This window comes from Dendrobates tinctorius, unplaced genomic scaffold, assembly GCF_039654945.1.
Source record: "Dendrobates tinctorius isolate UK_male_01 unplaced genomic scaffold, ASM3965494v1 ptg000011l, whole genome shotgun sequence".
NCBI classification, from domain to species: domain Eukaryota; kingdom Metazoa; phylum Chordata; class Amphibia; order Anura; family Dendrobatidae; genus Dendrobates; species Dendrobates tinctorius.
In genome coordinates this window covers 37,427,592-37,649,917 of record NW_027361679.1, presented here as the reverse complement: position 1 = coordinate 37,649,917, position 222,326 = coordinate 37,427,592, and the positions used below count along the sequence as shown (strand labels likewise).

The 222,326-nt window shown below is 44.1% G+C and overlaps 2 protein-coding genes across 7 annotated transcripts; both read right to left on the bottom strand.

Annotated features, from left to right (window-relative positions):
- Positions 1 to 27,863: 27,863 nt before the first annotated feature.
- Positions 27,864 to 81,265, bottom strand: LOC141046628 (N-acylethanolamine-hydrolyzing acid amidase-like). Of its 4 annotated transcripts, XR_012219627.1 has the most exons (13): positions 81,044 to 81,265; positions 77,083 to 77,250; positions 56,279 to 56,405; positions 56,009 to 56,099; positions 53,313 to 53,389; positions 43,813 to 43,985; positions 42,126 to 42,188; positions 40,745 to 40,811; positions 33,576 to 33,604; positions 32,856 to 32,931; positions 32,462 to 32,651; positions 29,772 to 29,879; positions 27,864 to 28,134 (listed from the first exon to the last, which is right to left on the bottom strand). XR_012219627.1 is itself a non-coding variant. In XM_073541160.1 (11 exons), the coding sequence occupies exons 1-10, from the start codon at positions 81,214 to 81,216 to the stop codon at positions 32,856 to 32,858; spliced, it is 1,044 nt and encodes a 347-aa protein (XP_073397261.1). In that variant the 5' UTR covers positions 81,217 to 81,265; the 3' UTR covers positions 28,219 to 29,879. The 4 variants fall into 4 exon arrangements, 2 of the variants coding, with proteins under 2 accessions (XP_073397261.1, XP_073397278.1); XR_012219625.1 differs by lacking the exon at positions 32,462 to 32,651; XM_073541160.1 differs by lacking the exons at positions 27,864 to 28,134; positions 32,462 to 32,651 and having other exon boundaries at positions 28,219 to 29,879.
- Positions 81,266 to 86,133: 4,868 nt separating this feature from the next.
- On the bottom strand, positions 86,134 to 208,618 carry LOC141046614 (N-acylethanolamine-hydrolyzing acid amidase-like). 3 transcript variants are annotated; one of them, XM_073541130.1, is made up of 11 exons: positions 208,321 to 208,618; positions 196,624 to 196,788; positions 186,538 to 186,664; positions 173,031 to 173,121; positions 156,474 to 156,550; positions 144,822 to 144,994; positions 136,703 to 136,765; positions 114,227 to 114,293; positions 112,305 to 112,333; positions 105,594 to 105,673; positions 86,134 to 86,560 (listed from the first exon to the last, which is right to left on the bottom strand). In XM_073541130.1, exons 1-10 carry the CDS (start codon positions 208,542 to 208,544, stop codon positions 105,604 to 105,606), a joined length of 1,086 nt encoding a protein of 361 aa, XP_073397231.1. In that variant the 5' UTR covers positions 208,545 to 208,618; the 3' UTR covers positions 86,134 to 86,560; positions 105,594 to 105,603. The 3 variants fall into 3 exon arrangements, with proteins under 3 accessions (XP_073397231.1, XP_073397239.1, XP_073397249.1); XM_073541138.1 differs by lacking the exon at positions 112,305 to 112,333; XM_073541148.1 differs by lacking the exons at positions 105,594 to 105,673; positions 112,305 to 112,333; positions 114,227 to 114,293.
- Between the last annotated feature and the right edge of the window lie 13,708 nt (positions 208,619 to 222,326).

Sequence of the window (222,326 nt, the reverse complement as noted above, 5' to 3'; positions counted from 1 at the left end):
CAAACTGCTCCAGGTCCCTGATATTAGAAGGGTGCCTTCTCCAAACTGCCATTTTTAGATCTCTCCACAGGTGTTCTATGGGATTCAGGTCTGGACTCACTGCTGGCCACCTTAGAAATCTCCAGTGCTTGCTCTCAAACCATTTTCTAGTGCTTTTTGAAGTGTGTTTTGGGTCATTGTCCTGCTGGAAGACCCATGACCTCTGAGGGAGACCCAGCTTTCTCACACTGGGCCCTACATTATGCTACAAAATTTGTTGGTAGTCTTCAGACTTCATAATGCCATGCACACGGTCAAGCAGTCCAGTGCCAGAGGCAGCAAAGCAACCCCAAAACATCAGGGAACCTCCGCCATGTTTGACTGTAGGTACCGTGGTTTTTTTTCTTTGAATGCCTCTTTTTTTCTCCTGTAAACTCTATGTTGATGCCTTTGCCCAAATTGCTCTACTTTTGTCTCATCTGACCAGAGAACATTCTTCCAAAACGTTTTAGGCTTTTTCAGGTAAGATTTGGCAAACTAGAGCCTGGCTTTTTTATGTCTCGGGGTAAAAAGTGGGGTCTTCCTGGGTCTCCTACCATACAGTCCCTTTTCATTCAGTCGCTGACGGATAGTACAGGTTGACACTGTTGTACCCTCGGACTGCAGGGCAGCTTGAACTTGTTTGGATGTTAGTCGAGGTTCTTTATCCAACATCCGCACAATCTTGCGTTGAAATCTCTTGTCAATTTTTCTTTTCCATCCACATCTAGGGAGGTTATCCACAGTGCCATGGGCTTTAAACTTCTTGTTGACACTGCGCACGGTAGACACAGGAACATTCTGGTCTTTGGAGATAGACTTGTAGCCTTGAGATTGCTCATGCTACCTCACAATTTGGTTTCTCAAGTCCTCAGACAGTTCTTTGGTCTTCTTTCTTTTCTCCATGCTCAATGTGGTACACACAAGGACACAGGACAGAGGTTGAGTCAACTTTAATCCATGTCAACTGACTGCAAGTGTGATTTACTTATTGCCAACACCTGTTAGGTGCCACAGGTAAGTTACAGGTGCTGTTAATTACACAAACTAGAGAAGCATCACATGATTTTTCAAACAGTGCCAATACTTTTATCCACCCTCTTTTTTATGTTTGGTGTGGAATTATATTGAATTTGGCTTTAGGACAATTCTTTTTGTGTTTTTCCATTTAAGACAAATTAAATGAAGATAATAACAAAGAATTTGTGTTTGCAATCATTTTCAGGAAGAAACTGAGTATTATCTGACAAAATTGCAGGGGTGTCAATACTTTTGGCCACAACTGTATGTATGGATATGTATGGAGGTGTATATTTAGAAAGGTGTATAAATGTGTATTCAATGACAAAGAAGATGAGATTACAGCAATTAATGTCACCTAGCATATTAACCTGTCTGGTGATTTGGTGCTAAAAAAAAAAAAAAAATAGGTCACAGTCTTAATATCTGTCTATCCGTGTGAAGTAAATCGTGTGATTAAGCAAGTAACAGTGCTTAAGATGCTATTAGTGCCGAAAGGTCAAGAAGAGTTTGAAATATTTACAGGTTAATAAACACAGAATAAAGGGTTGTTCTTTTCTTTTCCTTCAGAGAATTGATTTAATAAACCCTGATAATTTATCGTGTCACTTTCAATTCACCCCAACTTTTATAATTTTTTGAACAAATTTTATTTCACGCAGTGTTTTGCAACCTTTGGCTAAGGTCACACAGAGTTTTTTTGGAAGCAAAAAAGTCCAAAAAAATTTCACAAGGAATGCAGTTAAAGACACACTTTTTAGGGATTTTGTAAATATTTTCTAAGTGGATTTGCAATCTTTTGACTTGACAGTGTCAAGTTAGGAGAGAATTATATGAAGAATTTGTCTCGAACAAGTGACATGTCGTTTCATTTTTTTGCAGAGCATTTGTAAGGGTGGGAGAAGACATGCTATAATCCACAAGGAAAGTCTTACAATAGTTCCAGTCTATAGATGTCATCTTTTTTATGGATCTGAAAAGGCATGTCATCAATTTTTTTGAGCAATAAAACTCTATCACATACAAGATCCTCCTTACTTAGAAGATACCTTCTGACTTCGCTGAATTTCTTGATTTAATCTTAATTTCAAAAGAAAACAGCTACTAGTAGTTCATAACAATTCAAGAATTTCCATCTGGATCATTTGAAATCTAGGATCCAAGTTGGTTAAGTTTTACTACATGGATGAAACTGCACAAAATCTGCACATTTTTTTTTAAATGTAGTAGAGACTGGACTGAACTTTAAAGGCCTGAAGATATACACATTGACTTCTAAAACCGATGAAAGGGTGAAAAATAAATCTTGGCATGAAGAGAATCAATAAAAACTAGATTTGTAACCAGTAGCATAACTACCAGGAGGGGCAGAGGGTGTGGTCGCTCTGGGCCCCAGGCTCTGAAGGATGCAGCTCAGTGCGCTGATACAGTTAAACTCTGCAGCAAAGCAATGAGACACGATCTCCCTGGCAGCAGGCCACACAGCCGCTATGATGCAAAGAACATGAGAGTATTTTATTATTAGAGGTTCATCCACTGTATAGACAATATTGATGTTTCGGCCAGTTTCATGACCTTCATCAGAACAGGGGAAACTTCTTACAAAAGCCATATACGGCACTTGAGATATGTACAACTGTGCAGGAGATGTGGCGCTAATGCGGGGTCATTATACAGCTTGGGACTTACTGTGGGCCCTTTATCCAGTTTGGTGGCAAATACGAGGGACATTATACAGTGTAGGGTCTAATGCAGGCCCCATTATACAGTTTGGGGGCTAATGTGGGGGCCATCATACAACATGCCAACTAATGTGGGGGCCATTATACAGTTTGGGGGCTAATGCAGTGGCCATTATACAGTCTGGGGGCTAATACGGGAACAATTATACAAGTGCAAATGCAGTAATAGGGACTAGAGATGAGCGACTTTGCCTTTTTTCGGGTCGAGTCGGGTTTCATGAAACCCGACTTTCGCAAAAGTCGGGTGAAACGCAATCGGCCGATTATCATGAAAAGTCGAAGGCCGACTGAAACACGAAACCCAATGCAAGTCAATGGGGAAGAAAAGTCGGCAGTGAGTGGAGGACAGGAAACACACCTACAGTGCCCATTTTAATGCCAAAAACATCAATTCTTATTACTTAAGCTTGTCAACCTTAATTTACTTTATAATAATAGTTAGGCACTGAAAACTGGGGGTTATTTGGCTAAAGTTGTGGGGGGGGGTAGGGCTGGCTCCAGATTTTCGTGGGCCCAGGGCCAAAGAGTGTCACTGGGCTCCTTTAACACATGGCACAATTCATGATCCTCTGATACGGCAGAGAAATATCGGTATAGTACAATGAAAAATACTTCACTTTTTACATCTCATGACTGATATCCATTTTAAATTCTCCAATAGCTCCAAAAATGGACAGTATATTACTGCATACAGTATTATGGCCACCGCATAGTGCGCCATACAGAGTAATGAGGCCCATATATTTCTCCATACAGAATCATTGGTCCCATATAATGTTCGATACAGTATATGATGAGCTTCACATAATGCTACAGTATATGTTGGTCCCCATGGATGAAGCTCCACTGTCTTATGGGCCCAAATAATGCTCCATATATAATGGGCCCCATTTCTAATGCTCCAGTGTATAATGGGCCCTGCAAATGCTGCTCCAGTGTCTGATGTCCCCCATTTGGAAAGCTCCAGCATATGATGGGCCTCACGGATGATGCTGTAGTGTACGATTGGTCCAAATAATGCTCCATATATAATTATGCCCCATTTCCAATGCTCCAGTGTATAATGGGCCATGTAAATGCTGCTCCAGTGTCTGATGTCCACCTTTGGAATGCTTCAGTGTATGGTGGGCCCCATATATCATTCTTCAGAGTATAGTGCTCCCCAAAAATTGCTCCCAACCTTTAAAACAATTAAATAAGTCTCCTCGCTAGGGAATCCCTGGACTCCTCGTCGTCCCCATCTTCCATCTCTCTGCACTTGGACTGTTTAGGCAGAGGGCATACAGACGTGATGTCATCGCGCTCTCTGACCAGAAATTTTATATAGAGAAAAAACAACGACCAAAGAATCCCAATAAACATGTAGAAAGTACAAATGCAGTTTATTTAATAAATAACACCAAGGTAAATGGAAGCACAGTGAGGAAAAAGGATCCAAAGCTGATTGCACATGCAGAAAACAACAGGACAACCATGCAGGAGGGAGGAAATAAATGTAGATAATATTCAATTATTGGCTACAAATGTAAGCTCATAGTAAGATTGCACATCTCCCAATCCGCCTCTATAATGTCTCAAAACCAGGCATTGTATCACAGATAAACAGCAGACAATGCTGCCACAAAAGCGTTAAATATTTAACGCCCGGGCTGCCTCTCATTCTGATCAGGTAATGATTTAAATATTTGACGGCTGTCCAATCCGGTACAGGGGTGTCCTGAAGCTGTCAGTACTTTGATGGACAGTATGGCCATCCAATCTGGTACAGGGGGGTGCTGAGCTGTCAGTGTGTTGATTGACAGCTCAACTAGCCAATCTGTGACTGGAAGGCATTGGCAGTCTCAGGTGTTCACTATCCTGGGTAATTGCAATGCCTACTTAACTGAGCAGCTTCTTCCAGACCACTGCCAAACGTACATTCATTTTGTGAGGCTTGTGCTCTGTGCTCTCCTGTGCCTTGTGGTCTCTTTGCTTAATCTGTATCCTCCTCGCTTCTGACCTTGGACTCCTTGACCATTCCGACTCACGGCTTGGCTGTGAGAAGTGAATAGCATCACATTTAAGGGCACATAAGTTAAAAATTTCAAAATTGTTAAATTTTTGCCAAATATCCGTTTTTCATAAATAAACGCAAGTCATATAAAATAAATTTACCGTTAAGGCCGGGTTCACACTTGCGTGTGTGATGCAAGAAACTTGCTCTAGTCTCTCGCAGCTATACCCGGCACTGCCGCCGGCACTCGGGACTGGAGTGTGCGACTGCATAGAACTACATGCAGCCGCGCACTCCGGTCCCGAGTGCCAGGTAGTGATGCGAGAGACTCACGCAAGTTTCTCGCATCACACTCGCAAGTGTGACCCCGGCCTATCATCACAAAAAACAATCTCAAATCAGTGAGATACGTTGAAGCGTTCCAGAGCTATAACTTCATAAAGTGGCAGTGGTCAGAATTGTAAAAATTGGCTTGGTCATTAAGTACTGTAACGAATGGAAGCAGAGGTGATGAAGTTCACATTCGTTTTTCTGTGGAAGCTCGGGACCATGGTCTGGGGGGCTCCGAAGGGGGCGTGACTACATGAGCCCCAGACACCCGTAGTAAGTCCCCTCAAACAGGCTCAAAATGGAATGTCTGTGGAGCACGGGTGCTACCTCCAGTTAGACCCCGGACACGTGGCAGCTGTCCCAGAGGGACAGATGGATAAGCAGGGTTATCAGATGTCGTGGAGCTGACCGGAGGGTTCCGGGTGTACAGGTAGGAGCTAGCACAGGTGGTACTGGCGTTGTCCAGAGGTACGGATGGCTGAGTAGTGGGACGTGATGGAACTGGTGTAGACAGTACAGACGTCGTCCTGGATACCCGAGTAACTGTTAGCTGATAGTCAGTTGGGACAAACCGTGTAAGCGGAGCACTGGCAGAACACTGCAGAAGCACAGGCACAACATTAGCGGAAACCGGAAGCTAGCAACAGAGGATACTTGCTGCTCCGGTGCCCTCCCTATGGCGGAGGGGCTAGAAATAGTAATCACTAACACGCCATTGGTCAAAAGTATTTTTGAAAAATGCGTGCTGTCTCTTTAAGAGACCGGGAGCATGCGCGCGTGACCTAAGCACCCTACCCGCGGACCTGCTGGCCGCTAGCCGGGAAGCGAGAGGGAGTGAGGAAGCAGAAGATGCAGCAGGACAGCGTGGGGCCGATGCAGAGCGGGAGTCCCGATGGGGACCCCGTGGAGGTACGGAACCGTGTCTAACAAGTAGAAATTTGGCTGCCGGTGCAGAGCGGGAGTCCCGATGGGGACCCCGCGGAGGTACGGAACCGTGTCTAACAAGTAGAAATTTGGCTCTGTCACTAAGGGGTTAAACGACTGCTGATCAGCAAACTTGCTGCTGATAGAGGTACTTTAGTGCTGTTAGTCGGTTTGTGTAAACACAGAATAATTCACATGTTTCTAGGACTATAATAGCACAAAAGGATTTCAAACTAGATAAGACACACTTCCATTGTAACAACTGTTCTTAATTTCCATTATTCCATCTCTCACGGCATAATTGCTTTTGTTCTTGACAAAATACAAACACATATAAGAGGTAGTAATATTAGTAATAATTAGTAATATTATTGACCAATTAGCGCTCATAGTGTGAATCATCCTGGCTTTATCATCTTTAGTCAGTTACTCCAAGAGGAATCTGGAGCTTTTATTTACATGCTTCAATAGGTCTCAACACTTCAATTTATAGAAGCCAAGCCCTACCAAAATCAGGTTCTGGTGGAGCTTTTGAAAATCCATGTAGAGAAGGAATGATAAGAATGGCAAGTTTTAGTTGAAAAAAAAAACCTCTAGGCAAGTGATAGGCTACTCTATGATGTTTTTAATCTGGGAGGAGGCTAATAACATTGGTCTCTTCCAAGCTTATTAATTTTAGCCCGCAGCTGTCCGCCTATTCTTTGCAGGTTATTATTTATAGGGGGGCACCATGTCTTTTTTTATTTATTTCTGAATTAAATACATGTACAGTAAGCTACACATGCAAAGCAATGATTATACAGTGGGGGAAAAAAAAGTATTTAGTCAGCCACCAATTGTGCAAGTTCTCCCATTTAAAAACATGAGAGAAGCCTGTAATTGACACCACAGGTAGATCACAACTATGAGAGTCAAAATGAGAAAACAAATCCAGAAAATCCCCTTGTCTGATTTGGCAAGATTTATTTTGTAAATTATGGTGGAAAATAAGTATTTGGTCATTAACAAAAGTTCATCTCAATATCTTGCTTTATATCCTTTGTTGGCAATGACAGAGGTCAAACATTTTCTTTAAGTCTTCACAAGATTGGTACACACTGTTGGTGGTATGTTGGCCCATTCCTCCATGCAGATCTCCTCTAGAGCAGTGTGATGCTTTTGGCCTGTCGCCGGGAAACACAGATTTTCAAATCCCTCCAAAGATTTTTTATGGGGTTGAGATCTGGAGACTGGCTAGCCCACTCCAGGACCTTCATATGCTTCTTACAAAGCCACTCCTTCATTGCCTGGTGGTTTGCTTGGGATCATTATCATGCTGACAGACTCATCTAAGTTTCATCTTTAATGCCCTTGCTGATAGAAGGTTTGCACTCAAAATCTCATGCTACATGGCCCTATTCATTCTTTTATGTACACAGATCAGTTGTCCTGGTCGCATTGCAGAGATACAACCCCAAAGCATGATGCTGCCACCCCCATGCTTTACAGTAGGTATGGTATTCTTTGGATGCAACTAAGCATTCTTTGTCCTCCAAACACATCGAGTTTTGTTTCTACCAAACAGTTCTACTTTGATTTCATCAGACGATATGACATTCTTCCAATACTCTTCTGGATAATCCAAATGCTCTCTAGCAAGCTTCAGATGGGCCCGGACATGTACTGGCTTAAGCTGGGGGACATGTCTGGCACTTCAGGATCTTAATCCCTGGAGGCGTAGTGTGCTACTGATGGGTAGCCTTTGTTACGGTGGTCCCAGCTCTATTCAGGTCATTCACTAGGTCCCCCTGTGTGGTTCTGGGATTTTTGCCCACTGTTCTTGTGATCATTTTGACCCCACGAGGCGAGATCTTGCGTGGAGCCCCAGATCGAGGAAGATTATCAGTGGTCTTTTTTGTCTTCCATTTTCTTATTATTGATCCCACAGTTGATTTCATCACCACAAGCTGATAGCCTATTGCAGATTCAGTCTTCCCCGCCTGGTGCAGGGCCACAATTTTGTTTCTGGTGTCCTTCGGCAGCTCTTTGGTCTTTACCATAGTGGAGTTTGGAGTATGACTGTTTGAGGTTGTGCAAAACAGAAGCCGCGGAGACACCATCACATGTTTCTCAACGCAAGCAATGACCAGCCAGGTCTTTCCCCGGGAAGCAACAACCACGGGAAGGGCAGTCTCCAATGAAGGAAACCACCTATGCCAAAACATGGTATCCATCCACAGACAGCTGTTTCGGGGTATTGCCCCTCATCAGTGTGGAGTAGGAAACTGGCTGGTAGGAGCAATGCCTAGTAAAAGACTGTGAAAAATGAGGATGAATGAACTCATGGAGATCAACATCCAACACTGCGGAGACATAAGGGATGGGGGCAGTGCTCTAGAATCACTGCGTTGAGAATCACGTGATGGTGTCTCCACAGTGTTGGATGTTGATCTCCATGAGTTCATTCATCCTCACTTTTCACTGTTTGAGGTTGTGGACAGGTGTCTTTTATACTGATAACAAGTTCAAACAGGTGACATTACTACAAATAATGAGTGGAGGATAGAGGAGATGTTACAGGTCTGTGAGAGCCAGAAATCTTGCATGTCTTAAGGCGACCAAATACTTTGTTTCCTTCATAATTTGAAAAATAAATCTTGCCAAATCAGACAGACAATGTGATTTTCTGGATTTGTTTTCTCATTTTGACTCTCACAGTTGTGGTCTACCTATGATGTCAATTACAGGCCTCTCTCATCTTTTTAAGTGGGCGAACTTGCACAATTGGTAGCTGACTAAATACTTTTTTTCCCCACTGTATACATCACTCACATATTTCTACATAAGTATTGAAGAATATTTGGTTAGAAAACTCTCTTTAAATAATATAGAGAATTACTCTATTTAAAAGCTAATGTTAAAATTGCATTGCATACGCATGTTATACGGATGCCAAGTGAGAAAAAACGCATTGCATACCACTTGCATGACACATGTCCTACTTTTCAGGAACAACATTGGACCAATTTTTATTAACACTGATGGGTATGAGCCCTAAGACTGTAACCGTCTTTGTAGAACCTTCAGTACTATTTTGCTGGCATGAGCGCAATAGTCAGATAGGAAATGCTACCTGCTGTTAAAACTTTCTTCAGAATTGGAATAAATACTAGTCTTGTCCAGTCCTTGGGCCCTTTACCAGTTGTCCATATCACACAGGTATGGGATGATAACAACTACTGCTTCAGAAGACTTTATTAGCTCTATAGGAATAGTGTCACATACAGGTGCTTTGTTGTTAGACAGAATCATTATTGCAGCAATAACTTGGTCTTTCAGGATGTTCGGCTTGCTATCATTTCCAGTTTCTTCCCGCATTACTGTGATGATAGTGACAGAAATTGATGATGTCTATAAAACGCTGTGTAATATGATGGTGCTATATAGAAAAGCATAATAAACAATACAAAGTATAGAAGTCATGTCATTTATACATACGTAAAAATCACTGACCAAACACTGATGGGAACGGTACCATATTTCTGACGTTTGAATGAGTCTTTATAGTGGGAACGTTTTTCCCATCAGGACATTTATAAATTGTAGTAGTTCTTATTCTGTTTAGGTCATATCTTGTACTATGTGCAACTAACAATATATTGGATGCTTGACTTGCACATATATTTAGCATAGATGGGACACATGCAAACCTTTGCGTGCATCCAAACATTTCATGGAAGCACATCAATGTACAGTGCCATGTAAAAGTTTGGGCACCGCTGATCAAAATGACTGTTATTGTGAACAGTTAAGCAAGTTGAAGATGAAATGATCTCTAAAAGTCCTAAAGTTAAAGATAACATATTTCTTTTGTATTTTAGGCCAAAAAGTCATTTTTTACATTACTTTTTAAAAATTACAAAAAGGAAAATTGGCTGATGCAAAATTTGGGCACCCTGCATGGTTACAACCTAGTATCAACCAGATTTGAAAGTATCACAGCTTGCAACTCTCTTCTATGTTTGCATCAATAATTTATTGAAATTTTATTGAATTCATCTTTCCCTCCACCCGTGAAATGTTACCCATGCCATTGGCTGCAACATCGCCTCAAAGCATGATCGATCCAGCCCCATGTTTAGTGGTTGAAGAGATGTTCTTTTCCAGAAATTCTGTGCCCATTTTTCTCCACACATACGTTTGATCATTGTATCCAAAAAGTTCTATTTTAACCTCATCACTCCACAGGACTTGTTTCCAAAATGCATCAGGCTTGTTTAGATGTTTTTTTGCATACTTCTGATGCTGAATTTTATGGTGAGGACACAGGTGAGGTTTACTTTTAATGACTCTTCCATGAAGGCCATATTTTTGCTGGTATCTCTGAACAGTAGAACAATGTACCACAACTCAGAAGTCAGCTAAATCTTTCTGAAGGTCTTTTGCAGTTAAGTGGGGATTCTGATTTGCCTCTCTATCAATCCTACGAGCAGCTCTCACTGAAATTTCTCTTGGTCTTCCAGACCTTATCTTGACTTCCACTGTTTCTGTTAACTGCAGTTTCTTAATTACATTTCGAACTGAGGAAAGGGCAATTGAAAATGCTTTGCTAGCTTTTTATAGCCTTCTCCTGCTTTGTGGTCCTTCACTATTTTCAGAGTGCTAGGAAACTGCTTAGAAGAACTCATGGCTGTTGTTTTTTTGGCACAAGGTTAGTGGAGGCTAAGTTTTTAAAAAAGCTAGGAAATTTGCATCACCTGGCCTTTCCTAATGATGATAGTGAACAAGCATTAACCCTAATAGGCAAATTAATGACAAACTTTGGTCAAACATATCTCTGAGCAAACATCTCCAAGGGTGCCCAAACATTTGCATCGGCCCACTTACCTTTTTGTAATTTTTAAAATGTAAAAAATGATATATACACACACATACATATATACACTGCTCAAAAAATAAAGGGAACACTTAAACAACAGAATATAACTCCAAGTAAATCAATCTTCTGTGAAATCAAACTGTCCACTAAGGGCCAGCTCACACATAGTGACTTACCAGCGATCCCGACAACAATATCAAATTGTCAGGATCGCTGGTGTGTCGCTACATGATCGCTGGTGAGCTGTCAAACAGGCAACTTCACTAGCGATCAGCACCAGCGACGCCGAGCGCGCGGCGTCGCTGTGTACGTTAGCTACCAGCGCGCTGATGCAGGGAGCTTTTAACTAAGGTACACATCGTGTTTCTAAGCAGCGCGCGTCACTTAGAAACCCGATGCGTACCTTGGTTACCAGCTCCCTGCATCAGCGCGCTGGTAACTAAGGTACACATCGGGTTTCTAAGTGTTGCTCTCTGCTTAGAAACCCTGCGTTTACCCTAGTTACCAGCACGCTGATCGCTGGTCTCCTGCCTGTCACACGCAGAAATGTGTGCTGGCCAGCGGGAGACCAGCGATCAAAAAAAAATGTCCTGGCTATTCCAGGACGATCAGCGATAACCGGCAGGGGGGCCGGTCGCTGGTCAGTGTCACACACAGCGATCTTGCTGGTGAGATCGCTGTTGTGTCACAAAAATTGTGACTAAGCAATGATCTCGCTAGCGAGATCGCTACGTGTGACGGGGGCTTTAGGAAGCAAAACTGATTGACAATCAATTTCACATGCTGTTGTGCAAATGGAATAGACAACAGATGGAAATTATTGGCAATTATCAAGACACGCTCAATAAACGAGTGATTCTGCAGGTGGGGACTACAGACCACATCTCAGTACCAATACTTTCTTTCTGATGTTTTGGTCACTTTTGAATGTTGATTGTGCTTTCACACTCGTGGTAGCACGAGACGGACTCTACAACCCACACAAGTGGCTCAGGTAGTGCAGCTCATCCAGGACGGCACATCAATGCGAGCTGTGGCAAGAAGGTTTGCTGTGTTTGTCAGAGTAGTGTCCAGAGGCTGGAGGTGCTTCCAGGAGACAGACCAGTACACCAGGAGACGTGGAGGGGGCCGTAGGAGGGCAACAACCTAGCAGCAGGACCGCTACCTCCGCCTTTATGCAAGGAGGAACAGGAGGACCACTGCCAGAGCCATGAAAAGAAGGATTTTTGGTACTCAGCCTTCATTGGGGGACACAGGTTACCATGGGTGTATGCTGCTGCTACTAGGAGGCTGACACTATGCAAATTAAGAAACGTAGCTCCTCCCTCGGCAGTATACACCCACCGACAGGCACCAAGTACCTGTTGGTGAAAAAAGCAGGAGAAGTAACATGAACTCATAAAATATGTACCAACCCAACAAGAGACTCATAGGCCCAGCATGGTACAACTTAAACAGGGAGGGTGCTGTGTCCCCCAATGAAGGCTCCAAGAAAGAGATTTTACGGTGAGTACCAAAAAATCCTTCTTTTTTTATCGCTTCATTGGGGGGGACACAGGTTACCATGGGACGTCCCCAAGCAGTCCCAAGGGTGGGAAAATGAACTTAGGCAACGTGAAGAAAGGACTTAGGTCGGTCAGTGGATACCGACGCCTGCAGTACCTTTCTACTTAAACTTGCATCGGACGAGGCCTGGGTATGAACCCTGTAGAACCTCGCAAGGACAACCAGGTCGCGGCCCTGTAGATCTGTAAAGTCGAAGCTTGGTGACAGACAGCCCAAGAAGCACCTACAGCTCAGGTGGAGTGGGCTCTCACTCCTGAAGGGGGCCATTTGTCCTGAGCACGTTAAGCTTCCAGTATCGCAGAACGAATCCAACGAGCGATTGTGGAATTGGAAGCTGGGAGCTCCTTCCGGCGACCTTCATAGATGAGAAGCAGGAAGTCGAATTGCCGAAGAGAGACTTGTTCTAGAAAGCTAGACTCAAATGGCTCTGACCACATCCAGCTTGTGGAGAGACTTCCCCAATGGGTGAGCAGGATAAGGACAAAAAGGAGGAAAGGAAGATGTCCTTGTTGATGTGGAAAGAGACTACCTTAGGAAGGAAAGACAGAATAAGGTCGCAAGGTCAGAAACTCTCCTAATGGACATAATGGCCTAGGAGGGTCACTTTCCATGAAAGGAGGGAAAGTGGAAAGTTCTGAATGGGCTCAAAAGGCGGGTTTTGGGGAACGCTAAGGACGAAGTTAAGATGCCACGGATCTATAGGAGGGTAAGGAGGGGCCAAACGGACAACTCCCTGGAGAAAGGCTTCAACCTGTGGTATAGATGCCAGATCCCCCTGGGAAAGAATTGACAAAGGTGAGACCTGGCCCTGTAGGGTACTAAAGGGCCGGCCTGAGTGTAGACCAGATTGAAGAAAGCCAAGGATGGATGGAAGGGAGAGAGATATTGGGAAAACTTTGTTAACATCGCACCAATCAGAAAAATGCTTTCCAGTACCTATGGTTAATGCGGGAGGAGGCTGGTTTACTAGCTCTGATCATGGTCTAAATGACGTGGTGAGTAAAAAATGATTCCCTCAGAACCGCGGCCTCAACTGTCGTGCTGGGGGCCTTGCGAAAGGAGATCTGGACAGTCTGGGAGCCTCCAGGAGATGTCCGAGAGCATGCTTACCAGCTCCGCATACCAAGGTCTTCTTGGTCATTCTGGTGCTATCAGAATGACTTGAATGCCTTCTGATTTATTTATTTTATCACTCTGGAGATCCAGACAGATGAAAATAGATAAGGTAGTCAAATCTGGGACCACGGAATCACCAGTGCATCGCAATCGATGGCCAGAAGATCCTTGGACCTGGCTACAAATCGAGGAACCTTGTGGTTCATTCGAGACGCTGTGAGGACGACATCCGTAGTACTCCGACTAGGACAGATCGGGCTGAAGATCATGGGGTGGAAAGACCACTCACCTGATGCTAGGCTCTGGCAGCTTAGGAAGTTGGCCGCCCATTTTCCCACCCCCGGGATAGAAGGGTTGAGATGGCCAGGACATAACGTTCTGACGAACGTAGGATCCTTGCAAATTCTGTCATTACCCGTTTGCTGCGAGTTCCGCCTAGTGGTTTATGTACGCCACAGCTGTGGTGTTGCCTGAATGAATGTGGACTGGTTTGCCCGCAAGAAGGGCTTGCCCACGGAGGACGGCAAGAAAGATTGTGTGTTTCTGCCCGGTTTCGAACCAGGGAACTTTCTCGTGAGAGGGAAACGTGATAACCATTACAACACAGAAACTTCCATCTTCGATTGCCAGAAGAGCCTCTTGAGGGCTTCAGCGCCCTTGCGCTGTTTTTGCTGGAAAAACGCACCTCACCCGAAAAGACTGGCATCGGTGCTGATGACCTGCCACTGAAGAGGGAGAATCTCCCGTGCAGGATTGACGAAGGCAACGTCCCCCATGACCTCACCCTGAGAGGCTGGAGTATGATTTGGTCCAGAGGACTGAAGACTTGTCCCAGGCAGAGAGTAGGGACAGGAGAAAAGGACGGGTGTTGAACTGGGCAAAGGGGATGGCTACCATGGTGGCTATCATCTACCCGAGGATCCTCATGCAGGACTGAAAGGGAATGAGGATTGGGCGTTTCAGGGATTGGAAAACTTGTCCCTCATAAGGAACACCCGGGCAGATTCATGTGGAACTCCATGCCCAGGGAAAACTAGTCTCTGAGTAGGGTACAGAGTGGACATCTCCCTGATGATTATCCAGTCGAGGCGGGTCAGAGTGCCCAGAGTAATCTGCAGATTCTGAACGCATTCTCGGCGGGACGGCCTTTGATTAACAGATCGTCCAAGTAAGGAAATATTAGAATCCCCCTGGAGGAAAGGACAGCTATGATAGCTGCCATGACCACTGTGAGGACCCTGAGGCCGAAGGAAAAAGCCGTGAATTGGTAGTGATCCTCCTGGATTGCCAATCAAAGGAACCCTTGGTACTGTACACAATTAGAGATGTGGAGATACGCCTCCCGAATTGGGTAGGAGGGAAGAGACAGCATGGAGGAAAACTGGTGTCTGAGTTGGCTGTTTTGGTAGGCGAGACAGAAATGTCTCACTGGGAGTGAAGAAATTTTATCTTGTAACCGGAAGTGATTTCCCTTACCCAGGCGCCGTCGACAACGGACAGCCACTCATTCCTGAAGGAAAGAGGTCTGCCTCCCACCCTGGAAAGACCTCCAGGTGGGGGGATCTGACACTTGGAAGAGAATCTGCTGGAGCGGAAACCTGAAGGCTTGGGGGTCCTGATCTTTGGTCTCCAGTGGGGCGAGGGTTTGATTGATGGTCTCCTCCTCTCTCTGGAGGTAGAAGGATGGTCCTGCTGTGAGAAACTTTCCAAAGAATGGAAAGGTCGAGAGAACCTAAATGACCAGGGAGCCTTCCTGTTAGAAAAGAAACTTCTTAGAGATGGTGTCCGCATTCCATGTTTCCAACCAAAGGATGCGGCGTATGGCCATGATGTTAATGTTTGCTCTTGCGGAAGACCCGGCTGCATCACTGAGGCAGCTAGAAGGTATTTGGCTGCATGATCAATGTCGTCCACTAATTCAGCTAGCTCATCTTGAGGAGCTGACGCAAAGATACCCTTACAAAGTATCTTTGCTCAGGCTGAGATGGCTTTCGCCACCCAAGCTGAGGCGAAGTTGGGACAGAGAGAGGACGCGAGTGGCCTCAAAATTTGGACAGTGATTCGATCTGTCTGTCGAATCCTTCAGTGACACACCATCTGGTAGCAATAAAACTGTCTTGGAAGACAGGCGAGAAAACCGGTGGATCCACCTCAGGGGACTCAGCTCACTTTGTGAGGAGCACGTCTAGATGATTTTGTCCCTTCTCGATGTTCCCATTGTTTGCTCAATTTAGCCTCGAACTCTTAGTGATTTGGAAAGGTTCAGGAGGGAGGAAGGATCTCATCCTCCTTTAGCTTGAGTATTTGGATAATAGCCGATATAAGGCTATCTACCATGTACGTGAGGGCTGTATCTGATTTATACCCAGACCGTGAATCTATATCTGACCCAAGGTCCTACTCAGAGAGGGGATTTGGGACAAAGAGAGCAGCCTGGATGTTGCGGAGGTCTTGGTGAGCTGGAAGAAAAGCCAGACAGAGGCCTCTTCCTTCCACTCCTACCTGGTCTGTCCCTTTGGAGGATGCGGACAGGTGCTGGCGACTCGCCATGAGAGGCGGTCGGAGCACTGGTGGCTGTAGATAGCTGGAGAAGAGTCATACCTGGTCCGTGAATCTATATCTGACCCAAGATCCTCCTCCGAGGAAGGGAGCTAGGACGAAGAAGGGAGCCTGGATGTTGCGGAGGGTCCTGGTGAGCTGGAAGAAGAGCCAGACAGAGCCCGCTTCCTTGAACTCCGACCCAGGCTGTCCCTTTGGAGGTTGCGGTCAAGTGCTGGCGGCTCGCAGTGAGAGACGGCCGGAGCACTGGTGGCTGTAGACGGCTGTGGAAGTTGTTCTAAGACCTGGACCAGGGACTGGGATTCCACTTTAGTCAGGTCTGCGACTGACAGACATTGCAACGGCCCACTCCAGTGGAGGGGGAGTGCTCTCATCCCGGGAGTCAGTGTGCTCCTGTGGGGCAGGCATGGTGGAGGTACTGCAGGACGGGCAGAGAGGAGCCGACCGACCTGATGTCCACTTTTTTTTTTTCTACAGGGTGTACAGGCGTAATGAGATATGGTGGGCCTAGCAAGGGGAGCCCTTGCGGAATTGGACATATGTAGAGAGTTACATTCTCTAGTGAGGTAAAGATACTGCAGGGGAGCGAGTAACACTCTCTAGTGAGGTAAAAATACTGCAGGGGACTGCTAAAAAGTGGCCCAGGGAGGACAGAACCTACACGTTACCAGCGATCCGCAGCAAGCAGGAGCGCGACTGTGGCCCCCGAACAGTAAGCCCGTGGGCTGCCAGGGTAGTGCACGAAGTGCTGGGCAGCATTATGACGCTGGATCAGTGAAGGACCTTAGCAGTGGGCGTGGCTAGTGTCCGACTGGCGTGATAGGTCTGGGCTGAGTGAGGGGGGCGTGCATCATGCGGGCTTCAGGCCTGACTATGAGGAAAAATAAGCGCCAAAAAAGCGCGCGCTGAACAGGGAAAACCCCTGTGAAAATGAAAGTCAAGACGCCTATGCAGGCGCCTGACAGGAACAGCGCTATGTACTAGGGTGAAGCCGATATCCCGGGGAGAGGAGGGGGGTCGGTGATAGCGGTGGGGACACTGCAGGGCCCCGGCGCTGAGTGAACTATGGAGCTGCTATTAATAAAGTGCGCGGCCTTGAGGGGTTGTGGTACCGTAGACTTCTATGTGGAGCATCCATCTTCTTTTCCGGCTTGGTATATAATGAGGAGGCATACCGCAGGGGCTCCTGGATGGAAAGGGTCGCTGGGAGACAATATTCTCCTTCCTGCACTGTTGCTACAGTGCAGAAGATGGCATCAACCCCTTCAGCGAAGGGCGGAGGTCACCGCCGGTGACCACTGTCTTCCTCTCAGCCCTCTTCGGAGAGAGGGGTGAGGAGGGGTATCGGCCTGGACTAGCCGCCGGTTATCGCCCAGAAGCACCCATCAGGGTGGTAGGGGATAGAGTCCTGCCTGCAGCCTGAGGGATGCGATGTGGGCGACACCACATTGCTAGCTCAGCCGCACAATATGGGAAGGCAGGGTGAGTAATTACACCCTGTTTGCCCGAAGATGTATCTGAAAAAGAGATGGAGTTGCAGATCTGGGGAGATCCAGGTCCACCTCCTACAGACACTAAGCACAAACTGAGGTACTTGGTGCCTGTCGGTGGGTGTATACTGCCGAGGGAGGAGCTACGTTTCTTAATTTGCATAGTGTCAGCCTCCTAGCAGCAGCATACACCCATGGTAGCCTGTGTCCCCCAATGAAGCGATAAAGAAAATGACCTTCAGCAGGCCACAATTGTGCATGTGTCTGCACAAATGGTTAGAAACCGACTCCATGAGGATGGTCTGAGGGCCTGACGTCCACAGATGGGGGTTGTGCTCACAGCCCAACACTGTGCAGGACGCTTGGCATTTGCCACAGAACACCAGGATAGGCAAATTCACCACTGGCGCCCTGTGCTCTTCACAGATGAAAGCAGGTTCACACTGAGCACATGTGACAGACATGACAGAGTCTGGAGACGCCGTGGAGAGTGATCTGCTGCCTGCAACATCAGTCAGCATAACTGATTTGGCAGTGGGTCAGTAATGGTGTGGGGTGGCATTTCTTTGGAGGGCCGCACAGCCCTCCATGTGCTCGCCAGGGGTAGCCTGACTGCCGTTAGGTACCGAGATGAGATCCTCAGACCCCTTGAGACCATATGCTGGTGCGGTTGGCCCTGGGTTCATTCCTCCTAATGCAGGACAATGCCAAACCTCATGTGGCTGGAGTGTGTCAGCAGTTCCTGCAAGATGAAGGCATTGAAGCTATGGACTGGCCCCGCCCGTTCCCCAGACCTGAATCTGATTGAGCACATCTGGGACATCATGTCTCGCTCCATCCACCAACGTCACAATACAACACAGACTGTCCAGGAGTTGGCAGATGCTTTAGTCCAGGTCTGGGAGGAGACTCAGGAGACCATCCTCCACCTTGTGGTAGGGGGCCGGGCTAGGGGGGTGGACCACTGCTTACCAGACAAGGCAAAGACGAGACGGAGACAGCTTCCACTTGTAACAGTTCCGGATTTATTTGTCGTCCTCCTGACGACCACCAAACACGCACCGCAGCTTCTTTACACCACTGTATCGCCAGGCCCGGGATACCTATTCTTCAGCTCCAGTCGCAGTACCGCACCTCGCGGATCTTTCACTGGGGGCTGTCCTAGACCAATCTACCCCCAGCGCTTCACCTGCCCGAGGTCGTCTTCCAATCGGTACCCCCGGGGCCTCGTCTGTCCTGAGGTCCGTTGAGTCAGGGTCTTCCCCTGACTGTCTCTTCTCCTTGCCTGTCATGCGGTCTGTCGGATCAGGGCCACCCCCCTGACTGTCTCTCCTTTGTCTGTCCCCCTGGCAGAGCTCTTCTCCCTTTCCAATCTTCTTCTGAGCTCCTCCCGGGACTAATCTCTAATCTCTCCTGGAGCCCCGCCTTCTCCTATTTATTCCCTCTCTCACAGGGGAATTTCCCACACGGGCTACTATCTCCCCGCCACCCATGACTAAGCGGATTCCTAAGCCCTAGCTGATGTTAAGTCCTGTACTACTCCCCCCTGCCATCTTGTGGTCAATTCACAATACTGCACTCCCTTTTCTGTCTTTCCCTGCTGTTACCTTTCTAACCTGTCAATCTGTCCCTAGTGCACAAACCGTCCCCTCCTTCTACCAGTCACGTCTGTCTGTCAAGTCACCTTCCCCACAACCTCATCAGGAGCATGCCCAGGCGTTGTATAGTAGGGAGGTCATACAGGCACATGGAGGCGACACAAAATACTGAGCATCTTTTCCTTGTCATGAGGCATTTCCACTGAAGTTGGATCAGCCTGTAATTTGATTTTGAGTATCATTCCAAATCCAGACCTCCATGGGATATTCATTTTGATTTACATTGATTTTTATGTTTTATTGTTCTGAACACATTCCACTATGCAATGAATAAAAATTTGCAACTGGAATATTTCATTCAGAGATATCTAGGATGTGGTATTTTAGTGTTCCCTTTATTTTTTGGAGCAGTGTGTATGTATATATATATATATATATATATATATATATATATATATATATATATATTTTTTTTTTTTTTTTGCATAAAGTACAAATGAAATGCGCTATCTTTAACTTTAGCCCTTTTAGAGATAATTTCATTTTCAACTTGCTTAACTGTTCACAATAACAGTAATTTTGACCAGTGGTACCGAAAATTTTACATGTCACTGTAACACTAGGTACTTTTTTGATACAGCCATAGAAAAACTCCATATAGCTATTGAAGGTGGCGATAGGTGACACCTATTCAGGGCCGGACTGGCCATCTGACAATTCTGGCAAATGCCAGAAGGGCCTGTCTGGTTGTATGATGTCTTGTGTGATACGTAGTTGTTAAGAACACCGATTTTAAGACATCCATACTGTTAAGAGTTGTGACGGAGCACAAAGACGCTGACTCCATCACTTACCCCAGCAGGCCATGGGTAGCATTAGAAATATTGGTCTTGTAGTAAATCTTGCTTTCCTCTATCCAGAATAATATATCCTATCTGGTGCTTGGGGATGGGGATAGCATGGTCCTTTGTGATTTCAAATGCCAGGGCTGAATTTCAGCCTCAGTCCGTACCTGCACCTATTCCTAAATAGAGAAGATTTATGGATTGTTAAATTAGATACATTTAGGTCTAATGGTTTAAACCTACACATGGATATCATGTATATTTACTAAACAGTCAATTCTGATTTTGTACATATTAATCTAGTAATTATCTTGCCTTTATTTCATATTAATCATTGTTTACATATAAATTCATCTTACATACATAATACTTTCTTCATGTCATATTATATTTACAATTATATTCTTTTTTTCCCACAGTGTAATTTTCCCAAAATAAACAAGTATATCTATAGAGAGATAGATTCATGCCTTTAATCTGGGAATGTCCTGGAGTATGCAGATTGAAACTATTTGACATTGGTACCCTAAGTGTTAACTCACACACCTTTTTCATGTCAATTGCCTTTATAAAGGGGAACATTCTAACAGAGCAGGCATATACAATTAAGATCCAGGGAGTAACAGCGTGGAAATGGGCGATGTTCTTATATCCCTATTTTATAATGTCTCCTGATGTATATATTTTAACCCTTTTGATTAAACAAATTTAATATTATTGGACGGTATCAAAATGATGGAACCTTTACCCTTTTGGAATGCCCCTGGGACCAACTCTCCTGCATTGCTCCTGTGCACTTATTTCCTCTGTGACTGCTGACATCCTGTTATTCAGCCTTTGTACCTTAATAAACGGCTCACAACATGATGCCCCCAGTCCCCACACCTTCCCTCAAAGAGTATGATGTCCCCATAAACCCTCTCACACTGTATAACGTCACCTCACAAAGTATGATGTCCCCACACAGCCCCCTACACAGTAGGATGTCCTCACGCAGTAGGATGTCCCCACAAAGCCCACCTACACAGTATAATGTCCCCATAGAGCTTCCCACACAGTATATTCCCACAAAGCCCACTACACAGTATGATGTCCTCACACAGTATAATGTACCCATAGAGATTTTCAAAACTGCGTCCCCACCCTATGCATTATGATGTCCTCACACAATCCCCTTACATAGTATAATATCCCCCCCCAAGCAGAATGATGTCCCCACACGACACTTATAGCACAGTATGATGTCCCTACACATGACCATTAGGACACAGCATAATGTCCCTATGTTGCTAAACATACCCCATAGGGCATTGCAAGATGTCCCCACACATGCCCCTGAGGGCACAGCATGATCTCTCTATACATGCCCTGAGATGTAATGATGTTATCGCTCCTGCTATGCTTTCAGAAGTTGAGGCTCAGTGATGGAAGAGGAAACTCCTGGCTCCCTGTAACATCATTGTATTCACCAGTTTCTGCATCAAGGATGCAGAAAACAGTGAAAGTGACAAGTTGGGTGGAGGGCGGCCGCCCCAGTCCACACTTTTCCCAGGTCTGGAATAGTATATTATATATATATATATATTACACATACATACACACTAAGTGTGTATATATTGATGTGTGTATATAGCATATATATACTGGTGTGTGTAAATAGTACATAGCATATATACTTCATTTGTGGGCACAGACAGAAGAGGGTCCCTGTGCAAGAACAGAATATGGGCCCTCTACAGTCCAATAATTCATCAGAATGCAAACTTCCATCTTCTTTGGAGCTGGATGTGGGACCCCTTACCTCTTGGGTTCCTGTGCGGCCGCACAGGGTGTACTAATTATATGTCTGCCTCTGATATACTTGTGAGTATATAGAGTGCATGTAGTGTATATATGATATACAGTGTAAAATATAGTGTACCATATTGCTTACATAGTAGGTAATGTGTACAGTAAGTGACTATAAATTCATGGAAGCATTTTTGCATTACAGCAGCCGTCTTACTCATGCTATGTGTCCTCTGAACTCTAGGATGGGTTGTAATTGATGGTGCAGTAGGTAAGTTATATAGTCTTTCGTTATAAATAGTTATTTAGAAATATGTTTAATATTTAAATATGTATAATTTATTTTAGTACATTTCTTGGAGAATCCCTTTACTGTCTAAAATGGACCCACTGCGTAAATCAGAAACAGAAGCATAGGGGCCATATTGATTGCTATGGTGTGTTTCTGAGTTGTGGTTTTAGTCCATATTTAGAGCTTTTTTTTCCCATCCTAAAACTGACAGATAACAGACCCCAGAAGCTTCTATTTGTAGCAGTTATGCAACAGATCTATTTTAAAGTTTAATTCAGTTTGTCCATTTCTCAAAACAGAACAGACAAATGGAATTTCCAAATGAGTTATCTGTGGTGTTGCATAAGGATGGCAAGAAACGTCTACTACAGCAGAAGGAGGTGGCCTGGGCCAGGAATAGAGCTGGAGTGACAGAGGCTTCAGATCTACTGCCTCATTTGCATATCAATTCAAACACTGATTTTTCAGTAATGGAGGAACAGACTGGCCATGTTAAGGTATTGTTGGACTTATCTTTGAAACAGATACAAGAGCATTTCAATAAATTGGAGTGTTAAACCTTGTTGATGAGTTCCCTGTAATATTCAAATCAACTCCGGTCTGACGTATTTCATCTCCACAACTATTATAGATGAGTTTTTAGATAATTATATATAACGCATTACCAATTTAAGTAACTGAAGGGTCTGCTTTTTCTTCATAGCAATCCACACCCCTTGACAAGTGGCTGTGTCTTGTATTGAAGCTCAGTTCCATTCAAGTGACTATACTCTCCGGCATGACACATGGACAAATGTTACAGCATGAGGCAAAAAGGGCACCCTTGTGTTCTAATCTCCACAACATTTATCATTTTTGGATGATATTCACTGGTAAAATTTAATTTTACATTGTAGCCAAAGCAACGCAAACAACACTTTGTGAAAGGTATACAACTACCCCTATGGCATAAACCCTTACTACAATGTATAAATCATAAAAAGTGTCTATCTGCATTCCATGACATTTATTGAAAGTAGTAAAAACATGACAAGTAATAAATTACAGCCTTTTTTTTTTTTTTACACAAGTCAAATGTTTTAGTCACAGTGTTATCGTTTGCTTACCACCTTAAAGTAAAACGTGTCACTGCATAGTCTTAACTAAGATTTTAGGCCACAACATCCTTAGGAAAGACCCTTTAGTGGTAGAAGACAAGTTCATTTGAAGAATAAAGAAATATTAGTGATCTACATATACTGTCTCTAATGGCTCTTTAAGGCTAAGTTCACACTTGAATATGGCTGGTCTGCGTATGGCTGCGTACGTCCTCCCCCTTAGGCTGTGTGCCCACGTTGCGTTTTTTAAGCGTTTCCACCGCGTCTTTGCCGCTGCAGAAACGCTTAAAAAACGCTAACAAAACGCAATCCCATGAGATTCTGCAGCTGCTGTGCCTATGCTGTGGATTTTTCCGCTGTGGAATCGCATAGCGGAAAAATCCGCAGCATGTCCACTAATTTTGCGGAATCGCGGCGATTCTGCCACCTTAGAATTGCATTGAAACGCTCACTTTACGCATGTGGCTATGCACACCATGCGTAAAGTGAGCGCTTCATGTGCGGATGGTAACCAGGGTCTGGAGGAGAGGAGACTCTCTTCCATGCCCTGGGTACCATATTCCTGTAAAAAAATAGAATTAAAATAAAAAATAGGGATATATTTACCCTTTGTCGGCCCCCGGAGTCCTCAGCAGTACTTCAAAGGCGTGCTTTGCAGCAAAATGAACTTTGATGACGTAGCAGGTCGCAAAGCACGCCTGGGAACGGAACTTGCTGGCAGCGCCATTGAGGACCGGGATCACCGCTGAGATCGGAGGCCGCCAGGAGGTATATCCATATTTTTTTTTATTATTATTTTTAACATTCTATCTTTTACTATTGATGCTTCATAGGCAGCATCAATAGTAAAAAGTTGGTCACACTTGTCAAGCACTATGCTTGACAAGTGTGACCAACCTGTCAATCACTTTTCCAAGCGATGCTTCAAAATCGCTTGGAAAAGCGCTAGCATTCTGCAAGCTAAAAACGCTTGCAAAACGCTTGTGTTTTGCGGGAAAATGCATGCGAATTCTGCATGCGTTTTACCGGCAGCGGGAGGTTGCGGAAATGCTGCGGACAATTTTGCAGCATATCTGCAACGTGGGCACATAGCCTTAAGCTCCGCATTTTTCCACATGCATCCTACGTTGTCCTGTGTACCTATCTTTAACACTGGGTACGCAGGGACATGCGTTGTATGCGGATGAGTCCGCATGCGGCGTTTTGACATGCACGCCGACTGCACAGAAATGCAACATGTTGCGCTCCCATGTGGACGGTGAGCACATCAAAATGCCATATGCGGACACATACGCATACAACACATGTCCCTGCGTACCCAACGTTAAAGATGGGTACGCAGGACGCATGCAGAAGTAGGTGGAGTGTAGGAGGAGCTTAAGGGAGGAAGTACGCAGCCATACGCAGACCTGCCATACGTAAGTGTGAACTTAGCCTAACACGACTGATGAGTGCTTTCTAATAATAATACATTTTATTTCTATAGCGCCGACATATTCCACAGCACTTTACATTTCAGAGGGGATTTGTACAGACAATAGACATTACAGCATAACAATAATCACATAGATTATAACAAATACCAAGAGGAATGAGGGCCCTGCTCGCAAGCTTACAGTCTATGAGGAAAGAGGTAGACATGAAAGGTGGGTGGTAACAATTGCCCTGATTGTTTAGACCAGCCATAATGTTAAGTGTGTAACAGAACAGACACAGAGGTCTAATGGATGCATAAAGCATGTGGGAACATGATGCGGGGAACCTGGTTATGGTAAAACAAAATTGTGGGGATTGGGGACTAATCGTATTGACCTGGGAAGTGCATTCCAAAGAATTGGCACAGCACGTGTAAAGTCCTGGAGACGGGAGTGGGAGGTTCTGACTATTGAGGATGCTAACCTCAGGTCATCACTGCAGATCTCCGATTCTTTTCTCATGCTGAATCGGCAAGAGAAAACAATAGTAGGATGCTGAAAATGTATCCAATAATCGGATCATGCATGACCATACAAGTCTATAAGTGCATGTGAAACATAGGACTGTATTTGGATGTCATCCGAGTTCAGTCCGAAATCAGCAGAGACAATGGAAAAGATGGAGAAATTAAGTTCTCGTCTTCTCCGCACCCGTGATACGATTATCTCATGCAAGAGAGTCTGATCACACAAAAGTGACACTTGGCTCAAACTCTAACAGAGTTTAATCTGGATGACATTAGAATAATCAGCCCGATGCTCTCGCATATAAAAATCGCTGGCTGTGTGACCAAAACCATAATGTTACAAATCGGTGTTAAAATACATATTTTCAAAAACATATTTGAAAAATAAAATGTCATGTTACATTAAACTAAAAACTCACATATTATTCAGAACAAGCAGACAAAGACATAGCATTATTATTGATTTTTAAAGCACCATTAATTCCATGATCCTATTCATGTGAGAAGGGTTACATACATGAAATAAATTAAACACACTAAAGTCATGTTCGCACATTCAGTATTTGGTCAGTATTTTACAGCAATATTTATAAGCCAAAACTATGAGTGGAACATTCAGAGGAAAAAAATAACAAGTCACCACTTCTGTATTTATCACCCACTCCTGGTTTTCGCTTATAAATACTGATGTAAAAAAACTCACCAAATACTGAACATGTGAATGTGGCCTAAGGTCTCACTCACAAGAGGGTATTAGTATTGTGAAGAAAAGGAAGACACAAGTGCAAAATAGGGTCTTATCCCACATATACAATAAGCGGTTTAGCCAAAAAAACTGCTCACCAGGTATTAGGTGTTGAAAGCATGTATAGATAAGTGTTGCCGCAGATCCACAAGTCGGTCACCGACTATATAAGAGAGAACTTTGTAGAGGAATAAGTGTATTTTTGTCCGCGCTGCCCAAAAGATGAAGTTCCAGATGGTTATTAAAGTTGACAGTGGTTTATTCTACGCATTTCAAGGTTTTTTGCAACCCCTTCATCAGGAGACCACGAGACATACATAGGTGGTGCATTAAATACATACAGATTTAGAAAAAAAAAAAAAAAAAAAAGTCAGATGCCACACGTCAAAGTTCATAGTTAGATGCCACATTTCAAAGTTCATAGTTTGCCGGCAGATAGTATGTTGTCATTTGAATCATAATAATAATTAGAAACTATCTATAATGACGTGTCTCTTTGAATTCACAGGCTTGTTTGACCAAAAATATTAAATACTGAACCAAGAAAAAGAAGATCTCTGTCTCGAACTCCAAAAGACATGTTTCCTCAAGATCTATTGCCTGACAATTCAACCATTCAGCAATATTACGGTGGCTCAGTGGATAGCACTGCAGCCTTGCAGCGCTGGGTTCCTGGGTTCGAATCCCACCAAGGACAACATCTGCAAGGAGTTTATGTGTTCTCCCCGTGTTTGCGTGGGTTTCCTCCCACATTCCAAAGATAGGGAATTTAGATTGTGAGCCCCATCGAGGATAATGTGTGCAAAACTGTAAAGTGCTGCGGAATATGTTAGCTCTATATAAAAATAAAGATTATTATTATATTGGCAGGTTCCTTCCAGTGCATCCGATGTGGGTGGTTACATGTTGACATGGACCATTAATTGAAAAGAAACTATTAATTAAAATTTGCAGATTTTAAACTTTAATCAATTAAAAATAAGATTTTTATTAAGAAAATATTTTTTTGAAATATTTAGTCTAGCTTATTATTCCTATTTTTTAAAAAATTATATACAAAAGAAAAAGAAGAGAAGATTAATGAACTGCCATGTCTTAGATGGCAGGATGGGACGGGCAATGCGCTCAGCTGATGTAACATCGCATTACCATCGCATCACAGGAGGAGAACTTAGGAATCAAAAACGTTCCACATCTATAGGAATGAACTGTTGGTGCTGTGAGTAGAAAATGGAATGAGCAATCTGAACCTGGTGTTTGCCCCGTTAGGGGTTCTAAATTTCGCTTTACCCCCTTTTGTCCTGCAACGCAGGAAATCTCTCTTCCTCAGTATTGTTTTTTGATTTTACTTTGATGAAATTAATTTCTTTTCCTTTTTTTTTCCCCTCTCTAATTATTAACTCAAGGACGCCTTCACAAAAATATATATTTCAAGTCTGCTAATATTCCTTACAAATTATTTTATTTCTTTATCCCCTGACATGATGTTGTGTACTCCTCAGGCAGTGGAAGTGAATATCGCTGCAGAAGTTGTACTATAGTGAAATTATAAAATTAAGTTTATGGTCTGTGAATGGGTCCTTTATTAAGTATTCCTTTGTTGAATATTTCTTTGTCCTCCGAGTTGGTGTGTGCTTCTCGGGTGGTGGGAATTGGTGGTGCTGCAGAAGGAGTTGCGCTGTAGTGGTTTTGATTGAAGTTGGAGGGTGTCGTCTTTGGTATGGCTTGCACTGGCTGCTGGGCGGTTCGTCTTTATGCCGAAGCTGCTAGGAGCCTTGTGCTTCCTGGGATAGCGCTGTGTGCTTCTCCTGTGATGCGATGGTAATGCGATGTTACATCAGCTGAGTGCATTGCCCGTCCCATTCTGCCATCGAAGACATGGCAGTTCATTAATCTGCTCTTTTTTATATAATTTTTTAAAAAACAGGAATAAGCCGGACTAAAAATATTAAACATTTTTATTTTATTAATAAAAATCTTATTTTTAATTGATTAAAATTTAAAATCTACACATTTTAATTAATGGTTTATTTTCAATTAATGGTCCATTTCAACATGTAACCACCCACATCGGATGCACTGGAAGGAACCTGCTAATAAAGCTGAATGGTCTAATTGATCTTGAGGAAACTGAAGCATGTCTTTTGGAGTTCGAGACAGATCTTTTTCTTGGTTCAGTATTTAATATTTTTTTTTTTTTGTCAAACAAACCTGTAAATTCAAAGAGACATGTCATTATAAATAGTTTCTAATTATTATAAGGATTCAAATGATAACATACTATCTGTCGGCAAACTATGAACTTTGACATGTGTCATCGGACTTGTTTTTTTTCTTTCTAAATCTGTATGTATTTAATGCACCACCTATGTATGTCTCATGTAGTATTTCCTGATGAAGGGGTTGCAAAAAACCTAGAAACGCGTTTTGGGCAGCGTGGACAAAAATCCACTTATTCCTCTACAGAGTTCTGTCACAAGAGGGTATAACACAGCTGAGTGCAACCAAAGTTTTATCGGATAGCCCTAGGCCCAATGTTATACTAAGGGGCAGTGCAGATCTGTGATTTTTTTTCTCATGCTGATTCGGCATGATAAAATAATAGCAGCATGCTGCAAGTGCATCCGATAATCGGATCATGTGCACCCATACATCTGAGTGCCGTCCAATTACTGCAGACACAGAAAAAGGAGAAGGTGGAAAAATTAAGTGCTAATGCAACAGAATCGGATCACAATAAGGTGACAATCAAATTAAACTTAAGAGTATGATCCGGATGACATTAGAATAATCGGCCCAATTCTCTTGCATGAGAGAATCAACAGCCGTGTGACCCCAGCCTTAATAATGCTGCTCTCTTAATAAGTAGTATTTTTTTGTCACCAAATTAAAAATCATAAGATTTAAAAGAAAACAAATACAGTACAAACAGGGTAAATTAACAGATGCCAGCAATTACAATGGACTGTCCGACTGCAGCATTTACATTCTCTATGCTTTGGTTAGGCCTCTTTCACACTTCAGTTTTTTGCATCAGTTATAATCCGCCAAAAAGGCGGACAAGTGGATCCGTTCTAAACTGATGTGAACGGATGTCACAGGATTCGTTTTCAGACGGATCCTGAAAATGAAGAAATCGCGCGAGAGAGAGAGAGAGAGAGAGAGAGAGAGAGAGAGAGAGAGAGAGAGAGAGAGAGAGAGAGAGAGAGAGAGAGAGAGAGAGAGAGAGAGAGAGAGAGAGAGAGAGATTTTTTTTGTCCGGCACCCAGAAAGAAATTCGGGTTAAATCAGTGTTTGCAGGATCCACCAGAGAAAAAAACGTTACAAGCTCCGTTTTGAAATTTTTGAGGATGGTGACGGACAGCAACTTTTGGCGGATCCTCACAAAAAACGGATGCAACGGACAGCAATCCGTCACAATCCGCCATTAATGCAAGTCAATGAGAAAAAAACGGATCCTCAAAAAAAAAATTGAGGATCCGTTTTTTTTCAAAACCTGGCGGATTGTGACTGATTGTAAAAAACGGAAGTGTGAAAGAGGCCTTACCTGTAAGTAAAGGAAGCACAACAAGTGGTAAAATCTGTCTATGCAGCAAGGCTACTACACACTAGAAAAATTACTTGAGAGGCTTCTAGCCATTTTAGTCAACATGCAAGGCCCTTGTGTTCTAAATGAAAAAAAAGACAACTTCTTTTGAAACAGCCTATGAACCCCCAAAGCATGGATTATCTGCACCAAACTGGAAAATCAGTAGGAGTTATTTCTGTCTATGTCACATATTTGCTTTTTCAAACAAAAAACCTTCATTCAACAGGAAGCCCAACATAGTATACAAAGCATATATTACTTGGAAAATACGCAAATTAATTCATGTAGCGCTGGCAATCATGTTCAAACTTTCGGAAATGTGAAAGAGTCAATTGGCAAACTTGTTCAGAAATACTAATTTGAAGCTCTGCGGAAAGATAAAAGATATAGTAGACAACATATTAGGAATAATATATAATGAAATACTTCTGTATGCTCGATAATTCAAGTACATGCTCAAATAAGTGACTACATCAAATTACAGAAAAAGCTTGGTTCCTTCCCCAAGTGAAAAGCATTCCCAAAATTACATCTTCTTATCAGATGTGTCAACATACAACATAAGACCTACGTGAAGTGAGATTCTAAAATGTAAAATTGTTATTGCCAATACACCCTCTAGAGCAGTGGTCCCAAACCTTTCTGACCTTGAAAGCCACATACAGCTTAGAGAGAGGGTCGCGAGCCACATTCAGCACTGAGAGAGGGTTGCGAGCCACATCAAGCTCCCACCCCACTCAGAGTAGTGTCAACCAAAGCCCCCATTACAGGTATAATGATAACCAAAGCTTTGCCACAGAAATCATTCCAAAGAAGTACACCGAGTTCCAGGGGTTCCCACAATACCCCCATTCTCCCAACACACTGTCGCATCCAGCTTCAAGAACCTCCTCTAACAGGTAGTATCATCCTCCAGCGTACCATACCTAAAACATCTCTAAACCCCAAGACAGTACATGTGCATCCAGATCTGCACTTCTGTGCAGGGCTACTTACAAAATTCACCATTTTGAGATGTTCTCTTCATACCTGTTTGCTAGACCTGGAGCTAATTCACCAAGCTGACAGACAGCCACGAGCCACAATTCATGGGACCGCGAGCCACATGTGGCTCTCAGCTACAGGTTGAGGACCCCTGCTCTAGAAAAATGCTTTTCTATTCATGGTCAGGTTGCTGGGAATATCAATTTCCCTGTTAACTTGACAGCTTGTGGCCTGTCCGGTATCTGGAGTACAAGCTTCAATCAAAAGTCCATGTCTAACAATACCCAAACCTAGTCTTTAACCTCTTCATAACCAGATTTTTCCATATTTGTTTTTTGCTCCCCTTCTTTCCAGAGCCATAACTTTTTTATTCTTTGGTCAATATGGTCATGTGAGGGCTTGTTTTTTGTGGGACAAGTTGTACAACAAGTTGTACACCATCATCTTTCCCCCATCTCACTCTTCCACTCCACCAGACCTATCCATCAATGTCAACGGCTGCTCTCTTTCCCCAGTCCCGTACGCTCTGTGCCTTGGGGTGATCCTCGACTCTGCGCTCTCTTTCAAACCACATATCCAAGCCCTTGCCTCCTCCTGCCGCCTCAAACTCAAAAATATTTCCCGGATCCGCTCATTCCTAAACCATGAAACCACAAAAACACTAGTGCATGCTCTTATCTCCCGCCTCGACTACTGCAACCTCCTACTCTCTGGCCTCCCCTCTAGCACTCTGGCTCCGCTCCAGTCCATCCTACACGCTGCTGCCCGACTAATCCACCTGTCTCCCCACTATTCCCCAGCCTCCCCCCTATGCCAGGCCCTTCACTGGCTTCCTATCGCCCAGAGGCTCCAATTCAAAACCCTAACCATTACATACAAAGCCATCCACAACCTGTCTCCTCCATACATCTGTGACATGGTCTCTAGGTACCTACCCGCACGCAACCTTCGATCATCTCAAGATCTCCTTCTCTACTCCCCCCTTATCTCTTCTTCCCACAACCGCATACAAGACTTCTCCCGTGCTTCCCCCATACTCTGGAACTCCCTGCCGCAACACATCAGACTCTCACCATCAACGGAAACCTTCAAGAAGAACCTGAAGACCCACCTGTTCCGACAAGCCTACAGCCTGCAATGATCCTCGGTCTACTAAACCACAACATGACCTGCTCTACCCTCTCCTACTGTATCCTCACCCATCCCTGTAGACTGTGAGCCCTCGCGGGCAGGGTCCCCTCTCCTTATGTACTTGTGTGTCCCTTGTCTTACACATGTTTATTATACTTGTCTATATTTCCCCTTTTCACATGTAAAGCGCCATGGAATAAATGGCGCTATATAAATGCATAATAATAATAATAATAATAATAATAATAATAATAATACTTTTGAATGGCCCCATTGGTTTAACATATCGTGTAATGAAAACAGGAAAGAAATTCCAAGTATGGTGAAACTGCAAAAAAGTGCAATCCCACACTTATTTTTTGTTTGGCTTTTCTGCTAGGTTCACCAAATCCTAAAACTGACTTGTCATTCAGATTCTCCAGGTCATTACGAGTTCATAGACACCAAACATGTCTAGGGTCTTTTTAATTTAAAGTGGTATAAAAAAGATCCAAAGTTTGGTTAAAAAAAAAAAAAAGCGCTATTTTCCGAGACCTATAGCGTCTCCATTTTTCGTGATTTGGGGTTGGGTGAGGGCTTATTTTTTGCGCGTCGAGCTGACGTTTTCATTGATCCCATTTTGGTGTAAATATGATCTTTTGATCGCCTGTTATTGCAATGTAGCCTTACAAACACTGATGTAAAATACTGATGTAAAATACTGACCAAATACTGAACATGTGAACATGACCTTACACCATCTTTTGTCATAAGTGGCAAACAACACTTCCAGATCATGAGACAGGATGACATGTTATGGCATGCGCATACAGAGTCTTTTAGATGCTGGTGTACCTGCTGAGATTTTGAAGACGACGCTTCAGGAAAAGGTCAGCGGTGTTTTCCCTAAAGTATCTTCTTTGGTCGTTTTTGTGGCAATTTCGCCACGGACGTATTTGTTTTTAGAACTGTGTATACCAAATAATGAACTGTTTCCAAAAAACGGTCAGGTGTATTCTTTTAGCGGCTTCAAAACTTTTGAAGTCTAAAAGAAGAAGACAGAACCTTATAAAGACCGAACATAATGTTGTATTTACATTGCTAGGCATATGTTGATTCTTTTTGGCAATTTTTCCTTAGCATCTTTCAGGCCATAGATGTTCATGTGAAATCTGTGCTCCAGTTTATTAAGACATCTAAACCCAACATTCATTTAAGAGATCTTAATTGCTAAATGCCTAACACTTACTTAAACTTCATTTCGGATTCGAGTTGTGTATTTCTCTGGAGTTGCAGCACCCATTACTGTTGTATAGACTGTGTTTCTAAAAATCAACAAAAACACATGAAAAAAACTTGCCAAAATATAGTAATCTTCATTTAGAACAGGCAAATCTTTATAAAACGCTTAGATGTTCTACACACTTTATTGAGGTATTCCAGCCTGAACAAGTTATCTCTTATCCACTATCAAAAAGATGGGGGGGTCTCACAGATGGGATCCACCTTGATTACCAAAACAAGGTACTTGTTTCTCCACCTCCAGCTGCCAGGAGACATTTAATGGTGCAGCAAAGTGCATACGTGATATTTACAGTTCCTTATGTTTTCCCAATAGATTTCAATGGTCAAAGGAGAAGGGGGGAGAGAAAACATTGAATAAAACCTTATGTAACTAGAACTTTGTTCTTATCTTTCTTGTGTGACCAAAGCCTTAGACGTGCTCTCTCACAACAGCAACTCCTTTTTTATGTAATTGGGGACAGCCATTGGCTCCCAAGATATAACAGCTGATAGATGTGGGTAAGAAAAGTCACCCCCAACAAGCTGTTAAATGGGCTGGTTATCTTATTACCATGGAAAGTTATGGTGATATAGTAAACTATACAACCAATTATGGTGATACATATGATGGTAATAATTATTTAAAATAAAAAATACTGTAGTGTTTAAATATTGAAATACATACGAATTAATCACTGGCTTCACAGACAGGACCTGTGTTTGGAAATACAAAGAAATTATTAAAAATCACAGCTTTACTATCTAACGCTACATAAACACTATAAACATTTCAAATCAGGCTGAAGTTAACCCCAATATCCTGCCCCATTAAGGGCTCATTCCCAGTCGTCTATAAAATAGAATTAGACTTACCGGTAATTCCGTTTCTAGAAACCTTCCACGACAGCATAGGAGGTTGTCTCCACTCCCTAATGGGGGACAGGAAGCACGAGAGGTTAAAAGGTCCCTCCCACCTCCCTCTCACCAGTGACATAACTAATCACCATAGCACCGGTTACCTTAAAATTCTCAGAGGTTCGTCCAAGAATACAGGGAGGGAAATAGTGGTGTCGTGGAAGGTTTCTAGAAACTGAATTACCGGTAAGTCTAATTCTATTTTCTCTAGCAACCTTCCACGACAGCATAGGAGGCATAACAACCTATACTGCACTGGGGGGGGGGGGACAACGGCCTGAAGAACTTTTCAGCCAAAGACTAGATCCCTGTTGGACACAAGGTCCAACCTGTAGTGTTTAGTGAAAGTATGTAAGGAGGACCAGGTTGCGGCCTTACAAATCTGCTCTGAAGATGCGCCTGCCCTCTCAGCCCATGAAGTAGAGGTAGATCGTGTTGAGTGCGCTTTGATCCCCGTAGGGGGGAGTGATGTTCTGCGCCAGGTATGCTTCGGAGATTGCCCTCTTAATCCAATTGGCAATAGTGTTCTTTGCTACCTTTTTTCCCTTGTTTGGACCAGAGGTATGGATGAATAGGTTGTGGTCAATTCTATAGGGTTTGGTACACTCTAAGTAGTAGAGAATTATGTGCCTCACGTCCAGCGTATGAAACACCTCTTCCTTAGGGTTTGCTGGGTTTTGACAAAATGAGGGAAGAATTATTTCCTGTGATCTATGGAAGTCAGACACAACCTTTGGTAGGAACGATGGAATCGTCTCTAACTGTTAGGAAGGGTTCCCTGATTGAGGGAGCTTGGAGCTCTCCTATTCGCCTTGCCGAGGTTATTGCTATAAGGAAGGCCACTTTACAGGAGAGGAGCTGAGGAGTACAAGATGGCAGGGGCTCAAAGGGAGATTGAGTGAGTCCCGTAAGTACCACATTCAAGTCCCATGGTGGAATGGCAACTAGCCTTTTTGGATGTAGCCTAGTGGCTGATGTAATGAATCTTTTTATCCACCTGTGGTTGGCTAAGTTACAGTCAAACATGGAGCTTAATGCTGATACCTGGACTTTAAGTGTGCTGGGCTTTAGACCTAGCTCAAGCCCCCTCTGTAAGAAATCCAGAATACAGGAAATGTTAGGGTTTTCTGGGTCAGCCAAATCTGGCAGACACCATGAGGAAAACTTTTTCCATATTTTGTTATAAATAGCAATGGTGACCGGTTTCCGTGATTTCTGGAGGGTTTTTATTACTGCTTCTGATAGCCCCCTGGCCCTCAAGATCTAGGTTTCAGTAACCAGGCCGCTAACTTCATTCCCCGGATGTTTGGGTGATGTAGAGGGCCCTGCAAGAGAAGGTCGTTTTCCAGGGGTAGGTGGAATGGCCCGTCTACCTGTAGCTCTGTAATTAGAGAATACCAGCTCCTCTTTGGCCATAGTGGGGCTACTAGAATGGTTTGGGTCCGATCCTCCCGGATTTTCCTCAGGGTTGCGGCAAGGATTGGAACTGGCGGGAAGGCATACGCCAGACGAAACCTCCACTTGTGGGCGAAGGCATCTACCCTCAGGGATCTGTCCCTGGGGTTCAGGGAGAAGTAGTTTCTCACTCGGGCATTCTCTCTTGAGGCCAGTAGATCCACCTCCGGAAGACCCCACCTGTTGACCAGCCTCTGAAAGATTCTTTCGTTTAGGCTCCACTCGCCAGGCTGGATGCATTTTCTGCTCAAGAAATCTGCTTGAAGATTGGAGGTACCCTTTAGGTGAACTGCTGTTAGAGAACGGAGGTGTCTTTCGGCCCAGCAAAATATTCGGCCTGAAAGGCCCTCTAGGCTGCTGGATCTTGTGCCACCTTGGTGTCTGTAATGGGCCACTGTTGTTATGTTGTCCGAGTAGACTCTGATATGATGGCCCTGGACTAGGTGTCTTGCTGCCAGGAAAGCTTCCTCCACGGCCTTCAGCTCCCTGAAGTTTGAGGATTTTGCACTCACTTTCTGGCTCCACAACCCCTGGAATGGTTGTCGGGACACCACAGCTCCCCAGGCTTTTTTGCTGGTGTCTGACGTTACCGTGACCAGGGGGATCTGGGACCAGTTGATTCCTTTGCACAGATTCTTGTGGTCCATCCACCATACTAGTGAAGCTTTCACCCTTCATGGGGTCTGGACTCTTTTGTTCAGGCAGGTGTGATCTCCGTTCCAGTTTCCTAAGATGTGGGACTGGAGTATTCTGGAGTGGGCCTGCGCCCAAGGCACTGACTGGATGCAGGAGGTCATTGACCCTAGTATGGACATGACTGACCTGAGGGTTGGGGACCTCTGTTCCCTGAAACTCGAGATCCTTGATATTATGGACCTCTGATGTTCCTCTGGGAGGAAGGCAATTTGTTTTCTTGAATCTAGGAGGATTCCTAAGAATTTTATCTCCTGGGAGGGTTGGATCTGCAACTTTTTTGTATTTGGGATCCACTCCAGCGATTGAAGAATACCCAGGGTTTGAGTCACCTGGCTTTCCAGGATCTGGTAAGAGGCTCCTATTATCAGTAGGTCATCCAGGTAGGGTACAATGCATATGCCCTGGCTTCTGATGTGGGACACAGCTTCCGCCATAATCTTGGAAAATACTCGAGGGGCAGAGGATATCCCAAAGGGAAGCACGTTGTACTGATAGTCTCTGACTTCTGTACCCTGACGGATCGCAAACCTCAGATACTTCCTGTGTGAAGGATGTATGGGAATGTGAAAATAGGCATCCTTCAGGTCTATGGTTGCCATGAAGTAAGACGGCCCTATCAGAGGAATGGCGGTCTTTACCGACTCCATCTTGAATCTGCGATATGCGATGTGTCGGTTGAGGCCCTTCAGATTTATTATTATTCTTGCCTCTCCTGTGGGTTTTTTCACTAGGAAGAGTCTGGAATAATGCCCCTTCCCTGTTCCTCCACAGGGACCTGAGAGATGGCGTTTGATTGTAGAAGGAGCTTGATGCCGGATTTCAGTGCTGGAGTCTCCCGAGGTGGTAGGGAGGTAACTCTTAAACCCCGCGGGGGGGGGGAGGATTCGAGCTCTAGCAGGAGGCCCTCTTTGATCACGCTGAGGACCCAGGGGCTGTTGGATATCAACTGCCAAGTGTGAATGAATCTTGAAAGCCATCCCCACCACCGGGGTCGAGTCATTGTTTTTCTTGTGGCTGTTGCTGCTGCTGCTGCTGGGGGACCAGGATATTCCTGCCTCTCCCCTTAGCATAACTCCATCTTCCCGTCTTTCCCTTCCCTCTCGGCTGGGATGGCTGATTCTGGGGGGTTCGAAAAAGCCGCTCTTTTGTGGTACTCTGCTCAGGAAGTACCTTCTTATCTGTGGCCTTTTCAAGAATTTCATCTAAGGCCGGGCCAAAGACATGTTCATCCTTGAAGGGTAATGAGCAGAGTTTAAACTTGGAGGTCACGTCCCCGCTCCACGTTTTAAGCCAAAGTGCCCGCCTTGCAGAATTGGACCCTGGCAGAGGTGCAGATCATCTCCATTGATGCATCCGTCAAGAAGCCTGTAGCTCTCTGTAGTATAGGAAGGGAGTTAAGGAGGTCACCTCTTGAGGTTCCCCGAGAAATATGACTCTCTAGTTCCTCTATCCATTGGAAGAGAGACCTAGAGACACATGTGGACGCAATTCCTGACTTTAGGGAAAAGGCAGAGGTTTCCCAGGCTTTTCTTAGGAGGCTTTCTGCCTTATGGTCCACCGGGTCTCTAAGCTGGGACATATCATCAAATGGAAGCACCGTTTTCTTTACCACCCTTGTCACCTGGACATCAACCTTCGGGATGTCCCATTTAAACTCCTCTCCCTCCAGGGGGAACCTATGCCTGAGTTCCGAAAGGGCTGAGTAGCGCTTCTCTGGGTACTCCCATTCCTGACAGATCATATCCACTATGCTCCCATGTACTGGGAAACCTGTTCATCTGGGTCCCTCAAATCCCCTGAACATGCGGTCCTGTGCTGACTGAGTAACGGGTTCGTCCTCTAGGCCCATGGTGGCCTGTACTGCACTGACCAGCTCCTCCATATATTCCGCGGAAAGGAGGTATTTCCTAGTTTCGGCTGATTTAGAAGTTCCCAGTTGCTCCCAATTCTCGGAGCCCGAATTGTATGACCTTTCTGATTCGGATTCTGAGTCCTCTAATTGTATTTTCCGTTTCTTTGGGGATGGTGAGCCTACAATCGGAGGAGGAGGAGGAGGAGGAGGAGGAGGAGGAGGAGGAGGAGGAGGAGGCGGAGGGGGGGACAGGGCGGCTAAAGAAGTCTGAACCTGATGAGTGACCAGGCTGCGGATCTCTTCAATGATGGGTGCTCAGCCCTGACCACCCTGTCCGTGCAAGCTTGACACAATTTCTTCACCCAATTTGAAGGAAGTTTTGCACTGCTTATGGCACATTTGGCCGACTTGCTGGTGGTATTGGTGCTTTTGTGGGCAGACTTTTCTCCCTATAACAAAAGGGGAGAAGCATTTTGAGGACCTCTATCCCAGGAACGCACCACTAGGACCCACCCCAGGTACACTTACTGTGGCTGGGGCAGCACTGGGCTCTGCAGACGCAGGGCAGGAAGAACCGTCCATGCTGACAGGGGATTTCGCCTTACCTGTCGGCGTCTTCTGGCGGGTTAAAAAGAGGTTAAGCCCACCCTCAGCGCAGTTTTTTCATTTTCCCCCTCCTCCTCCCTGGTTCCCGGAGCAGGCACAGCAGGTGCTGGCGAGCTCCACGCGCCGGCAGCTGAATGGTGGCCGCCATGACAGGAAGTCGTTACACATACCCCGGAAGTGACATCGCTTGATGTCACCTCCAGGTCACCGCACGGCGCGCAGCAGAAGGAGAGACTGGAGAGCTGCGGGAGGGCTTCCGGTCGGGGATCACTGGCCCACTTTACTCACCCTAGGGGAGTGCGGGTGGGCCAGGAAGGTCCCGAGTTCCGAAGAAGACGGGAGCAGTCTGGAGGAGGGGAGGCAGTGCCGCCGACCACCACTGCATGGCTTAAGGATTCCAGGTACGCTGCAGCAGCCGGCCACACAGCATACCGAACCTCTCCATGCCCCATGGGGGACAGGAAAGACACTGGTAAGAGGGAGGTGGGAGGGACCTTTTAACCTCTCGTGCTTCCTGTCTCCCATTAGGGCGTGGAGATAACCTCCTATGCTGTCGTGGAAGGTTGCTAGAGAAAGAGGAGACACAATGAGTTGTGAAGTTGGAACCGTTACACTGTAGAGCTGTTTTACAACTATGAATCCAATGTATGGCATTTTATTTTTCTGCAAAATAACTACTTTTACAATTTGATATAGTATAGGGAAGATAATAAAGTGTCATAATAAATAGATTCCTAAATATCTTTATTAAGAAAGAGGTGGTTGAAGGGGGATTGATGTACCATAATAACTTGCATTGTTTCTATCAGGCTAGCAGCACTCCTGAGCACATGCAGTTTGTTGGACAGCTGGGCAAGATTATAAAGGCATGGACTATGGCTGCAACTTCAGCAACTGATAAGAATCAACGCAAAATCCTTTGTGGTTCCACAATCAGTTGCTTACGATGCAGCCATGGTCCTTGCTGCTAAAATCCTTACAGGCTGACTGACTATGTGCCCACGTTGCAGAAATGTTGCGGAAATATCCACAGCATTTGCGCAACTCCCGCCGCGGGAAAACCGCATGCGAATTTGCATCCGTTTTCCCACGGAAAACAAGCGTTTTTCAAGTGATTTTCGCGTGCGGAATTCAAGTGCATTCCAAGCGATTTGAAGCATCGCTTGGAATGTGATTGACAGGTTGGTCACACTCGTCAAACATAGTGTTTGACAAGCGTGACCAACTTTTTACTTTTGAGGCTGCCTATGCGGTATCAATAGTAAAAGATATTTTTTTACATTCTAATACAAAATTAAAAAAAAAAAAAAAAAAAGGTTATTCTCACCTTCCGACGCCCAATGTCCGCTTTCGGCATTTTCCGGTCCCAGTAATGCTTAGCACGAAGGACCAGAGATGACATCACGCTCACGAGAGCGTGACGTCATCAACGGTATTTTGCGCAAAGCGTTACTGGGACCGGAAAGTGCCGGGCGCGCTGCAGAGGAGATCGGGCCGTTGGAAGGTGAGAATAACCTTTTTCTCCTACTTGGGACAAACTCGGAGTTGTTTTTAAAAAGTGTTTTTAGCATTGCTGTTTTTTTAGGGTGGTTTTAATGCCAAAAAAAAAAAAAACGACACTTCAATTCTGGATGCAGTTTTTTTAAAAATATAAATAAATAATAAATAATCTTTATTTTTATATAGCGCTAACATATTCCACAGCGCTTTACAGTTTGCACACATTATCATCACTGTCCCCGATGAGGCTCACAATCTAAATTCCCTATCAGTATGTCTTTAGAGTGTGGGAGGAAACCGGAGTACCCGGAGGAAACCCACGCAAACACGAGGAGAACATACAAACTCCTTGCAGATGTTGTCCTTGGTGGGATTCGAACCCAGGACCCCAGCGCTGCAAGGCTGCAGCGCTGACCACTGAGCCACCGTGCTGCCCCTAAAAAGAAGTGAACCCATCGAGGAGACGTACGAGTCCTTCCTTCATAATTCTTATTCCTTTTAAATTCACTTCTAGCTTCAGCTAAAAAGACTGCAGGGCGCTTCCCATAAGCAGTGTCCTTGACTCAAAGATATTAAGCCAGAAATAGAAAACTCTTTTTTTTATTACACAACACAGGATTGCGTATAAGAAATTGCTACTTTCAGCATTTCCACGCCACTTTCATCAGCTTTGTCTCACCGCCGGCACCCAAGAATCCTCACAGCATGTGCTGCATGCGATGTGTGGTTTCGGTGACTGCAGATTTTTGTGATTAGCCCAGACAACCACTTTCAGTCTGTTTGAAACAATTAGTTTTGCTCCAAAAATAAAAACACATGAATAATCTCACCTGGTATAAGGAGTTTGTATTGATGTTTGCCTGTCCAGTAGCATTCAAAGCTTCTATAGCTGGAGACCTGCAAAACCCACAAAGAATGGAACGTTAGTTGCTAAAATGGGAGGCAAGATATAAAGTAGATATTGAAAATCTCATACGCTCTTCAGGTATAGGTTTATTTGAGCCTACAGGATTAACATTTTTTTTTTTTTTTATTTGTTATCTTCAGATAAACTTTTTTCATTCAGAATAGGGGAAAGCATACAGAACACTGGGGTCAGACCACATGACACCCAGTGATTCAGAGAACAAGATTCTACAGCGCCCCATTTAAAATGGAACAGAGATTGAGCATTTGAAGCTCCACTCCATTCATTGTCTAGAAAAATGTGTTTTTTTCTGCTGTCTGCAGTGTCCAGCAGGAAAGTGACAAAGTTTATACAGCGCATGCGCCAAACAAGTATGGGCGATGCAAGCAAGACTGGAAACCACGTAGGCAACTAGCAGGAGTTGGAGGAGGTCCAAGATGTGTGTATGTATATAGAGATAACCGGACTACATGGGATTTAGTGATTAGTAATCCCTCCTCCTCATTTGCTATTTAACCCCTTAGTGACCGAGCCAATTTTGACCTTACTGATCAAGCCAAATTTTATAATTCTGACCAATGTTACTATATGTGGTTATAACTCTGGAATGCTTCAACGTATCCCACTAATTCTGAGATTATTATGTCGTGACATATTGCAATTCATGACAGTGGTAAAATTTCTTTGATATGACTTGCATTTATTTATGAGAAAAAATACATTTGGAAAATGTTTTGAAAACTTTGCAATTTTCAAACTTCTAATTTTTCCCACTTGTCTACTTTACATAAATACAATTTTGGAAACATTTTTTTTTAGAAGTTACAAGGTTTAACCACTTAGTGACAGAGCCAAATTTTAAAAATCTGACCAGTGTCACTTTATATGGTAATAACTCTGGAACGCTTCGATGAATTCCAGTGATTTTGAGATTGTTTTTTCAAGACACATTATACTTTATGAGAATGCGAAATTTAGGTTGATAAGCAGGCAGCAATACGGCAGAAAAAGAACACATCCCCAGATTTCTCAGTATGTGAGATGAAATGATACAATTCTGATCGCCTGGTCTAACCTCCTGCATTCTTGGAAAGTGCTGAGAGACCAAAACAAAGAAGATTCACACCTTTCAGATAAGTTCCTCTGTAGGGTGAGGCAGCAGAAGTGCATAGAGATGACAACACAGATGAAAAATCATCCATTCTTAGTGGATGAAGATTGGATGATTTTCTTATATGCTAGTATGAACTTAGCCTTGCTAGATCTTTGAAGATTTCTTAGTAATAGAAGAAAAATTAGTTAACCTTCGGTCATCAAAGGGAGGTGGAGTGGTCCAGTGGTCATAATTTGTCTCTACGCGGAACCATCTGCATAAATAAAAGAGAGATAATGAAGTGACACAATATTTTTTCTCTCATCTCCTCACTGCACTAAAATATGAAAAATCAGAGCCCTTCTAGGCCAGGAGGATAACAAGCCTGGGTAAGGAGATGCTTGAATGTGACAAATATCTTGCATAATGAATCCGCACATTCATGACCACGGGAAAAAACATTATAAATGGGGAAAAAAATTTAATTAAGTTTTCTATTAATGTGAATCTGCTCTTCGATGGAACATGCATCTATGGCATTAAAAAAAAATATATTTTTAGGTAAATATTCAAAGTACATTGAGACATTCACGTTTGACTATATTATTGGCTCATTTATGAATTGCTTGTTTAATTTTCAAGTCTTACTTTCTCTGAAATGTGTAAATGTTATGAAAATTTGACATTTTTGTTTATTAAAAAAAGGAACTTATTTAGGAGACCGTAGTTTCATCCACATACGGTCCTAGTCAGAAAGAACCCACATTAGTCAATAGCATAATCTACATTAACAGTCCAAGTGGAAAAAATAGAATCATAGAATGGTAGAGTTGGAAGGGACCTCCTGGGTCATCTGGTCCAACCCCCTGCTCAAAGCAGGATTCACTAAATCATCCAAGACAGATGTCTGTCCAGCCTCAGTTTGAACACTTCTATTGAAGGAGAACTCACCACCTCTCGTGGCAGCCTGTTCCACTCATTGATCACTCTAAAGCCCCCGTTACACACTGCGATATCGCTAGCAATATCGCTGTAAAGTCACCGTTTTTTGTGACGCTGCAGCGATATTGCTAGCGATATCGCTGCATGTGATACTTACCTCCGACCGGCTCCCCCCGCTGGTTATCGCTGATCGCGCGAGAAGCTCCTGGACCATTCCTCGTCGGCCACTTCCTGCTGCGCTTCCTGTGGCGCAGACGAGCGACGCGTGGAGCCAGGCGAGAGGACGCAGGATCGCCGCGTCTGACAGGTAAGTAGCGATCCCCGTCCCCAGCGATGTCGCTGGTGAGATCTGCCTGTGTGGCAGCTCACTAGCGACCACCTAGCGATGCACCAGCGATCCTGACCGCGTCATATCGCTGGTCGGGATCGCTGGTGCATCGCTAGGTGTAACGGTACCCTAACGGTTAAAACGTTTTTTTCTAATATCTAATCTATGTCTCCTCCCATTCAGTTTCATCCCATTGCTTCTAGTCTTTCCTTGTGCAAATGAGAATAAAGATGATCCTTCTACAATGTGACAGCCCTTGAGATTAGTGTCACTTTATATGGTAATAACTCTGGAACGCTTCGATAAATTCCAGTGATTTTGAGATTGTTTTTTTCCAAGACAAATTATACACATTATACAAATAAATCACAACTCTTCCACGGACAAGAGTTCACAACTATGACATAGTGAAGTCGTAGTCAGGTGCAAAAACCTACACATGGAGTTTAACTGCATGACACAGCTGACTATTTTTAAACGCTCATGAGAATAACGTCAAACTTGAACTGAATGCCAAAGCCAAATGCCAAGTTTATAAATTGGATTAACCAATATTATATTTTGTCATTTTAAACAAGACCATCTGACAAAATGCCAGGGAATAATAGACTTTACTAAAATCACTCACTCTCCATTTAAAGGATCCAAAGGCCAGAGATCAGCAGGCCCATCTCTGTTTCTGGTGATCACCAATCCTTCTTTCGGTTGTGTGCCACCCATGATATAATAGGTCTCAGCAATGATTGGTGTCTTGGAGAGCCGTAGAGCTGCAGCCTCAAAATCATGATCATCATTCAGTGCCTTGCATTAAAATATATGTAAAAAAAAAAAAAAAAAAAACATTTAGAAAGCAGCAACTAATATTCTTTGGTCGTGAAAGTACTACCTCATCTGAACCACCCTTGCTTATAATAATGCTGCAACAGCTGATCGATGCAATATCTGCTTTTTTTTTATTAAATTCTGTGCGGCCATTAATTTCCTCTGAAACAATGGCAGTGGCTGAGCAAATAGTTTTATGTGGTGTATTTGGAAATTAATAAGATACCATGTAATGAGAGATCATGTTGAGTACCCCACAGCAGAAGCTGCTCTTTGCTCTGAGATACAGAGGGGTCCATAGCAGAGTCCACTGCTGTGTGACACTCAAGTCCCAATGTGTGCATTGTTAGGATTGTTCGGATAAGACAAAACCTTTAAAGGGAATCTGTCACCTTGTTTAGCGCTATTAAACTGGCCCCAGTGTGAAGCAATGTGCATCACTAACATGTTTTTGTCAAAGAAAATCTCAAAGTATTAGGTTTAAAAAAAACACTCTATAGTTAGGGGATTCCCACACATACCTTTTCTTTTAGGCATAAGGCTAGCGATTTTATTTTTCCAGTCACAGATCAGTCAGTGTGGTTTTGAAATTATGCATTCCCACAGGATTGCGATTGGTTGCCATGACTGGCCTGACGTCACAGTAACCACATAGTAATGCCCATTTGCTCACCGGGCATGCGCACTGACTCTGGATGTACAGCCCCAGCTTCATGTCAGATGTGAGCATGCGCATATCATGTGCGCCGCTGTGCCCATTCCACTCAGCACTCCTGAGTATGCGTACACCTGAGATGAAGCTGGGGCTGTACACCCAAAGTCAGAGCGAATGTGCGGGACTTACTACGTGGTTGCCGTAAAGTCGCGCCAGTCACAGCAATCAATCGCAATCCTGTGGGCGTGCATAACTTCAAAACCACACTGCCTGATCTGTGACTGAAAAGATAAAATCGCCACCGCTGTGACTGAAAGAAAAGGTATGTGTGGGAATCTCCTAACTATATAAAGTGTTTTTTAAAACTAATACTTGGAGCTTTTTTGGGGAAAAACATGTTAGTGATACACAATGCATCATTAACACCACACTGGGGCCAGTTTAATAGCTAAAACGAGGTGACAGGTTCACTTTAAAATCATATTAATAAATTAGATCATTAGAAGTAAGCAGCAGTTAGAGGTCTCAAAACTTGAACTAAGCCATCCTTACTATAACACTATTAGAGGTAGTCAGTGTAGAAATATTACAGAAAATGTTAGCTTCATTTGTCCTTAATGCCTGGCCTGAAGTTTTAATAATTAAACCATCGACTCTCATTAAATTCTATAAACAAGTACAAAAATTAGTAAGCTATTGTATTTTTGTGGGGTATTTAATTTCCCCAGTAGCGTTAGGTATATTCAAGTCACTATCGGAGCTAAGGTGAAAAGATTCTAAAAGATTAGCAAATTTTACATGGTTGTCCCTTCTGAAAAACATCTCACCAAAAACGATCCACTGCTTCGGAGCTTTATTACCAAAGCAGCGTGCTTCTGAAAGAGAGTGGCTGCTCTGGGAAGCATTATCTTGCCACTGTAAGAGAAATGTACGGTTACCCACAGCTTAACCAGTCGATAACAGTAAAGGCCCTGTCTCACTAAGTGATCTCGGTAGCGAGATCGCTGCTGAGTCACAACTTTTGTGACACAACAGCGATCTCACCAGCGAGATCGCTGTGTGTGACAGCAATCAGCGAGCGGCCCCCCCGCCGGTATCGCTGACCGCTGGAAGAAACCTCTGGACATTTCTTTGGTCGCTGGTCTCCCGCTGGCCAGCACGCATCGCTGTGTGTGACAGGCGGGAGACCAGCGATCAGGTGTAAAAAAATAATAAAAAAAATAAAAAAAACAGGATTTTTGGGTTGCTTACCGTAAAATCTGTTTCTCGGAGCCTTCATTGGGGGACACAGAGACCTTGGGTGTATGCTGCTGCCACTAGGAGGCTGACACTATGCACAAAAAAAAAGATAGCTCCTCCTCCGCAGTGTACACCCCACCGACCGGCAGAGAATTCCTCAGTTAGTGAGAAAGCAGTAGGAGAAGTAACAGAATAGGTTGACAACATAAACAACTCAACTGTAACCATTCAACCAAAGTAAGAACAGGAGCTGTAAAACATGGGAGGGTGCTGTGTCCCCCAATGAAGGCTCCGAGAAACAGATTTTACGGTAAGCAACCCAAAAATCCTGTTTTCTCGTTCGCCTTATTGGGGGACACAGAGACCTTGGGACGTCCCAAAGCAGTCCCTGGGGTGGGAAACAAACTTCCATCAGGCCAGCGGACTCACCACCGCGGCCTGCAGAATCCGTCTACCTAGGCTGGTGTCCGCCGAAGCGTAGGTGTGGACTCTGTAGAATTTCACAAACGTGTGAACCGATGACCATGTTGCAGCTTTGCAAAGCTGCAGTGCGGAAGCTCTGTGGCGCACCGCCCAGGAGGCACCCACTGCTCGAGTAGAGTGGGCCCTGATACCCGGAGGGGCTCCGCGACGCTTAACACGGTAGGCTTCCAGGATAGCCGATCTGATCCAGCGAGCAATGGTGGCTTTTGACGCCGGGTGACCTTTCCGCGCTCCATCAGGGATAATGAAAAGAGACTCTGTCTTTCGCAAGGAAGTCGTCCTAGACAGATAGACTCTTACCGCCCTAACCAGGTCCAGCTTGTTCAAGGACCGCTCTCGGGGATGAGTTGGATTCGGACAAAAGGACGGGAGCACGATATCCTCGTTGAGGTGAAACGAGGACACCACCTTCGGAAGGAACGAGGGCGGAGGCCGCAGAACTACCTTATCCTGGTGGAGAACCAGAAAGGGAGAGCGGCACGAAAGAGCTGCCAATTCCGACACGCGCCGGACGGAGGTGATGGCCACCAGAAAGGCTACCTTCCAAGAAAGGAGAGAAAGGGAAATATCCCTGAGGGGTTCAAAGGGCGGACCTTGCAGAACCTCAAGAACCAGATTAAGATCCCATGGATCCACGGGCGCCCGGTACGGCGGGACCGTGTGAGCCACGCCCTGAAGAAAGGTCTTAACCTGAGGACGGGAAGCCAACGTTTTCTGAAACAGAATGGACAGCGCCGAAACTTGACCCTTCAGGGAACTGAGGGCAAGCTCCACATCCAATCCTGCCTGAAGAAACGCTAGGACTGAAGGGAGCGAAAAGGACATGGGCGCGACGTCATTGGTCTCACACCAAGTGAAATAGGCCTTCCAAGTACGGTAGTAAATCTTGGAAGATGATGGCTTTCTTGCTCGGATCATGGTCTGAATTACGTGGTCGGAAAATCCTGCTTGTTTCAGAACCTCGGTCTCAACAGCCACGCCGTTAAATTGAGCGGCCGAGAATTGGGGTGGCAAATCGGACCCTGAGACAGCAGATCTGTTCTGTCTGGAAGCTTCCAGGGGGCGTCCGCGAGAAGGTTGACAATGTCCGCGAACCAAGACCTTCTGGGCCAATTCGGGGCGATGAGAATGACCGGAAGTCCTTCTGCCTTGATCTTCTTCAACAGCTTGGGAAGAAGAGGCAGAGGAGGGAACAGGTAGGGAAGTTCGAACTGGGACCAAGGAACGGCCAGGGCGTCGGCGCCCACTGCCAGAGGGTCCCGAGACCTGGACACGAATTGTGGGACTTTCCTGTTGAGGCGAGACGCCATGAGGTCTACATCCGGGGTTCCCCACCGAAGGCAGAGCAGATGAAACACTTCCGGATGTAGGGACCATTCTCCCGCCGCGAGACCCTCGCGGCTGAGAAAATCGGCAGCCCAGTTGTCTACGCCGGGAATGTGAACCGCGGAAATTGTCGGGACGGAAATCTCCGCCCAACGAAGAATCTTGGACACCTCCGCCAGGGCTGAAACACTCAGTGTTCCCCCTTGGCGGTTGACATATGCCACCGCTGTGGCGTTGTCTGTCTGAATCCATACCGGCAGTCCCTTGAGGAGCCTTTCCCAGTGGACCAGAGCAAGATGGATCGCTCGAATCTCCAGAACGTTGATCGGTAGCGCTGATTCCCGATCCGACCATCGACCCTGAACAGTGTCGTTGCGGAACACAGCACCCCAACCGAGGAGACTGGCATCTGTGGTTACTATCTGCCAGTGAATGGGAAGGAAGGATCGACCCGATAGAATGAGAGGTGACGACAACCACCAGTTGAGAGACCGCTTGATCCGGTAAGAAAGATGGACAGGGCGATCCAGGGACCGAGGCGACCTGTTCCATTTCGACAGAATGGCCTGCTGGAGAGGCCTGGCATGAAATTGGGCAAAGGGAACTGCCTCTATCGCCGCGACCATCTTTCCCAGGACCCTCATGGCTGTACGGAGGGATGGGAATCGCGAGGTCGTACTTCCTGCTGCAGAGAGAGAATCTTTTCTTGTGGGAGAAAGACCCTTGACCGACGAGTGTCGAACAGAAGACCTAGAAAGACCAGGCGTTGGGTAGGAATCAGACAGGACTTTTTCCTGTTGACGATCCACCCGAAATTGGAAAGAGTGTCCAGGACGATTGACAAACTTTGGTGAGCCTGTTGGAATGAGGGAGCCTTGATCAGAATATCGTCTAGGTACGGGAAAAGAACGAGGCCTCTGACTCTCAACAAAGCCATCAACGCAGCCATGATCTTCGTGAAGACTCTGGGAGCGGTGGCAAGACCGAAGGGCAGTGCGACAAACTGGTAGTGGTGCTGTCGAATCGCAAAGCGCAGGAACTTCTGATGTCCGGAGAAAATTGGAACATGTAAATAGGCATTTTGGATGTCTATTGAGCACATGAATTCCTGCTCCTCCATGGAGGCGATGACCGAGCGAAGCGACTCCATGCGGAAGTGGCGAAGGCGGACCCTCTTGTTGAGCAGCTTGAGATCCAAGATGGGTCGAACTGCGCCGTCTTTTTTCGGCACTACAAACAGGTTCGAGTAGAACCCCGTGAAGCGCTCCGATTCGGGAACGGGCACAATCACCCCGGAACTGAGGAGAGCGGCGATAGCTGTAGAGAACCCCGGGATCAAGGCTGGATCCTTTGGAGGCCGGGATTCGAAGAAACGATCCCGTGGGAGAGAGACGAACTCTATCTTGTATCCTGAGGATACGACCTCCCTGACCCAGGCGTCCTCCACGGCGGCCAGCCAAACGTCCCTGAAGGAAAGAAGTCGACCTCCCAATTGGAAAGGCCCTTCGCGTGCCCGATGATAGTCATGCTGAAGTAGACCGTCCAGATCTAGATCTGGACGGTCTGCCCTGGGAGGAGTGGGGTCGCCAGGAAGGAGTGGGTCTGAAGGAAACTTTCCTTCTCTCCTGGCGAGCCTGCGGTCTCTGTTGGCTGGAGGAGTTGTCCGCCGTATTGAAACGGCGGAAAGTCCGAAAGGGTCGAAACTGACGCCTTAGTGGGGGTCTGCGAGGCTTGGACTGAGGGAGGAGTGAACTCGTGCCTCCGGTGGCGTCCTTAATAATCTGGTCCAATTGGGACCCAAAGAGGCGCACCCCCTGAAAAGGCAGGTTAGTGAGGGACTTTTTAGAAGACAAGTCCGCTTGCCATGCCTTTAGCCAAAGTGTACGTCGAATTGCAATAACGTTGCTTGACGCCTGAACTGCACAGGATGCAGCATCCAAGGAAGCGGAGAGAAGATAGTCCCCAGCATGGGAGATCTGATTGGCGAGATTGGCCAAATGCTCCGGTTGCGCCTTATCTAAGATGCCCTGCCGAAGGTCGTCTGCCCACGTGGCTATGGTCTTTGCTGTCCAGGATGAAGCAAAGATTGGACACACCGCCGCTGAAGCCGCTTCAAAGGCAGACTTCGCCAGGGATTCTATAATCCTGTCATTAGAATCCTTTAGGGACGCCACGCCTGAAAGCGGGAGAACCGTGTTATTGGATAGCCTGGACACGGGCGGATCGACCGAGGGAGAGGCCGACCAGTTGTCCGTGAGCTCCTTAGCAAATGGGTAGAGTATGCCGAGACGTTTTCCTCTTTGAAAGCGTCTGGTCGGATCCTCTCTTTCCTTGGTAAAAATTTTCCCAAACTGGGAATGGAAAGGAAAAACCCTGGAGGGAGTTTCTGCCCGTCTGAACGAAACCTCCTGATCTGAGGATTTCGCAGGGGAGTCAGCAATATCGAAGGTATGATGGATCGCAGCAATGAGGTCCTGCACTGTGACCTTCATGCTTGCATCCTGGTCTGAATCCAGCTCTAAAATCCCCTCAGATGACCTGTCCGAAAGCGCTTCCCCTGACTCGGGAGAGGAGGCCCGAGAGGGAGACTGGTGAGAAGGGCTATGCGGTGAGATGGGACTAGGAGAGGATTCCGGCTGGGAATCTTGCCTGGGTCTTTTGCGACTACCGCTGGCTGATTCAGATGGAACAATTTGGGACCTGCTTGGCCCTGCTGAAGAGTCCAGGGGCAACTTATCAAGAACGGCCACCAGGGACTGAGACACCCTGGTGAGGTCTGCCACTGATTGAGATAGCGAGGAGGCCCAGCCAGGCATGGGGGCCTCACTCTCACCTGGGGCCGCAGATGGCTCCTGGACGGCGTCAGGCTGAAATGGATTGCTACAATCCAGGCAGAGGGGAGTGGACTGGCCTGAGGGAAGTTTGCGATTGCACGAAGAACATGCAAAGTACTTGACTAAAGTGCAGGGGGGGGGCGGTAGAGCGGGTACGATCAGACTTAGACATAGTGAAAAGCTGAGGTAATGCCGGAAGGTTGGGGGACAGAGGGCGGAGAAGGGTCAGTCTGCAGTGCAGAGCTACTCACGGTCCGGTGTCCCCAGAAGCGATGCTCTGCGACCTGTCAGTGGATGCAGGTCAGAGCGAAATCCGGCCGACAGACCTCCTGAAAAAACCAGCTGGAAAAGATGCTGTCCAGTGAGGAGCTGGTGCCCAGCTAACAGGCTGGGAAAATGGCGCCGTCCTGAGAAAAAGGCGCGCCTTAGGAGAGGAGGGAGGGCGGAGCACCTCGCAGGGTTAAAATTCACCGCCCTCTAGCCAATAGCAGGCTGGGCAGGTGAAGGACAGGCGGTGGGAGGGCCTGGGAAGAGCGGGAGAGAAGCCCGCTTAGAAGAAAGGGGCGGGGGGCGTGGCCGCGACGCAGCGGTAGGCCCGAACTGAAGCCGGGGCCTAAATTAGTTGCGGCGGCCGCCTGTCAGCAGGGGGTCGGCGCGGAGGTCCGAAAAAGTGGGACGCCGCAGTCGCAAGTCGCTCCCAATGGGAAAAAACCCTGTGCTCCCTGTACCCAGAAAGGGGGGAGGGAAGGGGGGGGGATGCCCAGCAACATTGAGCTGCCTATAGCCTTGTGGCGACTGCGAGCGAACACAGCGCCTACCCCTGTGACCATTGAAGAGGTTACCGTCGGGAATGGGCAGCAGGTAAATAAATATGAAGCCGGGGCCTAATACTCACCTATCCACGATCCGTTACCTGTCTGAAGAAGTCTTGCGTCTCATCCAACCGACAGGCTCTGGTAGGCGAGTGGGAGGGAGACTTGCGACAAGGACCCCTGGAGTCGCTGACACGTCTTGGTGTCGGCGTCCGTCTGGCTGGTCCTGCCGCGGAGAACTGCAAGGATACGGGGTGGCAGTACACGCCGTACTTGCAGACTCCATGTGGGAGTACAGATGTGACTTTTCACTCTATATCCCTCCGTAGAACCTGAAAAGGAACGACGCACGACGATGTAGATATGGGTCTAATAAAAGACCCGTGTCCACCTCCTACTGACACTAAGCTAAACTGAGGAATTCTCTGCCGGTCGGTGGGGTGTACACTGCGGAGGAGGAGCTATCTTTTTTTGTGCATAGTGTCAGCCTCCTAGTGGCAGCAGCCTACACCCAAGGTCTCTGTGTCCCCCAATAAGGCGAACGAGAAATATAGTTATTCTCACCTTCCGACGTCGCGTTCAGCCATCCTGCCTCTCTCCATGCTCCGGTCCCAGTGATCCTTTGCACGAATGACCGCGAGACTTTGTTATCCCTCGAGACCGTGACATCTCGCGGTCATTCTCGCAAAGGATCACTGGGACCGGAGCGTGGAGAGAGGCAGGATGGCTGAACGGGACGTCGGAAGGTGAGAATAACTATATTTTTTATTTTGATTCTATTTTTTACAGGGATGGCCAGCGATGCCGCTCGCTCGGCATCGCTGTGCTGATCGCTGGTGAAGCTGTCTGTGTGACAGCTCACCAGCGATCACATAGCGACTTACCAGCGATCCTGACACCTTGATATCGGTGTCGGGATCGCTGGTAAGTCGCTTAGTGTGACGGGGCCTTAAGACTGGAGCTACACAGTGGCTTTGGCCATGGACACAGATCGAGAAGCCAAAATTCACTGTCTACCACTTTGATGTTGCAGCACAATGCAGGTGAATGAGGTCATATGCTGAACTACAAGACACTGTGACAACAAAGTAGTAATGTTACCGGATTCACCTGCATCATGCTGAGATGTAGCAGGGGCAATGCGGACTGTAGCCCCAGCTTTAACTTGGAGTGTAATATGCTTCACTGAAAGCAATAACCAGTGCTTCCTCATTCAGAGAAATGGTCTTCCATACGTTAAAAAAAAAACAGAAACAGGGACGTAACCAATAACATTGGCCCAAAGCAAAACTAGGATTCCATCAAGACTACCCTCGACTGCAAGTTTAGAACATGAAAATATTTGATCCTCCCTAATACATATAAATAATGCACATAGTGTTTCAACAATATAGGGGAAATGCATATGGTGATGTTATAGTATAGGGATACCTGATCACTTATACTACGTTCTGCAATTCCACAGTAGAAACTGAGTGCGGTATCTAAATGGTTAAACAGTAGCAAGCGGAGCTTGCTCCTTTTGCTGCAGTTACAGGCAGATGCTGGCTGTATAACAGAGTGGCATCTGCCCAGCATGGAGTAGGATCAGCTCTTAACTAGAGATGAGCGAATTTGTTTGGATTTTGATTGGATTTAAATATTGTTTTTGCAATATTTGTCAAACACAGCCAAACGTCAGAGTCAATGGGAGTAGGAATTACAGAATATGTTTGGAACCGATCATAAGACATACATTTGGACCGCATAGTGTTCAAATATGGCTCGAATAAGTCAAAATCAAATTTGGAGCCAAAATCTGAACAAATTCGCTCATCTCTACTCTTAACCTCACTCCAAATACATGCATCCTGACTGTGACATACATTTATGTGAGGGTGCACAAAAGAGGTGAAGTGGCCATAATGTAACTGACTGAATTTTAGTGCACATTTAAAAACCACGATGGTGTACTTACATCTCTTACTAACCAGCTGACAGGAGAACTTCTTTTGAAAAAAGCAGAAATTGCATTCTTCCACCACTCGCCTTGCACTAAGGTTAAAGAATTGCAGACAATTAGCTTTACCGATATAATAGAAAAGTAATAACATACCACTGTAATAGAGTGTACAGTTATATACACTGCTCAAAAAATGTACGAGAAAAATAAATCAAACATTAGACCTCAATGTATCAAAGTTTCAAACTGAAATCTTTACTGATATTAATTGTGCGATTTAATGAGAAGAAAGTGATGTTTCAATGGTCATGGAAACCAATCCAGACCTAGATTATATACAGGGCACTAATGGCAGACCTCCTAGCGGCATAGTGCTGGGCTGTAAGGAGAGGTCCAACTACTGGATGTCAGGCTACCCTTATAAAGTCTGTTCTTGACAGTTAGGTCAGAAATATGAACACTGCTAGCCCACAGGCGGTCATTTTGTAGGGCTCAGGCAGTGTTCATCTGCAGATCATCACCTACTGCTGAATTAATGCCCTGTTCACTTTTCTTCATGTAACGGTCGGTGGTCTGGTATTTGCACTATTGTCTTGACACTGTGCTGGGAGACATTGCAAACCTTTATGTGACGGCACGAATTGCCATCGTGCAAGAGTAGGACCAACTTTGCAATCTAAATGAACTACAAGTACTGCCACATGCTACCAGAGGTGGCAAGGATACTAGCAAATTGCAAAATTAAAAAATAGTAACTCAGGAAGCATTTGGAAAGTGGTTGTCTCTCGCACTCACCTTTCAAACTATTCCATTTTGGGGGCTATTGCCTTTCCAGTGGCCTTTTGTCTCTTTAATTTTCATCCCAGCAGGAGAAATTGGTTTACAATCACTAAGGCTGTGTGCACACGCTGCGGATTCCGCTGCGTTTCCGCAGCGGTTTTGGCCGCTGCGGACACGCAGCAGTTTTAGCTGCGGTGTACAGTACCATTCATTTGAATGGGAAAAAAAAACGCTGTGCCGACGCTGCGGAAAAAACCGCACGGATTTGCTGCGGTTTTGAATCCGCAGAAAGAATTGCATGTCAATTCTTTCTGCGGAAACCGCTGCGGGTTCCTATCTCCACCATTGTGGAGATAGTGAATCCGCAGGACCAAACCGCAGGCAAAACCGCAGATAATCCGCAGGTCTTTGGACCTGCGGATTATCTGCGGTTTTTGCAAAATCCGTGCGGATTAATCCGCAGCGGATTCCGCAGCGTGTGCACGTACCCTTATACTTCTTAACTGAACAGATTAATTGACCTGGGGTTTGTGCTGCTTAAAGGGGTTGTCCGGGACTTTCATATTGATGGCCTATCCTCTTGGATAGGCCATTAATATTTGATTGTGGGAGAAAGAGGGTGCGACACCCTGCACCTCAACTGATCAGCTGTTTCCAGTACCAACCATAAGTGAATAGTGGAGCAACTAATTGATTTGTAAAGGGGGAGAGTGTCTTGGACCTGGCTATGGCTACAAACAGTTGACGTAGCTGTGTATCTACGCAAATAAGCACTCTTGCCAATACCGGGACAGCTGATCATGAGGGTGATGGATTTCGCAGCCCCAATGATCCTATATTGGTGACTTTAAGGATAGGTCATCAATACAAAAGTAATGGACAACTCCTTTAGGTGTTCCCTATATTTTTTTCTCTTGTATTTATAATTATCATGTTACAGTTTACCCAAAGATATAACATACATAAAATACCTAACCCCCAAGACCTCCTACTCTCCTGCACACTTATTCGTTCCTCACACAACCGCCTCCAAGATTTCTCCCGAATATCCCCTATCCTCTGGAATTTCATGCCTCAACACGCCCGATTATCCACCACCCTCTGATCCTTCAAACGGAACCTGAAAACCCATCTTTTCAGGAAAGCTTACAGCCTGCAATAACCATTCTGCCGCCTCACCACCGCCTGAGCTGCTGCCTCATCACCACCAGAGCTGCTGCACCCCCGACCTTCTGTCTCTTCCCCACTATCCCGTAGAATTTAAGTCCGCAAGGACAGGGTCCTCTCCCTTCTGTACCAGTCTGTCATTGTAAATTTGTTTACTGTTAACGATATCTATAACTTTGTATGTAACCCCCCTTCTCATGTACAGCACCATGGAATTAATGGTGCTATATAAATAATAATAATAATAACTTTGTAAATAAAATACATCACGTTTCTTGAAATGTCAATGAATTATTGTCTGATGTAAAGTACCATACATGGCTGCATTTGCAACTCTGTATCCTCCGCAGCCGAAATCTCCCAGGATTCCTAGCATGCACAAAGCTTCATTTGATAATCTGCATCAATAGTGGTATTACCATAACACTACAAAGGGGATGTGACAATTGCAATCAATGAAAGACATAGCTCTAGTAAAGATTTCATATAAAGCCATATCTATGATATAACCACCCAGCCAGGCAATGCTGCAACTAGCAAAAGTAAACTACAAAACAAAATCACCTAAATAATGTACTTTGCAAAACTGATGTTAGTGAATGTAAAGTGATGTTTTCCTGTTCCCACACCTAGCAAGCAATTAGCCATCTTTAACACAATAGAAACACAGGAAATAACCCCCCCCTGAAACATCCAGTACAAACCTGACATAAAAGATGAAGCCTACAAAAAATATTTTACAATTTAGAAACTTAGCATTATACCTCTTGCATCGCCAGATACAGTAAACACATAGGGTCTTTGACCAGTCCACAATCCAACATAGCCTAAAAAGGTTGTTCCTGTGTATGCAACCTACCAGAGAAGATATATAATGTGTTACACTCAAAAAAAATAAATACAATTTGCAGATCTCACTTTCCTTAAAGATGCACAGATACATAAAACCTACTACAAATAAATTATTAATGTTGTGTTTAGTTTGTGAATAATGACTAGTGGTTTACATGATAGCTTCAAGACAATTACTATACCTTCTCATTTTGTATGAAATCTAAATCCATGGTGAGTTTTCTTAATATATCAGGAAAGTCATAATCCAAGTTTCTCCCATGGTAAACATTTCCCTTGTCATCTTGGGCAATAATACTCGTGCAAAACCTGCAAAAGAAGTGTATTTTTTTAAACTCATTTCAAGACACCACACCAGCTGCACACATGTACATAGCACCTGATCTCACTTGTTTTGGAGGCAGCCAATGTTGTAGTCTCCATTTACCTTTTTTATATTTATTAACTTTTTATATTACATTATATTTACATATTTTATCCACAGGGCACATGACCCTCAGGCCAGTCCACTGGCAACTGATTGGGGCAGCCCGGCCACCAGGTGCTTTAGCGACGTGTACCTTTAAATTGCTTATGGTCGCATCATAATCTGTAACAGGATCTGCACATCTTACAGATTGGTATGTAGCCACTGATGATTTAAACCAGGGGTGGGGAAATTTTTTTCTGCCATTTGGAATTTTACAATAGCGTTCGGAGGCTGTATAAAATTATTAACTTAAAGTTAATAATTTTGATCCTTCCATGTTGATCCGGCCATGGAGGAGATGGAGAAATTACTTTCTTCAGCTCTGCCTCACCTGTGCTGCAATTCTCTCATGCAAGAGGATCAGAGCACAGTGCACTGACCCTCGGCTCCCGCTCACAGCAGAGCTGGAGCAGAGTGTCATTAGATAAGCATCAGAGGAAGGTCAGCAATTATGATATATTTTGTGTTCACATATATATTGGTCTCTACAGAGTGCTACTGCGTTCCTCCTTTTTTCAAGTTATGTATTCATTGCAGTAGGCACCTGTTCATACTATATGGAGGTGCTGGACTCTGCACCCCATCTATCAGCCCAAAGGTGTTTAGAATCAACTTGGGTTCCTACCTTCTTACCGTATATACTCGAGTATAAGCCGACCCGAGTATCAGCCGAGGCAACTAATTTTGCCACAGAAAACTGAATAAGCTTATTGACTCAAGTATAAGCCGGGTATGCATTGTCCCCTCATCCCTGTCCTGGTATGTGTGGCTCCCCCTGCTGTACGCATGGCTCCCCCGTCCTACACCCACTGTAGGCGTGGCTCCCCCGTCCTACCCCCGCTGTAGGCATGGCTCCCCCGTCCTACCCCCGCTGTAGGCATGGCTCCCCCGTCCTACCCCCGCTGTAGGCATGGCTCCCCCGTCCTACCCCCGCTGTAGGCATGGCTCCCCCGTCCTACCCCCGCTGTAGGCATGGCTCCCCCGTCCTACCCCCGCTGTAGGCATGGCTCCCCCGTCCTACCCCCGCTGTAGGCATGGCTCCCCCGTCCTACCCCCGCTGTAGGCATGGCTCCCCCGTCCTACCCCCTGCTGTATGCATGGCTCGGCGTACCCCCCCTGCTGTATGCATGGCTCAGCGTCCTCCCTCCGTGTATGCATGGCTCGGCATGGCTCCCTCCGTCCTCCCCGTCATACTCGCCCCCTCCAGGCGCGGTCTATGCACTTCCCTGCTTCTTTGGTGGTCTCCGGCACCAGCAGCTTCTTCCTGTGTTCAGTGGTCACGTGGTTCCATTCAATAAAGTAATGAAAATGTGCTCCACGCCTATGGGAGTGGAGACGCGTCCATATTCATTACTTTAATGAGCGGTACCACGTGACTGCTGAACACGGGAAGATGCTGCCTCGCCTGGACAACAGAGAGATGCAGGGAGGACTTGCAGCGATCGCGTGAGGAGTGGGTATTATGTGACAGCCGCCGGCACCTGCCACTCCCCCTCCCCCACCGACCCCCTGGGACAATGACTCGTATATATGCCGAGAGGGGTGCTTCACAGAAGTTTATAACGCAGAGTCGTGAAAATAAAAAAATTCCCTCAAAAAATCATTTTTTAGGCCGCAATTTCTTATTTTCACAAGGGTAACAGGAGAAATTGGACCCCAAATGTTGTTGTCCAGCTTGTCCTGAGTACGCTGGTACCCCATATGTGGGGGGAACCACTGTTTGGGCACACATCGGGGCTTGGAAGGGAGCACAGTTTGACTTTTTGAAAGCAAAACTGGCTGGAATCAATGGTGGCGCCATGTCACGTTTGGAGACCCCCTGATGTGCCTAAACAGTGGAAACCCCTCAATTCTAACTCCAACTCTAACCCCAACACACCCCTAACCCTAATCCCAACCCTACCAATAACCCCAACACACCCCTAACCCCAACCATAACCCTAACCACAAGCCTAACCCTAATCCCAACCCTAACCCCAACACAACCATAACCCTAATCTTAACCCTAATCCCAACCCTAGCCCTAAATCCAACCCTAATTCCAACCCTAACCCTAATTCTAACCCTAACTCTAATAGAAAAATAAAAATATATTTATTTTATTATTCGTCCTACCCATGGGGGTGATAAGGGGGGGTGATTTACTATTTTTTTTTAATTTTGATCACTGTGATAGGATCTATCAGTGATCAAAATGAATGGAATCTGCCGCTTGGCAGATTCGATGGGAGCACTGCGCATGTGCTCGCCATTTTGGAAGATGGTGGCACCCATGATCCATGGTGGAGGGACACAGGGAGTGACAGCGGGACTCGGAGGGTACCGGGAGGGGAGATCGGAAGGCGGGGGGGCAGATGCTGACGGCGGTGATCAGTCGGTGGCGGGGGCACATCGTCCCCATCTGTCTCCAGCCATGACCGATGATATTTCAGCATCGGCCATGGCTGGATTGTAATATTTCATCAAATTTCATTGATGAAATATATATTACTATTTCTCTGATTGGCTGTTGAGCGTGAAACAGCCAATCAGAGCGATCGTAGCCAAGGGGGGGGGGCAAAGCCACCCCCCCCCCCCAGGGTGAAGCACAAAGGGTCCTGTATCTGTGGGTCGGGTGGCCTTTCAGTGACCCCGGTCACCCAACCCACAGGAACGCGATTTATACCATGACGCCTACGTAGGCGTCACTGGTCGTATTGGTCGGGAAGGGGTTAATACCATCCTTCAGGGCCATTCAAAATTATCAACTTGAAAATCCTGCAATATTTGGTCAAATATTTAATCTACTCACTGCTAATATGATGACTGGAACTGCTTCTCTTTGGTGTGGCTGTGATGTTATGTAGTATGAATGATGTTGCTACTCGTAACTGCTTTGATATGACAAGTTTTGTAAACAACTCAAAGCAGTAAGTCATACCAAACACAGATGTATATTATACTGCAGGTCCCCTCACAGTGGGAAATTAATCATTGATCAGGTTACATTTATAACTCAGGAAGTAGATCTGCAGTATAGATCACATAGGGGACACTGAGGCTGCTGTACATACATCATATAGTAGACACCGAGACTTCCATATACATCACAAAGGAGACATCAAGACTGCTGTACATCCATCACATAGGAGACACAGACTGTTGCACATACATCACATAAGATACACTGGGTCTGGAGTATGTACATGGGCTGCGGCATAGACATCACAAGAGACATGGGGCTGTGACACAGACATCACAGGAGATGCTGGGGCTGCGGCTACTGTCTTCTTCTATAGGACGGGTGCACATTCAGTAATGAATGCTGAGTAAGCGTGCTCGCAGAACAAAAATAAATTGGCAAAACGCAGCTGCTGGACTGAGCAATGTGGCCAGGGTTGAAGAAAAGGTCATCGTGGGCCGTAAACGGCCTGCAGGCCTGACGTTTCAAATTTAGGGCATGTGAACCCAATGTCGTTTTCAGATGGGTTCCACGAATAGCACTAAGAGTAAGGGCGCACAATCACAAACAATATATTGGACATCCCTGTTGAATATGTTTTATTACTTTTTGTATTCTGAAATAGCTACCAATGAGACCATAAATCCATACTTATGGCTTATGTTTGTGTTGTATGCATCGAAAACCATATAATATTAAAAAATCATTGCAAATCATGGCAGTTCCTCTTTTGTCTCTAAACAAATGTCATCATATACCAATAATTTGGAAGGTTGTGCAACTTCCTTTTATTAAGGGAGTCTCTGGATTTGGAAAACCTTTGTCACCCAGGCCCAGAAGTAGTTTTTTTTAAAGGGAACCTGACAGCAAAATTTAACCCTATGAACTAATTACAACATTGCATTCGTGACCCTGAAGGTACTGCGACAAAAAAAAAAAAAAAATCAGTTGAGGTTTGACTTCTTGCGACTTGCTTGTCGCAGTACCATCAGGATCACAATGCAACCCCATTCACTTGTACTGCGCTATGGTGTAGCAATGACACCAAGCAAACTTTAGTCATGCAACAGTTGTCACGGTCAAAGTCAAAATGTGCAGTTGTGGCCGTGACTTTCTGCCTATGTGCCACAGCCTTAGTCAGTCAGACTTCAGGTATACACAGTGTTATACTTGTCAGTCCCTACTCTAACATGAAAACTTCAAAAAGAGGAAAAAAATCCTCCAAAAAATTCAGTTACAAACCAGACAGGCCCAAATGCATCTGCACTAGTCAGTCAGACTTCAGGTATGCACAGTTTTATGTTGAGTGCTTCCCTGTGCGAACTCGCAGAAGAAACACTTCCCTATTTTAGTGCTGACATATACTTTGGGCATGTTAAGTGAACTTCTGCCTTCATGTCACTACCTTGCCGACTCTGGGATACAACATTTCAGTGCGGGGCTGGAATATTCTGCACAAAGGGTCCAATTCATCAGTTGCGCTTTTTTTTTTTTTTTTTTAAATCACGTCCGAAAGTCAATTGAGTCAGGGTCAAATGTATAAGTCAACTTAATATTAAATGAGTTCACATTAAGATACGCCATAAACTCCCCGAGCTGTTGCACTGTCCCATCCCACAGAACCAGGATGTCATCAATATAACAATACCAGCACAGCACATGGGAGGCAGCCGACGCACCCCATCGCCAAAAATGAATCTCTCCCAGGAACCCAGGAAGAGATTAGCACACGAGGGCGCACAGGCCGCGCCCATGGCTGAGCCGCGTCTCTTCAAATATCAGTACTATTTACAAACGAAAAAATTATGGGTGAGAACAAAGTGCATCAGCTCAAGGAGTAATTCGCACAATGGGTCGCCCAGGTCAGACGCCCCCAGAAAGAGGCGGACCGCATCCAACCCTTATGCATGATTGATACAGGTGTATAAGGACTCGACATCGGCTGTGACAAACAGAGTATGGTTGTCCACAAGGACGCCATTGACCTGCGTCAGGACGTCCGTCGTGTCCTGAATGATGGTAATAATTCAACTAAGGGTTTTAGATAAAAAAAAACCTATGAATTTATAAATGGGATCACAAAGTCCCTCAATTCCAGACACAAGGTTACAGCAACAGGTGTATAAGGAGGGGCTACGACAGGGCTAGAAATACTTTACATAATGATCTATTATATCGACGGGCTGGTATGAATAGGAGGAAAAAGAATTGGGGTGAGACTATTCGTTTTATCTCTACACTTAATCACGAGTGGGATCATATGATATTCTTTCTAAACATTGGGCCATTATTGGTGCTGAACCCTCTCTGGGTCCAGCCATTGGCAGATCTCCATCGATGACCTCTAGGTCCAAAAATCTAAAAGATTCACTAGTTAGGAGCCACTATGTTCCCGAGACTCCTATCCCTTTTGGTACCAGAGGCCCCAGTCCAGGATCTTTTCCCTGTGGCCACTGTCTTGTCTGCTCAAATGTGCATGTTGCTTTTGCTATGCATTGCTCTTTATTCATTGTATTACTGTAACTATATTACTCGCTGTATTATAACTTGTGTTTATTTGCCTATATTGATTTTCTGCGGTTGTGCGCGTGCATGGTGTTGCCTCCATGGTTCTCACATGGGGCCGGGTGTCTCTGTGCCTCCTGCGTGCACCTGGGGCATTTTCTTCCCCGCGTGTGCGCTGAGATGCTTGACGTCTGGCGTTACCTATGTTGAGGACCTTGCTGACGCAGTGCGCCGCTACTACCGCACGTATTGGCTGAATTGTACCTGGTGATCAACCACATGACCGGTTGCCATGACTTTTAAAGGTCTTTGTCACACTCCTTCTCCACATCCCCTTGAGAAAGCGGCCTGTGTGTACGCGTCGGGGTCCTACCATCTGTTTTGGGTAAGCACATTCTTTTTGGTAAGCCCCCCTGTCCATTCATGGTCTTATACCCACTTTGGGTCTTTGTATTTAGATGATGTTGGGGTGATGCTCATTTATGTACCATGTATAGCCAGTCACAGTTGTGTGGCTTTTATAATGGTTGGTTACATTGTTACTTGATATGATGTACGGTGTCCCTTTGTTTATTGTTTGTCCTGCTTCACGCTTTCATGTATTTTTGCTGTTTGTAAGCTAATAAAATCTTTACTACGGTTGTTCTCCTATTTTTTTATTACATTTATGGAGTGGAAATTTGACTGCTATGGCGGATTACATTCTAAAAATACCGCCATTGGTGTTTAAAATGTTATTGGGCATTCTTATATTTCTAATTTTAATAAAATTGAATTTCATGAATTTGTCTAAAACATATGGAAAAGCCACATGCATGTAAATGAAAACTTAACCACAAAAGAAAATTTTATAAAAAGCTGCAAATCAATAGATGAATTTGTTGTCAAAAAGTCATTAATTGAGAGGCATTGACATGAAAAAAACTGGCTGAAATGTAATATCAGACACTGAGTGCACAACTTTTGGACCTTATAATATGTGGCATCACAATAATAAAAAAGCCGATTTAACAATTATGTTTTCTTAAATATTACGGTTGCTAGAAATAAGTGCTAAATGACAAATGCAACGCTGTAATTAGGGGAAAAAACTTTTGTGAGGTTCCCTATAAAATAGAAAACTAAGCTTTACTCACCCTCCCCTGGCCAATCACTGGGTCTCCCGCTGTCTGTTATTATCTTCAGCACTGACATCACATCGACAGTGCTCCATTAATCTTCTCATTTAATGGCTGAAGTGCTATCAACACAACGTCAAAGAGGCAGATAATAAGACAGCAGGTGCAGCGGCAGTGACTCCACGCTGGGCCCAGAAGGTGAGTTAGGGCTCATAACCATCAGCGTTATTAAAAACGGTCTGATGTTGTTCCTGAAAAGCCAGACGAGTATCATGCAAGTGGCATGTGATTTTCATGCGACTACAATGCAATTTTTCTCATCTATTTTCTGTTTGACATGTGTATGCGATCCGTATGCAATGCGATTTAAAAATTAACGTTTACATAGAGAATTACTCTGTCATTTAAAGCTTGTTGTCAAAGTAAATATTTTTCAATACATATATAGGTAGAAGATAGATAGATTACAGAGGACATGGGCTTCAGTAGATTAGGCGTAAAGGTGTGTATAACTTTTTATTTCAAATAAAGGGGTCAGTGTCTTTATTTCAACTGAAGGACTTTTTCTGGGTGTTTTATATTTACAATATGACTATGGGTTAAGTAATGGGGGCACCTAATAGACGCTTCTCCATTACTAACCCCTGCGTTTGATGTCAGCTGCCAATAGAAAGTTGACATCCAGGTCTGGCTCCAGGTTTTAGTGGGCCACAGGTGAAAGAGTCTCAGTGGGCCTCGTTAACCCATACCAAAATTCATGATGCACAGAAGCAGCAGAGAAATATTGGTATAGTACAATGCCAAAGGGTTCACTTACTTTACATGAGTGATATCTATTGCAAATTCTACAGTAGCTCAGAAACCAGACAGTATAGTCCTCCATACAGTAGTATGGGCATCACATTATGCTCCATACAGATTAATGTGTCGCATATAATGCTTCATACAGTATAATGAGCCCCATATCATGCTCCATATACTGTATAATGGCCCCCATAAGATGCTTCATATACTGTTCGGTCCATATATATTTGGACAGACATTTTTCTAATTTTGGTTCTAGACATTACCACAATGAATTTTAAACAAAACAATTCAGATGCAGTTGAAGTTCAGACTTTCAGCTTTCATTTGAGGGTATTCACATTAAAATTGGATGAGCGGTTTAGGAGTTTCAGCTCCTGAACATGTGCCACCCTGTTTTTAAAGGGACCAAAAGTAATTGGACAATTGACTCCTAGGCTATTTCATAGACAGGTGTGAGCAATACCTTCGTTATATCATTCTCAATTAAGCAGATAAAAGGCCTAAAAGTGGGCGACAAGGCAGAATGCTGCGGGAATGACGACGGTCACAATCTTATAAGGACCTTTGAACTGGCTATGGAATGCGGTAAATTCCACTTAATGTCCGTGGACCACCTCCAAAACTCAGAGCAATACTCCTTCACCGGCCGGTCTCTCTGCTGAAACTGACGTAGTGTGGACTCAGCCAGGAAAGCGCAGTCGGAATCATCGTATATGCACACAGAGCCAGAAAAATTACTCCACCGTCTGAGACGGGAGAGAAAATGCCCATGCTTCCGCGTCACCACGAAGGAGGGAGATTATTATCCCCACCCGTTGCTCCTTGGTTCCTAAGGACGTAACCTAAAGTACAGTTTGCAGGCCTCCCTGAAAACAACAAATTTGGCACACCGCCAGAGAACCTGTCAGGCAAAGCGATCTTTGGCTCCACTAAGGGTTGCCTAGGAGTCATGGTCCCCAAACCTGATGTTTTATGGTGCTGTAAAACAACAGTGCGTAGATCTGCTACCTCCAGGCTGAGCTGCTGCAGTTGCCCTGTGAGATCAATGATAGGATCCATAACAACGGTTTTGGTCAGAGCTAATGAATCAACTCTGCTGTCGGGTGTCCCGGGACAGGGGCTCCTTCTCTGTCCCCAACACTAGGGGCCCCCTAGAGCACCCTGTTACCCAGATTACTTGTGATGGTGAAGATGCTGGGGCCACTTACCTGAATCTGCCCTCAGTTTGTACCCTTCCCCACCCAGGGAAGATGAGATTAGTAGTGTACCATAATACACCAACCAGACTAACAAGGTCATACGAACAGGGATAACGAAAAATACCAAACATACAAATATATACTCCCTTAAACAAAGGAATGCATCGGGTAGTGGAGTAGGAGATTAAACCAAATTAGGAGAAGGGAATTATCACACACTCAAAACCTAGCAACAGTCACAGATAAATCAATCAAATGCCTTTTCCTATAATAACCAACAAAAATCTGCAGCCATGGAGCAAAAGCTAGCTTTGATAAGGAGTGCCTGCCAGGAACCAGATTATATAGGAGATGGGAGTGGCTAACAGTGCATAGCTGACAGCCTTAATGCAGGAAAGTATCCAGGAGCTTTCAACTGAGCAGGTTAACCCCTTCAGTGCTAAAAGAAACTTACACCCTTTAGTATGAAGGACAATAGTGTGCTTTTTCAAATTCTGAAGGTCTGTCTTCCTTATTAAAAATAAGGCTCAAAGATAACTGATGTGATTTTCCCTGCAGTATGGGAGTCAAAATCAGTAACAAAGGACGTGTCATGGGATGAGTTAGACAAAATTGACGGTTAGTGAAACAATGTTCTAAGGTACACACACGTCCATGAGACAAAAATATATCTATTTGCACATGAGTTTATGGGACAACAGATTCCAGATCCTGTTGCCTTCTGAGTGGTCTGTCTTGATTTAAATACTAACAGTGGTCAGATCAAAGCCATCTCAACAAGGAAGGGATGCATACATCAAATTTATGTCATACAGTAAATGTACTGTTCATATATGGTGCATATCAAGGTACAGCATAGAATAAGGATAAAATGGAAACCCCTTACCCGCTCTGAAGTTCTCTTTTCAGGTATGGTTTGATCCTCTAGGCAAAAAGTCAACGGGGTACAAATTAGCCCTAGAGGTCACTATTGTGGCTTAAGCTAAATCTGACCCCAAATACTCCCGCCATGACAAGGACAGTCAACAGCTAGCCCTATATTGGAGGCCCTGCAATTTCACTTATTGAACATCCTGAAGCTTTTCATCCAAGCAACTCTTCAGGGGGCTAACTTGTATTCAGTCATAGGGTTGCTAAAGTGCTAGATGCATAAGTAACATGGGTCCCTCCAATCTCTGTCCTGTTCTGCTGAGAAAATATCCCTAATATAGGGCTTGTATATATGCAGTGAATAAATAGTTGGTGTAATTGGGACTTACCCTTTAATGTCTGGCCCCTTGTGAGAAGAATCCGTATGTCATGACCTTTCCATACTGGTAATGTGGCCCGCGTGCGTCTCACTAGTAAAACAGCAGTCACTTCCGGTCACTAAGATGCACACCAGAATCACTTCTGGGTTTTCGGAATGCACAGTGCCTGCCTCCCCGTGACATAATTTCCGGTTGAATAAAGCACATAGACGTGCCATTTCCGAGAATTGGAGTGGAAATATGGGAGTTTCATTTCTTTTTGAGATATCACATCTCTCAAAATTTTCCCCTTATTTCATGGGGTCCGCACACCATTCATAAGGGTCTATAACCACAAAATGAGTTACGTATGTATCCATAAACATGAAACAGTGGAGTAATTTTGGAGAAGCCATGGTGCATTACGGACTATGCTCCAAAACTTATGGCATACAGATTCACGCAAAATATGAGAATGCGTATGTGACGATAGTAAAATAAACTCAGACATACAAACTTATAGCATCTATGTTAATATCAGGGAGATGGGAAAGGAAATAATATATGTATATAGGTGTGAGAGACTGAGGGCGAGGTACATTCTAGCCATATATACAGCACTGGCAAAAATTAAAAGACCACTTTCAAATGTTCAGTTTGATTTTTCATTTTATAGGTATATTTTTGAGAAAAATGTAAAATTGTTCTTTTAGTCTAAAAACTTCTGACATGTCTCCGAATTTCCAAGCAATAAGTTTTGTATTTTTTTCTGACAAAGAAAATGGTCAAAATGTAAAAAAAAACAAAAAACCAAAACAGTGCTTTCAGACCTCAAATAATGCAAAGAAAACAAGTTCTTAATCATTTAGAAACAACAATACTAATGTTTTAATTCAGGAAGAATTCAGAAATCAATCTTTTGTGGAATAGCCATGATTTTTCAAAACAGCTTTCATGTGTCTTGGAATGCTTGCCACCAGTCTTTCACACTGCTTTTGGCACAAAAATTTAAGTTCTTTATTTGATGGCTTGTGACTATCCATTATCCTCTTGATTACATGCCAGAGGTTTTCAATGGGGTTCAGGTCTGGAGATTGGGCTGCCCATGACAAGGTTTTGATGTGTTGGTCTCTTAATTTTTGCCAGAGCTGTATATAGCAAATCTACTTACCGTATATACTCGAGAATAAGTCGACCAGAGTATAAGCCGAGGCACCTAATTTTGCCACGGAAAACTGGGTAATATAAGCTGGATAAGCATTGTCCCCTCATCGCTGTTCTGCTATGTGTGGCTCCTCCCATCCTGTCCTGGTAGGTGTGGCTCTCCATGTGGTATGCATGGCTCACCCTCCCTCCCCTCCTTGTATGTGTGCATGGCTCACCCCCCTCCCATCCTTGTATGTGTGCATGGCTCACCCCCCTCCCATCCTTGTATGTGTGCATGGCTCACCCCCGCCACATCCTTGTATGTGTGCATGGCTCACCCCCGCCACATCCTTGTATGTGTGCATGGCTCACCCCCGCCACATCCTTGTATGTGTGCATGGCTCACCCCCGACACATCCTTGTATGTGTGCATGGCTCACCCCCGACACATCCTTGTATGTGTGCATGGCTCACCCCCGACACATCCTTGTATGTGTGCATGGCTCACCCCCGACACATCCTTGTATGTGTGCATGGCTCACCCCCGACACATCCTTGTATGTGTGCATGGCTCACCCCCGTCACATCCTTGTTTGTGTGCATGGCTCACCCCCGTCACATCCTTGTATGTGTGCATGGCTCACCCCCGTCACATCCTTGTAAGTGTGCATGGCTCACCCCCGTCACATCCTTGTAAGTGTGCATGGCTCACCCCCGTCACATCCTTGTACGTGTGCATGGCTCACCCCCGTCACATCCTTGTACGTGTGCATGGCTCACCCCCGTCACATCCTTGTACGTGTGCATGGCTCACCCCCGTCACATCCTTGTACGGTACGTGTGCATGGCTCACCCCGTCACATCCTTGTACGTGTGCATGGCTCACCCCCGTCACATCCTTGTACGTGTGCATGGCTCACCCCAGTCACATCCTTGTACGTGTGCATGGCTCACCCCCGTCACATCCTTGTACGTGTGCATGGCTCACCCCCGTCACATCCTTGTACGTGTGCATGGCTCACCCCCGTCACATCCTTGTACGTGTGCATGGCTCACCCCCGTCACATCCTTGTATGCATGGCTCACACCCAGCGTCCTACTCACCCTCCTCGCGCCATCCCTGCAGCTCCTTCCCGGCGACGGTAGCTCTCCTGTGCTGAGCGATCACGTGGTACCGCTCATTAGGGTAATGAATATGCGCTCCACGCCTATGGGAATGGAGACGCGTGCATATTCATTACCTTAATGAGCGGTACCAAGTGACTACTCAGCACATGGGAAGAGCTGCCGATGCCGGGACGGAGATACGACGGTGTGAAGAGGGCGAGTATGACGTCTTGAAGCCGGCTGCAGCTGTCACTGTGCCACAGCCGCTGGCTCCTGAGGCTGCTCTCCTGCTGGCTTTCTGGAAAATGATTTGTGTATAAGCAGAGGGGGGGGCGTTTTCAGCACAAAAATATTTGCTGAAAAGCTCAGCTTATACTGTACATAAGTATATATGGTAGATGGAAATTAGTATAAGAAAAGCAGTATTATGTATGGAGAGGGAATTATTCATCAGCGTGCTACCTGAACTTGGGGTCAATATAAAAACTAGGGCACAAATATTATTGGTTCTATCTTGTGGTGGTACATTAAATATGTTGTTATAAGGGTTTTATTGGCAGTCTTGGACCATTTTTATTTCACATAGGTCTGTTGGATCACTTCAGCGACATTTAGGGGAAACAGGTACAAGTTTAAAATAAAGCACCCATAATTGATCTGTTTGCTAAGAACATGGCATGACCATTGTCATATAGAAGATACACATTGTTTTTTTTTGAAGTACAATTTTATCCCCATTACCTCCCCTCACTTGCTATTAAAATTTCGGGGAAACCTATGCCATATTTTTTTTTTTTTTTTTTTTTTAAGTTATTTAATTATTAGCTAATCCACGAACAATAAACTACACACGCACTGTACTAATTATATATGACTGACTTTTTTTTATCTATTCTATTCTGCCGGGTCACATCGTGAATTTACTGTACTCGGATGGTGAAATGTTGGGTTTTCTAGGAGATGGGCGAGTTAAAAAAAAAAAAAAAAAAGTCGTATTGCACACGCATGGTCCATGTGCTGTGCAATTTTTCTCGCATTCATTGACTTGCATTGGCGAGTCTCTTACATGACAAATCGCAGCATGCTGCAATTTTTTTCTCAGTCCAATCTTAGAAAAAAAAAAATTAAAAAAAAAAAATCACAGATGAGCAGGGAGTCATAGAATATCATTGGTCCGAGTACAATCCGAATTTTTTTTATCGGATTACACTAGTCCGTTTTTCTCGCAAATGAGTATGAGCCTTAAAGCTCAGTTTGTTTTAGGGGGACAGGCGTTTTCCAAACAAATGGCATTATTGCTAAACATTGCATCTATTAAACCTATGAACACTTCCTAACACCTAGACCTCGATTCATCAAGACCAGTGATTTTCTCACCTGTCTTCCTGAGAAGCATGGTGGAGTCTGATGCTCCTGATTCATGAAAAGATGCACGTCGATCCTACTACACCCCCATCCTGCCCCAACTCCAGCCATTTTGACAAAGTTGCAATTCCAAGTTGAGCTAAAAATTTTGCAACTCTTCAAAGCTTTTACGCCACTTTTTTGGCATAAAAGCTTTAAAGAAGCTGTGCCCCAATTTGCAAAAGTTTTCAAGTACTATTCCTTCAAGACACGAGCCATCTTTATAAACATTACCCATTTACAACAAGATGCTGAAAACCTATCCTGATTTAGTCCTGCTTACACATAATACATTTATATATTTCCAATGTATGAGTGTATCATGTATATAAAAACGAAAAGTTTTATGACTCACTGTGTAAGTATTGTGACAAAGTCACTGGTAAAGTACTTAAGGGGAGATATGTGTCACAACGCTTAATGGAGTCAGTGATGTAAAACCCAGGAGTATTTTCTTCCAGCACACTACATGCTGTGAGGTTTAAACTAAAGCCCCCGTTACACACTGCGATATCGCTAGCAATATCGCTGTAAAGTTACCGATTTTGTGACGTTGCAGCGATATTGCTAGCGATATCGCTGCATGTGATACTTACCTCCGACCGCTCCCCCGCTGTTCATCGTTGGTCGCGCGAGAACTCCCTGGACCATTCCTCGTTGGCCACTTCCTGCGGCGCTGACAAGCGAGGCGTGGACGCGGGCGGGAGGACGTCAGGATCGCCGCGTCTGACAGGTAAGTAGCGACCCCCGACCCCTGCGATGTCGCTGGTGAGATCTGCCTGTGTGGCAGCTCACTAGCGACCACTTAGCGATGCACCAGCGAGCCATATCGTTGTCGGGATCGCTGGTGCATTGTTTAGTGTAACGGTACCCTTAGTTGAAGAATGGGCTGGTTTTTATGTGGATATCCATAGAGTTGGTGGGACGATGTCCATCTTATCTCCACCTGCAGAGCCGGCACCACCGTGTGCTGTATGGCGTCACAGTCACGTGATCAGTCACATGGATGGAGGAGTCACATTGTCTGGGGCTTAAGTAGCTGGCCTCCAAAAGCAGGTGTGTGTTAGTGACTGGAGAGGAACACTTCAGAGAAGTGGTTTGTGTTTTGTTTATGGCCCTGAACCATGGGTCTTGCTAACCCTGGGTGGGCTGATCCTCACTATTGCAAAGACTGTATCTAGAGCTACTGTTTTGTTGTTTCGCCCAGAGGGCCGTGTTTATTTTTGTGCTTAAACCTGGATAACAGTAGAAAGGAGAAAAGACGTGCACTCTTGCTTGGGAGGTGCTGACTGAACGCGGAACCACTCCACCAATCGTGAACCAGAGGATAAACAGTCGCACTCAGGATTTCATGTAATTTGCAAAAAAATGATTTATTTCAATCACCAAATAAAGAAAATTGCTTCACCGCAGTAGAAAACGCAAGCTATTCCATAAGGTAACGTTTCGACCATGTCCCTGGTCTTTATCAAACCTTATAATAGAGATACAAGGAAGGGTAGACTAGTATAGAATTGATAAATATTGAAATCCCATTATGGGCTTATATGGTGCTGCATTGGGGGACCGCAGTGAACCAAACTTGGTTTAGGTCGTGTCTAATAAACCAAGTTTGAATCATCTTTAAATCCTTAGTGTTCCTGAGACTACCTCTGTGTGCAGCCGAGTGAGCCGATCTACCACAGTATGATCAATCAACAGAAAGGAGATAATGAAAAAATTCCAGGTGCCGGCAAAGTGAATAAAATCTTTATATCATAACAATTAAAAATCCATGATAGATGAAAAACTACTCAGTCAGTGAGCTGATACTAGATGAAAAGCACTGTGTCAGTGAACAAGGGTAGCATGTGCCAGAAACACCTCTGAGTTATTTTTCATCTATCGTTGTGGATTTTTAATTGCAATAAGATATGAAGATTTTATACACTTTGCATGCACCTGAAATTACTGTATATTCATCACGTATATAATACCACTGAATAACACTACAGTCAATCTAACTTAAACCACCAGATTGTAGTCACAGCATAGTACGGACAAATAATTATTTTTCAATGCAGCAATTTTAGAAATTTGGGACCTGTTTCCTATTATTTTAGATGTATAAAAAAATGCAATCGAGGCAAAAAAGGAGTCTGGGAGATTATGCCTCTGATGATTAGTTTAAACAGGAGTGACATTGGAATTTGCACTATGCATTATCTCGAAGACATATCTGAAACTGCGTCCTTTAAACTCTTACTTTTTAAAGAATCTGTCTTTATGGGTTACATAGGTTAAGTGAACATATTATGTAATCTCTCAGACTCAAATAACTTTGCATGCGCCAGCCTCATCTTTCTATACACATACAAACAAGCATTTCAATGTGGAGACTTTTATACGGCTTATACAGCTCTGGCAAAAATTAAGAGACGATTTCTAAATTTTCATTTTGTCTTATTTTTCTCTTTCTAGGTATATTTTTGAGTAAAATGTACATTTCTCTTTTATTCTATAAACTACCGACATGTCCTCAAATTTCCAAGCACTAAATTTTGTATTTATTTTCAGAAAATGAGAAATGGTCAAAACAACAAAATAAATGCAATGCTTGCAGACCTCAAATAATGCTAAGAAAACAAGTTCTTAATCATTTAGACACAACAATACTAATGTTTTAACTCAGGAAGAGTTCAGAAATCAATATTTTGTGGAATAACCATGATTTGTAATCACAGCTTTCATGCGTCTTGGCATGCTTACCACCAGTCTTTCACACTGCTTTTGGCGCAAAAATGTAAGCAGTTCTTTGTTTGATGGCTTATGACTATCCATCATCCTCTTGATTACATTCCAGAGGTTTTCAATGGGTTTAAGGTCTGGAGAATGGGCTGCCCATGACAGGGTTTTGATGTGGTGGTCTCTTAATTTTTGCCAGAGCTGTATAATGACAGCACACAAAGATGCATGATAAATGAGACATACCATGTAAAAGCTGAGCCTGGTGAGACTTGGTGGCTAATTTCTTGTCAACTATTTCTTATTACAACAAAGACCTCAATGTCAGGGCTGTGGCGTCGGTAAGCCAAACATGCGACTCAGACTCCTCAATTTCCCTTACACCGACTCAGACTCCACGACTTCGACTCCCACATATATTGCTTATATTTAAGTGAAAAATTTATTGTAGTACAATGTGAACATCAGACATTTAATCATTTTTATGATACAATAATCAAGATATTTAGATAGAACATAATATATATTTATTGGAATACAACTTTAGAACACAAAAAAACTAATAAATTGTAAATATGTAATACACTATGTAATATCGATTACATATACTGTGTGTATATATATATATATATATATATATATATATATATATATATATATATATATATATATATATATATATATATATATATACACACACACACACACCACACTATGTAATAAACTATGTAAGTGGCAAAAAACAGTTTTCAACAAAAACCATACTAAATAACATTTGTGCAGTCTATCAGTCTATGAATTTGTTCTAAGAAATAGAATTGCCTTCATCAGATCGTCCTTCATAGATGACCTCAAATCTGACCTAATAATTTTAAGGCCAGAGAACAACCTCTCTACACTAACTTGGGCTGGAGGTAAAGTCGTAACCACATGGGAACATCTCTAACAAGTTCTGGATATAAATTATTTGCCTCATGCACAGTCAGTTTTGATGAACGGTTGAATTTTTCTATTTCTTTGAGAGCAAGTGAAACATTTTGCTGAAATATGGACAATCTGCTTGCTATAGGAGACTGAGTGAAATCTTTTTCCTTGCGGCAATGCTTTGCCTGCTCCATGTCATCCAAATACTTGTCAAAGTCAAACGCCTCATCTGATAAGGATGAAGATATGGCATCAGTAGCACTGTCAGGACCTAAGTCCTCTTGCCTCTGGCAGTCCTCTTGTAGGCCACTCATCCTAACTGCTGCCTCAGTCAGAGCTTCTTTTCCTTTAGTAAGCTGTTGATCATCATGCAGTATACGATGACTTGGGTCCACATAAACAGCTGCCAGAAATTTTTTTTTATTTTCCAATAGCTGTGTCTCTCTCCGTTTCATTGAATCAAAAATGCCTTCTGCGATTAAACCTCCTCTTTGGGACAGGCAAAATAGCAAGTTCTTCCACTCCCTTATGAAAATGCCAGTAGTTAAATCCTCAGCATGTAATTTTTTAGTCACTGTAAATGGGCGATTAAGCAATTCCTTCAATTCAGCCACCTGTGTCCAATGACCTTCATTTAGGGTTACCTGAGGGTTCATCATATCTATAAGAAACGGTTTTAGTTCAAGCAATCGCTCAATCATTAAATAAGTGCTGCCCCACCGAGTGGCTTGATCGACAATTGCCCCTTTCCCAGCACGTCTCTTAAAGATGGAATCAATTTTAGGGGTTCTGGCGGCAATAACCAATTTCCTCACTTTGCCAATCAGATTTCCAGCATGTCCCTCTTGCAGACTTTCTCTTATCGCCAGCTGCAGCGTGTGCACAACACAGCGCATGTGATGAATATGAAAGTGTTTTGAAGCACCTTCAACAAGATCATCTATTTCTACAGTATAATTTTGCTGTTCTTCTGTTGTAAAATCTGTTTGTTCCTCAGTTACATGAACAGCACTGTGGCCTTCCATCTCAAACATACTGAATCCTAAATTTCCTTCTAGCTGTTGTTCATTACTCTTATTCATCAGTTTAATTGTACTTATGTTTAAAGCATTGTCCGTTACAATAGCAAGAACCTGTTCTTGTGTGAATGTAGCCTTAGATCAGGAATAGAACAGCCATTTATAGGCCATTTCATAACTTTCCCAAATTCCTATGAAAAATTATTCAGCACATTGTGCATTGAACTACTGTACCCAATTTATTATATATTTTAGGAGTAGGAGTCTGTCCATTTTATACCGACTCCACCAAAATGAGCTTCGACTCCACAGCCCTGGACCTCATTCTAACATCCGTGTTTGTCGTATGTGCTCTAGCCAGGATTTTCATGGATACAACACTTAAGAATGGAGTAAAACGGGCCGCATAGTGAATTTTGAAATTGGTTTTCCAGAACACTCCAAAACATAACTCACACACATACACAAAGACAGACAATACATTTACAGTACCCAGGTAAATGGTCTGATACAACGTCTAGATATAGACACCCCCGCAGCACTAAGCAGAGGGGGGGGATATGACTTTAGGAGGGGTGGACCTTTATCTTCTGCAGCTTTGTTTGTATGTTGCTTTAAGAGGAAGGAGCACAGTAGGTCTGCCTGGTATGTTACTGTGAGGATGTTGGAGCTTATATAGAGGCGGTAACTCTATGCCTATCTCTCTCACCAGATGAACTGGATAGACATAATCTACCCTCCCACCTTGTCATAATCACTGTCCTACAACGCTTTATTTAACCACTACTTGTATAATGATGAATGCTTTATTGTATTTGTTTAAATAGCCATTGTATATCTTAGATTTTTATCATGGCTATTAAAAGTGATCATTAGCATTAGCCCTTAAGCACAAGGGAAAGGCAATCCTTCAGTCATGGTTCCCTAGAGTTTTCCTCCACAGGGGTTTTTCCTCTCCTGAACACTGTAGGATGACTCTGAGTTGGTTTGCCATGTGTAGCCCCCATAATGTTTTTGCAGGGGCATCTACTTTATAAGTTTACCAAAGTGATTTAAAAAAAAAAAAAAAAAAAGCTAAAAAAGTGTCACACATGACATGGAATTTATAACCTGTCACAGCTTTGCAGTTTAAGAGTCAGGTGGAAGTTGCAGACAAGTTAAGGTGGACTCATTTTAACTAATAGAGGATGTAAGACTGGTGAAAAGGCTAGGCTTTGTTGGCCAGCCTCAAGGACATTGTAATGGTAACGCCAATCAGGAACAAGTACAGTGGTTAAGCACAGGAGTGAAGATAATAGGGTCAATGGTGCCCTGAAAGTTTACTGGCTCTGCTTAAATGGCAAGCCAGTGCGTACCGCCCCTTTATGGCTGTCTGTCCTGGTTCTGTATGTCAGACAGCTGAGGAAATCACAGTACTTGTGAATCCCAATGTACCAGCATTTCACCTGATTCCTACTGGGATTGTTTTAACCCTGTGATTTAAATAAAGCTGTGGCCATTTTGACAGCCAAAATAATGTGTTTTGTGTATTTATTCCAGTGCCTCGATTTACTGTAGTTATGGTTGTTTTAAGATGGAGTTGGGGGTCCGTCCCATATCCAAGAGTCATGTCCCACAACATCAAGATTAAAAAGTATCATAAAGCACCCAGAAAAATTATCCATACGCTGAACAAATAATGTTACATAATGTCCAGACAGATATTGTCTCAAAACACCCATCATTGTATGAATTCACGGATACTGGAATTGTGATAAAAGGGGGGAGATTCTGGATGAGGTGCATTATGCTCTAAAGATCATAGAAGCAGTAAAGTTGTATTTTATCTGTTTTTACCATGTAGCATATTGGACTGCTTCATTGAACTTTGTCTTGCTCTGATGTTACTGATCTCCTTGCGATGGAAAGAGTGACCGGTTAAAAAAATCATAGTGATATACAAAAATAATACCAGCCAGAGACACATTACAGAGCAACTAAGCAGTGCCCATACAAGTCAATTAGCCATTTGTTCTAGCATCATGATTCTCTAGCAAAAGTAATTCCACTGTCATAGTTGGATGCCTAAATGAACCACAAATCAAGCTTGGTGAATGTCCAAATTCTGAGATCCTCTCTGTCTAAATTTGCTGTATACTGACTGCAGCCTTATTTTTGGAAGTTCCCAGAGCAAGCAATATGTGACAGACAGAAGTTATCCTAGGGACAGACCATTTTCTTAAAAGGGATACTATTGATTCATGCTGACCAAACTACGGGCAACCATTCGAATCAGAGCCTAGCTGCACGATTGCAGCAAGGTATTTTTTTTTCTATGAAAAGCTCAAACGACGAGAAAATATAGTTTGAAGATCTGATCCCTACAATAAATGTAGGAATTCTATAGGAACTTACGCTGTGGCTTCATAGCAGAGGTTTAAGGCCACTACGTCACCAACATTAACTCCAAGTGTTCGAGCGATCCCCTTTATCTCTCCAGCATATGGTTCATGAATGAGAAAAGCAAGTTCTATCTCTGCCAGTGGACGAATGATGGCATGTACCCATTTAGGTAATGTTGTACTGTAACATAAATATCCACGTTATTGTGCACAACAAAGCAATATTATAGGTTTACAGAACGGAAATATTACATATGGTCATGAACGTAAGGATGACCAAAATTATGGCCACAGCTAGGACACGTGGCAGACATAATGGCAATAGTGTTCCACACATACTACAATACTGTGCAATAGTTTTAGGTAGATGCGGAAAAAATACTATAAAGTTAAAATGCTTTTAAAAATAGAAATGCATATATGGTAGATTATTTTTATCCCTTAACAAAATGCAAAATGTGTGAACAAGAGAAAAATCTAAATCAAATCATTAATTTGGTGTGACCACCCTTTGGCCTCCAAACTGCAATCAAAGCATCAATTGTTCTAGGTACACTTGTAACTTGCACACAGTTTTGCAGGAACTTGGCACGGAGGTTGTAACAAACCTCTTGCAGAACCAACCACAGATCTTCTGTGGATAAAGGCTTGCACAAATCCTTCTGTCTTCTTCATGTAATCTCAGACAGGTTCGGGTTGAGATGTTGTCAGGCTTTAGTGGGGCCACAGCTTGACTTCCTGGACTCTTTGGCCCCAATTCATCAACAGCGGCATTGGTTTTGATGAAGGGGCACATTAGATTCATAGGTCCCTGATTCATTAAGAAGCCTTTGTCTGGACCTCTTCTGGCGCCTACGCACTGCAGTACTCTGCTCTGTCCTCAACAGGGCAGAGCAGTGCGCCTGCGCCGGAGCCGCGACAGGCAGGAAAGAAGAGGACGTCATTGCTACAAGATGGGAGGCGCCGGACCGGATTGCGACTCCCTCCGGACTCAAACCGGACCCGGACCGCCCCTGGGTGAGTATAATATAACTCTTTTTCTCCTCTTTCAGGGTACATCGGGGGCTTGTCTCCAGCATTACAGAATGCTGTAGATAAGCCCCTGATGCCGGTGCCGGCAGCTTATAGGTAAAAAAAAAAAAAAAAAAAATAGGTGACAGATTCCCTTTAAACAAAATGTTCGGCCCAGTTAAAATAATAAAGCCTATATTCTCCTCCTGTGCCATTCCAGTGATGTCGGCACTTGTGGTCCTGAGGCTGTGATGCCGTGATCTGACACATGCCCCCGGCGGCCAATCAGTGCTGACCTCACCGTCTCCGGCTTTAGACAAACTGTACATGAAGAGGACGTCCGGGCTGCTGTTGATCTCTGACTACTTCATGTTCACTTACTACAAAGGCGGAAACAGTTCCGCCAGCGCCGATTGGGTGCCGAGGTCATGTGTCACAACACAGCGGAAATGGCGTTGGCACAGGAGGGGAGTCAGGTTTTTTTATTTTTTTTGGGACCGAACATTTTGTTTAGGGCTCATTCTCACTGGTGATGAAATCGGACGAATCGGATTGCACTCTGACCAATGTTATTCAATAGGTGACATCTCATTTGCGATTTTTTTTCTCAGCTGAAATCGGACTGAGAAAAAAATTGCAGCATGCTGCGATTTTCAGATGAGACTCGCTAATGCAAGTCAATGGGTACGAGAAAAAAACGGCTGTAAAGCGGACAATCCGTTTTCCACAGACACATTACCATTCTGTGTCATAGAACACTGTAAATGGTCCTGTAAATGACTGTAGAAAAATAGCTGCCTAGAAAAAAACGTGAGGCATACGGATGAAAAACGGATGGTGCGATTAAAAATTGCATACAAAACACATGACAGTCGCATAGTTTTTGTCCGTTTTTTTCCGTCCAGAAAACGGACCTTTTTTTTCTTGCAAATGGGTATGAGCCCTTAAAAGGGAATCTGTCATCAATTTTTTTGCCTATCAGCTGCGGCCACCGGCATCAGGGGCTTATCTACAGCATTCTGTAATGCTGTAGATAAGCCCCCGATGTTACCTGAAAGAGAAGAAAGAAAGAGTTAGATTATACTCACCCAGGGGCGTTTCGGGTCCGGAGGGAGTCGCGGTCCGGTCCGGTGCCTCCCATCTTGCAGCGATGATGTCCTCTTCATTCCTGGCCGTCGCGGCTCAGGCGCACTGCTCTGTCCTGTTGAGGGCAGAGCAGATTACTGCAGCGCGCAGGAAGAGGTCCTGCGCCTGCACACTGCAGGACTCTCCTCAACAGGGCAGAGCAATGCGCCTGCGCCAGAGCCGCGACGGCCAGGAATGAAGAGGACATCATCGCTGCAAGATGTCATTAGACATATCCCCTGCTTTGATGAGGGCTCCGGCGCGGAGCCCGCATCAAAGCCGGGACATGTCAGCTGTTATGAACAGCTGACATGTGCCCGCAATTGGCGCGAGAGCGGAATCGCCGTCCGCCCGCGCCTATTAACTAGTTAAATCCCGCTGTCAAAGCTGACAGCGGGCATTTAAATAGCATTTCCGGCTGCCGGGCCGGAAATGACCTCATCGTCGACCCCCGTCACGTGATCGGGGGTCGGCGTCATGTTGCCTGGACAACCAGAGGTCTGTATGAGACCTCTATGGTTATTCCAGGCATATGGCTCTCAACGCCACCCGGTGGTCGGTGCTGAAAGCACAGCAGTAAATCTGCTACATATGGGCGATCTGCTCATCGCCTATATGTAGCAGAGCCGATCGGGTTGCGCAAGCTTCTAGCCTCCTATGGAGGCTATTGAAGCATGCCAAAAGTTTAAAAAAAAAAAAAATGTTTACAAAAAAAAAAAAAAACTAAAAAAAACCTAAAAGTTCAAATCACCCCCCTTTCGCCCCAATCAAAATAAAACAGTAAAAAAAAAAAAATCCCACATACACATATTAGGTATCGCCACGTTCAGAATTGCCCGATCAATAAAAAAAAAAAAAAAAGCATTAACCTGATCGCTACACGGCGTAGCGAGAAAAAAAATTCAAAACGCCAGAATTCCGTTTTTTTGGTCGCCAAGACATTGCATTAAAATGCAATAACGGGCGATCAAAAGAACGTATCTGCACAAAAGTGGTATCATCAAAAACGTCAGCCCGGCATGGAAAAAAAATAAGCCCTCACCCGACACCAGATCATGAAAAATGGAGATGCTACGGGTCTCGGAAAATTGCGCAAATTTTTATTTTTTTTTTAAGCAAACTTTTTGGAATTTTTTTCACCACTTAGATAAAAGAGAACATAGACATGTTTGGTGTCTATGAACTCGTAATGACCTGGAGAATCATAATGGCATGTCAGATTTATCATCTAGTGAACCTAGCAAAAAAGCCAAGCAAAAAACAAGTATGGGATTGCACTTTTTTTGCAATTTCACCGCACTTGGAATTTTTTTCCCGTTTTCGAGTATACGACATGGTAAAACCAATGGTGTCATTTAAAAGTACAACTCATCTCGCAAAAAATAAGCCCTCACATGGCCATATGGAAGGAAAAATAAAAAAGTTATGGCTCTGGAAAGAAGGGGAGGGAAAAAACGAATGCGAAAAATCGATAAAAGCTCTGGTCATTAAGGGGTTAAGAAGAGGTTGTCCTAGTAGTGCAAACCCCCATCAATTTGATTTAGATTCACACACATTATATATATATATATATATATATATATATATATATATATACACACACACATAATTTACATTATATATATATATATATATATATATAGCGCACCACAACTTGGGTCATCTGTGGCAGAGCGTCTGCCCCTAGGACAGCGGGGTGACAATCATTATGGCTACCTCAGTTTGTCACCCAGCTTTCCCACACTCCACAGGTGCAATGTGTTGGTGGAGAAGGGCAGGTTACCAGGTCCCCCGCTGGCGCAGCTCACACAGTACACCAGCACGCTAGGGTTACTCACTCCAACACATAGCGCATGGCCTCCTTCACTTCTGTGCTGTTGTAATGTCTCAGCACAGGTTGCCAGCGCTGCTCCGGCGGCAGGTCCAGACTCAAGTTATACCGAGGAGGGTCATAGTCCAGGGCATGGGACCAGCAGGAGGCCAGGGTTACTAGGACGTGCAGCCAAAACATGGTCCGTCACAGCACTGAGAGGACGGAGCCTGGAGGGAAGCGGACGGACCCTAATACATAGGGAAGAGATGGGCGGGAAATGACCCCAGGGGGCGGAGCTATCCGCTGCGTGGGGACAGAGCACGACACAGGGACAGTCTGAGTGAGTAACCTCTGTGTGGGCAGTGGCAGCCAGCTGGAGTGCGTTACATTACTGTTACTCATGTGACTCCTTGGGTTTATCTTGCTGCTATGACATAGATAAGGGGGTTTTGCAATTTCTGTGAGTGAGTTATAACAGACTAAAGGGTTAAAGGTACTGTCACACTTAGCGATGTACCAGCGATGCCGACCAGCGATATGACGCTGTCAGGATCGCTGGTGCATCGCTAAGTGGTCGCTAGTGAGCTACCACACAGGCAGATCTCACCAGCGACATCGCTGGGGACGGGGGTTGCTACTTACCTGTCACACCAGGCGATCCTGCGTCCTCCCGCCCGGCTCCACGCGTCGCTCGTCGTCACAGCAGGAGGCGCCGCAGGAAGCTGACGGCGAGAAACGGCCCAGGACGTTCTCGCGCGATCAGCGATAACCAGCGGGGGAGCGGTCGGAGGTAAGTATCAGACATAGCGATATCGCTAGCAATAACGTCACAAAACCAGTGACGTTATAGCGATATTGCTAGCGATATCGCTTAGTGTGACAGGCCCTTTAGGCTGTGTTCACACACAGCATTTTTTTAGCGTTTTTGCCAATAAAACCGCTAAAAAGAAGCTTCCCATTAATTTCTATGCATTTTGCACTTTTTGTGCATATTGATGTGTTTTTTACCGCGAAAAAAACACATCGCGGTAAAAAACGCAGCATGCTCATTAATTTCGCGGATTTTTCCGTGTTTCTGGCTAGTTCAATGCATTTTGAAAACGTGCCGGAAAAAAACGCATCAAAACCGCGCAAAAAACGCGTGGAAAACGCAAAGACAGAAAAAGGCGCGGTTTCTGGGAAGGGAGTCAGGTTTTTGAGCAGAAATTTTCTGCTACGTGTGCACTTAGCCTTATAGTTATGGTAACAACGTTACAAGGAAACAGAAACCTGTCTATAAGGCTAGCAATTTGAAGGAAAGTGGTTATGGCTGGCAATGTTATGGGTGGGTGCTCGGACTGGCTGGCAATGTTATGGGTAGGTACCCCTAGGGACTGGCTGGCCGTGTTATGGGGGGTGCACGGACTGGCTGGCAGTGTTATGGATGAGTGCACGGAGTGGCTGGCAATGTTATGGGGGGGTGCACGGACTGGATGGCAGTGTTATGGGGGGTGCACAGACTGGCTGGCAGTGTTATGGATGGGTGCACGGACTGGCTGGCAGTGTTATGGGGGGTGCACGGACTGGCTGGCAGTGTTATGGATGGGTGCACGGAGTGGCTGGCAATGTTATGGGGGGGTGCACGGACTGGATGGCAGTGTTATGGGGGGTGCACGGGCTGGCTGGCAGTGTTATGGATGGGTGCACGGACTGGCTGGCAGTGTTATGGGGGGTGCACGGACTGGCTGGCAGTGTTATGGATGGGTGCACGGACTGGCTGGCAGTGTTATGGGGGGGTGCATGGACTGGCTGGCAGTGTTATGGAGTGGGGATGGAGGAATATAATGTGTGGGGGGATTTGGAGTGGGGATGGGGGGTACTTTATGAGTGGGGGAATTTGGAGTGGGCATGGGGGGTACATTATGTGTGGGGGGATTTGGAGTGGGGATGAGGGGGTACTTTATGTGTGTGGGAATTTGGAGTGGGGATGAGGGGGTACATTATGTGTGGGGGGATTTGGAGTGGGGATGATGGGGTACATTATGTGTGTGGGGATAAGGGGGTACTTTGTGTGTGGGGGGATTTGGAGTGGGGCTGGGGAATGCTTAATGTGTGGGGGATTTGGCATAGGGATGGGGGGATTTAATTTGTGTGGGGGGATTTGGAGTGGGGATGTGGGGATTTAATGTATGTGGGGGGATTTGGAGTGGGGATGGGGGATTTAATGTGTGGGGAGATTTGAGGACACAATGAATAGCATGTATGTATGAGGGCATGTATGAGGAAACAGTATGGGGGATGGGTGCAGACAGTATGGGGAGCAAACATGTAAATGTATGTGGACACCGTGAGTAACAAATGGAAAAATGCATGTGGACACAGTATGGGGAGTGAGGGTGATGGGATGTGTGCAGACAGTATTGGGAGTCAGGGGTATGTGTGAGCAGACAGTATAGTGAGGGGGTACATATATGAGGAGACAGTATGGTGAACAGGTGGGATGTTAGAGGAGACAGTATGAGGAGGGAGGGAAATAGTGTGAGGCGACAGTATATTGCAGATATTTTTATTTAGGAGCATTATATTGACACTTCTATCTTTAAGGGGATCGTGTGGAGATTCGCTGCAAGGCCGAAGACCAGAGAAGATGGAAGTCTGCAGAGACAGCTGTGAGTGAGAAAACTCATTATGGGGTCTGGACAAGAAGAAGAAAAGGAGAACGACTCCAGAGATAGTATAATGCAGCCACATAGTAGTATAATCCACCCCCATAGCAGTATAATGCAGCCCCATAGGAGTATAATGCACCCCCATAGTGTATAATGCAGCCCCATAGTATAATGCACAGACATAGCAGTATAATGCACCCCCATAGTGGAGGTTCGTTTGGTGCACCTGGGACCAGGTTGCGGGCAGTTATGAAAGATTAGCGGGTCTGGCTACCCACATACCACATCTGGGTGTGAATACAGCAGGCCTGGATTGGCAATCTGCCAAGGAGGGCAGATGCCCGGTGGGCTGGTGGCTCTGAACTTCAAAATGGACCGCCGGCTCTTTAAAACTTCTGTGTGTACGCGCTCTCTCGCAGCGGCCCGCGTCAGTGTGTGAGCGTGGCCCCCGTTCATACTTGTGCACGCAGCTGCGGTGGTCCTCATCAGTGCGGGCAAGCAGGAGAGCACGCACACACAGGGCCTAGTCAGAAATTTGAAAAGGCCGCCGTGGCGTGCACAGGAGCCTGCCTCTCTGACAGATGCTGGCCAGTACCTACCAGCATCAGAGAACAGTGTGCTCTCCTCCTGGGGCGTCGCTAGCTTGAATGCTCTGGGGCTCTAGCCCCAAACATTTTTCCCAGAGCCCCAGATGTCACTGATTGGCCAGTTCTCCTGTCCTGTGCGGCACAACTCTGAGGGAGAGAGCCAGCAGCAATCAAGATGAAAGGTCAGCACGCTCCATACCTGCCTGTGTGTGCTCCTAGGGAGAGATAGGGAAGCAGCTTCATTCAGTACGGTCACAGCTTCTCCCACTCTTATCTGCTATCTTGGCAGAGAAGGAGAGACCGGTGGATGTGCCGGGACATAGCTGCTGTGAGCAGGAGAAGCTGAAGAACTGCAAATGTACATAAGCCTCCCCTGCCACCACAGAGGAGAGTGTGTGTGTGTGAGAGATACTTGTGTGTGAGATGTGCTTGTGTGTGGTAGCTGTAGTATGTATGGATGTGTATATGTGAGATATCTAGTGTGTGCGTTATCTGTAGTGTGTGTACGCGTTATCTGTAGTGTGTGTGCATTATCTGTAGTGTGTGTGTGTACGCGTTACTTGTAATGTGCGTGTGTGTTATCTGTAGTGTGTACGTTATCTGTAGTGTGTGCACGAGTTATATGTATTGTGTGTGTGCGCGTTATCTGTACTGTGTGTGTTATCTGTAGTGTGTGCATTATCTGTAGTGTGTGCATTATCCCTAGTGTGTGTGCGTTATGTGTGTTATCTGTAGTGTGCGTTATGTGTGTTATCTGTAGTGTGTGTGTGTTATCTGTAGTGTGTGTTATCTGTACTGTGTGTTGGTTATCTGTAGTGTGTGCGTGTGTTATCCGTAGTGTGTGTGCGTTATGTGAGTTATCTGTAGTGTGTGCGTGTGTGTTATCTGTACTGTGTGTTATCTGTACTGTGTTGGTTATCTGTAGTGTGTGCGCGTTATCTGTAGCATGTGTGCATGTTATCTGTAGTGTGTGTGCACGTTATCTGTAGTGTGTGTGCATTATCTGTAGAGTGTGTTCACGTTATCTGTACTGTGTTATCTGTAGTGTGTGTTATCTGTAGAGCGTGTGTGTGCGTTATCCGTAGTGTGTGTGTTATCTGTAGTGTGTGTCATCTTTAGTGTGTTTTTTATCTGTAGTGTGTGTGTGTGTAATACTCTTCTATGAAGTATCTGTAGTGTGTGTGTGTTATCTGTAGTGTATGTGTGTGATACTTGTGTGTGAGGTATCTGTAGTGTGTGTGTGTGACACTTGTCCAGCAGGCATGTGCCGTGTATATGATGTGTACTTGCTGAGCGTTTCTTATAGAGCATGTAAGTACTAAGTGCATGTATAATATGTGTGCCTGTGTGACTATGATGTGTTTGTAATGAGGGTGTGATATCCAGCATGTGTGCTGTGTAGTCATGAGCGAGCATACTCGGTACTCGCCCAAGCATCTCACTACTCGAGATGCTCGGAGCTCGCCGAGTATTTCAGGGGTTGCTCGGCGGGAGCTCAGGTCCCCTCCCTGCATGTTTGGCGCTCTTTGGAGAGCCAATAAACATGCAGGGATTGTCTGCCACACACTGTAATACCGCAGCCATGAAGGAATAATTATTTTTTGGATCTTAATTCTGATTAATTGCTTAAAAAGCAATCCAGAAAACACCTTTTTTCTGCTCCATTTGCTTGTTGGCACTGCAGAATACAGCCAGATCTTTTCCATATTACAGCGCTAAAAATCCATCTATTTAAAACTGTGTTTTGTCAGTCACACGGCTCACATACATAAAAGTGCACTCAAAATTCTGCCATTTCTGGCCTCCATTTAAATTTTGTTGCAGTGTGTTAACGAAGTTATTGACACCAATGTAACAAATGGAAGCGGAGGCACAGATGGTGAAGTTCACATTCGTTTTTTATTTTTAGAGTGGAACCTCGGGACCACCGTCCGGGGGGCTCCGAAGGGGGCGTGACTAGTGAGCCCCAGGTATCCGTAGTAAGATCCCACGAACAGGACCAGAGTGGAATACCTGGGGGACACAGGTTCTACCTCCAGTTAGACCCCGGACACGTGGCAGCTGTCCCAGCAGGACAAACAGGTAACAGATATAACAGATCTGATGGATTTGACCGGCGGACACCGGGTATGAGAGGTGAAGTTGGCACTGGTGAGGAAGGTCAGGTTCCGGGTAGATGATAGGAAGCTGGCTCCTGTAACCTTGACGTAGTCCCCGGGTTCAGATGGAGAGTGTCGGAACGGGATGGCACTTGAATCTATGGATACTGATGTCGTCTGAGATAGTTGAACACTGGTCACAGATACTCTGCGGAAACAAACAGTATGAGCAAGTGCAAACGAATTGCTAACGCAGCGCAGACAGAACAGAGACTGAACCGGATGTAGCAAGAGTAGATACTCGTTGCTCTGGCACTCAACCTATGGAGGAGAGGCCAGAAATAGTAATCACGTCCTAAGAATTCTCCCTGAAGGCCTGCTGGCAGCGTGCCAGGAAGTGGGGGAGAGAGAAGCAACAGCAGGACGACGAGGGTCAGACAGAGCACGAGGATCCAGACGGACCTTGCCGTGGTACAGGGGCAGCACGGAGAGCAGGAGCAGGTGAGGGACCAGAACTGGGGGCAGCGCCAGAACCAGGTGCAGGGCCAGAACTGGGTGTAACAACCAGTTGGCTGTTAAAAATTGTTACAGCTATTTAAAACTGGTTTGTCCGTCACACGGCTCACATATAAGTTCGCTCCAAATTCAGCCATTTGTAGTGAACGTGGAAAATATTGTCCTCCATTTAAAATGGGCAAGGCACGTGGCAAGGGACGGGGAACTGAACGTGATGGTGATGGTGCATGTAGAGACCGAGGCCAAAGCCGTGGGCAAGTTGAAATTGTGCCACAGCAAACACCCACATCTTCTCGCCCAACCTTCCTGTCCCAATTACTAAGGTACCGCAGCACACCACTATTGAACTCACAGCAATGTCAAAAGGTTATTGGTTGGATAGCGGATTATGCTTCCAGTCACTTTGCCACCACCACCACCCTGTTTTCCACACGGTCAAGCCTCAGTAGCCGTGAGTCGCATATTCCTCACCCTGATCCTCCCCCCATGCCGAGTGCCCGGACACAACTAATCCCACACTTGGACACTCCGAAGAGCTGTTCACTTTTCCATTTATAGATTGGGGCTCTCACCCGATCCACTTGAAGCGGGGCAAGAGGAGATCGCACATAGCGATGCCCAAATATTTGATCAGCCACGGTCACATGAAGCCGACAGTGGGAAAGTGTCACAAGAGGTGGACGATGATGAGACACAATTGCCAGAAAGTCAGGAGGAGGACCATGGTGCGGAAGTGGAAGACGTGGTGAATGATAGAATACTGTAACTGACCCAAGCTGGCAGGAGGACATGCAGAGTGAGGACAGCAGCACACAGAGGGAGGGAGGCGTAGCACCCCAAAAGGCAGGAAGAAGCAGTGTGGTGGTCGCAGACAGAAGGTGGTCAACCATTCCCCGTAATACCAACATGAATAAAGTTGCCAACACAACTGTTAGGTGTTCCCGAGTCTGGTTGTTTTTTAAAGCCTCTGACGATAACCTCAAAAAGACCATTTGCACCACAGGCCAGCATCAGCAGGGGTAGCAAAACTACCAGCCTGACCACCACCAGCATGATCTGGCACATGGCAGCAAAGCACCCGACTTTGTGGGCCAAACCCCAGGGTCCAGGAACAGCCGGCTCAGTACATAGCAAGCGGCGGCGGTAACTGTGCGCCATCACTGACAGCTGCCTCTGTACTGATGCATTGCTGAGCTGGTTGTCAGTCGGTTCCGAGAGTTATGTACAGTTGTGGCCAAAAGTATTGACACCCCTGCAATTCTGTCAGATAATACTCAGTTTCTTCCTGAAAATGATTGCAAACACAAATTCTTTGGTATTATTATAAAACACAAAAAGAATTGTCCTAAAGCCAAATTGGATATCATTCCACAACAAACATAAAAAAGAGGGTGGACAAAAGTATTGGCACTGTTCGAAAAATCATGTGATGCTTCTCTAATTTGTGTAATTAACAGCACCTGTAACTTGCCTGTGGCACCTAACATGTGTTGGCAATAACTAAATCTCACTTGCAGCCAACTAAACTAAATGAAGATAATAATACCAAAGAATTTGTGTTTGCAATCATTTTCAGGAAGAAACTGAGTATTATCTGACAAAATTGCAGGGGTGTCAATACTTTTGGCCACAACTGTATTGATTGGGGGCTATGTATTGAGTGGTGACTGAAGGCGCACCGTCTGTTCCTGTATAACTGAAAACTGGAGGCCTCTGGGACGAATAAAGTCAACCACATATTTGTAGGACTAATAGCATTTTGGGATTGTGACCGGTTCGCTTTAAAGTGGTTGTGCCCCCAATGTGTCGACTAAAATACAAGCGTACTTACTTCAGGACCAGCGCAGATGTCATGACATTGTTTATGGCACAAGAGCTGCCCGTTATCATCAAACTGTATTATGATCTGAGCTGACAATCTGGCCAATTACTTCAAGAAAAAATTGACCAGATCCGACAGGAAATTATCTCCCAATCACCACATACCATGCACTGTCCTCCCTCCCCCACTTCATCTAGCTCACTCTCTGACTTTGAACCAGTCACAGAAGAAGTAAGCAGGCTCCTTGCATCTTCCCGCCCAACCACTTGCACCAGTGACCCATTTCCGTCACATCTACTCCAGACCCTTTCCCCTGCTGTCACCCCTCACCTAACTAAAATATTTAACATCTCTCTCTCTTCTGGTATCTTTCCCTCCTCATTTAAGCATGCCATCATACATCCACTACTTAAAAAACCATCCCTCGACCAAAACTGTGCCGCTAACTATAGACCTGTTTCTAATCTTCCCTTCATCTCTAAAATCCTGGAATGCCTGGTCCACTCCCGTCTTATCCACTATCTCTCAGAAAACTCTTCTCGACCCTCTCCAATCCGGTTTCCGCTCTTTACATTCTACTGAAACTGCCCTCACTAAAGTCTCTAATGATCTACTAACAGCTAAATCAAATGGTCATTACTCCATGCTAATTCTCTTGGATCTCTCTGCAGCATTCGACGCTGTGGATCATCAGCTCCTCCTCCTCACTATGCTCCGTTCCACTGGCCTCAAGGACACCGTTCTCTCCTCGTTCTCCTCCTATCTTTCTGACCGCTCCTTTACTCTATTTTTTGCTGGCTCCTCCTCCTCTCATCTTCCCCTTACTGTTGGGGTTCCTCAAGGATCAGTCCTAGGCCCCCTCCTCTTCTCTTTGTATACTGCCCCTACTGGTCAAACAATCAGTAGATTTGGTTTCCAGTACCATCTCTATGCTGAATTTCCCCATGGTGGGACGATTAAAGGATTATCTTGACGACAACCAATTGTACGCTTCTTCTCCTGACATCACGCCAGCCTTTCTGGAAAACACCGGCAATTGTCTAAACGCTGTGTCTTAACATCATGCCCTCACTATATCTGAAACTGAACCTGTCAAAGACTGAACTCTTTGTGTTTCCTCCCGCTACTAATGTACCTATACCCGACATTGCCATTTCCGTGTGTGGTTCTACTATTACTCCCCAGCAACATGCCCGCTGTCTTGGGGTCATGCTTGACTCCGAGCTTTCCTTTGTCCCCCACATCCGATCACTGGATCGCTCTTGTTTTCTGCATCTCAAAAACATTTCTAGAATTCGACCTTTTCTTACTTTTGACTCTGCAAAAACTTTGACTGTTTCTCTTATTCATTCTCGTCTCGACTATTGTAACTGCCTTCTAATCAGTCTCCCTCTTACCAAACTCTCCCCCCCTCCAATCTGTCTTGAATGCAGCTGCCAGGATCATATTCCTCGCCAATCGTTACACCGATGCCTCTACCTTGTGCCAGTCATTACACTGGCTACCCATCCACTCCAGAATCCAGTACAAACTTATTACCCTCACCCACAAAGCTCTTCATTTCTCAGCACCACCCTACATCTCCTCCCTTGTTTCAGTATACCATCCTACCCGCGCCCTCCATTCTGCTGATGACCTGAGGTTAGCATCCTCAATAATCAGAACCTCCCACTCCCGTCTTCAAGACTATACACGTGTTGCGCCAATTCTTTGAAATGCACTTCCCAGGTCAATACGATTAGTCCCCAATCCCCACAATTTTAAGCGTGCCCTGAAAACTCATTTATTCAGACTGGCCTACCGCCTCAACACATTAACCTAATCTATCCCTGTGTGGCACAGCCAAAAGTTTTTTACCATAACCAGGTTCCCCACATCATGTTCCCACATGCTTTATGCATCCATTAGCCCTCTGCATCCGTACTGTTACACACTTAACATTATAGCTGGTCCATACAATCAGGGCAACTGTTACCTTACCACCCACCTTTCGTGTCTCTCCTTTTTTCCTCATAGATTGTAAGCTTGCGAGCAGGGCCCTCATTCCTCTTGGTAGCTGTTATGATCTATGTGATTATTGTTATGCTGTAATGTATATTGTCTGTACAAGTCCCCTCTGAAATTTAAAGTGCTGCGGAATATGTCAGCGCTATAGAAATAAAATTTATTATTATTATTATTATGAAGGCTGCAGATCATCAATGTCCTCTGATAGTCTGCAGCGCTTATGTCACATAAACAATGTCATGAGATTGTTGGGAGACATAGCGCTCAGAGCAGAGGAGTCATCAGACTAGAAGCATTCAAAAGGAGTTGTCTTCTAGTGAACAAGCCCTATAATGTGGATACAAAACATTTTGTCTGATCATTGCTGTATTTTTTTGTACAGTCTGCAGTGTGATAATAGTCTGCTGGCTGTCTGTATTGAACTGTTGTCTATTCACGCAATGACCACTGCAGGATTACATGTTTCAAGTTGATTGGGGTGTAACAAGTAAAGCAAAAGTTGGCACAACCTGCCAGTGGTCTACAATTTGGGTGAGGACATTCATTGTATGTGGGCTGGTGAATTTATTTTGTGCCAGGGCTGCTTTTCAGTCCCATTCCGGCCGGACTGGAGGTGACACTTTCAGTGTTTATATTCAGTATGTTTTGGTGAAATTGGCTTCTTAACCCCTTAACGACCGCCGATACGCCTTTTAACGGCGGTAATTAAGGGTACTTAAACCACAGCGCCGTTAATTCACGGCGCTGTGATTTAAGTGAATAGCGCCCCCCAGTGTCGGATTTTCTCCGGGGTCTCGGCTGCCAGGGGTAGCCGAGACCCCAGAGAACATGAATCGGTCGGTTTTTACCGACCCCCGCTTTTGCGATCGCCGTTATTAACCCTATAACGGCGACCGCAAAAAAAAAAAAGCCGCGATCTTACATTTAATTTCTCTTTCCTCTGATGTGATCGCACATCAGAGTATAGAGAAATAGGGTCCCCGATCCCCCCGGTCCCCTCCCGGTACCTCTCCCTTGTCCTCCGTCCCCTCCCAGTGGTCCCGCGCCCGCCGGCGTCATCCGATGGGCGCCGCCATCTTGAAAATGGCAGGCGCATGCGCAGTGCGCCCGCCGGGAATCTGCTGGCTCCGGCTGGCAGATTCCATTCATTATTTTGATCACTATGATAAACGATCATAGTGATCAAAATAATAAAAATAGTACATAACCCCCCCCGTTTATCACCCCCTTATATAGGCACACATAATGAAATAAAAAAAATATTTTTTTTTCAGTTTTCCATAAGGGTTATGGTTAGGGTTAGGTTAGGGTTAGGGTTAGGCTAGGGTTAGGGTTAGGCTAGGGTTAGGCTAGGGTTAGGGCTAGGGTTAGGGTTAGGCTAGGGTTAGGCTAGGGTTAGGGTTAGGCTAGGGTTAGGGTTAGGCTAGGGTTAGGGTTAGGCTAGGGTTAGGGCTAGGCTAGGGTTAGGGCTAGGGTTAGGGTTGGGCTAGGGTTAAGGGTTAGGGTTGGGCTAGGGTTAGGGTTGGGCTAGGGTTAAGGGTTAGGGTTGGGCTAGGGTAGGGTTAGGGTTGGGCTAGGGTTGGGCTAGGGTTAGGGTTAGGGCGAACTAGGATTAGGGTTAGAATTAGGATTAGGGATTAGGGTTGGGATTAGGGTTAGGGGTGTGTTGGGGTTAGGGTTGGAGTAAGAATTGAGGGGTTTCCACTATTTACCAACTTTGGGGGTCTAAAAATTGGGGTCTAAAAAATCACTTTTGTGGAAATAAAAAAGACTTTATTTTCACGGCTCTGCGTTTATAAACTTCTGTGACGCGCTTGGGGGTTCAAAGTGCTCACCACACATCTAGATAAGTTCCTTAGGGGGTCTAATTTCCAAAATGGGGTCACTTGTGGGGGGTTTCCACTGTTTAGGCCCATCAGGGGCTCTGCAAACGCAACATGATGCCCGCAGACCATTCCATCAAAGTCTGCATTCCAAAATGGCACTCCTTCCCTTCCGAGCTCTCCCATGCGCCCAAACAGTGGTTCCTCCACACATATGGGGTATCAGCGTACTCAGGACAAATCGCATAATAACTGTGGGGGTATGATTTCTCCTGTTACCCTTGTAAAAATAAAAATTTGGGGGTGAAAAGATCATTTTTGTGGAAAAAAAAAATGGATTTCTTATTTTCACGGCTCTACGTTATAAACTTCTGTGAAGCACTTGAAGGTTCAAAGTGCTCACCACACATCTAGATAAGTTCCTTAATGGGTCTAGTTTCCAAAATGGGGTCACTTGTTGGAGTTTTCCACTGTTTAGGCACATTAAGGGCTCTCCGAACGCAACATGGCATCCGATCTTAATTCTAGCCAATTCTGCGTTGAAAAAGTCAAACGGTGCTCCATCCCTTGCGAGCTCTGCCGTGTGCTGAAAAAGGGGTTTACCCCCACATATGGGATATCGGCGTATTCAGGAGAAATTGTACAACAAATTTTGCGGTTGATTTTCTCTTTTAACACTTGTGAAAATAAAAAAAATTGGTTCTGAAGTAATTTTTTTCCAAAAAAAAGTTAAATTAATTTTTTCCATCCACATTGCTTTCGTTCCTGTGAAGCACTTAAAGGGTTAATAAACTTCTTGAATGTGGTTTTGAGCACCTTGAGGGGTCTAGTTTTTAGAATGGTGCCACTTTTGGGTATTTTCTGTCATGTACACCCCTCAAAATGACTTTAAATATGATGTGGTCCCTAAAAAAAATGGCTTTGTAAATTTTGTTGTAAAAATGAGAAATCGCTGGTCAACTTTTAACCCTTATAACTTCCTAACAAAAAAAAATTTTGCTTCCAAAATTGTGCTGATGTAAAGTAGACATGTGGGAAATGTTATTTATTAAGAAATTAATGTGACACATCTCTCTGATTTAAGGGCATAAAAATTTAAAGTTTTAAAATTGCAAAATTTTAAAATTTTTTGCCATATTTCTTTGTTTTTTTCATAAATAAACACAAGACTTATCGAAGAAATTTTACCACTAACATGAAGTACAATATGTCACGAAAAAACAATCTCAGAATCAGCAGGATCCATTAAAGCGTTCCAGAGTTATAACCTCATAAAGGGACAGTGGTCAGAATTGTAAAAATTGGCCTGGTCATTAAGCTGCAAACTGGCTCTGTCGCTAAGGGGTTAATATAGTAGTTTTACAATAAAACTTCATACAGAAGAATATAAAAAGACTGGTTTATTTTTAGTGTAACATGCTGCATAAATTGCTATCCATGACAGATAATTATAATATCTAACACCTGTAGCCGTCTTTGTATACCAAGGCCTATTTAAAGAAGCACTAGAAAATTAGTTAAAGGTATTATAAATCCACCCCATGATAGTTCTTCCAAAACAGAAAAGGATGTGTATCGCCTTTTCACCTACCTGCAAAAAAAGCCATAAATAAAAAAAAAAATAATATTTGTTCAGAATTCTGCTGCTTTCTTCAAGAAGCAGACAGTAGATTAAGCCTGGGAAGATGCCATAATGGGGAAACTCTGAGGGTATATTCCCGCAATCAGTAAAGGATGGGTACTTGTGCAGCGTCCAACCTGCAGTGTCCAGATGTTACAGTATAGTGGATGGGATTGCAAGAAATCCCATGATCACTGTGCGTCCAGAGATACCCGCAGATCACTCGCGGAGACGGACATGCAGCGCTTCTCTCCATAGTGCAGCTTATCAATTTCTCTTGCGGAGACGTTGGAGAAATTTCACCCATAGAATGTATTGGACAAGGTGAATCCGCCCGGTTCAATGAACACATGCGCATTCACCTGCATTCAATAGATGGAAGCATTTTGGACACAGCTAACGTGCTGTGTCCAAAGCACTGACAGTTCCGGATCATGGGGAAATAGCCTGAGTCGGGTAGATGACCTTGCCACAAGTTTTTTATGTAAATTGTCACAAGTGTTCATTTTGTGAGTATAAGGGTACCGTTACACTTAAAGATGCACCAGCGATCCCGACAACGATAGGACCTTGTCAGGATCGCTGGTGCCTCGCTACATGATCGCTGGTGGCCTGTCAAACAGGCAGACTCACCAGCAATCAGAACCAGCGAGGACTCTGGTTTCTAAGGTAAATATGGGGTAACTAAGCGGCGCATGTCGCTTAGTTACCCGATGTGTACCATAGATACCAGCGTGCTCGCGCCGGGAGCTGGTATCTAAGGGTATGTGCACACGTAGTTTTTAGTCTCTGCGGATTTTGTAGAGAAAACCGCAGGAAATCCGCAGGACAAAGTGCTGCGGTTTTTCTGCGGTTTATCTGCGGATTATCTGCGTTTTTTCTGCGGTTTTGCCCTGCGGTTTTACACCTCATAATGGATGAGGTGTAAAACCGCAGCGTTTCTGCACCAAACAACTGACATGCTGCGGATTGTAAACCGCAGCAAAACCGCGCGGAAAAAAACGCAGCATGTGCACAGCTTTTTTTTATTTCCATAGGAAATAAAGGTACTGTACAACGCAGCAAAATCTGCTGCGTTTCTGCAGAGCCAAAAACGCTGCGGAAACGCAGCAGAATCCGCAGCGTGTGCACATACCCTAAGGTACACAGCGGTAACTAAGTGACTCGCGCCGCTTAGTTACCCGATATTTACCTTAGATACCAGCTCCCAGCATCTGCTTACAGCTCTGGGAGCGTCGCTGATCGTTGTTCTCCCGCTGCCACACGCAGCGATGCGCGCTGGCCAGCGGGAGAGCAGCGATCAAAAAATGGCCCAGGACGATCCTGCACGATCAGCGCGGCAGGGGGCCCGGTCGCTGATGTGTGTCACACACAGCGAGATTGCCGTGGCGTCACAAAATCAGCGATCTCGCTAGCGAACTCGCTGTGTGTGACAGGGCCTTAAGAAAAACTTTCTTGCGATTGTATATCTCCACGGAGCTTCACCATTGGGAGGACGTGTCCCCCTTCTATCTTATTTTGTGATTAGGAGATGACAGACACCAAATTAGATGGTGTGTGTACGACACGGGTGAATAAAAAGTCTTGACATCCGTTTGGATAACACTCAGGTAGAAGTATGAACAAGATCAAAAGTTTACTTGTAAAATATTACTTTAGATTTCAAGAAAAGTCCTGTAATTGCTCTCCAAATAGTGATTTACTAGTCCTTGACTGTACAACTGATTTTCATAGATTAGAGAATGTACATGGCTAACCAAATTAATCACTGTTGGTATCTATATATATAATCGTGTTATGTCTGTCTGTCTGTAACCGAAATCCCGCGGCCCTGATTTGTTTGTAACGGTAAGCTGCGCCTGTCGCCGATTGGTCGCGGCTGCCAGGCCGCGACCAATCAGCGGCAGGCGCAGTCGGGCGCAGCGCTCAATCGGGCGGAGCGCATCTGTAAAAAATAGAATTAAAATAAAAAAAGGTTATACTCACCTTCCGACGGCCCGCAATCTCCACTCCACGCGCCCGGCCTCGCGGTCCCATTAATGCCTTGCACCTTAGACCGGAGATGACGTCGCTCTCGCGAGAGCGCGACGTCATCAGCGTTGAAAGCATTACTGGGACCGCGAGGCCGGGCGCGTGGAGTGGAGATCACGGGCCGTTGGAAGGTAAGTATATAACTATTTTTTATTTTAACAGAGACCATGCATACCAGGAAAGGGGGGTGACGGGACCATGCATACCAAGAAAGGGGGGTGATGGGGACCACACATACCAGGAAAGGGGAGTGAGGGTGACCATACATACCAGCAAAGGGGTGTGAGAGGGACCATGCATACCAGCAATGGGGGGACCATGCATACCAGCAATGGCGGGGAGGGGGACCATGCACACCAGCAATGGGGGGGAGGGGCAGGGGTGAACCTAGCCTATCTGCTGCAAGAGGCGAACAGCAAAATGACGCCCCCCCACACACAAAGTAAATTTTCATATCTATCCTGTAAAACTGAGCACAATAGTGGACATTTTGATTTAGATACAGTAAATAGAAAAAAAAGGTGTCCAAACACAAGGATGTCAGCGCCATCACACGCACATACAAGAACAACACGTAAGTATCTAGAACAAGGGTCAATAATGGCAATGGTAGGCCTGGCACAGGGCCGGACTGGGACAAAAATGCAGCTCTGCCACACAAATCCCACCAGCCCACAAACTATAGCACTACTCACCCCGATCAGTGAATTTTTGCTATACTTTGTCGTCCCCTCATCACTCTCTTTAAGGAGTTATTTGAAGAGTCACATGTGAATGGCACCACAGTGCGTATGACTGACCACAGCTCCATTTACATGGTGCTCTTCAAAGCTACGTTTCCCAGGATCATGGGGGTCCCAGCGGTCTGATCCACAACAAACAGAAAGTCATCCCCTATCCCCACATAATGCTCCATACAGTATTATGGGCCCCATATATTACTGCATACAGTATAATGGGCCCCATATAAGGCTCCATACAGCATAATGGGCCCCATATATTGCTTCCTACAGTATAATGGGCACCATATATTACTTCATACAGTATAATGGGCACCATATATTACTTCATACAGAACAATGGGCACCATATATTACTTCATACAGTGTAATGGGCCCCATATAATTCTTCTACCCAAACCCCGCTGTTCTGGCCTCCTCAGTGTATTCTGATCCTCCGCAGTGCTTGGCACAGGGACATCATTAACTTTACCTATATAATTGTCCACTTGGACTGGTAGTAATAGTGATTTGTTTGTACCCTGTTGTCTGGCGCTGGCCCACTTTATGGGGGTGCTCAGGGCATATGATTATACACCAGTAAAAAGTATGAGAGGCTCAATGTGACCAGTGCCACCTAGTTTCCTACCCCTCTTATTCGACTGGTACTGTGGGCACACTGACTTGTACTGAGGAAAAGAAAGAAAGAACAGAGAGAAAAAGAAAACAGAGAGAAAGAAAGAAAGAACAGAGAGAGAAAGAAAGAGGGGAAAGAAAGAAGAGAGAAAGAAAGAGGGGAAAGAAAGAAATAACAGAAAAATAGAAGAAGGAAAGAAAGAGAGAGAAAGAAAGATTCTATAAAGATACTACAGCAGCCCGGCTCCCACTGTAGTGCCCACCTGAGCCTCCCGATGCAGGACATATCATGATCCGCTCACATGGCCGGCATCCCGAGTCCACGGCGATCCTGCTGTCCGCGCTGTTGGGGAGGATACGGTGATGGATCTGAAGCATTCCCTGAAGTGCCTCCATGGTTCTGTCACAATCTCCTCCCGAAATTACCTCATTTCCAGTCAGCTTCTAGCACGTCACTTCCGGTGGAACGTTACGTGCGAATTTTAAAGTGCTCCTCGGGGCTCCGCCGTGTACTCCTGTGTCTGTGGGAAAAGTAAGCTCCCAGCCGGGGCAGTGGGGTAGAATCTCAAAATCGGGACTGTCCTGCTGGGAGGTATGAATGCTCCCCACCATACACCTTGTACACGTATGGCTCCGCATACATCATACACACACGGTTCTGCTTTTTATGCCTCATACACACAAGGCTCCGTTCTGTACACCTCGCACACACACGGCTCCACTCAGTACACACATGGCTTCACTCCATAAACCTCGTACACATGCGGCTCTGCTCCGTACACCTTGTACACACGCTCTGTAAACCTTGTACACAAATGGCTCCACTCCGTAAAACTTGTACACATGCGACTTTGCTCCATACACCTCATACACACGCGGTTCCGCTCCATACACCTCACACACACGCGACTCTGCTCCGTACACCTCGTACATGTGCGGCTCTGCTCCGTACACGTGCGGCTCCGCTCTGTACACCTCGCACATGCTCTGCTCTGTACACCTCGCACACACGCTGCTCCACTCCGTACACCTCGCACACGCGCTGCTCCGCTCCGTACACACGGCTCCACTTCGTGTACACACACGGCTCCGCTCTGTACAATCTCTGCTCAGTACACATGCAGCTCTGCTCCTTACACACATGTGGCTCCGCTCCATACACCTCGCACACACACACAGCTCCGCACACCCCACACACTCGCTGCTCTGCTCCGTACACCTCATACACACACACGGCTCCGCTCCGTGTACACACAGCTCCACTCCGTACACATCTCTGCTCCGTACACCTCGTACACAGTCACACAGCTCCACTCCGTACACACACAGCTCCACTCCGTACACATCTCTACAACGTACACCTCGTACACATGCAGCTCTGCTCCGTGCACCTAACACACGCGCGGCTCTGCTCCGTACACCTTGTACACACACGGCTCCGCTCCGTACACATCGTACACACGCGGCTCAGCTCCTTACACCTCGTAAACATGCGGCTCCGTTCCTTACACCTCGTACACATGCGGCTCCGCTCCTTACACCTTGTACACACGCGGCTCCGCTCTGTACACCTCGTACACACGCGGCTCCGCTCCGTGCACCTCACACACTCGAGGCTCTGCTCCGTACACCTCGTACACACACGGCTCCGCTCCGTACACCTCGTACACGTGCGGCTCTGCTCCGTACACCTTGTACACGTGCAGCTCTGCTCCGTGCACCTCGGTCCTCGTACACACGCGGCTCTGCTCCTTACACCTCATACACACGCGGCTCTGCTCCTTACACCTCGTACACACGCGGCTCTGCTCCTTATACCTTGTACACACGCAGCTCTGCTCCTTACACCTCGTACACACGGCTCCGCTCTGTACACCTCGCACACACATGGCTCCGCTCCGTACACCTCACACACTCGCTGCTCTGCTCCGTACACCTTGTACACACACACGGCTCCACTCCGTGTACACACACAGCTCCACTCCATACACATCTCTGCTCCGTACACCTCGTACACACACAGCTCCACTCCATACACATCTCTGCTCCGTACACCTCGTACGCTTGCAGCTCTGCTCCGTACACCTCACACACTCGCGGCTCTGCCACATAACCCTGTAAACCCCCTTGACCCCACAAATAAACTTCCCTCATCCAGGACGATGACAGACAGCAGAGTCCTGGATAAAACAAGGGCTGATGCGCACAGGTCCTGTGATGAGGTCATAGGAGGGGAGGAGTCAGGGTCACATGATATCCGGATTGAAGACGCTACAGATGAGGAGAGGAGCGACTACAGGACCTGTGATGAGGTCACAGGAGGGGAGGAGTCAGGGGTCACATGATCAGGGGGCCCCTGACTCCTTCCCTCCTGTGATCTCATCAATTACAGTCCCTTGCACAACCGCAGCACCAGTGTGCAGAGGCTAAATTGTAGGTGCTGCGGGTAGAGGAGCGCATAATGCCGCCCCCTGCTGCCTGCCGCTTCAGCACCTGGCTCAACTTGGCTAATTATAGCTGCGGCCCTGGGGAGGGGGACCATGCATACCAGCAAAGGGGTGTGAGGGTGACCATGCCTACCAGGAAAGGGGGGTGAGGGTGACCATGCATACCAGGATAGGGGGGTGAGGGTGACCATGCATACCAGGAGAGGGGGGTGAGGGGACCATGTATACCAGCAATGGGGGGGGACCATGCACACCAGCAATGGGGGGAGGGGGACCATGCATACCAGCAATGGGAGGGAGGGGGACCATGCATACCAGCAATGGGGGGGAGGGGGACCATGCATACCAGCAAAGGGGGGTGAGGGGACCATGCATACCAGGAAAGAGGGATGAGAGGACCATGCATACCTGGATTGGGGGGTGAGAGGACTATGCATTCCAGGATTGGAGGGTGAGGGGACCATGCTTACCAGGATTGGGGGGTGAGGGGTGCCATGCATATCAGGATTGGGGGGTGAGAGGACCATGCATATCAGGTTTGAGGCGTGAGGAGACCATGCATACCAGGAAATGGGGGTGACGGGACTATGCATACCAGGAAAGGGGGGTGAGGGGGACCATGCATACCAGGAAAGGGGGGGTGAGGGGACCATGCTTACCAGGAAAGAGGGGTGAGAGGATCATGCATACCAGGATTGGAGGGTGAGAGAACCATGCATTCTGGGATTGGAGGGTGAGGGGACCATGCTTAACAGGATTGGGGGTGAGGGGACCATGCATATCAGGATTGGGGGGTGAGGGGACCATGCATACCAGGATAGGGGGGAAGGGGTACCACGCATATCAGGATTGGGGGGTGAGAGGACCATGCAGGATTGGGGGGTGCATTATTGCACTATTATTAAAACTTCATAAATTACATACATATTCTAGAATACCCGATGCATTAGAATCGGGCCACCGTTCAGTAATTTATATTACCACACGTCAAACAATTTACCAGTTGGTGCAGTAGATTCTAAGAAAACCAACAGACTTCACATTTATGATCTGTATGTTTTTGAGTCTGTGTATTAGAATAATTAATTGAAAGGATATGTGTTCAAAATAATAGCAGTGTGACGTTCAATTAGTGAGGTCAATCATTCTGTGAAGAAACAGGTGTGAATCAGGTGGCCCTTATTTAAGGGTGAAGCCACGACATATTGTGCATGTATTTCTCGTTGAAAGCCTAAGAAGTATGAGACATTGTTCAGAAGAACAGCATACTTTGATTAAAAAGTTTATTGGAGAGGATAAAACTTATAAAGAAGTGCAGACAATGATAGGCTGCTCAGCTAAAATGATCTCCAATGCTACAAAAAATGGAAAGCCAAACCAGAGAGATGTAGAAGAAAGCAGAAGACTACCATTCAAATGGATGGAAGAGTAGCCAGAATGGCAAAGGCTCAGCCAATAAGCTCCAGGATGATCAAAGACAGTCTCAAGTTACCTGTGATACTGTGACAGATAGAAGATGCCTGTGTGAAGCTAATCTCTTAACAAGAAGACCCAGCAAAGTCTCATTGTTAAAAAAAAAGACATGTACTGAAGCGGATACAATTTTCCAAAGAACACATCACCTGGCCTAAAGAGAAATGGAGAAACATTTTGTGGGCTGATGAAAGTAAAATTGTTCTTTTTGGGTCCACAGAGAGTTTGTCGGCCGACCCCCAAACTCTGCATTCAAGCCACAGTACATTCTGAAGACAGTGCATCATGGTGGTGCGTTCTTGTTTCTCTTACAATGGAGCCAGATCTATTTACCGCATACAAGTGATCATGGACCAGTTTGCATATATTTAAAATACTTGAAAAGGGATCATGTTGCCTTACGCTGAAGAGGATATACCCTTGAAATGAGTGTTCTAACAAGACAAGACAATGATCCTAAACACTAGTAAACGAGCAAAATCTTGGTTCCAGTCCAACAAAATTGAGGTTATGGAGTGGCCAGCCCAATCCCTGGAATTTAATCCAATATTATTATTATTATTTATATAGCACCATTGATTCCATGGTGCTGTACATGAGAAGGGGTATTACTTACAGCAAGCAAACTAACAATCACAGACTGATATAGAGGGGAGAGAGGACCCTGCCCTTTCGGGCTTACATTCTACAGGATGGTGTGGAAGGAGACAGTAGGTTGGGGGGTTGCAGCAGCTCCAGTGATGGTGAGGCGGTAGCTCCGGTAGTGGTGAGGAGGCAGTGGGGATCATTGCAGGCTGTAAGCTTTCCTGAAGAGATGGGTTTTCAGGTTCCGTCTGAAGGATCCGATTGTGATTGATGGTTGGACGTGTTGGAACAAAGAATTCCAGAGGATGGGGGCTATTCGGGAGAAGTCTTTTAGGTGGTTGGGTGAGGAGTGAATAAGTGTGGAGGAGAGAAGGAGGTCTTGAGAGGACCAGAGATTACGTGAGGGAAGATATTGGGAGATTAGTTCAGAGATATATGGTGGAGACAGGATATTTCTGGTGAGGGAGCTGGTTGTGCTGACAGAGGAGTTGTGAGTTCTCATTCCAGGCTCCCTCTGGTGGTGGCAGGAGGTAATGAACCTGAAGGTAATGAAGGTTGCGTCTCCAAAGTTCAAGCCAAGATTTATTGGACCTTATAAGATTTTGGAGATTCTTAATCCTGTTTCTTTTCGATTGGCTCTTCCAGTTACGTTTAAGATCCATAACGTATTTCATAAATCTCTGTTGAAGAGGTTTGTTGAGCCAGTAGTTCCTATGGCGGCACCTCCTGACCCTATATTGGTTAAAGGCAATGTGGATATATGAGGTAGAGAAAAGATTGGATTCTCGCTTGGCTAGACGAAGACTCCAGTATTTGGTCAAATGGAAGGGTTATGGCCAGGAGGATAATTCTTGGGTCTCTGCCTCTGACATTCATGCCAATAGATTGGTTCGTGCTTTTCACTGGGCCCATCCTGATCGGCCTGGTGGCATGGATGAGGGTTCGGTGACCCCTCCTCAAGGGGGGGTACTGTTGTGAACTCATTTTCTGGTCTGCCTCTGGTTTCTGGCGAGGGAGCTGGTTGTGCTGACAAAGGAGTTGTGAGTTCTCTTTCCAGGCTCCCTCTGGTGGTGGCAGGAGGTAATGAAGCTGATCTAATTAACAGACACCTGCCACCTGATAATGAGGATGAGGAGTGGATATCTGGAGTCTCAGACTGCATTTAAGACAGCCGACTCCCTATTCCCATGCTGGTGATTTTTTCCTGCCTCCTGAGGTCTTAGTTTCCAGCTCAGTTCCTGCCTTCTCAAGCTAAGTTGTTCTCTGCTTATGTTCACATTTGATTTGGTTTGGTCTATTCAGTTTTTTGTGCTGGTCTCCTTTCTGGAGACCAGCCAAGCAGGAGCAGTTCTCTGGTGTCAGCCACGTCTGGCGTTTGGAGTCCAGTTGCTGTTATTATCTGCGGTGTGAAGCTTAGCAGCGGTGTACATAAGCTGGTGTTTTTGTTACCTTGTCCCTTTGGAGTCTGTCATTTTCCCGCTGTGTTTATTATCTGCAGAGGTGAGGCTAGTGCTCCTTGCCTGCCAGTGCACTAGCCAGGGCAGAGTTAGGTGACAAATAGGGACGAGGTATCCTGATGGCGGCAGGGGGAAGGACCCGCATAGGGCGTTAGATGAGTTCAGGGACAGGCTCTATCGTTAGGGTCTTCCTCTCATCTTTACCATCCCATTGTATGTGAGTTGTGACGCTAGTTGTCTGACCACCTGTGGGGTCGAGTCACTCCGTGACAGAAACACTGCGGACCGCCCCATTAGGCGGCCCGACTGCGCCCCCTGCCGGCTGCACCCTGGACACATGCCCCAGCTGCCCTCCTAAATATGTCTCTGACTTTGAGGCCACATTTTGAGACGCATCTGGCCTCGTTCAATACAAGTATATTGAGTGAGGTTATGCATGCTAGTCAGAATATATCTGGAAGCATGCATACTGCATATTTAATCACATGACCACCTGCTCCCGCTGGCACTGGAGAATCCTCTCAGCTTGTGTAGTCATATAGAATGCAGAGTGCAGAGTTTGCAATGAGCCTGGACAAACCCTTTACACACTGGTGCACACTGTCAATATTTGGCAGCGCTTTGGACGTATCACATGTACGCTGCGTCTAAAATGTTGCCTGCTTTTGAATGCAGACGATTCCACATGTGTTCAGTGCATTGTACGGGTGATATTTATCTTGCAGAGACTCATGTCTCCGCAAGATAAATTGACATGCTGCAGTCTGGAAAGTCACGCCACATGTACATCTCCGCAGGTAAGCCGCCGGCATCTATGGACACATAGTGGGCATGAGATTTCTTGAAATCTGGACATCTGGACGCTGTGGGTTAGACACTGCGGATGTACGCAGAGTCCAACCCGCAGCGTTTACTGACCGTGTGCACATACCCTAAAAATGATTGCTCATAATTATCCTTCAGTATGGAAGCAGCATTATTGTTTCACACTGTCCTCACTCGGCCCCATCACATACATCATCCAAAAAATATTGGTGATCTTGGTAGGGGCTGATTGTGATATGACTTCTATAAGGGCTGGAAAATCTCCCTATAGAAATCATAGCATCTCTTCAACAAATAAGCTCCTTTTGGAGAAATGGCTGGAGGACTGGCCACTTTAAGAAGGGGAAAATCTAAATATCATAACTCCTATCCGCAGCCCCAGTCCCAGCCTGCAGCCAGTTCTGGACCAGGAAAGGGAAAAGGGAATAAGAAAATATTTTCAATTACACTTGTTTCTGGGCTGGGAACACTCACTCAGACCCAGAGTGAAATAGAAGCAGGAAGCAGCCAAGAACAGGCGCACAGGTAGGAGCTCCCTGTCTCTGATACAATCTCTTGCTACAGCCTCCGTTACAAAGAACATCCTGATGTGCCAACGTCAGCGCGTGCTTTATCCTATGTGTGTCGCAGCAGTCAAGCATTGACTGCTGCTTGCGTGCGCCTCTAGAACTGCCATGCCCGCAGATTTAAACGGCCAGCGGCCAGAAAAACGAGCCGGTGGCCGGATCAGTGGGCGGGCGGCTGGATGAGCAGGCACCGCCGGCCCACTTTGAATAGAGACATTGCGGCTCAGCGGGAAAATGCCAGATTATCAATCTGGAACTGAACGTAGCCTATACTATAGTATACTATGCTATAAAACAATTCAATTTGCTTAATTGTAAGTGGCTGCAACAGTCGTCTTTGCATACTCACCACAGTCAGAAAGTTTATACATTTTTCTCTACTGATGAAGCTATGCACTTGCTGATGGCAGAGCACATATAGGAAACAACACAGGCTCAAAATTTCACAGCAACCTGTGTGAGTCAATGCTAGTATGTTGTCTGACAAACTGTGAGCTCCCCACAGAGAACTCTGATGCTGGCCAGTGTCAGGATCCTGTGTGCTTCAGAGCCATATGTGTCCAGGATAGGTCAGATTGTCAGTCCGGCTCCAATGGTATTGTATATGTGGTCCAGTGCAATCTATTGTACACCATTTTATGCATCTATATCACATGTTAAAAATAGAAAAATGAATTCATTTGCATTTATTTATACAAATCAGGTTTTTTTACCTTGCTCATCTCAGACCCTAATTATGGAAACATAAACTTCAGGAGAAGCAGCACTCATCATTGTGGTATGAACTGTCCCTCTAAATTGAGTGAAAAAATATACCATTAAAACAAAACATATTGTATAGTTCAAATAGACTATGTCACTAGAATTCTATATTCCAGCTCTGAGTCTCTGCCTTTGCCCCGATCTCCATTGCTTGGCCGCAGTGGTAAATTGATATCTGAAACTGATAATGTCTCTATTAGGCCTCTTTCACACTTCAGTTTTTTGCATCAGTCAAAATCCGCCAAAAGGACGGATGGCGGATCCGTTTTAGAACTGATGACAACGGATGTCACCCATCCGTTTTTTTGACGGATCCGACAAATTAAGAATTTTAAAGGAATAGCAGCCTGGAAAAGTGTCTGGAGGATCCGCCAGAGGAAAAAACGTTACAAGCTCCGTTTTGAAATCTTTGAGGATGGTGACGGACAGCAACTTTTGGCGGATCCGCAAAAAAAACAGATGCAACGGACGGCAATCCGTCACAATCCACCTATAATGAAAGTCAATGGGGAAAAAAACGGATCCTCAAAAAAAAAATTGCGGATTCGTTTTTTTCAAAACCTGGCGGATTGTGACTGATTGTAAAAAACTGAAGTGTGAAAGAGGCCTTAGGATAACATCATCCTTATGTGACGTCAGGTGATGTTTCATAATGCCATATGTTAATTCCCCACTAATATATTGGCTGGAGCCAAAAGAGGCCAACGGTGGCTTGCATGTCGTATTAATACTTCCCTAAGGCTGGTGACCGTGCTGGTCGTGGTGATGCTTCTGTTACTGCTAGGGGTGCCTACATTATTACCTGTGGTATGTTTTTTTATACTTTACACTATCCTGTCTATTGCTATTGCCACTTTTTCTTTCACCATACAATTTGCACAACACTAGAATTAACTTTCTACAATCTTTTCAACCCCAACCATTAAACTCTTATACGCACAGAAAACAAAATGTGGCCGCAGTAGACGTGTGGCATGTATGGTTCCAAAATTAACAAATATGAACCTAGCACTCAACTTAAAGGTATTTGTAAGGCGGTTTATTGTAGTACACGAAAAAAGACGTTTCGGTCAATGTGACCTTCTTCAGTTACGTGTGGTATATAGATTGTGTAGAGCTTATAGGCATCTATCAGAAAGGACGATGGTGCTTTAGGCATTGAGGAGAATGATCTCTGTAAGGTAATGAGCTTGTCAGTATATAGGAGAGGGGCAAACGTGCCTCCAGATGCGGTGTCCACATTGACCGAAACGTCTTTTTTCGTGTACTACAATAAACCGCCTTACAAATACCTTTAAGTTGAGTGCTAGGTTCATATTTGTTGCTTTAACGGTTTGGGAACCTAACCTTAGCACCATCTTGAGTTGTGCTCACGGTGTTCTTTCTATACGTGGTTCCAAAATTAGACTGGTAAAAAAGTGTGGCCCAATCAGAAATGCACAGTTAAATGTATAAATTTTGTAAAATTCTCTATGTTTTTCAACAAAATTCAGCCCCTTTCTCAAAAATTACAAAATAAGAAATGCATGGTCAAAAAGCCAGCACTTGCCACAGGGCACTCTATTGATGTGGCATGTATGGATGTAAAATTTGTCTAGTAAAACAAATGTACTAAACTGATTGTGACACACACTTGATGAGGTATACATTTGCAATTACAGTACATGCCTGGATTTTAGGGAATTTTCTTTTGTATTTTTTAAAAAACAATTATTCCCCTACATAAAAAATTAAAACTTTAATACAGTATCTTGTAACAAGAAAGCACACCATCTGACACTGATTTCAGATTTTTTTTCTGTAAAACTATTGTGTTGTCTTGCCTGTGCTTTTTAGTGCATTTGGAATGTTAATTGTAATTTTATGTCAAATGCAGCAGGACAGATGCCAAGCATTATGAAGAAGCCAGCAAAGTGTCAATTGAGATCATATCAGCATGTTATGATTGATGCAATCTTCTCCAATGTGTAAAATGGTGGTGGACATTTTTTTGCAATTTCCACAAATTGAATTTGAACTTGTTTGAATTTGCTGTGACCTGCAAATTTCATAAACTTAGACTTGAATTTGATTCACATTGAATTTATTCACTCATCTCTACTACTGACAGGAGATAGGCTATAGAAGCCCTTTACATAGTTACTTCTGCTTACCCATTTGTTTCATTGCTCATCTACCATTTTCATGCCTTTGTATGTCTTGTGCTGACATGTTAACAATAGATTTGCAGGCTAATTCATCAACAAATTTTCACCAGAATTCTGATGTAGGACTACTTGAAATGTTCCTTTGTTTTTTGGCAGAATTCGAAGTTGTACAAGAAAATTGAAACTTTTGCTGTTTTATGCAAGTCTTGGCATGCTATTACAAATTTTTTAAAAGTGGGAGGAGCTTGGGCAGGAAGGGGCCAAGCATGCCTACAATTTCAGCATAACTTATAGGAAAAAAATCCTAGTTGTACATTTCTGGTGGTGACGTGCTACAGGTGAAAGATGTGCCAAAATTATTTCAGAGGTGAATGCTTCATAACAAAGTTAGCGCATCTTGCAACAGTGCTCCCTTCATTAACACTGCTGTTCAAAACGCTAGTCTTAATGAATCAGGACTTAGATGCATAAATGCAGAACAAGCACATAGACTTTAATTTGGCCAGTCCTATATCATGTGGTATCTGTCATGACCTTCTTTCCAACTGTACTTAAAAGTAAACTTTACTTTTCAATACAAGTGGATCTTGTTTTTTATTGTGGGAGTCAGTGTGTTGGGATTACAGGTCAGATATACATAGTATGCCAATAGATCTTATTAGCGCATAGACATTGAAAACTTGAATAAAAGCTAATAACCGAGAACTATATAAGCAAATAGCGGCTGGTAAATCTGGCACTAGATGGAAGGACTATGCTGATATTGTGAAGTGTATGTATATAACTATTGTTGGAATTGAATTCTTATTTCTTTTACACAGCAAAAATTAACTTTTTTAATGTTCAGTTAAAAATATCCTACTATTCGGGTATATTCACAGGAATTAGATTTTTTTAGCAAAATTTTGTTGACTAAAAATTAGTCTGATTCATGTTAATAGGGTTGTCATTGTGGTAATGCTGAATTTCTGCACATCTCAATCCCATAAATGGTAAAGTAGCAGAAACTTCTGTAAGAAATCTGCTGTGTGAATTCACCATTCATGTTGTTAGGCGTCGGGTTCCTGCCACTGCACAGCAGGATTCCAGAGCCTTGCACCCAGCGGTCTCCCATTCTTCTTCGGTCGCAGTGGAGCCTGCTCAGCAGATTCGTCGGTCCCGACGCTCTGCCCAGGCCAACTCCGTGGGTTTGCTTGCTGCTGCCACCTCTGGTACAGCTATGACAATGCATGCTGCTCAGCAGCGAGATTCTCCAGGGACTAAGTCCTCATGTCGGGCCACTGAGCATGCCCGTGGAGTGATCTTCCATTGGAGATCGAGGGTCACGTGCTCAGGTCTTGCTCGTGTTCGGATTGGCCCATCCGAGAAGCCAGAAAGGTCCCGGACGCCCGTGGCTATAAAAGGTTCGCATGGCCGCTCGCCCATGCGCTAGTATAGACTGTATTTACAGACTATGTGGAGTGAGTGATGTATGCACGTATGAATGTCTCTGGTGAATGCCTCATTAAGAAACCCCTTCCCTTGGTACACATGTGTTGTGCAGCCTAGCCTGCTAGCGCCCAGGCTTAGGTGTAGGTAGGTCTGAGGTTGAGTCAGGCATCTGGCCTCACCAGGGACTCGGCACGCCTCAGTGCACGTGCTCCATAGCCAGCTTCTATAGCGGCGCTCGCGGCAGCGATGCCACACGTTCAGTGGGCCTAGAAGGACTCTAACCCCGTGTCCTTGGGGTAGAGTTCTGTGGCCGTACACTGTGCGCTCTTTTGGCCGGGCTCTGTGAGTTAACAAGCTCCGGCATCTACTTTGAGCGGTGGTGCGGCTCTGTGCAGTAACAGAGTTCGCCCTGTTCACATTGGGTGACGTAACCCACATGTGACTGGTTTCACTCCTCTTTATTCTTCCGCCATTACTTAGCAGCAGTGTACCACCTCTACACGGTGGACCCCGGGCTCCGAACGCACCTACTATTATTTTATAATTTGGTGCGTTGCGCCAGCCCTAACACATGTACTCAGTCACTGAGCAGAACTATGGGCCCAAATCTGTTGTGAGCTCATCTGTTCATTCACCTTTTGTGTCCGAGGATCTCCCTCTTCTGGTGAAGGAAGGTAGTGAGGCTGATTTGGATGAAAGAAACCAAACACCTGATCAGGTGGATTGTGACTGGGTAACGGGAACTTCAGACTGGATATAAGACAGCCGACGCCCTTCTGAGTGGCTGGTGATTTCTCTGCTGGATTCTTGGAGACCAGTCTGATTCCTGCTTCCCAAAGATAAGTTTTTGCTCTGCTATTGAACTTATTAGTTTTGGTTTTGTTTTCCTTGTTTTCTGAGTTCAGCCATCCCCGGCTGGGGGTGTGCTGGATTCTTTTTCCTTGATCAGTGTTCTCTTTTGCTCTGCTTTCAGAATATTCTGAGTGCTGATATAGGGTTTGAAGTCTAGTGACTTCAGGGTCCTTTTTGCTTATCAGTTGTGTTGGTAATATTTTTAGCAGGGTTTTCTCAGATTGCAGACAGCAGCTTTTCTGTCCTGTCCTTTTTAGTTAGCTTGGGCCCCATCGTTTGCTCAACCTATCTTTCTATCTGTGTTAGTCTTTTCATCTTGCTTCACCGTCATTATATGTTGGGGGCTGCCTATTGCTTTGGGGTCTGCTCTGGGGCAGTCAGTTTTTCCCTTTTCTCTCTTTAGGCTTATGTAGATCTCCGGCTGTGACGAGGAGTCTAGGATCACCGTAGGAACACTCCACGGCTACTGCTAGTTGTGTGATAGGATTAGGGGTCTGCAATCCGCTAGTTTCCAACCTCTCTGATTTTCTGGGCTGAGCTTGTGTTTTGTTTTTTCCTCCTCGGTGACTCAGTCATAACACAAATCATTGTTGTGTGTTAGAATTGTGCTCGCCAGTCTTATTGATGGGTGTGCTGGAGAAAGATGTGCCATATTTATTAAGAGGTGCACGTCACTTAATGAATTAGGTACTTTTAATAACTGGTATGCTCCTCCATCAAAAATGTTACCTCAGTCATCGACTGCAGTAACATTTCTGGCTTAAGGTACCCCACAACTTTTCATTAATTTTTTGCGAAGGCTTTGCCACACGCCCTCCCCACCAGCTTCATCTTACTTTGGCATAGCTGGACAAAACTGGTGTGAAAACACTGAAAGTTGCAACATTTTTCAGGGTGTTTTACAACAGAATTCTGCCAGAAACACCTTCGTGAATCGGGCCCTTTGTGTCTTCACTATGTGTTTAAATTGATTTTACATTCATACTCCTCTTCAGCTTTCCCCTCTTTTCCTTATATATTATAAACATTGCGATAGATATTAGGCTAGTTTCACACTAATGTTTGAAGGCGCAGCACACGCTCGGCGTGAAGCTCCGCGCCCTGCCGGGCCTCCTCCGGTCAGCTCCACCTATGGGTGCATGACGCTGCATGCGACCTGCATACCATATCTTTAGCATTGGGTACGCAGGCCATGCGCAGGTATGCGTTTGCCGGCGCATGTGTACTTTTGACGGTGCGCCGATCGCACCAAAACGCAACACATGCTAAAGATAGGGTACGCAGGTCACATGCAGCGTCATGCGCCCATAGGCGGAGCTGACCAGAGGTGGTGCGGCCGTGGGCGGAGCCTCACGGCGGCCGTGCGCATCCCTCCGCTGCTCCAGGAAACGCTATTGTGAAACTAGCCTTATAAAGCCCTAGCTACACAATTAAGAATATTTTTAGTTGAACATCTTTTAAAAGATCCTAGAATTTGTACTTATGAAGATATGGAACATACAGTATAAACAAAATTTTAGAAGTGGTTCAAAACATACCCTATCGGTCAAGTTCCCACAATGAGTATTTGGTGCATTTTTTTGTACTCAATAAATGCATCGTTTTGCTGTTCCAGCAATGCGTATTGGATTTATTCTTACGCTCACTGCGTTTTTTTTGTTTTTTTTCAACTCTATGGAAACTGACATCTGGTGGTGAAATTTTAAAAATCTGCAAAATGTCAATTCTGTCTGTGGTAAATATACAATACGTTTAATTTGCAGATTATCCTTAAATACTTAAATCTAAAACAGATAAAAATGTGTTTTTTTGTGCATTTCTGTAGCAGAAAAACAATAAAAACACATAATCTACATATGACTTTATCAATAAAGTTTTATCACATTTAAGTATTAGGAAGTTTTAAAAGCAAAGCGATTTTAGTTAAAAGATGACCTAGAAAAAAGGGCCAAAATCTGCAGCTGAAAAAAAATAGTAAAACGCATGTAAAGTAACGTACTAAAATATGCAATGCAAAAAATGCAAATGACATAATTTAGCTAATTGGTGCAGAGATGCTGCAGAAAATTTGTAACATAAAACTGACTAAATACTTATTGTGGGTATCTAGCCTTGAAGTATTTTTTGAGATAGCAGACATTGGTCATTATACCAATACAAAATGCGTCAGATAGAATTTACAATATACTGAGCAGAATTGAGTAATGAATATATTTGAGGTTCCTTCCTTACCGATTAAAAACTGGACGATTTGATAAAACCTTCAAAAAGGTAAAGAAAAATTTCACCTTAGTTATACGCCAGATGAGGATGTATGGAATCAGTATAAAATCCAGTCATAATTAGCAGGAACAGTTTACTATGATTAAAGTGAACCTGACAGGTCCCCCACGACCCTCAAACCGCCAGCATGGTGACGCCATGCCTAATAAGCCTTTTGTATAGGAAAAAAGAATGTGAAAAAAAGAATGTGAAAAATCTGTTTGCAATACAATAATTAGTTTCAGACTAGTTGAGGGGACGTTGTTTCCCAAAACTTGTGATCCTAGTAATCATATCACTGTTTCCTTGATAACATGATTTGCAAGAGCCGGCAGTCTGTGAGTCTCACGCATGTGTGCAACTTTCATCATTTCATTTCTGTGCACAGTGAAACCGGTTGAACATTCCTTTGCTTAATGGGGGACCTATCAGGTATCCTTTTAATTGAAAACTGGTCATATTTTACTACAAATAATAGCATTTACAGTACAATGCCAATGCCAAGTCAGCTTGTCTTTGGAAAGACTGAAAAAACTGCTATAAGCTATCTTCACACATTGCATCTTGTAAAAAAAAAGGGGATTGAAACAGATATGTGCACAAAAGAATCTCAAACTGATACGAATTTGACATATGTTACATTCTATGTAAATACAAACATGTCTACTTTTAGAAGCCTTTACAGTACAAAGGGATAAGTACAGTACACCACAAAACAAGCCTAAATTGCAGTCTTTGGAAGGCTGACGCAAACAATTTGTCATACAGTTGCATTTGGTTTTTTTATCCATTTTTTTCATGTTTCGTGTTTTTCAGAAATCAAATCACTTGATCTCCCGACACTTCCCCACTATGAGCTTTAGAAAAAAACAAATATGTGTTTGTTTGGTTTTTTTTTAAACAACCTGTCAGCAAATTTTGTTATGTAAAGTAAAAAAAGACTGTAACGGCGCTGTAATACAGAATGAATGGATATCTTTGGTGAAGAAATCTGTTTTGTTCTTCTTTGGAAGTTTTCTGCAATTTAGATTTCAGTGCACAAGGGCCAGGCTGTACAGTGGGGTTTTCCTCCCTGTCTGTGATTCCCCGGCCCCTCCGCCCTGAATGACAGCTCGTTTGTAAGATTTCAGAGGAAGCAGGTCATTCAAAGATCGGAGGTGGGTGGAGGGTCTGAGGAATCACAGCCTGGAAGGAGAAGACCCAGTGCACAGTCCTGCCCAGGTTCAGACTGGCCATCTGGCAATCCTGGCAAATGCCAGAAGGACCTGTCTCGTCGTGAACCACCTTATCTGCTACGTTGTTAACAGAATCAGTGTTCTCAAGACACCCATACTGTTAAGAGTTGTGACGGAGGTATCATTAGAAATATCGTAAATCTTGAATTCCTCCATCCCGGGTAGTAATAATAATAAATCCTCATATGGTGCTTGCGGACAGGGCCGCATGGGCCTGTGTGATTTCAAATGCCATGGCTGAATTTCAGCCCCAGTCCATACCTAGTCCTGCCCCAGTGCATCGGAACCTAATTAGCAAAAACAACTTCAAATGGTGATTAAAGAAAAGCAACACATCAGATTTCTTAACCAAAGATATCAAATTAATCTGTATTGCAGCGCCATTACAGCCATGTCTTTACTTCACATTACAAAATTGTGCTGATTTTCTTCAAATAAACAGATCTTTTTTTTCCAATATGTAAATGTGAAGCTGTCATAAATGTCAAAAAAGTGTTGTAAAACAGGCCTAAGAGGTGTGCCCCAATACTTTTGTCCATATAATATACGTATATATTATACAAACACACATAAAGTAAGGTGCAAAGGTCAAAGGGTGTGTTAGATAGGTATATAGATATATACATAGAAATAAAGTAGATTTAGAATTTTACAAACCTTATATAATGTATCTTTATTTATGTTTTCCTGCCCAGTTGCATTTAAGTCTTGGTTTGCAGTATACCTTTAGGGTATAAAACATAGTAAATATTCTTACATTTGCACTTCAGTTTGTTTAATATTTTTTAGACTTTAGTTAAAAGGTTATTCTGGGTATTCACCAACTGGCAGAACCACTTTTTTCTTTTTAGAATGAAGAATCAATACATATGCTCAGCTTTCTGTGGCCGTCCCATAGAGAATGAATGAAATGGTGGTCCAGCATGTGCCCAGCTGTTCCCTTCTAATGGGGATAAAAGTGCCCTGTTCTGGCGATCAGTATTGATCCCAGCAGTCTAAGTGAGAGTGATATCCAAGTATGTACAACTGTTTATCGCCATAAGTTCTTCTGTATAAGTCCATATGCTCGGCTGCATAAATCTGTATACAGTGTAATTCCACTCAAGTTGCCAACTCTCACCTGATCTGATATTTCATGCATAGTATATACACTAATAATAAAAAGTTACATTTTTCTACATTTTTTGTGAGCATTATTTATTAAAGGATGTAAATATATATTTGTGCACAAAGAACCCTAAAAACTTACCACATGGGAACATATTGTAAAAAAAAAAGAGAGAAACAGCTTTATCCAGCCAGCTTCGCTATTTAATCTGTTCATTGATGAGACATTTCCATGCTTGAGATGTTTAATGTTTTAGTTTTGTTTGCCTTCCCAGATTTAGGCCGAGGTCACACTAGAGAGGAATTCGGACGAGTGAGAGGCGTTAAAGGCACGCATTAAACACAAACAAATGATTCTCTATGGGGCAGCTCCCAACAGCCGTATAATTCTCGTCAGTATTCTACGGTCCGTGCCAATCGCAGTAGGCTAGTGCCGATTGTACTAGTGCAGGAGCGCCCGGAAATCTGGGACCAACGTGATGCCCATTATGCCAACCGGGCAAGAAAGGAGGCGTCATGGAGGCGCATATGTCGCCAGATGTTCCACAATTTTGCTGATCGGCCACATGAGGAGCAGCAGCAACTGAGTAAGTACAACCCAAAAAACTGTTTAAAATTACCTCACATCAAAAAAGGCATTTAGAATCAGGTCCCCCCCTTCCTGTGCTTGGACTTTTTGCCTCATGAGGCAGGTAGATTTTTATGTGACCCATGGTTTTACAATGCCATAATTTGGCCCAGGCCACAAGCTCCTCATCCCCCTAGCCAACCAAGTTATTAAGTGTAGTTACTTGATACCTGAACTATTGTGACCCTGTGTATCTGGCCTGGATGCCCCAATTATATATGCCACCCTGGGTAGAAAGCACACCCTAGAAGGCCACATGCCTAGGCAACTGGTAGCAAATTTGACCTAGCAAATATGTGAAATTGAGAATATTTCCTGTCACATTGCAGTGGAAGATGTGATGAGATGCTGGCGCAGCATCCGCGACCAATACAGGCGGGAACGTCAGCAGCGGTCCAGGAGTGCGGGCCACATAAAGAGGAAATATATCTATTATGACCGCCTCTTCTTCCTCGCTCCAATTCTGGATCTGAGACCGTAAGTAAATACCTCACACCACATTACACAGATACTTTACAGGGCCAAAAAAATGGATTTATTTTTGGCTCTGTTCTATTTCATAACAGAACTCAGTCTAACCTTATGGAGAGAGAAACTGGCTCAGATACCAAGCCCATCATTGATCCTGGGTCTGTAGGGAAAGAGGTGGCTGACCCATCTTCTCCCCCTCTTTCCTCTCAGGAAAACCCAGTGCCTGCACCACATACCCCACCACCAGGACCTCTTCCACAAGCAGGACCGTCTGCTGCTGCACCATCAACCATACAGGAGGAGCAGGGCAACATCAGCAGCAGCCCAACTGCCCAGATCCGGGGCTCCCCACAGCCTGCTGGACCATCCCGGCGAGGAAGAAGAAGACGCCAGATCCCTGCCCAAGATACCCGTACCAGTGTTGACACAGGGGTACTGAACTATCTGGCTAGAGTCAATAATGATGATGGCAAGGATTCATACTCACGCAACCTGGCCCTTTATCTTCGTGCCCTTTCCCGTGAGGTGAGGCTACGTAATCGAGGATGTTTTCACATCCTGCTTGATGCAAGCACACCCCCCAATACCCCATATGAGTTATTTGAATATCTGGAGAGGTGGCAGCTTTCCCCCAGGAATCTGATGCGCCTTAGACACCCCACACACATGCTTGCTCATGCAGGTTCTGAGGATCCTCAAATACCTGGGCCTACACGTCACCCCCATCCTCCCCCTACCCAACCTTTCCTACAGCAGCCACATATGTCTGGCTCGAGCCAACCTCACCAATATGGCCACTTGGTGCCACCCAGTGTTGGAGGCTGGTCCCAACCTGGTTGGGGACGACATGGCTATTTTGGTGGGTATGAGACATGGGCCTACCAGTCCCAACAAGAGGCCCCTCTCCAGTATCACTCTGGCCAGTACCAACCACAATCCCAGGAGGCTGTACACAACCACATCATAGACAACAGTATGCCCCCACACAGGGCGATGGCCAAGTTGGGCAAAGTAGCCAGCAAACACAGGCTGGTCTTCCGCCTTCTCCTTCCCCGACCTACCAAAATTTATAATGTTGCCATTTTGGTATTGGCTAATGGTTTTGTTGTTGTTTTGTTTGTCAGAAAATGTTATTTGTTCCCAATTTTCACATCTGCACAAAGGTCAATTTGGCCCATTGCCACATTGATCATACGGCAATAATATGTTTTTCTAAATAAAAAACAAATAAGGCAAAAGTAAACATTTAAACACATAAGCACAAAGGCGCAAGTTCCTATATGATACCGCCTGCAGCTGCAAATAAGGACAACAACCACCCAATTTGTCCAACAATAAAAGTCAAATCTAAAAGTGAATAATTTGCGCTAGCAGGATACCATTCAGAGGTTTCAGAGAAATATCTACATTAAAACTGGTTCACAAAGTATATGTGCCGATACCTTTGTTCAGATGAATGAGGAACTGGTCGAAGGATGCTTCCTCAAGCAGGGTCCCGGTGCCAAGATGACGCTGAAAGCAGTAGTGATGCTGATGAAAATGAGCTTGAAAGCGTTAGAGTTCCGTTGGTGAATGCAGGTATTGGACGCTGCTCCGGCCGGTAGCAAGCGTCCTTCTAATGGCGTGACCGCCGCCGACACCCGGCGAGTATAACGGCACGAGTAAAATCAAAAAGCCGGCAAGGTAGCAAAAACGTGCAGGACCTTGCGTGACGTCACGGTCACGTGGAACACCACGTGACTGGCTAGTGAGCACGAAAACGACCAAAAAGCTGTCTTACGCGTTTCGGAATCACCGGATTCCTTCTTCAGAGATGGTCCATGGTGCTCAATTACGTTCATATATACCCGCGGTCTCCAAACTCCATGTTTATTGATTAAAGGCAAACAATTCAATCTCGCTGTTTAGCCCATTAGGAACAAGTGTATTCATTTCAAAAATCAGTCTACTTTCTTCTCTGGACATTTGTTGAATAAAGTTCCCCTTCCGCCAGCTTTTTTTAACCACTTTAATACCCGTAACTTTAACATTTTTAATAGAGCCTCCATGCTGATTAGCAAAATGGTGTGATAGAGGGTGACCCATAAATCTTTTTCTAATATTGCGCAAATGCTCTGCTAACCGGACATGCAATGGGCGTTTTGTGCGTCCTATGTATAGTTTCCCACAGGGGCATGTAATACCATATATAACCCCTGTGGTGTCGCAGGTAATAAAATCTTTAATTTTTACCTCCGCAAATTGGTTAGTAATCCCTCCCTGTTTTTTAGAGGTCAGTTTTTTACAGGGGCCACACTTTCCACACGGAAAAAAACCCCCTGGTAATTTGTCCGGATTTGAATTGATACTACTTAGTGGTTTAGAAATAGAGGGGGCTATAAGATTTCCCAAATTTTGTGCCTTCTTAAAAATAAACCTCGGGTATGTCGGTAAAGATTCCCCTATAACCTTATCATTTCTCAGGATATTCCAATGTCTCCTGACAATTTTTTTAAAAATAATACTATTAGAGTTATATTGTGAAATTATGGGGATGTCTTCCATAAGAGCATTGGCATTTTTTCTCATACGTTGTTCCAATAATTGATCCCTTGGAATTTTTTCCACTAGTTTTTTTATTTTCACTAAAGATGTTGGATCATAGCCCTTACTGGAAAACTTTTTCATCATTGCTTCTGCCTCTCTATCAAAATCCTCCCTTTTCGAACGGTTGCGATGAGCTCTAATTAATTGGCTTTTTGGAACATTCAATAGCCAGCTAGGTAAATGGCAACTGTCGAGTGAAATAAAATTATTAGAGTCTGTAGGCTTATGGTATAGTCGTGAGCCAATGGCATTGTTTTCTACAAAAATTTCTAAATCTAAAAAGTTAACTTCTTTGGAACTCGTGGTCATAGAAAATTTTAAAAAGTAGGAATTTTTATTTAGTGAATTAAAAAATTGTTCCAATAACAAAGGACCACCAGACCATATAAAAACAATATCATCTATAAATCGATGCCATAGCACGAGGTTCGCTAGTAATCTGCCGTCGGGATATATGGTTTCCTGTTCCCATTTTCCAACGTACAGATTTGCATAACTAGGTGCGAACCTCGTGCCCATAGCTGTACCCCACTGCTGGGAGTAGTAGTCCATCCCATATCGAAAAAAATTGTGAGTTAAAATAAAATTTATACACTCAAGAAGATATTCAATTTGGTCAAGCGGCAGTGAACCATCCTTCCTCAGGAAATGTTCCACTGCTTCGCATCCCTTTTTATGCTGAATAACTGTATACAAGGAAGTAATGTCCAGTGTGCCCAAGATATAATGATCACACCATTGTATCTTCTTTAAAATACCTAAAATATGGGTGCTGTCCCTGAGATACGCCGGGAGATCCGGTATCAATCTTTGTAAATGACAATCAACAAATTTGGATAGATTTGATGTTAAACCCCCAATAGCAGAGATAATCGGTCTCCCGGGTGGTTGGCTCATGTTTTTATGCACCTTAGGTAAATAATAAAAGTACGGCACTCTAGGGTGAGGTGTATTAATAAAATCAATTTCTTTTTTATTTAAAATACCCTTTTCAAAGCCCTTGTTTAGCAATTCCCGCATCTCTACCAAATAATCATTAGAAGGATCATGGGTTAGTAATTTATAAGTTTGTCTGTCGTCCAAAATCCGCAGTGCTTCTTTCTCATAATCCAACGTGTTTAGTATTACTATACCGCCCCCTTTATCTGCTGGTCTGATAGTAATCTCCCTATTCTCCTTAAGTTGCTTAATGGCTATTCTTTCATTATGTGATAAATTGTGTTTAAATTTGTTACATCGCTTGTCAGAAATTTTTCTAATTTCGAGTATAACATTATTTTGAAAAGCTTCAAATGCCTCCGAATACTCCTGTATAGGATTAAAGTTAGATTTTTTCTTTAGACCAGTGTGTATATATAGATCAGGAGTATTCATGGGGTCATCAGTATTGCTACTAATTTTCTTTTTCATATAGTGTTTCTTCAGGGCTAGTTTCCTCATGAACAATTTTACACCCACAAAAGCCTGAAATTTATCAAATTTAACACTGGGAGCGTACTTAAGACCTTTATTTAGTAAACGGATTTCATTGTCTTGTAGGGGATATTGACTTAGATTGAATATTTTTTGTGGTTCAGGGGCTGATATTTGATCTATCTTTGATGGGGATTGTTGTATGTTCTTTTTTTTGGTAGATTCCCCGCCCCTACACCCCCTTTTTCGTTTCTTTTTTGGCCTAACTGAAAAAAAGAAAGATGACTCTGCTTTGTTTTAGGTTGTGATTTTCTCTGTTGTGGTTCCCTCGGACCAACCTTCTCTTTTCTACTATCTACTGTAGGCTTGTCTTTATATTTATCGCTCCCAATAGAAGGAATATTTTCTATGTTTTCTATAACCGTAAATCGGTTATGAGTACTAATGGAGGGTAATGGTGTGGAAATGGCTGGTAGTTCTGCACCCTGTACCTCAGTAATGACCCCACTATTAGCTCTTTCCATGTGTGTAAGATTTTCCATATCAGAGGTCAGATGAATAGAAAATCTTTCACTTGATGTAGGGAGAGAAGTCTCCTCTCCATGTATCTCATCTAGAGTCAACAATGGACCTGAAGATTTAGGAGAGTGTTGTTCTTCATATTGATGTGCAACTTCGCCTCTGGTTATTTGGCTATCCCCATGGTTAGATGTTATAGATATTAAATTTTTATTAGTAGTAACCATGGGGATAGCCAAATAACCAGAGGCGAAGTTGCACATCAATATGAAGAACAACACTCTCCTAAATCTTCAGGTCCATTGTTGACTCTAGATGAGATACATGGAGAGGAGACTTCTCTCCCTACATCAAGTGAAAGATTTTCTATTCATCTGACCTCTGATATGGAAAATCTTACACACATGGAAAGAGCTAATAGTGGGGTCATTACTGAGGTACAGGGTGCAGAACTACCAGCCATTTCCACACCATTACCCTCCATTAGTACTCATAACCGATTTACGGTTATAGAAAACATAGAAAATATTCCTTCTATTGGGAGCGATAAATATAAAGACAAGCCTACAGTAGATAGTAGAAAAGAGAAGGTTGGTCCGAGGGAACCACAACAGAGAAAATCACAACCTAAAACAAAGCAGAGTCATCTTTCTTTTTTTCAGTTAGGCCAAAAAAGAAACGAAAAAGGGGGTGTAGGGGCGGGGAATCTACCAAAAAAAAGAACATACAACAATCCCCATCAAAGATAGATCAAATATCAGCCCCTGAACCACAAAAAATATTCAATCTAAGTCAATATCCCCTACAAGACAATGAAATCCGTTTACTAAATAAAGGTCTTAAGTACGCTCCCAGTGTTAAATTTGATAAATTTCAGGCTTTTGTGGGTGTAAAATTGTTCATGAGGAAACTAGCCCTGAAGAAACATTATATGAAAAAGAAAATTAGTAGCAATACTGATGACCCCATGAATACTCCTGATCTATATATACACACTGGTCTAAAGAAAAAATCTAACTTTAATCCTATACAGGAGTATTCGGAGGCATTTGAAGCTTTTCAAAATAATGTTATACTCGAAATTAGAAAAATTTCTGACAAGCGATGTAACAAATTTAAACACAATTTATCACATAATGAAAGAATAGCCATTAAGCAACTTAAGGAGAATAGGGAGATTACTATCAGACCAGCAGATAAAGGGGGCGGTATAGTAATACTAAACACGTTGGATTATGAGAAAGAAGCACTGCGGATTTTGGACGACAGACAAACTTATAAATTACTAACCCATGATCCTTCTAATGATTATTTGGTAGAGATGCGGGAATTGCTAAACAAGGGCTTTGAAAAGGGTATTTTAAATAAAAAAGAAATTGATTTTATTAATACACCTCACCCTAGAGTGCCGTACTTTTATTATTTACCTAAGGTGCATAAAAACATGAGCCAACCACCCGGGAGACCGATTATCTCTGCTATTGGGGGTTTAACATCAAATCTATCCAAATTTGTTGATTGTCATTTACAAAGATTGATACCGGATCTCCCGGCGTATCTCAGGGACAGCACCCATATTTTAGGTATTTTAAAGAAGATACAATGGTGTGATCATTATATCTTGGGCACACTGGACATTACTTCCTTGTATACAGTTATTCAGCATAAAAAGGGATGCGAAGCAGTGGAACATTTCCTGAGGAAGGATGGTTCACTGCCGCTTGACCAAATTGAATATCTTCTTGAGTGTATAAATTTTATTTTAACTCACAATTTTTTTCGATATGGGATGGACTACTACTCCCAGCAGTGGGGTACAGCTATGGGCACGAGGTTCGCACCTAGTTATGCAAATCTGTACGTTGGAAAATGGGAACAGGAAACCATATATCCCGACGGCAGATTACTAGCGAACCTCGTGCTATGGCATCGATTTATAGATGATATTGTTTTTATATGGTCTGGTGGTCCTTTGTTATTGGAACAATTTTTTAATTCACTAAATAAAAATTCCTACTTTTTAAAATTTTCTATGACCACGAGTTCCAAAGAAGTTAACTTTTTAGATTTAGAAATTTTTGTAGAAAACAATGCCATTGGCTCACGACTATACCATAAGCCTACAGACTCTAATAATTTTATTTCACTCGACAGTTGCCATTTACCTAGCTGGCTATTGAATGTTCCAAAAAGCCAATTAATTAGAGCTCATCGCAACTGTTCGAAAAGGGAGGATTTTGATAGAGAGGCAGAAGCAATGATGAAAAAGTTTTCCAGTAAGGGCTATGATCCAACATCTTTAGTGAAAATAAAAAAACTAGTGGAAAAAATTCCAAGGGATCAATTATTGGAACAACGTATGAGAAAAAATGCCAATGCTCTTATGGAAGACATCCCCATAATTTCACAATATAACTCTAATAGTATTATTTTTAAAAAAATTGTCAGGAGACATTGGAATATCCTGAGAAATGATAAGGTTATAGGGGAATCTTTACCGACATACCCGAGGTTTATTTTTAAGAAGGCACAAAATTTGGGAAATCTTATAGCCCCCTCTATTTCTAAACCACTAAGTAGTATCAATTCAAATCCGGACAAATTACCAGGGGGTTTTTTTCCGTGTGGAAAGTGTGGCCCCTGTAAAAAACTGACCTCTAAAAAACAGGGAGGGATTACTAACCAATTTGCGGAGGTAAAAATTAAAGATTTTATTACCTGCGACACCACAGGGGTTATATATGGTATTACATGCCCCTGTGGGAAACTATACATAGGACGCACAAAACGCCCATTGCATGTCCGGTTAGCAGAGCATTTGCGCAATATTAGAAAAAGATTTATGGGTCACCCTCTATCACACCATTTTGCTAATCAGCATGGAGGCTCTATTAAAAATGTTAAAGTTACGGGTATTAAAGTGGTTAAAAAAAGCTGGCGGAAGGGGAACTTTATTCAACAAATGTCCAGAGAAGAAAGTAGACTGATTTTTGAAATGAATACACTTGTTCCTAATGGGCTAAACAGCGAGATTGAATTGTTTGCCTTTAATCAATAAACATGGAGTTTGGAGACCGCGGGTATATATGAACGTAATTGAGCACCATGGACCATCTCTGAAGAAGGAATCCGGTGATTCCGAAACGCGTAAGACAGCTTTTTGGTCGTTTTCGTGCTCACTAGCCAGTCACGTGGTGTTCCACGTGACCGTGACGTCACGCAAGGTCCTGCACGTTTTTGCTACCTTGCCGGCTTTTTGATTTTACTCGTGCCGTTATACTCGCCGGGTGTCGGCGGCGGTCACGCCATTAGAAGGACGCTTGCTACCGGCCGGAGCAGCGTCCAATACCTGCATTCACCAACGGAACTCTAACGCTTTCAAGCTCATTTTCATCAGCATCACTACTGCTTTCAGCGTCATCTTGGCACCGGGACCCTGCTTGAGGAAGCATCCTTCGACCAGTTCCTCATTCATCTGAACAAAGGTATCGGCACATATACTTTGTGAACCAGTTTTAATGTAGATATTTCTCTGAAACCTCTGAATGGTATCCTGCTAGCGCAAATTATTCACTTTTAAAAGTAAACATTTGTCTACTACATTTTATGTCTCTGTCTCAATTCTAAAAAAAAGGTGTCAGCATACTAACATACGCTTACCAATGCAATTAAACAGTCATACAATCATAAGGGGTTTAAATATATATATTTAGACACACATAAACGAAAAAAATTATAACATAGACACAGCATGCTCTTGCCAAGAAGTTTCACACTCAGGTGACATAAAGTAATTTGTTAAAATATCACGCGCTTTGAGCCCAGAAAGCGGTCTACGTTGAGGGTTGATAGGTGGTTGCCCTACGCACATTGTCCGACCCACGCACAACACCAGCAGAGGAGGAACAATCATGTATCCTGGTGAAGTTATGAAGAATGACACATGCTTTAATTACTTCATTTACATTTTGTTCACTCAGCTGAATGGCAGACTGGAGTACCCGCCATTTGGCACAAAGAATGCCAAAGGAACACTCCACCAGTTGCCGAGCACGTGATAGGCGCAAGTTAAAAATTCTGCGCCGGTGGTCCAGGTTGCGCCGGGGATATGGCCTAATGACATTGCGCGTTAACTGAAATGCCTCATCTGCCACAAGGACATAAGGGACTGATTCTTGAGTGGAGCCTGGTAGCTGGCGTGGTGGTGGTAGATCCAACTGGTTGGTGCGTAGCCGCCGACCCATAATGGAAGTATTGAAGACTCGAGAGTCTCCTTTCCTTCCATAGGCCCCAATGTCGACAATTATAAACTTGTATTGAGGGTCGGCTAGAGCCAACAATACAACAGAAAAGTATTGTTTATAAGTGAAGAATTGTGAGTCAGAGTTTGGCGGCTTACGCACCCGGATATGTTTGCCATCAAGGGCCCCAATACAATTAGGAAACTGGCAGTCCTCCTCAAAGTCCCTTGAAATCCTCAACCAGTCTTCCATCCTGTGCTCGGGAATGACGAGTTGATGTAGTCTTGACCATATTTCACTACATGTCGACCTGACTATGCCAGAAATGGTAGATCTTCCCATGAGAAACTCATGGTGGAGGGCGGCATAAGACAGGCCAGTGGACAGGAAGCTGAAGAACAACAGAAATGGAACATTTTAGAATGCACAAATTAACAAAACACCAGGTACATATATACAAAACTTTTTATTGATTCATATCTACTAGCACACATATATTTGGTCGCACAATGACTACGTGATATTCAGGACATAATACATATTTTGGGCAACACATCATGAACATAGAGAATGTGGTTGTGTAGTACATACCATAATGTGAGTAGAAGTCGCTCCTCTGCAGATATAGCTTTGTGCATCCTTGTGTCCTGAAAGGTTATCCCAGGGCGCACTCTCTCCAAGAGTAGATCAAATGTTGCAAGGCTCATGCGACAGTATTGGTAAAATTTTTCAGGATGATCCCGCAGAGAAGAATAGAGGTGGTAGAAATGACCTCTTGTGAGTCGTTGCCTCAAAAGTGGATGGACCCACATGCGTCTCCTCCTCCGTGGATCCACTATCACTGGGTATGGTTTACCAAAGCGGCTTGACAAAAGCCAGTTGAAGAGAACCTGCTCAGTTGTGTTGAAAGTCAGACTGTCTGCCATGTTGCACATACACCACCAACACACCTAGTCAAGGCAAGGTCACAAATGGACAGAATGGAGGCAGCCACCTGTTCCTGAGCCAATAAATAGGGTGCAGGCTAATGATTTAAATAGTTTGCATGCCTCAAAACCGTTAAATGTCCATTTTGCAAGCCTGCGAGAAAATCTTGCCATACGGATGCCATACGGATTACATACGGATGCTGACATGCGCAAAATACGCGACCACACCTTGCTTACGGATGACATACGGAGCACTATTTAGGGGTCATTCATCCGTATTACGCATGTAAAATACGGACCGTATTTTGCGTCGGTTAGGCTGGTTTCACACTTGTGTTTTTTTGCGCTGCTTTTTAGCGCAAAAAAGCATGCGTTTTTCCCCTATACTTTAACATGGGTGCGCATATGTGCGCATACATATGCGCACGTACGCGTTTGTATGCGCATGCGTTTTTTTGCAGTGTGAGCTCGGGCGCACAAAATGCATCCTGTTGCATTTTTTGTGCATCCGACTTGCCCCCAAAAAACGCATGCGCACGCAATGCGTTTTTTTACAGCAAAACACCCATTAAAGTCTATGGGTGCGCATACGTGCGCATTGTAATGCACACGTATGCGCAAAAAACGCATGCGTTTTTTTAAAAATGCACCAAAACCCGCAAAAAACGCACACAAACGCATGATGCGTTTTTTCATGCGTTTGTGTGCGCAAAAAATGCGCAGCAAAAAAACGCAAGTGTGAAAGTAGCCTTAGTGTGACCCCGGCCTTATAATCATATCAGCAGTTGAATATAAAACTTAACCTTTATTTGTATAAATAAAATCTAAAAGTACAAAAGGTGCAAAGAAAGTGCCAGTGCCAAAGAAAAAGTGCCAATACGATAAAAACAAAAAGCAATATGCCATCTTCCAATCTGTAAAGTATTAACGAAGAAAAACCTGCCCCTTTAAAGTATTGTCAGGTTTTTTGTATTAATAATGCTACTTCCGACAATAACATCAATCATAGCCATTCCCCATTCACATAGGGGTCAACAAATATTGTAGCATAAGAAAATAACCGAGCTATATACTTAGGATCAACAAAATATGCCTAGGAAAACAAATCAAGAGCGAGATTTACCCCTTGGATATCCCAGCAAAAGATCATTTATCAGTATATGCCGTTATTAATATATAGAAGGCGGTATTATTGATACAGACAAATAATTATCATACAGCCCAGGACCTATTTCTCAAATTGTCCCATTCTTACATAACATATATTATCTCACTGAAAGCAAAATAAATCCCTGTCCAAAAAAACAGGGCATGCATTCATATAGTCCTCACAGTGAGCTTTATAACAAAGTTATCGCTTTTATACTCATCTGTAGAACCGGGATAGTGAACTCCGATTCCTGCAGGCGAGCATTGCAGAGCGGTCCCACCTCAGCAGAATATCTGGCCCATTGCCTCACCGAGTGGCCTCTGTGGTGAATAGTGTCTTCCAATGCGTTTCATCATAGATTGAATCAACAGGGGAAAGTTGACATAATTCTGCTGTATGAGAGTAGTGTTCTTCTAGTCGTATCACTTGTCTAACATATATATGATGAGCGTCATACCCCACCGCATGTTTCCAGCCGCCGGTATATTCATTTCCGGCTGGTAAACCGCATAGTGCCACATAATAATAATAATAATACATTTTATTTTTATAGCGCTGACATATTCCGCAGCACTTTACATTTCAGAGGGGATTTGTACAGACAATAGACATTGCAGCATAACAATAATCACATAGATTATAACAGATACCATGAGGAATGAGGGCCCTGCTCGCAAGCTTACAATCTATAAGGAAAAAAAAAGGGAGACACGAAATGTGGGTGGTAACAGTTGCCCTGATTGTATGGACCAGCCATAATATTAAGTGTGCATCAGTACAGACACAGAGGGCTAATAGATGCATAAAGCATGTGGGAACATAATGCGGGGAACCTGGTTATGGTAAAACTTTTGGCTGTGCCACACAGGGATAGATTAGGTTAATATGTTGAGGCGATAGGCCAGTCTGAATAAATGCGTTTTCAGGGCACGCTTAAAATTGTGGGGATTGGGGACTAATCATATTGACCTGGGAAGTGCATTCCAAAGAATTGGCGCAGCACGTGTAAAGTCTTGGAGACGGGAGTGGGAGGTTCTGATTATTGAGGATACTAACCTCAGGTCATCAGCAGAACGGAGGGCGCGGGTAGGGTGGTATACACATCATGGAACGCTAGCGTTACTTTCTATACCTGACATGCAGCCAAGCTTACATGGAATGCATGCGTCATATCCGGTGCGTACAAACCACCTTACAGCGGTACATATTAAAATAGTAACAAAATTACATTTATGTCTCAGGAGGCTACTACAATGGATAACATAATGGCATCCATTCAATACTCAAGAAAGTTTATAAAAAACTCTCAAGTGCCCTTAGAAAACAATTACAGGTATTCTGACATCCAATTTTCTTTCTATGTCACATTCCAAAGATTTAAACCTTTTATTGATGTATTGACAAAGTGATCAAGCATACTCAATATGGTCATATAATGGAAAAGATACAGGATATTTCGAGCTTATATGGGAAAATAGAAAAAGATTTAAATGAAATATGGTGTATGATAATGAGGGACACGACAAACCTATGGGCTTAACATTATATGATATATATAAGGAATAGATAGAAAAGGGTGCACTCTAGCCTATCCCTATAGAGTACCTACCTAACGCAGAAGTTGGCAACCTACACATGGGTGTTTGCTCTGGGCTAGCCTGTGATCTTCACAGCATGGTCAGCTTGTGTTTCTGATATTTGATAGGGGTTCCCCATCTCTCTATGGACTTTTTGTCCCCATTTGGGATTATTTTAATCCAGCCATCGGTTCATTTATGGAGGTGCCTGCTCTATCAGGCTTTTGTTTTCTATTTTGGGCAAGCTTGTTTGGTTGTGTGGTCTTTGTGAGCTATTTCCAGTGTTGGGTGGGTTGTATCAATGTGTGATTTGTGTGTTAATTGTCCATGATTTGCATTATTTATTTCCCCAAGTTTACACCTTCCCCTTTTTATTACTCCATTTACATCAGATGGTGTACTGTTTATACTTACATGCACAGAGATTATTGCTCACATGACACTGGTTTAAAGCTGTAGCTTTATTATGAGCTTAAATTGTTTGTTTACGTATGTCACAAGTGTGACTTTTAAATGTTTTTAATGCTTGTCATTGTCGTGTGTGCCTTTTTGTATTTAATAAAATCATTGTGTTCTGTGTATCTTGTGATAATCCCCTTCAATATGGCCTATAACTTTCTTTTTTCTTGTTCAGAGGACTGGTGTAAGGTAATCTTCTCTGATGAGTCTAATTTTCAGCTTTGCCCAACACCTGGTCGTCTAATCGTTAGACGGAGACCTGGAGAGGTGTACAAGCCACAGTGTCTTGCACCCACTGTGAAATTTGGTGGAGGATCGGTGATGATCTAGGGATGCTTCACTAAGGCTGGTGTCACAGTCACGTGTGTCTGGACGCAGCGAGTAGCGCAAGGCGAACCCATATGACTCACGTGACCCTGGATACACCGCCTCCAGTGGGGCAAATTTAAATAATAAGACGTGCAGCTGGATACACCGCCTCCAACTGGCGAATTTAGGTATTACACGTATTTATATAACAGTCTGGAAACCCCACCTCCAGTAAGGCGAATTTAAATAATAAAGGGGAACATGGGTAACATTAACAATGGTGGGCCCTGCGATAGGGAATAGTGACGTGTAATAATTCTAATGGCCACCGGGGGCAATCACACCACTTTGGCACCAAGCCAAAGGAAAAAAAAAGTTCACTTTGTCCATTTAACTTGTCAGATCCAGCCTGAATCATGACAGCTGGAATTGGGCAGGTTAATTTTTGCGAAGGAGGTATGAATCAAGCTGCATACAAGGTTATCCTGGAAAAACAGTTGATTCCTTCTGCTCAGGCAATGTTCCCCAACTCTGAGGACTGGTTTTTCCAGCAGGGCAATGTGCAATGCCACACAGCTAGGTCAATCAATGTTTGGATGAAGGACCTCTGTTGTGAATTCTCTCTCTGGTTTCCCTCTGGTGATTACTGAAGGTAGTGGAGCTGGTCAGATTGACAGAGGGGTTGCGAGTTCTCTTTCTGGGCTCCCTCTGGTGGTTACTGGAGGTAGTGGAGCTGATCTGATTGACAGAGGCTTGCCACCTGATAATGAGGAAGACGATTGGAGATCTGGGGTTTCAGATTGGGATTTAAGACAGCCAACTCCCTCTATCCCTGCTGGTGATTTCTTCCTGTTCCTCCTGAGGTCTGATGTCTCCTGCTCTGTCCCTGCATGTTCAGCTAAGTGGTTCATTTGCTACTCTGTTTGCATTTGATCTGGTTTTGTCTATCTCTGCTTTGTGCGGGTCAGCCAGCTCCGGCTGGGGCTGTGCTGAATCACCGCCCATATGTTACTGCTTGTGCCAGTTTGTTTTGTCCCCTGTTATATTGGTCTCTTTTTGCTTTGCTTTCAGAATATACCAGAGTGCTGATATAGTGGGGGAGAAGTCGTGCGACTTCAGTGTTTTAGTGCATCAGACGTGTTGGACTTTTGCAGGGTTTTTTGCGTGATTGCAGACAGTGTCTTTCCTTTCCTGTCCTGTCTAGTCAGTGTGGGCCCCATCGTTTGCTCAGTCTATTTTTCTGCCTGCGTTTCTGTTTTCATCTTGTCTCACCGACAATATATATATGGGGGCTATCTATTCCTTTGAGGTCTGCTCCGGGGCAGTTTAGATTTCCCCTTTCTTGCTTTAGGCTTAGTTAGCTCTTCGGCTGTACCGAGGCGTCTAGGAACATCATAGGTACGCTCCACGGCTACTGCTAGTTGTGTGGACAGGATCAGGGGTCTGCAATCCACTTAGTTACCAACCTCTCTGGTTTTCTGTGGCTTAGCCTGGGCCTGTTATCCTCCTCGGTGACCCATTCATAACAGACCACCACATCAAATCCCTGTCATGGCCAGCCCAATCTCTAGACCTGAACCCCATTGAAAACCTCTGGAATGTAATCAAGAGAACGATGGATAGTCACAAGCCATCAAAGACACTGCTTAAATTTTTGTACCAGGAGTGGCATAAGGTCACCCAAAAGCAGTGTGAAAGACTGGTGGAAATCATGCCAAGACACATGAAAGCTAATGGTTATTCCACAAAATATTGATTTCTGACCTCTTCCTGAGTTAAAACATTAGTATTGTTGTTTCTAAATTATTATTCATTCGAGATCCATGACGTATTCATTTTGATGAAAGCTAGGCAGTCTATTCTGCCAATGTGTGACAATGAATTTGAAATGTGGAGTATCAAAGTTGGGACTCCTTCATGTGTGTTGCCTTTAGAAGTAGGGCTCCCAGAGAGGCAGACCTGCACTTACTTTTAGTCAACTAACTGTGTTACTTTCCTTACGTTTTTCTACCAATAGTACTGTATGAAACTGATGTTTGTGCCATCTGAATTGGAGGTGCCTGATTTAACCCCTTTATGACATCAGAAGGCAGTGACACCACAATGCCTCACTGCTGAAGTACAAAGAACAGAGAAGAAACAAGACAGAACAGTGAAGAAAGAAGAGAGACGACAACTGTAAGTGTTTTGATCCCTGAACCCTGCCCGATCTCTCCTCATCCACCCCAATCCTCCTCTTCCACACTTCTCCTTCTTCCTCCTTCCCCTTCGTTTTACCGCCCCTCCATCCACCCTTTGCGCCACCTCTGTGTGCACATCCAGCACCGATCAGCACTCATGCTCGCTGTTTTCCACTTTTCTTTTTCACTCCCCCTTTGCGCCACCTTCGTGCGCACATCCAGCAGCCACCAAACTTTGATGAGTGATGCAGTTCACTCATCAGAGCTCACGCCTGCTGTTTTACACACTTTTCTTTTTCGCCAACTTCGTGCGCACATTCAGCAGCCGCCGAGCTTTGATTGGTGACACAGTTCAATCATCAGAGCTTGTGCCTGCTGTTTTCCACTTTTCTTTTTCACCCCCCTTTGCGCCACCCCTGTGCGCACATCCAGCAGCCGCCAAGTTTTGATTAGTGATACAGTTCACTCATCAGAGCTTGTGCCTGCTGTTTTCCACTTTTCTTTTTCACCCCATTTGTGCCACCTCCGTGCGCACATCCAACAGCCGTCGGGCTTTGATTAGTGCTGCAGTTCACTGATCAGAGCTTGTGCCTTCTGTTTTACACACTTTTCTCTTTCTCCCCCCCTTTGCGTCACCTCCATGCGCATATCTAGCAGCCGCCAAGCTTTGATTAGTGACGCAATTCACTCAGAGCTCGTGACTGCTGTTTTCCACTTTTCTTTTTCAACCCCCCCTTTGCACCACCACGTCCGTGCGCACATCCAGCAGCCTCCAAACTTTGATTAGTGATGCAATTCACTCATCAGAGCTTATGCCTGTTTTACACACTATTCTATTTCACCACCTCCATGTGCACATTCAGCAGCCGCTGATCTTCACTCATCAGAACTCGTGCCTGCTGTTTTACACTTTTCTGTTCACTGACTTTTTTTTCCCCGGTTGCTGCTATTTTTCTTTTAACTTTTTCTTTTCAAACAAAAATTTTTACACCAAGCACTACCTCACACTCACAACTTAACAAATTACTGACACAATCACCACATACATAGAAAAGAAAATGTTGTCCCGCTCATCCCAAAAACGAGGGACAGCTTTCCTTGCCTCAGTGTTGATATGAAAACCTCAAAAAGAGGAAAAAATCCTCCAAAAAATTCTGAAACAAACCAGACAGGCCTAAATGCATCTGCCCTAATACAGGGTGCAGCGGACCCAAGTAAAATGGCAGCTGCACAGGTGCATAAATACCAAATGAAACAGCCAGTCTACAATCAGGGATTGGCCGTGTGGTACACCAGTGCAGAGAAAATAATCCACATATGGCAGGGTTTCATTCGGTATTTATGCACCTGTGCAGCTGCCATTTTACTTGGGTCCACTGCACCCTGTATTAGTGCAGATGCATTTAGGCCTGTCTCGTTTGTGTCCGACACTGATAGCAAGGGAGAGGATCCCACCATTCTTTATTTTTCAGACTCATCCTCCTCTTCCTCCTCAGGTGCTTCTGAACCGCCTTGCAGATGTCCCAAGACAGAATTTGAAGCAGCGCCCTCCATTCCAGAAGATAAACCAGAGCCCCCCATTAGTGACCCGTATGGACCTTGCTCCCCAAAAATTATGAGCCACTGATTCCTGATTTTGTGGCACAATTAGGAATCAAGTTTGACACCAACGGCCTCACAGAACTAGACTTTTTCAAAGCCTGTTTCTCTGAGGATTTTGTTAACCTCATGGTGGGCCAAACTAATTTGTATGTTCATCAATTTTTGGCACAAATCCCCAATTCATCATTTTCTAACTGGTCTCCTGTAGATGCAGTTGAAATTATGCAGTTTTGGGGCCTGGTCCTTCACATGGGGATCCTAAAGAAGCCAGAATTTCAGCAATATTGGAGTGTTGATTTTTTATACAACACACAAGTGTTCCAAATGGTCAAGGCTCGGACACGTTTTGAGGCCATCCACAAATTCCTGCATTATACCGATAATGCACGGTGTCCTCCCCGAGATGACCCCAAATTTGACCGTCTGTTCAAAGTTTGGCTGGTCATTAAACACTTCAACAAAAAGTTTGCTGATGTGTACATGGCCCAAAGGGACATCTGTATGGAGGAGTTCCTAATTCATTTCAAGGGGAGGCTCAAATTCCGTCAGTACCGGCCCAGTAAGCAGGCCGTGGACGGAATTAAACTCTATAAGCTGTGTGAGAGTACCTCAGGGTACACCCACAGGTTTAGAGTTTATGAAGTGAAGAACACCCGGATTGAACTCCCTAAATACCTTCCTATCCTGGGAGTGAGTGGGAAAATTGTGTGGGATTTGGTGCACCCCCTTCTGGATAAAAGTTATCACCTGTATGTGGATAACTTTCATACCAGCATCCCACTCTTCAAGCCACTCTCTGCGCGAGGTACCACAACCTGCGATACTGTTCATAAAAATCAGAGAGGCCTCCCAAAAACGCAAATTGTGCAGATGCTCAGAAGGGGTGACAGCAGAGCAAATGTAGCGACCACCTGCTGATGGTCAAGTAAAGTACAAGGGCATGAGGGATGTCTTTTTCTTGACCACCATACCTGGTGATGACATCACCCTCAGCACTTTATGATGTACCTCTGCACAGGTCTGCAAACCGGACTGTTTACTGGGGTACAAAAAAAACCACGTGGGACGTTGATCTCTGTGATCAAGTCCTCCAACCGTACAGCGCTTTGAGAAAGGCCAAGGTGTGGTACAAGAAGCTAGCCGTGTGTAAGGGGGTCACGGTAGCCATCCTAGACCCCTAAGCATGTCCCAGTGTAAAGTGTACAAAATGTATATACAGTTAGGTCCATATATATTTGGACAGAGACAACATTTTTCTAATTTTGGTTCTAGACATTACCACAATGAATTTTAAACAAAACAATTCAGATGCAGTTGAAGTTCAGACTTTCAGCTTTCATTTGAGGGTATCCACATTAAAATTGGATGAAGGGTTTAGGAGTTTCAGCTCCTTAACATGTGCCACCCTGTTTTTAAAGGGACCAAAAGTAATTGGACAGATTAAATAATTGCAAATAAAATGCTCATTTCTAGTACTTGGTTGAAAACCCTTTGTTGGCAATGACAAAGAGCCCAGACATCCAGGGCAAGTGGGACAGTACAGTCCAGCTGCAGGAGCTACAAGTGCATAAGCTACAGGAGTAGACACGGCAGGACAGGCGGGTGGGTCACTCACCATGTGCGAAACGGCTGAGAGAACATCTAGTGGCAGTAAGTCTGGACAGAGAGGACCCCGAGAAAATTTACAAGTCAGTACGTCCTGACCTCGAGCTGTGTGACAGGGAGAGAAGTGAAGGGGAAGCTGGAGTGATGTGTAATGTGGAACCTGCTGTAGATGCTGTATTGAACCTGGATGTGCTGCGAAGATATGAGAGTAAAGTTTTGCATTTTGAGTTGCAACTAGACTGTGTCTCTGTTATTCCACAAACAGCTGAAGGTGACCTTAGACAGCAAAGGAAGAACCCTGACGGCGCAGAGAACGGAGAGGCAAGTAAGCTGAAAGTGAGGCCACGGCAAGCAAAGCCTGTTGAACTCAGCCACGACTACAAACCTGGCTGACCATTACACGTGCACATCATACCGATGGCAATGCTCAACGCTTTCCTCCTGTTACGATGTACAGGCCAGACCACTATGTTGTACCTTCAGTTCCAGGAGGTAGTGATCAAGGCCTTAATCTTTTGAGATCAGGAAGGAACGGGCCTCATTAGTTCTGGAACTGAAGGTGCTCTTATCATATCAGGTCAACATTTCCCAGGGAAGGTCCCTCAAAGGAGAAAAAAAGGTAAGTCGCAAGAGAGGTGCCAAGTGTGTTACAGAAGGAGAATACGCAAGGACGCCATTTATCAATGCAACACCTGCCCCGACAAACCTGGCCTGTGTATGAAAAAATGCTTTAGACTGTACCACACATCCATGCACTACTAAATTCATTTCTGACTTACCCAACTAACATATGACAAACTGACGAACACTACACAACTCACATATGCCACTACATTATAAAATTCACATACCAGGAAACAGTAGATTAGTTCCAAAAAGGTGGCACTTGTTAGGCATTACCACTGTTTAGGCACATCTATATAATTTTCTTAAGGGGTCTAGTTTCTAAAATGGGGTCACTTGTGGGGGGTTTCTACTGTTTAGGCACATCAGGGGCTCTGCAAACGCCCGCAGACCATTCCATCAAAGTCTACATTCCAAAACGTCATAACTTACTACTTCCCTTCCGAGCCCCGACGTATGCCCAATCTGAAGTTTTCTCCCACATATGGGGTATTATCGTACTGAGGACAAATTGCAAAACAACTTTTGGGATCCAAATTCTCCTGTTACCATTGTGAAAATAAAAAATTGGGGGCTTAGAGATTATTTTTGTGGAAAAAAAATATGATTTTTTACTTTCAAGGCTCTACGTTTTAAACTTTAGTGAAACACTTTGGGGTTGAAATTGCTCACCACACATCTAGATAAATTCCTTGGGGGTCTAGTTTCCAAAATGGGGTCACTTGTGTGGAGTTTCCACTGTTTAGGCACATCAGTGGCTCTCCATATGCGACTTGGCATCCGATCAATTTTGTGTTGAAAAAGTCAAACGGCGCTCCTTCTCTACCAAGCTCTACCGTGCACCTAAACAGTGGTTTTCCCCTATATATTGGGTATAGGCATGTTCAGGAGAAATTGCATTACAAATTTTGGGGTTCAGTTTTTCCTGTTACCCTTGTGAAAATAAAAAAAATTAGTCTAAAGTTACATTTTAGTGAAAAAAAAGTTAAATGCTTATTTTTTCCAATAATTCCTGTGAAGCACCTGAAGAGTTAATACATTTCCTGAGTGTGGTTTTGAGCACCTTGAGGGGTGCAGTTTTTAGAATGGTGGAACTTTTGGTTATTTTCTGCTATATAGACCCCTCAAAGTGACTTCAAATGTGAGTTGGACCCGAAAAATAATGGTTTTGTAAATTTTGTTGTAAAATTAGTTTCAAAAATTGTGCTGATGTAAAGTAAACATGTGGGAAATGTTATTTATGAGCTATTTTGCCTGACATATTCGAAGAACGTACCTGAACCCCATTAGATTCAATGAGAGGCCAAACGAAACATATGCACAACACCTTAAGGGGAGACAAAAAGATTACTAAATAGCTAAAATTAGAAGCAGACACTATGAAAAATGGCATAAATTGACACACAGTAGAAATTTGCAATTGGCACCGCAGCAGTCAGCCATGGGCCATGCACCCTTAAGGTGTTGTGCATATGTTTCGTTTGGCCTCTCATTGAATCTAATGGGGCTCGGGTATGTTCGTCGAACATGTTCGTTGAACGTCTAAACGTTCGGTGAACCAAACCTTGAAAGGTTCACTCATCTCTAGTTATTACCTCATAAAGTGACACTGGTCAGAATTGATAAAATTGGACTGGTCAGGATGGTGAACACATGCTTCGGAGTCAAGGAGTTAAGAGTCTGAATATGCCAATCATTATTAGTATTATGAATTGATCATGAAGTTTACGTACCATCTTCGATCATGTGACGGTGGATGCAGCCATGTGTCATGGTTAGTTTGTAATAAGAACCATCTGTGTTCAAGAAAAGGAGAAAAATGGAAATGAGTAATACACAATTGCAAGATCTACGGTAACTACACGTGGAGATAAAAGACTGTAAAGGATCTGATTCTGTAGACATTTAACTTTAGTTGTATGGAGCAATACAAAAAGATTGCTTACAAAGTCACTTGCCTCAAAATACATAATATTGTCTCAAAAAGTTAGTAATATCATATTCATAACCCCAGCAGCCTCTAACCAAATAATCATCTCCCCTTCCCTCTTTCCTCCCCACCTGACCTCCTCTGCTGAACTGCTCCTCAACCTCAAATCTGTCCGAATGAAACATAAAACAAGCTGCCCACTCTCCTCCCATCTGCTCTCCCTTGCTCTGCTTCTCCTCACTGCTGGCGACATATCTCCCAATCCTGGACCCCCACAGCTCTCACCCCCGACTACTTCCCCTTCCTACCGCTCCCTATCTAATAAGAACTACCACAATCTTTCCAACTTAAAACCAGTGCCATTGACACCCAACCCCCTGCTCCCTCTCTCGGGAGCACTTTGGAATGCCCGCTCCATATGCAATAAGCTCCATGTGATTCATGACCTCTTTCTCTCTCACAATCTTGCCTTCCTCGGCCTCACAGAAACATGGCTGACACTCTCTGACACCGCCTCCCCTGCTGTGATGTGTTACAGCGGCCTCCACTTTACCCACACTCCTCGCCCTGGCAACAAACACGGTGGAGGAGTGGGTCTTCTCCTTTCTTCCAACTGCACCTTCAACCCAATCCCACCTCTTCCCTCCCTAATCATCCCCTCTTTTGAAATCCACTCTGTCCGCATCTACTCTCCCTCCAACCTCCAAGTGGCCGTCATATACCGACGTCCAGGCCCGACCTCTGCCTTCATTGACCAATTCTCTACCTGGCTTCTTCATTTTCTTTCAAATGACACCCCCACAATCATCATGGGTGACTTCAACATCCCCACTGATACCTTTCAGTCAGCAGCCTCCAAACTCCTGTCCCTTCATCCTTTGGACTTACTCAGTGGTCCTCCTCAGTCACCCAGACAGATGGACACACATTAGACCTGGTCTTCACCCGTCTCTGCTCTCTTTCTAACTTCACCAACTCCCCTCTCCCTCTATCTGACCATCATCTACTCACTTTCTCATCCCTGTCCTCCTCACCTGGCACCCATGTCCAGTAACATGCACACCCCCGCAGAAACCTTGCACACCTAGACACCCACGCACTCTCTGACTCTATTCTACCACTGGCATCCATATCATCACTCCATGACACAGACGGTGCCACTGCTTTCTACAATGCCACTCTCGCATCAGCTATTGACACGGTTGCCCCTCTCGTTCATGGCAGAATGCGATGTATCAACACACAATCCTGGCACAATAACACCACTAAAAAGCTCCGGCAAGTGTCCAGGATTGCAGAGCGACGCTGGAAGAAAACAAATTTGCAAGATGACTTCACCACATTCAAACAGGCAACACTTGATTTCAAATCTGCCCTCACCTCTGTTAAACAGGGCTACATGACAACCCTCGTATCTTCCCTATCTTACAACCCAAAACAGTTATTCAAAACTTTTAACTCCCTCCTCCATCCACCACTGCTTCCTCAAACCTCCCTCATCTCTGCCAAGGACTTTGCCACACACTTCAAAAACGAGATTGACCAAACAAGGCAAGTCTTCATCACTCAACCACCACAACCCCTTTGTATACCAGACCAATGCCCAAACCCCATAACCTCACTCTCCAACATCACTGAAGGGGAGCTTAATCGCCTCTTCTCCAAATCGCACCTCACAACCTGTGCACTTGACCCCATCCCATCCCACCTCCTCCTCAACCTCACCACCACACTTATCCCATCCCTAACCCACCTCTTCAACGTATCACTAACGTCCGGTACCTTCCCTTCTGCTTTCAAGCATGCCACAATCACGCCTATCCTTAAAAAGCCAACCCTCGACCCAACCGCTATGTCCAGCTATCGCCCAATATCATTGCTTCCATTCGCTTCCAAACTCCTGGAACAGCACGTCCACGCTGAACTTTCCTCCCACATATCATCTAATTTACTCTTTGACAATCTACAATCTGGTTTCCGCCCCTATCACTCCACTGAGACAGCCCTGACCAAAATTACTAACGACCTACTTACAGCCAAATCAAATGGACAATACTCTATACTCCTGCTTCTAGACCTGTCCTCTGCATTTGACAGTTGACCACTGCCTCCTACTACAGATCCTCTCCTCCTTCAGCATCAAAGGCCTTGCCCTATCCTGGATCTCCTCCTACCTTTCCAACCGCACATTCAGCGTCTCCCACTCCCACACCACCTCCTCATCCCACCCTCTCTCTGTTGGAGTCCCCCAAGTCTCTGTTTTAGGACCCCTACTCTTCTCAATCTATACACTTGGTCTGGGGCAACTCATAAAGTCCCACGGATTCCACTACCACCTTTATGCTGATGACACTCAGATCTACCTCTCTGGCCCAGACATCACCTCTCTGGTGTCCAGAATCCCAAAGTGTCTATCAGCCATATCTTCCTTCTTCTCCTCTCGCTTCCTCAAACTCAATGTAGACAAATCTGAACTCATCATCTTTCCTCCATCTCACAGATCTTCCTTACCCGACCTAGCTATAACAATGACATCACACTTTCCCCAGTACCAGAAGTCCGCTGCCTCGGAGTAACCTTTGACTCTGCCCTGTCCTTCAAACCGCACATCCAAGCTCTTTCTACCTCCTGTCGCCTCCTGCTCAAAAATATTTCCAGAATCCGTCCTTTCCTCAACCCTCAATCTAGTAAAATGCTTGTGCATGCCCTATTCATCTCCCGCCTCGACTACTGCAACATCCTTTTCTGTGGTCTTCCTGCTAACACCCTCGCACCTCTCCAGTCCATCCTTAACTCTGCCGCCCGACTAATTCATCTCTCTCCTCGCTACTCCTCCGCTTCTCCCCTCTGCAAATCTCTTCACTGGCTCCCATTCCCTCAGCGTATCCAGTTCAAATTACTAACACTGACCTACAAGGCCATCCATAACCTGTCTCCCCCATATGTCTCTGAACTAACATCCCGATACCTTCCCTCACGTAATCTCCGGTCCTCCCAAGACCTCCTCTCCTCCACAATTATTCGCTCCTCACCCAACCGCCTCCAAGACTTCTCCTGAATAGCCCCTATTCTCTGGAATTCTTTGCCCCAACAAGTCCGACTATCAACCACACTTGGATCCTTCAGACAGAACCTGAAAACCCACCTCTTCAAGAAAGCCTACAGCCTGCAATGACCCCGCTACCTCCTCACCACTACCGGAGATATCATCTCAACCAACACCGGAACTGCTGCAACCCACCAACCTACTGTCTCCTTCCCCACCATCCTATAGCATGTAAGCCCGAAAGGGCAGGGTCCTCTCTCCCCTCTGTATCAGTCTGTCATTGTTAGTTTGTTTACTGTAAGTGATATCTGTAATTTGTATGTAACCCCTTCTCATGTACAGCAACATGGAATCAATGGTGCTATATAAATAAATAATAATAATAATAATTCTGTACTAGGAAACTAAGGTGATGTAAAATATAATGATTATGTCTTGTTGCACCAACCAAGTTAAAGAGAACATGTAAGCAGGTTTTCAGTCCATACCTCTGTTTTATAGAAACCCATCTGCGCAATTACATGCAAATGAGTCACAAGTTTAAGGGGCTTGGCCTTGCACTTACAGTTCTCTGGCCTTTCTCCGGCTTTCCCTGCAAGCCTTCTGTCAGTGACTGATAGATCACTCTTCTCTGTGACCTGATTCCCTGCCCAAGATCTTGCACAAGCTCTGTGGCACATGTGTGCAGTTAGGTCCTGATGATGTTTAAGAGCTGGACAATCGATTTTTGCATGAGCTGCCCCTGTGAATGATGACGCATGCATGAGGTCTTGGGCGGTGGAGCAGGTCACACAGAAGAGTAAGCTGTCAATCACTGACAGGAGGCAAAAGAAAACGGCACTCTTGATAGAGATGTACAAGGAGCCAATCCATAGCAATACATGTAAGAAGAACTTGGCAGTCAAATATAGATTTTCAAGGTGATTTAATTGAAAGTTGAAATCCCCCATTGAAAACATAACGTTTTGGTCTGTTCATAGATCTTCCTCAGATGCACTGCAAATAAAACGAATAGTGTACAGAAAAAAACATATATAAACAAATTGATGTTCACAGAAACTTAGAATAAATGCAACCCAAAATTAAAAATAAATACAGGTTGAATCCAATAACAATTATAAAGGGTGAGTATGAGAATTCAATATCAGGAGTCGAGAAGTCCTGGTCATTTCAAGAGGCTAGTGCTAGTCATACTCAAAACAGTATTAACTCTAAGGGTATGTGCACACGCTGCGGATTCCACAGCAGTTTTAGCTGCGGTGTACAGTACCATTCAAATGAATGGTAAAAAAAAACCGATGTGTAGATGTTGCGGAAAAATCCGCGCGGATTTGCTGCGGTTTTGAAACCGCAGAAAGAATTGACATGTCAATTCTTTCTGCGGAATCCGCTGCGGGTTCCTATCTCCACCATTGTGGAGATGGTGAATCCGCAGGACCAAACCGCAGGCAAAACCGCAGATAATCCGCAGGTCTTTTGACCTGCGGTTTATCTGCGGTTTTTGCAAAATCCGTGCGGATTAATCCGCAGCAGATTCCGCAGCGTCTGCACACACCCTTACAACTTTAGCTTTAGCTAACATTCGCCCTAATTCCCTACTTCTGATATTGAATCCTTATACTTACCTTCTATAATTGTTATTGTTATTCGTCCTAATTCCCTACTTCTGATATTGAATCCTTATACTTACCTTCTATAATTGTTATTGTATTCAGTTTGTATTTATTTTTTATTTTGGGTTGCATTTATTCTAAATTTCTGTGCATATAAATTTGTTTATACGTTTTTTTCTGTACACGATTTGTTTTATATACAATGGAAGTTAAATGTTAATTTTTTCCTTCCACATTCCAAAAATTCCTGTGAAGCACCTGATGGGTTAATAAGCTTCTTGAATGTGGTTTTGAATAGAGATGAGCGAATTTGTTCAGATTTTGTCCCCGAATCTGATTTTGACATATTCGAGCACTATTCGTTCCAAATGTATGTCTTATGATCGGTTCCGAACATATTAGGTAATTTCTACTCCCATTGACTCATTAGACGTTCGGCTGTGTTCGACAAATATTGCAAAAACAATTTTAGAATGGTGTCACTTTTACTATTTTCTGTCATATAGGCCCCTCAAAGTCACTTCAAATGTAAAGTGCACCCTAAAAAATGTTCTTTGTATTTTTTGTTGGAAAAATGAGACATTGCTGGTGAACTTTTAACCCTTATAACTTCCTAACGAAAAAAATTATGTTTAAAAAATTGTGCTGATGTAAAGTTGACTCCTGGTAAATATTATTTATTAAGTATTTTGTGTAATACACCTCTCTGACTTAATAGCAAAAAAAAAAGTTAAAGTTTGAAAATTGCAAAGTTATCCAAATTTTTGCCAATTTCTGTTATTTTCACAAAAATTAGCGCAAGTCATATTGAAGAAATTGTACCATTATCATGAATTACAATATGTCACTAGAAAATATTCTCACAACCAGTGGGATCCGTGGAAGCGTTCCAAAGACACAGGTCAGAATTTTAAAATTTATCCCGTGCAGGAAGGTGAAAACACGGTCAGGGGTGAAGGAGTTGATAGCTTGGGAGCCTTTTGGGATATTGTCCCTTTTCCCAGATTTTTATCATTAGCCCCCAGGCGTGGGCTTTGCATCTGCTGGTGTCACGCATTTACCACGACAGAGAGGAGCCAAAAGACTGCAGCGCCTGATTTCTCGTACTCCTGCACTAATTAGAAGCACTTCACCTTCATATTAAGTGGTGCAGATTTCTTTTAGCAGTGCAGGGGTTAATCTGCTCAGTTCAGAGATCTTGGAAGTTTTCCTGCATTTAGGCTCTCAGCTGTTGACTGTTAACCACTCCCATCTACTATATTATCTGGGTCCTGGCAAGCACTCATTGCCAAAACTAGTTCATGTTGCATGGTTAATACATGGTGGTTGGAGGTTGTTGATTGAGAAGGCATTTGGTGGATATATCTGAGACTGTTGCTAGGTTTTGGGAATGTGCTAATTCCCCTCCTTCTCCTACTTTGGTTTGATCCCATCCTCCACTCCCTGCTGTATACCTTTGTTTGCGTGAGTATATTTGTATGATTGGTATTTTCCTTTATCCCTGTTCGTATTACCTTATTAGACTGGTTTGTGTATTACGGTACACTACTACTCCCCTCTTTCCTGTATGGGAAGGGGTACAGACTGTGGGCGGATTCAGGAGCTAAGGCAAGGAACATAGCCCATAGCTTCTGTCTTCATCAGAAGTAATCTGTGGAACAGGACAAGCTGGGGCGCACCTAGTGTTAGGGACACAGAAGGAGCCCCTGGTCCAGGGATACAAGACAGCACAGTTGTGACAGCTGGTTATGAAAATTATGCAGGAGCCCAGGCCATTTTTTGTATTTAATTCTTAATTTTACACAGGATGTATACAGCTGCTGCTGAATACAATGCCCATCATTGTCGCCAGGTCACCCAGTTTACATGGAATTCAGGTGACAATGCTGCGAGCTGACTGAAGCAGCCAGGCCCTGGGATCAGTGCGAACTGTACTGCTTTTCCCAGGCACTGGTATGTGTTACACAGATGGCACTTGGATGCCACACGGATGTGAAACACGGGCACACGGACATGGACAGCAAACTGATACACGGATGTGACAAACGTACATAGGAATGGCACACGGACGTGGACCACAGATCTCACCAGTACTGTTTTTTTCCTGTACAGGAAGCACCAAGACGTGTGAAGGAGGTCCTACATAAATCTCTAACTGGAGGCCGGCGGTAGGTGAGAGAAGAGGGAGAGATGCCAAAAGCTGTAAGTGCAGGCAAAGCTTCGTGCACTTGCAGCTGGATTTCTATAAAATGGAGACAGGGATTCAAAAAACAAAGATATGAACATCATGAACCTTACACGGTTAGTTTGAGATCTAAAAACCTACTGACAGATTCCCTTTCATGAGGTTGTCCACTACTTTTTAAAGCTTTCTCAATGGGCTTAGTGTGCACAGTAAAAATACAAAGTAAAAAATGTACCAAATAGACCGGTGCCACTGCTTCGTTCTGATAGCACCATTCTCGGCTGGGCTCCTTGCTTCCTGTTCTAATAGGCAATATCACGTGATGGGTGCAACCAATCGACTTCCACTATTCGGATGCAGCCTTAAAGGGAACCTGTACACAGGATTGTGCATTCTGTCTGCAGAATTTTTTTTTTTAAGGATCAGTGACATGTCAGGAGCCATACACATGAATGCCTAAGCAAAGCACCACATGAAGACCCCCCCACAGGCTGACCCGGAGCACGAGCATATCATTAACTCAAAAATGAAAATAAAGATTAAACAACAACCACAAGACGGATTTCATCAACCAACAACGCCGATGTGACACTGTAGGTTACTGTGCACAATCCTTCTGACAGGTTACCTTTAGCATTCCTTTTGAACTGGTAATGGAAGCCAGGATCCCAATAGGTGCCACCAGCAGAAAAACAGAACATTATTGCCAATTATTATCAGTCTAGTAGGTGAATATTGACTTTTATTATTCTTGAAGCACTCTGGGCCCATTGAGAAAGCTTTTAAGAGTAGTGAATAGCCCCTTTAAAGTAGATCCATCAGTAACATATGCCACCCTATGTAAGGGAAACAGATTAGTTATTGATCTGCATTCCTAGTAACCAAAACGTGCCACTTAGATACTAAGAACCCTGAAAGAATGCAGTAGATGCCTTAATGAGTGGAGGGTTTCCTTTGCCCCTTCCTACGCCCATCAGATTACGTTCAGAGCACTAATCAGAAGTCTCCGGATATTTGACAGGAAGAACAAGGCTGCATACAGACGCATTCCTGGTAGTCATCAATACGGGCAACTTACGTTCCATTGGTTGCATTTAGATGTTCGACATAAGCCACACCACGTCTGTCTCTAGCAATACTTGCACCTTCTCCTGAATTTACTCCAGCAACAGTTAAGTACATCTCAGCAATTATTGGCGTGTTTGATAGATGTAAAACTGCTGATTGATAGTCTGCTGCTTCATTCAATGTCTAGTGAATTGAGAAAAGGCCATAAGAATAATTTATTTAATACATTTTATTACATTGGAACCAAGAAAGTGTAAATTATCTCAAATTTCCAATATTTCTATTGATCTACGACTGGTCACCAATGCACAGCACAACAGCACCAACTAGTGAAAATAAACCCTTAATGGGCAAGTACAAGTGCTTCTCAAAAAATTAGAATATCATCAAAAAGTTAATTTATTTCAGTTCTTCAATACAAAAAGTGAAACTCATATATTATGTAGTCATTACAAACAGAGTGACCTATTTCAAGTGTTTATTTCTGTTAATGTTGATGGTTATGGCTTACATCCAATAAAAACCCAAAAGTCATTATCTCAGTAAATCAGAATACTTTATAACATCAGCTTGAAAAGTGATTTTAAAATCCAAAATATTGGCCTACTGAAATGCATCAATGCGGAGTGGCATGGTGACGTTCAGCCTGTGGCACTGCTGAGGTGTTATGGAAGCCCAGGTTGCTTTGATAGCAGCCTTCAGCTCATCTGCATTGTTGGGTCTGGTGTCTCTCATCTTCCTCTTGACAATACCCCATAGATTCTCTATGGAGTTAAGGTCAGGCGAGTTTGCTGGCCAATCAAGCACAGTGATATTGTTGATTTAAACCAGGTATTGGGACTTTTGGCAGTATGGACAGGTACCAAGTCCTGCTGGAGAACGAAACTGTTTCTTCAAAATTTCCAAATATATGTCCATAAGAGATTACAATATCACTTGCAATGTTTTCTTTATTATTTAAAGAGTTATATAGAGTCTCTGAAGAGACAATTTGCATATTTCCCAGAGGAGCATTGCGGCTCTAAGTCTCCTCATATCGGCATGCTTAGCATGTCATTCTCCGCAAGGAGAAACGATATTTCTTGGATATCGGTCAGACGCCTCCACACAGCCAAACCAGATCTCACACTTTGCACTGACGAGGGGCAGTACCCCAAAACACAGTGTCTGCAAATTGAGATTCTGGTTTGGCTTTTATCCTAAGTCATGTAACAAAGCTCGTTAAAGGGTCAACATTGACTTTTCGGATTGCTTCTTCCAATAGGTGGCACTAGAGTTCTAGTCCTCTTCCTCTCCGAAGAGACAATTTGCATATTTCCCAGAGGAGCATTGCAGTTTTAAGTCTCCTCACCTCGGCATGCTTAGCATGTCATTCTCCGCATGGAGAAACGATACGTCTTGGATATCGGTTAGACGCCTCTCACGTAGCCAAACCAGACCTCACACTTTGCACTGACGAGGGGCAGTACCCCGAAACACAGTGTCTGCAAATTGAGATTCAGGTTTTGGATTTTATCCTAAGTCATGTAACAAGGCTCGTTAAAGGGTCGACATTGACTTTTAGGATTTCTACTTTCAATAGGTGGCACTAGAGTTCTAGTCCTATTCCTCTGTGAAGAGACAATTTGCATATTTCCCAGAGGAGCATTGCAGCTTTAAGTCTCCTCATCTCGGCATGCTTAGCATGTCATTCTCCGCAAGGAGAAACGATACTTCTTGGATATCGGTCAGATGCCTCTCACACAGCCAAGCCAAATCACACACTTTGCACTGATGAGGGGCAGTACCCCGAAACACAGTGTCTGCAAATTGAGATTCTGGTTTTTGCCTTTATCCTAAGTCATGTAACATGGCAGGCTCATTAAAGGGTCTACATTGACTTTTAGGATTGCTACTTCCAATAGGTGGCACTAGAGTTCTAGCCTTCTTCCTCTCTGAAGAGACAATTTGCTTTATTATATAGACATATTCTTGTATTCTTAACAAAATGTGGTAATATGCCACCCTATTTCAATTGGTGGGGATCTAAGTGTCAGGACCTTCACCAATCCTGAAAATTAAGGGGTTGAACAGCTGGTGTTTTATAAGGGGATTTTTACACATACGTTTTTTGAGGTAGAGAACTAACATGCCACTTTTTATTTCGCAGTGCAGTTTTATGATCTTATTGGAAAGAGACTCGCAGTATACGGTAGATAGCAGAGTGATTTTTCTATTAAAATCGCTTATAAGTTTATTCAATACTTAACCCCTTCACCCTGAAGCCTGTTTTCATCTTCCTGACCAGGCTAATTTTTTCAATTCTGACCAGTGTCACTTTATGAGGTAACATAGTTTTGAACATAGTTTTGAAGGCTGAAGGAAGACCTTATGTCCATCTAGTTCAGCCTACTATTAGTGCAGCTGTTCTGCATTGTTGATCCTGGGGAAGGCAAAAAACCCACAGAGTAGAAGCCAATTTTCTCCATAGGGAAAAAAATTCCTTCCCCTAAGCTGGGTCAACCATCTACCTATAACATTATGTTATTCGTAACCTTCTATACTGTTACTCACAAGAAAAGCATCCATTCCTTTCTTAAATTCATTCAGTGAGTTGGCCATCACCACTTCCTCAGGAAGAAACTCTGGAACGCTTCAATGGATCCCAGTGATTCTGAGACTTTATTGTGACGTATTGTACTTCATGATAGTGGTAAAATTTGTTCGATGCAACTTGCGTTTATTTGTGAAAATATCAGAGATTTGGCAAAGATTTTGAAAATCTAGAATTTTCAAACTTTACTTTTATGCCCTTAAATCAGGGAGTTATGTCAAGCAAAATAGTTAATAAATAACCATTCCCACATGTCTACCTTACATCAGCACATTTTTTTAAACATACTTTTTTATTAGGAAGTTATAAAGGTGAAAAGTTGACCAGCAATTTTTCATTTTTACAATAAAATTCATAAACTCAATTTTTTAGGGACCACCTCACATTTGAAGTGACTTTGATGGGCCCATATGGCAGAAAATATCCAAAATTTACACCATTCTAAAAACTGCACCCCTCAAGGTGCTCAAAACCACATTCAATAAGAACAAGGAAGCATAGGCCACAAAAGTAAAATAAATAATCTTTATCAACAATGAATCTAACATTAAATAACATTCTCATGCGGCTTCTTCCTGTGGGGGGGGGCCTCAACTTTCGCAGTATTATGGGTACTTTAGTTTAAAAATAGGCTCTGCATGATGACACTTGTCAATTAAGATGGGTGTACTACCTCTTTAGGCGGTACCTTTTTGTATTTGTATCTCCATTTTTATTTTATTTGATTTTAGATTCATTGTTAATAATGATTATTTATTTTACTTTTTTTGGCCTATGCTTCCTTGTTCTAGTTGGATTGGATTATAGTTTGGGAAGTGCCATTAATCTAAGCCACTTGTTTGTCGGTTTACCACATTCATTAAGTTTATTAACGCTTCATTTACCTTTTTAACAAAAATTTTAATTTAGACTCCTTTTTTTATTTTCACAAGGGTAGCAGGAGAAATTGAACCCCAAAATTTATTGTGCGATTTCTCCTGAGTACGCCATTAACCCATATGTGGGAAATAGTACTGTTTGGATACATGGCAGGGCTTGGAAGGGAAAGAGCGCCATTTGAATTTTTGAATTCAAAATTTGCTGGAATCATTAGTGGATGCCATGTCCCGTGTTGATAGCCCCTGTTGTGCCTAAAGAGTGGAAATCTGAACAGCGCACATAAGGAAAAAAATCCCAAAAATTCAAAAAAGCACATTTGAAAGGTTGACTCACCAAACCCTGACTAATGCAATGGAGGTCTGCTGCATCCTGCTAGTGCATTAGTCAGGGTTTGGTGAGTCAACCTTTCAAATGTGCTTTTTTGAATTTTTGGGCATTTCTTCCTTATGTGCGCTGTTCAGATTTAGTGTTAGGGACCCACAAAATTTGGGGACCCTTGACGTTGGGTTGTGAGCTAATCTGCTTTGGCCAAAATAGTAACTAATACCCCATATCTTTTTATTTTTTTGCACTTTTTATCATTTTTGCAGGATGCAGCTAGACCTCTTTATGTTGGCTTGGTTGACACATTAAAACAAAATATTCTTCAAAACATATATATACTGCTCAAAAAAATAAAGGGAACACAAACAGCCTGTTACAAATGGAATAGTGTTCCCTTTATTTTTTTTTTTGAGCAGTATATATTAGATTGATAGAGAGATATATAGCTAGACAGATTAAAAGCCGGCAAATGATCAGCCGCATACAGTATAATCACAGAGTGACAGGTTAGAATAGAATAGATAGAATAGATATATATACACATACAATAGGTGTGTGTATGTATATATATATATATATATATATATATATATACACACACACATACACACACCTGTTCTACGTCAGTGACACACATACATATATATATATGAAATGTATAAATGTATATAAAATGGCATGGGGTCCCCCTATAATTAATAGCCAGTAGTGTTGAGCTTTCCGATACCGCAAGTATCGGGTATCGGCCGATATTTGCCGTATCGGAATTCCGATACCAAGTACCGATACTTTTTTCGTATCGGATACCGGAATCGGAAGTCCAAAATGCAATGAGCCACAAAAGTGGCTCTGATTGGCTGCCGAAATGACGTCATCATGATGCGCTGTCTGTGCGCATCATGATGCGCCGTCAGTTTGGGCCTTCGGGGGGGCTGTGCCGACTGTCCGGGGGTCTGTACCGGCCTGCCGGGGGGCTGTGCCGGCCTGCCGGTGGTCTGTGCAGGCTCCGGTGGTCTGTGCCGGCCTGCCGGGGGGCTGTGACGGCCTGCCGGTGGTCTGTGCAGGCTCCGGTGGTCTGTGCCGGCCTGCCGGGGGGCTGTGCCGGCCTGCCGGTGGTCTGTGCAGTCTCCGGGGGTCTGTGCAGGCATCGTCCGATGGGACTACAAGTCCCATCGGGCGATGCCTGCTACCATGACAGTGATTGACACATTAGCCAATGATGGGACAGTAGAAGTCCCATCATCCGGCTAATGTGTTGAATGTAAAAAAAAAATAAAAAAATTACATGCTACATACATGCTACATACATACAACATGCATACTACATATATACTACATGCAACATGCATACTACATACATGCTACATACTACATGCATGCTACATACATGCTACATACTACATACATGCTACATACATACTACATACTGTATATACTACATGCATGCAACATACATACTACATATATACTACATGCATGCAACATACATACTACATATATACTACATGCATGCAACATGCATACTACATATATACTACATGTAACATACATACTACATATATACTACATGCAACATGCATACTACATACATGCTACATACTACATGCATGCTACATACTACATACATGCTACATACTACATACATGCTACATACATACTACATACATAATACATATATACTACATGCATGCAACATGCATACTACATATATACTATATATACTACATGTAACATACATACTACATATATACTACATGCTACATACATGCAACATACACACTACATGCTACATACATACACACTACATGCTACATACATGCAACATACATACTACATACATGCTACATACATACTACATACATACCACATGCATGCAACATGCATACTACATATATACTGCATATATACTACATGCATGCAACATACATATATACTACATACAATACATACATATAGACATACAGTACATATAACATAGAGTACATACTTACCGTCACTTGTCACTTTGATCCCCGAAGCCATTGTCACCTGAGGGATAAATATCAAAATAAAAAAACACCAATATACTTACCCCGATCCGCAGAAGTCCACGAGGGTCCCACGTCCATCTTGCGTGGAGAACAGCAGCATCAGCTGATGCTACCGTTCTCTACCAGCTCCAGGAATACAATGACGGAAGGTAGGTATCCTTCCGCACTGTATTCCTCCACCACTTTAAAAAAAAAAAAAAAAAGTCCCTAGTCTCACTTTATGCCATTGCTGCGTGGGAATTTCCCACGCAGCAATGGCATAAAGTGAGACTAGGGACTTTTTTTTTTTAAAGTGGTGGAGGAATACAGTGCGGAAGGATACCTACCTTCCGTCATTGTATTCCTGGAACTGGTAGAGAACGGTAGCATCAGCTGATGCTGCTGTTCTCCACGCAAGATGGACGTGGGACCCTCGTGGACTTCGGATCGGGGTAAGTATATTGGTGTTTTTTTATTTTGATATTTATCCCTCAGGTGACAATGGCTTCGGGGATCAAAGTGACAAGTGACGGTAAGTATGTACTCTATGTTATATGTACTGTATGTCTATATGTATGTATTGTATGTAGTATATGTATGTTGCATGCATGTAGTATATATGCAGTATATATGTAGTATGCATGTTGCATGCATCTGGTATGTAGTATGTATGTTGCATGTATGTAGCATGTAGTGTGTATGTATGTAGCATGTATGTAGTATGTATGTTGCATGTATGTAGCATGTAGTGTGTATGTTGCATGTATGTAGCATGTAGTATATATGTAGTATGTATGTTACATGTAGTATATATAGTATATATGTAGTATGCATGTTGCATGCATGTAGTATATATGTTGTATGTATGTTGCATGCATGTAGTATATATGTATTATGTATGTAGTATGTATGTAGCATGTATGTAGTATGTAGCATGCATGTAGTATGTAGCATGTATGTAGTATGTATGTTACATGTAGTATATATGTAGTATGTATGTTACATGTAGTATATATGTAGTATGTATGTTGCATGCATGTAGTATATATGTAGTATGTATGTTGCATGCATGTAGTATATATGTAGTATGTATGTTGCATGCATGTAGTATATATGTAGTATGTATGTTGCATGCATGTAGTATATATGTAGTATGTATGTTGCATGCATGTAGTATATATGTAGTATGTATGTTGCATGCATGTAGTATATATGTAGTATGTATGTAGTATGTAGCATGCATGTAGTATGTAGCATGTATGTAGTATGCATGTTGCATGTAGTATATATGTAGTATGTATGTTACATGTAGTATATATGTAGTATGCATGTTGCATGCATGTAGTATATATGTTGTATGTATGTTGCATGCATGTAGTATATATGTAGTATGTATGTTGCATGCATGTAGTATATATGTAGTATGTATGTTGCATGCATGTAGTATATATGTAGTATGTATGTTGCATGTATGTAGTATGTAGCATGTATGTTGCATGCATGTAGTATGTAGCATTTATGTAGTATGCATGTTGCATGTAGTATATATGTAGTATGTATGTTACATGTAGTATATATGTAGTATGCATGTTGCATGCATGTAGTATATATGTTGTATGTATGTTGCATACATGTAGTATATATGTAGTATGTATGTTGCATGCATGTAGTATATATGTAGTATGTATGTTGCATGCATGTAGTATATATGTAGTATGTATGTAGCATGTATGTAGTATGTAGCATGTATGTAGCATGCATGTAGTATGTAGCATGTATGTAGTATGCATGTTGCATGTAGTATATATGTAGTATGTATGTTACATGTAGTATATATGTAGTATGCATGTTGTATGTATGTAGCATGTAATTTTTTTTTTATTTTTTTTTTACATTCAACACATTAGCCGGATGATGGGACTACTACTGTCCCATCATTGGCTAATGTGTCAATCACTGTCATGGTAGCAGGCATCGCCCGATGGGACTTGTAGTCCCATCGGACGATGCCTGCACAGACCCCCGAAGCCTGCACAGACCACCGGCAGGCCGGCACAGCCCCCCGGCAGGCCGGCACAGACCACTGGAGCCTGCACAGACTACCGGCAGGCCGTCACAGCCCCCCGGCAGGCCGGCACAGACCACCGGAGCCTGCACAGACCCCCTGGCAGGCCGGCACAGCCCCCCGAAAGGCCCGTACAGACCCCAGAGAGGCTGTACAAGGCAAAAATAGGGTTTTTCTTATTCCGATACCGGAAGTCCCATAGACTTGAATGGGACTTCCGGTATCGGAATCGGCGATACCGATACTTTTTTTTAAGATCGGCCGATCCATTCCGATCCGATATTTTCAAGTATCGGCTGGTATCGCTCAACTCTAATAGCCAGCAATGGCTATGCAGAGAGCTGAGGACTGATGTTAATAGCCTGTAGTGCGAATATAAAAATGGCTATTTTGAGTCCATATATTGACATATACAGAATGCATTCAGACCATGACAGAGCTGCATTTCTAGTCAGTTACAGACAAGATAATGGTTACAGTGACAATCTTGAGATCTGTTGTTTCACAAATAGTTCTGTTTATCTATCTTTGCTGTTTGTCATTGAAAACATTTAGGTTTACTTTACTTCTGTCTGTGGTGAGTTTATCAGACCATTAGCTGTATTTCTGATGTGACAGACAATACTCACAAGTGACACAATCTCGAGAATTCTTGTTTCACAAATAGTTCTAAGTTTCTATGTTTGTTATTGTAAAAACATTAAGGTTTATCTGTGGTAGTTTTATCTTAATCCATTGTGGCTTTTAAATTCTTAAGGTACTGTCACACTAAGCGATATCGCTAGCAATATCGCTATAACTTGTGACGTTATAGCGATATTGCTAACGATATCGCTGTGTGTGATACTTACCTACGACCCGCTCCCCCGCTGATTATCGCTGATCAAACGAGAATGTTCAGTACTGTTTCTCGTCGTCAGCTTCCTGCGGCGCTTCCTGCTGTGACGACGAGCGACGCATGGAGCCGGGCGGGAGGACGCAGGATCGCCTAGTGTGACAGGTAAGTAGCAACCCCCGTCCCCAGCGATGTCGCTAGTGAGATCTGCCTGTGTGGCAGCTCACTAGAGACCACTTAGCGATGTACCAGCGATCCTGACCGCGTCATATCGCTGGTCGGGATCGCTGGTGCATCGCTAAGTGTGACAGTACCTTTAGGGTCGATGAACCATTGTCTGATGATTCCATGATATCTCAGTTTCAGTTTCTCAGAAAGCTGGCCACTTGAAGGGCTGGGTGAAGCTAGTTACACATAGTGTAATTTATTATATAAGGCCAGAGAAACATGACTTAAGGGCCTTTTACATTTAGCGATGCACCAGCGATCCGACCAGCGATACGACCCGGTCAGGATCGCTGGTGCATCGCTAAATGATTGCTAGTGAGCTGCCACACAGGCAGATCTCACAGCGATGCAGCAGCGACGCAGCGGACGATACTTACCTTTCACACACAGCGATCCTGACGTCCTCCCGCCCGCGTCCAGCGTCGCTCGTCTCACACAGCAGGAAGCCCAGCAGGAAGTGCCCGACGGGAAATGGAGCTGCACGATCTCGCGCGATCAGCGATGGACAGCGGGGGAGCCGGTCGGAGGTAAGTATCACACATAGCGATATCACTAGCAATATCGCTATAACGTCACAAAATCAGTGACGTTTTAGCGATATTGCTAGCGATATCGCTATGTGTAAAACCCCCTTTAGACAGAAGCACAACTTGGACACCTGTATGTACACACATGTACAGTGTTGTGAAACCTGCATAATTGGGGACGCCCATGCAGTGTAGTGAATCTTCCAGGGGATCTCTGTCTTGGTGCATGCTTCTCTGATATTCCAGACGGATGATGTTTAAAAGCCTCTTGGTGATTGATGATGTGAGTATACTGTATATAGTTAATCTTTATATATACCTAATCATTATATGTATTGAATCTTTATCTGTACTTAACCTTTGAATCTTAAAATATGCAAAAGTCTACGCAATCATACTATCTAATCATACCATTCCTTTAATTTTGTACCTTCAAATAAAATTGCGTTATATCGTAAGCAGTAGCCTTCTTTAAAGCCATATCCGAACCTTATTGTTAAAAACTTGGCAATACATAGCCAAAGAAGGGTCCATGGATAGTGGACCCCCTGGCTAAAAACAATAGCTCTCAGCTGCCCCAGAAAAGGCGCATCTCTAAGATGCGCCAATTCTGGCACATAGCCTTGCTCATCCCACTTCCCTGTAGCGGTGGCATATGGGGTAATAGTTGGGGGGGTTGATGTTGCCTTTCAGGTGACATCAAGCCCTGAGGTTAGCAATGGTGTCAATAAGATGCCCCTATTACTAACTCCATAGTCAAATTGTAGAGAAAACACAGACACCCATTAAAAATCTTTTATTTGAAATAAAGACACAGACTCCTTTATTATTCGTAATTAAACCATACACACGTGGTCAAAATTGTTGGTACCCCTCGTTTAATGACAGAAAAACCCAGAAATAACTTGAATCTGATAAAAGTAATAATAAATAAAAAATCTATGAAAATTTACAAATTAAAGTCAGACATTGCTTTTCAACCATGCTTCCACAGAATTAAAAAAATAAAATAAAACTCATGAAATAGGCCTGGACAGAAATGATGGTACCCTTAACTTAATATTTTGTCACATAACCTTTTGAGGCAATCACTGCAATCAAACGATTCCTGTAACTGTCAATGAGACTTCTGCACCTCTAGACAGGTATTTTGCCCCACTCCTCAAGAGCAAACTGCTCCAGTTGTCTCGTGTTTGAAGGTTGCCTTTTCCAGACGGCATGTTTCAGATCTTTCCAAGGATGCTCGATAGGATTTAGGTCAGGGCTCATAGAAGGCCACTTCAGAATAGTCCAATGTTTTCCTCTTAGCCATTCTTGAGTGTTTTTAGCTGTGTGTTTTGGGTCATTATCCTGTTGCAAGACCCATAATAAAACAAAAATATCCCTCACCTGTCCCACACCATAATCCATGTCTGGGGGAGATATAGTTTTCAACCTGGATGGTGCCAAGATGCGACCATCCTGGCTGAGAACCACTGGTGAATGAGCTACTGAGAACGCAGCATCAGTGACTAGCGGTGACATTACTATAGCTGCGTTCCCAGCCGGGCTGAACTGCGATGACCTCGGTGAAATCCCCGCTAGCACCACGAGAAAGTCGCATGGTGCAGAGGCGAGTTCATCGGGAGAATTTCACTGCTGTGAATTTCAAAGACATGCAGCCACGGTGACTCGAACATAGTATTCGAGCACGCCAAAGATACCCTGTTAGCACCGAAGCATGCTCAGAAAACACCTTATCCGAGCATGTTCCCTCAACACTAATCAGCGTCTCTCTGAGCAGCAGCTTACAGGCCACAGTCCCTGGGGTGACCCTAGGGTTACCCCATGGCCATCTTTTGGTGACTGTGTTGTGCTGATGGGAGCAGAGAGGGAGCTTCCTCTCTCTGCGATGCCCCTCTATGTCGCTGTCACAATTAATATGAAGTTTATTCAAAGAATACTTAAAGCAGTTCTTTTGATGTTAATTTTTTTGAACAAAATCAGAATTACATCAATAGCAAAAACTGCTGCCAGGACTCTTTTTAATTATAATCATTGTGAGCATTTTACGCATTCTCTTGTTTGTGTTTTTTCTCATGACAAGGGTGGTTTAAATGGTTTTGAGTTAATTGGCATATTATATCGAAATGAACATTACAGCCTTCAAACTGGTAACATATTTATGAGCTGTGTATAGCGTTAATTAGCATATGTACTTACATTACGTATGAGCCAGCTGACAGGACTTCCACTGAATATTAGAGAGAAGATGTTCTTCAACAAGGACATGTTGTTCTCTGTGCAGTAAAATAATTCAATTGTGTCAGGTAATTTTTTCTTTACTTCTATGTATGTAGGTATTGACATCAGACCATTCAAAACTGATAAAATCTATATAAATTAGAATAATATATTAAATTTACCCTGTCAGTTCACCTTACTATTCCCATCCACTAATATAGCAATATGTATTTGCAATAATTCTTTAATATGTTCATGTCTTTTATATGCCTTAGTAATGCTGCAGTATTTATGGAATGAACTTTAATTCAGAAGTGCCGCATCATGTGCATTTCTTCACCAGACTATTCCTACCTTGGATCTACTAATCACACCTTCCTGGCTATGATTGACAGCCTGCATATTGGTCTTACCAGAATGGGAAGTGTATGCAAACTATCAATCATGCAGACTATAAATTATGCAGGCTTAGTCCTGCCTCATATACATATATGAAGCTGCAGGATTAAAGTCGGTTTTCAAACATTTCAACCAGTGGCGTAACTAGAGTCTCATGGGCCTGGGTGCAAAATTTGGGCTTGCCCTCCCACCTGCATGTTGTACAGTTGTATGGTCAGATGTTGGTTAGATGTATAGGCCCATATAGCATTCTAATTCTTATAACAACATATGAGTTGCCCTCCCTCATTATGAAAGTAATGTCATCCTGGGCCCCTTACAGGTCTATATGCCCCCCATCATGGTCCCCTTCCTGGTATATATGTCTCCCAGCCTCATTATAGGGAATCTTCCGCAGAGGTTCGGCCTGAAAGACATATTTCAGAGATTTATATGGAAACCCCGGTGCAAGAGCTCAATGCAGAGCGCAGGATAAATGTGTGCTGAGCCATATTGTGATCTTTGGGAGGCAGAATGAAAAAATCAACAGCATGTGAAGAATTGGTTTTATTTTTTACGTCGTTCCTCGTGTGCTATAAGTGATTAGGCGACTTTATTCTTCAGGTTGGTGCGATTACAGCAATACCAGATTTATATCAGGTTTTTATGTTTGGCTGCTGTCACATACTAAAAGATGCTTTTTATTGCAAAAAATAGTTTTTGTTTTCCAAAAATTTTTATTAAGGTATTTCAAATTTAACAAACAGGAAAAAAGGGTATGGGAAATGGGATACAGAAGGAAAGGGAAGGGAAAAGAAAATACAATAGGAAACTCAATGAGTGATCATTTATAGCCATTACTCCATAAGCATCTTAAAGCTAAAAGCTAAGAATATAACTAAAACTTAACATCTGAAGTCTAAACTCTAAAATAAACAGAAGAAAAGAAAAATAAGATCCTATCTGGATTCATCAGTGACAACAAAACTAGTTTTTTGTAAGAAAAGTTTTATTCCATACTTCCCACTTTTTATTATATTTGTCCAAGAGGTTATTATGTAGAGCAAAGCGTCTTTCTAATGCGCTATGTATCAGAAGATTGTGAAAAATATCTTCGAATTTTGGTATATCGGTTTTTTTCCAGTGTGCTGCTATTGAGTTTTTAACTACTAGTAAAATATGTACTATCATTAATGTATCTGAAAAGTCTAAATTTTCTAGATCTAATAAAAGAAGAGCCATACTAGGGGAAATAACCAATTTCCTTCCCAAAAAGGTGTTTATATGAACAGATACTTCCTTCCATAGACTCTTAACATTAGGGCATTCCCAAAATATGTGATATATGTTTCCCACCATTCCACACTCTCTCCAACATAAGTTGGAGTTACCTGGATTTATAAAATTCAGCCTCGAAGGGGTATAATACCATCTCACAAACATTTTGTAGAAAGACTCTTGTAGTGTCATTGAGATTGTTGCTGTGTAAGAAAACTTCAAGGCATCTTGCCATTGTTCCAGTGTGGGTGTAATGTTTAATTCTGACTCCCATCGTTTCATATATGCGCTCTTTAGTATAAATGTGTCTTTATTGAAAATTTTATATATGTTCTTTAAGCTCCAAACGTTCTTTTTCTCTATGTTTCCCAAGTATAAAGATATAATGTCCAAATTTAGTGGCTTAATTTGGGAGAATTTTTTAATGTAGCTTTTTAGAATGGTGAAAAAGAGAAATTCTGAGGAGGGAAGATTAAATTTTGTTTTAATCTCACTAAAGGAAAGGAAGGTACCATTGTATATATCTCCTATTTTTTTAATATTACATGTAGTCCAAATTTCTGGAATAGTACACTTGTAAAAGATACAGTCATATGTAAAAGTTTGGGCACCCCTATTAATGTTAACCTTTTTTCTTTATAACAATTTTGGTTTTTGCAACAGGTATTTCAGTTTCATATATCTAATAACTGATGGACTCAGTTATATTTCTGGATTCAAATGAGGTTTATTGTACTAACAGAAAATGTGCAATCTGCATTTAAACAAAATTTGACCGGTGCAAAAGTATGGGCACCCTTATCATTTTCTTGATTTGAACACTCCTAACTACTTTTTACTGACTTTCTGAAGCACTAAATTGGTTTTGTAACCTCATTGAGCTTTGAACTTCATAGCCAGGTGTATCAAATCATGAGAAAAGGTATTTAAAGTGGCCACTTGCAAGTAGTTCTCCTATTTGATTCTCCTATGAAGAGTGGCATCATGGGCTCCTCAAAACAACTCTCAAATGATCTGAAAACCAAGATTATTCAACATAGCTTTCAGGGGAAGGATACAAAAAGTTGTCTCAGAGATTTAACCTCTCAGTTTCCACTGTGAGGAACATAGTAAGGAAATGGAAGAACACAGGTACAGTTCTTGTGAAGCCCAGAAGTGGCAGGCCAAGAAAAATATCAGAAAGGCAGAGAAGAAGAATGGTGAGAACAGTCAAGGACAATCCACAGACCACCTCCAAAGACCTGCAGCATCATCTTGCTGCAGATGGTGTCACTGTGCATCGGTCAACAATACAGCGCACTTTGCACAAGGAGAAGCTGTATGGGAGAGTGATGCGAAAGAAGCCGTTTCTGCAAGCACGCCACAAACAGAGTCGCCTGAGGTATGCAAAAGCACATTTGGACAAGCCAGTTACATTTTGGAAGAAGGTCCTGTGAACTGATGAAACAAAGATTGAGTTGTTTGGTCATACAAAAAGGCGTTATGCATGCGCTGTATTGTTGACCGATGCACAGTGACACCATCTGCAGCAAGATGATGCTGCAGGTCTTTGGAGGTGGTCTGTGGATTGTCCTTGACTGTTCTCACCATTCTTCTTCTCTGCCTTTCTGATATTTTTCTTGGCCTGCCACTTCTGGGCTTAACAAGAACTGTACCTGTGTTCTTCCATTTCCTTACTATGTTCCTCACAGTGGAAACTGACTGGTTAAATCTCTGAGACAACTTTTTGTATCCTTCCCCTGAAAAGCTATGTTGAATAATCTTTGTTTTCAGATCATTTGAGAGTTGTTTCGAGGAGCCCATGATGCCACTCTTCATAGGAGAATCAAATAGGAGAACTACTTGCAAGTGGCCACCTTAAATACCTTTTCTCATGATTTGATACACCTGGCTATGAAGATCAAAGCTCAATGAGGTTACAAAACCAATTTAGTGCTTCAGGAAGTCAGTAAAAAGTAGTTAGGAGTGTTCAAATCAAGAAAATGATAAGGGTGCCCATACTTTTGCACCGGTCAAATTTTGTTTAAATGCAGATTGCACATTTTCTGTTAGTACAATAAACCTCATTTGAATCCAGAAATATAACTGAGTCCATCAGTTATTAGATATATGAAACTGAAATACCTGTTGCAAAAACCAAAATTGTTATAAAGAAAAAAGGTTAACATTAATAGGGGTGCCCAAACTTTTACATATGACTGTAGATATTAAGTTTAGTGGAAAATTACACATTTGTCTCACTTTGTTCCAATTTCTCCCTGGTCTAATAAAATTTTTCCAAGCCAAGAGTATGGCTTGGAATATGGGATGAGAAGGCAAACTTGGTCGGGAACCCAATACATTAGCAAAGAAAATATTGTGGAATATGTCATTATTACTTTGACTTTCTTCCAAGGCAATCCACGCAGGTGTGGTATTACGACTAAACCAATAAACGCTAGCTTTAATCAGTAAGGCTTGGTAATAAGCTGTTACATTCGGTAGCCCCAGACCTCCATTTTTTTTACTTTTATAAAGGATGTTCAACACAATTCTTGATTTTTTGCCATCCCAAACAAAGGAGTTTATTAATTTTTGAATTTTTAACAATTGCGCTGAAGGAATGTATACTGGAAGGATCCTAAACAAATACAATATCTTAGGTAAAACAAATGACTTGACAGCCAATATTTTCCCCAACAAGGATAAACCAATATGCTTAAAATTTACAAAATCTGTGGTGATATTGTGAATTAAGTTGTTAAGATTAATTGAGATAGTTGAATGTAATTTGTTTGTCAGCTTCATCCCCAAATATCCAACTTCCTCCTCCTTGCACGAAAATTTTGAGAGAGTTCCTAACCGATCCACTTCGTGAGGCTTTAAGTTAAAGGGTAAAATCTTTGATTTTGAATGATTTATTTTAAAATAAGATATATTTGAGAATAGCTTTAAATCTGATGACAATGCTGTGATAGAAATCTCTGGGTTTAAGAGTGTCAGCACTATATCGTCCGCAAGCAGACTGATTTTAAATGTGCGTTGAGGAGTTTCAAGGCCAAAGATGTTAGGATTAGATCTGATTTTTTCTGCCAGGGGTTCTATTGCCAAAACAAATAAAAGTAGAGAAAGGGGACACCCCTGCCTTATACCATTTGAAATAGGAAATGACTTTGATAAATGATTATTCGTGTATACTTTTGCACAAGGCTCTGAATACAAGGCCATAACTGAAGAAATGAAGTGACCATTAAATCTAAATTTCAATAATGCTTTCTTTAGATACGCCCAATCTAGCCTATCAAAGGCTTTTTCAGCGTCTAGCGTAACTAGAACTGAAGGATCTGTAGAAAATTTAGTAGCGGTAATTATATTCATGATCCTTCTAGTCCCGTCAGCAGCTTGACGACCTTCTACAAAGCCAATTTGATCATCTTTTATTAAAAAAGGTAGAACCTTTTTAATTCTTTCAGCCCATATTTTTGAGTACAGCTTTGCATCCCCATTAATGAGTGAGATTGGTCTGTAGCTCTGAACCTTGTCAGGGTCTCCCTTCTCCTTAGGTATCATAACAATCGTAGCTTCTAACATTTCCTTTGGAAAGGAGCCCTGACAGGTAGCCAAGTTAAATATGTTTTCCAGATAAGGAGCTAGGATAGTTTGAAAGGTCTTATAATATTCATTGGTAATCCCGTCAGGCTCCGGTGATTTCTGGGCTTTAAGTTTATTAATCGCATCAAATATTTCTTCTGTTGATATGGGTCTGTTTATATGTTCCAACTCTAAAGGATCAATTCGGGGGAGATCTAATTTGTCTAAGAATGTATCTATCAATTTAACATCTGGTTGTGTTGTTTCAGCGTCCGAAGCTAAATTGTATAAGCCTTGAAAAAACTCTGCAAAGGCGTTTGCAATATCCCGAGGATGAGTCTTAACATTTCCGTTGTTGTCTTTGATTTTAACTATTCTCTTATTAATTCTCTCTTGTTTGAATCTTTTCATCATATATGCAGTTGGTTTGTTAATAGATGAGTAGAATTTAAATTTTGAATTTTTGATAACTGCATCATAATCCGAAATGATTGCAGTTCTTAATTCCTGCCTTAATTTCAGTATTTCTGAGTGAACACTCGAGGATGGAACCGGCAAACTGTTTTGAAACTTTTCTTTCAGTTTTATCTGAGACTGTAAATTTGTGATTGTCTGTCTTTTTATCCTTTTTGATTTGGACGAAAGTTGAATCAAATGGCCTCTCAGGACCGCCTTGTGAGCGTTCCAAAGAACGAACGGATTTATATCACCAACGTCATTTTCTTTAAAATAGTTAGAGATTGTATTTGAAATTATTTCCTTATATTCGGGATTTTTAAATAAAGTGGAGTTAGCTTTCCAGAGAAACATGTTTTCTGAATAGGATCCCAATTCAAACTCCGCCAGCACAGGGACATGATCTGATATAGATTTGCCCAAGATATTAATTTTTTTGAATTTAGAAATAGCAAAAACATCTGTCAATATTAGGTCTATTCTCGATGATGTTTTGTGCGTGTCCGAATAGTGCGTGTATTCACACGAAGAAGTATTCAGACAGCGATAAATGTCAAAGAGTTCATTAGAAATGAACCATTTACTAAGAGAAGGTGCTTTATGGCGTACTGGCGATGAAGAATCCATTGTACTATTAGGGACTATATTAAAGTCTCCTCCGAACGTAATCATCCCTTTCTTAACTTTATTGATCTTATCCATTAATCTATTTAGATATGAAATGGTCTTTTTATTTGGAGCGTATACATTAATTATTGTGCAAAGTTTATGATTGAGTTGACATATGAGGATATGATATCTCCCTTGTGGATCTGTGATTTCTTCTATTAATTCAAATGGAATATTATTTTTTATAAGTGTAATGACCCCGGCCTTCTTTTTCCCTTTCAGGGATTGAAACATATGTGGAAATTTCTTATTTTGAAAGAACGGATGATTTTCCCTAGTAAACTTGACTTCTTGTAGACATACAATGTCCGCTTTGCTATATTCTATCTCCCTCCAAAGTGTATGCCTTTTATAAGGGATATTTAGGCCCCTAACGTTGAAAGACAAAATTTTAAGCTTCATGTTTATGTTGCTGTGAAATAAAGTAGGAAGTGGAACAAATCCAAATAAGACTCCTAACTACAGCACTGTAAATACCAAGTGATAGAAATAAGACTTCAGTAAGTCTGTGTAACAAACAACAACAACAAAAAAAGAGAGAAACAAAAGAAAAATAAAAAATCAAAAAATAAACTCGAATGAGTTCCCCTGGAGGAATCCAACCTAGAAGGATTCTCACCTAGTTTGGGGTTATATGAAAAAAAAGTGGTTCAACTCCTACCCTTACACCTAATATTTCTATTAATTCTTCTAATTTTTAAGTATTATAAACATTCCAAATAATGAAAATGAAACCCAGTACTTATTGACAATAAGTTCAGCCAATGTCATCCTGGAATGATTGGACGAAAAGCATTGCTTCTTCTGGTGTAAAAAAAGGGATTGTCTTCCCCCTATACCACACCAAAAGTTTAGCAGGATAACCCGATCTATATGAAATGCCAAGATCTTTTATTTTTGTATTTACTTCTCTAAAAGATTTTCTGAACTCCATGGTTGCCTTGGAGAAATCTCCAAAAACTCTTATGTTGGTATAAGGATCTGGAAAGTTTCCCTTGTCTCTGATATAGTGTAAATTTTTTTCCTTTGTTTCAAAATAATGCATATGGAGGATAGTATCCCTCGGCTTATCAACAGACAAGCCTCTAGGACGCGGAATACGGTGGATTCTGTCAATCCTGAATTCAAAATCTGGAAGATCAGGTAGAGCCTTTTTAAATATAGTTTTTGTGTAGTTGGAAAGCTCATCTTGTGAGATATTTTCAGGGATACCTCTTATTTTAAGATTATTCCTCCTACTCCTATCCTTCACATCCATCAATTTAGTTTTCAATGTCTGTATTTCCATTTTCAATTCAGAATTCTGTTTAAGCAAAGTATCCATTTTATTTTCAACAACTAAGATCCTGTTTTCATTCTGTGCTATTCTCTTAGTGATTTTGTCACTCACTTCATCCATTTTCTTATTCTGAGCTTCAAATCCCAAAGCCATAGAGTCACTAAGCATTTTACAAAATCTAGCCATAGAGCCTTCTGTCACTACCTTTTCAGAGGCTAAAAGTATATCTAGATCAGTGGGAGCTAGCCCTTGTTTTAAAGTTTGAAGAGATGAAGGTCGATCTTTTTTAGTACGTTGTCTAGTTGGACTACCGTCAGGTGAAGAGTATTCTGAGTTGTTTCCAGATTTGGCTGGTGTTGAACTTTCAAGTTCTTTTCTTTTTGTGGATTTGGAAGTATCCATTACGTCAGAGTTAACCTCTTTAATTGTGGGCACCTGAATAGGATGATTAGGCTCTAGTCCTTTACCTTCTATATCCTTTTTTGGTGGTTTACTCTGAGCTGTTGTAGGAACCTGACTAGCCTGTGGATCCCTCTTTAATGGAGATCTTGATTTCATAGGACTTAATATGTTGGGGAAGTCTTCCCTGGGTTTATTATAAGACCTATGTGGAGGTTGCTTTCCTTTTTGATTTCTGTTTGAAGAGGTCATCTTATGAATTAAGACAGTTTAATATACAGAATATTAATTCCTGATTATTTGTAATTGAATAATCACCTTAATAGTATCTATAAATCAGATAGTTAGAATCCTGAATTCACTCAAGGGTCTACCCAAATTGGCAACAGGGATTATTATCCTATTAAATTAGTTAGGAGTTAGAGATATCACAAAAACAAACTCTATAACCTCAAAAAGGCCTAAGTTAGAATAATACCTGACTTATGTATCGTTGCCTATCAACAATAATACCAAAGATTTCCTATAGATCTCTATATCCTATATCTTTCCTAAAAAGAGAAAAGAGAACAAAAGCCTATATATAGAGTTGTGTAGGATATACTGCTAATAAGCAGCTAAACCAAAGATTATTGTATATGATTTGAAATATTAGTTATGAGGATAGAAATAATATATAGTATATACAACCACAGTAATCAAGTAAGCATCTAACAATAGCATATAATATATATCTAATGTCGATTGGGTTATTGGAGCCTGGTGATTAATAGTAAAAAAGTATATAATTTGTACTGCTATCCAGGTACCAAATTATAAGTAATAAAATATAAGTTATGTTCAGGAGCTCCGTAGCTTTAAATATCAAACAGCCGCAATCACCTAAAGCTCAGCTTCCACTCTCTATCCTCAGTAGCCTTAAGTATCAAACAGCCGCGATCATTTAAAGCTCATCTTCCACTCTCTATCCTCAGTGGCTTTAAGTATCATACAGCCGCGATCATCTAAAGCTCAGCTTCCACTCTCTATTTTCAGTGGCCTTAAGTATCGAACAGCCGCCATCTTTTAAAGCTCAGCTTCACTCTCTGTCCGCAGTAGTCTTAAGTATCAAACAGCCGCTATCATTTAAAACTCAGCTTCCACTCTCTATCCTCAGTGGCCTTAAATATCAAGCAGCCGCGATCGTTTAGAGCTCAGCTTCTACTCTCTATTCTCAGTGGTTTTAAGTATCAAACAGCAGCTATCGTTTAAAACTCAGCTTCCACTCTCTATCCTCATTGACTTTAGGTATCAAACAGCCGCAAATTTTTAAAGCTCAGCTTCCACTCTTTTTCCTCAATGGTTTTAAGTATCAGACAGCCGCGAACATTTAAAGCTCTATCAAACAGCCATGATCATTTAAAGCTCAGCTTCCACTCAAGTATCAAACAGCCGCTTTCAGTAAAGCTCAGCCCCCACTCAGATATCAAACAGCCGCTTTCAGTAAAGCTCAGCTTCCATTCAAGTATCAAACAGCCGCTTTCAGTAAAGCTCAGCTTCCACTCAAATATCAAACAGCCGCTTTCAGTAAAGCTCAACTTCCACACTCTCCTGACCCACCAATATCTGCTTATCAGGGATTACAAAGTTCTCCTTGTATTCCAATATATCAGGACTCCGTCTTCTTCCTTAAAGTCTCCTTGGCGCCAAAGAAAGGGATTTCCCATGGATCAAGCCAGCAAGAGGAATGCAACACCACAGCGATCGCGGCAAATCTGGGAGTATGGCAGTCACTCAAATCCAGTGCCAGTACCCTCTTCTCCTCCCCAGGGGCCCACTCAAGAAAGGACTTGGAGATCCGGATCGGCAAGGGCTCACAACAAACCTTAGACCGCGTTGAATCTGCGCACCGGCAGCAGCTGTCAATCATCTGCCTGCTCCTGCTTCTCCTGCCCCGCCAAGGATTTTAGCCAATAACTCCTCCAATTTTCAGCAGATTTCTTCGTGCCCACTCTTGATCTGCTCAGAATATCTCCTACTAAGCAGGGTCCCCCGGGATCATGTCCACCGGCGTGGTACAACACCCCGAAAACCGCGGCGGGTCTGTGGATGCTGCAGCTGCTAACGTCACACTCCAAGTCCTGCTCTTCTCCTTCCTTGGTCTTCCGTAGCCACCTCAGAGTCCAGTAATATTACCAAACACCGGCGGCTTGCACTTTTCAGCAGTATGCTTCTCTCCTGAAGCCCTTTTCCTTCTCCAACAGGCAGGCAACAGCGGGTAGTGTAGAACGCGGGCCTGAACAAGACCCACGGACAAGCGCCAGTCCTCCGGTCTCTGCACACAAACAGCCCGGTCACCTCCACTCCTCCTGATCACCGATACAACAGGATAGCTGTTCGGTAGATGTGAAACTCCTCCACCTCCTTTCTTCTTCTGCAGGAGTCAGCTACAGGCCCCTCTCCTCTGCTCAGCACAGGAAAACAACACCGCTCCTCCTCAGTAGCTGTAGTTCCGTTAATATTGGTCCAATCTTCACATTCTTGGTATCAAAATGCTCCAGGCGACTTCTAGACTCTTGTGAGTAGGAATTCTTGATTGGAGGATTCCTGTAGCTTCAAAGTCGCTTCATATAGGTAGTTGAGCAGGAGCCCTGAGCAGACACTTCCTCACACCATCACAGCTCAGGCCACGCCCCTAAATAGTTTTTGCTCCACATTTTGAGAGCTATAATTTTTCCATATTTTGGCCCACGGAGTCATGTGAGGTCTTGTTTTTTGTGGGATGAGTTGATGTTTATATTGGCACCATTTTCAGACACACATTTTTTGATCGCTTTTTATTCTGGTTTTGTGAGCCAAAACTAACAAAACCCAGCAATTCATGTATTTCTTTTGGGGGGGAGGGTTTATGCCGTTCCGTGTGTGTTAAAATTGATAAGGCAGTACAATTACAATTTCGGGTCAGTACAATTATAGCTATACCTCATTTACAGCTTTTTTTGTGTTTTGGCACTGTTATATAATAAAAACTATTTTATAGAAAAACAGTTTGTTGGTTAGAAAAATCCAAAGCAAGCCCCTCTTCCACTGCAGCAGAGCTCCAACAGGCCTGATCACCTCAAGTCCCTGTGTCAACTAGAACAGTTTGTAGGATTCTGTCTCGAAATGGCCTCCATGGTCGAATCAGTGCCCAAAAGCCAGCACTAAACAAAGGGCAAATAAAAAACCGTGTGGCATTTGCAAAGTCCCACAGCCTGCTAAACAGATGGATGCTGGAAAAGTGGCAGAAGGTGGATTTCTCTGATGAATCTTCAGTAGAATTACACCACAGCTGCCGTAAATACTGCAAGAGACCTACTGGAGCCCATATGGATCCAAAATACACCCAGAAAACAGTTAAACTTGGTGGTGGAAAGATCAAGATCTGGGGTTACATTCACTATGGGGGTGTGCGAAACATTTGCAAGATGGAAGGCAATATCAATTTTTTAAAATATCAAGAAGCATTAGCTACCTCTTATATTCCAAATCATAAAAGGGGTCAAATTCTGCAGCAGGATGGTGTTCCATCTCATACATCGGTGGCGCCCCTGAGGGTTCATTCGCCACAGAGGTACTGCACCTCCTCCTGAGGGGTGGTACCCCACCATTCAGGTAAGGTGGAGACACCTGACCACACAATCCCCAGAGTGGGATGGATGAAGAAAGTGCAGCAGCCGACCTCAGTGATCTGGGTCCGCTGGCACAAGAAAGGAACATTGACAGAAGGCCTGACTCTCCATAAGAAGGAAAGGATTGATACGGAACATGAGGAACATGAGGAGAATAAGATAACAAGGACCAGGGTTAGAGGAGAACCCTTCCCAAGTTCTAAGCGCAAGGCCGGGATCCGGTCCCCAAGGTTGTATGGATACTAATGGTTCTGCAGCAGACACCGGAGGAATAGAAGTAGTGACCACTTTATTCCCACACCAGACTTAGGGGCACAACAGCAACGTGTGTGAGCCGGGACTACGTAGTAAGGTGTCCCCGAAGTAGGCTACAGCTGTCTGTCGTACAAGTAGAGTTCATAGGAACATCTGACAGGAGGAACTCCAGTGTAACTCAGTACGGTGAGCACTTCACTCAAAGGCGCTAAGAGGGAGACGTTCAGAAAAGGCACATATGTTGGTGGAGTGTTGGAAAGGAGTACTTCATCTTGCCTGGAAGTTGGCTGAGCTCCTGACCCGGAGGACACAGCACGGATGCGGGCACCTTTACCACAACAGACTGTGAGTAAAGCTTTGGAACTACATGCCCTGGTGTCCTCCACTTATTCCTGCGCCAGCCTGCCCGACACCGCTACATCCCTCCTGCGCCCGACACTACACCATCTAAGTGTCACTTCACCTACACTGCCCTGGGACTACAGCCCTGCCTGTGGAGGGCTATAACATCATTGCTGCACTACACCATCTGTCCCAGGGGATCTGTCTGTAGCGTCGGCTTAACATTTGCCAAACACCACAGGTGGCGTCACGAATCACTTATAAACTTACACCACCATAATCACACTGAAACAACCCCATTTGCAATGGAGCCCCAGGGCCACGGACCGGGTCACTGCTGCCGTGACAACTCCCGTTGAGAAGATCAACCGGCCCGGTACCGAGTACCCCACGGCCCTGGCGAGTGAGGGCGCTCCACATCCATCTCTACAACAAAGTTCCGCCAGGCAAAAAAGATGAAGGTGCTCAAGGACTGGCCAGCTCAGTCACCAGACACGAACATCATTGAGCAGGTTTTGGGTAGGATGAAAGAGGAAGCTTGGAAAACAAAACCAAAGAATCAAGATGAACTCTGGGAGGCATGTAAGACTGCATTCTTTGCTATTCCTGATGACTTCATTAATAAATTGCATGAATCATTGCTGAACCGCATGGATGCAGTCCTTCAAGCTCATGGAAGTCACACAAAATATTAAATATGACTCTAATAGCACCACAATTTCATTCACCAATGTTATGCAACATATACCTGTATTTGTATTTTAAGTTAATTATTTGTTTGAAGATCACATTACTTTCTGTGGGCGCCAAAACTTTTGACTTGGCTGCAGAGTTTACAACAAATACAAATTTGTTCTCATTTCCTGCACTGTCTTGCATCTATTCTCAACCTGCACAAACTCCTCATCCTGCTAATATCCCAATACCGAGCCACTGCTGCTGTATGTGACCCTAATACTGCACCTACTGTGTGGTACTGTGTGCCCGCTAAGTGGTAAAACAACCCTCTATAGTAATGCTCTAGAAAACAGTGCTTTGCTTACATTTTGTCCCCTAGAAAGTAATAATGCCCTCTGTGTGCCCCTTTGACTGTCACAATAACCTGAATTACCCAATAACAATAAGTGCCTACTTAACATTTAATGATGTCCCAAGTCTCACCCCCTGCACAGCTCCCTTCTATACAGTATGATGCTCTCTTGTACATAGTGTGATACCCCTCACTGTATAGTACCCCCCACACAGTATACTGACACCTTAGTAGCCCCCAAACTGTTTATTAGCTCCAACACTCTGTGATCCCTCCAGACTGTACAAAGACCCTACATTATATCCCACACTGTATGATGGCCCCCTCACTGTATTCCCCCTAAAAAGCCTCCATATAGTATAATCCACCCTATAGGCCTCTATGCAGTATAATGCACTCCCCATAGGCCTCCATATAGTATAAAGCACCTCATAGGCCTCTATAGTATAATGAACTCCCCTTAAGCCTCTATACATTATAATTAATCCTCCATAGGCACACTCTATACTGTATAATATAATGCACTTCCCATTGTTAGGAATCTGGGTCATTCAATGCTTATGCAGCAACCCAGATTCTTACATTTGTCTCCAGAGGCTAAGTCCTTTTTCCCTGCTTCTGAGCATGCTCACGGGACGGGCCCTCATTGGAGTTCAGGAGTCAGGTGCTCAGGTCCTGCTCCTGATTTTTGGTTATGCTCAGGACTCTGGAGATTTCCGGCAGGTCCCGTGCGCTATAAAAAGTGCGCATGGCCGCTATGCCATGCGCTAGTATTTTATATACTTGCTGCTGTGTGTTTGGTGATGGATGCTTGGACTGGTGAATGATTTATTAAGAAACCCCTTCCCTCTGATAATACGATTGTGTGAGTGATTGAGATACAGCCAGTATTTGCGCTAGCGCCAGCGCGCTCAAGCTCCACCTGTTACAGCAGCCAGCGTCTTGCATTGCGCCGCTATTTGTGCTTGCAGTTGTTTTTGGCGTCCGCAGTTGCGACGCCGTGCACACGTCCAGTCACGGTAAGTCCGTTTGGTGGTAATGATGTCTTTAACTACTCCAATCTCTGGCTACCGTACGTGTGCCGCTGATTATCTGTGCAGTATATACAGACTCAGCGTTTCTTTATTTGTGTTCATGTTTGCAGCTCTGTGAGTTCTAACAGAGCTTGCTTTTGTGCACCAGGTACAGTTCTTCCCTGTGCACATTATCGTCCTTGTGCTCTGCCTATTTAGCAGCAGTTATTACACCTGCCGCACGGTGGACCCCGGGCGGCGAACACGCTTCATTTATATTTTTTTAAGCGTGTTCCGCCACCGTAACACCCATAGGCCTCTATATAGTATATTGCACCACCATAGGCAGAATCTATATAGCATAATTGGCAGACTCTATAGTGTAATGCACTCCATATACTGTAGGTAGACTCTATTTAGAATAATGCACTACTTATAGGTAGATTCTACATAGTATAATGCACCCCACATAGGCATCTAGAGAGTATAATGCACCCTCCATAGGCAGACTCTATATAGTATAATGAACCCCATAGGCATCTTTAGTATAATGCACTCCCCATAGGTAGACTCTATACAGTATAAAGCACCCCCATAGGCAGACTCTATGTAGTATAATGCCTCCCCATTGGCTGACTCTATCTCTATATAGTATAATGCACTCACCATAGGCAGACTCTATATAGTATACCACACTCCCCATAGGCCTTCATACAGTATAATTCTCTCCCCATAGGCATCTATATAGTATAATGCACCCCCATAGGCAGACTCTATATAGTGTAATGCACCCTCATAGGCCTCTAAAGTATAATGCATTCCCCATAGGTAGACTCTATATAGTATAAAGCACCCCCATAGGTAGACTTTGTAGGGTAATGCACTCCTCATAGGCCGGTATAGTCTAACGCACTCCCCATAGCCCACCATACAGTGTAATGCATTCCTCATAGGTAGACTCTACATCATATGATGCAACCCACATAGTCATCTATATAGTGTAATACACCCTCATATGCATACTGTATATAGTAAAATGCACCCCCATAGGCCTCTGTAGCATAATGTACTCCCCATAGGCAGACTCTATATAGTATAATGCACCCCATAGGTAGACTCTATTTAGTATAATTCACCCCATAGGCCTCTATAGTATAATGCACTTTCCATAGGCAGACTCTATATAGTATAAAGCACCCCCATAGGCAGACTCTATATAGTATAATGCACTCTCCATATGCAGACTCTATTTAGTATAATGCACTCCCCATAGGCAAACTGTATACAGTATAATGTGCCCTCATAGACCTCTATCGTATAATTAATTCCCCATAGGTAGACCCTATATAGTATAATGCACCCCCAATGGCAGACTATATATAGTATATTGAACTCCCATAGGCAGAATCTATATAGTATAATGCACCCCCATAACCTCCGATCACCTGCTCATCTCAGGACAGCCAAGTAATGACCTCATTGCTCCCGCTGTAAGTGTCTGTATCAGGGACATCAGACACTGAGAGGGGGAATGATGTGAGAGGGAGCATGATGCTCCCTGTCTCATCAGTGCCTTCCTGACTCACGGGATTCATAGCGGCTGGGTGGCATTGCAGGGAGATAGAGCCTCCCAGCTCTGCCCCAGAGTGTAACTGTATGAGCATGCTGCACATGCCCATACAGTTAACAGTAGCGTAGCTCTGTGTGGGCTCCTTAGAGCGTGGGGCTTGGTAGCTATGTTACTGGTTGTGTCTATAATAATAATGCGGGTGCATTTCATTTTGGAAGTATTATTGAACATATTGTTTTATCTCAGATATTTGCCTTGCATTTCTTTTTTCCTATGTGTTGTTCAGCACAACTGAGTAAAATACTGACATTTAAAATGCCAATCAGAATAAATTTAACCCTATGTGGTTCTGTGGAATTTCAGGATAAAAATATATATTTTATATAGCTTGGTTTCATTTTCTCTCTATTTGCTGCAACATTTCAGAGTAAAACATAGCTCTTTGTAATAAGGGAGCCTGTTGGAATTTCATGTTGTCTGTGGTAAGGGCAACATGTACTATATCTAAGACAGGTTCCCTTTAACACAGCCACTTATGAAGGATTCAAGCATTCCATTAACAGGCTGTTTCTGAGTGAAGAAAGAGTTCCACAGCTATCATAAAAAAGGTTATGTACACAAACAAGCCAAAATAAAAAGTACTGTACCTCTCGCATTTGCAGATATAGTAAATTGGTATGGCCTTTGTCCAGTAAAGAGCCCAACAAAACCCACAAAAGTAGTTCCTGTGTATGCAATCTGAAATTTAAAAGACAGGGTAACTAGTCATTTAAGGCCTTTTAAAAGAACACAAATATTTGAAAAGATAAATATACTTCCGTCATGACTTCCCTTTAAAGGGAATCTATTAACAGGTTTTTGCTATGTAATCTGACAGCAGCTTGAGGTAGAGACAGAGACCCTGATTCCAGGGACGTATCCTGGGTGCAGCAGTAATGGTAGAATCACAGTTTGCTGCAGTTTTAGCAGAGTTCAGTTGTTGAACTGTGTATAACCTCGACCACACCCCAGCTTTCTGTGTTCTAGGAACATGGTTGGACTAAGATGTGTAGTACGTGTGCCGACTGTGCCATCCGTACTCCGGATGCAGTCCCCTGATCCTTCCCTCGATGAGCGAAAAGACTGGAGTCCAGAGCCAGGAGTGCTTCACACAAAACCGTTTATTCTTCTCCAAAACACAGCAACCTTTCAGACAGCTTCCTTACACCTGCCTGGGTACCTGTTACACGTTTTCTCCTTCCCTCCTCCGCTTTCCCGATGCAACGTCGTTTCAGCCTGTTTCACTGCGCCTGCCTTAGGCCACCGGCCACAGTGATCACCTACTCGGCCCGCCCACCCGCTGCCACACCTACTTCTCTTCTGTGTGCAGCTCTCCAACTCTCCTTTTAGCCTCTGAATCTTGAAATCCCCTACTTGCTCCGTCCACCTTCCAGACTGCTCTCAGACCTTCCCTGGTGTTATGTCCCCCTCATTCCCCTCACCCCCAATCCTGGTATGCATGGTACTCCCTCATCCCTATCCTGGTATGCATGGTCCCCTCATCCCCTATCCTGGTATGCATGGTACCCCTCATCCCCCAATCCTGGTATGCATGGTCCTCTCACCCCCCAATCCTGGTATGCATGGTCCTCTCACCCCTATCCTGGTATGCATGGTCCCCTCACCCCCTATCCTGGTATGCATGGTACCCCTCATCCCCTAATCTTGGTATGCATGGTCCTCTCACCCCCCTATCCTGGTATGCATGGTCCCCTCACCCCCTATCTTGGTATGCATGGTACCCCTCATCACCCAATCCTGGTATGCATGGTCCTCTCACCTCCCTATCCTGGTATGCATGGTCCTCTTACCCCCTATCCTGGTATGTATGGTCCCTTCACCCCCTATCCTGGTATGCATGGTACTCCTCATTCCCCAATCCTGGTATGCATGGTCCTCTCACCCCCCTGTCCTGGTATGCATGGTCCCCTCACCCCCTATCCTGGTATGCATGGTACCCCTCATCCCCCAATCCTGGTATGCATGGTCCTCTCACCCCCCCATCTTGGTATGCATGGTACCCCTCATCCCCCAATCCTGGTATGCATGGTACCCCTCACCCCCCAATCCTGGTATGCATGGTCCCCACACCCCCTATCCTGGTATGTATGGTCCCCTCACTCCCTATCCTGGCATGCATGTTACCCCTCATCCCCCAATCCTGGTATGCATGGTCCCCTCACTCCCCTATCCTAGTATGCATGGTCCTCTCACCCCCTATCCTGGTATGCATGGTACTCCTCATTCCCCAATCCTGGTATGCATGGTCCCCTCACCCCCACTTATCCTGGTATGCATGGTCCTCTCACCCCCTATCCTGGTATGCATGGTACCCTTCATCCCCCAATCCTGGTATGCATGGTACCCCTCATCCCCCAATCCTGGTATGCATGGTCCTCTCACCCCCCTATCCTGGTATGCATGGTCCCCTCACCCCCTATCCTGGTATGCATTGTACCCCTCATCCCCCAATCCTGGTATGCATGGTCCTCTCACCCCCTATCCTGGTATGCATGGTACTCCTCATTCCCCAGTCCTGGTATGCATGGTCCTCTCACCCCCCCTATCCTGGTATGCATGGTCCTCTCACCCTCCATCCTGGTATGCATGGTACCCCTCATCCCCCAATCCTGGCATGCATGGTACCCCTCATCCCCCCAATCCTGGTATGCATGGTCCCCTCACTCCCCTATCCTTGTATGCATGGTCCTCTCACCCCATATCCTTGTATGCATGGTACTCCTCATTCCCCAATCCTGGTATGCATGGTCCTCTCATCCCCTATCCTGGTATGCATGGTACCCTTCATCCCCCAATCCTGGTATGCATGGTACCCCTCATCCCCCAATCCTGGTATGCATGGTACCTCTCATCCCCCAATCCTGGTATGCATGGTCCCCTCACCCCCTATCCTGGTATGCATGGTACCCCTCATCCCCCAGTCCTGGTATGCATGGTACCCCTCATCCCCCAATCCTGGTATGCATGGTACCCCTCATCCCCCAATGCTGGTATGCATGGTACCCCTCATCCCCCAATCCTGGTATGCATGGTACCCCTCATCCCCAATACTGGTATGAATGGTCCCCTCACCCCTCTATCCTGCTTTGCATGGTCTCCTCACCCCCCCTATCCTGGTATGCATGGTACCCCATACCCCCTAATCCTGGTATGCATGGCCCCCTCACCCCCCAATCCTGGTATGCATGGTCTTCTCTAACCCCCCCTATCCTGGTATGCATGGTACGCCTCATCCCCCAATCCTGGCATGCATGGCCCCCTCACCACCCAATCCTGGTATGCATGGTACCCCTCATCCCCCAATCCTGGTATGCATTGTACCCCTCATCCCCCAATCCTGGTATGCATGGTCCTCTCACCCCCTATCCTGGTATGCATGGTACTCCTCATTCCCCAGTCCTGGTATGCATGGTCCTCTCACCCCCCCTATCCTGGTATGCATGGTCCTCTCACCCTCCATCCTGGTATGCATGGTACCCCTCATCCCCCAATCCTGGCATGCATGGTACCCCTCTTCACCCAATCCTGGTATGCATGGTCCTCTCACCCCCCTATCCTGGTATGCATGGTACCCCTCATCCCCCAATCCTGGTATGCATTGTACCCCTCATCCCCCAATCCTGGTATGCATGGTCCTCTCACCCCCTATCCTGGTATGCATGGTACTCCTCATTCCCCAGTCCTGGTATGCATGGTCCTCTCACCCCCCCTATCCTGGTATGCATGGTCCTCTCACCCTCCATCCTGGTATGCATGGTACCCCTCATCCCCCAATCCTGGCATGCATGGTACCCCTCATCCCCCCAATCCTGGTATGCATGGTCCCCTCACTCCCCTATCCTTGTATGCATGGTCCTCTCACCCCATATCCTTGTATGCATGGTACTCCTCATTCCCCAATCCTGGTATGCATGGTCCTCTCATCCCCTATCCTGGTATGCATGGTACCCTTCATCCCCCAATCCTGGTATGCATGGTACCCCTCATCCCCCAATCCTGGTATGCATGGTACCTCTCATCCCCCAATCCTGGTATGCATGGTCCCCTCACCCCCTATCCTGGTATGCATGGTACCCCTCATCCCCCAGTCCTGGTATGCATGGTACCCCTCATCCCCCAATCCTGGTATGCATGGTACCCCTCATCCCCCAATCCTGGTATGCATGGTCCTCTCACCCCCTATCCTGGTATGCATGGTACTCCTCATTCCCCAGTCCTGGTATGCATGGTCCTCTCACCCCCCCTATCCTGGTATGCATGGTCCTCTCACCCTCCATCCTGGTATGCATGGTACCCCTCATCCCCCAATCCTGGCATGCATGGTACCCCTCATCCCCCCAATCCTGGTATGCATGGTCCCCTCACTCCCCTATCCTTGTATGCATGGTCCTCTCACCCCATATCCTTGTATGCATGGTACTCCTCATTCCCCAATCCTGGTATGCATGGTCCTCTCATCCCCTATCCTGGTATGCATGGTACCCTTCATCCCCCAATCCTGGTATGCATGGTACCCCTCATCCCCCAATCCTGGTATGCATGGTACCTCTCATCCCCCAATCCTGGTATGCATGGTCCCCTCACCCCCTATCCTGGTATGCATGGTACCCCTCATCCCCCAGTCCTGGTATGCATGGTACCCCTCATCCCCCAATCCTGGTATGCATGGTACCCCTCATCCCCCAATCCTGGTATGCATGGTACCCCTCATCCCCCAATCCTGGTATGCATGGTACCCCTCATCCCCAATACTGGTATGAATGGTCCCCTCACCCCTCTATCCTGCTTTGCATGGTCTCCTCACCCCCCCTATCCTGGTATGCATGGTACCCCATACCCCCTAATCCTGGTATGCATGGCCCCCTCACCCCCCAATCCTGGTATGCATGGTCTTCTCTAACCCCCCCTATCCTGGTATGCATGGTACGCCTCATCCCCCAATCCTGGCATGCATGGCCCCCTCACCACCCAATCCTGGTATGCATGGCCCCCTCACCCCCCTATCCTGGTAGGCATGGTCCTCTCACCTCCCCTATCCGGGTATGCATGGTCCCCTCACTCCTATTAAAAGTACACAAAAAAAAAATTTATGCTCACCCTTCTTTCCTGTGCTCCAGCGCTGTTCTGCTGGAGGCCAGGGCAGGAGTGCGGCTGGAATCGCGTATGCCCATAGCGCTGTCCGGCGCCATATTGCTGAAGACACACTGCAAGTGTGTCTTCAGTAAAATGGCGCTGGATCGCGCATGCGCAGAGTGATTCCGGCCGCACTCCAGCCCCGGTCTCCGGCCGAAGAGAAGCGCCGCGGCAATGCTCCTCCCGGTCAGGTAAGTATGTAAGTATGGCGTCGGAGATGGTGGTATGCAGTGTGTACGTTACCGCCATCTCCGGCGCCATACACACTCCTCACCGCTGGCTGCCTCACTCTGTCTGGAGCCAGACTGCGCAGGCACGTTGCGCTTGCGCAGTCTATAAAGGCTTCGGACAGAGTGACGCTTACAGCGTTATATTATAGATACATGGCATATATTATACAGTAGCACTTGAACTATTTACATTTGTCCGAGTCCACGCATTTGGTCCACCCTCCTACAGTTGCATGAGACCAGTTGTCCTGTAATGATAATCTCCTGCTAATAAAATGTAACATGGCGCTAGACGGTAGCCGTGGGTGAGGTACTCACCTCTTACGCCTCGGCATGTTACATGAAGGTGGGAGTCCTGTCTGAGTGTGTGGACTTCTTTTAAAGGGGTTCTACACCCTAGCAGGCTGCATGTTATCGATGGCTTGGGATGGCCAGGACCTAATGTTGAGCAGTTGAATAAGAGAGACCACCAGTCAAAAATAAGCTTTTTATAGAATGATAACTGGGTGGGGCTTATGTACAACAGATAGCATGTACACAGCTTGAAGAATGTTTCTGTAAGGATTCGGGACTTTCCTTTGTGCCGGTTTGCCCTGATCCAAGAAGGAGTCTTTGTATCTCGCCAATGTCACACTGCAGTACTGCAGGTAGCTGCAAAGTAGTGCAAACTCCACTAGATGACAGCAGAGTGGAGAATGAACAGAAGTCCTGCACAGAGCAGAACTACAGAACTGCAGTGAGGCTACCACCAGGTGGCAGCAGAATAGTCAGCAAGTTGGGTCGATACCAGAGTGTAGCGAAGTACCAAGGGGAATGACAAACTCAGAGTTAGAGGGGCGCAAATAGGTCAGTGCCGGTCAGTAGAAGAGGTATCAGAAGTTAGACACAGAATCAGGTCAGAGCCAAAGCCGAGTCGAGTACCGGAGAATTCAAACACACAGAGACACACAGAGACTGGACGAGCAGGGAGCGGAGTACACAGACACAAGCAAAGTCTGCTAAACACAGCAGGACTAACCAGGGGTTCTCTAGAGCCAACTACACAAGCTGAAGGCAGGAAATATAACTGACACTGCCTGCAGGATGCATAGCAGAGAAATAGCAGACCTGACACCAGAATGAGGCAGAAAAGTTAACCCTTGACATGACCAGACCGGGAAAAGGAGAAACAGGAAAAACTCGGTCTGGAGCATGACAGTCCTGTCATGCAACTTCCTGTCTGTCCTGATTATTTAAGTCCAGGTCATGTGCTCCTCTGTGCCTGAGTATTTTGTTGCTGTTGGCTACAGAGCTCCTGCCTGTCTGCTGGTGGACTTCCTGATGCTGCTGCCACTCTGTGCTCTGCCTTTCCACATTCTGCCGCCTACAGTCCTCTGTGCGTCTCCCTGAAGCTGTCTGTGCTTAACTACGGTCTGAACTACTAGTGTGGAGCTATTCGCCCCTGGAACTGCTGTGGCCTGTAAGGAATCCTGACATCTCCATTTCCTCTAGGCCTGTGTTTGCTTGGGCTGCATTGCTGGACTTGTGTGGGACTTTCAGACCTAAAGGTACATACAGTGACCTTCTCCTGTTTATGCCGCTCCTGTATCATGCTGGACTTCTACGTTTAAGTGCTGTGTGCATTTCCACCCTTATGATTGCTGGACTTCTACACGTGTTGTGTGCTCATTCATAACATTGCAGTACTGCCTCATTAAATGCGGTGTGCTTACTTTCATACTTACTGCTGGACTCCTACGTTTAGTGCCTTGTGCAAACCTGTGTCATAGTACTGTTGGACTGGTTCATATTAGCGGTCGCGCCCGCTCTTCAGTTATTCTGCATCATTCTATATTGTGCTGTGTTTTCGTTACTATTGCAGGAAGTGCTCTGCTAGTTTTACTTTACACCCATCATTCTATATTGTGCTATGTTTTCGTTACCATTGCAGGAAGAACTCTGTTAGTTGTGTTATCCTTCGTAAATACACTTATTTGCATCAACTTTGGTCTCAGTCTCGCATTATCCCACGCAATTAAATTCCGTAGTACCATTATAGTTGTTACAGTTTCCATCACAATATGGAGCATTTTTACACACAGTCAAAATTTCTTTTTCTAATAACCCCTTAATGACCGCCGATACGCCTTTTAACGGCGGTAATTAAGGGTACTAAAACCACAGCGAGCGCCGTTAATTCACGGCGCTGTGGAGAAAGTACATAGCGCCCCCCAGTGTCAGATTTTCTCCGGGGTCTCGGCTGCCAGGGGTAGCCGAGACCCCAGAGAACATGAATCGGTTGGTTTTTACCGACCCAGCTTTTGCGATCGCCGTTATTAACCCTATAACGGCGACCGCAAAAAACCCCCGCGATTATGCATTAAATTTCTCTTTCCTCTGATGTGATCGCACATCAGAGGAGAGAGAAATAGGGTCCCCGATTCCCCCCGGTACCTCTCCGTGGTCCTCCGTCCCCTCACGGTGGTCCCGTTTCCCGCCGGCATCCTCCGATGGGCGCCGCCATCTTGAAAATGCGCCCGCCGGGAATCTGCCGGGTCCGACTGGCAGATTCCATTCATTATTTTGATCATTATGATAAACGATCATAGTGATCAAAATAAAAAAAATAGTACATAACCCCCCCGTTTATCACCCCCTTATATAGGTAAATATAATGAAATAAAGAAAATATTTTTTTCTCAGTTTTCCATTAGGGTTAGGGCTAGGGCTAGGGTTAGGGTTGGGCTATGGTTAGGATTTGGCTAGGGTTAGGGCTAGGGTTAGGGTTGGGCTAGGGTTAGGGTTGGGCTAGGGTTAGGGTTAGGGCTCGGGTTAGGGTTAGGGTTAGGGCTAGGGTTAGGGATAGGGCTCGGGTTAGGGCTAGGGTTAGAATTAGGGCGAACTAAGATTAGGGTTAGAATTAGGATTAGGGATTAGGGTTGGGATTAGGTTTAGGGTTGGGATTAGGGTTAGGGGTGTGTTGGGGTTAGGGTTGGAGCAAGAATTGAGGGGTTTCCACTATTTACCAACTTTGGGGGTCTAAAAATTGGGGTCTAAAAAAAAAAATCACTTTTGTGGAAATAAAAAAGACTTTTTATTTTCACGGCTCTGCGTTTATAAACTTCTGTGAAGCGCTTGGGGGTTCAAAGTGCTCACCACACATCTAGATAAGTTCCTTAGGGGGTCTAATTTCCAAAATGGGGTCACTTGTGGGGGGTTTCCACTATTTAGGCCCATCAGGGGCTCTGCAAACGCAACATGATGCTCGCACACCATTCCATCAAAGTCTGCATTCCAAAATGGCACTCCTTCCCTTCCGAGCTCTCCCATGCGCCCAAACAGTGGTTCCCCCCACATATGGGGTATCGGCGTACTCAGGACAAATGACACAACAACTGTGGGTGTACGGTTTCTCCTGTTACCCTTGTAAAAATAAAAATTTTGGGGCGAAAAGATCATTTTTGTGGAAAAAAAATGGATTTTTTATTTTCACGGCTCTACGTTATAAACTTCTGTGAAGCACTTGAAGATTCAAGGTGCTCACCACACATCTAGATAAGTTCCTTAATGGGTCTAGTTTCCAAAATGGGGTCACTTGTTGGAGTTTTCCACTGTTTAGGCACATTAAGGGCTCTCCGAATGCAACATGGCATCCGATCTCAATTCCAGCCAATTCTGCTTTGAAAAAGTCAAACGGCGCTCCATACCTTTCGAGCTCTGTCGTGTGCTGAAAAAGTGGTTTACCCCCACATATGGGGTATCGGCGTATTCAGGAGAAATTGTCCATCAAATCTTGTGGTTGATTTTCTCTTTTAACACTTGTGAAAATAAAAAAAATTGGTTCTGAAGTAAATTTTTTGCAAAAAAAGTTAAATGTTAATTTTTTCCTTCCACATTGCTTTAGTTCCTGTGACGCACTTAAAGGGTTAATAAACTTCTTGAATGTGGTCTTGAGCACCTTGAGGGGTCTAGTTTATACAATGGTGCCACTTTTGGGTATTTTCTGTCATGTACACCCCTCAAAATGACTTCAAATATGATGTGGTCCCTAAAAAAAATGGTTTTGTAAATTTTGTTGTAAAAATGAGAAATCGCTGGTCAACTTTTAACCATTATAACTTCCTAACAAAAAAAAATTTTTCTTCCAAAATTGTGCTGATGTAAAGTAGACATGTGGGAAATGTTATTTATTAAGAAATTAATGTGACACATCTCTCTGATTTAAGGGCATAAAAATTTAAAGTTTTAAAATTGTAAAATTTTCAAAATTTTCGCCATATTTCTGTTTTTTTCATAAATAAACACAAGACTTATCGAAGAAATTTTACCACGAACATGAAGTACAATATGTCACGAAAAAACAGTCTCAGAATCAGCGGGATCCATTAAAGCGTTCCAGAGTTATAACCTCATAAAGGGACAGTGGTCAGAATTGTAAAAATTGGCCTGGTCATTAAGCTGCAAACTGGCTCTGTCGCTAAGGGGTTAATTCACTAGGTCTCTGTCTCCACTGTTTCACATTCCTTCACCACAACACAGCTCAGTACAACAGTCCAGTTAGTGAGCGTTCTATTCTCATCCTGCGGATCTGCATCTTCTTTCCTCCCGCTACTAATGTACCTATACCCGACATTGCTATTTCTGTGTGTGGTTCCACTATTACTCCCCAGCAACTTGCCCGCTGTCTTGGGGTCATACTTGATTCCGAGCTTTCCTTTGCCCCCCACATTCGATCACTGGCTCGCTCTTGTCATCTGCACCTCAAAAACATTTCTAGAATTCGACCTTTTCTTACTTTTGACTCTGCAAAAACTCTTACTGTTTCTCTTATTCATTCTCGTCTCGACTATTGTAACTCTCTTCTAATCGGTCTCCCTCTTACCAAACTCTCCCCTCTCCAATCTGTCTTGAATGCTGCAGCCAGGATCATATTCCTCACCAATCGTTACACCGATGCCTCTACCTTGTGCCAGTCATTACACTGGCTACCCATCCACTCCAGAATTCAGTATAAACTTATTACCCTCACCCACAAAGCCCTCCATGGCTCAGCACCACCCTACATCTCCTCCCTTGTTTCAGTATACCACCCTACCCGCGCCCTCCGTTCTGCTGATGACCTGAGGTTAGTATCCTCAATAGTCAGAACCTCCCACTCCCGTCTCCAAGACTTTACACGTGCCGCGCCAATTCTTTGGAATGCACTTCCCAGGTCAATACGATTAGTCCCCAATCCCCACAATTTTAAGCGTGTCCTGAAAACGCATTTATTCAGACTGGCCTATCGCCTCAACACATTAACCTAACCTATCCCTGTGTGGCAGAGCCAAAAGTTTTACCATAACCAGGTTCCCAGCATCATGTTCCCACATGCTTTATGCATCCATTAGCCCTCTGTGCCTGTACTGTTACACACTTAACATTATGGCTGGTCCATACAATCAGAGCAACTGTTACCACCCACCTTTCGTGTCTCCCTCTTTCCTCATAGACTGTAAGCTTGCGAGCAGGGCCCTCACTCCTCTTGTTATTTGTTATAATCTACTGTATGTGATTATTGTTATGCTGTAATGTCTATTGTCTGTACAAATCCCCTCTGAAATGTAAAGTGCTGCGGAATATGTCGGCGCTATAAAAATAAAATTTATTATTATTATTATTATTATTATTTCCCCCTCAAGGAAATTAGTTTGCCAATATGGACTGTACTTAGCGTCTCTGCTACTGATGCCTTCGATCTCCCGCCCGGGGCACTCTCTTCATTTCATGTTCACTGTTCCATCCTGGGCCCTTTACCGCTCTGAGTTATAAACTGACCGCCGTACTACTAAGCGTCCTGTCCCAGAACCCATCTCTGGCGCACCACTCTGTCCTTCTGTCACTTTTGTTTTCTCTACTCCAGATCTTACTATCCACTTTCTCAGTCTCCACTCACATCAGGGGTACCCACGTCACCTGGCTCTGCTGAATAATCAGACCTTAGGTCTGCTTTGGTTGCACACTGGACCCTATCTAACTTCCTGACAGGAAACTGTCTCTGCCCCTTTATCTTAGGATTCCCACTCTGGGCTAGTTCCAAACATTACCCCTACTGTCGAGCAGAATACAACACTATAACTATAGCGCATGTCACTATACACATTACACATCAAAATACTTTTACAACAATACATGTGTCTTCAAGGGGGATCGTGGGCAGTACGTCTATCTCCTTACAAACACACTGAATGTATTGAAAAAAACAAAACAAAGCCTATTAAGTGGTATATTGCTGTTATTACGCACTTGCTCGGCTTCAGCACCTTCCCCTGTGGCTACTGCTTTCGGCTTGTTACTTTTAGTTATATGTTAGTTTGTTTAATGTGCTCTTCCTACTGTTACTACCCTGCATACCATCTGCCTTGCTGACTAACCTGCAATACTCCTCATGGATTTACCTCTCTGTAGCAGTAAGAAAACTTCACCAAAACAATTGTAATTTGTAGCAATTAAAATACAAACTTTTATTATTTACTTATTAAACTATATTATGTGAGACTAACAACATTAATAATAATAAAAAAGTGGGGAAAGTGCCTTACCCTATAACAACACTATCTGATCCTACTTGGCACCCTAAACCCTTGCAAATGGTGCCCCCGCTCACTGCTGACTTGCCCTTCTTAATGCCCCGTTACATTTAGCGATGCACCAGCGATCCCGACCACGATATGACCCGGTCAGGAAAGCTGTTGAATCGCTAAATGGTCGCTAGTGAGCTGCCAAACAGGCAGATCTCACTAGCGACACAGCGATGCTCGGTGGTCGTTACTTACCTGTCAGACGCGGCGATGATAACCATCTTCCACCCGTGTCCATGGCTCGCTCGTCGGCGCCAGCAGTAAGCCGACGATGAGAAATAGACCAAGCCGTTGTCGCGCGATCAGCGATATCCAGCCGGGAGCCGGGTCGGAGGTGAGTGTCACATGTAGCGATATCGCTATATGTAAAGCCCCCTTTACCCTGTAGCACCCTTTGTTGGCAAAGCACTGAGAGTTAGGGCTCAGAACTAACTTGTTAGTTTGGTTACGTAGTATTGTCAAAAGATATCATTAAAAGTGCCAAGTGCAAAATATATAGTGAGGTAGAAGATAGCAGCAGCAAATATCACTTGATATGGACAGGACAACATACGGTACATATCTATGGTCCTTTTTTAATTGTCAATGTTAAACTATTATTTTCTGTACATAACATAAACAATAGTTTTTGACATGGAAATTGCCATATGCAGCCCTTTTAACAACTAAACTGTTGGTAATCTCTTATAGCCAGACAAAACAATTGTTTTTTAACAGAAAAATAACCATAATTAACCCAGTTATCAACTCAAAGCATTTCTCCTTATCCAAGGTTCATCAGGACTAGTAAATTAGGCAATTTTACAAGAGGTCTGCATCAGTACACTGAGTCTGGGGGAACCAGCCTTGTGTGACCACAGATGCCTTTTCACAGAGGTCTCAAACACGCGGCCCGCGGGCTGCATGCGGCCCCTGAGGCAGGCATCTGCGGCCCGCGGTGCACCACATGTCTCATGCTCAGGGCCGTATTTTTTTTTTTTTAAATAAGTCTCCTCCTCCAGCGGTGCCTGCAGCTCCGATGGTCTCCGGCGCAAGTATTTTCTTCCTGTGTGAGCGGTCACGTGGTACAGCTCATTACAGTAATGAATATGGATGCCACTCCACTCCCCTCCCATAGGCGTGGCATCCATATTCAAGACCTTAATGAGCGGTACCACGTGACCGCTCACATAGGAAGAATATACCGGCACCTGGAGCAGTAAACAACATGCCGGAACCGGTCGAGGACTCAGGTGAGCCACTGCCCAGCCATGCATACAAGGGGGAGGATGAGAATGAGCCCGGGAGAGGATGAGAATGAGCCCAGTCGGAGGGAGAGGAGGATGACAACGAGCGCAGCGGGTGGGAGGATGAGAATGAGCCTGGGGGGGCGAGGGGAGGGTGAGAATGAGCCCGGGGAAGGGGAAGATGAGAATGAGCCCAGCGGGGGAGGGAAGAGAATGAGCCCAGCCATGCATACAAGGGGGGAGGATGAGAATGAGCCCAGTGGGGGAGGAGGAGGATGAAAATGAGCCCAGCCATGCCTACAAGGGGGGGATGAGCCCAGCCATGCATACAAGGGGGAAGAGCCCAGCCATGCATACAATAATAATTTTGTACTGTATTAAGTTTGAAAGGAATGCGGCCCGCTAGCTTAAATTTTTTTTTATCTGCGGCCCATTTACTCTGCCAAGTTTGAGACCCCTGCCTTATCATGTGGCCCGGTCCAAACAAGGCCTTTCTGGCATGATGACTACCAGAGCCAGATAAGTAGCCTATTTGCAAAATTGCCTAATTTACTGTCTGCTATCCCAAGCCCACCCTTAGTCTCTATACAGTGTACTGAACATAAAATATGTTCCTTTGGCCATGTGGCAAAATATCAGTAGGTGAAACAGCTGCATGAAGTAAGCACTATTTATCATGCAATGCACAACATCTGATAAAGTGCAGAGAGTAAAGGATGGAGGCCTTGTGCAGACCTGTCCCAGTGATGACTATATGACATCATATGCAGGATATAGTTCTTTAAATAAATAAAAAAACAAGTATTTTTAAAGCCCAGCCCTTATATTCTTCAGTAATAAGAGGATTCAATGAATAACATACAGCCCAGAGTCCCCTTTTTAAAAGTTATCATATAGAGATTTTACCTTCCCATTCCTAATAAAGTCCACATCTATTGTAATTTTTTTAAACAAGTCTGAATAGAATAAGTCCATGTTTCTCCCATGGTAAATATTTCCTTTTGGATCTTCAGCTATAATACTCGTGCATGCCCTAAAAAAAGTACAAATATTTGTTACTACCAACAATTAAAGTGTATGTTCCAATATTATAGTTGATATCAGTATGGCATCCTTGATTATATTTGTTGCTGTAATACAATATTACAAATATTGTCAATGTCATAGTGAAATTGGGTTTATGCTTAGAGCCCCATCCCAACAATCTTTGGGTTGCAGTTTTAGGCCTCACTGACAAGCTAGTCTTCTTTCTAATATTTTATAAAATTGACTGAAAATATCAGTAGTATTCCGGATCTAGTCATCATCTGTATTTTAAACAAAACCAAAAAGGTACTGCGAAAAGGAACAATAACACAAATATGTACAACTATAGTGTCAAAACTTTATTTACAAGAAAATGATATAAATAATATACAAAAGAATAAAAAAACACAAGACAAGGACATAATAAAAATATTCATACAAAATCTTTTTGTACTAGCTTATATGAGAAATCATTTGTGTAATAAAATCTGAACAGTTAATTCAAAACAATAAAATTATATAGTCATATTATATATATTAAACTAATACTACTATAGCTATTGTACACATGATTACTCTGTGGTGAATTATTAGAGAACTCGTGTGATTGATTAGTATGTGATTGTTTATATTATGTTATCTTTTTGAGGACATACCCTTTCCCCTCCCCTTTTGGAGTTTTTTGTTTTAATATTTTTAATGTGTCCTTGTCTTGTGTTTTTTAATCTTTTGCACATTATTTATGTGATTTTTTTGTTAATAAAGTATTGACACTATAATTGTACATATTTGTGTTATTGTCCCTTTTTGCAATACTTTTTTTGGTTTTCTATGCGATTTTTTGGTATTCAGGGCTGTTGCCAACCTATTTCTGGTACTTCTTTTTGTAGGACTTATTCTATTTACAGTCTATATTTAGTCCATGGTCCAGATTAATCTTTTTTTCCTTGATGAGAGGACATGTATGAATCAGAAGTTCGCCTCCTCATGAATCAGTCTCTGATTGAAATAAGAGTTCTTGAGTAAAGAGCATGACACCATGTCATGAATTGGATGAGCTGTGGCGCCATGCCCTGCCCTGCCCTCACTGTGCCTCTGTCCTTCCCAAGCTCAGCAAGTTGAAAATGAAATGATCTCTAAAAGGGCTAAAAGTTAAAGATGACACATTTTCTTTGTATTTTAAGCAAAAAAATATATATTTTGTTTATCCACAAGACTTGTTTCCAAAATGCATCAGGCTTATTTACATGTTCTTTTGCATACTTCTGGTGCTAAATTTTATGGTGAGGACGCAGAAGAGGTTTTCTTTTGATGACTCTTCCATGAAGGCCATATTTGTGCATGTGTCTCTGAACAGTAGAACAATGTATCACAATTCCAGAGTCTACTAAATCTTTCTGAAGGTTTTTTGCAATCAAGCGGAGGTTCTGATTTGCTTCTCTAGCAATCGTACTAGAATTCACTGAATCACTTTCATCCTGTACTTCAGAAATGCAACAGTGGCCTTAGATGTGTGTTTTGGATTATTGTCATGTTGGAAAAATGCACCTCTACTATGGGCTCAGAGTGATGATAGTATTTTCTCTTTCAATATGGAGCAGTACAGCTGTGAATTCATGACATATCATTGAAATGTATCTCCCACACATGAGCAGCATTCATGTAGCCCCACATAAGGACATTGCCACCAACATGTTTCACTTTAGGTACCATGCATTTCCTTGTACACGTCACCTTTGTGACATCATACAGTAGTCTTCATATTTTTTCAGCATGGGCCTTGGACAATAATAGGTGGATGTTTTTGTGCATCGGCTTTATGAATGGCTTCTTTCATGGATGACTCCCTTGCACATCGTTGGACTGGCCCTCGGTGGGACCCCATGCTGGATATAGTGTTGGCTTTTCAGTAACAGCAGGCGGCGCATGCAGCCAAGGTCAAGATGACTGATTGGAACGTTACTGCTATGCACTGCGTCCTGATGTCATAATGCGGCGCATAGAACTGACGTTTAAAGGCCACCAGCCAATCAAAGGCCACTCAAGTCACTGTCATTGAACGTCACTGCTATGCACCAGGTGCTGACATCAGTATGCGATGCATAGCAGCGATGCTAAATGGATGGCAGCCTTTAAATATCACTGTTATACGCCGCACAATGACCTCAGCGCATGAAGCCACAAGAGGATGTTGGGGGAGAGCAGGAAGGTGAGAAGAACTTTTTTCCTCTATGAATGGGCAAGGTAGTGGCCATAGGCACTTGGGATAGGGTAGCAAAGAGGTCCAGGATAGGAAGGATACATAGGGGCCCAGGATGGGGGGGATACATAGAGGCCAAGGACAAGGGGGATACATAGTGGCTTAGGACAGGGGGATACATAGGGGCCTAGGATGGGAGATATTATTAAATAAAGGGGGCCAGGATGAGTGACAATTACTGTATGGGTGCCACAATGAGGAATAAACATTAATAGCTTATGGTGGCAAGTGGGGAAATAATTATTATAGGGGCCTATTAGGGGACATTACTGCTGTAATATAATTTACTTTTGATGATACTGTCTTCCGTTGCAGAACAAAAGGGAGTTTCTGTTACTGTGGAGGAAGGCACTTTGTCGCTTTTTTTCTTCATCTTATGTAGTGTAGAAATTGAGGGAAAAGTGGGGAATGTGCTTTGATAGCGATCAGCTAAAGATAACTGTGTGTTATTTTCTGCAGAGATGTGTCCTGGCTGGAACAAGTGATAGTGGTCTACACCGGATGAAGAAGAAAAGAGAAGATGAAGGACTTCAACTAGAGATGTCACTGGTGAGTCATTGTATTACATATACACATACACATTATACTATATACAGGGTTCCTGTGTATAGTATATATTGTATCACTATGATCACTGAATTACCTGTACACTATACCCAATATACAGAGCTCCTGTGTATAATGTAACCGGTGATCCCTATATTAGATACACTATATACAGAGCTATAGTGTATAATATCAATAATGATCCCTGTGTTACCTGTGCACTATATACTATATACAGAGCTCCTGTGTATAATCTCACCAGTGAGTCAGTTTTACCTGTACACTGACATTATATACAGTGCTCCTGTGTATGTCACTGGTGATCCTTGTATTACCTGTACACTTTTCACTGTATACAGAGCTCCTGTGTATAATAGTATAATATCACTGGTGAGTCACTGTATTACCTGTACATTGACACTATATACAGAGCTCCTGTGTATAACATCTCTGGAGATCACTGTATTAGCTGTACAATTACACTAAATACAGAGATCCTGTGTATAATGTCACCATTGATCCCTGTATTACCTGAATACTATATACAGAGCTCCTGCTTATGTCACTGGTGATCACTGTATTGCCTTTACGCTGACACTATATGCAGAGCTCCTGTGTATGCCAACAGTGATCCCTGTATTATCTGTGCATTGACACTATATACTGTACAGTGCTCCTGTGTATAATGTCTCTAGTGATCCCTGTATTACATATACACATACACTATATACAGAACTGTAGTGTATAATACCACTAGTGATCCCTGTATTACCTGTGCACTATACACTACATACAGAGGTCCTGTGTATAATCTCACTGGTGAGTCACTGTTTTACCTGTACACTGACACTATATACTGAGCTCCTGTGTATAATATCAGTGGTGATCACTGTATTGCCTGTACACTGACACTATATACAGAGCTCCTGAATATAATGTCATTGGTAGAGTTGAGCGATACCGTCTGATACTTCAAAGTATCGGATCGGAATGGATCGGCCGATCTTAAAAAAAAGTATCGGTATCGCCGATTCCGATACCGGAAGTCCCATTCAAGTCTATGGGACTTCCGGTATCGGAATAAGAAAAACCCTGTTTTTGCCTTGTACAGCCTCTCTGGGGTCTGTACGGGCCTTTCGGGGGGCTGTGCCGGCCTGCCAGGGGGTCTGTGCAGGCTCCGGTGGTCTGTGCCGGCCTGCCGGGGGGCTGTGCCGGCCTGCCGGTGGTCTGTGCAGGCTCCGGTGGGCTGTGCCGGCCTGCCGGTGGTCTGTGCAGGCTTCGGGGGTCTGTGCAGGCATCGTCCGATGGGACTACAAGTCCCATCGGGCGATGCCTGCTACCATGACAGTGATTGACACATTAGCCAATGATGGGACAGTAGTAGTCCCATCATCCGGCTAATGTGTTGAATGTAAAAAAAAAAAATAAAAAAAAAAAATTACATGCTACATACATGCTACATACATACAACATGCATACTACATGTAACATACATACTACATATATACTACATGCAACATGCATACTACATACATGCTACATTCATACTACATACTACATACATGCTACATTCATACTACATATATACTACATGCTACATACATACTACATATATACTACATGCATGCTACATACATACTACATATATACTACATGCATGCTACATACATACTGCATGCTACATACATACTACATGCTACATACATACCACATATATACTACATACATACTACATGCATGCTACATGCTACATACATACCACATACATACTACATACATACTACATGCATGCTACATGCATGCTACATACATAACACATATATACTACATGCATGCTACATGCATGCTACATGCTACATACATACCACATACATACTACATACATACTACATACATACTACATGCTACATACATACTACATATATACTACATGCATGCTACATACATACTACATGCTACATACATACCACATACATACTACATACATACTACATACATACCACATACATACTACATACATACTACATACATACTACATGCATGCTACATACATACTACATGCTACATACATACTACATGCATACTACATGCATGCTACATACATACTGCATGCTACATGCATGCTACATACATACTACATACATACTACATGCTACATACATACCACATATATACTACATACATACTACATACATGCTACATACAATACATTCATACAATACATACATAGACATACAGTACATATAACATAGAGTAACATACTTACCAATACTTGTCACATTGTTCCCCGAAGCCATTGTCTTTTACGGAATAAATATTAACATAACAAACCACAAAAATACTCACCCACGATCCGAAGCAGTCCACGAGTGTGTCCCACGACGATCTTGGGTAGAGAACTGCAGCATCAGCTGATGCTGCCGTTCTCTACGGGCTGCAGGAATCCAATGACAGAAGGTAGGTATCCTTCCGCACTGTATTCCTCCGCCACTTAAAAAAAAAAAAAGTCCCTAGTCTCACTTTATGCCATTGCTGTGTGGGAATTTCCCACGCAGCAATGGCATAAAGTGAGACTAGGGACTTTTTTTTTTTAAGTGGCGGAGGAATACAGTGCGGAAGGATACCTACCTTCCGTCATTGGATTCCTGCAGCCCGTAGAGAACGGCAGCATCAGCTGATGCTGCAGTTCTCTACCCAAGATCGTCGTGGGACACACTCGTGGACTGCTTCGGATTGTGGGTGAGTATTTTTGTGGTTTGTTATGTTAATATTTATTCCGTAAAAGACAATGGCTTCGGGGAACAATGTGACAAGTATTGGTAAGTATGTTACTCTATGTTATATGTACTGTATGTCTATGTATGTATTGTATGTAGCATGCATGTAGTATGTATGTAGTATATATGTGGTATGTATGTAGCATGTAGTATGTATGTAGCATGCATGTAGTATGTATGTATTATATATGTGGTATGTATGTAGCATGTAGTATGTATGTAGTATGTATGTAGCATGCATGTAGTATGTATGTAGTATGTATGTAGTATGTATGTAGCATGCAGTATGTATGTAGCATGCATGTAGTATATATGTAGTATGTATGTAGCATGTAGTATGTATGTAGCATGCATGTAGTATGTATGTAGTATGTATGTAGTATTTTTTTTTTTTTTTTTTTAACATTTAACACATTAGCCGGATGATGGGACTACTACTGTCCCATCATTGGCTAATGTGTCAATCACTGTCATGGTAGCAGGCATCGCCAGATTGGACTTGTAGTCCCATCGGACGATGCTTGCACAGACCCCCGGACATCAGCACAGCCCCCCGGCAGGCCGGCACAGCCCCCCGGCAGGCCGGTACAGACCCCCACAGGGTGCACAGACCACCGGCAGGCCGGCACAGCCCCCCGGCAGGCCGGTACAGACCCCGGGCAGTCCACACAGCCCCCCGGCAGGCCGGCACAGCCCCCCGGCAGGCCGGCAGAGACCCCCGGAAGGCCCGAAATGACGGCTCATCATGATGCGCACACACCGCGCATCATGATGACGTCATTTCGGCTGTCAATCAACTTTGAACTTCCGATTCCGATGCCGACTTCCGATATTGAAAAAATATCGGAAGTCGGTATCGGAATTCCGATACAGCAAGTATCGGCCGATACCCGATACTTGCGGTATCGGAATGCTCAACACTAGTCATTGGTGATCACTGTACTGCCTGTACACTGTCACTATATACCGAGCTCCTGCTTGTGTCCTCAGTGATCCCTATATTACCTGTACACTATATACAGAGCTCCTATGTATAATGTCACTGGTGAGTCACTGTATTACCTCTACACTGACATTTTATACAAAGTTCCTGTGTATAATGTCACTTTTAATCACTTTATGACCTGTACGATATATACTATGTACAGAGCTCCTGTGTATAATCTCACTGTTTATTACTGTATTACCTGTACACTATATAATATATACAGAGCACCTGGGTATAAAGACACCGGTGATCACTATATTACCTGTAATCCGACACTATACACTATATACTATATACAGAGCTACTGTGTATAATGTCACCATTGCTCCCTGTATTACTTGTACACAATACACTATATACAGTTCTCCTGTGTATAATGTCTCTGGTGATCCCTGTATTACTTGTACACAAACACTATATACAGAGCTACTGTGTATAATATCACTAGTAATCCCTGCTTTACCTGTACACTATACATTATATTCAGAGATCCTGTGTATAATGTCACCCATGGTAATATTCATGTTATTAGTATTGTGGTTTTTATTCATGATCAATATTGTAGTATTCAGTCACTATGTGGTGGTAATATGTGGTCCGCCAATGGTGTGGTAGTATTTGTCCCCTGTATGTGGTATTATTCGATCACTATGTGGTGGTAATATGTGGTCTGGTCATGGTGTGGCAGTATTTGTCCCCTATATATGGTATTATTCAGTAACTATGTGGTGGCAATATGTGATGTGGTCATGGTGTGGTGGTATTTGTCGCTTGTATGTGCTATTATTCTGTCAGTATGTGGTAGTAATATGAAGTCTAGTGATGATGTGGCGGTATTTCTCTCTTGTGTCTGGTATTGTTGGCCTTGGTATAGTGGGTTGTGTTGTGTATGGAGGTCACTTGTTCTCTCTGATGTCAGTAAGGGGAAGATTCTTTATTTCCAATAGAGATTAATGACTTGGACGTTTAACTCCTCCCTATCCTGTGTCTATTACACAGCAGCAAATATGGGATTACAGAGGTTCTCCGGTGAAAACAAGTAATCGCCTATCCTAAGGCCACATGCACACAGTCAGTATTTGGTCAGTAATTTACATCAATATTTGTAAGCCAAAACCAGGAGTCAGTGATAAATACAGAAGTGGTGACGGGTTTCTATTATACTTTTCCTCTGATTATTCCACTCCTGATTTTGGCTCACAAATAAGTACTGTAAAATACCGATTGGGAGAACGTGGTCTAAGTATAAGTGATACGTTATTGATTGGTGGGGGACGACTTCTGGGACTCAGCTGATCAGCAGAATGTGGAAGTTTTATCCACATTAGAATGGAGCTGCCTGATCAACTCGACCACTGACCCATTCATTCCCTCAGTGGCTGTGAGCTCTGTGCTTGACTTTTTTTGGAAGCCCCAAAGAGGATGAATGGAGCTGCAGTCAAACATTTGAACTGTCGCTGCATTTTAAAATGGGGATAAAAGTTCCCTGTCAGGGATAAAACTTCCACGTTCTTCCGATCTGTGCGGTTTCCAACGGTCGGATTCCATTGATCAATTTCACCTACCTAACCTGTGATTCGGTGATAACTTGTCTTCCCCAAAGAACACCATTAATGCAAAATACCGTAATTATAATAATATCACAGTTATGGTAGCGCACAGTAGATATGCAGGGGCCGCCGGTGTTTTACAGTCGATGCTCCACTATAATATGGATAACGGCTAACCAGTATTTGCATATAGCTGTAGAGTGGGCCCTAGAGTCAGTTCCTCCTGTAGGCCCCAGACACCCGAATCCCACCCTGCCAGTGCATGTCATTTTTTAGCTAACTGAAGTGACCTTGCATGTCGATTTTCTTTAACCCTTCACATCAGAAGATTCTCCTGCTTAGGAGTTAACGTCTATGGCCGGCCTGAACAGTTGCAGTTCCATTTTTGTTAATTTTTTGCCACAGTATTCTGACTGATAACTAAAGCTTTGTTGATTTTCTTGTAGCATTTAAATTTCTTGTGTAAAGAAATTTGTAATATCACGTGTGACTGGATACACCGCCTCCAGCAGGGAGAATTTCTATAACATCCGTGAACCTGGATACACCGCCTCCAGCAGGGCGAATTTAAAAAGAGTTAAGGGAAACACCAGGGAAACCGTTACAATGGAGGACCCTGCAATCAGAAACGGGGACGTGGAGACCTCCTGCACTCCCCTGAGTCAGTGTCCCTACACTCCTGACGATCCCTAGGCAGGTTCCACACCTGGCAACGAGCTGGATACCTCAAATCCCTAGCTCGCCCTGCACCTATCCCTTTCTAGTGAACTGGACGGTGCAGAAACTAATCCCACCACTGAACTAATACACACACAAGGAAAGTAACAAACAGGGAAAAACACCACTTAGCTTTGCTCTGTTGCTATTGCTCCCAGCAACATAGTACGACACCAAAGTTCTGCTTCACCCCTGAAGCTCGACACCTGAATTCAGCTTCCGCCTGAAGCTATTACACCAGCGCTCCCCTGAGCTGCAAGGAACTCCTCTCTGTAGTTCCTTCCTTCACTAGACTTGGTTGGAAATGAGCAATATCACCAACAGTGAGTGAGACCACCTGCAACTCCTTTATAGGTAGGAGCCAGGGAATCACACCTGCTTCATAATCACGTGCAATAACACTAGCGGCCACCGGGGGGCAACTAAACTAAAGTATCCAGAGTGCAATGACCCTAACGGCCACGGGGGGCAAAACTAGAACTAAAACAACCACAGTGTAATGACCCTAATGGCCACCGGGGGCAAAACTAACTTTAAGCAAACAGTTTAAAGAAAAAAAAAAGGTTACTTGAGCAAAATCTGTCATAATCCAACCTGGATCATGACAAAATTATTTTCTTTCTCAGGTCTTGTAAAATTACTGTTCCATGAGGTGTCACTGCTGACAGGATGAATTGGGAAGGGGTTTTCTTTTTAGGTAACACCATTATACAGTACAGTCAACTGTCTGCTGGACAAAATTAGATGTATCTGTGATTCAATTCTTGCTAATTAGAACTTTGTAGTCTAAAATTTAGCTCTGCTCGTAAGAATTTCATTAGGGTGTACTCATTTTTGCCACATGGTCTTGAATTAATTTGTTAGGAAAATTACTTTTTTGAGTGTGCAAAATAACAAATCTTGTTTTCAACCTATGGGCCATATTTGTGGGAGTATTTTGTAATATGGTGTCCCATAGAAAATGTGGATTCTGAAAGGAAACAAAACTTTTTTTGACAAATCTATTGGGGTGTACTCATTTAAGCTGAGCACTGTATATAATACCTGGACATTTCTTCATAAACAATATGCGGTAATTAAAATAAAAATATCAGATAGATCAGACTTTACATACATCACTACACTTACATAGATTCGTAGAAAAGATTTAACACTACAGCTTCACTTGTAAGAATGTTCCCTGCTTTTGCTATTCCACGTATCTCTCCAGCGTATGCGTCTTCTGCAAAAAAATCTAAGTAAACATTTGCCAGACTGAGCAATACTGGCCTGCTCCAATTCGGTTCAAGCAAGCTAGAAGACAAAAAAAAAACAGTAAACCTTTGCAGATTTAACTCACTGATCATGTCAGAATATGTACCATAAATACTCGTGTGTAAGCCGAGATTTTCAGCACATTTTTTTGTGCTGAAAATGCCCCCTTGGCTTATACACGAGTCATTCAGCGGGGGAGGGGGAGCGGCGGCAGGAGCCGGTGGCTGGGAAGTCATACTCACCCCTCCCATGCCTCGCTGAACGTCCCCTGCATCCTTCTTGTCCCAGCGCTGACAGCTTCTTCCTGCCTTCAGTCGTCACATGGTACCGCTCATTAAGCTCATGAATATGGACGCCCATGGGCATGGAAGCATATTCATGAGCTTAATGAGCGGTACCATGTGACCACTGAAGGCAGGAAGAAGCTGTCAGCGCTGGACAACGGAGGATTCAGGGACGTTCAGTGACGGCACAGCAGGGTGAGTATGAAGGAGGAGGACAGGGGCTGCACAGAGGAGGACGGGGCTGCACAGAGGAGGATGGGGGCTGCACAGAGGAGGTTGGGGGCTGCATGGAGGAGGACGGGGGCTGCACAGAGGAGGACGGGGGCTGCACAGAGGAGGTTGGGGGCTGCACAGAGGAGGACGGGGACTGCAAAGAGGAGGACGGGGGCCGCACAGAGGAGGTCGGGGGCTGCACAAAGGATGAGGGCCGCACAGAGGAGGTCGGGGTCCGCACAGAGGAGGTCGGGGCCGCTCAGAGGAGGATGGGGGCTGCACAGAGGAGGATGGGGGCTGCACAGAGGAGGACGGGGGCCGCACAGAGGAGGTCGAGGGCTGCACAGAGGAGGATGGGGGCTGCACAGAGGAGGATGGGGGCTGCACAGAGGAGGACGGGGGCTGCACAGAGGAGGACGGGGGCTGCACATAGGAGGACGGGGGCTGCACAGAGGAGGACAGGGGCTGCACAGAGGAGGATGGGGGCTGCACAGAGGGCATTGGAAGCACAGAGGACGGGTGCAGCACAGAGGAGGACGGGGGAGGACAGGGAGCTGAGCCATACATAGAAGGGGGAGCCGAGCCACGGGAGGGGGGAGAGCCACACAGAGCAGGACAGGGATGAGGGGACAATGTACACCCGGCTTATACTCGAGTCATTAAGCTTACCCAGTTTTCCATGGCAAAATTAGGTGCCCCGGCTTATACTCGGGTAGGCTTATACTCGAGTATATACGGTAACTAGATTTTAAATATTCAGAACTTAATACAAATTAAATGAGACAAAAAGAATTTTTATTACCGGTGAGGTGTTACAGTAGGTTACACCTCTTTTAGCTTTAAAGGGGTATTTTCATCCCAGCCACTCTATGCACTGCCTATAGGTACAGTTGTGCACAAAAGTTATACCTCAGCAGAATTTTTGCTTTCTTGGCCTTTTTTCAGAGAATATGAATGATAACGGGCAGCACGGTGGCTCAGTGGTTAGCACTGCAGCGCTGGGGTCCTGGGTTCAAATCCCACCAAGGACAACATCTGCAATGAGTTTGTATGTTCTCCCCGTGTTTGCGTGGGTTTCCTCCGGGTACTCTGGTTTCTCCAACATTCCAAAGACATACTGATAGGGAATTAGTGACAGAGACAAAATTTAAAAATCTGATCAGTGTCACTTTATGTGGAAATAACTCTGGAACGCTTTGACAAATTTCAGTGATTTTGAGATTTTTTTTCGTGACACTTTATACTTTATGATAATGGAAAATTTAGGTTGATATGTATTGTGTCTATTTATAACAAATATCAGAAAATTGACAAAAATGTAAAAAATAAGCAATTTTCAAACTTTGAATGATTATCCCTTTAATCCAGATAGTCACACCATAGGAAAACATTAGTAAATAACATTTCCCTCATGCCTGCTTTAAATCAGCACCATTTGTAAAATGCTATTTTATTTTATTAGCATTTTAGGAGTTTTAAAAATGTAGCAGTCATTTTTCATTTTTTCATGGAAATTTACAAAAAATTTTTTTAGGGATCTATCCAGGTTCGAAGTGACTTTGGGTGTCCTATATATTGGAAAACCCCCAAAAGTGATACCATTTTAAAAACAGCACCCCTCAACGTTTTCAAAACTACTGTCAGGTGGTTTATTAACCCTTCAGGTGCTTTTAAAGACTTAATACAAAGTGTCATGATAGGAATGAAAAAGTTGATTTTTACCACCTAAATGTCGCTAACTTTTGAACAGGTCAGTGTAGCCAGCAGTCTCTAATGCCGCTATTTGGCCATAAATCTCCATGGCAAACATCAGGATCACACAATCATGATCTCAGGGTGCCGATGGGGATAAAGAAGGAGAAGCCACACTATTTTAAACATTTATATGATATAGTCATTATTGACAGCGGAATCTAAGGGGTTAAACAGATATGGACGGTGGCAACACTGATCGTTGCTGATGCAGCAACCTGTCAGCTATAGTGTACAGACGACAGCTGCTGGATTGTCACCTATATGGAGATGCTATTATCGCAGGTCAGTTAAAAGATGTATTGACAGTCATTAAGGGGTTAGATTGTGAGCCCCATTGGGGAAAGTGCCAATAATGTCTGTAAAGCGCTGGGGAATTAATGGCACTATATAAATGAGTAAAATAAATAAATAAATTAGCACCAAACCTTTTTCTCCATTCATGGTTAGTGGTTGGGTGAAGCAAATTGTCAAACTACTGTGTTTTCTCTTTTTAAGTCATAATGACAACCCAAAACATCCAAATGACCCTGATCAAAAGTTCAAATACCCTGATGATTTTGGCCTGATAACATGCACAGAAGTTGACATAAATGGGTTTGAATGACTACTTAAGGTAACATCCTCACCTGTGACTTGTTTGCTTGTAATTAGTGTGTGTGCATAAAAGCTGAGTGAGTTTCTGGGATCCAGACAGACTCCTGCATCCTTCATCCAGTCACTGACGTTTCTGGATTGTGACCAACATCACGAAACAATCACTGACCTCAGGGAGACAAGTCAAAGAAAACACTGTGGCAGTCAATATCCAGCTCTTTACGAGTTTACAGATATGACAAGGGAAATACCAAGGCCAGGTATCCATCCACAGTCAGCTGTTTCGGGGTGTTGCCCCTCATCAGTGTGGCGTAGGATTCTGGCTAGGTGGGAGCAATGCTTGGTAGACCAACATCACAAAATAATCACTGACCTCAGGGAGACCAGTCAAAGAAAACACTGCGGCAGCCGGCAAAGGCACTCAATCACAGTGAAATCCTAGGTGCATTGCTCCCTGGGAAATACGAATATGCAAATAAAGTCCGTGGAGCCTTATTTAAGAGTTTCAAACACGGGACTAGCCAGATCTTCCTCCAGGGAAGGACCCAGCCAAGGGGTGGCTCCTTTCGGAAACCATCATTACCACCATATTAAGTGGCCCTTTATGTCAATATCCAGCTCTTTATGAGTTTACAGATATGACAAGGGAAATACCAAGGCCAGGTATCCTTCCACAGACAGCTGTTTCGGGGTGTTGCCCCTCATCAGTGTGGAGTAGGACTCTGGCTAGGTGGGAGCAATGCCTAGTAGACCAACATCACGAAACAATCACTGACCTCAGGGAGACCAGTCAAAGAAAACACTGCGGCAGCCGGCAAAGGCGCTCAATCACAGTGAAATCCTAGGTGCATTGCTCCCTGGGAAATACGAATATGCAAATAAAGTCCGTGGAGCCTCCATCCAAAAGGAACCACCCCTTGGCTGGGTCCTTCCCTGGAGGAAAATCTGGCTAGTCCCATGTTTGAGACTCTTAAATGAGGCTCCACGGACTTTATTTGCATATTCGTATTTCCCAGGGAGCAATGCACCTAGGATTTCACTGTGATTGAGTGCCTTTGCCGGCTGCCGCAGTGTTTTCTTTGACTGGTCTCCCTGAGGTCAGTGATTGTTTCATGATGTTGGTCTACTAAGCATTGCTCCCACTTAGCCAGAATCCTACGCCACACTGATGAGGGGCAACACCCCAAAACAGCTGTCTGTGGATGGATACCTGGCCTTGGTATTTCCCTTGTCATATCTGTAAACTCATAAAGAGCTGGATATTGACTAAAAGGGCCACTTAATATGGTGGTAATGGTGGTTTCCGAAAGGAGCCACCCCTTGGCTGGGTCCTTCCCTGGAGGAAGATCTGGCTAGTCCCGTGTTTGAGACTCTTAAATGAGGCTCCACGGACTTTATTTGCATATTCGTGTTTCTGGATTGTGAGTCATGGGGAAAGCAAAAGAATTGTCAATGGTTCTACGGGTAAAGGTAGTTGAACTGTATGAAACAGGAAAGGGATACAAAAAGATATCCAAGGAATTGATAATTCCAATCAGCAGCATTCAAACTGTGATTAACAAATGGAAAATCAGGGGCTCTGTAAAAACAAAACCACAGTCAGGTAGACCAACAAAAATGCCGTCCACAACTGCCAGAAAAATTGTTCGGGATGCAAAGAAAACCCCCCAAATAACATCATCTGAAATACTGGACTCTCTGAAAACTAGCGGTGTGGCTGTTTCAAAATGCAAAATAAGGAGGCACTTGAAGAAAAATGGTCTGAATGGTCGAGTTGCCAGAAAAAAGCCATTACTGCGCAAATGCCATGAAGTATCTCACCTACAATACGCAAACCAGCACAGAGACAAGCCTCAAAACTTCTGGAACAAGGTAATTTGGAGAGATGAGACCAAAATTGAACTTTTTGGCCACAACCATAAACGTTACATTTGGAGAGAGGGCAACAAGGCCTATGACGAAAGGAACACCATTCCTACTGTAAAGCACGGAGGTGGACTGCTGAAGTTTTTGGCATGTGTGAGCTATGAAGGCACAGGAAACTTGGTCAAAGTTGAAGGAAAGATGAATGCAGCACGTTATCAGCAAATACTGGAGGCAAAATTGCACTCATCTGCCCGGAAGCTGCGCATGGAACGTACTGGAACGTTCCAACATGACAATTATCCAAAACACAAGGCCAAGTCAACCTGTCACTGGCTACATCAGAACAAAGTGAAGGTTCTGGAGTGGCAATCTCAGTCTCCTGACCTCAATATCATTGAGGGACTCTGGGGAGATCTCAAGTGCGCAGTTCATGCTACACAACCCAGGAATTTCCAGGAACTGGAGTCTTTTTGCAAAGAAGAGTGGGCAGCTTTACTATCTGAGAAAATAAAGAAGCTCATCCACAACTACCACAAAAGACTTCAAGTTGTCATTGATGTTAGAGAGGGCAACTGTATTAAGAAATGGGGTAAGTAAACTTTTGATCTGGGTCATTTGGTTTTAAAAAGAGAAAACACAATAGTTTGACAATAAATGGCTTCACCCAACCACTAACCATGAGTGGAGAAAAAGTTTTGACGTTATCATTCATATTCTTTGAATAAAGGCCAAGAAAGCAAAAATTCTGCCGGGGTATGTAAACTTTTGAGCACAACTGTAGTTGGGGCTGTGAAGCTGAGAAGAATTCGATACTCTATTTCATTGAGGCTAAGTTCACGGACATATGAAATATTGTTCATTTTTCATTCAGAGACAATTTTTCATCCATATTGTCATACCTATGCCATTTGTGTGCCATCCATATGTCCATTTTTGACATCCATATGGCGTTCATAAGACTTCAGATTTTTATACAGGAATTTTGAAAAAATACATTGTACAGTTTCTTATGTTAATAATTGCATTAGATCTATTAAAAACAGATGCATCCTCTTGGTATTTTGTGTGCAGCGATTGAAATATATCAGCAATTATTATCTGAAAAACGAAGCAGACAAGCACATGCTGCTATTTTTCTCACAAATGTTGGTGCATTTAAAAATATAATTCGAATTTCATTTTTTTTTACAAGGACAGAAAAATGGCCAAAAATACATCTGTGAGGAAGTACCCATACTCTCAGAGAAGTGATTGGGAGATACTGAAAGAGTGTAGCAATATAATCGGTGCCAACATATTCCATGCAATGTCCTGACTAAATTGAAATAAATCTCTGCTCTAAATGGTGCTCACAATCTAACTGAATTAAAGTGTACCCACAAAATTACAAATTCACACAGCAAAAAGATACAATGAGCATGCAGATACAACATTATTCTGAAATATGAAAATAAATTCTCGGGCCATCTTCATAACACATTAGACCTAGAATCCTGTCTCTCCATTGAATTGAACCAACTTGCAGTAAAGGCTACGTGCAACAACGTTTTATCTAGTAAGGTGGAAATACACATGCAATTTTTGATTTGTAACATATGGAGGACCTGATCCACCTGCAGTGCACATAAAATCCTGATGCAGCATACAAGTTTTGTGTACTGTACTGCCTAAACAATGCAGAAGCATTGCTACAGCATACGTTTGGTGTATCTTCATTGTTCAGAAGTTGGAGCTCACAGCAATTATGAAACTACTAAGGAAGGAACTCCAAAACTGGTCAGGGAAAACACCTGAAGACCAGCAGGCATATGTGTGGAGCTACAGCAGTGGTCCCCAACCTTTCTTGAGAGCCGCATTCAGCTTTGAGATAAGGTCATGAGCCACATTTTATGAGAAGTGTTAACAGCAGTATAATCAATAGAATAAAAGGAAACAACTGCAAAAAGAGGTTGGAGGATAACCCCTGAATAATTCCTCAGCATCCACAGTCACTATTGACTTAGATATTTATGTGGATAAGATGCCAGGATTGGAGTTATCTCAGGTCCTGGATGAGTTATGTGTGGCTCCCACTGTTTAGAGTTTCTGAATGCTTTTTCCAGACAAGAATGCTACTAATGACCGATATATGTCACTGGACGTTAAAGGATCATTCTATCTTCAGTCACTTCTATATTGTTATGGGCAGGGCTGCACTGGCCATCTGGCAATTCTGGCAAATACCAGAAGGGCCTGTCTGGTCATAGGCCACCTTGTCTGCTACGTTGTAAACAGAATCAGTGTTCTCAAGACACCCATACTGTTAAGAGTTGTGACGGAGCACAAAGTCGCTGACTGCGTCACTTACCCCAGCAGGCCACGGGTATCATCAGAAATATTGGTCTTGTAAAAAATCTTCCTTTCCTCCATCCAGGGTAATAATAGTAATACATCCAATCTGGTGCTTGGGGACGGGGACACAGAGGACCTGTGTGATTTCAAATGCCAGGGCTGAATTTCAGCCCCAGTCCATACCTGGTTATTTCTTGTCTGTAGATACCTCCAGGGACATGTGCATGATGAGCAGGTATCGTGTGCCTGTGCTATTCTAATAAATAGAACAGGTGAATAATACCTGCTGATGGTGTCCGACAGGTATAACAATATTAATCTTTAATTATATAGTGCCAACATATTCCGCAGTGCTTTAGGTATCTGTAGGCACGACATCACCAATAGGGATGAGCGGACCCGTGGATGTTTGTTTTCATTGGGTTCAACCAAAGTTCGGTTCGGGTGTAGGGTTCAGCAGGTTCGCAGGATGCAGTGACGAGACACGAGACAGGGTATGACTTGTATAATTAACTTTTATAAATTGAAGCTACTAGGGCTATGCTGAACGGGAAAAACGGGGTAACAAACTATCTGTCCTCGCAGGGACTCAATAAAATAAACAGCACTTTTGGTGTAACCTAGAGTAACCCGGCTAATCCGGGTGTCAGAGGCCAGACTATGGCCGAACTATAGCACCTTTTTCTAAAGTCCACTTATCCTTCCATGCGTCGCTCGGGATTGCAGATGCGGCCACTTAGAGGTCGTTGATGCGGCTGCCTTGATGCCTCGATTTTCCGGGAAGGTTCGTCGGGCCCTGAAGAAACTGTACTGATGGGGTGCAACAGGCCCTGAAGAAACGGTGCCGATGGGGCGCAACAGGCCCTGAAGAAACGGTGCTGGTGGGGCGCAACAGGCCCTGAAGAAAAGATGCCGGTGGGGCGCAACAGGCCCTGAAGAAACGATGCCGGTGGGGCGCAATAGGCCCTGAAGAAATGATGCCGGTGGGGCGCAACAGGCCCTGAAGAAATGATGCCGATGGGGCGCAACAGGCCCTAAAGAAATAATGCCGGTGGGGCGCGGTAGTGACGCAGTCTCTAAATATAACCGTTCACCAATTTCTGCCCAGAGTCCCTCAGCAAACCAGACGGGGGCCTCTACGGATGCCTGTAGCAGAGTGGCGCCCCCTGGGGTGGTGATGACAGGGCCGCAGCTGTGGGAGAAGGCAAAGGGGTAGTGCCCTAGACGCTGTAACGGAATGATCTGTCGTCGCAGCGGTCATTGGAGGTAGCGGCCTTGTCACAACAGGGTGGGAAGCAGCGGGAGTGGCTGTATGCGACCGTATGCGGGGAGCGGCCGCCGGTGCAAATCTCTCACGTGTCACAGATCGGTAAGTCTGTAGCTTTCCTTTCACAGGCCCCTGTCGGTCTCTCCACAACACGCCGTCAACTCCCTCGGTCCTCTCAGTCTCACATGGCTTCCTGTCTGTTATCCTGCTCTCTATCAAATGCCACTTCAGCACGCCCCCTGCTCCTTTTAAGCTTGCCCCGCCCCCTGTTTCCCTGACAACTTCAGTCAAGTCTTTCCTTTTACTGTCCTCCCCGTATCGCTCCCTCGGGAACCCTGATGGCGGTCCCCTGGGTACCTGCCCATTCACTGTCTGGGAGTCCTCCTCCCTACACGGCTACCAGAATTCTATCCAAACTTTGACCCGAACTCCACAAAAGAACAATGGAGATGCCAGTTTTTGTGCTGTAAAATGGCTGTAAAATAGTCATAGTAAGGACTACAGGTATGTAAAAGAAAAGAAAATGGGGGGAAGAGCAGGATAATTGCCCTGCAAACAAATGTGGATAGAAAAATGACTTAACATGCCATTGAAGAGTACCACTGTTTTAGTGTTTTTGGATGCTGGGGATACTCTGCAAAACAGCCTTGTTGGAGGTACTCTGAAAACAGCTTTGTTGGGGGTACTCTGCAAAACAGCCTTGTTTGGGTACCCCGAAAGAAGCCTCTGTGGGGGTATTCTGAAAACAGCCACTGTGGGTATACTCAGTAGAACAGCCTTGTGGAGAGTACTCTGAAAACAGCGTTTGTGGGACTACTCTGAAAATAGCATCTGTGGGGGTACTTTACAAAACAGCCTCATGTGGGATCCAGGTGAAACAAGCTCTGTGGGAGGCACTCTGCATATAGGCAGTGTATAGTCTGCTGACCACTCTCTTTCTGTATACAAGCCGTGTAATACTCTGCACTTTTTGGGGTGCAAAGAATAAGAACATCAAAAAGGGGACCTGGGCCGTGGTGCTGCTGGTTTTGGTGGAGCTGCTGCAGGGAGAAAATGTGGTCGATCTGTGCCTGCTATGTTCCCAAATGAAATACCTTCCTCTGGTGCACGCAAGCAACAGGAAGTTCTGCGTAATTTATCAGGCCCGAGTACCACTAGAAAAATGGTGAGGCCAGAACAAGTAGAGGCAGTTTTAGATCGGATGGCTGAGAGTGCCTCCAGTTCCTTAGCTTTGTCTTCTACCCGGTTCCTGCTGAAAGAGCAGGGTTTGCAGCTTGAGCCCCAAGTCATGCAGCAGTCACTTCTACTTTTTGATGATTACGCTGGCTGTGGTTTCATGGGTCACCCACCTGGCACTACAGAAAAAGTGCCCCCTGGGTACTTTTGGGTCTCCAAACTGAACACATGGCCTGAGATTGTTCTTCATGCCTTGGAGGTGCTGACCTGCCCTGCGGCAAATGTACTGTCAAAACATGTGTTTAGCATGGCAGGGGGTGTGATCACATACAGGCTCATTTGCCTGTCCACTGCCAAGAGGCTGTTTTGCAGAGTACACTCACGGAGGCTGTTTTACAGAATCCCCACACAGAGGCAATTTTGCAGCGTATAACCAAACTTCCTGTTTTTCCAAGTACACCCACATTGGCTTTTTTGCAGAGTACCCCCAGCAAGACTGTTTTGCCAAGTACACCCACTGAGGCTGTTGTGGAGAGTACACCCATACTGGCTTTTTTGCACAGTACCCCCAACAAGGATGTTTTGCCAAGTACACCCACTGAGGTTGCTTTGCAGAGTACTCCTACAGAGGCTGTTTTGAAGAGTCACCCCACAGAGACTGTTTTGCAGAGAACACATACACAAGCTGTTTTGCAGAGTCCCTCCAAAGATGCTGTTTTGCAGAGTCCCCCCACAGATGCTGTTTTGTAGAGTACCCCCTACGAAGTGGTTTTGCCAAATACACCAACACAGGCTGTTTTGCAGAGTCCCCCCCACAGATGCTGTTTTGCAGAATACCCCCATAGAGGCTATTTGCAAAGTACCCCCACAGAGGCTGTTTTACCGAGTACACCCACAGATGCTGTTTTGCAGAGTACTCCCACACAAGCAGTTTTGCAGAGTCCCCACACACAGGCTGTTTTGCAGGGTACCTCCACAGAACTTAACACTATCCCTCCCTCTAGCTACTTCCTGTCCACACACTAGCAGAATGACGGCGCCACCCATGATCTGGCGGTTATACGGGCTGGGTCACATGGTGCGCCAGCTAATCATAGCCATTCCAATTGTGGTTGTGATAGCTGCGGAAATGCCCACAGCCAAAAGGCTTGTTGATTGGCTGTGCTGCAGTCTTTCAGCAAGTTTAATTGTCTGAATTACGAACACTAAAATGTACTTTTATGAGAAATCTGTGTTCGGAGTTCAGCACCAGAGTTCAGTTTGAGCTTGCTCATCTCTACACTTCCATTTGAGGAGATGAATGGTGCAAGTGACGTCATGGCTACAGATCCTTGACAAGATGAATGCGCCATTGGCACCAGTCTTAATAAATTGGATACATGCACATTTTCTGCTGTTCACGCATGGAACCCAGAAGCTATCTGTAGACAGGACACAACACTCACAACCAAATATGGAAGTAAGTCAAAGATGATGGCAGTTTTTTTAATTTAATTTCTAATGGGTTTTGCAAATATTTATTTGCTTGTGACTCACAGCCAAATAACTACTTTAAATAATCGTGCAAATCCAGTACAACTGCAAGTCACAAACAAATTGCACAATTTAGTGTCTGGAGGCCAAAGTCACTATGAACTCCAACCAATGTGATTAAATTGGGCTGTTGAGATGACAAATTTTTCACACCTTCCGAGTGTCCATATTAAAAAAATTTCTGCATGCACCAGTTTCTTCTGCATTTAGAATGAGAATCGCCTATTCAAGTCTACAGGTGCACAAAAAAAAAGAAATCCATAATGATCATTTGTATAGGATCTGATCTTTATGCATACATTGCAATTATTAACTTAGATAAATACAGTATTTTGGTTTTGTAAGTTGTATTAATTGCAGTATGAATCAGATGCCATACAGATGTAAAAACCTGACATTCGGATAGCAATCAGATGGCATACAAATGACAATACAGATGAGAAATCATAGTTTTCTTCTGGATCTAAATCCAGAACATTTATTTTACATGTTTGTGTGAACTTAGCATATAGATTATATGATTGTTAAACAATGGACAATTTTAAAACTTACCGGAAGAAAATATCTATATACTTTTTCAACTGAGTTATGTTGTAATTCTGCAAAATATGTTCCCAACGCTGCTCAGGACTGAGATCCAAGCTAATATTATATCGTGGTGCTGTATAGTCCTTGACTTCAGAGGTCAATGAGGGAGAGCAAATAAGTAATGGAAGCAAAAGATACATCCAAAGCATAGTAGAGATTATCAACTTGATCCACGACACAACTGGCATGGTAAAAGCTCTTACTGGACTGTCACAGGGTCTGCTATGTATATTATAATACAATTGTGAGGGAAGTGACTGTTTGCATGAGCAGAGTCCAAGCATACAAACGGTGCAGCAAAGGTGCACAGTGCAAGGTTGCCAACGTGGTAAATGGGTGCTTTGTAAATTATGGAGTACTAATCTCCTAGGGTCATAGTGCAAAGACTGGTCAAATGATCTTGATAAAATGGCCTACCCTAAATGACCTCTCATGTCACATGAAAACAATACATATCAGCATGACATTGAAACTGAGGATATAGAATAATTATCATCAGGGCCGGACTGGGACAAAAAAGCAGCCCTGCCACACAAACCCCACCAGCCCACATACTATAACACTCCTCACCCCGATCAGTGAATTTTACTTTACTTTGTGGTGCCCCTCACTCTCCTAAAAGGAGGTATTTGAAGAACCACATGTGAATGGCGCCACAGTATGTATGAACAACTACAGCTGCATTTACATGGTGCTCTACAGAGCTCCGATTATCAGGACCATGGGGGTCCCAGCAGTCGGATCTCCAGGAATTGGAAAGTTATCCCCTATCCAGAGGAGAGCAGATTACTTGGGATAATCCATTTAAACTACTTTTCCAATATTTTATTTTTATTTGGCCATAGTAATATTGAAAATACTAAAGCAATATTGACCCTCCCAAAGTCCAATGTCGACAGGAGAAGTGGTACTGTGCAGTGCATACAGGGCCGGCTCCAGGTTTTTGTGGGCCCCGGGAGAAAGTCTCAGTGGGCCTCTTTAACACGTACCACAATTCATAATGCACAGATACAGCAAAGAAATATAGGTTGTGATAAAACACTCCGGGATCGCCTTTGCTGGGGTCAAAGGTCACGTGCGTTCAGCATGAAACTCAGGCGCAGAGCTGGGATTCGTGTATAACTGACCCTGGGTCAGGTTTATTAAGGGTGAAAGCAATGCAAAAGGAAATAAAACATAAAACAAATCCTTGCCTGTCCGGCACTAACTAAACAATGGACAACCTAACTACCAACTGGCGGGCTTCTCCCATCCAGCCAAACCACAGTTGCAGTGGGCACTGCTTCCACTCACGTGTGTCTCTCACACAGACAGACTCTCTGTGTTCCCAGGCTGAGACACTCACACAACCACCTTGCATCCTTTTATATCCACCTCCCATTATCCATTAGTAAGCAGGTGCGATACTGACCAGACTAGGCCACATAGGAAAGGAATCTGGGCGAGATATACCTGCCCTCATCCACTATTCCCACATGATTCTCACATATCCCCCCCTTCTGCTCAGACCACTCCGGTCGAGCAATGACACCCGCCAAACAGTGCACTCGGGACAGGGCATCTGCATTTCCCATCTGTACCCCTGGGCGGTGCTCCACCGTAAAAGTGTAGGCCTGCAGGGCAAGGAACCACCGGGTCACCCGGCTATTCCGTTCCTTGTTCAAGTGCATCCACTTGAGAGGGGCATGGTCAGTGATCAGCCTGAACTTTCGGCCCACCAGGTAATATTTGAGGGCCTCTAGAGCCCACTTAATGGCGAGGCACTCTTTTTCTACGACTGCATACCTTTGCTCGTGTTTATTCAGGAGAGCAAAGTGCCCGTTTTAGGCTATGGAAGGCTTCTTCAGCCGCTAAACTCCATTTAATCATGACGGAGTCTTTCCCTTTTGTAAGATCCGTCAGGGGGGTAGCGATGGCTGCAAAATTGGGTATGAACCGGCGATAATAACCGGCGATCCCCAGGAAGGCTTGCACCTGCTTCTTGTTGACAGGTTGTGGCCAGTCCTGAACCGCCTGAATCTTATCAACCTGGGGTTTAACAACACCCCTCCCAATTACATACCCCAAATACCGGGCTTCTTCTAGCCCGATGTGACATTTCTTGGGGTTCGCGGTTAGACCTGCCTCCCACAGGTCGTCAATCACAGCTTGTACTTTCTGGAGATGAGTCTCCCAGTCCAAGCTGTAAATGACAATGTCATCCAAATAGGCCGAAGCATACCGCCTATGTGGCCTCAAGACTCGATCCATCAGTCTCTGGAAGGTCGCCGGTGCCCCGTGCAGTCCAAACGGCATATACACATACTGAAATAAACCTTCCGGCGTAGCAAATGCTGTCTTTTCTCTGGCAGCCTCCACCAGAGGGATCTGCCAATACCCCTTTGTTAGGTCTAGGGTCATAATATACCGGGCTTTTCCTAACCGATCTATTAACTCGCCGACCCGAGGCATGGGGTAGGCATCAAATTTTGAGACCGCATTCAGTTTCCTGAAGTCATTGCAGAACCGGATGGTGCTATCCGGTTTAGGAATTAGCACAATCGGGCTGGACCACGCACTGTGCGATTCCTCAATGACTCCTAACTCTAACATTGCCTTCACTTCTCGGGAAACGGCTTCACGGCGCGCTTCCGGGATTCGGTAGGGCTTTACGTGAACTGTGACACCAGGTTCCGTTACGATGTCATGTTTCATTAGCATAGTCTGCCCGGGTTTTTCTGAGAAAAACTTTTGGTTGTGAAGTAGAAACTGCCTGACTTCCGTCTTTTGCCGCTCCGAGAGAGTCTCTGCAACCCGTACCTCCGGTACGGTATGCGAGCAGACAGGACGGGCCAGCTCCGCTGACAAGGCAGACCGATCCTTCCAGGGCTTTATCAGATTTACATGATAAATCTGTTCAGGTTTCCGTTTACCTGCCTGGTATACTTTGTAGTTTACTTCACCAACTCTTTCCTTGATCTCAAAGGGGCCCTGCCACTTTGCCAGGAACTTACTGTCCACCGTGGGGACCAGGATCAACACTCTATCTCCGGGTGCAAACGTACGGATCTTGGCGCCCCTATCATAGATTCTTTTTTGGGCTTCTTGAGCCTGTATCATGTGTTCTTTGACGATAGGCATAACAGCCGCAATACGGTCCTGCATTTGTGTGACGTGATCTATCACTGTTTTAAACGGAGTGACCTGACCCTCCCAGGTTTCTTTTGCAACATCTAACAGTCTGCGAGGACGTCGGGCGTACAATAACTCGAAAGGCGAGAATCCCGTGGAAGACTGGGGTACTTCCCGGATGGCAAAAAGCAAATACGGAAGTAAATAGTCCCAGTTCTTCCCATCCTTGTCTATCACCTTTCTCAGCATCTGCTTCAGAGTTTTATTGAACCGTTCGACCAACCCGTCTGTTTGAGGGTGATACACGGATGTGCGTAACGGTTCAATTTGTAACAATCGGCAGAGCTTCCTTCATTACCCTGGACATAAAGGGGGTCCCCTGGTCGGTGAGTATCTGTTTTGGTATACCGACCCGACTAAACACATGCACCAGTTCCTTGGCAATCGTCTTGGTGGCCGTGTTACGCAAAGGGATGGCCTCCGGGTAACGAGTGGCATAATCCAAGATGACCAGGATATGTTGGTGTCCACGTGCAGACCGTGGAAGGGGCCCAACTAAATCCATCCCAATCCTCTCAAACGGGACTTCAATAATAGGTAGGGGTACCAAAGGGCTACAGAACCGGGGCTTAGGTGCAGAGGCTTGGCAGTCAGGACAAGACTCACAATATACTCGAATATCGTGATGCATGCCTGGCCAAACAAAACAGTGTAATATCCTTTCGGTGGTTTTCTGGACTCCCAGGTGACCTCCCATCACATGTCCGTGGGCCAGGTCCAGCACCTGCCGCCGGTAGGGTTTTGGCACGACTAATAATTGCACCGTATCTTCCCCCTTTTTCTCTATCTGATAGAGTAAATCATTCTCCAGAACCATGTAAGGATATGCCAGCCTAGAGCCAGGTTCTACGGGTACCCCATTTATCACTTTTACATTTGTCCTAGCCTGAGAAAGGGTAGGATCCTTTATTTGCTCGCTTTGGAAGTCATCTTTCTGAACTTCCAAATCCGGCAAACGGGGAGGTGGACGGCTGTCGGCCTCCTCCTCTTCCCCGGTCTCCTCCGTATCACCCGCCATGACTGAAAACGGGAACTGTAGGTCATTTCCAGCAGACTCTTCCCCCGAGTCTTCCGGGGAGACCTCTTCCAGGGGTTCGGGACCCACACGCGCCCTGGGAGAAGAATCATGTACACTATTACCCGAGGGCATCAACTGATTCTCCCACAATTGCCAGAAGTGGGGAAAATCCCGGCCCAGGATAACATCATGCAATAACGCCGGGACGAGTCCCATTTTATGTTGCACAGACCCATAGGAAGAACCTGTATATATACAACCACACCAGCAGAACCTGTATATACACCACACCAGAACCTGTATATACACCAGCACACCAGCCCCCGCAGAACCTGTATATACTTCACCACACCAGCCCCAGCAGCACCTGTTTATGCATCACCACACCAGCCCCCGCAGCACCTGTATATACACCACACCAGCCCCAGCAGAACCTGTATATACACCACCACACCAGAACCTGTATATACACCACCACACCAGTCCCCGCAGCATCTGTATATATACCACCACACCAGCCCCCACAGCACCTGTATATACACCACCACACCAGCCCAGCAGAACCTGTATATACACCACCACACCAGCCCCCGCATCACCTGTATATATACCACCACACCAGCCCAGCAGAACCTGTATATACACCACCACACCAGCCCCAGCAGAACCTGTATATGCACCACCACACCAGCAGAACCTGTATATACACCACACCAGAACCTGTATATACACCAGCACACCAGCCCCCGCAGCACCTGTATATACACCACCACACCAGCCCCCGCAGCACCTGTTTATACACCACCACACCAGCCCCAGCAGAACCTGTATATACACCACCACACCAGAACCTGTATATACAGCACCACACCAGTCCCCGCAGCACCTGTATATACACCACCACACCAGCCCCCACAGCACCTGTATATACACCACCACACCAGCCCAGCAGAGCCTGTATATACACCACCACACCAGCCCCAGCAGCACCTGTAAATATACCACCACACCAGCCCCAGCAGCACCTGTATATACACCACCACACCAGCCCCAGCAGCACCTGTATATACACCACCACACCAGTCCCTGACCAGCAGCACCTGTCCTGTATATACATCACCACACCAGCCCCTGTATATACATCATGAGCCCAGGGAGGCAGCCCCCCCAGCCCTGAGCCCTGTATATACATCAGACCAGGCAGCCCCCCCCAGCCCCTGTATAAGTCACCTGGCCACACCGCTGCTTGGCGTCACTGAATACCTAGTACTGCCGCTGAGATTGAAATTGCATCATGATGATTGAACTTACTGGACTCAGACAGCCGGCACGCGTGGGTAGGAGAGCTCCTCCGGATGCTGCAGCCTGGGTAATGATAGGTCAGTGGTGGTGGTGCTGGAGCCATGGATAGAGGAGAGAGCAGAGCATGCTCTCTCAGTCTCCGTTCTCAAAGAACGTGCGTCGTGCATCTCACGTCGCGCGTTCTTAACCCCTAGGGTGCCGTCCCCCCACTGCCCCAGCCTTCTTGCCACTGACCTGTAAAACCGCCTCCGTGCCAGCAGGTTTAAAGGGCCGGCGGCAGGAAAAACAGGCCGGTGGCCGCCGCGCTGCATCAGCCAGCGGGCAGCGGCCCATTACTGACAAATAGGTAGCGGCCCAGCAGGCAAATGCCCAGTTGGGCAAGTTACCAATCCGGGCCTGATTATCATTTGCATTTCAGATGTACTGAACAGACAAATTCCTGCAAAAAGATTTTTGGAAATGTAAATTTAATTCTCCAGCAGGTCTTGGCAGCTGTCTACACTGCCAAAAGTACCAATACCTGGCTTAAAAACAACAGTATCACTGTGCTTGATTGGCCAGCAAACTCACCTGACCTTACCCTCTATGCTATGGGGTATTGTCAAGAGGACGATGAGAGACACCTCAGCAGTGCCACAGGCTGATCGTCTCCATGCCACGCCGCATTGATGTAGTAATTGATGCCAAAGGAGCCCCGACCAAGTATTGATTGCATTTACTAAACAGACATTTCAGTCATTTTCCAAGCTGGTGTTATAAAGTATTCTAATTTACTGAGATAATGACATTTGGATTTTCATTGGCTGTAAGCCATAATCAACAACATTAACAGAAATAAACACTTGAAATAGATAATTCTGTTTGTAATGACTCTATATAATACAGCTCTGGCAAAAATTAAGAGACCACCACGTCAAAACCCTGTCATGGGCAGCCCATTCTCCAGACCTGAACCCCATTGAAAACCTCTGGAATGTAATCAAGAGGATGATGGATAGTCACAAGCCATCAAACAAAGAAGAAATGTTTAAATTTTTGCACCAGAAGCAGTGTGAAAGACTGGTGGCAAGCATGCCAAGACGCATAAAAGCTGTTTTAAAAGTCATGGTTATTCCACAAAATATTGATTTCAGAACTCTTTCTGAGTTAAAACATTAGTATTGTTGTTTCTAAGGCTATGTGCAGACGTAGCGGAACTCTCGCGGAAATTACCGCGAGAATTCCAGATTCCATTCCACGGGAAAATCGCATTTAAATTCCCACGGAAAAACTAGCATTTTGCAAGCATAATTAGCTTGCAGAATGCTAGTGTTTTCCAAGCGATCTGTAGCATCGCTTGGAGAACTGATTGACAGGTTGGTCACACTCGTCAAACATAGTGTTTGACGAGCGTGACCAACTTTTTACTACTGAGGCTGCCTATGCAGCATCAGTAGTAAAAGATAGGATGTAAAAAATAATTAACAAAATAAAAAATATTGTTATTCTTACCTGTTGGCATCCCGCGCAGCCTTCCCGCCTCTCTCCACGCTCCCGGTCCCAGTAATCCTTTGCGCGAATGACCGCGAGACATCGCACTCCCGCGACGTCATCGCGAATGACCGCGAGACGTCACGCTCCCGCGAGATCGCGAAGTCATCGCAGTCATTCTCGCAAAGGATTACTGGGACCGGGAGCGTGGAGAGAGGCGGGAAGGCTGCGCGGGACGCCGGAAGGTGAGAATAACAATATTTTTTATTTTAAAATTCTATTTTTTACAGTGATATGGTACTCACAGCCCGGAGGACAGTCTCCTCTCCTCCGAACCGTGGGTACCATCCGCAAATGTTCTGCTTACTTTTCGCATGGTGGGCACAGCAGCCGCAATTCTGCTAAATTAATGAGCATGCTGCGTTTTTTACTGCGAATCGATTCCGCCGCAGAAAAAAACGCAGCATTAGCACAGCATTGTGGAATCCCATAGGAATGCATGGGATGCTTATTTTTCACGTTTTCGCGGCAAAATCGCACGTTTAAAACCGCCGCGGAAACACGAAAAACCGCGACGTGTATTTGGGGTCTGAAAGCACTGTTTTTTTTAAGTTTGACGATTTTTATTGTCAGAAAAAAACAAAACAAAATTTTTTGCTTGGAAATTCGGAGACATGCTGTCAGAAGTTTATAGACTAAAAGAACAATTTAAATTTTACTCAAAAATATACCTGTAATGAGAAAAATCAGACAAACTGAACATTTGAAAGTGGTCTCTTAATTTTTGCCAGAGCTGCATATGAGTTTCTCTTTTTGTATTGAAGAACTGAAATAAATTAACTTTTTGATGATATTCTAATTTTGTGAGAAGCACCTATAGGACTATAAGTAAAGGGTGAATTTAATATAATAATTATTGATAACTAGGTATGTATGAGAGAAGCAAAATCAATTGTATGTGAATCACATAGACTTCCAATTTTTAGGGACTCGCTGACCCTTTGCTGGCCTCCCCATAATGTCTTGCAACTATCACATCAAATGGTATATAGCAAAACTAATCAGGAGGGACTCTCGTAGTGTTGCATCCACTTCTATGTTCATTCTCTCTTTTTCTGATGTTGTAACCATGATGCACCAGGCCTTTAATACAGGCATCATTGGTTAAAATTTCAGCAGTTTTGACTAGTGATGCTGCTCAGACAGGGAGCTTGGTGGGATAATTGATAACTGTGTAATCTAATCAGCAACCTTCTGTGAGCCACTATTTAATCCTTGACTCTCCACTATTAGCTGCCAGTTATAAACTTAGATTGACCCTGTTATCTGCAGTATTTACTCTTCTTAGTTGACTACTGTCCTTTGATCTTGAACCATATTTTGACAAACTTTTTCCTGAGATTTCTGTCACTGTTCTGGACCTTCTGATTTTAACACAGCCTCCCAACCAACCAGCTCTGTGTCACTGATGTCTTCACACAGCAGCAGATTTGGTGCAGTGTATGTGCGAAGCTCCACCAAACTCCCAGCAAGCTCCAGTGACCAGTACCACCCACTGCCCACTCAATGGCTGGCAGTAAATTGCACCAGCACTCATCTTTATCATTGTTCCAGCATTGGAAAGAACACAGCTGTGATCCTGTATTTGTGAAAGCAGCACAATACATACATATACCCCCCCAACACTTCACACTGTTACAGCTGCTGATTGGACAGGCTGCTCCCAATAGTATTTGTGTCATTAGAGACACAGTGCTCACACATACACTGCACCAAATCTGCTGCTGTGTGAAGACATCAGTGGCACAGAGCTGTCTCATTCACACAGCAGAGCCTTTGTCACAGAACAGATTACATCAGTGACTGCCATCCCCTGTGCAGATTAGACGCTGCAGACCCCCATCACTGGCCATCACACAGTCTGTTCTCACTGCTGCCAGCAGCCTGGGACAGTGAGGGAAGGAATTACTGATAATGAGTTATGTATTGTAATCATGGAGTGGCCCAGAATACAGGACGATTTTCACTCCTCACTAGTTTCACTTTCCATAGATCACTGTTCAGTGTGTGTCTGGGGGAGGAGCAGCTGCTCTCTGCAGTGAGGCTGCTGGAGGGGAAGAATTCGTTACTGTGTGATGAGGGCTGCTTCATGTGGACGGGGAGGGCCTGTAGCTATGGAGGGTGGGGTTGTTGCTATAGAGGGCATGTTTGGAGTAGAGTAGGAGGTTATGACTAGTTCTCATTTCAATGCCATAACACCCCCCCTTGGACGTTCTGTTCAGAATATCTAGAAAACCATGCAAACTAGCGACAGAAAGTAAATTACTTATTGTCATAATTCTGCAGCCCAGATATGTACTGAGATTATGTGAAAAGCCCGGACAACCCCTTTAAAGACCAGGCCTTCATTTTGAAATCGGACCACTGTCACTTTATGTGGTTATAACTCTGGAACGCTTCAACGGATCCCACTGATTCTGACAAAGTTTTTTCATGACATATTGTACTTCATTTAAGTGGTAAAATTTCTTCGATATGACTTGCATTTATTTATGAAAAAAATGGAAATATGGTGAAAATTTTTAAAATTTTGCAATTTTCAAAATTTTAATTTTTATGCCCTTAAATTGGAGAGATATGTCACAAAAAATAGTTAATAAATAACATTTCCCACATGTCTACTTTACATCAGCACAATTTTGGAACCCACATTTTTTTTTCTTAGGAAGTTATAAGGGTTAGAAGTTGACCAGCGATTTCTCATTTTTCCAACAAAATTTACAAAACCATTTTTTTTAGGGACCACCTCACATTTGAAGTGCGTTTGGGGGGTCAATATAACAGAAAATACCCAAAAGTGACAGCATTCTAAAAACTGCACCCCTCAAGGTGTTCAAAACAACATTCAAGAAGTTTATTAACCGTTTAGGTACTTCACAAGGATTGAAGCAATGTGGAAGGAAAAAATGAACATTTAACTTTTTTTCTCCAAAATTTTTATTTGGACACAATTTTTTTTATTTTGTCAAGGGTATCAGGAGAAAATGAATCACAATATTTGTTGTGCAATTTCTCCTGAGTACACCGATACCCCATGTGTGGAGGCAGACCAATCTTTAGGCGCACGGCAGTGCTCAGAAGGGAAGGAGCATCATTTGAGATTTTGAATGTCAAATTGGCTGGAATCAAGAGCGGACGCCATGTCGCGTTTGGAGAGCCCCTAATGTACCTAAACAGTGGAAACCCCTCATAAGTGACCCCATTTTGGAAACTAGACCCCCCCAAGGAACTTATCTAAATGTGTGTTGAGCACTTTGAACCCCCAAGGGCTTCACAGAAGGTTATAACTTAGAGCCTTGAAAATAAAAAATCATATTTTTTCCACAAAAATGATCTTTTCACCCCCAATTTTTATTTTCTTAAGGGTAACAGGACCCCAAAAGTTATTGTGCAATTTGTCCTAAGTACGCTGATACCCCATATGTGGGGGTAAATTACTATTTGGGTGCATGGCAGAGCTCAGAAGGGAGCGAGTGCCATTTGACTTTTTTGGCTGGAATTGAGATCGAACGCCATGTCACATTTGGAGAGCCCCTGATGTGCCTAAACAGTGGAAACCCCCCACAAGTTACCCCATTCTGGAAACTAGACCCCCAAGGAGCTTACCTAGATGTGTGTTGAGCACTTTGAACCCCCAAGTGCTTCACAGAAGTTTATAATGTAGAGCCGTGAAAATAAAAAAATCTTTTTTTTCCACAAAAATGATCTTTTTGCCACCAAATTTTTATTTTCCCAAGGGTAACAGGAGAAATAGGACCCCAACTGTTGTGGTGCAATTTGTCCTGAGTACGCTGATACCCCATATGTGGGGTGGATCCACTATTTGGGCGCATGGCTGAGCTCAGAAGGGAAGGAGCACCATTTTGGAATGCAGACTTTGATGGAATGTTCTACGGGCGTCATGTTGCATTTGCAGAGCCCCTGATGTGCCAAAACAGTAGAAACCCCCCACAAGAGACCCCATTTTTGAAACTAGACCCCCCATGGAGCTTATCTAGATGTGTGGTGAGCACTTTGAACCCCCAAGTGTTTCACAGAAGTTTATAACGCAGAGCTGTGAAAATTAAAAAATCATATTTTTTTTCCACAAAAATGAAATTTTATGAGCTATAATTTTTCCATATTTTGGCCGACAGAGTCATGTGCAGGCTTGATTTTTGCGGGAAGAGCTGACTTTTTTATTGGTACCATTTTCGGGCACATAACTTTTTTGATCACTTTCTATTCTGATTTTTCTGTTAATTTTTTGAATGAACAAAAACCAGCAATTCAGGAATGCTTTTTTTTCCCCCTCCGTTCCGCATGTGGTAAAATTAATATGGCAGCTTTATTCTTCGGGTCAGTACAATTACAGTGATACCTCATTTATATCATTTTTTATGTTTTGGTGTTTTTTACACAATAAAAACTTTTATAGAAAAAATATTTTTGCATCACTTTATTCTGCGAGCTATAACCTTTTTATTTTTTCGCTGATGATGCAGTATGGTGGCTCGTTTTTTGCGGGACAAGATGACGTTTTCAGCGGTACCATGTTTATTTATATCCGTTTTTTTGATCGCGTGTTATTGCACTTTTTCCAAGCGGTATGATGATATCGCTTGGAAAAAGAATAATTTGCTACTTTTTTGTGTTTTTTTATGGCGTTTACTGAAGGGGTTAATTAGGGTGACACTTTTATAGATGGGATTTTTACGGACGTGACTATACCAAACATGTGTATGTTTTTGTTTATTTTATTTTTTTTTACATAAAAATGTGAAATTTTTAGGGGATTTTTTAAGGAATTTTTTAAATTATTTTTTAATAATTTTTTTTACATATTTTTAAAAAAACTGTTTTTTTTTTACCTTGTCACTTTATGGTACTTTCACTTTCGCTTTGACTTTAGGTATAATACATTGCAATGCTCCAGCATTGTAATGCATTATACCTATGCTAAAAGCTGGTGACACCTTGATGTGAGCATGGTCTCACCAGCTTTCCGCAGGTAAATGACCCGGAGGTTGTCATGACACCTCCGGGTCATCATGCAACAGGTCAGGCCCCGCGATTACATCGCGGGGACGCCGACCTGAGGCAGAGGGAGTCCCCTACCCTCTGCCTCCACCTCTGAACGCTGCGATCACGATCGATAGCAGCAGTGAGGGAGTTAACAGCCTGGGGCGGTGGGGGCTCCGCTCCTAGCTGTCAGTGCAGGATGCTCAGCCACTGCAGCGCTGAGCTCCTACACTGATATAGGGCAGGAGAGGCTCAAGTTTCAGCCTCTCCTGCTGATCGCTGCTGTGTTTGGTCTGGCAGATTGACTGACCAGTCACAGCGCTGTGGGTGCAGGGACTGAGTGCAAGGGTCCCTGCCCCCCTTGCTGTGCCTCTCAGCTGTCATAGACAGCTGTCGGCACTGAACTGAAACTGCATGACAGTGACAGTTCAAAGGCAGGACGTGCAGAGTCCGTCACGGTGCGGGAAATTACCTCCTGCCATGATGGACTCTGCACGTCCATAGACATTAAGGGGTTAAATCAATTATACATTATCAATCATTAGATGATTTATAGCCCACAATATTATTTGTTATGAAAAAAGCATTTATCATTTTTTAAATGCTGATATAGTGTACGCTGTTACAACCACTTACTGTAAGGTATTCCACCGTCTGACGTACCTGTAAAGAGGTAAAGAGGTTTCCTATTTAGATGTCAGAATTGCCTTTCCTCCACACATAATGAATGCCCTATTTCCTTTGTAAGATCCGTGGAAGTGATAAATCATATGCAAGTTCTTTCTATTAACCATTTACTTATAAATGAAAATGAAAATTCTCTCTGTGCTATGGTGATGTCTTGAAGGTTACCCCAATTGACCAGCTCACAGTGAACTGAGCGTGGCCACTGCAGCTTCAGCGACCAGCAGTAATCTCTGTGACGTTACCGCTCGTCACTGAAGCTGCGCTCCAAGCTTAGCTCAGTGTCTCCTGGATGTCAGGGTGAACTGTTACATCATGCCACCATTCATCAAGACATCCAGAGATGGAATACGGCATGATACAAATGGATTATCTTATTGTTGTACAGGTGAGGAATATGTTTGTTTATTACTTTCTTTTTTACAGTAGTAAATGGGAAAAAGAGGGTCTGTTAGAATTTATTCCAAATAAAAGATTTTATCTTTGCTGTGTTTATTATAGACTTAGTAATGGGGGTGTCTTATAGACACCTCTCTATTACTAACCCCTGGGATTAATGTCAGCTGACAATACATAGCTGACATCAACCCCAACCGTATTATCCCACTTGCCACACCACAAGGCAAATGGGAAGAGCGAAGATAAATGCCAGATTTAGCTCAGCTTATGGATGCACCATTTCTATGGCAGCTGAGGGCTGATGTTGGTAGCCTGGGAAGGGGGCAATATCTTTGGTGCCTTCCCAGGCTATTAATATCAACCCACAGCTGTCTGTTTAGCTTTTGCTGGTTTGAATTTATACTACAGGGACCATATGTCATTTTTTTCTAGGGTCCCCCATAAACTAACCAGTAAATGCTAGGCAAACAACTGTGAGCTGGTACCAACAGCCTGGGAACTTTTGGGGAGATTGTCGATTTTCCCTGATTATTAACATCAGTCCTCAGCCATGGGCTTTCCTTCTGCTGGTTATGAAAATTATGAGGGAGCCCATGCCATTCTTTTTATTTAATTCTTAATTTTATACAAGATGTACACAGCAGGTGCTGACTACAATGCCCATCATGGTCACCTAGTTGTGCTGATCTCAGGGAGACCAGGCGACAATGATGAGTGGTGCCTTCAGCACCCGTCACATGGGATCAGCGTGAATTATACCGCTTTTTCACATGTGGCTCACGCATTTTATCCGTGCTGCGCAAAAAAAGTACATGTTGTTTTTTCACATGGACAACTGATCCGTGTGAAAATTTGACATGTACAC

Coding starts and splice junctions, on each gene's coding strand:
- LOC141046628 (XM_073541160.1), bottom strand. CDS start 81,216: ATGTTTTGGCTGCACGTCCTAGTAACCCTGGCCTCCTGCTGGTCCCAT. Junction 40,812..42,125: donor CCTCCCTTTGATGACCGAAG/GTTAACTAATTT, acceptor TGGGTTTTGCAG/GTCTCCAGCTATAGAAGCTT. Junction 32,932..33,575: donor GTGAAGCCAGTGATTAATTC/GTATGTATTTCA, acceptor GTTGATTTTTAG/AAACACAGTCTATACAACAG.
- LOC141046614 (XM_073541130.1), bottom strand. CDS start 208,544: ATGCCAGTTGTGTCGTGGATCAAGTTGATAATCTCTACTATGCTTTGG. Junction 186,665..196,623: donor AATCTTTTCTACGAATCTAT/GTAAGTGTAGTG, acceptor TACTTTTTTTAG/GGCATGCACGAGTATTATAG. Junction 136,766..144,821: donor CTAAATGCAACCAATGGAAC/GTAAGTTGCCCG, acceptor TCTTGAACACAG/ATGGTTCTTATTACAAACTA.